The sequence below is a fragment of the Danio rerio genome, chromosome 4, assembly GCF_052040795.2.
Source record: "Danio rerio strain M-AB ecotype USA chromosome 4, GRCz13ab, whole genome shotgun sequence".
NCBI lineage: Eukaryota > Metazoa > Chordata > Actinopteri > Cypriniformes > Danionidae > Danio > Danio rerio.
In genome coordinates, this window is record NC_141024.2 from 66,377,932 (window position 1) to 66,661,282 (window position 283,351).

General features: G+C 39.9%; 12 protein-coding genes, 5 long non-coding RNA genes, 51 other non-coding genes and 4 pseudogenes across 91 annotated transcripts in view; 22 read left to right on the forward strand and 50 right to left on the reverse strand.

Annotated features, from left to right (window-relative positions):
* Positions 1-1,090: 1,090 nt before the first annotated feature.
* Positions 1,091-1,164, forward strand: trnat-ugu (transfer RNA threonine (anticodon UGU)). The gene has a single exon. It is a non-coding gene; the product is annotated as a tRNA-Thr (tRNA).
* Positions 1,165-18,496: 17,332 nt separating this feature from the next.
* Positions 18,497-20,288, reverse strand: LOC103910876 (uncharacterized). Its single transcript, XM_087250641.2, has 2 exons — positions 19,972-20,288; positions 18,497-18,704 (listed from the first exon to the last, which is right to left on the reverse strand). Exons 1-2 carry the CDS (start codon positions 20,286-20,288, stop codon positions 18,656-18,658), a joined length of 366 nt encoding a protein of 121 aa, XP_087106767.1. The 3' UTR covers positions 18,497-18,655.
* Positions 20,188-22,635, forward strand: LOC148682338 (uncharacterized). The gene is made up of 3 exons (XM_088650784.1): positions 20,188-21,307; positions 21,665-21,831; positions 22,327-22,635. Exons 1-3 carry the CDS (start codon positions 21,169-21,171, stop codon positions 22,627-22,629), a joined length of 609 nt encoding a protein of 202 aa, XP_088506910.1. The 5' UTR covers positions 20,188-21,168; the 3' UTR covers positions 22,630-22,635.
* A 5,481-nt stretch (positions 22,636-28,116) lies between these two features.
* Positions 28,117-30,487, forward strand: LOC137489411 (uncharacterized). 2 transcript variants are annotated; one of them, XM_088650638.1, is made up of 4 exons: positions 28,117-28,534; positions 28,696-29,647; positions 29,734-30,096; positions 30,257-30,487. In XM_088650638.1, the coding sequence occupies exons 2-4, from the start codon at positions 29,153-29,155 to the stop codon at positions 30,449-30,451; spliced, it is 1,053 nt and encodes a 350-aa protein (XP_088506764.1). In that variant the 5' UTR covers positions 28,117-28,534; positions 28,696-29,152; the 3' UTR covers positions 30,452-30,487. The 2 variants fall into 2 exon arrangements, with proteins under 2 accessions (XP_088506764.1, XP_088506765.1); XM_088650639.1 differs by lacking the exon at positions 28,117-28,534 and having other exon boundaries at positions 28,558-29,647.
* A 24-nt stretch (positions 30,488-30,511) lies between these two features.
* LOC148682339 (uncharacterized) lies at positions 30,512-32,559 on the forward strand. Its single transcript, XM_088649890.1, has 3 exons — positions 30,512-30,868; positions 31,479-32,103; positions 32,327-32,559. The coding sequence occupies exons 1-3, from the start codon at positions 30,590-30,592 to the stop codon at positions 32,557-32,559; spliced, it is 1,137 nt and encodes a 378-aa protein (XP_088506016.1). The 5' UTR covers positions 30,512-30,589.
* An 814-nt stretch (positions 32,560-33,373) lies between these two features.
* LOC147845211 (uncharacterized) lies at positions 33,374-35,161 on the forward strand. Its single transcript, XM_087250389.2, has 2 exons — positions 33,374-33,851; positions 33,973-35,161. Exon 2 carries the CDS (start codon positions 34,243-34,245, stop codon positions 35,113-35,115), a length of 873 nt encoding a protein of 290 aa, XP_087106515.1. The 5' UTR covers positions 33,374-33,851; positions 33,973-34,242; the 3' UTR covers positions 35,116-35,161.
* A 1,119-nt stretch (positions 35,162-36,280) lies between these two features.
* Positions 36,281-36,426, reverse strand: LOC148682340 (U1 spliceosomal RNA; annotated as a pseudogene).
* Positions 36,427-37,553: 1,127 nt separating this feature from the next.
* On the reverse strand, positions 37,554-37,717 carry LOC137494213 (U1 spliceosomal RNA). The gene has a single exon (XR_015485208.1). It is a non-coding gene; the product is annotated as a U1 spliceosomal RNA (small nuclear RNA).
* A 1,685-nt stretch (positions 37,718-39,402) lies between these two features.
* LOC141384124 (U1 spliceosomal RNA) lies at positions 39,403-39,566 on the reverse strand. Its single transcript, XR_015486136.1, has one exon. It is a non-coding gene; the product is annotated as a U1 spliceosomal RNA (small nuclear RNA).
* A 1,127-nt stretch (positions 39,567-40,693) lies between these two features.
* Positions 40,694-40,857, reverse strand: LOC141384125 (U1 spliceosomal RNA). The gene has a single exon (XR_015486147.1). It is a non-coding gene; the product is annotated as a U1 spliceosomal RNA (small nuclear RNA).
* A 1,127-nt stretch (positions 40,858-41,984) lies between these two features.
* LOC141384136 (U1 spliceosomal RNA) lies at positions 41,985-42,148 on the reverse strand. The gene has a single exon (XR_015486298.1). It is a non-coding gene; the product is annotated as a U1 spliceosomal RNA (small nuclear RNA).
* Positions 42,149-43,275: 1,127 nt separating this feature from the next.
* Positions 43,276-43,439, reverse strand: LOC141384132 (U1 spliceosomal RNA). Its single transcript, XR_015486240.1, has one exon. It is a non-coding gene; the product is annotated as a U1 spliceosomal RNA (small nuclear RNA).
* A 1,127-nt stretch (positions 43,440-44,566) lies between these two features.
* LOC141384122 (U1 spliceosomal RNA) lies at positions 44,567-44,730 on the reverse strand. The gene has a single exon (XR_015486113.1). It is a non-coding gene; the product is annotated as a U1 spliceosomal RNA (small nuclear RNA).
* Positions 44,731-45,857: 1,127 nt separating this feature from the next.
* On the reverse strand, positions 45,858-46,021 carry LOC141384143 (U1 spliceosomal RNA). Its single transcript, XR_015486388.1, has one exon. It is a non-coding gene; the product is annotated as a U1 spliceosomal RNA (small nuclear RNA).
* Positions 46,022-47,707: 1,686 nt separating this feature from the next.
* Positions 47,708-47,871, reverse strand: LOC141384126 (U1 spliceosomal RNA). Its single transcript, XR_015486158.1, has one exon. It is a non-coding gene; the product is annotated as a U1 spliceosomal RNA (small nuclear RNA).
* Positions 47,872-48,998: 1,127 nt separating this feature from the next.
* Positions 48,999-49,162, reverse strand: LOC141384127 (U1 spliceosomal RNA). The gene has a single exon (XR_015486169.1). It is a non-coding gene; the product is annotated as a U1 spliceosomal RNA (small nuclear RNA).
* A 1,127-nt stretch (positions 49,163-50,289) lies between these two features.
* LOC141384137 (U1 spliceosomal RNA) lies at positions 50,290-50,453 on the reverse strand. The gene has a single exon (XR_015486310.1). It is a non-coding gene; the product is annotated as a U1 spliceosomal RNA (small nuclear RNA).
* Positions 50,454-52,138: 1,685 nt separating this feature from the next.
* LOC141384128 (U1 spliceosomal RNA) lies at positions 52,139-52,302 on the reverse strand. The gene has a single exon (XR_015486181.1). It is a non-coding gene; the product is annotated as a U1 spliceosomal RNA (small nuclear RNA).
* A 1,127-nt stretch (positions 52,303-53,429) lies between these two features.
* Positions 53,430-53,593, reverse strand: LOC141384129 (U1 spliceosomal RNA). The gene has a single exon (XR_015486194.1). It is a non-coding gene; the product is annotated as a U1 spliceosomal RNA (small nuclear RNA).
* A 1,127-nt stretch (positions 53,594-54,720) lies between these two features.
* On the reverse strand, positions 54,721-54,884 carry LOC141384138 (U1 spliceosomal RNA). The gene has a single exon (XR_015486321.1). It is a non-coding gene; the product is annotated as a U1 spliceosomal RNA (small nuclear RNA).
* A 1,127-nt stretch (positions 54,885-56,011) lies between these two features.
* LOC141384133 (U1 spliceosomal RNA) lies at positions 56,012-56,175 on the reverse strand. The gene has a single exon (XR_015486252.1). It is a non-coding gene; the product is annotated as a U1 spliceosomal RNA (small nuclear RNA).
* Positions 56,176-57,302: 1,127 nt separating this feature from the next.
* Positions 57,303-57,466, reverse strand: LOC141384123 (U1 spliceosomal RNA). Its single transcript, XR_015486124.1, has one exon. It is a non-coding gene; the product is annotated as a U1 spliceosomal RNA (small nuclear RNA).
* Positions 57,467-58,593: 1,127 nt separating this feature from the next.
* Positions 58,594-58,757, reverse strand: LOC141384060 (U1 spliceosomal RNA). Its single transcript, XR_015485211.1, has one exon. It is a non-coding gene; the product is annotated as a U1 spliceosomal RNA (small nuclear RNA).
* Positions 58,758-60,443: 1,686 nt separating this feature from the next.
* Positions 60,444-60,607, reverse strand: LOC141384130 (U1 spliceosomal RNA). Its single transcript, XR_015486205.1, has one exon. It is a non-coding gene; the product is annotated as a U1 spliceosomal RNA (small nuclear RNA).
* A 1,127-nt stretch (positions 60,608-61,734) lies between these two features.
* LOC141384160 (U1 spliceosomal RNA) lies at positions 61,735-61,898 on the reverse strand. The gene has a single exon (XR_015486610.1). It is a non-coding gene; the product is annotated as a U1 spliceosomal RNA (small nuclear RNA).
* A 1,127-nt stretch (positions 61,899-63,025) lies between these two features.
* On the reverse strand, positions 63,026-63,189 carry LOC141384134 (U1 spliceosomal RNA). The gene has a single exon (XR_015486263.1). It is a non-coding gene; the product is annotated as a U1 spliceosomal RNA (small nuclear RNA).
* A 1,127-nt stretch (positions 63,190-64,316) lies between these two features.
* LOC141384061 (U1 spliceosomal RNA) lies at positions 64,317-64,480 on the reverse strand. The gene has a single exon (XR_015485219.1). It is a non-coding gene; the product is annotated as a U1 spliceosomal RNA (small nuclear RNA).
* A 1,127-nt stretch (positions 64,481-65,607) lies between these two features.
* Positions 65,608-65,771, reverse strand: LOC141384156 (U1 spliceosomal RNA). The gene has a single exon (XR_015486565.1). It is a non-coding gene; the product is annotated as a U1 spliceosomal RNA (small nuclear RNA).
* A 1,127-nt stretch (positions 65,772-66,898) lies between these two features.
* On the reverse strand, positions 66,899-67,062 carry LOC141384062 (U1 spliceosomal RNA). Its single transcript, XR_015485232.1, has one exon. It is a non-coding gene; the product is annotated as a U1 spliceosomal RNA (small nuclear RNA).
* A 1,127-nt stretch (positions 67,063-68,189) lies between these two features.
* Positions 68,190-68,353, reverse strand: LOC141384131 (U1 spliceosomal RNA). Its single transcript, XR_015486217.1, has one exon. It is a non-coding gene; the product is annotated as a U1 spliceosomal RNA (small nuclear RNA).
* Positions 68,354-69,480: 1,127 nt separating this feature from the next.
* Positions 69,481-69,644, reverse strand: LOC141384163 (U1 spliceosomal RNA). The gene has a single exon (XR_015486687.1). It is a non-coding gene; the product is annotated as a U1 spliceosomal RNA (small nuclear RNA).
* A 1,127-nt stretch (positions 69,645-70,771) lies between these two features.
* LOC141384161 (U1 spliceosomal RNA) lies at positions 70,772-70,935 on the reverse strand. Its single transcript, XR_015486621.1, has one exon. It is a non-coding gene; the product is annotated as a U1 spliceosomal RNA (small nuclear RNA).
* A 1,127-nt stretch (positions 70,936-72,062) lies between these two features.
* Positions 72,063-72,226, reverse strand: LOC141384162 (U1 spliceosomal RNA). The gene has a single exon (XR_015486632.1). It is a non-coding gene; the product is annotated as a U1 spliceosomal RNA (small nuclear RNA).
* A 1,127-nt stretch (positions 72,227-73,353) lies between these two features.
* LOC141384135 (U1 spliceosomal RNA) lies at positions 73,354-73,517 on the reverse strand. The gene has a single exon (XR_015486275.1). It is a non-coding gene; the product is annotated as a U1 spliceosomal RNA (small nuclear RNA).
* A 1,127-nt stretch (positions 73,518-74,644) lies between these two features.
* LOC141384064 (U1 spliceosomal RNA) lies at positions 74,645-74,808 on the reverse strand. The gene has a single exon (XR_015485243.1). It is a non-coding gene; the product is annotated as a U1 spliceosomal RNA (small nuclear RNA).
* A 1,127-nt stretch (positions 74,809-75,935) lies between these two features.
* LOC141384118 (U1 spliceosomal RNA) lies at positions 75,936-76,099 on the reverse strand. Its single transcript, XR_015486054.1, has one exon. It is a non-coding gene; the product is annotated as a U1 spliceosomal RNA (small nuclear RNA).
* Positions 76,100-77,226: 1,127 nt separating this feature from the next.
* On the reverse strand, positions 77,227-77,390 carry LOC141384119 (U1 spliceosomal RNA). The gene has a single exon (XR_015486066.1). It is a non-coding gene; the product is annotated as a U1 spliceosomal RNA (small nuclear RNA).
* Positions 77,391-78,517: 1,127 nt separating this feature from the next.
* LOC141384065 (U1 spliceosomal RNA) lies at positions 78,518-78,681 on the reverse strand. Its single transcript, XR_015485254.1, has one exon. It is a non-coding gene; the product is annotated as a U1 spliceosomal RNA (small nuclear RNA).
* A 1,127-nt stretch (positions 78,682-79,808) lies between these two features.
* LOC141384099 (U1 spliceosomal RNA) lies at positions 79,809-79,972 on the reverse strand. The gene has a single exon (XR_015485808.1). It is a non-coding gene; the product is annotated as a U1 spliceosomal RNA (small nuclear RNA).
* Positions 79,973-81,099: 1,127 nt separating this feature from the next.
* Positions 81,100-81,263, reverse strand: LOC141384094 (U1 spliceosomal RNA). Its single transcript, XR_015485730.1, has one exon. It is a non-coding gene; the product is annotated as a U1 spliceosomal RNA (small nuclear RNA).
* A 1,686-nt stretch (positions 81,264-82,949) lies between these two features.
* Positions 82,950-83,098, reverse strand: LOC137494504 (U1 spliceosomal RNA; annotated as a pseudogene).
* Positions 83,061-85,518, forward strand: LOC148682341 (uncharacterized). Its single transcript, XM_088649891.1, has 5 exons — positions 83,061-83,275; positions 83,757-83,820; positions 84,698-84,871; positions 84,951-85,086; positions 85,155-85,518. Exons 3-5 carry the CDS (start codon positions 84,709-84,711, stop codon positions 85,516-85,518), a joined length of 663 nt encoding a protein of 220 aa, XP_088506017.1. The 5' UTR covers positions 83,061-83,275; positions 83,757-83,820; positions 84,698-84,708.
* Positions 85,519-85,530: 12 nt separating this feature from the next.
* LOC110439485 (uncharacterized) lies at positions 85,531-96,736 on the forward strand. 3 transcript variants are annotated; one of them, XM_087249946.1, is made up of 8 exons: positions 85,567-85,735; positions 85,895-85,951; positions 86,986-87,065; positions 87,208-87,684; positions 87,794-88,350; positions 88,453-88,622; positions 88,982-89,148; positions 96,473-96,736. In XM_087249946.1, exons 1-8 carry the CDS (start codon positions 85,582-85,584, stop codon positions 96,482-96,484), a joined length of 1,674 nt encoding a protein of 557 aa, XP_087106072.1. In that variant the 5' UTR covers positions 85,567-85,581; the 3' UTR covers positions 96,485-96,736. The 3 variants fall into 3 exon arrangements, with proteins under 3 accessions (XP_087106070.1, XP_087106071.1, XP_087106072.1); XM_087249944.2 differs by lacking the exon at positions 96,473-96,736 and having other exon boundaries at positions 85,531-85,735; positions 88,982-89,268; XM_087249945.2 differs by lacking the exon at positions 96,473-96,736 and having other exon boundaries at positions 85,531-85,735; positions 85,898-85,951; positions 88,982-89,268.
* On the reverse strand, positions 96,645-101,678 carry LOC147845212 (uncharacterized; annotated as a pseudogene). The gene is made up of 3 exons (XR_015484259.2): positions 101,589-101,678; positions 101,028-101,138; positions 96,645-98,783 (listed from the first exon to the last, which is right to left on the reverse strand). The product of XR_015484259.2 is annotated as an uncharacterized LOC147845212, transcript variant X1 (transcript).
* Positions 101,679-108,002: 6,324 nt separating this feature from the next.
* Positions 108,003-118,162, forward strand: LOC103910632 (HMG domain-containing protein 3-like). Of its 2 annotated transcripts, XM_088650244.1 has the most exons (18): positions 110,934-111,081; positions 111,435-112,064; positions 113,845-113,886; positions 113,984-114,146; positions 114,212-114,331; positions 114,405-114,452; positions 114,582-114,662; positions 114,740-114,817; positions 114,954-115,051; positions 115,344-115,404; positions 115,507-115,557; positions 115,633-115,677; positions 115,886-115,950; positions 116,074-116,891; positions 117,499-117,687; positions 117,779-117,867; positions 117,956-118,011; positions 118,100-118,162. In XM_088650244.1, the coding sequence occupies exons 3-13, from the start codon at positions 113,867-113,869 to the stop codon at positions 115,940-115,942; spliced, it is 822 nt and encodes a 273-aa protein (XP_088506370.1). In that variant the 5' UTR covers positions 110,934-111,081; positions 111,435-112,064; positions 113,845-113,866; the 3' UTR covers positions 115,943-115,950; positions 116,074-116,891; positions 117,499-117,687; positions 117,779-117,867; positions 117,956-118,011; positions 118,100-118,162. The 2 variants fall into 2 exon arrangements, with proteins under 2 accessions (XP_087106016.1, XP_088506370.1); XM_087249890.2 differs by lacking the exons at positions 113,845-113,886; positions 113,984-114,146; positions 114,212-114,331; ... (11 more) ...; positions 117,956-118,011; positions 118,100-118,162 and adding exons at positions 108,003-108,176; positions 108,260-109,627; positions 109,713-109,852; ... (1 more) ...; positions 110,452-110,556; positions 110,671-110,861 and having other exon boundaries at positions 110,940-111,081; positions 111,435-113,809.
* A 558-nt stretch (positions 118,163-118,720) lies between these two features.
* trnak-cuu (transfer RNA lysine (anticodon CUU)) lies at positions 118,721-118,793 on the reverse strand. Its single transcript has one exon. It is a non-coding gene; the product is annotated as a tRNA-Lys (tRNA).
* An 823-nt stretch (positions 118,794-119,616) lies between these two features.
* Positions 119,617-119,690, reverse strand: trnan-guu (transfer RNA asparagine (anticodon GUU)). The gene has a single exon. It is a non-coding gene; the product is annotated as a tRNA-Asn (tRNA).
* A 5,873-nt stretch (positions 119,691-125,563) lies between these two features.
* trnan-guu (transfer RNA asparagine (anticodon GUU)) lies at positions 125,564-125,637 on the reverse strand. The gene has a single exon. It is a non-coding gene; the product is annotated as a tRNA-Asn (tRNA).
* Positions 125,638-130,357: 4,720 nt separating this feature from the next.
* trnak-cuu (transfer RNA lysine (anticodon CUU)) lies at positions 130,358-130,430 on the reverse strand. Its single transcript has one exon. It is a non-coding gene; the product is annotated as a tRNA-Lys (tRNA).
* A 169-nt stretch (positions 130,431-130,599) lies between these two features.
* Positions 130,600-130,673, reverse strand: trnan-guu (transfer RNA asparagine (anticodon GUU)). The gene has a single exon. It is a non-coding gene; the product is annotated as a tRNA-Asn (tRNA).
* A 3,060-nt stretch (positions 130,674-133,733) lies between these two features.
* trnam-cau (transfer RNA methionine (anticodon CAU)) lies at positions 133,734-133,806 on the reverse strand. The gene has a single exon. It is a non-coding gene; the product is annotated as a tRNA-Met (tRNA).
* Positions 133,807-134,823: 1,017 nt separating this feature from the next.
* On the reverse strand, positions 134,824-134,897 carry trnan-guu (transfer RNA asparagine (anticodon GUU)). Its single transcript has one exon. It is a non-coding gene; the product is annotated as a tRNA-Asn (tRNA).
* A 3,005-nt stretch (positions 134,898-137,902) lies between these two features.
* On the forward strand, positions 137,903-140,852 carry LOC148682343 (uncharacterized). Its single transcript, XR_015943051.1, has 3 exons — positions 137,903-138,311; positions 138,388-138,453; positions 138,545-140,852. It is a non-coding gene; the product is annotated as an uncharacterized LOC148682343 (long non-coding RNA).
* Positions 140,853-142,009: 1,157 nt separating this feature from the next.
* Positions 142,010-149,909, reverse strand: znf1053 (zinc finger protein 1053). Of its 5 annotated transcripts, none has more exons than XM_087250096.1 (3): positions 149,857-149,909; positions 149,113-149,262; positions 142,010-143,539 (listed from the first exon to the last, which is right to left on the reverse strand). In XM_087250096.1, the coding sequence occupies exons 2-3, from the start codon at positions 149,195-149,197 to the stop codon at positions 142,278-142,280; spliced, it is 1,347 nt and encodes a 448-aa protein (XP_087106222.1). In that variant the 5' UTR covers positions 149,198-149,262; positions 149,857-149,909; the 3' UTR covers positions 142,010-142,277. The 5 variants fall into 5 exon arrangements, with proteins under 5 accessions (XP_087106222.1, XP_087106223.1, XP_088506530.1 ...); XM_087250097.1 differs by having other exon boundaries at positions 149,113-149,265; XM_088650404.1 differs by having other exon boundaries at positions 149,724-149,909.
* A 1,269-nt stretch (positions 149,910-151,178) lies between these two features.
* LOC141381837 (uncharacterized) lies at positions 151,179-155,664 on the forward strand. Of its 2 annotated transcripts, XR_015484341.1 has the most exons (9): positions 151,179-151,232; positions 151,372-151,415; positions 152,852-153,016; positions 153,402-153,552; positions 153,650-153,787; positions 153,902-153,995; positions 154,391-154,572; positions 154,705-154,822; positions 155,194-155,664. It is a non-coding gene; the product is annotated as an uncharacterized LOC141381837 (long non-coding RNA). The 2 variants fall into 2 exon arrangements; XR_015942843.1 differs by having other exon boundaries at positions 154,391-154,822.
* Positions 155,665-157,281: 1,617 nt separating this feature from the next.
* LOC137490995 (uncharacterized) lies at positions 157,282-166,856 on the forward strand. Of its 6 annotated transcripts, none has more exons than XM_088650247.1 (4): positions 157,282-157,308; positions 157,887-158,036; positions 162,488-162,640; positions 164,847-166,856. In XM_088650247.1, the coding sequence occupies exon 4, from the start codon at positions 164,866-164,868 to the stop codon at positions 165,661-165,663; it is 798 nt and encodes a 265-aa protein (XP_088506373.1). In that variant the 5' UTR covers positions 157,282-157,308; positions 157,887-158,036; positions 162,488-162,640; positions 164,847-164,865; the 3' UTR covers positions 165,664-166,856. The 6 variants fall into 5 exon arrangements, with proteins under 6 accessions (XP_088506373.1, XP_088506374.1, XP_087106022.1 ...); XM_088650248.1 differs by having other exon boundaries at positions 157,890-158,036; XM_087249896.2 differs by having other exon boundaries at positions 162,488-166,856.
* A 21,078-nt stretch (positions 166,857-187,934) lies between these two features.
* Positions 187,935-228,834, forward strand: LOC137490987 (uncharacterized). 3 transcript variants are annotated; one of them, XR_015942662.1, is made up of 4 exons: positions 187,935-188,016; positions 188,425-190,672; positions 190,882-190,959; positions 192,604-192,814. XR_015942662.1 is itself a non-coding variant. In XM_087250500.2 (3 exons), exons 2-3 carry the CDS (start codon positions 221,299-221,301, stop codon positions 226,158-226,160), a joined length of 891 nt encoding a protein of 296 aa, XP_087106626.1. In that variant the 5' UTR covers positions 220,850-220,905; positions 221,202-221,298; the 3' UTR covers positions 226,161-228,834. The 3 variants fall into 3 exon arrangements, 2 of the variants coding, with proteins under 2 accessions (XP_087106626.1, XP_087106625.1); XM_087250500.2 differs by lacking the exons at positions 187,935-188,016; positions 188,425-190,672; positions 190,882-190,959; positions 192,604-192,814 and adding exons at positions 220,850-220,905; positions 221,202-221,383; positions 225,355-228,834; XM_087250499.2 differs by lacking the exons at positions 187,935-188,016; positions 188,425-190,672; positions 190,882-190,959; positions 192,604-192,814 and adding exons at positions 220,850-220,905; positions 221,234-221,383; positions 225,355-228,834.
* Positions 196,541-198,370, reverse strand: LOC147845215 (uncharacterized). The gene is made up of 2 exons (XR_015484497.1): positions 197,331-198,370; positions 196,541-197,244 (listed from the first exon to the last, which is right to left on the reverse strand). It is a non-coding gene; the product is annotated as an uncharacterized LOC147845215 (long non-coding RNA).
* On the reverse strand, positions 198,853-199,840 carry LOC148682344 (uncharacterized). Its single transcript, XR_015942981.1, has 2 exons — positions 199,745-199,840; positions 198,853-198,901 (listed from the first exon to the last, which is right to left on the reverse strand). It is a non-coding gene; the product is annotated as an uncharacterized LOC148682344 (long non-coding RNA).
* trnar-ucg (transfer RNA arginine (anticodon UCG)) lies at positions 204,161-204,233 on the reverse strand. Its single transcript has one exon. It is a non-coding gene; the product is annotated as a tRNA-Arg (tRNA).
* Positions 228,835-233,097: 4,263 nt separating the features above from the next.
* Positions 233,098-233,180, reverse strand: trnal-cag (transfer RNA leucine (anticodon CAG)). The gene has a single exon. It is a non-coding gene; the product is annotated as a tRNA-Leu (tRNA).
* A 7,124-nt stretch (positions 233,181-240,304) lies between these two features.
* Positions 240,305-240,407, forward strand: LOC137495088 (U6 spliceosomal RNA). Its single transcript, XR_015485195.1, has one exon. It is a non-coding gene; the product is annotated as a U6 spliceosomal RNA (small nuclear RNA).
* A 25,810-nt stretch (positions 240,408-266,217) lies between these two features.
* On the forward strand, positions 266,218-266,287 carry LOC137495129 (U6 spliceosomal RNA; annotated as a pseudogene).
* A 2,815-nt stretch (positions 266,288-269,102) lies between these two features.
* On the forward strand, positions 269,103-269,209 carry LOC137494990 (U6 spliceosomal RNA). The gene has a single exon (XR_015485028.1). It is a non-coding gene; the product is annotated as a U6 spliceosomal RNA (small nuclear RNA).
* A 423-nt stretch (positions 269,210-269,632) lies between these two features.
* LOC137495079 (U6 spliceosomal RNA) lies at positions 269,633-269,738 on the forward strand. Its single transcript, XR_015485174.1, has one exon. It is a non-coding gene; the product is annotated as a U6 spliceosomal RNA (small nuclear RNA).
* Positions 269,739-270,145: 407 nt separating this feature from the next.
* Positions 270,146-270,252, forward strand: LOC137494652 (U6 spliceosomal RNA). Its single transcript, XR_015484741.1, has one exon. It is a non-coding gene; the product is annotated as a U6 spliceosomal RNA (small nuclear RNA).
* Positions 270,253-270,674: 422 nt separating this feature from the next.
* Positions 270,675-270,781, forward strand: LOC137494524 (U6 spliceosomal RNA). The gene has a single exon (XR_015487712.1). It is a non-coding gene; the product is annotated as a U6 spliceosomal RNA (small nuclear RNA).
* Positions 270,782-271,184: 403 nt separating this feature from the next.
* LOC137494878 (U6 spliceosomal RNA) lies at positions 271,185-271,291 on the forward strand. Its single transcript, XR_015484884.1, has one exon. It is a non-coding gene; the product is annotated as a U6 spliceosomal RNA (small nuclear RNA).
* A 421-nt stretch (positions 271,292-271,712) lies between these two features.
* Positions 271,713-271,819, forward strand: LOC137494968 (U6 spliceosomal RNA). The gene has a single exon (XR_015485047.1). It is a non-coding gene; the product is annotated as a U6 spliceosomal RNA (small nuclear RNA).
* Positions 271,820-272,241: 422 nt separating this feature from the next.
* LOC137494776 (U6 spliceosomal RNA) lies at positions 272,242-272,348 on the forward strand. Its single transcript, XR_015484905.1, has one exon. It is a non-coding gene; the product is annotated as a U6 spliceosomal RNA (small nuclear RNA).
* Positions 272,349-274,745: 2,397 nt separating this feature from the next.
* LOC100536192 (protein NLRC3-like) overlaps positions 274,746-283,351 on the reverse strand; it is a 23,447-nt gene continuing 14,841 nt past the window's right edge. For 4 of the 7 annotated variants that reach the window (XM_087245679.1, XM_087245677.1, XM_087245678.1 and 1 more), the window contains exon 11: positions 283,301-283,351. This exon is cut by the window's right edge and continues 1,623 nt beyond it. Coding sequence is in view for 3 of the 7 variants with exons in the window: in XM_088649627.1 (XP_088505753.1) it covers positions 280,297-280,820; positions 281,574-281,620; positions 282,544-282,717 (745 nt within the window). In the remaining 4 variants the exon portion in view is untranslated. Of the gene's footprint in view, positions 280,821-281,573; positions 281,621-281,875; positions 282,718-283,300 lie in introns of those variants that run through there. The other 3 variants (XM_088649627.1, NM_001444349.1, XM_087245672.2) reach the window with 3 other exon arrangements.
* The window catches only part of LOC148682345 (uncharacterized), a 4,412-nt gene continuing 2,876 nt past the window's right edge, over positions 281,816-283,351 (forward strand). Inside the window, exon 1 of the long non-coding RNA XR_015943024.1 lies at positions 281,816-283,351. This exon is cut by the window's right edge and continues 458 nt beyond it. This is a non-coding gene — a long non-coding RNA (uncharacterized LOC148682345).

The following is a 283,351-nucleotide window of genomic DNA, read 5'->3' on the forward strand; positions in this document are numbered from 1 at the left end:
TGAGTCATTTAAAGGTTTTGAATTCAAGTCTCACCAGCGTTGCAAGCTTTGCCCTTTTTCTTCACTGACTTAGGAGTGGTGCGTTTCCAACATTTTTGGCATCTGTCCATCCTGTTCTGCTTTTTAATTTCATTGCGCAGTGCAGGCTCAGATACTAGGGGTACTCTACAATGAAGCCGATGACTTAATTGAGCTGTTTTAAATAAGGGAGATTAGAAAACGGTGCAGGGCCAAGTAAGCTTAAGGAATGACTCAAAGGCAACCTGTGGTTTTGGGCAAAAGTGTCTACCACCTATTGTTGAGATCACGCCTTTTGGAATTGTCGTACAAGAGCCTCTTTATGCATGTGCAAAGTAACTAAGTAGAAAGCATAGTAAATTTTGCTTTTCCCCCACTGTCTTAGATGAAACTGCGTTTGGAAGTATCGTATCCAGAGGTTTTTTCTTTTAGTGTTAAGACTAAGTTGGCCAGAGCACCTGTCTTGGGAACAGCAGGTCCTAGGTTCAAATCCAAATTGCACCTTTCCCTCAGATTTCCATTTTCCGAGCTGAATCTGGGTTTGGATGTAATGAAACTGGAGATTCCAAAAAACACTTGACACTTGATTAAGGGTAGATTAAATAAATATAAATCAATGCATTTTTTGCTTTGATCTTGAACGGAGGCCAGGTTACTGGTCAGGTTTGAGACATGATCATCCAGACTCTAAAAGACCATGTCCATCTTGTCGGCATTTTCTGCATCTTGACATGCTGGTTTTTGTTGTGTATTGGTTTATTCTTCTTCGATTTTTGTTATCGGACAAATGTCTCTTACGGTCATTCATTGTGGTGCTGTGGCTTAGCTGGTCGACGTGCCTCTCTTGTAACCAGGAGATCCTGGGCTTGATTGATCCTGGGCTAAATTGATCCAGGTGGTGAATGCGCTTGTTTTATAGAGCTTACCGGAATGCATAATAAAATTGTATAGCTTTGAGGCGTAATGAATAGTGCGACAAATAGAGTTAAACAACCTCTTTGATTGCCATTTTAGACTTGCTGTCTTTTTTTAGTCTCTGTGTGCAAAACCGTCTAGCCTTTTTTTCAGCTTTGGTGCTGTGGCTTAGTTGGTCAAAGCGCCTGTCTTGTAAACAGGAGATCCTGGGTTCAACTCCCAGCAGTGCCTAATGTACATGTGGCAGGGTTGCTTTTTCCTAAGAGTTACGAGTGTTTACGCAGCGGGATGTTTAGCAGTCGGTTTCTAAACAAAACTCAAATCCTTAAGATCGCTACTCGTTCAAGAGGACTTCGGACGATGGCTTTATATAGCATAATGTGGTAATGCTTAACCAATTGGACTTTAATATTTCAAGTCCAGACATTCACACATGCAGCGCTACCATTGTTAGTTTTTTTCTTTTCTTTTTTCGATTAAACAATTAGCCCTTGTCAACGTCGTTTGACCCTGTGGCTTAGTTGGTCAAAACGCCTGTCTAGTAAACAGGAGATCCTGAGTTCAAATCCCAGCAGTACTTTGTCTGCAGTTGGCTGTTCTTTCATGGGCCAGAGAGTCCCAAAAAGTGCTTTTTGGTGTAGGCTCTGTGGTGCAATGGATAGCCCATTGGACTTCTAGGTTGTGAGCTGAGCCATTCAAAGGTTGTAGGTTCGAGTCCCACAAGAGTTGCAAGCTTTGCCCTTTTTCTTCACTGACTTAAGGTGTGGTGCGTTTCCAACATTTCAGGCATCTGTCCATCCCATTTTGCTTCTTTCTTTCATTGCGCAGTGCAGGCTCAGATACTAGGGGTACTCTACAATGAAGCCGATGACTTAATTGAGCTGTTTTAAATAAGGAAGATTATAAAACGGTGCAAGACCGAGTGGACTTAAGGAATGACTCGAAGGCAACCTGTGGTTTAGGGCAAAAGTGACTGCCACCTATTGTTAAGATCACACCTTTTGGATTTGTCGTACAAGAGCCTCTTTATGCATGTGCAAAGTAACTGAGTAGAAAGCATAGTAAATTTTGCTTCCCCCCACTGTCTTACATGAAACTGCGTTTGGAAGTATCGTATCCACAGTTTTTTTCTTTTAGTGTTAAGACTAACGGCTGTTTCACACCGCAAGCGCCAACAGCGCGTGTTTTTTCGGCGTCCATGTTAACAGATTAGAGCTTTCATATCGCACGCAGCAGCAGCGCGTCAGCGCGAGGCGTGAGCGTCGCTGAAGCAGCAGTGCAGCGATAGTTTTGGCGCCGGGTCTATTTTTGACGCGCTGCTCACGCTCAATTAAAGTGACAGTGCATTAATAATGACCAAAACACAATGAATGACAGTAAAAAGTAGCAATTGTACCCAATAAATGCCTTAATAATGTCAACTGATTTATATATAGTAAATTGTAACCCAGGTTACTAGTGGGTAGTACACAGCAATAGAGCAAATAGAAATACCCTTATAAATATGAAAAAAAAAACATTGGCAGAATACTCGATTAAATAATATATATTAAAATTATTTATTTATATAAATAAATCATAATAGAGTATTAAACAGCATTCAAAGGAATAGTGCTTTAGAATAACATCATCGTGCCTTACACTATAGCAGATCAGATTTACAAACAATAACAAATCTCTCTTGTCTGTTAGCTTGTGTTTACCGTTGCTATGGTGATTCAGTGTTTGCAAGGGAATGCAGAGATGTAAGTTTTTAAATTAATAACAGTAGAAAACTATTAGATATATATATCTTTTAATGTTTTAAATGTGTATTAACTGTGAAAACTGACCATTAATAAGATGCTGAAATGATTTCTATCATATACCTTTAATGAAGGATTGAGAGAAAAAAAACAAGATTTGTATCTGTGAGTGAAATCTGCACACGAGTGCCACCTGGAGTTTTCCTGGTTTTTCGTTTTGATTTTGAATGATTTTCTTGATGAGTTCGTTTTTTTTTTTTTTTTTTATTGTTTTCATTATAACATGATTTAAACTAGTGTCAAAAATGTGTTTTATCAATTAACAATTTGTTAGGTCTAGTGAAAACACAAGTGATTGTGTAAAGTTTAAGTGAGATAGTTTAAGTAAAATGCTGTCATTTGTAAAAAGAAAATGCCAAATAGGAGAAAGAAATAGGAAAAACACAGAAATTCAGCAGAGAGAAGTATATACATGGTTATTTATTGTTGCTGTTTATTTACAAATATGTTAAGCTGAGATAATGCATACACTGTAAAATGCTAATGTTTTTTTTCCCCTTTGTTTGTTTGCTTGTGCATCTTCTGGTTTTTCATCGGTGAGATGTTCTATTGAAGTCAGTTGCTGAATGTGATCTGCTCTGGATTCTAATTAATTGAAGTGTGAACTCTTTTCTGGATTTGGATTGTCTCAACTTCCATCGGTGCGTGTCTAATTGTGGAGTTGGACTGGCGAGCCTCCCGTTAAGTGGATTCTTTGGATACACCTGTTGGAAAGATACAAAGTGAAACCTATTCAGAGTCATGGTAGGAGTGTAAATTTACAACACACTCACAAGTGCAATATCCTGGATCTCTGGAACTGAATTTGCAACCTAGTTGTTTTGCAAAAGAATCTTTTTGAGTGTTCATCACCTGTACTGGACTTTTGGGACATTTTGAAATGTTTTAAGTGAATGTTTTATTTTCATTTTTATTTTATTTGTACAGTTTCATTGGAGTGTTCATTTGTTGCATTTTTTGAAGCTTTATAGAGAGAAGTTAATTGGTTTAAGAAGGGAAACCTTGATTATATATTGAATAATAAAACAATTTTAATATTGTACTATTAAGAGGGTTTTGGACGATGGCATTATATAGCATGGTAAGGTGATGCGTAACCAATTGGATTTTAAAATTTTTAAGTCTAGACATTCAAACATGCAGTTAGTCATTAGTTGGTCAAAACACCTGTCTAGTAAACAGAAGATCCTATGTATGAATCCCAGCAGTACCTTATCTGCAGTGAGCTGTGCTTTTATGGGCCAGAGAGTACCAAAAATTGCTTTCTGTGCATCAGTGCTAGAGGCAGGAGCTCTGTGGTGCAATGGATAGTGCATTGGACTTCTAGGCTGTGAGCTGAGGCCAGTGCGAGCCAGGACGAGCCGGGGCAATTGCCCAGGAGGTTAAGCAGTGAGGCCGAAATCATGCTGCGTTTCCACTGTCGGGCTAGTAGCTTGCAGCACGTCACGCAAACCCCGCCCCATAACATCCCCCGAATCAAACGTCACACAACCCGCCCACTTCAGTAGGAATCAGCCAGATAAAGCACACCATCACATCCTCACGAAACCTTTCAAATAAAGACAACTGAAACAAACAATTGACACGTTACTGTACAACATAACATTTTATGTCTATACGCACATGCCTGTGTGTTCTCATTCATCATATTCATGTACTCACCGACCGACTGAATTTGAAACTAATTTTCATGCGAAGCAACACGCCCCTTCAGCTACTCCAGAACGCAGCAGCATGAGTGGTCTTTAATGAATTGAAAAGAGCACATGTCACTCCGCTACTCACCCGTTTGCACTGGCTGCCAGTTGCTGCTCGCATCAAATTCAAAGCTCTGATGTTTGCCTACAAAGCAACCTCTGGCTTTGCTCCCTCTTATCTGCTCTCACTTCTGCAGATTTATATGCCCTCAAGAAACTTGCGTTCTGTGAATAAACGTCGCCTCGTGGTTCCATCCCAAAGAGGGAAGTAATCACTTTCCCGAACTCTCACATTCAATCTGCCCAGTTGGTGGAATGAACTCCCTAACTGCAACAGAACGGCAGAGTCACTTGCTGTCTTCAAGAAACGACTTAAAACTCAACTATTTAGTCTCCACTTCACTTCCTGATCTGCAATTGCCTCTAGCTATACCACTAACTGTACTCAAAAAATAATAATAATAATAATTCTTACATTACTAATGCTTTCCTTCTTAGACTTTACAGCCCTGAAACTTGCCTACAGCACTTATTTATTGTTGCTCTTATAGTTGTGATAATTGCTTCCTTGTCCTCATTTGTTAGTCGCTTTGGATAAAAGCGTCTGCTAAATGACTAAATGTAAATGTAAAACAGCAAGCTGTGTACACACCCTTAAAATGACACATTATAACACATTATAATAAAAAAATCTGGATTGTGTTTTGAACTGAACCTAGACTGGCACACTCAGAAGAACCATAATAATAATGTTAAATCATTAAAAAAGGGGTAAACTATGTGCCCTTTAAGCAATGTGTTTACTTTATTAATTATTCAATAATCATCAAGATTGATAAAAAAGTTCAACACACACAGCAGTGAACGTGTGCACACACACATCAGTGAACATGTATACACACACACACACACATCAGTGAACATGTATACACACACACACACACAGTTGGTACAGTAGGCCTACATACTGTATCTACCTTGGAAGAAGTGATATGGTTCTTAAAGTGTTGTTTTATGTATGGAGCCTGATTGAATTTTATTATAGTGTTTTCGTAAAAACATCTGTCCATAATTCCTGAAAATAGAAAAAATATATATATAAATAAAGAAACTGCAAAGAAACGATTCAATCATATTAAAGAGATTTGAACTAACCTTCTAACACAACTAGCGGTCCAGGTCCCTGACGGAATATGGCTCCCCAGACATGAATTTTTACTGGATACTTTGCTTTCGGGTTCACAACATGGCGGTTTATTAATAGGGTATGTCCTATTAATAAATTTGTAGGACATGTAAGCTCGTATAAAGCAAATAGCCTAAATAAAGAGATGCATGGATTAATGTAAATAAATAAATCTTTTCATTATGGCATTGTTCAAAATGGCTTACCTGGCTTTTCCAGAGGTCCACCTGAGTTGTTTTACTGGTTTTCTAATATTGCAGACTGATGCTTTTAACTGTATTCTAAACAGAAGCTCACTCTGAATCTTTTTAGCAGATCGCTATTGTGGATTGTGCTGCACAGCCAACTTAAAAGGGACTGCATCAAAGGCAACCCAGGTGGCCCATACTAAAAACAACAAGAACAAAAAGTATTTATAAAAAAGTAAGATTTTTTTTTGGCACAGCAGGGTCTTTCTTCAGGGCTCGTTAATCAAGGGGTATGATTCTCGCTTAGGATGCGAGAGGTCCTGGGTTCAATCCCCCGACGAGCCCTACAGCTGTCACAGAAGAAGCAGTGGAACTTTGGCATTTCTACATTAATTGTAGCACCTTTTGCTGTGACTTTAGTTAATGAACATTTAGTGGACTTCTAATTTAAATTAGTTTAACATGTACAATTATACAGACAAAACCGTCTGCTACCCTCAGGCAGATGGTTCCGCAGCATCTGGTTACGCACCAGCCGGCTAAAGGAAAGTTTCTTCCCTCAGACTATCAGGCTGATGAACACTTAACACACAGGCTCTTCCATACCCTCACTGCACACCATCGATATGTAGCATGCACTGACCTTTAGCCAATCCATACTTGAAACAACACTGCCTACAACTATGTGGACACCTATTCATTGTACATATCGCTGTCAATTTCACATTGTCATTTTATTTGTCTGTTATTTGTACTGTCGTTGTATTTGCACTGTCATTGTTTTTGCACTATCTGTATTTTTTACTGTTTGTACAGATAATTTTTCATGTTTTTTGGTGAATTTTTCATGATTTTTGGTGATTTTTCAAGATTTTTTCATGATTTTTCAAGATTTTTTCATCTTTCATGATTTTTCGTGATTTTTCAAGTTTTTTCATTTTTTCATTTTTTATGATTTTTCTTGATTTTTCATGATTTTTTGATTTTTTTATGTTTTTTCAAAATTTTTTTCATTTTTCGTGATTTTTCGTTATTTTTAAAAAAAATTCATTTTTCTAGATTTTTTGTGATTTTCATATTTTACGATTTTTCAAAAAATTTTAATTTTTTGTGATTTTTTTTGATTTTTCAAAAAATTTTAATTTTTTTTGATTTTTCAAAAAAATTTCATTTTTTGTGATTTTTCAAAAAATTTTCATTTTTTGGGATTTTTCAAAAATGTTTCATATTTTGCGATTTTTCAAAAAATTTTAATTTTTTGCGATTTTTCAAAAAATTTTCATATTTTGCAATTTTTAAAAAAATTTTCATTTTTTGCGATTTTTCAAAAATTGTTCATATTTTCCAAATTTTCTAAAATTTTTCAGTTTTTGTGATTTTTCAAAAAATTTTTATATTTTGCGATTTTTTAAAAAAAATTCATTTATTGTGATTTTTAAAAAAAAATTCATATTTTGCGATTTTTCAAAAAAATTTCATTTTTTGCGATTTTTCAAAAATTTTTCATATTTTGTGATTTTTCAAAAATTTTTCAGTTTTTGTGATTTTTCAAAAAAATGTTATATTTTGCGATTTTTCAAAAAAATTTTCATTTTTGTGATTTTTAAAAAAAATTTCATATTTTGCAATTTTTCAAAAATTTTTCATTTTTTGTGATTTTGCGATTTTTCAAAAAAAATTTCATTTTTTGTGATTTTTCAAAAAAATTTAATATTTTGCGATTTTTCAAAAAATGTAAATTTTTTGTGATTTTTAAAAAAAATTTCATTTTTTGTGATTTTTTGCGATTTTTCAAACAATTTTCATTTTTTTGTGATTTTTTGCGATTTTTTAAAATTGTTCATATTTTGCGATTTTTCAAAAATTTCATTTTTTGCGATTTTTCAAAAAATTATATTTTGCGATTTTTCCAAAAATTTTCATGTTTTTGTGATTTTTCAAAAAAGTTTCATGTTTTGCGATTTTTCAAAAAAAATTTATATTTTGCGATTTTTCAAAAAAATTTCATTTTTTGTGATTTTTTTGCGATTTTTCCAAAAATTTTCATATTTTGCGATTTTTCAAAAATTTTTTATATTTTGCGATTTTTCAAAAATTTTTCATGTTTTGCGATTTTTCAAAAAATATTCATGTTTTGCGATTTTTCAAAAAAATTTTCATGTTTTGCGATTTTTCAAAAAAATTTCATATTTTGCGATTTTTCAAAAAATTTAAATTTTTTGTGATTTTTAAAATTTTTTTTCATTTTTTGTGATTTTTTGCGATTTTTCAAACAATTTTCATTTTTTGTGATTTTTTGCGATTTTTCAAAAATTGTTCATATTTTGCGATTTTCCAAAAATTTTCATGTTTTGCGATTTTTCAAAAAATTTTCATTTTTTGTGATTTTTCAAAAAAATTTCATGTTTTGCGATTTTTCAAAAAAAAATCATATTTTGCGGTTTTTCCAAAAATTTTCATTTTTTGTGATTTTTTGCGATTTTTCAAAAAATATTCATGTTTTGCGATTTTTCAAAAAAATTTTCATGTTTTGTGATTTTTCAAAAAATTTTCATTTTTTGTGATTTTTTGCGATTTTTCCAAAAAAATGTCATGTTTTGCGATTTTTCAAAAAAATTCATATTTTGCGATTTTCAAAAAATTTTCATATTTTGCAATTTTTCAAAAAATTTTCATTTTTTGTGATTTTCTGCGATTTTTCAAAAAATTTTCATGTTTTGCGATTTTTCAAAAAATTTTCATATTTTGCGATTTTTCAAAAAAAATTTATATTTTGCGATTTTTCAAAAAATTTTCATGTTTTGCGATTTTTCAAAAAATATTCATGTTTTGCGATTTTTCAAAAAAATTTTATATTTTGCGATTTTTCAAAAAATTTTCATTTTTTGCAATTGTCATATTTTGCAATTTTTCTAAAAATTTTCATTTTTTGTGATTTTTTGCGATTTTTCAAAAAATTTTCATGTTTTGCGATTTTTCAAAAAAAATTCATATTTTGCGATTTTTCAAAAAAATTTTATATTTTGCGATTTTTCAAAAAATGTTCATGTTTTGCGATTTTTCAAAAAATATTCATGTTTTGCGATTTTTCAAAAAAATTTTCATGTTTTGCGATTTTTCAAAAAAATTTCATATTTTGCGATTTTTCAAAAAATTTAAATTTTTTGTGATTTTTAAAAAATTTTTTCATTTTTTGTGATTTTTTGCGATTTTTCAATTTTCATTTTTTGTGATTTTTTGCGATTTTTCAAAAATTGTTCATATTTTGCGATTTTCCAAAAATTTTCATGTTTTGCGATTTTTCAAAAAATTTTCATTATTTGTGATTTTTCAAAAATATTTCATGTTTTGCGATTTTTCAAAAAAAAATCATATTTTGCGGTTTTTCAAAAAATTTTCATTTTTTGTGATTTTTTGCGATTTTTCAAAAAATATTCATGTTTTGCGATTTTTCAAAAAAATTTTCATGTTTTGCGATTTTTCAAAAAATTTTCATTTTTTGTGATTTTTTGCGATTTTTCCAAAAAAATGTCATGTTTTGCGATTTTTCAAAAAAATTCATATTTTGCGATTTTTCAAAAAAATTTCATATTTTGCAATTTTTCAAAAAATTTTCATTTTTTGTGATTTTTTGCGATTTTTCAAAAAATTTTCATGTTTTGCGATTTTTCAAAAAAATTTTATATTTTGCGATTTTTCCAAAAATTTTCATGTTTTGCGATTTTTCAAAAAATGTTCATTTTTTGCGATTTTTCAAAAAATTTTCATATTTTGCGATTTTTCAAAAAAATTTCATATTTTGCGATTTTTCAAAAAATTTTCATATTTTGCGACTTCAAAAAAATTTCATTTTTTGCGATTTTTCAAAAATTGTTCATATTTTGCGATTTTTCTAAAATTTTAACTTTTTTGTGATTTTTCAAAAAATTGTCATATTTTGCAATTTTTCTAAAAATTTTCATTTTTTGTGATTTTTTGCGATTTTTCAAAAAATTTTCATGTTTTGCGATTTTTCAAAAAAAATTCATATTTTGCGATTTTTCAAAAAAATTTTATATTTTGCGATTTTTCAAAAAATGTTCATGTTTTGCGATTTTTCAAAAAATATTCATGTTTTGCGATTTTTCAAAAAAATTTTCATGTTTTGCGATTTTTCAAAAAAATTTCATATTTTGCGATTTTTCAAAAAATTTAAATTTTTTGTGATTTTTAAAAAATTTTTTCATTTTTTGTGATTTTTTGCGATTTTTCAAACAATTTTCATTTTTTGTGATTTTTTGCGATTTTTCAAAAATTGTTCATATTTTGCGATTTTCCAAAAATTTTCATGTTTTGCGATTTTTCAAAAAATTTTCATTATTTGTGATTTTTCAAAAATATTTCATGTTTTGCGATTTTTCAAAAAAAAAATCATATTTTGCGGTTTTTCAAAAAATTTTCATTTTTTGTGATTTTTTGCGATTTTTCAAAAAATATTCATGTTTTGCGATTTTTCAAAAAAATTTTCATGTTTTGCGATTTTTCAAAAAATTTTCATTTTTTGTGATTTTTTGCGATTTTTCCAAAAAAAATGTCATGTTTTGCGATTTTTCAAAAAAATTTATATTTTGCGATTTTTCAAAAAATTTTCATATTTTGCGATTTTTCAAAAAAATTTCATTTTTTAAGATTTTTTAAAAAATTTTCATTTTTTGTGATTTTTTGTGATTTTTCAAAAAATTTTCATGTTTTGCGATTTTTCAAAAATTGTTCATATTTTGCGATTTTTCAAAAAATTTAAATATTTTGTGATTTTTCAAAAAAAATTTATATTTTGCGATTTTTCAAAAAATTTTCATTTTTTGCGATTTTTCAAAAATTGTTCATATTTTGTGATTTTTCAAAAAAATTTTCATGTTTTGCGATTTTTCAAAAAAATTTTATATTTTGCGATTTTTCCAAAAATTTTCATGTTTTGCGATTTTTCAAAAAATGTTCATTTTTTGCGATTTTTCAAAAAATTTTCATATTTTGCGATTTTTCAAAAAAATTTCATATTTTGCGATTTTTCAAAAAATTTTCATATTTTGCGACTTCAAAAAAATTTCATTTTTTGCGATTTTTCAAAAATTGTTCATATTTTGCGATTTTTCTAAAATTTTAACTTTTTTGTGATTTTTCAAAAAATTGTCATATTTTGCAATTTTTCTAAAAATTTTCATTTTTTGTGATTTTTTGCGATTTTTCAAAAAATTTTCATGTTTTGCGATTTTTCAAAAAAAATTCATATTTTGCGATTTTTCAAAAAAATTTTATATTTTGCGATTTTTCAAAAAATGTTCATGTTTTGCGATTTTTCAAAAAATATTCATGTTTTGCGATTTTTCAAAAAAATTTATATTTTGCGATTTTTCAAAAAATGTTCATGTTTTGCGATTTTTCAAAATTTCATATTTTGAGATTTTTCAAAAAATTTTCATATTTTGCGATTTTTCAAAAAATTATCATATTTTGCGATTTTTCAAAAAATTTTCATATTTTGCGTTTTTTCAAAAAATTTTCATATTTTGCGATTTTTAAAAAAAATGTCATTTTTTGCGATTTTTCAAAAAATGTTCATATTTTGCGATTTTTCAAAATTTTTTAATTTTTTGTGATTTTTCAAAAAATTGTCATATTTTGCAATTTTTCTAAAAATTTTCCTTTTTTGTGATTTTTTGCGATTTTTCAAAAAATCTTTATATTTTGCGATTTTTCAAAAAATTTTCATGTTTTGTGATTTTTCAAAAAATTGTCATATTTTGCAATTTTTCTAAAAATTTTCCTTTTTTGTGATTTTTTGCGATTTTTCAAAAAATCTTTATATTTTGCGATTTTTCAAAAAATGTTCATGTTTTGCGATTTTTCAAAAAATATTCATGTTTTGCGATTTTTCAAAAAAATTTATATTTTGCGATTTTTCAAAAAATGTTCATGTTTTGCGATTTTTCAAAATTTCATATTTTGAGATTTTTCAAAAAATTTTCATATTTTGCGATTTTTCAAAAAATTATCATATTTTGCGATTTTTCAAAAAATTTTCATATTTTGCGTTTTTTCAAAAAATTTTCATATTTTGCGATTTTTAAAAAAAATGTCATTTTTTGCGATTTTTCAAAAAATGTTCATATTTTGCGATTTTTCAAAATTTTTTAATTTTTTGTGATTTTTCAAAAAATTGTCATATTTTGCAATTTTTCTAAAAATTTTCCTTTTTTGTGATTTTTTGCGATTTTTCAAAAAATCTTTATATTTTGCGATTTTTCAAAAAATTTTCATGTTTTGCGATTTTTCAAAAAATATTCATGTTTTGCGATTTTTCAAAAAAATTTATATTTTGCGATTTTTCCAAATATTTTCATGTTTTGCGATTTTTCAAAAAATTTTCATTTTTTGCGATTTTTCAAAAATTGTTCATAATTTGCGATTTTTCAAAAAAATTTATATTTTGCGATTTTTCCAAATATTTTCATGTTTTGCGATTTTTCAAAAAATTTTCATTTTTTGCGATTTTTCAAAAATTGTTCATAATTTGCGATTTTTCAAAAAATTTAAATTTTTTGTGATTTTTTGCGATTTTTCAAAAAATTTTCATATTTTGCGATTTTTCAAAAAAATTTCATATTTTGCGATTTTTCAAAAAAATTTCATTTTTTGTGATTTTTTAAAAAATTTTCATTTTTTGTGATTTTTTGTGATTTTTCAAAAAATTTTCATGTTTTGCGATTTTTCAAAAATTGTTCATATTTTGCGATTTTTCAAAAAATTTAAATATTTTGTGATTTTTCAAAAAAAATTTATATTTTGCGATTTTTCAAAAAATTTTCATTTTTTGCGATTTTTCAAAAATTGTTCATATTTTGTGATTTTACAAAAAAATTTTCATGTTTTGCGATTTTTCAAAAAATCTTTATATTTTGCGATTTTTCAAAAAAGTTTCATGTTTTGCGATTTTTCAAAAAATATTCATGTTTTGCAATTTTTCAAAAAATTTTCATATTTTGCGATTTTTCAAAAAAATTTCATATTTTGCGATTTTTCAAAAAAATTTTATATTTTGCGATTTTTCCAAAAATTTTCATGTTTTGCGATTTTTCAAAAAATGTTCATTTTTTGCGATTTTTCAAAAAATTTTCATATTTTGCGATTTTTCAAAAAAATTTCATATTTTGCGATTTTTCAAAAAATTTTCATATTTTGCGACTTCAAAAAAATTTCATTTTTTGCGATTTTTCAAAAATTGTTCATATTTTGCGATTTTTCTAAAATTTTAACTTTTTTGTGATTTTTCAAAAAATTGTTCATATTTTGTGATTTTCCAAAAAAATTTTCATGTTTTGCGATTTTTCAAAAAATCTTTATATTTTGCGATTTTTCAAAAAAGTTTCATGTTTTGCGATTTTTCAAAAAATATTCATGTTTTGCAATTTTTCAAAAAATTTTCATATTTTGCGATTTTTCAAAAAAATTTCATATTTTGCGATTTTTCAAAAAAATTTTATATTTTGCGATTTTTCAAAAAATTTTCATGTTTTGCGATTTTTCAAAAAATGTTCATTTTTTGCGATTTTTCCAAAAAAATTTCATGTTTTGCGATTTTTCAAAAATATTCATATTTTGCGATTTTTCAAAAAAATTTCATATTTTGCAATTTTTCTAAACATTTCTAAAACATTTTTAAAACAATTTTCATGTTTTGCGATTTTTCAAAAAAAATTCATATTTTGCGATTTTTCAAAAAATTTACATTTTTTGTGATTTTTTGCGATTTTTCAAAAAATTTTCATGTTTTGCGATTTTTCAAAAAAATTTTATATTTTGCGATTTTTCAAAATATTTTCATAATTTGCGATTTTTCAAAAAAATTTTATATTTTGCGATTTTTCAAAAAATTTTCGTTTTTTGTGATTTTTCAAAAATATTCATGTTTTGCGATTTTTCAAAAAAAAGTATATTTTGCGATTTTTCAAAAAATTTTCATGTTTTGCGATTTCTTAAAAAATTTTCATGTTTTGCGATTTTTCAAAAAAATTTCATATTTTGTGATTTTACAAAAAATTTTCATATTTTGCGATTTTTCAAAAATTGTTCATATTTTGCGATTTTTCAAAAATTTTTACTTTTTTGTGATTTTTCAAAAAATTGTCATATTTTGCAATTTTTCTAAAAATTTTCATTTTTTGTGATTTTTTGCGATTTTTCAAAAAATTTTCATGTTTTGCGATTTTTCAAAAAATTTTCATATTTTGCGATTTTTCAAAAAAATTTTATATTTTGCGATTTTTCAAAAATTTTTCATGTTTTGCGATTTTTCAAAAAATATTCATGTTTTGCGATTTTTCAAAAAAAAATTATATTTTGCGATTTTTCAAAAAAATTTCATTTTTTGTGATTTTTTGTGATTTTTCAAAAAAATTTCATGTTTTGCGATTTTTCAAAAAATTTTCATTTTTTGTGATTTTTTGCGATTTTTTAAAATATTTTCATATTTTGTGATTTTTTGCGATTTTTTAAAAAAAATTATTTTGTGATTTTTAGTGATTTTTCAAAAAAATTTTATTTAGTGATTTTTTGCGATTTTTCAAAATATTTTCTTTTGTGATTTTTAGTGATTTTTCAAAAATATTTCATTTTTTGTGATTTTTCATAAAATTCTTTTTTTGTGATTTTTCAAAAAATTTTCAGTTTTTGCGATTTTTCATAAAATTTTCTTTTTTTGATTTTTTGTGATTTTTCAAAAAAAATTAATTTTTTGTGATTTTTTGCGATTTCTCAAAAAATTTTCATGTTTTGCGATTTTTCAAAAAAAATTCATATTTTGCGATTTTTCAAAAAAATTTTATATTTTGCGATTTTTCAAAAAATGTTCATGTTTTGCGATTTTTCAAAAAATATTCATGTTTTGCGATTTTTCAAAAAAATTTTCATGTTTTGCGATTTTTCAAAAAAATTTCATATTTTGCGATTTTTCAAAAAATTTAAATTTTTTGTGATTTTTAAAAAAATTTTTCATTTTTTGTGATTTTTTGCGATTTTTCAAACAATTTTCATTTTTTGTGATTTTTTGCGATTTTTCAAAAATTGTTCATATTTTGCGATTTTCCAAAAATTTTCATGTTTTGCGATTTTTCAAAAAATTTTCATTATTTGTGATTTTTCAAAAATATTTCATGTTTTGCGATTTTTCAAAAAAAAAATCATATTTTGCGGTTTTTCAAAAAATTTTCATTTTTTGTGATTTTTTGCGATTTTTCAAAAAATATTCATGTTTTGCGATTTTTCAAAAAAATTTTCATGTTTTGCGATTTTTCAAAAAATTTTCATTTTTTGTGATTTTTTGCGATTTTTCCAAAAAAAATGTCATGTTTTGCGATTTTTCAAAAAAATTCATATTTTGCGATTTTTCAAAAAAATTTCATATTTTGCAATTTTTCAAAAAATTTTCATTTTTTGTGATTTTTTGCGATTTTTCAAAAAATTTTCATTTTTTGTGATTTTTTGCGATTTTTCAAAAAATTTTCATGTTTTGCGATTTCTCAAAAAATGTTCATGTTTTGCGATTTTTCAAAAAATTTTCATGTTTTGCGATTTTTCAAAAAATGTTCATATTTTGTGATTTTACAAAAAATTTTCATATTTTGCGATTTTACAAAAATTTTCATATTTTGTGATTTTTCAAAAAAAATTCATATTTTGCGATTTTTCAAAAATTTTCATATTTTGCGATTTTTCAAAAAATTTTCATATTTTGCGATTTTTCAAAAAAATTTCATATTTTGCGATTTTTCAAAAAATTTTCATATTTTGCGACTTCAAAAAAAATTTCATTTTTTGCGATTTTTCAAAAATTGTTCATATTTTGCGATTTTTCAAAATTTTTTACTTTTTTTGTGATTTTTCAAAAAATTGTCATATTTTGCAATTTTTCTAAAAATTTTCATTTTTTGTGATTTTTTGCGATTTTTCAAAAAATTTTCATGTTTTGCGATTTTTCAAAAAATATTCATGTTTTGCGATTTTTCCAATAAAAAATTTTCATTTTTTGTGATTTTTTGCGATTTTTCCAAAAAAATTTCATGTTTTGCGATTTTTCAAAAATATTCATATTTTGCGATTTTTCAAAAAAATTTCATATTTTGCAATTTTTCTAAACATTTCTAAAACATTTTTAAAACAATTTTCATGTTTTGCGATTTTTCAAAAAAAATTCATATTTTGCGATTTTTCAAAAAATTTACATTTTTTGTGATTTTTTGCGATTTTTCAAAAAATTTTCATGTTTTGCGATTTTTCAAAAAAATTTTATATTTTGCGATTTTTCAAAAAATTTTCGTTTTTTGTGATTTTTCAAAAATATTCATGTTTTGCGATTTTTCAAAAAAAAGTATATTTTGCGATTTTTCAAAAAATTTTCATGTTTTGCGATTTCTTAAAAAATTTTCATGTTTTGCGATTTTTCAAAAAAATTTCATATTTTGTGATTTTACAAAAAATTTTCATATTTTGCGATTTTACAAAAATTTTCATTTTTTGCGATTTTTCAAAAATTGTTCATATTTTGCGATTTTTCAAAAATTTTTACTTTTTTGTGATTTTTCAAAAAATTGTCATATTTTGCAATTTTTCTAAAAATTTTCATTTTTTGTGATTTTTTGCGATTTTTCAAAAAATTTTCATGTTTTGCGATTTTTCAAAAAATTTTCATATTTTGCGATTTTTCAAAAAAATTTTATATTTTGCGATTTTTCAAAAAATTTTCATGTTTTGCGATTTTTCAAAAAATATTCATGTTTTGCGATTTTTCCAAAAAAAATTATATTTTGCGATTTTTCAAAAAATTTTCATTTTTTGTGATTTTTTGTGATTTTTCAAAAAAATTTCATGTTTTGCGATTTTTCAAAAACTTTTCATTTTTTGTGATTTTTTGCGATTTTTTAAAATATTTTCATATTTTGTGATTTTTTGCGATTTTTTAAAAAAAATTATTTTGTGATTTTTAGTGATTTTTCAAAAAAATTTTATTTAGTGATTTTTTGCGATTTTTCAAAATATTTTCTTTTGTGATTTTTAGTGATTTTACAAAAAAATTTCATTTTTTGTGATATTTCAAAAAATTGTCATATTTTGCGATTTTTCAAAAAATTTTCATTTTTTGCAATTTTTTGCGATTTTTCAAAAAATGTTCATTTTTTGTGATTTTTCAAAAATGTTTCATATTTTGCGATTTTTCAAGAAAAAAAAATTTCATTTTTTGTGATTTTTCAAAAATTGTTCATATTTTGCGATTTTTCAAAAAATTTTCATATTTTGTGATTTTTCAAAAAATTAAAATTTTTTGTGATTTTTAAAAATTTTTTTCATTTTTTGTGATTTTTTGCGATTTTTCAAAAAATTTTCATATTTTGTGATTTTTCAAAAAATTTAAATTTTTTGTGATTTTTCTAAAAATTTTCATTTTTTGTGATTTTTTGCGATTTTTCAAAAAATTTTCATGTTTTGCGATTTTTCAAAACATTTTCATTTATTGTGATTTTTTGCGATTTTTCAAAAAATTTTCATATTTTGTGATTTTTTGCGATTTTTCAAAAAATTCTTTTGTGATTTTTAGTGATTTTTCAAAAACTTCAGTTTTTTTAATTTTTTGCGATTTTGTGAAAAAAAATTCATTTTTTGCGATTTTTCAAAAAAATGTTCATTTTTTGCGATTTTTCAAAAAATTTTCATTTTTTGCGATTTTTCAAAAAATTTTCTTTTTTGTGATTTATTGCGATTTTTCAAAAAAATTCGATTTTTGGTTATTTTTTTAAAAAAAATTCATTTTTTGTGATTATTCAAAAAATTTTAATGTTTTGTGAATTTTCAAAAATTTTAATTTTTTTGAATTGTTTATTATTTTTTATTTTTCGTGATTTTTTGTGCTTTTTCAAGATTTTATCATTTTTCATGATTTTTCTTGATCTTTCAAGATTTCATTTTTCGTTATTTTTCGATGTCTTTTCATTTCTCGAGATTTTTCATGACACTGAAGCGGTTCCAGCAGTACATTCTCAGCAAAGATATAGGCTTTATTTTATTTTTTTAACTACTTTATTAAAAATATATATCATGCTGGCAACATTTCATGCAAACTACAACTTGTAACTCACAGAAACCCCCAATGGACAGGCCTTTTCCTGCAGTGGCAGCCAGCTCCAGCTCATCGGGTTCTAGAGGTGACGGTGGATGCACAGATGATGCGCTACTTGTGAAAAACCCTCAATGCTTTTGAAGCACAAGGTGCACAGCAAATTCATTGGTGTTCAATTTTTAAGTGTTGTGGTAATTCAGAGTGATGAGTTGTTTAATGTGATGAGTTGTTTTAAAGATGTTGAAAATAAAAATAAATTTTATTGTGTAATTTGTTTATTTTTTTTTTATTCATTATTATTTTATTTAAAGTTTTATTCTCAGTTGATTTCATCTTTGGTTTTGGCTACTGTTGCCAGTATTTTGATATACATTTTACATATATTTTACACAATAAGAGTTTGCTAATTAACACTCTCTGAGTGGTAAAATTTTTTTTAACACTTTCAAAAGTGTTATTTTAACACTTTTATAGTGGTTCCCATATAAACACTGAGGGAGTGTTAATTTGAACTCTAAGGTAGTTAAATCTACAATCTAAAATTTGCAGTGTGTATAACCCTTTATTATTGTCTTTAATTGTTTATGTACCATAGCATAATCAATGAAACACAACATCAAAACACTGTGCTGATGAGATTGTCTTCTTGCTGCTTTGACACTGACTTTTGCCTATCTTGTGTTTTTTTTTTTTGTCCTTCTTTAGCAGTTGAGAACAAAGGCGGTCTGCCGAAGAAACCACTCAGCTCCTCTGAAAGACAAGATATATCACATAATAAATGTCACTTATTAACATTTATTCATACTGTTGTAGCATGAACTACAGTTGAGGGCCCTACTGTGAAATATTTATTTAAGGTAATGGAGCAAGGACATGTTCACAGTACTTAGGATAGTTTATTATCTTCTGAAGAAAGTTTTATTTGTTTTTTTATTTATTTTTTTCTATCGGCTACAGAACAGTGTTAACCTAGTTAAGCCTTTACTTTCCCATGCTGAATATGGTAACACTTTAGTATAATAGTCCTTTAGTTAATCAATTTATTAACACTAAGTGTCACCAATCTTGTGCCGCATTTATTAATTACAGGTCAACATTAATGCATTATTAAAATCCAAAGTTGTGCTTGTTGACATTACTTAATGCACAGTGCATTAATGAACTAACGTTATTTAACTTAAACATTAAATCGTTAACAAAGATGAATGAATACTGTAATTAATGTATTAAATTTCTTGTTCATGTTAGTAAATGCATTAACTAATATTAACTAATGAACTATTACTCTAAAGTGTTACCCTAAAGGGTGACACTTTACAATAAGTTTGTATTAGTTAATGTCAAAGCATTTACTACCATAAACAAGCAATGAACAATACACATAATACAGTATTTGTTCGTGTTACAGTCATCCATGCCAACTCACAGTCCATCAACTAAGCATTAAATATTATTTTAATAAAGCATTAGTACATGTTGAACTATGATTAAAAATGTTGTACAAGCATTGTTAATAATTAGTACATGTTAGTAAATACATTATCTAATGAAACCTTATTGTAAAGTGTGACCCAATATTATGTTCTGTCATCATGGCAAAGATAAATTATAAGAAATTAGTTATTAGAACTATTATGTTTAGAAATGTGCCTGAACAAGTCCTCTCTCCATTACACATAAATTGTGAAAAATAAACTCAAATTTAACAGGGGGGTTATAATTCCGGCTTCAACTGTGTGCATTAATAAATAAAAGTCGTCACACAAAGACACTGTCTTCTGATAATCACAACTGTGCTCATTTAGGAGCCGGGGAAGCAAAGAGAAGAAAACGTTCCTGTGAAGATCTGTCACAGAAGCCCCACTCAGACTCTCCACTGTCTGCTGTAAGTTCATCGTTTGTACATCACAATTAGGTGGTTTATATATTCCTGAATACAGTTTTGTGAGCATAGATGGGGAGGCCGTGCAAAAAGTATGATTATGTCAATGAAAAAGGTTTTAACTATTATACTTACTTTGTTGAAGGCTCCTGCATCGACTTCTTTATTGGAGGCTCCTGCATCAGCCTCATCAGTTCCTGGCCAGTCTTCTTCATCGGCTCCTGCATCAGCCTCGTCATTTCCTGCCTCGGCTTCTTCATCGGCTCCTGCATCAGCCTCGTCAGTTCCTGCCTTGGCTTTTTCTTCGGCTCCTGCATCAGCCTCGTCAGTTCCTGCCTTGGCTTCTTCTTCGGCTCCTGCATCAGCCTCGTCAGTTCCTGCCTCGGCTTCTTCATCGGCTCCTGCATCAGCCTCATCAGTTCCTGCCTCGGCTTCTTCATCGGCTCCTGCATCAGCTGCTGTGTCAGCTTCTGACGTTCAACCTAGAAGGTCATCTGGTGGGTCAACACACAGTGACCCAGCACATTCTGAGGTAACTGTCAAAGAACTCTGTGGTTGTGAAGATAAGAAAAATTAATACTTTAATACTAAAACTTTAATTGATTTTAACACAGATTTGTCTCGGTTATTCTAATTACCAGGTGTCATTTGAGGGTTGGCACAAGATGTGGGAGTCTGGTCTCCATGGGCTGCCCAGTGCAGACATACTGTGGCTTAAGGAGGATGCTGAAAGGGGACTGTTTCAGAGGGCCATGTCTTATAAAGACAAACATGGAAACAGAAAGTGGAGGAAAGTCCTGAAGGATGACCGGATGTGGTTTCACCCTCCAGAATTTCCTGGAGTGGTGGAAAGAAAAGTCCCCTGAGCAGACTCCTTTTTTCACAGCTCCGTTTTTTTCTGGAGACCAGTCGGTGTGTGGCGTTACAGTCTTCGGTGCCCAAGGTCTGACTGCCCAGCACGCACCAATCAGAAGGCTTTTCTCTACCGTTGTGGGTATTCATCCACGGTAAGACAGATCTGCCACATGTCTGGCTGGTACTCCATGCGGACTGAGGTCCTGGCATGCAACGCCTGTAGAAAGGCTGCAAAGGAGTCGGAAGAGCATACTATTGGTCGTTTCCTGTCATGGGATCAGTGCATCCTTAACCAGCTCAGTCCAGCTCACAGAGCGGTGTTTCCTGCTGTCTTGACGCTACGGTGAGTCTCTAGCAGAATACAAATCATTGTGAAATTATGCAGAGTCTTAAAAAAAGTTAAGATTCACCATCCTCTAATGATTGTCTTGCTCCTATGATTCTAGGCATGGCGTGGACAAGCAGGTGATCCGCCTGATGAGGGATCGCACTGAGGGAAACACCATGGTGAAGGTTTGGAGACAGGTGCAGGAGAGCCACTGCGAGGACTATCTGCAGAGAAAGGACTTGTACACCACTCTTCTCAGCCAGTACAACAAACCTGGGAAGATCACTAGTAAGTCAGAGTTAATTGTTTTCTTTAAGGGATAGTTTACCCAGAAATTAGTAGTTTTAAACCTTTATGAGTTTCTCTCTTTTGTTAAACACAAAAGAAGATATTCTGAAGAAAGCCGAAATCCTGTAACCATTGACTTCCATTGTAAAAAAACAAACAAATACTATTGAAGTCAATGGTTACAGGTTTCTGACATTTTTCTAAATATCTTGTTTAGTGTTTAAAAGAAACCCATAATGGTTTACAATCATTAAAAGGATCAGCAAATGATGACAGAATTATTATTTTTAAATTCCTATCCTTTTGAGCATTTATTCAAAGATTAAGCAGCAAAGTGTCTGTTTTCTCTGCTTTTAGGGAGTTTGTGCCAGCAGTTCCAGCGACCACCAGCACAGAGAGAGCCGCCATCTGCCAGACTGATGAGAAAGGCGTTCCTTATCTCAGAGGCAGATAACATCGAGGACTACCGTACTCAGATTATGTCCACATTTGGGCAAGTCCTGAAGTACGACTCCACCAAGAAGGTAAATTTAACACAATGGAAAAAAAGTCAGTTTGTAAACGTATTGCTAAACCTTTTTACTGTTATTCTTTCAGGAAATCCTTTATCAGAGAGATTTTATCCTTAAAATATTATTGTCCACTCTTGCATCATGGGACATTTTAATCATTAATTATTAATGACAATTGATAAGTAAAGTATTATTAATTGTTTAATAATAAATAATTATCAATAAATTAATATCTAATATGGGTTACTAGTGCTTTAAAATCCTGTTTGTCACCATCACACGCACCAGATTATTAATCATACTTACCTACGTCTTTGTGTGTCGTTTTCTTCACTTCAGGTTTCCTCTTGCATGCTCTGCATCCGAAATCTAATGAGCTGCAATGCAAAAACACATCATTAATTCTTTTCTGAATATTTGTGACTGTTACTTTCTTGGTCTGGTGCAGAAAAAAAAAATACAAAATACAAAAATGTTTAAATCTGTTTGTGTTGTATTTGTTATCAGATCTGCAAGAAACTCTCTGGCGATGGAAAAGGCACTGCAGAGTGGTGTACCAATGTGGCCAACGGGCAGGGGCAGATCCTCATATCTGTTCTCACCTGTGAGGAGTCATTGGAGAAGATGAGGCCGATGGCTGAAGGCCTCATGGAGAGGTACAGGAGAGCTGACGAGGCACCGCCCGAGCTCATGTATGTGGATCGCGGCTGCTGTCGCGTCCACGCCGTGTCCTCGGTTGAGCAGCTCTTCAGTGACTGGACGGACAGGGGCATGCTGGTACGGCTGGACATCTTTCATTGGATCCATTGATTCGATGCAGCCCTACGGACAGATCATCATCCAAAGTATGCCCTGTTCAAGTCTGCCCTCTCTGCTGCTGTCTTTGCCTACAACAAAGACGACATGGCTCTTCTGGTACAGGCGATACGTGCCGGTCACCCAACCAACTATGCCTCCCTGACTGACAGCCAGATCATCGAGCTGCGTGTCAGTAAATATGACCTCAGCCATTATGTCAGGAGGATCACAGTTGGTGCACAGGAAACATGTGCGCGCGTGCAGTGCGCCATTGATCTCCTGAAGGGAGCCACAGGGATGGATGAGAACCAGGTGCATCTGTTTAAGGACTCTGCAGCCATCGACCACGTCTGGGAGAACCAGCAGAAGCACCTTGAATGCATCCAGGATCCACCAGGGAGGAACATGTACACCATCACCAAGTATGTGACCCGTAACTGTGTTCGTCTTGCGCGGTACAGTACGGTGAGAGGAAGCAACAGTCTGGAGGGCTTTCATTCCTTTCTGCCTGACATGATCCCGGGACCCCACTGTGCTGCCATCCCGTTTCAAGTCTATCTGTTGGCTGGCATCGCACGCTGGAACTCTAACAGGGAGTCAGCCAGCGTCCAAGGGCGGAAAGGGAGGAAACATATGGTGTACATGTCTTCTCCGGTCCATCGCCTAAACCAAAGGTGCCAGGAGCTATTTGGGGAGGTGGAGGAGGCAAACTACAGGCCTCCGGTTCCTGCTGGTGATGAGCGCATTTGTCTGGAGTACCTGTTTTCCCAGTCCTCAGAGCCCTTCAGTGCTCCTGATCATTACGCTCAGACTAGAGAGACACTTCAGGCAGATGAGGATGAGGACGAAGATGTTCCTGCTGGGGTGGCAGAGGAAGAGGAAGAGCTGCAGGAGGAAGATGATTATGTGGGCTACTCCTCAGACCGCGAGAGGGACAGCCTGACTCCTCTGAGGAACCGTCTGTGCCTCACCGATCAGGCAGTGGCTGCTGAATTTGACACCTGTGTGGAGGACGTGTGCTGTCCCAATCATCTGCCTGGGTACCAGCACGTAGAGGATCTGTGTAAAGTCCTTGTTGAGATCGCCCTGGAGGAAGGAAAACTTGCCTTAAATGAGTCGACCAGGCAAAAGGTCATCAGCGCCTGGAACAAGCTTGACCTCCATGACTGCAGCATCCAACAATTCGACAGCCTCTACTCTGCACGCTGGGGCAATGCTCTGTTTGGCCGCACCAGTGGAGATCCGACTGAGGCGTCCCTGGTGCAGAAGCTCAAGTTCAGCAAGCGGTACTCAGCCGCACACTTGGTGGACCCCAGAAAGAACCGGCTGATGTACTGCCTGGTCAAACAGCTGTGGCTTCATCCTGGTGTTAGAGGAAAAGCTAAAGGGTCACCGCTGAAACAGCAGATCACTAAACTGTACCAGCGTGTGCAGCAGAGAGTGACGGTGGACGATGATCAGCTCAGCAAACTCGGGATTCCCATCCTGAAAATAAATTCAAAGTGCGTGAGCGAGTTCATCAGGAGGCAGGAGGCGCTGTCAGCCACAAACGTCACCGACCAGGGTCTGTCTGTCCTCCGTCGTCACCAGAGCGTCTCCAGCACCAGCCAGCCCCCCGCTGAGGAGCTTCCAGAGGAAAGACCCCATACCAGCCGGCCTGCAGTGCAGTATCAAATCACCACTTCTCTGGCCGGCACCCGAAAGTTGAAGCAAAGGCTCCCGCAAATCTTACCTGTCCCTCCCTCTGCTCTTGCTCAACCAGTTCCTGCGCCGGCCCATTTGATGCCCGCAGGACTCCGGCACACACACACTTCGCTGACTGCACCTCCCGCTGTTTCCTTGCCGCAGGCAATCACTCCGCTACTGTTGCCCTCAAAATCAACAGTCTACAAGAGGAAAAAGGCAGAACTTAGTGGCTCTGGACATCCAACCTCAGTGAAGGTTTACATCTGTGCTCTGTGTGGCCAACCAACTCAAGGCCACAAGAAATACAGAAAGAAGAGCTACTGTGAGAGCTCCAAAGCCTCCACGTCCACAAACCTTGCTGGGCAGACTTTGACTGTTTTGAAGACTTTAAAAGGGCTGTGGACGTTCTCTTGGGCTCTCAGTCTCAGGCCTCCGAGTCTGTCTAACTGGACCTCTATCCATGTTATTGTTGCAAAAATGGATATGTTATAATAACAGTTGGTTGTTTGAAAGTTTACAGTGTTTTACACTAATCTGTTGATTGTTGTAACACTGGTATTGATGCAAAAATGTATGTTATAATAACAGTTGATTTTTTAAAAGTTTACAGGTTTTTACGCTTTGCACTAATTTGTTGACTGTTTTTTACACTTATTGTTGCACAAATGTTCGCAATATTAACAGTTGACTGTTTCAGAGTACACATAGTTTTATACTAATTTGTAGATTGTAACTTATTGTTAATTTACAAAAGTTAAGCTTTTTTTTTACAGTTTGCACTAATTTGTTGATTGTTGTAGAAACAAATTTTATATTAACATTTGACTGTTTAAGTTTACAGTGTTTTACACTAATTTGTTGATTGTTGTAACACTGTTTTGTTCCAGAAATGTATGTTATATTAACAGTTTATTGTTTTACAGTTTACAGTATTTCTTTAATTGTTTTCTTGTTTTTATTTATTTATTTATTTATGTATGTATTTATTTATGTTTATTAAGTATATATTATCATAATGTTATTTAAAGTACTTTAATATAATTATTTTATTTAATTATTTATTTATTATAAAATTTTAGTAATAAAAATATATAATTATGTTATTTAAAGTACTTTAATTATTACTTTGTGATAACTAATGTTGCTTTATATACTTTAATTGTTAGCTTTGTTTTTTTTTAAGAGGATTTATTTATTTTTTTTATATCTAAATGCTTGACCTGGCAGTATTTTTTTATGTATACAAATATATTCTTATATCTATAACTGCTATCAGTAATATTAAAACTAAGGATTGTAATAGTAATGTGTTTTTTATTATGTACAAAGTATATCTATAGTATACATTTTTATGTCAGGCAGGTCTAACAATATGTTTAGAACTTTTCTTTTGCACTTTTAATAAATTTGGATAATAAAATACAATCTCGTGTTTCTTTTTGTATGTGTTGGAAGGACTTCATTGGTTTTTAAAAATTGCCTAAATCTTCTGATTTTGAATTTAATTTAGAATCATTATCTGAGTCTATGACAATAATATGCAGTCCATTTTAATAGTAACCTCTGGTACAGGCGCTCTGAAAAGTCTATTGCTCCTCTGTGTTTTTCCAAGTCCACCTCTGGAGTCGATGACAGCTTATCCTGTTGCCGTCAGATGGGATGCCACTGGATTCATCCTTAAACCACACTCCAACATCAAGCTCCACCAGCAACACACAAATACAAAAACAGTACATTATTCAAATATCCTATGACATTACACTCTCAAAATAGAAATGTTGTAATTTGTTACAAAGTAGTTAGTTACTATAATTAAAATACTTACCCAGTAACAAAGTAAGGGATTATTATTCATTTTATGTAATTGTATTACTGCTATTAGAAATATGATGGTATATCTGTATAATATAATAGAACAGAAGCAAAATGTTTCCATTTTTTGTTATACAAACATATTTAAGAATAATTCTACTAAACATTATGCATTTATAAAAAAGTTTGACCTTTAATTACTACTATTACATGTGAATATTTTATTTATAGCAATGATATTACATATATTAATTTATATATTCCATCTGTTGAGGTTTATGGGGATTTTGAGTGAAGCATTAAAAGTAATTTAATTTAAAAAGCAACTTAAATTTTAATAACAAACTTATTAAATGATCATTTCATAGTTCACTTTTGTGCACAGTTAGAGTTGTTTGCTTTAATTTCAAAAGCACCACACCATATACAACGTGTCCTGACAGTTACTACTATTTGTTTTGACGACATCACCAGGGGGTTGTTCACTCAAAAACGCAGTTCATTCATGGTTTGCTGAAACTCAATCAACCAAACACGTGCCGTAATTGCCTACACATCTATAATGAAATTTGCACGTCGTACAGGTCGATCACCATTCGCTTTCTACAGTCGTGCAATGTGTACGGTGACCGTAGATATTGTCTACTGTCTGCGACCAATGAAAACAGCGGATTGTGAATCCAGCCGTCCAATCGCTGCAAGGGGGCGTCATCCTTTCGCTCTTCTCGCCGCAATCAAAGGATGCAAACTTTAGTTTGTTGCTTTTTCTGTTTTAAACAAATGTAAATGCATAAACACTGGATTTCTTCAGCTCAATTAACCAACAACCAGCATACAACGGCGTTGCTTTGAAGGTGAGTCCACATCTGTTGATTTTACTACTCAAATCATTGACTAAGCAGACATAAAGATTAATTTTGCTGTTGTAAACAGTCTAATTGTGTTTATCAAGCTTGAAAAACTTGCAATTGGTGTTCTATTGCGACGCAGTATTGTTGTTGATTGATAAAGATTAATTTTCGGATCGTGACAAGTTACAGTATGTACAGTAAACCGGTGTTTTAACGTGTATTTAGACATTCGGTGCGACGTACTGTTTGTCCTGTTCCACCGTAACGTTCATCATGTCCCCGATTGATAAAAACAAACATAAATGACAAAACAACAATGTCTCGGACACAATATGCTTTTGTATGCTGTCTAAAAGTGAATTTACGTTTAACACAATATTTATAAACACAACGAATATATGAAAACGCTTGTTTCATCGTCACTGATGCTGTAAACATGACAAAACATTTAACAAAAGCTGATATCGATGTATGCATTTATGTAAATCAAATATAACAGTAAATATTCATGTAAAAGTCAAGACAAGTATACCTAAATATACTATTCATGGCCTTTAGCTGGTGATTATAACGTTCTATTCAAATGTTTAATGTTATTTATGTTTTTATAATGGGAAATAGTCATATCTTTAATGAGAGCACATACATAAACACCTTTGAACCACTAAAAATGTTTATAAACATGATAGGCAGCATTTTTAAAAAGCTTATTCAGCCCTGTGATTTTTAGTAATAAATACCTATGTAAACATTAACATGTGAGCTCCGTCTATGTTAATAAATCTTTATAGCATTTAGCTAGTAATTACAGCATTATATCATTTTATTATATTATTATTATGTTGCAATATTGTGAAATCATCCTAACTGCAACGATCAGCACATAAATGGGCACATTTATATCTCTGAAAACATTTATAAACATGACAGACAGCATTAAAAAAAAAAACGATACCACCTTGTAGTCATTTATTCCATTAAATATTTATGTAAACATTAAGACATGTGCTTACATTAATTAACCATTCATGTTTTGATGTAATCAACCATTCATGTTTATTTTGATGCCTTTTAGCTTGAGATTACAACATTATATCATTCAAGTCAAGCATTATATTGTTTAAAGCATGCATTTATGTTTAATAATGTTAATAATGTGTTACCATAAATTTCTAAATATATTTATGACTGCATGATATCATTCATAAGGCTTAAAACCCATCTAATATATGTGTTTTTTTTCCAGAGACCTCCGAGACCTCCAAGATGGCATTGCCGACACTCCGGATTGTAAATCCATCTGCTCCTCTGGACCGTCAGCAAGCCATTTTACAGGCGTCAAAGGAGGCCCGTTTGTACAGGGAGAGAAAGCTTAGCTTTGCTCTCCCACCGGCACAGCTCCTGAACGAACATGCTGCATTTAATCATGCAGAAAGGCTCCTTCGAGCTGAAGGAACTTTGGCTCCATCACGGCAGCAGTGTTTGGGAAAGCTGGTGCTACCTTTTGGCCAGTATGCCAACGCCCCATTCCACTGGCTGGCAGAAAATGATGTGGGCTACATGAAGTTGTAAGCACATGCCATTTTGTGTTTTATAAATTTAAGAACTACTAAAATTAGATAATATAGTTAACTTTATATTATATATAATGTCTATATTTATACAGATGTTTTCAGTCTAGTTTATTTTGCTATTTATTTGCTGTGCAATTGTTCAAATGTGTTTGCAGTGTGATCGATAAGCACAGGGAGGAACTGGCCAAGCAACCCAAAAAGATCCACAATGGCTGGATAAAGGACTGCTTGGCAGAATATGCAGAGAGCTTCCCTCAGCTGTCAGTAACCCTGGAAGCTAACGTCCACCGTGGCATCTACGGGCAGAAAGGGTTTGAAAACTACACATTTCAGGAGATGTGGGAGCTGTACAGCCAGCGTGCTGCCTTGATGGACAGGCCTGAAGATTTTAGCAGCAATCAGAAAGACCTAATTCTCAGGGCACATAACTCTGTCACCCGCTGGCTGCACACTCCTGTTACACACATCAGCAGTGTGCAGATGAAGCGGTTTAGAAAATACATATATGACAAAAAGGACCAGGTAAGTCTTATGGAATACAAAACATAAAATGTTATGTCACTTCTTATTTTTATTTGTACGTACAACATTTTGGATTAAATTTACATTTTAATGTTTTTTTTATTTATTTTTTTTACACAGAATTTAAAATCTACAGCTGATGTTCCTTCATGGTCAAGGTCAAAAGTGCCATCATCAAGAACCACATCAACATCAACATCTGCTTCTACCTCTGCCAAGGCTGCCACAGCTTCCACCACCGATATGGCTTTAACCTCTGCTATGGCTGCCACCACCTCCATGGCTTTCACCTCTGCCATGGCTGCCACCACCTCCATGGCTTTCACCTCTGCTACTGCTTCCACCTCTTACACTGCTGCCACCTCTGCTACGGCTTCTACCTCTTACACGGCTGCCACCACTGTTACGGCTTCCACTTTTTACACGGCTGCCAGCACTGCTACTGTTTTCACCTTTGCCATGGCTGCCAACACAGCTACGGCTTCAACATCTGCTTTCACATCAGCCACTGCTTCCATGTCTGCCTCCACATCCTCCACCACCAAACACAAGGAGCCAATATCCTCACCCATGAGTGACTCTTCTGTAAGTAAATATTCATGTTAAGTGCACACATGAAAATTGAATTGTTATTAAAGCAGTAAGATAATCTTTGTTCACATGTATTGCAGGTTGAACTTGAGGGTTGGGTGCGCTTGTGGGAAAACCCTAATGGCATTTCACCAGCTGACCTCTCGTGGGTGAAGGATGACACAGAAAGAGGGCTCTTCACCAACATTCAGGTCTACCAGGACAGTACAGGTGTGCTGAAGAGAAGGCGGGTAATGAAGTCGGACAGAATGTGGTTTTACCCCCCTGAACCTCCAGGCTACGTCAGCGGGACTGTGCCATCTCCAAACCTGTTCTTTCGGGGCCGCATCTTTGTCTGGAGACCAGTTGGGGTGTGGAGATATTCACTGAAGTGTCCCCGTGGTAAAGACTGTGTGGGTAGTGGAAACAAGGTGCACCTCTACAAGTCAGGATACCACACTAAGGTTTGTCTGTTTACATTTTGTATGATTTTTACAGCAATTAGTGCACTGCATCATATTTAGTTGCAATTAGTGCAACATATTGTACTTTTTTAAATGACAATTTTCAACAAATGTAAATTCATACACAGTTCAAATTACACAATGGTTTATCATGTTACAGGTTCGTTACATCTGTGATGTAGCCAACTGGTACACGATGCTGACTGAGGTCCTGTGCTGTGGGCCATGCACAAAGGAAGGCAGAAAAGGTGCTGGTGCCAAGGTGGGTCGTTGGTTGGCATGGCATCCTGAAATCCTTTGTCAGCTCAGTGAGGCTCACCAAGCCATGTTCCCTGCGATTTTAACACACAGGTAAGTAAACTGACAGGTGGCATATATTTAACATTTACCACAATAGCATCTGTTTTATCACACACTGATTATCACACTTTATAGGCGTGGTGTAGACAAGAGTGTGATCCGGCTTCTGCGGGATCGCACCGAAGGGAACACAATGATAAAAGTGTGGCGGCAGGTTCAGGAAAACCACGTGGAGGATTATCTCCACAGAAAGGACCTGTACACAACCCTCCTGATGACCCTGGTAAAACCCGGAGCGATTGTGTCAGCCTTTAGACACCAGTTTGAGGCTCCACCTCCTCAAAGAGAGATGCCTTCTGCTCACCTGCTTCGCCACGCCTTCCTTCTCGCTGAGGCCGAAAATGTGCAGGACTACAGAAGCCAGATTCTGTCCACTTTTGGCACAGTGCTGAAAATGGACTCCACTAAAAAGGTAAATACAGCAATATAGAACATTGTTAAAAATTTATATTTTTTTTTCATTAACTTACAATTATGTTGTTCCAACACCTGCATGACACTTGAGTGGTTAACAAAAACATATAGAGTAGAATGACAGATTTTGTCACTGTTCATTTAGGCCAGTGGTTCTTAAAGTAGGGGTCGGGACACCCCGGGGGATCATAAGACAATGGTGGAGAGGGGGGGTCGCTTATGTTCTTCCAAAAATCTAATTAATTTTTATTAAACTACTAGATTTACCATGTTTTATCCATAACCTACAGAAGAAAAAAACAGTTACATGAAAACAACAACATGCAAATAAAAAGCTATCAGCCTTACCTTTTTTTGCGACCCCGGGGGTGGTTATGTAATATTAAAAGACACAGCAGATTGATTTTAAGGCTGCCAGTCCCTAAGATTTTTGGTGGTAAAATCATTCAGATTTAGAACTACAGGACAGAATAACATATTCAAACATTCATAATCAGTCTATTTTAAACATATGCAGATTTTTAAATAAAGGTATATAATTAGCAGTATACAGAGATCAATTTACAGATAATAATATCCAGGCTAACTGAGTTTCTCATGTCTTGCAGGTGGTCAAGAAGCTGTCTGGGGAGGGTAAAGGCACAGCGGAGTGGTTCACCAGCATTGGCAATGAGTACTCACAAATAGTCTCATTTATTCTTACATGCGAGGAGTCCACTGAGTGCCTGAAGCCCATGTGTCAGGGAGTTATGGACAGATTCCAGCAGGCCAATCAGCCTGTCCCTAAGATCCTGTACGTTGACCGTGGCTGTTGTCGTGCACAGGGCCCGACAGCTTTGGAGTCATTGTTCAAGACATGGGTGGATGGTGGTATGGTTGTCCGTTTGGACATTTTCCATTGGATCCATCGCTTTGATGCTGCCATCCGCACAGACAGCCACTCCAAGTATGCAGTGTTCAAGTCTGCCCTTGCAGGAGCGGTGATGGCCTACAACCGCGCAGACTTGGAGTTGCTCATCAAGGCTGTCAGAGCCAAGGATCCGACAGCTTTTAACAGAGTGACAGATGAAGATATGGTGCGACTGTATGTTTCAAGTGAACGGCTAAAGCACCATGTTCGGAGAGTCACTCTTGGAGCTCAGGAGACCTTTCGACTTGTGCAGATCGCCATCGATGAGCTCAAGGGTCCTGCTGGGCTGGACGAGAGTGGAGTCAGTCTCTTCAAGTCAACAGGTACAAAAGCCTGTAAAAATTTTATCAGTACTTACAGTAATGAAAACAGCACAAAGTATATGAAGTACACAAAAAAGTCATCATCTGTATATTGGTCTATAAAGTACAACACTATTAGCATAAATACTGTATATAATACTGTTTATAACTGTATATAAGATTTTTAAATATATATTTATAATGTGACATGTTGACTCATACATACATTATTATTACCTAACAGAAGCAATAGATAGTATGTGGGAGGCCCAGCAACGGCACCTGGAGTGCATGCAAGATCCTCCGGAGATGAGCATGTACAGAGTGGCTCGCAGCACCAGCATCAATGGGGTTGATGTGCCTTACTACAAGTGTCTTCGTGGAAGCAACAGTCTGGAGGGATTTCACAAATTTCTGCCTCACATGATACCAGGTGTGTTAAGCAATATGCCTTCAGTTATTCAGTCCATATCTTGAATACTATACTTAGCTGGTTAAGGAAACCAATCATACAGTTTGCTCACCTATAATATCCCTTGAAGGTGTTCTATACTTCATACTGTTTATTGCATTGAGTTGGAGAAAAAAGTGCAACTTTGTACATGTATAAAATGCTGTGACTGCACTTACTCTTTATTGTTACGGACACACCAAGGTCACGCTCCACACGGACACTCAGTGTCATCGTCTGGTCAACTAAATCAGTCTTAGATCCCTTCTTGTTCCTGTAAAGGATTCTTCAAGTAAGTTCGTGTGCTTTGTAGTTATTAGAGGCTTCCCTGCACATCCTCTGGGCTAATCATTACCTGCTCACCTCTGCCTCACCTATCAACCTGATATACTCACTGGCTTACTCACCTTTAACATATTCACCTGCTCACCTGCTCCAGCTGAAGTGTAGCATACTCACCTGCTCCAGCTGAAGTGTAGCATACTCACCTGATATACTCACCTGCTCCAGCTGAAGTGTAGCATACTCACCTGATATACTCACCTGCTCCAGCTGAAGTGTAGCATACTCACCTGATATACTCACATGCTCCAGCTGAAGTGTAGCATACTCATTTAATGTACTCACCTGCTCTCCTGTTCCAGCCATATGTGTTGAATACTCACCTGGCATACTCATCCTGCTGTGCAAGCAATCATGCTTTTTGTGGTGTGCTTATTTCAGCTGAAAATGAAGGTGGCTTGGCTTTCTCAAATTTTTTCACCATGTCATCGTTGTTTTAAAATAAGTCACCTTTACTGTATGTGTGGCCATGACATGATTTTAATGTTCTTTTCTGTCATTTCAAGGTCCCCACTGTGCGGCACGTCCATTCCAGGTGTACCTGATTAGTGGGATTGCACGCTGGAACTCAGACCGCAGTTCTGATGCAGTGTATGGTGGCAAAGGGCGAGTGCACAGAACCTACTCCGCACCTCTAATCCAGCGTCTCAACACCCGCTGCCAGCTGTTGTTTGGAGAAACCGTGGAGGAGAATTTCCGTGCCCCTTCTGCTGTGGCATCAAACGAGCTGCTTGGTTTGGAGTACCTCTTCAGCCAGAGCACGGGTGAATCTGGTGCCAACTTCTCCCTCGCTGATCTCTCAAATGATGGACCAAGTCCAGAGCAAGAGGTGGTTCAGCCAGACCAGGCTGAACCAGATGAGGATGACGAGGCTTACCAGAGTGACCCAGAGGCAAATGATGATGGGCTGGGTGTTGCCCCAGCCCACATAACTCTTACCACCAATGAAACCACCACAGCTCACCCTCCGGCCTTTGTAAGTCTTTTTCTCTTTGTCCAAATGCATCACTTTGTTACTCTTAATTATTTAAAAAAAGAAGCCAGACAATATATGCAATCATTTAAACTTACTATGTGATTATTGTGCCTTTCATCAGGAGGATGCCTGCAGCTCCAACCCCCTACCAGGATTTCAGCAGCTGGAGAGATTCTGCTCTCTTCTGGTGGAGATCGGTTTCTCTGAAACCAAGCTGAGCCTGACGACAGACCAGAGGAATAAAATCATAGATGCATGGAATTCTGTGGAGGACCACGACAAGCAGCCACAGAGGTTTCACCAGCTGTACAGGACGCACTGGGGCAACACACTGTACTGCCGGACGAAGAGAGATGATCTTGTTGAAGCTGCCATAGTTCAGAAAGTGAAGATGGCCCAACGCTATGCGCCAGCTCAACAAGACATCAGTGCTCTTCATAACCGGCTAATGTACACGCTGGTGAAACTTCTGTGGCTGGGGTTACCTCAAGGTTCCAGCCGATCAAGCCCTGAAAAATCATCCATCCTAAAGGCTTATGGAAAAATCCAACACTGCATTTTGGTGGAGGATCCGGTTTTGAGCAAGATGGGGATTCCTCTACCAAAAATTCATTCAAAGACTGTCCGAGATTTTATCCGTCGCCAAGAGAGGCTGGTCAACCTGCAGGCAACAAAGATGCCATCCTTAGTTATATTAAAGACCACATCGGTCTCCTCGGAAGAGTTACCCCCAGCAGAGTGTCAGCCGTCGGTTCTCCCTCCTCCTGCTTACCCAGAAATGGAGTACAAGCAAATCCCCAGCACAGCAGGCACCAAGATCTTAAAGAGTAGATCAGACATTACGGCGCCAGCTCCAAAAACTCCATCCCCCACAAAACACAATACAACCCCATTACCCCAGCAGAAAGCATTATCAACCATATTCAAACCTCTGCCCAGAACTCCAACAACCACCACAGATACACCAGAGGCCCCAGCTACCTCCGCCAACACCTACAGCCAGCCTGACACCCCTGCATTCTGGTCCAGGTCCTGTGTGTATAAAAGAAAAAAAACAGACACTCTAAGTGAAGTTGGTGCAAAGCTGTCTCGGGTTCACCACTTGCCTATTTGCACACTCTGCAACCAGCCTACTCAGGGGCATAAAAAATACAAAAAGAAAAACTTTTGTGTTGTGAAAATGATGTCTACCTCCAAAGGACTGGAAAACAGAGTGTTCAGCAGTTATAAAGACTTCATGGCTGTTGTGGACACACTGAAGTGAACTCAAACACTCTTTTGATAATGTACATTTCATGTATATATATAGTTTTTTGTGGTTACAAATTTGTGTGTTATTGTTTGTTTTTTCTACAGTGTAAATATGTATATAACGACATTATTACTGTTTGCAATTTCATGCATCTGTTCTATATTTTATTCAAGTTTAGTACATTTTTGTATTTAATATTTAACAGTTTATTGTTTTTATATATTTAATATTTTATTACATATATTGTATTTACTTGCAAGCAATACTTTTTGTAAGTTCTTAAAAATAAATTCCAAATGTTTCACAATTTAAAGGAATTTGTCAGATCTTTTACATACCGCATTATATAAAAACGAGCTACAAACATATTAAAACAAAACAAATCTGTACTTCCCTCATAAAGAATGTTATGCTATTTTTATTTTAAAAGGGAACTAAGTCATAAACCTTTACAATAAACATATATACATAATATTATATATAACTGCAGTGTTACATTTAATTTTTATGTTAAATATTTAAACTGACAAATATATTTACTGTAGCTTATACAGGACACTAGTCTTTGTTCTTATACATTTAATTCAAATAATATTATATCATCAAATTTTGTTTTTTAAAATAATGGCTCAAGGACAGGAATTTCATAGTAATTTCCTGTTTTCTTTAAATAAAAAATTGAATGAATAATTAACATGGTTAAAACTAATAAAATCACTGCTTTATTTAAATAAACTGATACTTTATAAAAGGGGACAGAAGATGATGAGTTTATTTAAAATATTACTTTTAATAAATTATGAATGGGCCACAAACCTTTATTTTCAGTCATTTAATTTAATTGAAAACAAAGTAAAAACATACCATATCAAAGACATAATACATCACGTTACTTCATTAAAAACAATAAACTTTACATAAATTGCTACTTTAAAGTATGAGTAAAAAAAAACAGGGGGAGGGGCGTCGAAGACGAGACATATTAAAGCACATTGGAAAATTAACTGAAGGACGGTAGTGATTTTTTACATTGTGAACAATTACACGTGATATTACATGTACAACCTTAAATCACTTCTTCTGATATTTCCATCACCTCCCGTGCCCTAACTTTCAAGTTATAAATAAATTAAATGTCTTGAACACATATGTAAATGAAGGACTCTAAGCATAGAATTTCAGCCAATCGCGTTGTGATTAATTGCACTACCATACGTTCCGCCGCCCATTCGCAGGGGTCAGCGTGGCCGGAGTGCAATGGCCAAGCCTCGCCCTGGGTGAACCACCTTCTTGATCATGGTATCTCCCCTGCCAGGTAAGTATGAGTTGCCGGGCGGCGCAAATGGCAGCCGCCGTTTTCTATCGGCCGTACTCCAGGGCGGTGATGCCCAGCCACCGAGCATGGGGAATGGGCCAGCAACCCCTGTCTCCTGACGGCGCTGTACTTGCAGCAGACGTGCCTGTGCTTGCAAACCACTCGCTAGTAACTGTGGCAACGCATGAAGAGTTTGAGCTTCCTCCAGATGCTTGCTTCGTGTTTTGTCATCAGTTGGGGCTGCCAACACATGGATTCCACTGGACGCACTCGATCTGGGGATAACAGACCCTCTATGGGGGGAGGGGATCCTCCTGTTCTTTCTTTCTTTTCCTCCATCTGTTTTCTTCCTCTACAGATGCCGTTTTTCTCTGCTTAGTTTCTGATTTGGTCTATTTGGACATGTCGACCTCCTGCTTTGCTGCGGTTCGGACCGCCTTTGCCTAGAGCTCCGTGCTTTGCACTCTCGCCTTGTATATTTCGTGTCCTGTTTTCTTACGTCAGCCTATCAGCACAGTGCTCAAACGACATAGCTTGAAGAACACGACGGGATCTACAAACGTTCCGCAAAAGAACTTGACTGACGAAAGCGGAAGCGCTAACGGAACAACCTCCCGCTGCAGGCACCTTACATTCCTGAGACGGGAAACCACCGACGGCTGGCTGCGAAATTGCCTCTGGTTCAGATTGGTTTAGAACCGTCCCTCTGCCCAAAACGCCACAGACGTCTGCAAAAGATTGCAGTTCTTGAAACAAAGTTACCTCTGATCCGAGCAGAAGCGTTCGCTTACTTAATGGCAGATAAAATGATGACCTTTCACACGGTCTGCATTCGTTCCGTCAGTAACAGCGGCAGGCCGGCAAATAAAATCCTGACGTTCCACAGGGCACACTCGCTTGGCGGACAAAAGCCACCGGGGGCTCTCTTTGCGTGTTCCTTCACCTGGTCAAACCGCTTTGAGGGGGGACCTTTCGAGTAGTTTTTCGGCGTCTGAACAGACTCTTCTAGCGACGGGTGGGCAGGCCTTCCACTACTGGAGCAAAAGAGGCTTGGCAAAGGACGAGGAAGAGAGGGAAGCGACGCTCCAGCCGGATCCCACGCTACCGCCTGAACTCTGTCTTGAACCGCTGTGCTCAGGGGAGAGCGCGAACGCAGTCCCCCACTACCAGAAATTATGCAGTCGAGATTCCCACATTTGGGGAATTCGCAGGGGTCAGCGTGGCCGGAGTGCAATGGCCAAGCCTCGCCCTGGGTGAACCACCTTCTTGATCATGGTATCTCCCCTGCCAGGTAAGTATGAGTTGCCGGGCGGCGCAAATGGCAGCCGCCGTTTTCTATCGGCCGTACTCCAGGGCGGTGATGCCCAGCCACCGAGCATGGGGAATGGGCCAGCAACCCCTGTCTCCTGACGGCGCTGTACTTGCAGCAGACGTGCCTGTGCTTGCAAACCACTCGCTAGTTAAGCCTGATTTATACTTCTGCGTCAAACACCGGCGTATGCTACGGCGCTGACGCATAGCCCTTCGCCGTGGCCATCGCCGTCACTGACGTGCACCTCTCAAAAAATGTAACTACACGTCGCAACGACGCGTAGCATAAGCTCTGTGATTGGTCGGCTTGGTAGCGCTGACGAGTCTGGGCGGGACCGAGAGGCGCGCGAATGGCGCGACGCCGCGCGAGCGATTGTTTACAAGTGTGGAGTCCCGTGAAGGAGCTCCGGATGGAAAGTTTTGTTTTGTGTTTACCTCATAGTTAAAGTTGTTGCACGTCCGCCGGTTCCTGCCTCAAAATGAGCGAGTTTGAGCCACTTGTACATCCCGGAAGTGTTCAGGAAATGCAAAAAAGTAGCGAAGAAACTTGACACAGAGGAACATTTACACCTCACTGCCAACTAGCGTTTCGGAAGTGTTAATGCAGACCGGCAGAGACAGCGCGCAGAAGTATAAATGCACAGCCACGCGCGTTGCCTGCGCCGTGGGTTACGCCGGTCACCTGACGCAGAAGTATAAATCAGGCTTAACTGTGGCAACGCATGAAGAGTTTGAGCTTCCTCCAGATGCTTGCTTCGTGTTTTGTCATCAGTTGGGGCTGCCAACACATGGATTCCACTGGACGCACTCGATCTGGGGATAACAGACCCTCTATGGGGGGAGGGGATCCTCCTGTTCTTTCTTTCTTTTACTCCATCTGTTTTCTTCCTCTACAGATGCCGTTTTTCTCTGCTTAGTTTCTGATTTGGTCTATTTGGACATGTCGACCTCCTGCTTTGCTGCGGTTCGGACCGCCTTTGCCTAGAGCTCCGTGCTTTGCACTCTCGCCTTGTATATTTCGTGTCCTGTTTTCTTACGTCAGCCTACCAGCACAGTGCTCAAACGACATAGCTTGAAGAACACGACGGGATCTACAAACGTTCCGCAAAAGAACTTGACTGACGAAAGCGGAAGCGCTAACGGAACAACCTCCCGCTGCAGGCACCTTACATTCCTGAGACGGGAAACCACCGACGGCTGGCTGCGAAATTGCCTCTGGTTCAGATTGGTTTAGAACCGTCCCTCTGCCCAAAACGCCACAGACGTCTGCAAAAGATTGCAGTTCTTGAAACAAAGTTACCTCTGATCCGAGCAGAAGCATTCGCTTACTTAATGGCAGATAAAATGATGACCTTTCACACGGTCTGCATTCGTTCCGTCAGTAACAGCGGCAGGCCGGCAAATAAAATCCTGACGTTCCACAGGGCACACTCGCTTGGCGGACAAAAGCCACCGGGGGCTCTCTTTGCGTGTTCCTTCACCTGGTCAAACCGCTTTGAGGGGGTACCTTTCGAGTGGTTTTTCGGCGTCTGAACAGACTCTTCTAGCGACGGGTGGGCAGGCCTTCCACTACTGGAGCAAAAGAGGCTTGGCAAAGGACGAGGAAGAGAGGGAAGCGACGCTCCAGCCGGGTCCCACGCTACCGCCTGAACTCTGTCTTGAACCGCTGTGCTCAGGGGAGAGCGCGAACGCAGTCCCCCACTACCAGAAATTATGCAGTCGAGATTCCCACATTTGGGGAATTCGCAGGGGTCAGCGTGGCCGGAGTGCAATGGCCAAGCCTCGCCCTGGGTGAACCACCTTCTTGATCATGGTATCTCCCTTGCCAGGTAAGTATGAGTTGCCGGGCGGCGCAAATGGCAGCCGCCGTTTTCTATCGGCCGTACTCCAGGGCGGTGATGCCCAGCCACCGAGCATGGGGAATGGGCCAGCAACCCCTGTCTCCTGACGGCGCTGTACTTGCAGCAGACGTGCCTGTGCTTGCAAACCACTCGCTAGTAACTGTGGCAACGCATGAAGAGTTTGAGCTTCCTCCAGATGCTTGCTTCGTGTTTTGTCATCAGTTGGGGCTGCCAACACATGGATTCCACTGGACGCACTCGATCTGGGGATAACAGACCCTCTATGGGGGGAGGGGATCCTCCTGTTCTTTCTTTCTTTTACTCCATCTGTTTTCTTCCTCTACAGATGCCGTTTTTCTCTGCTTAGTTTCTGATTTGGTCTATTTGGACATGTCGACCTCCTGCTTTGCTGCGGTTCGGACCGCCTTTGCCTAGAGCTCCGTGCTTTGCACTCTCGCCTTGTATATTTCGTGTCCTGTTTTCTTACGTCAGCCTACCAGCACAGTGCTCAAACGACATAGCTTGAAGAACACGACGGGATCTACAAACGTTCCGCAAAAGAACTTGACTGACGAAAGCGGAAGCGCTAACGGAACAACCTCCCGCTGCAGGCACCTTACATTCCTGAGACGGGAAACCACCGACGGCTGGCTGCGAAATTGCCTCTGGTTCAGATTGGTTTAGAACCGTCCCTCTGCCCAAAACGCCACAGACGTCTGCAAAAGATTGCAGTTCTTGAAACAAAGTTACCTCTGATCCGAGCAGAAGCATTCGCTTACTTAATGGCAGATAAAATGATGACCTTTCACACGGTCTGCATTCGTTCCGTCAGTAACAGCGGCAGGCCGGCAAATAAAATCCTGACGTTCCACAGGGCACACTCGCTTGGCGGACAAAAGCCACCGGGGGCTCTCTTTGCGTGTTCCTTCACCTGGTCAAACCGCTTTGAGGGGGTACCTTTCGAGTGGTTTTTCGGCGTCTGAACAGACTCTTCTAGCGACGGGTGGGCAGGCCTTCCACTACTGGAGCAAAAGAGGCTTGGCAAAGGACGAGGAAGAGAGGGAAGCGACGCTCCAGCCGGGTCCCACGCTACCGCCTGAACTCTGTCTTGAACCGCTGTGCTCAGGGGAGAGCGCGAACGCAGTCCCCCACTACCAGAAATTATGCAGTCGAGATTCCCACATTTGGGGAATTCGCAGGGGTCAGCGTGGCCGGAGTGCAATGGCCAAGCCTCGCCCTGGGTGAACCACCTTCTTGATCATGGTATCTCCCTTGCCAGGTAAGTATGAGTTGCCGGGCGGCGCAAATGGCAGCCGCCGTTTTCTATCGGCCGTACTCCAGGGCGGTGATGCCCAGCCACCGAGCATGGGGAATGGGCCAGCAACCCCTGTCTCCTGACGGCGCTGTACTTGCAGCAGACGTGCCTGTGCTTGCAAACCACTCGCTAGTAACTGTGGCAACGCATGAAGAGTTTGAGCTTCCTCCAGATGCTTGCTTCGTGTTTTGTCATCAGTTGGGGCTGCCAACACATGGATTCCACTGGACGCACTCGATCTGGGGATAACAGACCCTCTATGGGGGGAGGGGATCCTCCTGTTCTTTCTTTCTTTTCCTCCATCTGTTTTCTTCCTCTACAGATGCCGTTTTTCTCTGCTTAGTTTCTGATTTGGTCTATTTGGACATGTCGACCTCCTGCTTTGCTGCGGTTCGGACCGCCTTTGCCTAGAGCTCCGTGCTTTGCACTCTCGCCTTGTATATTTCGTGTCCTGTTTTCTTACGTCAGCCTATCAGCACAGTGCTCAAACGACATAGCTTGAAGAACACGACGGGATCTACAAACGTTCCGCAAAAGAACTTGACTGACGAAAGCGGAAGCGCTAACGGAACAACCTCCCGCTGCAGGCACCTTACATTCCTGAGACGGGAAACCACCGACGGCTGGCTGCGAAATTGCCTCTGGTTCAGATTGGTTTAGAACCGTCCCTCTGCCCAAAACGCCACAGACGTCTGCAAAAGATTGCAGTTCTTGAAACAAAGTTACCTCTGATCCGAGCAGAAGCGTTCGCTTACTTAATGGCAGATAAAATGATGACCTTTCACACGGTCTGCATTCGTTCCGTCAGTAACAGCGGCAGGCCGGCAAATAAAATCCTGACGTTCCACAGGGCACACTCGCTTGGCGGACAAAAGCCACCGGGGGCTCTCTTTGCGTGTTCCTTCACCTGGTCAAACCGCTTTAAGGGGGGACCTTTCGAGTGGTTTTTCGGCGTCTGAACAGACTCTTCTAGCGACGGGTGGGCAGGCCTTCCACTACTGGAGCAAAAGAGGCTTGGCAAAGGACGAGGAAGAGAGGGAAGCGACGCTCCAGCCGGGTCCCACGCTACCGCCTGAACTCTGTCTTGAACCGCTGTGCTCAGGGGAGAGCGCGAACGCAGTCCCCTACTACCAGAAATTATGCAGTCAAGATTCCCACATTTGGGGAATTCGCAGGGGTCAGCGTGGCCGGAGTGCAATGGCCAAGCCTCGCCCTGGGTGAACCACCTTCTTGATCATGGTATCTCCCCTGCCAGGTAATTATGAGTTGCCGGGCGGCGCAAATGGCAGCCGCCGTTTTCTATCGGCCGTACTCCAGGGCGGTGATGCCCAGCCACCGAGCATGGGGAATGGGCCAGCAACCCCTGTCTCCTGACGGCGCTGTACTTGCAGCAGACGTGCCTGTGCTTGCAAACCACTCGCTAGTAACTGTGGCAACGCATGAAGAGTTTGAGCTTCCTCCAGATGCTTGCTTCGTGTTTTGTCATCAGTTGGGGCTGCCAACACATGGATTCCACTGGACGCACTCGATCTGGGGATAACAGACCCTCTATGGGGGGAGGGGATCCTCCTGTTCTTTCTTTCTTTTCCTCCATCTGTTTTCTTCCTCTACAGATGCCGTTTTTCTCTGCTTAGTTTCTGATTTGGTCTATTTGGACATGTCGACCTCCTGCTTTGCTGCGGTTCGGACCGCCTTTGCCTAGAGCTCCGTGCTTTGCACTCTCGCCTTGTATATTTCGTGTCCTGTTTTCTTACGTCAGCCTACCAGCACAGTGCTCAAACGACATAGCTTGAAGAACACGACGGGATCTACAAACGTTCCGCAAAAGAACTTGACTGACGAAAGCGGAAGCGCTAACGGAACAACCTCCCGCTGCAGGCACCTTACATTCCTGAGACGGGAAACCACCGACGGCTGGCTGCGAAATTGCCTCTGGTTCAGATTGGTTTAGAACCGTCCCTCTGCCCAAAACGCCACAGACGTCTGCAAAAGATTGCAGTTCTTGAAACAAAGTTACCTCTGATCCGAGCAGAAGCGTTCGCTTACTTAATGGCAGATAAAATGATGACCTTTCACACGGTCTGCATTCGTTCCGTCAGTAACAGCGGCAGGCCGGCAAATAAAATCCTGACGTTCCACAGGGCACACTCGCTTGGCGGACAAAAGCCACCGGGGGCTCTCTTTGCGTGTTCCTTCACCTGGTCAAACCGCTTTGAGGGGGGACCTTTCGAGTGGTTTTTCGGCGTCTGAACAGACTCTTCTAGCGACGGGTGGGCAGGCCTTCCACTACTGGAGCAAAAGAGGCTTGGCAAAGGACGAGGAAGAGAGGGAAGCGACGCTCCAGCCGGGTCCCACGCTACCGCCTGAACTCTGTCTTGAACCGCTGTGCTCAGGGGAGAGCACGAACGCAGTCCCCTACTACCAGAAATTATGCAGTCGAGATTCCCACATTTGGGGAATTCGCAGGGGTCAGCGTGGCCGGAGTGCAATGGCCAAGCCTCGCCCTGGGTGAACCACCTTCTTGATCATGGTATCTCCCCTGCCAGGTAATTATGAGTTGCCGGGCGGCGCAAATGGCAGCCGCCGTTTTCTATCGGCCGTACTCCAGGGCGGTGATGCCCAGCCACCGAGCATGGGGAATGGGCCAGCAACCCCTGTCTCCTGACGGCGCTGTACTTGCAGCAGACGTGCCTGTGCTTGCAAACCACTCGCTAGTAACTGTGGCAACGCATGAAGAGTTTGAGCTTCCTCCAGATGCTTGCTTCGTGTTTTGTCATCAGTTGGGGCTGCCAACACATGGATTCCACTGGACGCACTCGATCTGGGGATAACAGACCCTCTATGGGGGGAGGGGATCCTCCTGTTCTTTCTTTCTTTTCCTCCATCTGTTTTCTTCCTCTACAGATGCCGTTTTTCTCTGCTTAGTTTCTGATTTGGTCTATTTGGACATGTCGACCTCCTGCTTTGCTGCGGTTCGGACCGCCTTTGCCTAGAGCTCCGTGCTTTGCACTCTCGCCTTGTATATTTCGTGTCCTGTTTTCTTACGTCAGCCTATCAGCACAGTGCTCAAACGACATAGCTTGAAGAACACGACGGGATCTACAAACGTTCCGCAAAAGAACTTGACTGACGAAAGCGGAAGCGCTAACGGAACAACCTCCCGCTGCAGGCACCTTACATTCCTGAGACGGGAAACCACCGACGGCTGGCTGCGAAATTGCCTCTGGTTCAGATTGGTTTAGAACCGTCCCTCTGCCCAAAACGCCACAGACGTCTGCAAAAGATTGCAGTTCTTGAAACAAAGTTACCTCTGATCCGAGCAGAAGCGTTCGCTTACTTAATGGCAGATAAAATGATGACCTTTCACACGGTCTGCATTCGTTCCGTCAGTAACAGCGGCAGGCCGGCAAATAAAATCCTGACGTTCCACAGGGCACACTCGCTTGGCGGACAAAAGCCACCGGGGGCTCTCTTTGCGTGTTCCTTCACCTGGTCAAACCGCTTTGAGGGGGGACCTTTCGAGTGGTTTTTCGGCGTCTGAACAGACTCTTCTAGCGACGGGTGGGCAGGCCTTCCACTACTGGAGCAAAAGAGGCTTGGCAAAGGACGAGGAAGAGAGGGAAGCGACGCTCCAGCCGGGTCCCACGCTACCGCCTGAACTCTGTCTTGAACCGCTGTGCTCAGGGGAGAGCGCGAACGCAGTCCCCCACTACCAGAAATTATGCAGTTGAGATTCCCACATTTGGGGAATTCGCAGGGGTCAGCGTGGCCGGAGTGCAATGGCCAAGCCTCGCCCTGGGTGAACCACCTTCTTGATCATGGTATCTCCCCTGCCAGGTAAGTATGAGTTGCCGGGCGGCGCAAATGGCAGCCGCCGTTTTCTATCGGCCGTACTTCAGGGCGGTGATGCCCAGCCACCGAGCATGGGGAATGGGCCAGCAACCCCTGTCTCCTGACGGCGCTGTACTTGCAGCAGACGTGCCTGTGCTTGCAAACCACTCGCTAGTAACTGTGGCAACGCATGAAGAGTTTGAGCTTCCTCCAGATGCTTGCTTCGTGTTTTGTCATCAGTTGGGGCTGCCAACACATGGATTCCACTGGACGCACTCGATCTGGGGATAACAGACCCTCTATGGGGGGAGGGGATCCTCCTGTTCTTTCTTTCTTTTCCTCCATCTGTTTTCTTCCTCTACAGATGCCGTTTTTCTCTGCTTAGTTTCTGATTTGGTCTATTTGGACATGTCGACCTCCTGCTTTGCTGCGGTTCGGACCGCCTTTGCCTAGAGCTCCGTGCTTTGCACTCTCGCCTTGTATATTTCGTGTCCTGTTTTCTTACGTCAGCCTACCAGCACAGTGCTCAAACGACATAGCTTGAAGAACACGACGGGATCTACAAACGTTCCGCAAAAGAACTTGACTGACGAAAGCGGAAGCGCTAACGGAACAACCTCCCGCTGCAGGCACCTTACATTCCTGAGACGGGAAACCACCGACGGCTGGCTGCGAAATTGCCTCTGGTTCAGATTGGTTTAGAACCGTCCCTCTGCCCAAAACGCCACAGACGTCTGCAAAAGATTGCAGTTCTTGAAACAAAGTTACCTCTGATCCGAGCAGAAGCGTTCGCTTACTTAATGGCAGATAAAATGATGACCTTTCACACGGTCTGCATTCGTTCCGTCAGTAACAGCGGCAGGCCGGCAAATAAAATCCTGACGTTCCACAGGGCACACTCGCTTGGCGGACAAAAGCCACCGGGGGCTCTCTTTGCGTGTTCCTTCACCTGGTCAAACCGCTTTGAGGGGGGACCTTTCGAGTAGTTTTTCGGCGTCTGAACAGACTCTTCTAGCGACGGGTGGGCAGGCCTTCCACTACTGGAGCAAAAGAGGCTTGGCAAAGGACGAGGAAGAGAGGGAAGCGACGCTCCAGCCGGGTCCCACGCTACCGCCTGAACTCTGTCTTGAACCGTTGTGCTCAGGGGAGAGCGCGAACGCAGTCCCCCACTACCAGAAATTATGCAGTCGAGATTCCCACATTTGGGGAATTCGCAGGGGTCAGCGTGGCTGGAGTGCAATGGCCAAGCCTCGCCCTGGGTGAACCACCTTCTTGATCATGGTATCTCCCCTGCCAGGTAAGTATGAGTTGCCGGGCGGCGCAAATGGCAGCCGCCGTTTTCTATCGGCCGTACTCCAGGGCGGTGATGCCCAGCCACCGAGCATGGGGAATGGGCCAGCAACCCCTGTCTCCTGACGGCGCTGTACTTGCAGCAGACGTGCCTGTGCTTGCAAACCACTCGCTAGTTAAGCCTGATTTATACTTCTGCGTCAAACACCGGCGTATGCTACGGCGCTGACGCATAGCCCTTCGCCGTGGCCATCGCCGTCACTGACGTGCACCTCACAAAAAATGTAACTACACGTCGCAACGACGCGTAGCTTAAGCTCTGTGATTGGTCGGCTTGGTAGCGCTGACGAGTCTGGGCGGGACCGAGAGGCGCGCGAATGGCGCGACGCCGCGCGAGCGATTGTTTACAAGTGTGGAGTCCCGTGAAGGAGCTCCGGATGGAAAGTTTTGTTTTGTGTTTACCTCATAGTTAAAGTTGTTGCACGTCCGCCGGTTCCTGCCTCAAAATGAGCGAGTTTGAGCCACTTGTACATCCCGGAAGTGTTCAGGAAATGCAAAAAAAGTAGCGAAGAAACTTGACACAGAGGAACATTTACACCTCACTGCCAACTAGCGTTTCGGAAGTGTTAATGCAGACCGGCAGAGACAGCGCGCAGAAGTATAAATGCACAGCCACGCGCGTTGCCTGCGCCGTGGGTTACGCCGGTCACCTGACGCAGAAGTATAAATCAGGCTTAACTGTGGCAACGCATGAAGAGTTTGAGCTTCCTCCAGATGCTTGCTTCGTGTTTTGTCATCAGTTGGGGCTGCCAACACATGGATTCCACTGGACGCACTCGATCTGGGGATAACAGACCCTCTATGGGGGGAGGGGATCCTCCTGTTCTTTCTTTCTTTTACTCCATCTGTTTTCTTCCTCTACAGATGCCGTTTTTCTCTGCTTAGTTTCTGATTTGGTCTATTTGGACATGTCGACCTCCTGCTTTGCTGCGGTTCGGACCGCCTTTGCCTAGAGCTCCGTGCTTTGCACTCTCGCCTTGTATATTTCGTGTCCTGTTTTCTTACGTCAGCCTACCAGCACAGTGCTCAAACGACATAGCTTGAAGAACACGACGGGATCTACAAACGTTCCGCAAAAGAACTTGACTGACGAAAGCGGAAGCGCTAACGGAACAACCTCCCGCTGCAGGCACCTTACATTCCTGAGACGGGAAACCACCGACGGCTGGCTGCGAAATTGCCTCTGGTTCAGATTGGTTTAGAACCGTCCCTCTGCCCAAAACGCCACAGACGTCTGCAAAAGATTGCAGTTCTTGAAACAAAGTTACCTCTGATCCGAGCAGAAGCATTCGCTTACTTAATGGCAGATAAAATGATGACCTTTCACACGGTCTGCATTCGTTCCGTCAGTAACAGCGGCAGGCCGGCAAATAAAATCCTGACGTTCCACAGGGCACACTCGCTTGGCGGACAAAAGCCACCGGGGGCTCTCTTTGCGTGTTCCTTCACCTGGTCAAACCGCTTTGAGGGGGTACCTTTCGAGTGGTTTTTCGGCGTCTGAACAGACTCTTCTAGCGACGGGTGGGCAGGCCTTCCACTACTGGAGCAAAAGAGGCTTGGCAAAGGACGAGGAAGAGAGGGAAGCGACGCTCCAGCCGGGTCCCACGCTACCGCCTGAACTCTGTCTTGAACCGCTGTGCTCAGGGGAGAGCGCGAACGCAGTCCCCCACTACCAGAAATTATGCAGTCGAGATTCCCACATTTGGGGAATTCGCAGGGGTCAGCGTGGCCGGAGTGCAATGGCCAAGCCTCGCCCTGGGTGAACCACCTTCTTGATCATGGTATCTCCCTTGCCAGGTAAGTATGAGTTGCCGGGCGGCGCAAATGGCAGCCGCCGTTTTCTATCGGCCGTACTCCAGGGCGGTGATGCCCAGCCACCGAGCATGGGGAATGGGCCAGCAACCCCTGTCTCCTGACGGCGCTGTACTTGCAGCAGACGTGCCTGTGCTTGCAAACCACTCGCTAGTAACTGTGGCAACGCATGAAGAGTTTGAGCTTCCTCCAGATGCTTGCTTCGTGTTTTGTCATCAGTTGGGGCTGCCAACACATGGATTCCACTGGACGCACTCGATCTGGGGATAACAGACCCTCTATGGGGGGAGGGGATCCTCCTGTTCTTTCTTTCTTTTACTCCATCTGTTTTCTTCCTCTACAGATGCCGTTTTTCTCTGCTTAGTTTCTGATTTGGTCTATTTGGACATGTCGACCTCCTGCTTTGCTGCGGTTCGGACCGCCTTTGCCTAGAGCTCCGTGCTTTGCACTCTCGCCTTGTATATTTCGTGTCCTGTTTTCTTACGTCAGCCTACCAGCACAGTGCTCAAACGACATAGCTTGAAGAACACGACGGGATCTACAAACGTTCCGCAAAAGAACTTGACTGACGAAAGCGGAAGCGCTAACGGAACAACCTCCCGCTGCAGGCACCTTACATTCCTGAGACGGGAAACCACCGACGGCTGGCTGCGAAATTGCCTCTGGTTCAGATTGGTTTAGAACCGTCCCTCTGCCCAAAACGCCACAGACGTCTGCAAAAGATTGCAGTTCTTGAAACAAAGTTACCTCTGATCCGAGCAGAAGCATTCGCTTACTTAATGGCAGATAAAATGATGACCTTTCACACGGTCTGCATTCGTTCCGTCAGTAACAGCGGCAGGCCGGCAAATAAAATCCTGACGTTCCACAGGGCACACTCGCTTGGCGGACAAAAGCCACCGGGGGCTCTCTTTGCGTGTTCCTTCACCTGGTCAAACCGCTTTGAGGGGGTACCTTTCGAGTGGTTTTTCGGCGTCTGAACAGACTCTTCTAGCGACGGGTGGGCAGGCCTTCCACTACTGGAGCAAAAGAGGCTTGGCAAAGGACGAGGAAGAGAGGGAAGCGACGCTCCAGCCGGGTCCCACGCTACCGCCTGAACTCTGTCTTGAACCGCTGTGCTCAGGGGAGAGCGCGAACGCAGTCCCCCACTACCAGAAATTATGCAGTCGAGATTCCCACATTTGGGGAATTCGCAGGGGTCAGCGTGGCCGGAGTGCAATGGCCAAGCCTCGCCCTGGGTGAACCACCTTCTTGATCATGGTATCTCCCTTGCCAGGTAAGTATGAGTTGCCGGGCGGCGCAAATGGCAGCCGCCGTTTTCTATCGGCCGTACTCCAGGGCGGTGATGCCCAGCCACCGAGCATGGGGAATGGGCCAGCAACCCCTGTCTCCTGACGGCGCTGTACTTGCAGCAGACGTGCCTGTGCTTGCAAACCACTCGCTAGTAACTGTGGCAACGCATGAAGAGTTTGAGCTTCCTCCAGATGCTTGCTTCGTGTTTTGTCATCAGTTGGGGCTGCCAACACATGGATTCCACTGGACGCACTCGATCTGGGGATAACAGACCCTCTATGGGGGGAGGGGATCCTCCTGTTCTTTCTTTCTTTTCCTCCATCTGTTTTCTTCCTCTACAGATGCCGTTTTTCTCTGCTTAGTTTCTGATTTGGTCTATTTGGACATGTCGACCTCCTGCTTTGCTGCGGTTCGGACCGCCTTTGCCTAGAGCTCCGTGCTTTGCACTCTCGCCTTGTATATTTCGTGTCCTGTTTTCTTACGTCAGCCTATCAGCACAGTGCTCAAACGACATAGCTTGAAGAACACGACGGGATCTACAAACGTTCCGCAAAAGAACTTGACTGACGAAAGCGGAAGCGCTAACGGAACAACCTCCCGCTGCAGGCACCTTACATTCCTGAGACGGGAAACCACCGACGGCTGGCTGCGAAATTGCCTCTGGTTCAGATTGGTTTAGAACCGTCCCTCTGCCCAAAACGCCACAGACGTCTGCAAAAGATTGCAGTTCTTGAAACAAAGTTACCTCTGATCCGAGCAGAAGCGTTCGCTTACTTAATGGCAGATAAAATGATGACCTTTCACACGGTCTGCATTCGTTCCGTCAGTAACAGCGGCAGGCCGGCAAATAAAATCCTGACGTTCCACAGGGCACACTCGCTTGGCGGACAAAAGCCACCGGGGGCTCTCTTTGCGTGTTCCTTCACCTGGTCAAACCGCTTTAAGGGGGGACCTTTCGAGTGGTTTTTCGGCGTCTGAACAGACTCTTCTAGCGACGGGTGGGCAGGCCTTCCACTACTGGAGCAAAAGAGGCTTGGCAAAGGACGAGGAAGAGAGGGAAGCGACGCTCCAGCCGGGTCCCACGCTACCGCCTGAACTCTGTCTTGAACCGCTGTGCTCAGGGGAGAGCGCGAACGCAGTCCCCTACTACCAGAAATTATGCAGTCAAGATTCCCACATTTGGGGAATTCGCAGGGGTCAGCGTGGCCGGAGTGCAATGGCCAAGCCTCGCCCTGGGTGAACCACCTTCTTGATCATGGTATCTCCCCTGCCAGGTAATTATGAGTTGCCGGGCGGCGCAAATGGCAGCCGCCGTTTTCTATCGGCCGTACTCCAGGGCGGTGATGCCCAGCCACCGAGCATGGGGAATGGGCCAGCAACCCCTGTCTCCTGACGGCGCTGTACTTGCAGCAGACGTGCCTGTGCTTGCAAACCACTCGCTAGTTAAGCCTGATTTATACTTCTGCGTCAAACACCGGCGTATGCTACGGCGCTGACGCATAGCCCTTCGCCGTGGCCATCGCCGTCACTGACGTGCACCTCTCAAAAAATGTAACTACACGTCGCAACGACGCGTAGCATAAGCTCTGTGATTGGTCGGCTTGGTAGCGCTGACGAGTCTGGGCGGGACCGAGAGGCGCGCGAATGGCGCGACGCCGCGCGAGCGATTGTTTACAAGTGTGGAGTCCCGTGAAGGAGCTCCGGATGGAAAGTTTTGTTTTGTGTTTACCTCATAGTTAAAGTTGTTGCACGTCCGCCGGTTCCTGCCTCAAAATGAGCGAGTTTGAGCCACTTGTACATCCCGGAAGTGTTCAGGAAATGCAAAAAAGTAGCGAAGAAACTTGACACAGAGGAACATTTACACCTCACTGCCAACTAGCGTTTCGGAAGTGTTAATGCAGACCGGCAGAGACAGCGCGCAGAAGTATAAATGCACAGCCACGCGCGTTGCCTGCGCCGTGGGTTACGCCGGTCACCTGACGCAGAAGTATAAATCAGGCTTAACTGTGGCAACGCATGAAGAGTTTGAGCTTCCTCCAGATGCTTGCTTCGTGTTTTGTCATCAGTTGGGGCTGCCAACACATGGATTCCACTGGACGCACTCGATCTGGGGATAACAGACCCTCTATGGGGGGAGGGGATCCTCCTGTTCTTTCTTTCTTTTACTCCATCTGTTTTCTTCCTCTACAGATGCCGTTTTTCTCTGCTTAGTTTCTGATTTGGTCTATTTGGACATGTCGACCTCCTGCTTTGCTGCGGTTCGGACCGCCTTTGCCTAGAGCTCCGTGCTTTGCACTCTCGCCTTGTATATTTCGTGTCCTGTTTTCTTACGTCAGCCTACCAGCACAGTGCTCAAACGACATAGCTTGAAGAACACGACGGGATCTACAAACGTTCCGCAAAAGAACTTGACTGACGAAAGCGGAAGCGCTAACGGAACAACCTCCCGCTGCAGGCACCTTACATTCCTGAGACGGGAAACCACCGACGGCTGGCTGCGAAATTGCCTCTGGTTCAGATTGGTTTAGAACCGTCCCTCTGCCCAAAACGCCACAGACGTCTGCAAAAGATTGCAGTTCTTGAAACAAAGTTACCTCTGATCCGAGCAGAAGCATTCGCTTACTTAATGGCAGATAAAATGATGACCTTTCACACGGTCTGCATTCGTTCCGTCAGTAACAGCGGCAGGCCGGCAAATAAAATCCTGACGTTCCACAGGGCACACTCGCTTGGCGGACAAAAGCCACCGGGGGCTCTCTTTGCGTGTTCCTTCACCTGGTCAAACCGCTTTGAGGGGGTACCTTTCGAGTGGTTTTTCGGCGTCTGAACAGACTCTTCTAGCGACGGGTGGGCAGGCCTTCCACTACTGGAGCAAAAGAGGCTTGGCAAAGGACGAGGAAGAGAGGGAAGCGACGCTCCAGCCGGGTCCCACGCTACCGCCTGAACTCTGTCTTGAACCGCTGTGCTCAGGGGAGAGCGCGAACGCAGTCCCCCACTACCAGAAATTATGCAGTCGAGATTCCCACATTTGGGGAATTCGCAGGGGTCAGCGTGGCCGGAGTGCAATGGCCAAGCCTCGCCCTGGGTGAACCACCTTCTTGATCATGGTATCTCCCTTGCCAGGTAAGTATGAGTTGCCGGGCGGCGCAAATGGCAGCCGCCGTTTTCTATCGGCCGTACTCCAGGGCGGTGATGCCCAGCCACCGAGCATGGGGAATGGGCCAGCAACCCCTGTCTCCTGACGGCGCTGTACTTGCAGCAGACGTGCCTGTGCTTGCAAACCACTCGCTAGTAACTGTGGCAACGCATGAAGAGTTTGAGCTTCCTCCAGATGCTTGCTTCGTGTTTTGTCATCAGTTGGGGCTGCCAACACATGGATTCCACTGGACGCACTCGATCTGGGGATAACAGACCCTCTATGGGGGGAGGGGATCCTCCTGTTCTTTCTTTCTTTTACTCCATCTGTTTTCTTCCTCTACAGATGCCGTTTTTCTCTGCTTAGTTTCTGATTTGGTCTATTTGGACATGTCGACCTCCTGCTTTGCTGCGGTTCGGACCGCCTTTGCCTAGAGCTCCGTGCTTTGCACTCTCGCCTTGTATATTTCGTGTCCTGTTTTCTTACGTCAGCCTACCAGCACAGTGCTCAAACGACATAGCTTGAAGAACACGACGGGATCTACAAACGTTCCGCAAAAGAACTTGACTGACGAAAGCGGAAGCGCTAACGGAACAACCTCCCGCTGCAGGCACCTTACATTCCTGAGACGGGAAACCACCGACGGCTGGCTGCGAAATTGCCTCTGGTTCAGATTGGTTTAGAACCGTCCCTCTGCCCAAAACGCCACAGACGTCTGCAAAAGATTGCAGTTCTTGAAACAAAGTTACCTCTGATCCGAGCAGAAGCATTCGCTTACTTAATGGCAGATAAAATGATGACCTTTCACACGGTCTGCATTCGTTCCGTCAGTAACAGCGGCAGGCCGGCAAATAAAATCCTGACGTTCCACAGGGCACACTCGCTTGGCGGACAAAAGCCACCGGGGGCTCTCTTTGCGTGTTCCTTCACCTGGTCAAACCGCTTTGAGGGGGTACCTTTCGAGTGGTTTTTCGGCGTCTGAACAGACTCTTCTAGCGACGGGTGGGCAGGCCTTCCACTACTGGAGCAAAAGAGGCTTGGCAAAGGACGAGGAAGAGAGGGAAGCGACGCTCCAGCCGGGTCCCACGCTACCGCCTGAACTCTGTCTTGAACCGCTGTGCTCAGGGGAGAGCGCGAACGCAGTCCCCCACTACCAGAAATTATGCAGTCGAGATTCCCACATTTGGGGAATTCGCAGGGGTCAGCGTGGCCGGAGTGCAATGGCCAAGCCTCGCCCTGGGTGAACCACCTTCTTGATCATGGTATCTCCCTTGCCAGGTAAGTATGAGTTGCCGGGCGGCGCAAATGGCAGCCGCCGTTTTCTATCGGCCGTACTCCAGGGCGGTGATGCCCAGCCACCGAGCATGGGGAATGGGCCAGCAACCCCTGTCTCCTGACGGCGCTGTACTTGCAGCAGACGTGCCTGTGCTTGCAAACCACTCGCTAGTAACTGTGGCAACGCATGAAGAGTTTGAGCTTCCTCCAGATGCTTGCTTCGTGTTTTGTCATCAGTTGGGGCTGCCAACACATGGATTCCACTGGACGCACTCGATCTGGGGATAACAGACCCTCTATGGGGGGAGGGGATCCTCCTGTTCTTTCTTTCTTTTCCTCCATCTGTTTTCTTCCTCTACAGATGCCGTTTTTCTCTGCTTAGTTTCTGATTTGGTCTATTTGGACATGTCGACCTCCTGCTTTGCTGCGGTTCGGACCGCCTTTGCCTAGAGCTCCGTGCTTTGCACTCTCGCCTTGTATATTTCGTGTCCTGTTTTCTTACGTCAGCCTATCAGCACAGTGCTCAAACGACATAGCTTGAAGAACACGACGGGATCTACAAACGTTCCGCAAAAGAACTTGACTGACGAAAGCGGAAGCGCTAACGGAACAACCTCCCGCTGCAGGCACCTTACATTCCTGAGACGGGAAACCACCGACGGCTGGCTGCGAAATTGCCTCTGGTTCAGATTGGTTTAGAACCGTCCCTCTGCCCAAAACGCCACAGACGTCTGCAAAAGATTGCAGTTCTTGAAACAAAGTTACCTCTGATCCGAGCAGAAGCGTTCGCTTACTTAATGGCAGATAAAATGATGACCTTTCACACGGTCTGCATTCGTTCCGTCAGTAACAGCGGCAGGCCGGCAAATAAAATCCTGACGTTCCACAGGGCACACTCGCTTGGCGGACAAAAGCCACCGGGGGCTCTCTTTGCGTGTTCCTTCACCTGGTCAAACCGCTTTAAGGGGGGACCTTTCGAGTGGTTTTTCGGCGTCTGAACAGACTCTTCTAGCGACGGGTGGGCAGGCCTTCCACTACTGGAGCAAAAGAGGCTTAGCAAAGGACGAGGAAGAGAGGGAAGCGACGCTCCAGCCGGGTCCCACGCTACCGCCTGAACTCTGTCTTGAACCGCTGTGCTCAGGGGAGAGCGCGAACGCAGTCCCCTACTACCAGAAATTATGCAGTCAAGATTCCCACATTTGGGGAATTCGCAGGGGTCAGCGTGGCCGGAGTGCAATGGCCAAGCCTCGCCCTGGGTGAACCACCTTCTTGATCATGGTATCTCCCCTGCCAGGTAATTATGAGTTGCCGGGCGGCGCAAATGGCAGCCGCCGTTTTCTATCGGCCGTACTCCAGGGCGGTGATGCCCAGCCACCGAGCATGGGGAATGGGCCAGCAACCCCTGTCTCCTGACGGCGCTGTACTTGCAGCAGACGTGCCTGTGCTTGCAAACCACTCGCTAGTAACTGTGGCAACGCATGAAGAGTTTGAGCTTCCTCCAGATGCTTGCTTCGTGTTTTGTCATCAGTTGGGGCTGCCAACACATGGATTCCACTGGACGCACTCGATCTGGGGATAACAGACCCTCTATGGGGGGAGGGGATCCTCCTGTTCTTTCTTTCTTTTCCTCCATCTGTTTTCTTCCTCTACAGATGCCGTTTTTCTCTGCTTAGTTTCTGATTTGGTCTATTTGGACATGTCGACCTCCTGCTTTGCTGCGGTTCGGACCGCCTTTGCCTAGAGCTCCGTGCTTTGCACTCTCGCCTTGTATATTTCGTGTCCTGTTTTCTTACGTCAGCCTACCAGCACAGTGCTCAAACGACATAGCTTGAAGAACACGACGGGATCTACAAACGTTCCGCAAAAGAACTTGACTGACGAAAGCGGAAGCGCTAACGGAACAACCTCCCGCTGCAGGCACCTTACATTCCTGAGACGGGAAACCACCGACGGCTGGCTGCGAAATTGCCTCTGGTTCAGATTGGTTTAGAACCGTCCCTCTGCCCAAAACGCCACAGACGTCTGCAAAAGATTGCAGTTCTTGAAACAAAGTTACCTCTGATCCGAGCAGAAGCGTTCGCTTACTTAATGGCAGATAAAATGATGACCTTTCACACGGTCTGCATTCGTTCCGTCAGTAACAGCGGCAGGCCGGCAAATAAAATCCTGACGTTCCACAGGGCACACTCGCTTGGCGGACAAAAGCCACCGGGGGCTCTCTTTGCGTGTTCCTTCACCTGGTCAAACCGCTTTGAGGGGGGACCTTTCGAGTGGTTTTTCGGCGTCTGAACAGACTCTTCTAGCGACGGGTGGGCAGGCCTTCCACTACTGGAGCAAAAGAGGCTTGGCAAAGGACGAGGAAGAGAGGGAAGCGACGCTCCAGCCGGGTCCCACGCTACCGCCTGAACTCTGTCTTGAACCGCTGTGCTCAGGGGAGAGCACGAACGCAGTCCCCTACTACCAGAAATTATGCAGTCGAGATTCCCACATTTGGGGAATTCGCAGGGGTCAGCGTGGCCGGAGTGCAATGGCCAAGCCTCGCCCTGGGTGAACCACCTTCTTGATCATGGTATCTCCCCTGCCAGGTAATTATGAGTTGCCGGGCGGCGCAAATGGCAGCCGCCGTTTTCTATCGGCCGTACTCCAGGGCGGTGATGCCCAGCCACCGAGCATGGGGAATGGGCCAGCAACCCCTGTCTCCTGACGGCGCTGTACTTGCAGCAGACGTGCCTGTGCTTGCAAACCACTCGCTAGTAACTGTGGCAACGCATGAAGAGTTTGAGCTTCCTCCAGATGCTTGCTTCGTGTTTTGTCATCAGTTGGGGCTGCCAACACATGGATTCCACTGGACGCACTCGATCTGGGGATAACAGACCCTCTATGGGGGGAGGGGATCCTCCTGTTCTTTCTTTCTTTTCCTCCATCTGTTTTCTTCCTCTACAGATGCCGTTTTTCTCTGCTTAGTTTCTGATTTGGTCTATTTGGACATGTCGACCTCCTGCTTTGCTGCGGTTCGGACCGCCTTTGCCTAGAGCTCCGTGCTTTGCACTCTCGCCTTGTATATTTCGTGTCCTGTTTTCTTACGTCAGCCTATCAGCACAGTGCTCAAACGACATAGCTTGAAGAACACGACGGGATCTACAAACGTTCCGCAAAAGAACTTGACTGACGAAAGCGGAAGCGCTAACGGAACAACCTCCCGCTGCAGGCACCTTACATTCCTGAGACGGGAAACCACCGACGGCTGGCTGCGAAATTGCCTCTGGTTCAGATTGGTTTAGAACCGTCCCTCTGCCCAAAACGCCACAGACGTCTGCAAAAGATTGCAGTTCTTGAAACAAAGTTACCTCTGATCCGAGCAGAAGCGTTCGCTTACTTAATGGCAGATAAAATGATGACCTTTCACACGGTCTGCATTCGTTCCGTCAGTAACAGCGGCAGGCCGGCAAATAAAATCCTGACGTTCCACAGGGCACACTCGCTTGGCGGACAAAAGCCACCGGGGGCTCTCTTTGCGTGTTCCTTCACCTGGTCAAACCGCTTTGAGGGGGGACCTTTCGAGTGGTTTTTCGGCGTCTGAACAGACTCTTCTAGCGACGGGTGGGCAGGCCTTCCACTACTGGAGCAAAAGAGGCTTGGCAAAGGACGAGGAAGAGAGGGAAGCGACGCTCCAGCCGGGTCCCACGCTACCGCCTGAACTCTGTCTTGAACCGCTGTGCTCAGGGGAGAGCGCGAACGCAGTCCCCCACTACCAGAAATTATGCAGTTGAGATTCCCACATTTGGGGAATTCGCAGGGGTCAGCGTGGCCGGAGTGCAATGGCCAAGCCTCGCCCTGGGTGAACCACCTTCTTGATCATGGTATCTCCCCTGCCAGGTAAGTATGAGTTGCCGGGCGGCGCAAATGGCAGCCGCCGTTTTCTATCGGCCGTACTTCAGGGCGGTGATGCCCAGCCACCGAGCATGGGGAATGGGCCAGCAACCCCTGTCTCCTGACGGCGCTGTACTTGCAGCAGACGTGCCTGTGCTTGCAAACCACTCGCTAGTAACTGTGGCAACGCATGAAGAGTTTGAGCTTCCTCCAGATGCTTGCTTCGTGTTTTGTCATCAGTTGGGGCTGCCAACACATGGATTCCACTGGACGCACTCGATCTGGGGATAACAGACCCTCTATGGGGGGAGGGGATCCTCCTGTTCTTTCTTTCTTTTCCTCCATCTGTTTTCTTCCTCTACAGATGCCGTTTTTCTCTGCTTAGTTTCTGATTTGGTCTATTTGGACATGTCGACCTCCTGCTTTGCTGCGGTTCGGACCGCCTTTGCCTAGAGCTCCGTGCTTTGCACTCTCGCCTTGTATATTTCGTGTCCTGTTTTCTTACGTCAGCCTACCAGCACAGTGCTCAAACGACATAGCTTGAAGAACACGACGGGATCTACAAACGTTCCGCAAAAGAACTTGACTGACGAAAGCGGAAGCGCTAACGGAACAACCTCCCGCTGCAGGCACCTTACATTCCTGAGACGGGAAACCACCGACGGCTGGCTGCGAAATTGCCTCTGGTTCAGATTGGTTTAGAACCGTCCCTCTGCCCAAAACGCCACAGACGTCTGCAAAAGATTGCAGTTCTTGAAACAAAGTTACCTCTGATCCGAGCAGAAGCGTTCGCTTACTTAATGGCAGATAAAATGATGACCTTTCACACGGTCTGCATTCGTTCCGTCAGTAACAGCGGCAGGCCGGCAAATAAAATCCTGACGTTCCACAGGGCACACTCGCTTGGCGGACAAAAGCCACCGGGGGCTCTCTTTGCGTGTTCCTTCACCTGGTCAAACCGCTTTGAGGGGGGACCTTTCGAGTAGTTTTTCGGCGTCTGAACAGACTCTTCTAGCGACGGGTGGGCAGGCCTTCCACTACTGGAGCAAAAGAGGCTTGGCAAAGGACGAGGAAGAGAGGGAAGCGACGCTCCAGCCGGGTCCCACGCTACCGCCTGAACTCTGTCTTGAACCGTTGTGCTCAGGGGAGAGCGCGAACGCAGTCCCCCACTACCAGAAATTATGCAGTCGAGATTCCCACATTTGGGGAATTCGCAGGGGTCAGCGTGGCCGGAGTGCAATGGCCAAGCCTCGCCCTGGGTGAACCACCTTCTTGATCATGGTATCTCCCCTGCCAGGTAAGTATGAGTTGCCGGGCGGCGCAAATGGCAGCCGCCGTTTTCTATCGGCCGTACTCCAGGGCGGTGATGCCCAGCCACCGAGCATGGGGAATGGGCCAGCAACCCCTGTCTCCTGACGGCGCTGTACTTGCAGCAGACGTGCCTGTGCTTGCAAACCACTCGCTAGTTAAGCCTGATTTATACTTCTGCGTCAAACACCGGCGTATGCTACGGCGCTGACGCATAGCCCTTCGCCGTGGCCATCGCCGTCACTGACGTGCACCTCTCAAAAAATGTAACTACACGTCGCAACGACGCGTAGCTTAAGCTCTGTGATTGGTCGGCTTGGTAGCGCTGACGAGTCTGGGCGGGACCGAGAGGCGCGCGAATGGCGCGACGCCGCGCGAGCGATTGTTTACAAGTGTGGAGTCCCGTGAAGGAGCTCCGGATGGAAAGTTTTGTTTTGTGTTTACCTCATAGTTAAAGTTGTTGCACGTCCGCCGGTTCCTGCCTCAAAATGAGCGAGTTTGAGCCACTTGTACATCCCGGAAGTGTTCAGGAAATGCAAAAAAAGTAGCGAAGAAACTTGACACAGAGGAACATTTACACCTCACTGCCAACTAGCGTTTCGGAAGTGTTAATGCAGACCGGCAGAGACAGCGCGCAGAAGTATAAATGCACAGCCACGCGCGTTGCCTGCGCCGTGGGTTACGCCGGTCACCTGACGCAGAAGTATAAATCAGGCTTAACTGTGGCAACGCATGAAGAGTTTGAGCTTCCTCCAGATGCTTGCTTCGTGTTTTGTCATCAGTTGGGGCTGCCAACACATGGATTCCACTGGACGCACTCGATCTGGGGATAACAGACCCTCTATGGGGGGAGGGGATCCTCCTGTTCTTTCTTTCTTTTACTCCATCTGTTTTCTTCCTCTACAGATGCCGTTTTTCTCTGCTTAGTTTCTGATTTGGTCTATTTGGACATGTCGACCTCCTGCTTTGCTGCGGTTCGGACCGCCTTTGCCTAGAGCTCCGTGCTTTGCACTCTCGCCTTGTATATTTCGTGTCCTGTTTTCTTACGTCAGCCTACCAGCACAGTGCTCAAACGACATAGCTTGAAGAACACGACGGGATCTACAAACGTTCCGCAAAAGAACTTGACTGACGAAAGCGGAAGCGCTAACGGAACAACCTCCCGCTGCAGGCACCTTACATTCCTGAGACGGGAAACCACCGACGGCTGGCTGCGAAATTGCCTCTGGTTCAGATTGGTTTAGAACCGTCCCTCTGCCCAAAACGCCACAGACGTCTGCAAAAGATTGCAGTTCTTGAAACAAAGTTACCTCTGATCCGAGCAGAAGCATTCGCTTACTTAATGGCAGATAAAATGATGACCTTTCACACGGTCTGCATTCGTTCCGTCAGTAACAGCGGCAGGCCGGCAAATAAAATCCTGACGTTCCACAGGGCACACTCGCTTGGCGGACAAAAGCCACCGGGGGCTCTCTTTGCGTGTTCCTTCACCTGGTCAAACCGCTTTGAGGGGGTACCTTTCGAGTGGTTTTTCGGCGTCTGAACAGACTCTTCTAGCGACGGGTGGGCAGGCCTTCCACTACTGGAGCAAAAGAGGCTTGGCAAAGGACGAGGAAGAGAGGGAAGCGACGCTCCAGCCGGGTCCCACGCTACCGCCTGAACTCTGTCTTGAACCGCTGTGCTCAGGGGAGAGCGCGAACGCAGTCCCCCACTACCAGAAATTATGCAGTCGAGATTCCCACATTTGGGGAATTCGCAGGGGTCAGCGTGGCCGGAGTGCAATGGCCAAGCCTCGCCCTGGGTGAACCACCTTCTTGATCATGGTATCTCCCTTGCCAGGTAAGTATGAGTTGCCGGGCGGCGCAAATGGCAGCCGCCGTTTTCTATCGGCCGTACTCCAGGGCGGTGATGCCCAGCCACCGAGCATGGGGAATGGGCCAGCAACCCCTGTCTCCTGACGGCGCTGTACTTGCAGCAGACGTGCCTGTGCTTGCAAACCACTCGCTAGTAACTGTGGCAACGCATGAAGAGTTTGAGCTTCCTCCAGATGCTTGCTTCGTGTTTTGTCATCAGTTGGGGCTGCCAACACATGGATTCCACTGGACGCACTCGATCTGGGGATAACAGACCCTCTATGGGGGGAGGGGATCCTCCTGTTCTTTCTTTCTTTTCCTCCATCTGTTTTCTTCCTCTACAGATGCCGTTTTTCTCTGCTTAGTTTCTGATTTGGTCTATTTGGACATGTCGACCTCCTGCTTTGCTGCGGTTCGGACCGCCTTTGCCTAGAGCTCCGTGCTTTGCACTCTCGCCTTGTATATTTCGTGTCCTGTTTTCTTACGTCAGCCTATCAGCACAGTGCTCAAACGACATAGCTTGAAGAACACGACGGGATCTACAAACGTTCCGCAAAAGAACTTGACTGACGAAAGCGGAAGCGCTAACGGAACAACCTCCCGCTGCAGGCACCTTACATTCCTGAGACGGGAAACCACCGACGGCTGGCTGCGAAATTGCCTCTGGTTCAGATTGGTTTAGAACCGTCCCTCTGCCCAAAACGCCACAGACGTCTGCAAAAGATTGCAGTTCTTGAAACAAAGTTACCTCTGATCCGAGCAGAAGCGTTCGCTTACTTAATGGCAGATAAAATGATGACCTTTCACACGGTCTGCATTCGTTCCGTCAGTAACAGCGGCAGGCCGGCAAATAAAATCCTGACGTTCCACAGGGCACACTCGCTTGGCGGACAAAAGCCACCGGGGGCTCTCTTTGCGTGTTCCTTCACCTGGTCAAACCGCTTTGAGGGGGGACCTTTCGAGTGGTTTTTCGGCGTCTGAACAGACTCTTCTAGCGACGGGTGGGCAGGCCTTCCACTACTGGAGCAAAAGAGGCTTGGCAAAGGACGAGGAAGAGAGGGAAGCGACGCTCCAGCCGGGTCCCACGCTACCGCCTGAACTCTGTCTTGAACCGCTGTGCTCAGGGGAGAGCGCGAACGCAGTCCCCTACTACCAGAAATTATGCAGTCGAGATTCCCACATTTGGGGAATTTGCAGGGGTCAGCGTGGCCGGAGTGCAATGGCCAAGCCTCGCCCTGGGTGAACCACCTTCTTGATCATGGTATCTCCCTTGCCAGGTAAGTATGAGTTGCCGGGCGGCGCAAATGGCAGCCGCCGTTTTCTATCGGCCGTACTCCAGGGCGGTGATGCCCAGCCACCGAGCATGGGGAATGGGCCAGCAACCCCTGTCTCCTGACGGCGCTGTACTTGCAGCAGACGTGCCTGTGCTTGCAAACCACTCGCTAGTAACTGTGGCAACGCATGAAGAGTTTGAGCTTCCTCCAGATGCTTGCTTCGTGTTTTGTCATCAGTTGGGGCTGCCAACACATGGATTCCACTGGACGCACTCGATCTGGGGATAACAGACCCTCTATGGGGGGAGGGGATCCTCCTGTTCTTTCTTTCTTTTCCTCCATCTGTTTTCTTCCTCTACAGATGCCGTTTTTCTCTGCTTAGTTTCTGATTTGGTCTATTTGGACATGTCGACCTCCTGCTTTGCTGCGGTTCGGACCGCCTTTGCCTAGAGCTCCGTGCTTTGCACTCTCGCCTTGTATATTTCGTGTCCTGTTTTCTTACGTCAGCCTACCAGCACAGTGCTCAAACGACATAGCTTGAAGAACACGACGGGATCTACAAACGTTCCGCAAAAGAACTTGACTGACGAAAGCGGAAGCGCTAACGGAACAACCTCCCGCTGCAGGCACCTTACATTCCTGAGACGGGAAACCACCGACGGCTGGCTGCGAAATTGCCTCTGGTTCAGATTGGTTTAGAACCGTCCCTCTGCCCAAAACGCCACAGACGTCTGCAAAAGATTGCAGTTCTTGAAACAAAGTTACCTCTGATCCGAGCAGAAGCGTTCGCTTACTTAATGGCAGATAAAATGATGACCTTTCACACGGTCTGCATTCGTTCCGTCAGTAACAGCGGCAGGCCGGCAAATAAAATCCTGACGTTCCACAGGGCACACTCGCTTGGCGGACAAAAGCCACCGGGGGCTCTCTTTGCGTGTTCCTTCACCTGGTCAAACCGCTTTGAGGGGGGACCTTTCGAGTGGTTTTTCGGCGTCTGAACAGACTCTTCTAGCGACGGGTGGGCAGGCCTTCCACTACTGGAGCAAAAGAGGCTTGGCAAAGGACGAGGAAGAGAGGGAAGCGACGCTCCAGCCGGGTCCCACGCTACCGCCTGAACTCTGTCTTGAACCGCTGTGCTCAGGGGAGAGCGCAAACGCAGTCCCCTACTACCAGAAATTATGCAGTCGAGATTCCCACATTTGGGGAATTCGCAGGGGTCAGCGTGGCCGGAGTGCAATGGCCAAGCCTCGCCCTGGGTGAACCACCTTCTTGATCATGGTATCTCCCTTGCCAGGTAAGTATGAGTTGCCGGGCGGCGCAAATGGCAGCCGCCGTTTTCTATCGGCCGTACTCCAGGGCGGTGATGCCCAGCCACCGAGCATGGGGAATGGGCCAGCAACCCCTGTCTCCTGACGGCGCTGTACTTGCAGCAGACGTGCCTGTGCTTGCAAACCACTCGCTAGTAACTGTGGCAACGCATGAAGAGTTTGAGCTTCCTCCAGATGCTTGCTTCGTGTTTTGTCATCAGTTGGGGCTGCCAACACATGGATTCCACTGGACGCACTCGATCTGGGGATAACAGACCCTCTATGGGGGGAGGGGATCCTCCTGTTCTTTCTTTCTTTTCCTCCATCTGTTTTCTTCCTCTACAGATGCCGTTTTTCTCTGCTTAGTTTCTGATTTGGTCTATTTGGACATGTCGACCTCCTGCTTTGCTGCGGTTCGGACCGCCTTTGCCTAGAGCTCCGTGCTTTGCACTCTCGCCTTGTATATTTCGTGTCCTGTTTTCTTACGTCAGCCTATCAGCACAGTGCTCAAACGACATAGCTTGAAGAACACGACGGGATCTACAAACGTTCCGCAAAAGAACTTGACTGACGAAAGCGGAAGCGCTAACGGAACAACCTCCCGCTGCAGGCACCTTACATTCCTGAGACGGGAAACCACCGACGGCTGGCTGCGAAATTGCCTCTGGTTCAGATTGGTTTAGAACCGTCCCTCTGCCCAAAACGCCACAGACGTCTGCAAAAGATTGCAGTTCTTGAAACAAAGTTACCTCTGATCCGAGCAGAAGCGTTCGCTTACTTAATGGCAGATAAAATGATGACCTTTCACACGGTCTGCATTCGTTCCGTCAGTAACAGCGGCAGGCCGGCAAATAAAATCCTGACGTTCCACAGGGCACACTCGCTTGGCGGACAAAAGCCACCGGGGGCTCTCTTTGCGTGTTCCTTCACCTGGTCAAACCGCTTTGAGGGGGGACCTTTCGAGTAGTTTTTCGGCGTCTGAACAGACTCTTCTAGCGACGGGTGGGCAGGCCTTCCACTACTGGAGCAAAAGAGGCTTGGCAAAGGACGAGGAAGAGAGGGAAGCGACGCTCCAGCCGGGTCCCACGCTACCGCCTGAACTCTGTCTTGAACCGCTGTGCTCAGGGGAGAGCGCGAACGCAGTCCCCCACTACCAGAAATTATGCAGTCGAGATTCCCACATTTGGGGAATTCGCAGGGGTCAGCGTGGCCGGAGTGCAATGGCCAAGCCTCGCCCTGGGTGAACCACCTTCTTGATCATGGTATCTCCCCTGCCAGGTAAGTATGAGTTGCCGGGCGGCGCAAATGGCAGCCGCCGTTTTCTATCGGCCGTACTTCAGGGCGGTGATGCCCAGCCACCGAGCATGGGGAATGGGCCAGCAACCCCTGTCTCCTGACGGCGCTGTACTTGCAGCAGACGTGCCTGTGCTTGCAAACCACTCGCTAGTAACTGTGGCAACGCATGAAGAGTTTGAGCTTCCTCCAGATGCTTGCTTCGTGTTTTGTCATCAGTTGGGGCTGCCAACACATGGATTCCACTGGACGCACTCGATCTGGGGATAACAGACCCTCTATGGGGGGAGGGGATCCTCCTGTTCTTTCTTTCTTTTCCTCCATCTGTTTTCTTCCTCTACAGATGCCGTTTTTCTCTGCTTAGTTTCTGATTTGGTCTATTTGGACATGTCGACCTCCTGCTTTGCTGCGGTTCGGACCGCCTTTGCCTAGAGCTCCGTGCTTTGCACTCTCGCCTTGTATATTTCGTGTCCTGTTTTCTTACGTCAGCCTACCAGCACAGTGCTCAAACGACATAGCTTGAAGAACACGACGGGATCTACAAACGTTCCGCAAAAGAACTTGACTGATGAAAGCGGAAGCGCTAACGGAACAACCTCCCGCTGCAGGCACCTTACATTCCTGAGACGGGAAACCACCGACGGCTGGCTGCGAAATTGCCTCTGGTTCAGATTGGTTTAGAACCGTCCCTCTGCCCAAAACGCCACAGACGTCTGCAAAAGATTGCAGTTCTTGAAACAAAGTTACCTCTGATCCGAGCAGAAGCGTTCGCTTACTTAATGGCAGATAAAATGATGACCTTTCACACGGTCTGCATTCGTTCCGTCAGTAACAGCGGCAGGCCGGCAAATAAAATCCTGACGTTCCACAGGGCACACTCGCTTGGCGGACAAAAGCCACCGGGGGCTCTCTTTGCGTGTTCCTTCACCTGGTCAAACCGCTTTGAGGGGGGACCTTTCGAGTAGTTTTTCGGCGTCTGAACAGACTCTTCTAGCGACGGGTGGGCAGGCCTTCCACTACTGGAGCAAAAGAGGCTTGGCAAAGGACGAGGAAGAGAGGGAAGCGACGCTCCAGCCGGGTCCCACGCTACCGCCTGAACTCTGTCTTGAACCGCTGTGCTCAGGGGAGAGCGCGAACGCAGTCCCCCACTACCAGAAATTATGCAGTCGAGATTCCCACATTTGGGGAATTCGCAGGGGTCAGCGTGGTCGGAGTGTAATGGCCAAGCCTCGCCCTGGGTGAACCACCTTCTTGATCATGGTATCTCCCCTGCCAGGTAAGTATGAGTTGCCGGGCGGCGCAAATGGCAGCCGCCGTTTTCTATCGGCCGTACTCCAGGGCGGTGATGCCCAGCCACCGAGCATGGGGAATGGGCCAGCAACCCCTGTCTCCTGACGGCGCTGTACTTGCAGCAGACGTGCCTGTGCTTGCAAACCACTCGCTAGTAACTGTGGCAACGCATGAAGAGTTTGAGCTTCCTCCAGATGCTTGCTTCGTGTTTTGTCATCAGTTGGGGCTGCCAACACATGGATTCCACTGGACGCACTCGATCTGGGGATAACAGACCCTCTATGGGGGGAGGGGATCCTCCTGTTCTTTCTTTCTTTTCCTCCATCTGTTTTCTTCCTCTACAGATGCCGTTTTTCTCTGCTTAGTTTCTGATTTGGTCTATTTGGACATGTCGACCTCCTGCTTTGCTGCGGTTCGGACCGCCTTTGCCTAGAGCTCCGTGCGTTGCACTCTCGCCTTGTATATTTCGTGCCCTGTTTTCTTACGTCAGCCTATCAGCACAGTGCTCAAACGACATAGCTTGAAGAACACGACGGGATCTACAAACGTTCCGCAAAAGAACTTGACTGACGAAAGCGGAAGCGCTAACGGAACAACCTCCCGCTGCAGGCACCTTACATTCCTGAGACAGGAAACCACCGACGGCTGGCTGCGAAATTGCCTCTGGTTCAGATTGGTTTAGAACCGTCCCTCTGCCCAAAACGCCACAGACGTCTGCAAAAGATTGCAGTTCTTGAAACAAAGTTACCTCTGATCCGAGCAGAAGCGTTCGCTTACTTAATGGCAGATAAAATGATGACCTTTCACACGGTCTGCATTCGTTCCGTCAGTAACAGCGGCAGGCCGGCAAATAAAATCCTGACGTTCCACAGGGCACACTCGCTTGGCGGACAAAAGCCACCGGGGGCTCTCTTTGCGTGTTCCTTCACCTGGTCAAACCGCTTTGAGGGGGGACCTTTCGAGTAGTTTTTCGGCGTCTGAACAGACTCTTCTAGCGACGGGTGGGCAGGCCTTCCACTACTGGAGCAAAAGAGGCTTGGCAAAGGACGAGGAAGAGAGGGAAGCGACGCTCCAGCCGGGTCCCACGCTACCGCCTGAACTCTGTCTTGAACCGCTGTGCTCAGGGGAGAGCGCGAACGCAGTCCCCCACTACCAGAAATTATGCAGTCGAGATTCCCACATTTGGGGAATTCGCAGGGGTCAGCGTGGCCGGAGTGCAATGGCCAAGCCTCGCCCTGGGTGAACCACCTTCTTGATCATGGTATCTCCCCTGCCAGGTAAGTATGAGTTGCCGGGCGGCGCAAATGGCAGCCGCCGTTTTCTATCGGCCGTACTTCAGGGCGGTGATGCCCAGCCACCGAGCATGGGGAATGGGCCAGCAACCCCTGTCTCCTGACGGCGCTGTACTTGCAGCAGACGTGCCTGTGCTTGCAAACCACTCGCTAGTAACTGTGGCAACGCATGAAGAGTTTGAGCTTCCTCCAGATGCTTGCTTCGTGTTTTGTCATCAGTTGGGGCTGCCAACACATGGATTCCACTGGACGCACTCGATCTGGGGATAACAGACCCTCTATGGGGGGAGGGGATCCTCCTGTTCTTTCTTTCTTTTCCTCCATCTGTTTTCTTCCTCTACAGATGCCGTTTTTCTCTGCTTAGTTTCTGATTTGGTCTATTTGGACATGTCGACCTCCTGCTTTGCTGCGGTTCGGACCGCCTTTGCCTAGAGCTCCGTGCTTTGCACTCTCGCCTTGTATATTTCGTGTCCTGTTTTCTTACGTCAGCCTACCAGCACAGTGCTCAAACGACATAGCTTGAAGAACACGACGGGATCTACAAACGTTCCGCAAAAGAACTTGACTGACGAAAGCGGAATCGCTAACGGAACAACCTCCCGCTGCAGGCACCTTACATTCCTGAGACGGGAAACCACCGACGGCTGGCTGCGAAATTGCCTCTGGTTCAGATTGGTTTAGAACCGTCCCTCTGCCCAAAACGCCACAGACGTCTGCAAAAGATTGCAGTTCTTGAAACAAAGTTACCTCTGATCCGAGCAGAAGCATTCGCTTACTTAATGGCAGATAAAATGATGACCTTTCACACGGTCTGCATTCGTTCCGTCAGTAACAGCGGCAGGCCGGCAAATAAAATCCTGACGTTCCACAGGGCACACTCGCTTGGCGGACAAAAGCCACCGGGGGCTCTCTTTGCGTGTTCCTTCACCTGGTCAAACCGCTTTGAGGGGGTACCTTTCGAGTGGTTTTTCGGCGTCTGAACAGACTCTTCTAGCGACGGGTGGGCAGGCCTTCCACTACTGGAGCAAAAGAGGCTTGGCAAAGGACGAGGAAGAGAGGGAAGCGACGCTCCAGCCGGGTCCCACGCTACCGCCTGAACTCTGTCTTGAACCGCTGTGCTCAGGGGAGAGCGCGAACGCAGTCCCCCACTACCAGAAATTATGCAGTCGAGATTCCCACATTTGGGGAATTCGCAGGGGTCAGCGTGGCCGGAGTGCAATGGCCAAGCCTCGCCCTGGGTGAACCACCTTCTTGATCATGGTATCTCCCTTGCCAGGTAAGTATGAGTTGCCGGGCGGCGCAAATGGCAGCCGCCGTTTTCTATCGGCCGTACTCCAGGGCGGTGATGCCCAGCCACCGAGCATGGGGAATGGGCCAGCAACCCCTGTCTCCTGACGGCGCTGTACTTGCAGCAGACGTGCCTGTGCTTGCAAACCACTCGCTAGTAACTGTGGCAACGCATGAAGAGTTTGAGCTTCCTCCAGATGCTTGCTTCGTGTTTTGTCATCAGTTGGGGCTGCCAACACATGGATTCCACTGGACGCACTCGATCTGGGGATAACAGACCCTCTATGGGGGGAGGGGATCCTCCTGTTCTTTCTTTCTTTTCCTCCATCTGTTTTCTTCCTCTACAGATGCCGTTTTTCTCTGCTTAGTTTCTGATTTGGTCTATTTGGACATGTCGACCTCCTGCTTTGCTGCGGTTCGGACCGCCTTTGCCTAGAGCTCCGTGCTTTGCACTCTCGCCTTGTATATTTCGTGTCCTGTTTTCTTACGTCAGCCTATCAGCACAGTGCTCAAACGACATAGCTTGAAGAACACGACGGGATCTACAAACGTTCCGCAAAAGAACTTGACTGACGAAAGCGGAAGCGCTAACGGAACAACCTCCCGCTGCAGGCACCTTACATTCCTGAGACGGGAAACCACCGACGGCTGGCTGCGAAATTGCCTCTGGTTCAGATTGGTTTAGAACCGTCCCTCTGCCCAAAACGCCACAGACGTCTGCAAAAGATTGCAGTTCTTGAAACAAAGTTACCTCTGATCCGAGCAGAAGCGTTCGCTTACTTAATGGCAGATAAAATGATGACCTTTCACACGGTCTGCATTCGTTCCGTCAGTAACAGCGGCAGGCCGGCAAATAAAATCCTGACGTTCCACAGGGCACACTCGCTTGGCGGACAAAAGCCACCGGGGGCTCTCTTTGCGTGTTCCTTCACCTGGTCAAACCGCTTTGAGGGGGGACCTTTCGAGTGGTTTTTCGGCGTCTGAACAGACTCTTCTAGCGACGGGTGGGCAGGCCTTCCACTACTGGAGCAAAAGAGGCTTGGCAAAGGACGAGGAAGAGAGGGAAGCGACGCTCCAGCCGGGTCCCACGCTACCGCCTGAACTCTGTCTTGAACCGCTGTGCTCAGGGGAGAGCGCGAACGCAGTCCCCTACTACCAGAAATTATGCAGTCGAGATTCCCACATTTGGGGAATTTACAGGGGTCAGCGTGGCCGGAGTGCAATGGCCAAGCCTCGCCCTGGGTGAACCACCTTCTTGATCATGGTATCTCCCTTGCCAGGTAAGTATGAGTTGCCGGGCGGCGCAAATGGCAGCCGCCGTTTTCTATCGGCCGTACTCCAGGGCGGTGATGCCCAGCCACCGAGCATGGGGAATGGGCCAGCAACCCCTGTCTCCTGACGGCGCTGTACTTGCAGCAGACGTGCCTGTGCTTGCAAACCACTCGCTAGTAACTGTGGCAACGCATGAAGAGTTTGAGCTTCCTCCAGATGCTTGCTTCGTGTTTTGTCATCAGTTGGGGCTGCCAACACATGGATTCCACTGGACGCACTCGATCTGGGGATAACAGACCCTCTATGGGGGGAGGGGATCCTCCTGTTCTTTCTTTCTTTTCCTCCATCTGTTTTCTTCCTCTACAGATGCCGTTTTTCTCTGCTTAGTTTCTGATTTGGTCTATTTGGACATGTCGACCTCCTGCTTTGCTGCGGTTCGGACCGCCTTTGCCTAGAGCTCCGTGCTTTGCACTCTCGCCTTGTATATTTCGTGTCCTGTTTTCTTACGTCAGCCTACCAGCACAGTGCTCAAACGACATAGCTTGAAGAACACGACGGGATCTACAAACGTTCCGCAAAAGAACTTGACTGACGAAAGCGGAAGCGCTAACGGAACAACCTCCCGCTGCAGGCACCTTACATTCCTGAGACGGGAAACCACAGACGGCTGGCTGCGAAATTGCCTCTGGTTCAGATTGGTTTAGAACAGTCCCTCTGCCCAAAACGCCACAGACGTCTGCAAAAGATTGCAGTTCTTGAAACAAAGTTACCTCTGATCCGAGCAGAAGCGTTCGCTTACTTAATGGCAGATAAAATGATGACCTTTCACACGGTCTGCATTCGTTCCGTCAGTAACAGCGGCAGGCCGGCAAATAAAATCCTGACGTTCCACAGGGCACACTCGCTTGGCGGACAAAAGCCACCGGGGGCTCTCTTTGCGTGTTCCTTCACCTGGTCAAACCGCTTTGAGGGGGGACCTTTCGAGTGGTTTTTCGGCGTCTGAACAGACTCTTCTAGCGACGGGTGGGCAGGCCTTCCACTACTGGAGCAAAAGAGGCTTGGCAAAGGACGAGGAAGAGAGGGAAGCGACGCTCCAGCCGGGTCCCACGCTACCGCCTGAACTCTGTCTTGAACCGCTGTGCTCAGGGGAGAGCGCGAACGCAGTCCCCTACTACCAGAAATTATGCAGTCGAGATTCCCACATTTGGGGAATTTGCAGGGGTCAGCGTGGCCGGAGTGCAATGGCCAAGCCTCGCCCTGGGTGAACCACCTTCTTGATCATGGTATCTCCCTTGCCAGGTAAGTATGAGTTGCCGGGCGGCGCAAATGGCAGCCGCCGTTTTCTATCGGCCGTACTCCAGGGCGGTGATGCCCAGCCACCGAGCATGGGGAATGGGCCAGCAACCCCTGTCTCCTGACGGCGCTGTACTTGCAGCAGACGTGCCTGTGCTTGCAAACCACTCGCTAGTAACTGTGGCAACGCATGAAGAGTTTGAGCTTCCTCCAGATGCTTGCTTCGTGTTTTGTCATCAGTTGGGGCTGCCAACACATGGATTCCACTGGACGCACTCGATCTGGGGATAACAGACCCTCTATGGGGGGAGGGGATCCTCCTGTTCTTTCTTTCTTTTCCTCCATCTGTTTTCTTCCTCTACAGATGCCGTTTTTCTCTGCTTAGTTTCTGATTTGGTCTATTTGGACATGTCGACCTCCTGCTTTGCTGCGGTTCGGACCGCCTTTGCCTAGAGCTCCGTGCTTTGCACTCTCGCCTTGTATATTTCGTGTCCTGTTTTCTTACGTCAGCCTACCAGCACAGTGCTCAAACGACATAGCTTGAAGAACACGACGGGATCTACAAACGTTCCGCAAAAGAACTTGACTGACGAAAGCGGAAGCGCTAACGGAACAACCTCCCGCTGCAGGCACCTTACATTCCTGAGACGGGAAACCACCGACGGCTGGCTGCGAAATTGCCTCTGGTTCAGATTGGTTTAGAACCGTCCCTCTGCCCAAAACGCCACAGACGTCTGCAAAAGATTGCAGTTCTTGAAACAAAGTTACCTCTGATCCGAGCAGAAGCGTTCGCTTACTTAATGGCAGATAAAATGATGACCTTTCACACGGTCTGCATTCGTTCCGTCAGTAACAGCGGCAGGCCGGCAAATAAAATCCTGACGTTCCACAGGGCACACTCGCTTGGCGGACAAAAGCCACCGGGGGCTCTCTTTGCGTGTTCCTTCACCTGGTCAAACCGCTTTGAGGGGGGACCTTTCGAGTGGTTTTTCGGCGTCTGAACAGACTCTTCTAGCGACGGGTGGGCAGGCCTTCCACTACTGGAGCAAAAGAGGCTTGGCAAAGGACGAGGAAGAGAGGGAAGCGACGCTCCAGCCGGGTCCCACGCTACCGCCTGAACTCTGTCTTGAACCGCTGTGCTCAGGGGAGAGCGCGAACGCAGTCCCCTACTACCAGAAATTATGCAGTCGAGATTCCCACATTTGGGGAATTTGCAGGGGTCAGCGTGGCCGGAGTGCAATGGCCAAGCCTCGCCCTGGGTGAACCACCTTCTTGATCATGGTATCTCCCTTGCCAGGTAAGTATGAGTTGCCGGGCGGCGCAAATGGCAGCCGCCGTTTTCTATCGGCCGTACTCCAGGGCGGTGATGCCCAGCCACCGAGCATGGGGAATGGGCCAGCAACCCCTGTCTCCTGACGGCGCTGTACTTGCAGCAGACGTGCCTGTGCTTGCAAACCACTCGCTAGTAACTGTGGCAACGCATGAAGAGTTTGAGCTTCCTCCAGATGCTTGCTTCGTGTTTTGTCATCAGTTGGGGCTGCCAACACATGGATTCCACTGGACGCACTCGATCTGGGGATAACAGACCCTCTATGGGGGGAGGGGATCCTCCTGTTCTTTCTTTCTTTTCCTCCATCTGTTTTCTTCCTCTACAGATGCCGTTTTTCTCTGCTTAGTTTCTGATTTGGTCTATTTGGACATGTCGACCTCCTGCTTTGCTGCGGTTCGGACCGCCTTTGCCTAGAGCTCCGTGCTTTGCACTCTCGCCTTGTATATTTCGTGTCCTGTTTTCTTACGTCAGCCTACCAGCACAGTGCTCAAACGACATAGCTTGAAGAACACGACGGGATCTACAAACGTTCCGCAAAAGAACTTGACTGACGAAAGCGGAAGCGCTAACGGAACAACCTCCCGCTGCAGGCACCTTACATTCCTGAGACGGGAAACCACCGACGGCTGGCTGCGAAATTGCCTCTGGTTCAGATTGGTTTAGAACCGTCCCTCTGCCCAAAACGCCACAGACGTCTGCAAAAGATTGCAGTTCTTGAAACAAAGTTACCTCTGATCCGAGCAGAAGCGTTCGCTTACTTAATGGCAGATAAAATGATGACCTTTCACACGGTCTGCATTCGTTCCGTCAGTAACAGCGGCAGGCCGGCAAATAAAATCCTGACGTTCCACAGGGCACACTCGCTTGGCGGACAAAAGCCACCGGGGGCTCTCTTTGCGTGTTCCTTCACCTGGTCAAACCGCTTTGAGGGGGGACCTTTCGAGTGGTTTTTCGGCGTCTGAACAGACTCTTCTAGCGACGGGTGGGCAGGCCTTCCACTACTGGAGCAAAAGAGGCTTGGCAAAGGACGAGGAAGAGAGGGAAGCGACGCTCCAGCCGGGTCCCACGCTACCGCCTGAACTCTGTCTTGAACCGCTGTGCTCAGGGGAGAGCGCAAACGCAGTCCCCTACTACCAGAAATTATGCAGTCGAGATTCCCACATTTGGGGAATTCGCAGGGGTCAGCGTGGCCGGAGTGCAATGGCCAAGCCTCGCCCTGGGTGAACCACCTTCTTGATCATGGTATCTCCCTTGCCAGGTAAGTATGAGTTGCCGGGCGGCGCAAATGGCAGCCGCCGTTTTCTATCGGCCGTACTCCAGGGCGGTGATGCCCAGCCACCGAGCATGGGGAATGGGCCAGCAACCCCTGTCTCCTGACGGCGCTGTACTTGCAGCAGACGTGCCTGTGCTTGCAAACCACTCGCTAGTAACTGTGGCAACGCATGAAGAGTTTGAGCTTCCTCCAGATGCTTGCTTCGTGTTTTGTCATCAGTTGGGGCTGCCAACACATGGATTCCACTGGACGCACTCGATCTGGGGATAACAGACCCTCTATGGGGGGAGGGGATCCTCCTGTTCTTTCTTTCTTTTCCTCCATCTGTTTTCTTCCTCTACAGATGCCGTTTTTCTCTGCTTAGTTTCTGATTTGGTCTATTTGGACATGTCGACCTCCTGCTTTGCTGCGGTTCGGACCGCCTTTGCCTAGAGCTCCGTGCTTTGCACTCTCGCCTTGTATATTTCGTGTCCTGTTTTCTTACGTCAGCCTATCAGCACAGTGCTCAAACGACATAGCTTGAAGAACACGACGGGATCTACAAACGTTCCGCAAAAGAACTTGACTGACGAAAGCGGAAGCGCTAACGGAACAACCTCCCGCTGCAGGCACCTTACATTCCTGAGACGGGAAACCACCGACGGCTGGCTGCGAAATTGCCTCTGGTTCAGATTGGTTTAGAACCGTCCCTCTGCCCAAAACGCCACAGACGTCTGCAAAAGATTGCAGTTCTTGAAACAAAGTTACCTCTGATCCGAGCAGAAGCGTTCGCTTACTTAATGGCAGATAAAATGATGACCTTTCACACGGTCTGCATTCGTTCCGTCAGTAACAGCGGCAGGCCGGCAAATAAAATCCTGACGTTCCACAGGGCACACTCGCTTGGCGGACAAAAGCCACCGGGGGCTCTCTTTGCGTGTTCCTTCACCTGGTCAAACCGCTTTGAGGGGGGACCTTTCGAGTAGTTTTTCGGCGTCTGAACAGACTCTTCTAGCGACGGGTGGGCAGGCCTTCCACTACTGGAGCAAAAGAGGCTTGGCAAAGGACGAGGAAGAGAGGGAAGCGACGCTCCAGCCGGGTCCCACGCTACCGCCTGAACTCTGTCTTGAACCGCTGTGCTCAGGGGAGAGCGCGAACGCAGTCCCCCACTACCAGAAATTATGCAGTCGAGATTCCCACATTTGGGGAATTCGCAGGGGTCAGCGTGGCCGGAGTGCAATGGCCAAGCCTCGCCCTGGGTGAACCACCTTCTTGATCATGGTATCTCCCCTGCCAGGTAAGTATGAGTTGCCGGGCGGCGCAAATGGCAGCCGCCGTTTTCTATCGGCCGTACTTCAGGGCGGTGATGCCCAGCCACCGAGCATGGGGAATGGGCCAGCAACCCCTGTCTCCTGACGGCGCTGTACTTGCAGCAGACGTGCCTGTGCTTGCAAACCACTCGCTAGTAACTGTGGCAACGCATGAAGAGTTTGAGCTTCCTCCAGATGCTTGCTTCGTGTTTTGTCATCAGTTGGGGCTGCCAACACATGGATTCCACTGGACGCACTCGATCTGGGGATAACAGACCCTCTATGGGGGGAGGGGATCCTCCTGTTCTTTCTTTCTTTTCCTCCATCTGTTTTCTTCCTCTACAGATGCCGTTTTTCTCTGCTTAGTTTCTGATTTGGTCTATTTGGACATGTCGACCTCCTGCTTTGCTGCGGTTCGGACCGCCTTTGCCTAGAGCTCCGTGCTTTGCACTCTCGCCTTGTATATTTCGTGTCCTGTTTTCTTACGTCAGCCTACCAGCACAGTGCTCAAACGACATAGCTTGAAGAACACGACGGGATCTACAAACGTTCCGCAAAAGAACTTGACTGACGAAAGCGGAAGCGCTAACGGAACAACCTCCCGCTGCAGGCACCTTACATTCCTGAGACGGGAAACCACCGACGGCTGGCTGCGAAATTGCCTCTGGTTCAGATTGGTTTAGAACCGTCCCTCTGCCCAAAACGCCACAGACGTCTGCAAAAGATTGCAGTTCTTGAAACAAAGTTACCTCTGATCGGAGCAGAAGCGTTCGCTTACTTAATGGCAGATAAAATGATGACCTTTCACACGGTCTGCATTCGTTCCGTCAGTAACAGCGGCAGGCCGGCAAATAAAATCCTGACGTTCCACAGGGCACACTCGCTTGGCGGACAAAAGCCACCGGGGGCTCTCTTTGCGTGTTCCTTCACCTGGTCAAACCGCTTTGAGGGGGGACCTTTCGAGTAGTTTTTCGGCGTCTGAACAGACTCTTCTAGCGACGGGTGGGCAGGCCTTCCACTACTGGAGCAAAAGAGGCTTGGCAAAGGACGAGGAAGAGAGGGAAGCGACGCTCCAGCCGGGTCCCACGCTACCGCCTGAACTCTGTCTTGAACCGCTGTGCTCAGGGGAGAGCGCGAACGCAGTCCCCCACTACCAGAAATTATGCAGTCGAGATTCCCACATTTGGGGAATTCGCAGGGGTCAGCGTGGCCGGAGTGTAATGGCCAAGCCTCGCCCTGGGTGAACCACCTTCTTGATCATGGTATCTCCCCTGCCAGGTAAGTATGAGTTGCCGGGCGGCGCAAATGGCAGCCGCCGTTTTCTATCGGCCGTACTCCAGGGCGGTGATGCCCAGCCACCGAGCATGGGGAATGGGCCAGCAACCCCTGTCTCCTGACGGCGCTGTACTTGCAGCAGACGTGCCTGTGCTTGCAAACCACTCGCTAGTAACTGTGGCAACGCATGAAGAGTTTGAGCTTCCTCCAGATGCTTGCTTCGTGTTTTGTCATCAGTTGGGGCTGCCAACACATGGATTCCACTGGACGCACTCGATCTGGGGATAACAGACCCTCTATGGGGGGAGGGGATCCTCCTGTTCTTTCTTTCTTTTCCTCCATCTGTTTTCTTCCTCTACAGATGCCGTTTTTCTCTGCTTAGTTTCTGATTTGGTCTATTTGGACATGTCGACCTCCTGCTTTGCTGCGGTTCGGACCGCCTTTGCCTAGAGCTCCGTGCGTTGCACTCTCGCCTTGTATATTTCGTGCCCTGTTTTCTTACGTCAGCCTATCAGCACAGTGCTCAAACGACATAGCTTGAAGAACACGACGGGATCTACAAACGTTCCGCAAAAGAACTTGACTGACGAAAGCGGAAGCGCTAACGGAACAACCTCCCGCTGCAGGCACCTTACATTCCTGAGACAGGAAACCACCGACGGCTGGCTGCGAAATTGCCTCTGGTTCAGATTGGTTTAGAACCGTCCCTCTGCCCAAAACGCCACAGACGTCTGCAAAAGATTGCAGTTCTTGAAACAAAGTTACCTCTGATCCGAGCAGAAGCGTTCGCTTACTTAATGGCAGATAAAATGATGACCTTTCACACGGTCTGCATTCGTTCCGTCAGTAACAGCGGCAGGCCGGCAAATAAAATCCTGACGTTCCACAGGGCACACTCGCTTGGCGGACAAAAGCCACCGGGGGCTCTCTTTGCGTGTTCCTTCACCTGGTCAAACCGCTTTGAGGGGGGACCTTTCGAGTAGTTTTTCGGCGTCTGAACAGACTCTTCTAGCGACGGGTGGGCAGGCCTTCCACTACTGGAGCAAAAGAGGCTTGGCAAAGGACGAGGAAGAGAGGGAAGCGACGCTCCAGCCGGGTCCCACGCTACCGCCTGAACTCTGTCTTGAACCGCTGTGCTCAGGGGAGAGCGCGAACGCAGTCCCCCACTACCAGAAATTATGCAGTCGAGATTCCCACATTTGGGGAATTCGCAGGGGTCAGCGTGGCCGGAGTGTAATGGCCAAGCCTCGCCCTGGGTGAACCACCTTCTTGATCATGGTATCTCCCCTGCCAGGTAAGTATGAGTTGCCGGGCGGCGCAAATGGCAGCCGCCGTTTTCTATCGGCCGTACTCCAGGGCGGTGATGCCCAGCCACCGAGCATGGGGAATGGGCCAGCAACCCCTGTCTCCTGACGGCGCTGTACTTGCAGCAGACGTGCCTGTGCTTGCAAACCACTCGCTAGTAACTGTGGCAACGCATGAAGAGTTTGAGCTTCCTCCAGATGCTTGCTTCGTGTTTTGTCATCAGTTGGGGCTGCCAACACATGGATTCCACTGGACGCACTCGATCTGGGGATAACAGACCCTCTATGGGGGGAGGGGATCCTCCTGTTCTTTCTTTCTTTTCCTCCATCTGTTTTCTTCCTCTACAGATGCCGTTTTTCTCTGCTTAGTTTCTGATTTGGTCTATTTGGACATGTCGACCTCCTGCTTTGCTGCGGTTCGGACCGCCTTTGCCTAGAGCTCCGTGCGTTGCACTCTCGCCTTGTATATTTCGTGCCCTGTTTTCTTACGTCAGCCTATCAGCACAGTGCTCAAACGACATAGCTTGAAGAACACGACGGGATCTACAAACGTTCCGCAAAAGAACTTGACTGACGAAAGCGGAAGCGCTAACGGAACAACCTCCCGCTGCAGGCACCTTACATTCCTGAGACAGGAAACCACCGACGGCTGGCTGCGAAATTGCCTCTGGTTCAGATTGGTTTAGAACCGTCCCTCTGCCCAAAACGCCACAGACGTCTGCAAAAGATTGCAGTTCTTGAAACAAAGTTACCTCTGATCCGAGCAGAAGCGTTCGCTTACTTAATGGCAGATAAAATGATGACCTTTCACACGGTCTGCATTCGTTCCGTCAGTAACAGCGGCAGGCCGGCAAATAAAATCCTGACGTTCCACAGGGCACACTCGCTTGGCGGACAAAAGCCACCGGGGGCTCTCTTTGCGTGTTCCTTCACCTGGTCAAACCGCTTTGAGGGGGGACCTTTCGAGTAGTTTTTCGGCGTCTGAACAGACTCTTCTAGCGACGGGTGGGCAGGCCTTCCACTACTGGAGCAAAAGAGGCTTGGCAAAGGACGAGGAAGAGAGGGAAGCGACGCTCCAGCCGGGTCCCACGCTACCGCCTGAACTCTGTCTTGAACCGCTGTGCTCAGGGGAGAGCGCGAACGCAGTCCCCCACTACCAGAAATTATGCAGTCGAGATTCCCACATTTGGGGAATTCGCAGGGGTCAGCGTGGCCGGAGTGCAATGGCCAAGCCTCGCCCTGGGTGAACCACCTTCTTGATCATGGTATCTCCCCTGCCAGGTAAGTATGAGTTGCCGGGCGGCGCAAATGGCAGCCGCCGTTTTCTATCGGCCGTACTTCAGGGCGGTGATGCCCAGCCACCGAGCATGGGGAATGGGCCAGCAACCCCTGTCTCCTGACGGCGCTGTACTTGCAGCAGACGTGCCTGTGCTTGCAAACCACTCGCTAGTAACTGTGGCAACGCATGAAGAGTTTGAGCTTCCTCCAGATGCTTGCTTCGTGTTTTGTCATCAGTTGGGGCTGCCAACACATGGATTCCACTGGACGCACTCGATCTGGGGATAACAGACCCTCTATGGGGGGAGGGGATCCTCCTGTTCTTTCTTTCTTTTCCTCCATCTGTTTTCTTCCTCTACAGATGCCGTTTTTCTCTGCTTAGTTTCTGATTTGGTCTATTTGGACATGTCGACCTCCTGCTTTGCTGCGGTTCGGACCGCCTTTGCTCAGAGCTCCGTGCTTTGCACTCTCGCCTTGTATATTTCGTGTCCTGTTTTCTTACGTCAGCCTACCAGCACAGTGCTCAAACGACATAGCTTGAAGAACACGACGGGATCTACAAACGTTCCGCAAAAGAACTTGACTGACGAAAGCGGAAGCGCTAACGGAACAACCTCCCGCTGCAGGCACCTTACATTCCTGAGACGGGAAACCACCGACGGCTGGCTGCGAAATTGCCTCTGGTTCAGATTGGTTTAGAACCGTCCCTCTGCCCAAAACGCCACAGACGTCTGCAAAAGATTGCAGTTCTTGAAACAAAGTTACCTCTGATCCGAGCAGAAGCGTTCGCTTACTTAATGGCAGATAAAATGATGACCTTTCACACGGTCTGCATTCGTTCCGTCAGTAACAGCGGCAGGCCGGCAAATAAAATCCTGACGTTCCACAGGGCACACTCGCTTGGCGGACAAAAGCCACCGGGGGCTCTCTTTGCGTGTTCCTTCACCTGGTCAAACCGCTTTGAGGGGGGACCTTTCGAGTAGTTTTTCGGCATCTGAACAGACTCTTCTAGCGACGGGTGGGCAGGCCTTCCACTACTGGAGCAAAAGAGGCTTGGCAAAGGACGAGGAAGAGAGGGAAGCGACGCTCCAGCCGGGTCCCGCGCTACCGCCTGAACTCTGTCTTGAACCGCTGTGCTCAGGGGAGAGCGCGAACGCAGTCCCCCACTACCAGAAATTATGCAGTCGAGATTCCCACATTTGGGGAATTCGCAGGGGTCAGCATGGCCGGAGTGTAATGGCCAAGCCTCGCCCTGGGTGAACCACCTTCTTGATCATGGTATCTCCCCTGCCAGGTAAGTATGAGTTGCCGGGCGGCGCAAATGGCAGCCGCCGTTTTCTATCGGCCGTACTCCAGGGCGGTGATGCCCAGCCACCGAGCATGGGGAATGGGCCAGCAACCCCTGTCTCCTGACGGCGCTGTACTTGCAGCAGACGTGCCTGTGCTTGCAAACCACTCGCTAGTAACTGTGGCAACGCATGAAGAGTTTGAGCTTCCTCCAGATGCTTGCTTCGTGTTTTGTCATCAGTTGGGGCTGCCAACACATGGATTCCACTGGACGCACTCGATCTGGGGATAACAGACCCTCTATGGGGGGAGGGGATCCTCCTGTTCTTTCTTTCTTTTCCTCCATCTGTTTTCTTCCTCTACAGATGCCGTTTTTCTCTGCTTAGTTTCTGATTTGGTCTATTTGGACATGTCGACCTCCTGCTTTGCTGCGGTTCGGACCGCCTTTGCCTAGAGCTCCGTGCGTTGCACTCTCGCCTTGTATATTTCGTGCCCTGTTTTCTTACGTCAGCCTATCAGCACAGTGCTCAAACGACATAGCTTGAAGAACACGACGGGATCTACAAACGTTCCGCAAAAGAACTTGACTGACGAAAGCGGAAGCGCTAACGGAACAACCTCCCGCTGCAGGCACCTTACATTCCTGAGACGGGAAACCACCGACGGCTGGCTGCGAAATTGCCTCTGGTTCAGATTGGTTTAGAACCGTCCCTCTGCCCAAAACGCCACAGACGTCTGCAAAAGATTGCAGTTCTTGAAACAAAGTTACCTCTGATCCGAGCAGAAGCGTTCGCTTACTTAATGGCAGATAAAATGATGACCTTTCACACGGTCTGCATTCGTTCCGTCAGTAACAGCGGCAGGCCGGCAAATAAAATCCTGACGTTCCACAGGGCACACTCGCTTGGCGGACAAAAGCCACCGGGGGCTCTCTTTGCGTGTTCCTTCACCTGGTCAAACCGCTTTGAGGGGGGACCTTTCGAGTAGTTTTTCGGCGTCTGAACAGACTCTTCTAGCGACGGGTGGGCAGGCCTTCCACTACTGGAGCAAAAGAGGCTTGGCAAAGGACGAGGAAGAGAGGGAAGCGACGCTCCAGCCGGGTCCCACGCTACCGCCTGAACTCTGTCTTGAACCGTTGTGCTCAGGGGAGAGCGCGAACGCAGTCCCCCACTACTAGAAATTATGCAGTCGAGATTCCCACATTTGGGGAATTCGCAGGGGTCAGCGTGGCCGGAGTGCAATGGCCAAGCCTCGCCCTGGGTGAACCACCTTCTTGATCATGGTATCTCCCCTGCCAGGTAAGTATGAGTTGCCGGGCGGCGCAAATGGCAGCCGCCGTTTTCTATCGGCCGTACTCCAGGGCGGTGATGCCCAGCCACCGAGCATGGGGAATGGGCCAGCAACCCCTGTCTCCTGACGGCGCTGTACTTGCAGCAGACGTGCCTGTGCTTGCAAACCACTCGCTAGTTAAGCCTGATTTATACTTCTGCGTCAAACACCGGCGTATGCTACGGCGCTGACGCATAGCCCTTCGCCGTGGCCATCGCCGTCACTGACGTGCACCTCTCAAAAAATGTAACTACACGTCGCAACGACGCGTAGCATAAGCTCTGTGATTGGTCGGCTTGGTAGCGCTGACGAGTCTGGGCGGGACCGAGAGGCGCGCGAATGGCGCGACGCCGCGCGAGCGATTGTTTACAAGTGTGGAGTCCCGTGAAGGAGCTCCGGATGGAAAGTTTTGTTTTGTGTTTACCTCATAGTTAAAGTTGTTGCACGTCCGCCGGTTCCTGCCTCAAAATGAGCGAGTTTGAGCAACTTGTACATCCCGGAAGTGTTCAGGAAATGCAAAAAAAGTAGCGAAGAAACTTGACACAGAGGAACATTTACACCTCACTGCCAACTAGCGTTTCGGAAGTGTTAATGCAGACCGGCAGAGACAGCGCGCAGAAGTATAAATGCACAGCCACGCGCGTTGCCTGCGCCGTGGGTTACGCCGGTCACCTGACGCAGAAGTATAAATCAGGCTTAACTGTGGCAACGCATGAAGAGTTTGAGCTTCCTCCAGATGCTTGCTTCGTGTTTTGTCATCAGTTGGGGCTGCCAACACATGGATTCCACTGGACGCACTCGATCTGGGGATAACAGACCCTCTATGGGGGGAGGGGATCCTCCTGTTCTTTCTTTCTTTTACTCCATCTGTTTTCTTCCTCTACAGATGCCGTTTTTCTCTGCTTAGTTTCTGATTTGGTCTATTTGGACATGTCGACCTCCTGCTTTGCTGCGGTTCGGACCGCCTTTGCCTAGAGCTCCGTGCTTTGCACTCTCGCCTTGTATATTTCGTGTCCTGTTTTCTTACGTCAGCCTACCAGCACAGTGCTCAAACGACATAGCTTGAAGAACACGACGGGATCTACAAACGTTCCGCAAAAGAACTTGACTGACGAAAGCGGAAGCGCTAACGGAACAACCTCCCGCTGCAGGCACCTTACATTCCTGAGACGGGAAACCACCGACGGCTGGCTGCGAAATTGCCTCTGGTTCAGATTGGTTTAGAACCGTCCCTCTGCCCAAAACGCCACAGACGTCTGCAAAAGATTGCAGTTCTTGAAACAAAGTTACCTCTGATCCGAGCAGAAGCATTCGCTTACTTAATGGCAGATAAAATGATGACCTTTCACACGGTCTGCATTCGTTCCGTCAGTAACAGCGGCAGGCCGGCAAATAAAATCCTGACGTTCCACAGGGCACACTCGCTTGGTGGACAAAAGCCACCGGGGGCTCTCTTTGCGTGTTCCTTCACCTGGTCAAACCGCTTTGAGGGGGTACCTTTCGAGTGGTTTTTCGGCGTCTGAACAGACTCTTCTAGCGACGGGTGGGCAGGCCTTCCACTACTGGAGCAAAAGAGGCTTGGCAAAGGACAAGGAAGAGAGGGAAGCGACGCTCCAGCCGGGTCCCACGCTACCGCCTGAACTCTGTCTTGAACCGCTGTGCTCAGGGGAGAGCGCGAACGCAGTCCCCCACTACCAGAAATTATGCAGTCGAGATTCCCACATTTGGGGAATTCGCAGACATCTGCCCACTGAACGTGCAATGTAAACTGTAGACTGTAGACTCTTGTCCAATGAAAAGCCGCGATTGTCTACAGTTTGATTAGACCCTGGGCCAATCGGAGGGCTGCATTGTCTAAAGTTTCAAATCACGGCCAATCAGCGCTGAGGATTTTCTAAAGTTTCTCTCGCTCTGGACGCTCACAATTTATCGGGTCAGAGAGTTCATCTGCTGTCGAGATAAATTCATATGCTGAAGTGATTTCGTGTGGTAAGTTATTTTTATACTGTTATATTGATGCACAGTATGTTTTGGTCAAGGCACGTTTGAAATATCTCACTCTTTGTGCAGTATTCGTGAGGCTGCGCCTTCAAAAAGTACACCTGTCATAGAGATTTTGTGTGATAAGTTATTTTTATACTGTTATATTGATGCACAGTATGTTTTGGTCACATCACGTTGGAAATATTTCACTCTTTGTGCAGCATTTTGTCTGTGTTCGTGAGGCTGCGCCGTCATAAAGTACACCTGTTGTAGTGATTTATAGTGGTAGGTTATTTTTATCCTGTTCTGATAAACAGTATGTTTTGCTCACATCACGTTTGATATATTTCACTGTGTGTGCAGTATTTTGTCTGTGTGTGTGACGCTGCGCCGTCAGACGTTCACCCATTACAGAGATTTTGTGTGGTAAGCTATTTTTATATTGCTAAGATCACATCACGTTTGAAATCTCTCACTCTTTGTGCAGTGTTTGGTCTGTGCTGGTGACGCTGTGCCGTCAGAAAGTTCACCTTTCCAAGATATTTCGTGTGGTAAGTTGTTTTTATACTGTGATATTATTTAAATGCATATTTGGCTGCACAAAACCTGAAAAAGTTTAGCTTTTGTATTATTTTCGACGATCGCGTCGGTTTGATAGCTCAGTATACACAGATTGATAGCTCAGTATACACAGATGTTTCATTATAATATAGAAACAAACATGCTGATAAATAAATATCCCTTTATATGTAGCAATATATGTTACCATGGCGATTGTTATCATTAGTTGTAACTATGAGAAGTGAAGAACATCTTAAGATCTTAACTGGGACAAAACATATGATCAATACATGTATTTGTTATCATAAGAATATAGTAAAATCGTTATTGCCATAGCCTGAATAATATATCACTGATTCTCAAGGCCTGGGACAAAAACATATTCAGCAATTACTGCTATAAGCTTTAAAATGAAAATGTGCATACATTAAATATGATTTGTTATGTTATTTCAAGTATTATATGTGTAAATGATATCATATTAATGAGAGTATGTATTTAACATGCTTAGAATGTATTTTACCTTACCTTATATCAGCCATATGGAGGTTGATATTAATAGCTGCCCCTTAAAAAACACAAAATACAACTGTAAGCATTTGAAAAAAATGTATAACAGAGCAATTGATATGATAATTCATGTTTTCATTGCCACTGTCAAATGCATCATCTCTGTCAGCATTGTTAACCCTTGTCAGATAATTTATTTTGATGATATTTCATTTATTTGTTAATTATCAAACATGTAAAAATGGAAAAAAAAAGACTTAACACACAAAATGTTTTTTTAATACTTTATCATGAGCTCAGAGCTAAGACCATATTCCCTCTCTATATTTGTGATGTTTATAAGAATACTTCTTACAGGTGAATTAGACATGGATCCACTGTTGCCCACCCTGAGCATTGTTGACACCAGTGTGCCACAGGACAGACAACAGTGCTTTCTTAAAGCATCGAAGGACGCCAAGACCCTGGCCTCTCGCAACAGGTGCTTCGAGCGGAACACTAGCCAGGACAAAAAAACTGCTTGTGAGGAAGGTAATATCTGATTTATGCGTTTCTGTCATATGCGTACACTGCAGACTGTTATTTGCATTAATGTTATTTTATGTCTTAGCTAAAAAAAGATGCCAGCACATTACTTGTGCGCCATCTGAGGTCCAGTATCTCGGCCAGCTCATTCTAAACTTTGGCAAGTACAATGGACAAAGTTTTAAATGGCTGGTGGAGAACGACGTTGGCTACATTAAATAGTAAGTATGTTGCTATACATTTGTATAAGCTGTTTTTACACAAATTAATTATCTTTTTGAAATTTCAGTGTGCTGGATCTACACATCAAGGAGCGTCGCCATCAAGGAAGAAAAGAGGGCCCAGGTGAGTATATAAAGGATCTTCTGTTACAGTATGTGCAACTGTTTCCACAGGTTTCCTGCCACCTCGAGGTCAACGTCGACAGTGCCATCTACGGTCAGGGCCGCTTCAGATCCTTCACGTTCCTGGAGATGTGGCAGTGGTACAGCCTGCACAAGACCCTGCAGGCGGATCCACAAGCTGGTAGTGCCCAAGAAAAGAAGATGGCACAGGAGGCGTTCTGCTCTGTGCGGCAGTGGCTGACGATGAAGGAGGAGGACATCAGCGTCAAGACACTGAAGCGGTTCCGGCAGTTCTCAACAAAGAGGTAGGTTTTATTTATTTCTTTTAAATGTGACTTTATTAAAAAATATATATCATGCTGGCAACATTTCATGCAAACTACAACCTGTAACTCACAGAAACCCCTAGAAGACAGGCCTCTTCCTGCAGCGGCGGCCAGCTCCAGCTCGTCGGGATCTAGAGGTGATGGTGGATGGGCGGATGATGCGCTACTGGTGGAAGCCCTCAGTGCTTTCGAAGCACAAGGTGTATATCACTTTAATTGTTCATGTACCATAGCATAAATCTTTTATTAATAAATAAATCAATGACACACAATATCAAAACACTGTGCTGATGAGATTGTCTTCTTGCTGCTTTGACACTGACTTTTGCCCATCTTGTGTTTTTTTTTTCCTCCTTTAGCAGTTGAGGACAAAGGCGGTCTGCCGAAGAAACCACTCAGCTTCCCTGAAAGACAAGGTATATCACATAATGAATGTCACTTATTAACATTTATTCATACTGTTGTAGCATGAACTACCGCTGAGGGCCCTCCTGTGAAATATTTATTTAAGGTAATGGAGCAAGGACATGTTCACAGTACTTAGGATAGTATATTATCTTCTGAAGAAAGTTTTATTTGTTTTATTATTTATGTTTTTCTATTGGCTACAGAACAAACAGTGTTAAGCTAGTTAAGCCTTTACTTTCTCACGCTGAATATGGTAACACTTCAGTATAATAGTCCTTTAGTTAATCAATTTACTAACACTAAGTGTCGCCAATCTTGTGCAGCATTTATTAATTACAGTTCAACATTAATGCATTATTAAAATCCAAAGTTGTGCTTGTTGCACAGTGCATTATTGAACTAACGTTATTTAACTTAAATAACATCATTAACAAAGATAAATTAATACTGTAATTAATGTATTAAATTTCTTGTTCATGTTAGTAAATGCATTAACTAATATTAACTAATGAACTATTACTCTAAAGTGTTACCCTAAAGGGTGACACTTTACAACAAGTTTGTATTAGTTAATGTCAAAGCATTTACTACCATAAACAAGCAATGAACAATATACTAAATACAGTATTTGTTCGTGTTACAGTCATCAATGCCAACTCACAGTCCATCAACTAAGCATTAAATATTATTTTAATAAAGCATTAGTACATGTTGAACTATGATTAAAAATGTTGTACAAGCATTGTTCATAATTAGTACATGTTAGTAAATACATTATCTAATGAAACCTTATTGTAAAGTGTGACCCAATATTATATACTGTCATCATGGTAAAGATAAATTATAAGAAATTAAGTTATTAGAACTATTATGTTTAGAAATGTGCCTGAACAAGTCCTCTCTCCATTACACATAAATTGTGAAAAATAAACTCAAATTTAACAGGGGGGCTTATAATTCCGGCTTCAACTGTATGCATTAATAAATAAAATTCATCACACTAAGACACTGTCTTCTGATAATCACAACTGTGCTCATTTAGGAGCCGGGGAAGCAAAGAGAAGAAAACGTTCCTGTGAAGATCTGTCACAGAAGCCACACTCAGACTCTCCACTGTCTGCTGTAAGTTTATCATTTGTACATCACAATTAGGTGGTGTATATACTTCTGAATACAGTTTTGTGAGCTTAGATGGGGAGGCCGTGCAAAAAGTATGAATATGTCAATCAAAAAGGTTTTACCTATTATACTTACTTTGTTGAAGGCTCCTGCGTCGACTTCTTTATTGGAGGCTCCTGCATCAGCCTCATTAGTTCCTGGCCAGTCTTCGTCATCGGCTCCTGCATCAGCCTCATCAGTTCCTGGCCAGTCTTCTTCATCGGCTCCTGCATCAGCCTCGTCATTTCCTGCCTCGGCTTCTTCATCGGCTCCTGTATCAGCCTCGTCAGTTCCTGCCTTGGCTTCTTCTTCGGCTCCTGCATCAGCCTCGTCAGTTCCTGCCTTGGCTTCTTCTTCGGCTCCTGCATCAGCCTCGTCAGTTCCTGCCTTGGCTTCTTCTTCGGCTCCTGCATCAGCCTCGTCAGTTCCTGCCTCGGCTTCTTCATCGGCTCCTGCATCAGCCTCGTCAGTTCCTGCCTCGGCTTCTTCATCGGCTCCTGCATCAGCTTCTGTGTCAGCTTCTGACGTTCAACCTAGAAGGTCATCTGGTGGGTCAACACACAGTGACCCAGCACATTCTGAGGTAACTGTCAAAGAACTCTGTGGTTGTGAAGATAAGAAAAATTAATACTTTAATACTAAAACTTTAATTGATTTTAACACAGATTTGTCTCGGTTATTCTAATTACCAGGTGTCATTTGAGGGTTGGCACAAGATGTGGGAGTCTGGTCTTCATGGGCTGCCCAGTGCAGACATACTGTGGCCTAAGGAGGATGCTGAAAGGGGACTCTTTCAGAGGGCCATGTCTTATAAAGACAAACATGGAAACAGAAAGTGGAGGAAAGTCCTGAAGGATGACCGGATGTGGTTTCACCCTCCAGAATTTCCTGGAGTGGTGGAAGGAAAAGTCCCCTCAGCAGACTCCTTTTTTCACAGCTCCGTTTTTTTCTGGAGACCAGTCGGTGTGTGGCGTTACAGTCTTCGGTGCCCAAGGTCTGACTGCCCAGCACGCACCAATCAGAAGGCTTTTCTCTACCGTTGTGGGTATTCATCCACGGTAAGACAGATCTGCCACATGTCTGGCTGGTACTCCATGCTGACTGAGGTCCTGGCATGCAACGCCTGTAGAAAGGCTGCAAAGGAGTCGGAAGAGCATACTATTGGTCGTTTCCTGTCATGGGATCAGTGCATCCTTAATCAGCTCAGTCCAGCTCACAGAGCGGTGTTTCCTGCTGTCTTGACGCTACGGTGAGTCTCTAGCAGAAAACAAATCATTGTGAAATTATGCAGAGTCTAATAAAAGTTAAGACTCACCATCATCTAATGATTGTGTTGCTCCTATGATTCTAGGCGTGGCGTGGACAAGCAGGTGATCCGCCTAATGAGGGATCGCACTGAGGGAAACACCATGGTGAAAGTTTGGAGACAGGTGCAGGAGAGCCACTGCGAGGACTATCTGCAGAGAAAGGACTTGTACACCACTCTTCTCAGCCAGTACAACAAACCTGGGAAGATCACTCGTAAGTCAGAGTTAATTGTTTTCTTTAAAGGGATAGTTCACCCAGAAATGAGTAGTTTTAAACCTTTATGAGTTTCTCTCTTTTGTTAAACACAAAAGAAGATATTCTGAAGAAAGCCGAAATCCTGTAACCATTGACTTCCATTGTAAAAAAAACAAACAAATACTATGGAAGTCAATGGTTACAGGTTTCTGACATTTTTCTAAATATCTTGTTTAGTGTTTAAAAGAAACCCATAATGGTTTACAATCATTAAAAGGATCAGTAAATGATGAAAGAATTATTATTTTTAAATTCCTATCCTTTTGAGCATTTATTCAAAGATTAAGCAGCAAAGTGTCTGTTTTCTCTGCTTTTAGGGAGTTTGTGCCAGCAGTTCCAGCGACCACCAGCACGGAGAGAGCCGCCATCTGCCAGACTGATGAGAAAGGTGTTCCTTATCTCAGAGGCAGATAACATCGAGGACTACCGTACTCAGATTATGTCCACATTTGGGCAAGTCCTGAAGTACGACTCCACCAAGAAGGTAAATTTAACACAATGGAAAAAAAGTCAGTTTGTAAACATATTGCAAAACCTTTTTACTGTTATTCTTTCAGGAAATCCTTTATCAGAGAGATTTTATCCTTAAAATATTATTGTCCACTTTTGCATCATGGGACATTTTAATCATTAATTATTAATGACAATTGATAAGTAAAGTATTATTACATGCAGTCCCGCCCACCAGTAATTTCATTGGTTAGTGGAGATTGGGGCGGGGCTGCACATGCACTCCCGCCCACCTGTAATTTCATTGGTTAGTAGAGACGTAATAACGTCGATGCCACTACGTCGTGTCAGTAAACAGGAAATGCATTTACAACTTCTCGAAAATTGTTTTATTGTTAATAAAATACACAAAAGCAGGTTATTCCTGCTAAATGTCTCAATGTTAATTAAAGAGCCCATATTATACATGAAATAGGGTCATATCTTGGTTGTAAGGGTCTCCAACAACAGTTTAATATGCATGCAAGGTCAAAAAACACTTTCATGGTCTTATAATCTGCATTTATTTTTACCTAATTATCCCAGCGACTCCTGTATGAATCGTCCAGTGATTCATTCGTTCCCAAACCCCTCCTTAGCGCGAAGCTAATCTGCGCTGATTGGACCAATGACAGTCTGTTGCGATTGGTCGACTGCCTTCAGTCAGAGTGAAATGCCAAACAGCTAATCAGCAATATAAAAGTAATCACAGTTCATACACGCTCGATAGTGTAGGCGTGGATTTTAGCTGCCAGTGGGTCAATGTAAATACAGACTATGGACTTGAAAATACAGACGACTGACTATTTTATTGAGCAAAAACTCCAAAAACAGTTGAGGAGATCTCCTAGCTTCTCACTCTGCTCTTTTCACAGACACACACACACACACACGCACTTATGGACGACAGCGCGCGCACACGCACACACAGACACACACACATTACTCCTCGTCCACGGAGCTCCGTAAACAAACAGCACGCGTCGCGTTTTTAACGTGACTTTGCACGCGATAAGAGAATATAGCCAGTTAACCTGAGACAGTACACGCGGTTACAAGTAACAAATCACAACTAAATACATTTGCAAGCTAGAGTCAACGAGGCAACAACTTTAATCGCACGTACTTACACTTGAGAAATGAAGGAAGAAACCCATCCTGACGTCCATCAGTAAGTTACTCTTTACTGATCTTTCCTTTAACAAACGCTGATGAAGTATTCTTTGTAGCATGCAGTTTCCAGAAGTTTCCAGTAGTTTCCAACTGCTTGGCTATAATGCTGAGGTTTCATCTTTGGGTAGAGACTCAATATATCCATCTGCAGTGTGACTTCAATCGACCGGCATGTTTGTGTTTGTGGGTGTGTGTGTGTGTCTGGGTTTCTGCGTCAGAGGGCGGGGCCGCAGGTTTGAAATCTCCCGGGTCTGCGCGTGCACGTGAATAACTTGGTTTCGTTCGTACGTCATGGCGAAACACCTAATGAATCGGTATCAAGGCGACTCGTTTGAAGCACTATGAGTCGACTCTTTTATAGATGAATCAACAGTTTTAAACACTGTACACTAACAGATTTAAGCCTTAGCTGGATACTTCACTTCACTTAGAGCTGTGTTACACAATACATGGAGGAGAATTTTCAAAAACCCATAATATGGGCTCTTTAAATGAATCTAAACTAATTTGCAATTGGGCTTTTGTATATATGAAATTATTTGGTGAGTGTATCAATTCTGCATACATTAACTTAGCGTTCATTATTAGCCTAATCTAATTAAAAATATATATTTATGAACAGGACATTTAATAATCTGGGAGCGTTGACTTCAAATGTTTTATTTGGCCATGTCTCTTTCATCCCATCCACTGGACGCATTAGGATCGTAAAACGGCCTGGATCCAAGTCTGCAGACACCCCATTTAGGGAATATTCACTCGGGAACGCTCTTGGCCGCTCTCATGCACGCGACCGTGACCGCGCAGACACTGAAATCAAGCGATCCACGTCGAGCGGTACCGTAAAGCGTGTTTTAAATGCGGGATTCAGCACACATGTTCATATTGAAAATCATAGGAAATATTTTGGAGAACTTTGACTTCCTGAACAGCGATTTATGATCACAGATTTTATCTCAACTGCGTTACATCAGGAGTTCAGTAATACACCTGCACAAACACTCTGAACACAGCAGACAGGGACATGCGGGGGCCCAAAGGACATGCGGGGGTTTACAATCAATCACACGACACGCGGGAGGTTACATGCGGGACCTTACATGAAGCAGTGTAAACGTTGGACGCGAGGCAGACTGAGTAGGGTGAAGCTGAGACCCAACCGCACGCTCAGACCTGCACGCTCAGACTAGCACTTCCAGACCTATCATTTTCTCAGACAGTGCCACCTGCTGTTGGGTTGGGTGAATCGGCAGGTATCGAGACCCATGCTCAGACCAGCACTTTCTAGGAAGTAGCAACATCGGACACGTGAGTAAGGTTATTCATTTTATTAAAGCGATTCTTGAAATTAGCAGGTTTTATGGCATAAATCAATGTGACATCTTATTACACTAACAAACAATATTTCAGTGTTTGATTTGAATTAGTCAAAAGATAGCATTATTTTATGATATTTACAGCGTGCTCTTATGCTCGTCCTGATTTTGCCAAGTGCTAGTTGTCCTGAGACCAACATATTTTATGATGACCCAGGGACAACATCTCTATCAGCCAATCAAACGTTATTACGTCATCATTATGAGCCTCCTGCAGAGTCCGCCAAAAACGCAAATTCAAAAAAGAAAACACACCCACCCACACACAGGTAACTGCCATTTTCACCAGTAAAGAGGACAGGTGAAGAGGACAAGTGAAGAGGTGAGATCACCGGTTTTCTTCTATAAGTTTACAGAAGGAGTAATGATTGTAAAATTCATGTGTTTATGGATTTGTCCCTTTTTTCCAGCGAAGTGAACGAGCAACGTTTAACTTTTGTTTGCATTAAGTTAGCCTAATTAGCCGTCCCTACCTAACGTTAGATTAGCGTGCTGCTCTAACGTTACTGTTACTTACTTTCTGGTATTAATTAAAACAATTAATTAAAACAAGCTAAGAGTATTTTGTTGAATATTTAAATCTAGCAAACGTTATTAAACGCGACTAAACTTGCCCTCTTGCTAATTTAGCGACCTTTTTTCTAATAATTCGGTTTTTAGCATGTATTATGTCAATTTCATTTAAAGACACGCCAGAAATGTGGACCAAAACAGCACTAGTTTAAACACAAGACAGTAGGTTATTTGAGGTGTTAACTTAACTACTTTGAATCGCTGCAATGATTTCATTATTTATTCTGTTAAATATGTTGGCATCATCACAGGTTTATTAATATCATTTATATTTTTTATCTCAGGTCATCATCACTGATTTATTAATATGTTAACCTCAGGTCATCATCACTAATTTATTAATATATTTAATATGTTAAACTCAGGTCATCATCACTGATTTATTAATATATTTAACATGTTAACCTCAGGTCATCATCACTGATTTATTAATATATTTAACATGTTAACCTCAGGTCATCATCACTGATTTATTAAAATTATGAGTATGTTAACCTCAGGTCATAATCACTGATTTATTAATATTATTAATATGTTAAACTCAGGTCATCATCACTGATTTATTAATATGTTAACCTCAGGTCATTATCACTAATTTATTAATATATTTAATATGTTAAACTCAGGTCATCATCGATTTATAAATATATTTAATATGTTAACCTCAGGTCATCATCACTAATTTATTAATATATTTAATATGTTAACCTCAGGTCATCATCACTGATTTATTAATATTATTAATATGTTAACCTCAGGTCATCATCGCTGATTTATTAATATTATTAATATGTTAACCTCAGGTCATCATGACTGATTTATTAAAATTATGAATATGTTAACCTCAGGTCATCATCACTGATTTATTAATATTATTAATATGTTAACCTCAGGTCATCATCACTGATTTATTAATAATATGTTAACCTCAGGTCATCATCACTGATTTATTAATATGTTAACCTCAGGTCATCATCACTGATTTATTAATATTATTAATATGTTATCCTCAGGTCATCATCGCTGATTTATTAATATTATTAATGTGTTAACCTCAGGTCATCATCACTGATTTATTAATATGTTAACCTCAAGTTATTATCACTGATTTATTATTAATAATAATAATAATATGTTAACCTCAGGTCATCATCACTGATTTATTAAAGAGCCCATATTATACATGAAATAGGGTCATATCCTGGTTGTAAGGGTCTCCAACAACAGTCTAATATGCATGCAAGGTCAAAAAACACTTTCATGGTCTTATAATCTGCATTTATTTTTAGCTAATTATCCCAGCGACTCCTGTATGAATCGTCCAGTGATTCATTTGTTCCCAAACCCCTCCTTAGCGCGGAGCTAATCTGCGCTGATTGGACCGATGACAGTCTGTCGCGATTGGTCGACTGCCTTCAGTCAGAGAGGGAAATGGCCAATAGCTAATCAGCAATTTAAAAAGTAATCACAGTTCATACACGCTCGATAGTGTAGACGTGGATTTTAGCTGCCACACTATGGCGAGTGGATAGTGCCACGGATAACCGAACGAAGGAGACAGTCGTGTACTCGCCATACCACACACACACAAAAACACACACACACCTCCGGATGACAACGCTCCCGCTTCCGCCCGCACCCGCCAGGTTTTAGCCTGAGAACCCGCTCCGTTTTCTGCCCGCCGCGCCCAGTCCCGCTAGAGCGGAGAACACAACCAAAAATCACCCAGTATACAGTCCAGACAGCCAAGCTGTCTGTATAAACACACACACACAGCACAAAGCACACAAAGCTCGTTCGTTCGTTCGCTCTCTCTCTCTCTCTCATACGCGCGCGTGCGCACTAACACACACACACACAAGCACCATGCAGACTCTCTCTTTCTAATTCGCATAGCAATATCCGTGATATTGCTAGACAGCCCGCTCCCGTCCCAAATTAAACCCGTTACCGACTGCTCCCGCGATTTATTCGGAAATTTATTCCCGCGGCTGTCCCCGCGCCAGATTTCTGCGGCGCGGGAATAAATTTCCGAATAAATCGCGGGAGCAGAACTCTAGCACGGAGCTCCATAAACAAACAGCACGCGTCGCGTTTTTAACGTGACTTTGCACGCGATAAGATAAAATATCCAGTTAACCTGATACAGTACACTCGGTTACAAGTAACAAATCACAACTAAATACATTTGCAAGCTAGAGTCAACGAGGCAACAACTTTAACCGCACGTACTTACACTTGAGAAATGGAAGAAACCCATCCTGACGTCCATCAGTTACTCTTTACTGATCCTTCCTTTAACAAACTCAGATGAAGTATTCTTTGTAGTATGTAGCTTCCAGAAGTTTCCAACTGCTTGGTTATAATGCTGATGTTTCATCTTTGGGTAGAGACTCAATATAATGTCCATCTGCAGTGTGACTTCAATCGACCGGCATGTTTGTGTGCGTGTGTTTGTGGGTGTGTGTGTGTGTCTGGGTTTCTGCGTCAGAGGGCGGGGCCTCAGGTTTGAAATCTCCCGGGTTTGCGCGTGCACGTGAATAACTTGGTTTCGTTCGTACGTCATGGCGAAACACCTAATGAGTCGGTATCAAGGCGACTCGTTTGAAGCACTATGAGTCGACTCTTTTATAGATGAATCAACCGTTTTAAACACTGTATTCTTACAGATTTAAGCCTTAGCTGGATACTTCACTTCACTTAGAGCTGTGTTACACACTACATGGAGGGGAATTTTCAAAAACCCATAATATGGGCTCTTTAATATTATGAATACGTTAACCACAGGTCATAATCACTGATTTATTAATGATAACATGTTAACCACAGGTCATCATCACTGATTTATTAATATTATTAATGTTAACCTCAGGTCATCATCGCTGATTTATTAATATTGTTAATATCTTAACCTCAGTTCATCATCACTGATTTATTAATATTATTTATATCTTAACCTCAGGTCATCATCATGGATTTATTAATATTATTAATATCTTAACATCAGGTCATTATCACAGATTTATTAATATGTTAACCTCAGGTCATCATCACTGATTTATTAATATTATAAATACGTTAACCACAGGTCATGATAATTGATTTATTAATATTATTAATATGTTAACCTCAGGTCATCATAGCTAATTTATTAATATTATTAATACTTTAACCTCAGATCATCATCACTGATTTATTAATAATTTGTTAACCTCAGGTCATCATCACTGATTTATTAATATTATTAACATGTTAACCTCAGGCCATCATCACTGATTTATTAATATTATTAATACGTCATCATCACTGATTTATTAATGTTAACCTCAGGTCATCATCACTGATTTATTAATATTAATAATATCTTAACCTCAGGTCATCACTGATTTATTAATAGGTTAACCTCAGGTTATCATCACTGATTTATTAATAATAATAATATGTTAACCTCAGGTCACCATCGCTGATTTATTAATATTATTAATATGTTAACCTCAGGTCATCATCACTGATTTATTAATATTATTAACATGTTAACCTCAGGTCATCATCACTGATTTATTAATATTATTAATACGTCCTCATCACTGATTTTTTAATATGTTAACCTCAGGTCATCATCACTGATTTGTTAATATTATTAACATGTTAACCTCAGGTCATCATCACTGATTTATTAATATTATTAATACATCATCATTAGTTTTATTAATATCTTAACCTCAGGTAATCATCACTAATTTATCAATATTAATAATATCTTAACCTCATGTCATCATCACTGATTTATTAATATGTTAACCTCAGGTCATCATCACTGATTTGTAATATTATTAGTACGTTAACTTCAGGTCATCATCTCGGATTTATTAAAATCATCTTTTAAAAATCATATATACACACACACACACACACACACACACACACACACACACATATATATGTGTGTGTGTGTGTGTTTACATAAAAACAAGCAATAAATATTTTGTTCAGACTTCCTTAACTCTTTAAAACCTAATAAACTCTTTAAGTCTTTTTAAAGCTGAAATTTTGAAAGGATTGAGCTTCTAGATTTTAGTTTTGTGTAAAACCATTTCAGATTTACTAGGCCCAGCAGCACAAACTCTCTTATGGCATGGAAAAGTAGCAAAAGTAACTTGTGATTGCAAGTAACATTATTGTTTGTTTGTTTTTCAGGAGGAGCATTGAACAAGATAAATGTGCAAAACCTGGGCCCTGAATCATGCTTTGATTTGGCAACTCATTTCTTGGAACCTCTCGCAGTTGATCTTTTCTTCTTCCTTTCTAGAGGACTGCCTGAAATAAGCTTAGTACACAACTAAGGTGGTAAACAAAAACAAAACTCAGATTACGTTTTTACAATTAGAATTTTATTTCATTTTAGACAGTTGTTCTATTGTAAATGTTATGTTCTAAACTGATATCAGATATACTGTACAAAATAAAAAAAAAAAAAAACTTTTGTTTTCTTTGCGTTTTCTTCTTGATTTAATAGCAAAACTGACATCTAGGGTCAGTTCTTCGTACGCGGATTACTCAGTTAGCTGGATTTGGATAATGACGATTTGACACGATCCAGGATCGTTTCGTTCATCAAAACTGATCCGAGAGTTGTTGTCATAGCAACAGTTCTGGTAGCTCAAACCTGGTCGGGAGCAGGTTCAATTAATATAAACAGGATTAGATCGGGTCAGTTCAAGCAAAGATAATACAGAATGTACCAGATTCTGACATTTTCTTACAGTAGTGGTTATATACACTTGGGAAAATAGTAAATATTTACACACACACACATATACATACACACACAACAGTTCTGTCTGGATTTTGAATATGCTGATAGCCGTGATATATTTAAGTAATTTAAGCATCCATACTACCTTTTTACCCTTTGTGTATAACTCCGCCCACATACAGCAGACACTACAGTTTGACAAATATTATTGCTGTTACACAACAAAATATACTTTTGAGGCTTTTTTTAGTCGAGAATGTAGTTGTTTTGATTGCAACTATGCAGTTTATTTGCAAGAATAGTGCTTATTTTAAAATATTTACAATTTCTGAGAGACAGCTCGTCGGCGACAGTTGACGTTTTCTATCCACAAGATGGCGACAGAACCGCATAATAAGTCCTTACGGCTGTTTCACACCGCAAGCGAAAGCAGTGCGTGAGCAGCGCGTATGTCGAGCAGAAGCAGCACGCAGGTGTTTGCCTTTCACACCAGCTGCGTCTGCAGCGCGCAGCTCTTCGGCAGCTGCTGCAGAGATCAACATATCGCTGTCTATTCTATCTAGTTACTTATGTCTCTCTATATACAAATACACTTTTCAAACTTTTTATCTGCAACAAGACCAACGGCAACCTCCTCCTTTGCTGTTTCTTTAACCTGCAAATCTTTATTTTACAAATTTTATAGATCAAACAGTACTGTATGCTTCTCAAACTCTGAGGAGTACGTCAGAAGACAATCGCCAGTGATATTTGGTTTTTGATTGACAGGATGTTGTAAGCCTATAGTTATAATATCTATACAGTAGTTATAATGATATTTATACATAATCCACTTCAGTAATGTCCAGCGGCAGAGTAACTGCATGTTAATTTATGCTCGTGCAAAGGATGAGACGGATAAAAGTGATCAATGCATGCCCTTCTTTTACTTATTTTCGTGTTGTCAGGTTCACAGTGCAAACAGCTCCCAGGTGAAATAACTTGAGCGAACTAAGCAAAGCCGAATAAAGCTTTCTTCCTCTGCTTATGCAGCACAGCACACAGCGAGTTCACATCATCCAGCATGCGTGTCGAACTACACTACCCACAATACACTTTGCTATGGACTACAATTCCCGTAAATCACTTCCCCTCTCCAACAAAACTGATACTAAAACTGTTTTACTATTGGTTTTGTAGTTCGAGCCGAAATAAAGGTTTGTTGCAGTTTTTATTAGTATAAGTTCATTTGATTGACTATGTAAATCAGTTTATATTATTGACATTTATTGGGTAAAATTGTTACTTTTTACTGATATTCAATGTATTTAGGTCATTATCAATGCACTGTCACTTTAATTGAGCTTGAGCAGCGCTATCGCTGCACTGCTCACGGCTCGCTGACGCGCTGCTGCTGCGTGCGGTATGAAAGTTCTAATCTGTTAACATGGATGCCAAAAAAACACGTGCCGCTGATGCTTGCGGTGTGAAACAGGCGTTACGTTTAAAAGATATAATAGTCTGATTTCTAACTATAGCAGATCAAATATTAAACTGGTGAGCACACCTGCCAACACTTCCGTTTTTCATGGGGGTATCGCGTATTTCAGACCAGTCACCCTGTTTGTGTCAGAGTCTCTGTTTATAGCATCTTCCAAAGTTAGACCACAGATGACCAATTGTCTCCCAGTTGTTCCTGAAGTACTTGCAGACATATTTGAAGTTCCTAAACTGGCAGTGAAACATCTCAGCCTTTTCCTTAAATTCTTGTGCCTGTAAAATTGACAAGGAAAATCATGTTTCATGATGTTAGCATAAGAACTGCTGTAGATTTTTAGGTCATTAAATAATACTTCACACAAACATATACCCCAGTGTGTATGGTAAATCTACTGAGAATCTTTATTGTTCTTATACTGTCTAAATCACTGTAGGTCTATGACTGGATAAAACAACATAACATAATACTATTTGCAGTAACTAAAACAGACCCACCAAACAATCCATGTTTATAACAAAAAAGAAAAGTTGCAAAGTTATCATAAATTATAAAATCATAGTTTCACATTTAATCAAATTATTATAAATTTAATCAATTCCTTTTGGACTATGTAAGATCCATGATCTGAAATGTTATTCAGAACAGAATTTAAATATATCTTTAAAACAAAAACATTTAGCTCATGCTGTAAAATGTACTTTAAACTGACCTAAAAAGGTATTAATTAAGGTTGTTAATATAAATGGAATGCTTACAAATGTGTGTAAAATATGTAAAGTTAATCTATGAAACTTTGCACACCTAGCCTAGTTTATTTCTGAACACAGTTGATAAGCAGCATAAATTCATTTTTGAAGGAGAGTAATTGTGTGTGAGTGAGAAGAGGCCAGAATTTTTTTCTACAGCTCCTGTGTGTAGGTTCTGTAATTGAACTTTTGTGGTAAGGTGTGTTTTTTTCATTGCCTTTAAAGTTAAATTACAGCATAAACAATAAAGGCTGGAAAATATGCAAATTTTCAGCGTACGACAGTAGAATGTAGTTTGGGTAACTTTATTGACGTTGCTGGCAATCGTTCTTCTCAATATCATTCTTTTTGGTAAAAATAAAATAAAGAGGGGATAAGGATGTACATATTCATTTACTTTAACATGTTCAATACAGCCAACAGTAAAATTTTACTAATGCACATTTATCCAAATCTTAATATGTATATGAGGAAAATCTATTCATGAGACCTTTTGAATCGAATATTAGCAAAACTATCATATTTACACAAACATGTGTAAGCCATAAAGAGGTGTTTGTACAACAAAGTACAGGGGGTATAAAACGGATTATAATCAAATGACCCTTGAATATTTACAAAAATAGAGCGCTTGCGGACATATTTTTCAATGTTTAAATCAGCCCCGGAAATAATCTGCATGTGTTACTCTTGACCGCACACTGAGAGAAATCGAAAGTAACCCTGTCACTTAAAATGTAACTTTAAATGTCCAGTAGGTGGGGAGTCAAAACCAGAAGTATGTGATAGCACAACAATGATAGCGATTCAAAAATATATGTTTTGATGGGCTGAATATCAATATATTTTTGATGTCAGTTGTGGGCCGGATGGAGGAGGCAGGGCCGCAAATGGTTTGAGGGTCAGCAGTTTGAGACCTGACTTAGAGGCTTTTGCATCTGAACTCTTCATACTGTATGTAGGTTACCATTTTATATTAGCTGTCATTAACATAATTTTTTCACATATTAATAATGCATGTTACAAGCTTGTTACCAAAGTAGAATGACACATTAGAACATACAATTGTACTATAAGGGTGCTTTCACACCTGTGAATTGATTTAGTTGTTCCGAAAAAGAGATTAAAAATGTTAACATTGTTGCTCTTTGCTCTTGGAGCGGTTCACTTTCACACTGCAAAATTTCTAATCGGACCAAAAGAGCTAATACAAATCACGTGCGAGTAAACTCTCCTCACATTGGTCAGAGTGCTAGGGTTTATTTTGCAGCGTTCCGCTCAGCTGTCAGGGGGAGGTGGTGGTTTGGTGGTGATTGACAAGGCGCGCACGCGCGACGTGTCTGAGGAGAGATGCGGTGGGGAGGGGTGAGAAGGGTGCGCGACGATGCCTATTTGAGGACCGGGAGGGTAATGCGAGATTACGGGGAGGTCATCACTCGTTTGCGGGCATCCGGAGACTCGCGAAACTTCCCACCCTACTCATAATTCTCTCTTCATATAGCCGTATGCCTATTACATATCCATAAAACACTGTAATAACCGCGCTCAGATCGGATCGCTTTCTCACTGCAATCGAACCGCTCCAGGGTTCGTTTCAATCGAGCCGAGACTACCTCACTCAGGCGGTCTCGGAGCGATTACTTTGGCGTGGAATAGAGCGCAATTGCCTTGTTCACATATGCCAAACGAACCGCGCTAACTGGGCAAACAAGACAGGTTCTGAAACAAAAGTGTAGGTGTGAAAGCACCCTAAAACAAATAGCAACACACCTTTGAACAGCATTTCATCTCTGACATAAACTGTATGATGTGCGCTCTTGAATCTGCCTTTTCAGGTCCACTCACACCAGATTCAGATATTGACAGCCAACGAGTTACTGCCTGTGTGTAATAAATGGTGGAAAAACGTAACACAACATATTTAATATGGTCAGAACTTCCATGACACATTCGACATTATTAGGATCAAGTATTATAAGCTTCAAGTTAAGGGGTACTCAAATCAAAGTAAAAACAATATATGTTATTGCTATAGCTCAGCAAAAGTTTGAACTTTTTTTTTTGCTTAAGTGCATCGATGACTGACATAAACACACAATAATACCCAGATAATGTCAAGTAATATTACAGTATGTTGTGTGACATGTTGCAATGTGAAATAAGCTTAAGCTCAATCCACTGATTCATTAGCAACTGAAGATAAAAAAAATGTGAATGGTAATACTGTAAGAGATTTACATAAAAAATATATTAAAATGACAGTTGATAAAAATAGAATATGAATCTATAAAATGAGGAAAAACAAAAGCAGTATCTTAACTTAGTACTTACTTGCGTTACATGGTACCAACAAAGGAGAATGTCTGACTCGTTGAACACCTTACGGATGGCATTGACTTCAGCCTAGTCTTTATCAACCATAAAACACCTAAAAAATAAATACTATAAACTTTAAGATAGAGAAAACAAATACAAAATATTACAAATGTTTGCTCTCTAAAGAATGCATTTTGTTGTTTACTGTTATTTACCTTCTCTAGAAAAAACTATTTATGCAATGCATGAAATCAACATCTAGCAAATACCAATTTTGACCCGAATTTGCTAATATAAAGTAAAAATCCACAATATTAACATTGATGACCTGAGGTTAACGTATTATTAATAAATCAGTGATGATGACCTGAGGTTAGCATATTAATAATATTAATAAATCGACGAGCTGAGGTTAACGTATTAATAATATTAATAAATCAGAGATTAAGACCTGTGGTTAACGTAGTAATAATATTAATAAATCAGTGATGATGACCTGAGGTTAACACATTAATAATATTAATAAATCAGTGATGACCTGAGGTTAACATGTTAATAATATGAATAAATCAGCGATGACCTGAGGTTAACATGTTAATAATATGAATAAATCAGTGATGACCTGAGGTCAACATGTTAATAATATTAATAAATCAGTGATGATGACCTGAGGTTAACATATTAATATTAATAAATCAATGATGACCTGAGGTTAACATATTAATATTAATTAATCAATCAGTGATGATGACCTGAGGTTAATGTATTATTAATATTAATAAGTCAGTGATGATGACCTGGGGTTAACATATTAATAATATTAATAAATCGGCGACCTGAGGTTAACGTATTAATAAATCATTGATGATGACCTGAGGTTAACATATTAATAATATTAATAAATCCTTGATGATGACCTGAGGTTAACACATTAATAAATCAGTGATGATGACCTGAGGTTAACATATTAATAATATTAATAAATCAGTGATGACCTCAGGTTAACATGTTAACTATATTAATAAATCAGTGATGACCTGAGGTCAACATATTAATAACATAAATAAATCAATGCTGATGACCTGTGGTTAACATAATAATAATATTAATAAATCAATGATGACCTGAGGTTAACATATTAATATTAATTAATCAGTCAGTGATGATTACCTGAGGTTAATGTATTAATAATATCAATAAATCAGTGATGATGACCTGAGGTTAACATATTATTAATATTAATAAATCAGTGATGATGACCTGATATTATCGCATTAATAATACAAATAAATCAGTGATGATGACCTGAGGTTAACATATTAATAATATTAATAAATCAATGATGACCTGAGGTTAACATATTAATAATATTAATAAATCAGTGATGATGACCTGAGGTTAACATATTAATAATATTAATAAATCAATGATGACCTGAGGTTAACATATTAATATTAATTAATCAATCAGTGATGATGACCTGAGGTTAATGTATTAATAATATTAATAAGTCAGTGATGATGACCTGGGGTTAACATATTAATAATATTAATAAATCGACGACCTGAGGTTAACGTATTAATAAATCAGTGATGATGACCTGAGGTTAACATATTAATAATATTAATAAATCTGTGATGACCTGAGGTCAACATATTAATAATATAAATAAATCCGTGATGATGACCTGTGGTTAAAGTATTAATAATAATAATAATAAATCAGTGATGATGACCTGAGGTTAACATATTATTAATATTAATAAATCAGTGATGATGACCTGAGGTTAACACATTAATATTATTAATAAATCAGTGATGATGACCTGAGGTTAACATGTTAATAATATTAATAAATCAGTGATGATGACCTGTGGTTAACATATTAATATTAATAAATCAATGATGACCTGAGGTTAACATATTAATATTAATTAATCAATCAGTGATGATGACCTGAGGTTAATGTATTATTAATATTAATAAGTCAGTGATGATGACCTGGGGTTAACATATTAATAATATTAATAAATCGGCGACCTGAGGTTAACGTATTAATAAATCATTGATGATGACCTGAGGTTAACATATTAATAATATTAATAAATCCTTGATGATGACCTGAGGTTAACACATTAATAAATCAGTGATGATGACCTGAGGTTAACATATTAATAATATTAATAAATCAGTGATGACCTCAGGTTAACATGTTAACTATATTAATAAATCAGTGATGACCTGAGGTCAACATATTAATAACATAAATAAATCAATGCTGATGACCTGTGGTTAACATAATAATAATATTAATAAATCAATGATGACCTGAGGTTAACATATTAATATTAATTAATCAGTCAGTGATGATTACCTGAGGTTAATGTATTAATAATATCAATAAATCAGTGATGATGACCTGAGGTTAACATATTATTAATATTAATAAATCAGTGATGATGACCTGATATTATCGCATTAATAATACAAATAAATCAGTGATGATGACCTGAGGTTAACATATTAATAATATTAATAAATCAATGATGACCTGAGGTTAACATATTAATAATATTAATAAATCAGTGATGATGACCTGAGGTTAACATATTAATAATATTAATAAATCAATGATGACCTGAGGTTAACATATTAATATTAATTAATCAATCAGTGATGATGACCTGAGGTTAATGTATTAATAATATTAATAAGTCAGTGATGATGACCTGGGGTTAACATATTAATAATATTAATAAATCGACGACCTGAGGTTAACGTATTAATAAATCAGTGATGATGACCTGAGGTTAACATATTAATAATATTAATAAATCTGTGATGACCTGAGGTCAACATATTAATAATATAAATAAATCCGTGATGATGACCTGTGGTTAAAGTATTAATAATAATAATAATAAATCAGTGATGATGACCTGAGGTTAACATATTATTAATATTAATAAATCAGTGATGATGACCTGAGGTTAACACATTAATATTATTAATAAATCAGTGATGATGACCTGAGGTTAACATGTTAATAATATTAATAAATCAGTGATGATGACCTGTGGTTAACATATTAATAATATCAATAAATCGACAACCTGAGGTTAACATAATAATAATATTAATAAATCAATGATGACCTGAGGTTAACATAATAATAATATTAATAAATCAGTGATGATGACCTGAGGTTAACGTATTAATATTAATTAATCAGTCAGTGATGATGACCTGAGGTTAATGTATTAATAATATTAATAAATCAGTGATGATGACCTGAGGTTAACATATTAATGATATTAATAAATCAGTGATAATGACCTGAGATTAACGCATTAATAATATAAATAAATCAGTGATGATGACCTGTGGTTAATGTATTAATAATATTAATAAATCAGTGATGATGACCTGAGTTTAACATATTATTAATATTAATAAATCAGTGATGATGACCTGAGATTAACGCATTAATAATACAAATAAATCAGTGATGATGACCTGAGGTTAACATATTAATAATATTAATAAATCAATGATGACCTGAGGTTAACATATTAATAATATTAATAAATCAGTGATGATGACCTGAGGTTAACATATTAATAATATTAATAAATCAATGATGACCTGAGGTTAACATATTAATATTAATTAATCAATCAGTGATGATGACCTGAGGTTAATGTATTAATAATATTAATAAGTCAGTGATGATGACCTGGGGTTAACATATTAATAATATTAATAAATCGACGACCTGAGGTTAACGTATTAATAAATCAGTGATGATGACCTGAGGTTAACATATTAATAATATTAATAAATCTGTGATGACCTGAGGTCAACATATTAATAATATAAATAAATCAGTGATGATGATGTATTAATAATATTAATAAATCAGTGATGATGACCTGTGGTTAAAGTATTAATAATAATAATAATAATAATAAATCAGTGATGATGACCTGAGGTTAACATATTATTAATATTAATAAATCAGTGATGATGACCTGAGGTTAACACATTAATATTATTAATAAATCAGTGATGATGACCTGAGGTTAACATGTTAATAATATTAATAAATCAGTGATGATGACCTGTGGTTAACATATTAATATTAATTAATCAGTCAGTGATGATGACCTGAGGTTAATGTATTAATAATATTAATAAATCAGTGATGATGACCTGAGGTTAACATATTAATGATATTAATAAATCAGTGATAATGACCTGAGATTAACGCATTAATAATATAAATAAATCAGTGATGATGACCTGTGGTTAATGTATTAATAATATTAATAAATCAGTGATGATGACCTGAGGTTAACATATTATTAATATTAATAAATCAGTGATGATGACCTGAGATTAACGCATTATTAATATAAATAAATCAGTGATGATGACCTGTGGTTAACGTATTAATAATATTAATAAATCAGTGATGATGACCTGAGGTTAACATATTAATAATATTAATAAATCAGTGATGATGACCTGAGGTTAACATATTAATATTAATTAATCAATCAGTGATGATGACCTGAGGTTAATGTATTAATAATATTAATAAGTCAGTGATGATGACCTGAGGTTAACAATTTATAATTAATAAATCAGTGATGATGACCTGAGGTTAACACATTAATAATATTAATAAATCAGTGATGATGACCTGAGGTTAACATATTAATGATATTAATAAATCAGCGATGATAACCTGGGGTTAACAAATTACTAATAATAATAAATCAGTGATGATGACCTGAGGTTAACATATTAATATTAATTATTCAATCAGTGATGATGACCTGTAACGTATTAGTAATATTAATAAATCAGTGATGATGATGTATTAATAATATTAATAAATCAGTGATGATGACCTGAGGTTAACATTTTATTAATATTAATAAATCAGTGATGATGACATGAGAATAACACATTAATAATATTAATAAATCAGTGATGATGACCTGTGGTTAACGTATTAATAATATTAATAAATCAGTGATGATGACCTGAGGTTAACATATTAATAAATCAGTGTTTATGACCTGAGGTTAACATATTAATAATATTAATAAATCAGTGATGATGACCTGAAGTTAACATATTATTATTAATAAATCAGTGATGATGACCTGTAACGAATTAATAAATCAGTGATGATGACCTGAGATTAACGTATTAATAATATTAATAAATCAGTGATGATGGCCTGAGATTAACATATATATATATATATATATATATATATATATATATATATATATATATATATATAAATAATAAGCGATCATGACCTGAGGTCAACATAATTAACAGAATAATTAAATTATATCTCTAACGTTAGTTGAATTTTGCAGCGATTCACAGTAGATAAGTTAACACCTCAAATAACGTTACTGTACTAACGTTACTGTCTTGTGTTTAAACTAGTGCTGTTTTGGTCCACATTTCTGGCGTGTCTTTAAATAAAATTGACATAATACATACTAAAAACCAAATTATTAGAAAAAAAAGGTCGCTAAATTAGCAAGAGGGCAAGTTTAGTCCCGTTTAATAACGTTTGCTAGATTTAAATATTCAAAAAAATATTGTTATCTTGTTTTAATTAATACCAGAAAGTAAGTAACAGTAACGTTAGAGCAGCACGCTAATCGAACGTTAGATAGGGACGGCTAATTAGGCTAACTTAATGCAAACAAAAGTTAAACGTTGCTCGTTCACTTCGCTGGAAAAAAGAGACAAATCCATAAACACATATGAATTTTACAATCATTACTCCTTCTGTAAACTTATAGAAGAAAACCGGTGATCTCACCTCTTCACTTGTCCTCTTCACCTGTCCTCTTCACTGATGAAAATGGCAGTTGCCTGTGTGTGGGTGGGTGTGTTTTCTTTTTTGAATTTGCGTTTTTTGGCGGACTCTGCAGGAGGCTCATAATGATGACGTAATAACGTTTGATTGGCTGATAGAGATGTTGTCCCTGGGTCATCATAAAATATGTTGGTCTCAGGACAACTAGCACTTGGCAAAATCAGGACGAGCGTGCTCTTATTTTCTGTTATTGTACCATTCTGGGACACTTTTCTAGCAATGATTTCTGGCAAAATAAAAAACTTTAATGTTACAATTAATAATTGCTTTATATACACAATACATTTTATTTTAACATTTTTACTTTAAAGTGCTATGTAGGTCTACTGAACGTATTACTGTATTATCTATCTGAAAGTGGTACAGACAATAACAGTAACACAATAACAGTTTAACAATTGTAAATAAGATCTCTGGAAATCAAAATATCAATTAATCTGCATAACATTTACAATGTGAGCTCTCTTAGGTTAAAACAAATATAATTTGCTTGTGACTTGTGTATGTTTTTCCTAGATGGATATTACAATTCATAAAGGGGGGTCTCTGCCAGTACCTGTACAGTGCACCAAATGCTGCACATATTTTCATTGTCCATTTTGTGATGCCTCGGTTTTCCAACCAACACGATTAAAAAAAAAGTGCAATCACATCTGCAGGCACATTTTAATAGATCAGTCCAGCATGAAGGTAATATTTGAAAATGGACATCTTATTATAGTGAAAAATTGTAAGAAAACTTAAAGTGCAATCTTATACTGCTTTTTTTTCAGAATTTACAATACACAGATGTGGACGCCTCTGCAGATGTCAGCCACATTATCACTGCCTCTTCTGCAAATCAACCATTTTAAGAAAACCTGATTTTGTTAAACATTTAGGACTCTGCAAACAAAAACAACAACCACCAACCCCTCACACTAAAGCCACCACAACTTTTGCCACATCTCTGCCCGCCACACATGTGCCTCTCTCCACTGCCACGGCTCTGCCCGCCACACATGTACCTCTCTCCACTGACACGGCTCTGCCCGCCACACATGTGCCTCTCTCCACTGCCACGGCTCTGCCCGCCACACATGTGCCTTTATCCACTGACATGGCTCTGCCCACCACTTCTGGCATTTCTAGGCCCTTAAAAAAATTGTCGGAAAAAACCAAAGCTATGTCCCAAATGTGATTTGATATGCCACTATAAAAATTTAAAAAGACATATAGAACGTAAACACACCCCAAAAATGATGGACATCACTTCCTCATCTCATCTTGACAGTGAGTGCATAGACCCTCAGAATGGAGTCTATATGGTCCACAAATGTTTTCATGGAGCTTCTACTCCACTCCATGTGCAAATAAAAATATGGGGGGAACCACATTGTGTTTCATGTGAATTAAATGAGTGCCAGACTAATATGGAGTTGGCTTGGAGAAGTGGAGTACTGTCATACAAATGTGTTCACCTCCGGTCAGTTTCATACTGAAAAACATTTTAACCTCACCTTCACTCACAGAAGAAAGTTTAAAAGAAATTGTTAAAAGCAAGTGGTTTGGGCAGGACCAAATAAAACAGTGTGTAAATCGTCAAAAACTAGCCCAAGAAGAAAATGCACCACTGTCAGTTGAATCCAAGATTGGAGTCCCACCAACAAAAAGGTTCATATCGGTCTACGAGCCTAATATATCATATTATAGTAGACTGGGCAGAGTCATGGTATCATATGACACCAAGAAGAATTCATGGCACTGTCCCTGTGCAAAAACCCAGAGATCATGTACCCATAAATACATAGCAAAATGGCACCTCTTTCAAATTCACCCTGAACTCTTCCGAAAAGTTCGGAGCACTGAAAGCGCTGAAGAATTTCAGGCAGCAGCGATGGAGGAAAGTGATGAAAGTGATAATTACCCTCCAAAGGACATTGCTAAAGTAAAGAGCATGGTAGAATACATCTTAATGAATAAAAAGCTACCATCTACTATTCCCAGTCATTTGAGGCTTTCTTCAGACTATAAGGAATTTCCAAAACACCTAATCCCTGATGAGATAATGTGCTACCACTGCTCAGACCGCACATTGCTCAGTGATCCTGTCTGCATTACACGTAAAGCGAAAATTCTTACAACTACAGGAATTGTCCAAGGTGGATAATTGTTACTTACATTTTTTATTTTATTTTAATTATGAAAAAGATGCTAAACCATTTAATTTACATTCTGTATCTGCAGATGTTTCAACCTATTATAAATTATGTCCTTTTTGTGGAATGGTGTACCGTTACCAAGAGTGGGCTAATGGTTTGCATAACTTCAATGACCATGTCCTCCTTGAACTCTCTCTCTGCCTCACCATAAGAAACCTGTTGCAGGTAATCGTTATACAATACATATATTATATGTTATACAATATATTATTTTTTACAACAATAGGATTTCTTCATAGTGTTGATTTTATGTTAGGCAACATTAGGTACATTCAAATCAAGACTATTATGTTTTCTGTTTTTAACTGTTTTTTAAATCATTATAATTCTTTGTTTTTATTTTCTTATACTTGTCTCTTTTATTCTTGTTTATGTAAAGCACTTTGAATTACCATTGTGTATGAAATGTGCTATATAAATAAACTTGCCTAGCCTATATAAGTACTGATTAACTGTGATTTCTTTATCATAGGTGCATACAGCAGTCAGCAGAGTAGTGGAGTACTTGGAGGTAACTACAGGTGTACAGTTCCCCTTAGCAGTTACTCTTCTCCACGGCTATCTGCATTTTGAGGCCCTAACTGACCATGAATACGAGTATTCATGTGTATCTTGTGGTGACCATCCACCTGTGGTCATAATGGACCTCCACAAGAAGGCATCCTTTCATCTCTCTGGTAAATATCTTTCCTTTTTACTGCAGAGAGGTAAGTCTTATTAGTAAAACTATTAGTAAGTTTATAGTATGTATTTATTTTCTTTAGTGAGTGATCTATCACAGCCTCCACAAGATTTTAATGGAGAGGTGGATTTAGATATGTTTTGGAAGGCACTGACAGAAGAACGAATTGCTCGAGGATTTTTTTCAAGTAAGGAAATTTATTGTATCAGGAATGGCATGTCATCACTATTTAATTTCATAAGTGTTTTCAGGAGTACAATCTAAATTCACTGATGTACTAACATGTTTGTTTGTCCTAAAGGTCAAAAAAACAATCCATTTTGTGTTACACCTAGTTACAACTATTGGGCACCCTGGATCGGGAGTAAGACTCGTATAGCGAATGTTGTTCTCAACACTGAATTTGAGAAAGTGCACAAAGCAAAAACTGCAGAACGAACAGAAATAACTGTCTCTGAAGATCGCTTAAAGGACGAACTTTTAAAACAGAAAGTAAAATATTTAATGCTAATTATATGTATTATTTGTCAGTGTTGGCATTTCATTTAACGTGTGTGTTTTATGTGATAGGTGGGAGTGATAAGAAGACTGTGTCAAGAGTGTGGTTTAGATGCCAAAGGCTCTCGCACAGATCTACTCCTGCGACTTTCGGAGGAGATGAGGTCAAGGGAGGCCTATGACAAGGTTTTTGAAAAGATTTGGGCTGCTTCAGGTAAACCTCAATGTTGCACATTAAAATATTACAAATAAATCAGAAATGTACAAAGTCACATAGACACAATGGGTCCTGTTTTCTGCTTGGCACTGATTGGGGAGTGACTGGTGGTGTACAGCTCAGGGGGGGTGTTGGAGGTGGCCTCGTCTGACACCTATTGTTGCTTTCCGTGTAGGGGAGTGTATTTACATCTCTGAGGCACTGCATCTTTAAATTTTTTAAAAGTATACTTTGTTAAGGTTAATGCCACTGCCCTCCATCATAACCTATGGCCATTTAAGTCCCAATGTCATTAATGGGATTTGATTATGTTTTCTTAACTATTTGCTTATCTTTTTTGTCTGTTCCAGGAGGTTGGGCTGTCATCATGTGTCCTTGTGGTATAGTTTACAGTATAAAATGTAATCTGCGAGCAGAAAGTCCACGGGATTTTGCAGATATGCTTCTGTCTTGGAAGCATCTGCCTAATGTTGTTATTTATGACTTTGCCCGTGGACTGTCCACCCACACAAATTTGAGGAAACCCATAACTTTCATACCTTTCAAGGGAAGGTTACTCGAACCAACCACTGAAAATATTGCAAAATCAGGAAAATTACAGGTAACTCTGCCATGGCTCACTGCAAAAAAGCAAAGTCCAGATCCGGATGGTCATCCAATAACTGGTTCTGCAGAACACTATGTTCTGTATGACCGCTTTCACGAGGACAACACAAAAGATCCTCGTGATTCACTGAGGAAGCTTCGTCTTGTGCCTCAACTAGCTGGCAAAGTTAACAGTCAGGCTGCAGAACAGCTTTTTTCAAAGCTAAAGAAAAACAACTACTTTATGAACATGGCATTGCCATCCACACATGTTTTCCTCATGCGAAACATCATCCACCATTACAAAGTCAGAAAAAACGAGAAACGTCTTCATGACATAAAAAAGGAATTCAACACAAACATTCACATGAATGACCACAGCCAGGTTGTGTTAGGTAATGTTTCCCTTACTTTGTAACAAATACATCACTTTATCCATAACAGATGAAGGAACTCATCGGCATTTTTCAGTGGTCAACACAAGTTGAATCTGAAATCTTGGGCATCTCCAATGGTCTCATTCATTGAACTAGCTTGAGGGCTTATACCATCAGGATAACAGAGCGCCAATTGATTTCGGGCTCCTCTGACCAGTACCTCTATGCAGATGTTCTGGTACCCTTCGGCTAACTAGCCAATGATTAATTAAATCAGTTAAATTAAAAACAATGGCCCTTACAGGATCTTCAGCGGAAACCATTTCCTGAGACTTTTAATTGACTCCTGGTCATGTGCTCGCCTTGGGCACATCCTGCTAGAAGCACAATTTCGTAGAGACAAAGAGATCTCTAGAAACATTAATGCATATGAACAAAAGCTAATCTCTTAATGTTAGAACTAAGGCAGATGTATCTTTGAATAATATGCCATAATGTTCCTCATATGCTGTTTATTCCAATCAACTAGGTTAATCAATGTGTTGTTTTAACCCTTATAACAGAGTAAAATAATCTGTATGTGTCTGAAATGTATGATGTCTGGTATTGAACGAAAGCTAGTGACATTTGCAATACGTTGGTGTAAATGAAAAACTAGTAGTACAAACAGTATTCATCTTGTAACGTTTGATGTAAGATAGTTTCAATCTTGCAAGAGTTCTACCACGTGAAATCTACATGCAGTCTGTTAATTAATGACCTTTCCTACGTCAGTACGGGGCGTGGCCCCGCCCTTCATGGCAGCTGCTCATTGGCAGACAGTGCCATGGGGACGAACCAGACCAGGTCACTTAAAAACACCCTGCAACAAAGAAACTTTGCTTTTTGCATCAGCTAGCTTGCGCATGCTTTTGCTCTCTGCCCCCTTTCGCCTGCCACGCGATTGGGTCACTACGAACTCCCACGCAAACCTCTTAAGTTTCGGGACTCCCGAAGCTGCATGAACTTCCGCAAACCGACTCTCAGCAGTCTGTCACCTCGGTAACCCAGGACAACAGCCATTCACGAGCGCGTGAATCCCAAAGACGTCATCGAAGCGAGAAACCACCCAATCAGGAGCACCGTGTTTCCCCAAGGCCAGCCGGCGAGGGAGATTCGACTTCAGCAAAAAGGGCGCAAGTAACACAAACTAATGTTGTCTCTTGCTGATCTTGTGCAGATTGATCTTAAGCAGTTAAAGATAAGCCATATCTCTGCTTTTGTGGTTTCTCAGGTGTTATTCTAAGATCTTGCAAGAAGTATTAGAATTAATTTGGGACGTTGTCAACTCATTTTGCATCCTCTGAACTGCCTCTGTGTGTATGTGTGAATGTGTGTGGGTGTTTGTTTGTTGTTTGCTTATTACGTAGTTAGTTTCATTTATCGTAGTGTAGCTCAATAAATCTTTGTACTCATTTTGTAAGAACTGTGTTCTTGTTTATGTGCTTCTAAGTCATTGCCTCGAGCTGTAGATCTTGTTACCTTGCTAAAGGTTAACCCAATACTGTGTTATGTTATGATCGTTGGCCACGTAAATAATATAAACAAGATTGGTAAGATACGATGTCTTCTATTTGCGGGACAAATGGTAGATAAAGTGTGAATCTTTTGATCTGATTCAATCTGACTCATTTGAGTCAAATCAATGATTCGAATCTTCAGGATCCGATTCATTGAAATGAGCTAATTAATCCCTGATCGATATTAAAACGTAGGTTGATCCCCTACACTGTACTTATGTGTATATTTGCATTTATAGAAAATCCATCCTCCACAGAGAAATGCATGGACATGTCACTTGGTAATTTGACTGTTCTTTCCAGTTGCTCACTGTCAAGTTTCTGTTCACTAATTATTATGTGTTATTTTCTAATTTTGATGCTTTAATGTACTCTAAGGACCACTGACAGCACTGCCAGAAAATATTGTGACTTTACAAATTCAGTACCATCATCAGTACCAATTACAGAAAAAACAGCTTGTGAACCTACCACTCTTCTGAATTTTTTGGAACCTACTAAGCCTTGGGAGAGGGACTGGCATCCATTACAAGAGAAACTGGTGAACAATTACTATTACATACAAACGCACACACACACACATATTTATTGTTATTATTATTACAGCTTGATTATGTGCTGGACCGAAATCGCCCTGGCAGTGAAATAATTGTGAAGGAGGGGCAAGTGTGCCTTATTCGAGAAGAATTTTGGAGCCTTGGATTGTTGAGGGACATGGACTCCCATGTAAGCAGTCTGTTTTTTTATTATAACTTTTTTTTTTATTAAAAACATTGACTTATCAAAGTATTTATTGCAGATTGGAAACGCCTGCATGAAGCTTATTTGTGAAATGGCTCGACAAATTGTATGTACTATAAAACATAATATTTATATAGATTGTTTTAACTTGATCCAAATTAAAAAAAAAAAAACAATTTCTAAACTGTGTGAAAATGTTCATGTCATTGTCAACAGTTTCTTTTTATTCATGTAGGGCAAGGACATATACATTGAGGACTTTTATGTTGTCCCTGTGTGGAAAGAAACTCCTAACAACATTGTTACTGGATTACCGGTGCGTGTATGTACTGTATTTACTGTGTGAGAAGTACAACCTAAATTAAACGACATAACTGTCCTGATCAATTCTAGGAAGATGCAGACTTGAAAGACCTGTTAGCCTTTCCAGCATGGACAAATGCCAATGGACCAGACCACTTTGTTGTCTGTGTAAGAAAATGTTGAAATGTCTAGTGCATACATTAATTGGTATTGCAATGTGTGTGTTTCTAAAATAAAACACTGAAAACTCTTGGAAGAAGCAATAATGTTCAAATGAAATATTTTTACACCTTTAACATTGTAGATAATGATGCCGCTTCGAAGAGAGATGGTGTTTTTAGACTCTCTGTACGCAGAGCATGAATCAGGATTTGGAGATGAGGAATACAGGGCAATTTTTAGGTCTATCAATAAACTAAGACGTTTCAGCCTTTATGTGATATATGGCTACGTTCCTATAGCCATTTCTATTTATTTCCTAACCGTGTTTTATAGTTCTGTCACTTTTGGCTACGTTCCTATAGCCGTTTCTATTTATTTCCTAACCGTGTATTATAGTTCTGCCACTTTTGGCTACGTTCCTATAGCCGTTTCTTGAACTTCTGGCTATGTTCATCTAGCCTTTTTTATGCATGGTGTTCTAGAGTTGAGGTGAGCTGTAATTGTTAGTATTACTACTATGTTTTGTTTACAGGAAAATTGCTTACCAAGTGGATCATGGGACATGGTCTGAAAAGACTGGATATGATTTTCCAGTGAGGAATCAACTTAAAAAAAAAATATTATTTGGCTTTTACAACAATTAAATTTTTTGTACGTTATTCTAAAATAAAATTGATTTGCTTTGCCTATTTTAGGCTTTGCCACGTCAGACAAGAGGGAATGATTGTGGTGTTTTTGTACTCATGGTAAGATATAAATTGAGTGAATTGATTTAAAGATTTTGTAAACATTGTAAATGACTGTGGCTTCTCTCTTTTCAGTACACCGTCTCAATGGTGTGTGGCATTGGGTTTCAATTCCAGGAGGTATTATTTTATTATTTATGTAACTTTATTTTGTTGGTGCTTTTCTTAATCATAGCTAAAATGTAACTATTTTAGTGTATATTATCTTGCTTTCTTCTAAGCAACATATCTTTTAAAAAAAGGGGCATGGTTATTGCAAGCACACCCAACATCATGTATTAACAAAAACATGTTGGTTAACTGTCAGACTAAACAGTCTTTCTTTCAGATGGATATACCTATCATCCGTCAGTGGTGGTGCCTTCTACTCATGGAACGATTTTAAATTGATGGGTATGTCAGTATTTATTTATTTTTCTTGTAAATCTGTAAAATTCAAAATTTATATTGTGTCAATACAACAACTTGTAACATGAATAACAAAACATACTTAAAATCTCTCTTACCGGTGACCAGTATGTCACCGACTCGGTCCCAGTAACTCCCCTCGCTGGCCAGCAGAGGCCACCATCTCCGGACTTTTAGCATTACGTCATCCATCTACACTGATTGCGCATACACCTGATTGGAATCTGGCTAATGACCCATGTACCTATTATAAGCCACACTAAATTACTCGTTCAAGGCGAAGTCTTGTTTAGCCCCGGCCAGCATTTCTGAGCATTATCTCCAGCCTGATCTCCTGTGCACGACTCCAGCCTGTCTCTTACTTTGCTTCGCCTTCTGCCTGCCCACGACCCACGCTTGTTATACGGACTCTGACTCTCTCTCTGCCTGCACACGAACCACGCCTGTTATACGGACTCTGATCCTTGCTGCCTGCCCTTGACCCAAGCCTGCATAACGGATCCTGGTTCTCGCTCACTCCCTTCCACTCATGCCTGGTAACTCACTCTGTGTCTGTTCATCATCAGTCTTGATACCCATACTACTACTGTGGATGTGTGTGTGCACTCCGGTGCATATTGTGTGTTTGAGTGAAGTTGTGATTAATAAATACTGCATAATGGATCCCTCCGTGTCAGTCTCCTCGTTACACAGTAATTATGGATTTTGTCTTGTCTTGTTATTAAAAGCTATGGGCACAGATTTGCTTTCTGGACTGAGGAGGCAAGAAGTGTCTTGGATGGAAAGATTCTACTCCTGTTAGGGTGAAAAGAAAAACCACATCCAATCTTCCGGCACATGTCCAAGCAGTTTAAGATTGGGAAAGGAATGACAAAAGATTAGTGGACTTGATTATCACATCAAAATCAGCAGAGCAGCATTTGGTGGTATAGATGGTTCCACTTTAATTTACTCCTCTAGATCAGTGGTTCTCAAAGTGGGGGTCGGGACCCCCCGAGGGGTCGCGGGGCAATGAAGGGGGGTCGCCTGGTGATTTCCAAAAATCTATTTTTTTTTATTGAACCATAAGAATTAACATATTTTATCCATAACCATACTGAAAATAAAAATAGTCGTTTATAGTTAATATATACTATATAGTAGCTTATAGTTACTAGTTCTATTGGATTGCGACCCCATGGGTAATTACATTATATTAAAGGCAGCAATAGCGTCAGATGCGTTTTGATTTTATAACATCAGGTTATACTTTCTGGCACATTTAAAGCACTGACACAAATTTAATTGGTGTGTCTGCGTCATTGCTTGCAAGGTTTCTGTATTTATAACCACCTCAGAGGATATTGGGGGTCGCGAGTCACTGGCATTGTTATTTTGGGGGTTGCGGGCTGAAAAGTTTGGGAACCCCTGCTCTAGACTCTGAGTATGGTTGACTTAAATATAGTCAAGTGACAATTTAACTATTATTTGCCAAATATAATTAATTACTTGTGCATTTACATATGAAATATAATTTCCTTCTATGGCCCAAAGGATATACTAGGTGGGAAAAGGTCAAATTGGTTTCCACTAAAACCCCGTTCTCAAGTGCCTGTCTACATTGAGAATGAGCAGTCCCAGTCAATCATTTGTGACTACATCAGAGGAATTCTTAATAAAACCAAAACACAGCTGACCTTCAATGATGAGGTGGAGTTCATTTGTGGATGTCTCCTCCCAGAGGTAATCACAAAACATGTATGTACATGAGCATGCTTATGTTCTGCAGTGTGTGTTTTATTTTATTAATTGATTTATCTGTATGTTTGTACAGGCCATAACTCATGGCATTTCCGAATTACAAGGCTTGTCTTGGCAGGAGGCTGAAGATGTCTTCCTCCAGGGCCCCATTTATCACGCAAGGTATGTTTACATTTTTTTGTACAAAAGCTGTTAAGTTTTTATGTTAAACACAATTTCTGACAACAGCATTTATTTTTTTTTTGTGAAGTTGAGGAATTTAACAGAAGAATTGCTCGAGAAATGAAAAATCTCCCCAACAAGAATGTAAAGCATTTTATTTTATTTTATATGTAATAAATACAATATTAATCCAAGTATTGTTTTTCACAATTTTTCTCTGCATTTTTTACAGCTCGATGACTTGTAGGACCTCATGAAAATTTATAAAAAAATAAAGTTTGGTGTGAGAAAATTACTCAGAGTACTATCATTTATTGTATGTGAATAATAAGATAATGTTCATTCCCTCAACTCAATACTAAAGAGTTTGATAAATCCTTAATGATTTAAAAACAAAAAACAACAACAAAAACAATAAATGACTGAAAATATTTAAGTAACTGAACAATATCTATTTACAAATACAGTTAATTAAAATACAACAGACTTAATGCATTAAATTATAATCTAGTATGTTTAATATTTTATATAATAATGTATTCAATCATAGTGAAATATTTTATAGTAGAAAAATAGTGTAATTTACAATTTATAAATCAATGAATTCAGGTTAGGCAATTTTTCCAACAGCAGGTGGCACTGTCTGAGAAAACGATAGGTCTGGAAGTGCTGGTCTGAGCGAGCAGGTCTGAGCGTGCGGTTGGGTCTCGGGGCCTGCAGCTTCATAATGTTGCCACAGAGACTTAGGGAATGGTCACCTACAGTGGTAGAAACGCGGAACTTTGTCTCAAAAGGTCTGCTATACGAACGCTAATGTAAGTTTGCTGAGAGAGAGAGAGAAAAGTAACAGAAACACCCAACGTGGGGCTCGAACCCACGACCCTGAGATTAAGAGTCTCATGCTCTACCGACTGAGCTAGCCGGGCAGATGAGGAGTCACCACAAGAACTAGACACTGTTAACAGTGATACCTTCCCTACCCATGACAATTTTCTGCTAAATCCTGATTTCATCTTGTAACGCTGGACAAAATGTGGCCCAGGATCTTTGTCCAGTGCACGTGTTAGCAGTTGCAAGGCAGCAAAATGATTGATCCGTCCCTGGGTGGGCTTGCGATTAAGAGTCTCATGCTCTATCGACTGAGCTAGCGGGGCTGACGAGAAGCTCTTTTAGGAGCTAGAAACCGTTTACAGTAATACCTTCCCTACCCATGACAATTTTCTACTAAATCCTGATTTCATCTTGTAACGCTGGACAGAATGTGGCCCAGGATCTATGTCCAGTGCACGTGTTGGCAGTTGCAAGGCAGCAAAATGCCTAATTCGTCCCTGGCTGGGCTTCAACCACCAAGCTTTCATTTAACAGCCGAACACGCTAACCGATTGCGCCACAGAGACTTAGTGAAAGATCACCTACAGTGGTAGAAACGCGGAACTTTGTCTCAAAAGGTCTGCTATACGAACGCTAATGTAAGTTTGCTGAGATAGAGAGAGAACAGAAACAGGAACGCCCAATGTGGGGCTCGAACCCACGACCCTGAGATTAAGAGTCTCATGCTCTACCGACTGAGCTAGCCAGGCAGATGAGGTGTCCACATAAGAACTAGACAGTCTTAACAGTAATACCTTCCCTACCCGTGACAATATTCTGCTAAATCCTGATTTCATCTTGTAACGCTGGACAGAATGTGACCCAGGATCTATGTCCAGTGCACGTGTTAGCAGTTGCAAGGCAGCAAAATGCCTAATTCGTCCCTGGGTGGGCTTGAACCACCAACCTTTCAGTTAACAGCCGAACGCGCTAACCGATTGCGCCACAGAGACTTAGTGAAACTTCACCTACAGTGGTAGAAACGCGTAACTTTGTCTCAAAGTCTGCTACATGATACCATATGTAAGTTTGCTGGGAGAGAGAGAGAAAAGTAACAGGAACGCCCAACGTGGGGCTCGAACCCACGACAATGACATTAAGAGTCTCATGCTCTACCGACGGAGCTAGCCGGGCTGATGAGATGAACTTTTAAGAGCTAAACACTGTTTACAGTAATACCTTCCCTACCTGTGACAATGTTCTGCTAAATCCTGATTTCATCTTGTAAGGCTGGACAGATTGTGGCCCAAGATCTATGTCCAGTGCACGTGTTAGCAGTTACAAGGCAGCAAAATGCTTGATTCGTCCCTGGGTGGGCTTGAACCACCAACCTTTCAGTTAACAGCCGAACGCGCTAACCGATTGCGCTACAGATACTTAGTGAAAGGTCACCTACAGTGGTAGAAACGCGGAACTTTGTCTCAAAAGGTCTGCTATACGAACGCTAATGTAAGTTTGCTGAGATTGAGAGAGAAAAATAACAGAAGCGCCACACGTGGGGCTCGAACCCACGACCCTGACATGAAGAGTCTCATGCTCTACCGACTGAGCTTGCCAGGCGGATGAGGAGTCTGCATTAGAACTAAACACTGTTAAATGTAATACCTTCCCTACCCGTGACAATGTTCTGCTAAATCCTGATTTCATCTTGTAACGCTGGACAGAATGTGGCCCAGGATCTATGTCCAGTGCACGTGTTAGCAATTGCAAGGCAGCAAAATGCCTAATTCGTCCCTGGGTGGGCTTGAACCACCAACCTTTCAGTTAACAGCCAAACGCGCTAACCGATTGCACCACAGAGACTTAGTGAAAGGTAACCTACAGTGGTAGAAAGTCAGAACTTTGTCTCAAAAGGTCTGCTATATGAACCCTGATGTACGTTTGCTGAGAGAGAGAGAGACAGAGAGGTAACAGAAATGCCCAACGTGGGGCTCTAACCCACGACCCTGAGATTAAGAGTCTCATACCCTACCGACTGAGCTAGCCGAACTGACGAGAAGCCTTTTCAAGAGCTAGACACCATTTACAGTAATACCTTCCCTACCCATGACAATCTTCTGCTAAATCCTGATTAAATCTTGTAACGCTGGATAGAATGTGGCCCAGGATCTATGTGCAGTGCACGTGTTAGCAGTTGCAAGGCAGCAAAATGCCTAATTCGTACCTGGGTGGGCTTGAACCACCAACCTTTCAGTTAACAGCCGAACGCGCTAACCGATTGCGCCAAAGAGACTTAGTGAAAGGTCACCTACAGTGGTAGAAATGCGGAACTTTGTTTCAAAAGGTCTGCTATATGAACCCTAATGATAGTTTGCTGAGAGAAAGAGAGGTAACAGTAACGCCCAATGTGGGGCTCTAACCCACGACGCTGAGATTAAGAGTCTCATGCTCTATCGACTGAGCTAGCGGGGCTGACGAGAAGCTCTTTTAGGAGCTAGAAACCGTTTACAGTAATACCTTCCCTACCCATGACCATGTTCTGCTAAATCCTGATTTCATCTTGTAACGCTGGACAGAATGTGGCCCAGGATCTATGTCCAGTGCACGTGTTAGCAGTTGCAAGGCAGCAAAATGCCTAATTCGTCCCTGGCTGGGCTTCAACCACCAAGCTTTCAGTTACCAGCTGAACACGCTAACCGATTGCGCCACAGAGACTTAGTGAAAGATCACCTACAGTGGTAGAAACGCGGAACTTGTCTCAAAAGGTCTGCTATACGAACGCTAATGTAAGTTTGCTGAGATAGAGAGAGAAAAGTAACAGAAACGCCCAACGTGGGGCTCGAACCCACGACCCTGAGATTAAGAGTCTCATGCTCTACCGACTGAGCTAGCCGGGGACATGAGGTGCCCCCATAAGAACTAGACACTCTTAACAGTAATACCTTCCCTACCCATGACAATATTCTGCTAAATCCTGATTTCATCTTGTAACGCTGGACAGATTGTGACCCAGGATCTATGTCCAGTGCACGTGTTAGCAGTTGCAAGGCAGCAAAATGCCTAATTCGTCCCTGGGTGGGCTTGAACCACCAACCTTTCAGTTAACAGCCGAACTCGCTAACCTATTGCACCACAGAGACTTAGTGAAACTTCACCTACAGTGGTAGAAACGCGTAACTTTGTCTCAAAGTCTGCTACATGATACTATATGTAAGTTTGCTGGGAGAGAGAGAGAAAAGTAACAGGAACGCCCAACGTGGGGCTCGAACCCACGACAATGACATTAAGAGTCTCATGCTCTACCGACGGAGCTAGCCGGGCTGATGAAATGAACTTTTCAGAGCTAAACACTGTTTACACTAATACCTTCCCTACCCGTGACAATGTTCTGCTAAATCCTGATTTCATCTTGTAACGCTGGACAGAATGTGGCCCAAGATCTATGTCCAGTGCACATGCTAGCAGTTACAAGGCAGCAAAACGCTTGATTCGTCCCTGGGTGGGCTTGAACCACCAACCTTTCAGTTAACAGCCGAACGCGCTAACCGATTGTGCTACAGAGACTTAGTGAAAGGTCACCTACAGTGGTAGAAACGCGGAACTTTGTCTCAAAAGGTCTGCTATACGAACGCTAATGTAAGTTTGCTGAGATTGAGAGAGAAAAATAACAGAAGCGCCACACGTGGGGCTCGAACCCACGACCCTGACATGAAGAGTCTCATGCTCTACCGACTGAGCTTGCCAGGCGGATGAGGAGTCTGCATTAGAACTAAACACTGTTAAATGTAATACCTTCCCTACCCGTGACAATGTTCTGCTAAATCCTGATTTCATCTTGTAACGCTGGACAGAATGTGGCCCAGGATCTATGTCCAGTGCACGTGTTAGCAATTGCAAGGCAGCAAAATGCCTAATTCGTCCCTGGGTGGGCTTGAACCACCAACCTTTCAGTTAACAGCCAAACGCGCTAACCGATTGCACCACAGAGACTTAGTAAAAGGTAACCTACAGTGGTAGAAAGTCAGAACTTTGTCTCAAAAGGTCTGCTATATGAACCCTGATGTACGTTTGCTGAGAGAGAGAGAGACAGAGAGGTAACAGAAATGCCCAACGTGGGGCTCTAACCCACGACCCTGAGATTAAGAGTCTCATACCCTACCGACTGAGCTAGCCGAACTGACGAGAAGCCTTTTCAAGAGCTAGACACCATTTACAGTAATACCTTCCCTACCCATGACAATCTTCTGCTAAATCCTGATTAAATCTTGTAACGCTGGATAGAATGTGGCCCAGGATCTATGTGCAGTGCACGTGTTAGCAGTTGCAAGGCAGCAAAATGCCTAATTCGTACCTGGGTGGGCTTGAACCACCAACCTTTCAGTTAACAGCCGAACGCGCTAACCGATTGCGCCAAAGAGACTTAGTGAAAGGTCACCTACAGTGGTAGAAATGCGGAACTTTGTTTCAAAAGGTCTGCTATATGAACCCTAATGATAGTTTGCTGAGAGAAAGAGAGGTAACAGTAACGCCCAATGTGGGGCTCTAACCCACGACGCTGAGATTAAGAGTCTCATGCTCTATCGACTGAGCTAGCGGGGCTGACGAGAAGCTCTTTTAGGAGCTAGAAACCGTTTACAGTAATACCTTCCCTACCCATGACCATGTTCTGCTAAATCCTGATTTCATCTTGTAACGCTGGACAGAATGTGGCCCAGGATCTATGTCCAGTGCACGTGTTAGCAGATGCAAGGCAGCAAAATGCCTAATTCGTCCCTGGCTGGGCTTCAACCACCAAGCTTTCAGTTACCAGCTGAACACGCTAACCGATTGCGCCACAGAGACTTAGTGAAACTTCACCTACAGTGGTAGAAACGCGTAACTTTGTCTCAAAGTCTGCTACATGATACTATATGTAAGTTTGCTGGGAGAGAGAGAGAAAAGTAACAGGAACGCCCAACGTGGGGCTCGAACCCACGACAATGACATTAAGAGTCTCATGCTCTACCGACGGAGCTAGCCGGGCTGATGAAATGAACTTTTCAGAGCTAAACACTGTTTACAGTAATACCTTCCCTACCCGTGACAATGTTCTGCTAAATCCTGATTTCATCTTGTAACGCTGGACAGAATGTGGCCCAAGATCTATGTCCAGTGCACGTGCTAGCAGTTACAAGGCAGCAAAACGCTTGATTCGTCCCTGGGTTGGCTTGAACCACCAACCTTTCAGTTAACAGCCGAACGCGCTAACCGATTGCGCTACAGAGACTAAGTGAAAGGTCACCTACAGTGGTAGAAACGCGTAACTTTGTCTCAAAGTCTGCTACATGATACCATATGTAAGTTTGCTAGGAGAGAGAGAGAAAAGTAACAGGAACGCCCAACGTGGGGCTCGAACCCACGACAATGACATTAAGAGTCTCATACTCTACCGACGGAGCTAGCTGGGCTGATGAGACGAACTTTTAAGAGCTAAACACTGTTTACAGTAATACCTTCCCTACCCGTGACAATGTTCTGCTAAATCCTGATTTCATCTTGTAACGCTGGACAGAATGTGGCCCAAGATCTATGTCCAGTGCACGTGCTAGCAGTTACAAGGCAGCAAAATGCTTGATTCGTCCCTGGGTTGGCTTGAACCACCAACCTTTCAGGTAACAGACGAACGCGCTAACCGATTGCGCTACAGAGACTAAGTGAAAGGTCACCTACAGTGGTAGAAACGCGGAACTTTGTCTCAAAAGGTCTGCTATATGAACCCTAATGATAGTTTGCTGAGAGAAAGAGAGGTAACAGTAACGCCCAATGTGGGACTCTAACCCACGACGCTGAGATTAAGAGTCTCATGCTCTATCGACTGAGCTAGCGGGGCTGACGAGAAGCTCTTTTAGGAGCTAGAAACCGTTTACAGTAATACCTTCCCTACCCATGACCATGTTCTGCTAAATCCTGATTTCATCTTGTAACGCTGGACAGAATGTGGCCCAGGATCTATGTCCAGTGCACGTGTTAGCAGTTGCAAGGCAGCAAAATGCCTAATTCGTCCCTGGCTGGGCTTCAACCACCAAGCTTTCAGTTACCAGCCGAACACGCTAACCGATTGCGCCACAGAGACTTAGTGAAAGATCACCTACAGTGGTAGAAACGCAAAACTTTGTCTCAAAAGGTCTGCTATACGAACGCTAATGTAAGTTTGCTGAGATTGAGAGAGAAAAATAACAGAAACGCCACAAGTGGGGCTCGAACCCACGACCCTGATATGAAGAGTCTCATGCTCTACCGACTGAGCTAGCCAGGCGGATGAGGAGTCTGCACTAGAACTAGACACTGTTAACAGTAATACCTTCCCTACCCGTGACAATGTTCTGCTAAATCCTGATTTCATCTTGTAACGCTGGACAGAATGTGGCCCAGGATCTATGTCCAGTGCACGTGTTAGCAGTTGCAAGGCAGCAAAATGCCTAATTCGTACCTGGGTGGGCTTGAACCACCAACCTTTCAGTTAACAGCCGAACGCGCTAACCGATTGCGCCAAAGAGACTTAGTGAAAGGTCACCTACAGAGGTAGAAACGCGGAACTTTGTCTCAAAAGGTCTGCTATATGAACCCTAATGATAGTTTGCTGAGAGAAAGAGAGGTAACAGAAACGCCCAATGTGGGGCTCTAACCCACGACGCTGAGATTAAGAGTCTCATGCTCTATCGACTGAGCTAGCGGGGCTGACGAGAAACACTTTTAGGAGCTAGAAATGGTTTAGAGTAATACCTTCCCTACCCATGAAAATGTTCTGCTAAATCCTAATTTCATCTTGTAAAGCTGGACAGAATGTGGCCCAGGATCAATGTCCAGTGCACGTGTTAGCAGTTACAAGGCAGCAAAATGCTTGATCCGTCCCTGGGTGGGCTTGAACCACCAACCTTTCAGTTAACAGCCGAACGCGCTAACCGATTGCGCCACAGAGACTTAGTGAAACTTCACCTACAGTGGTAGAAACGCGTAACTTTGTCTCAAAGTCTGCTACATGATACCATATGTAAGTTTGCTGGGAGAGAGAGAAAAGTAACAGGAACGCCCAACGTGGGGCTCGAACCCACGACAATGACATTAAGAGTCTCATGCTCTACCGACGGAGCTAGCCGGGCTGATGAGATGAACTTTTAAGAGCTAAACACTGTTTACAGTAATACCTTCCCTACCTGTGACAATGTTCTGCTAAATCCTGATTTCATCTTGTAACGCTGGACAGAATGTGGCCCAAGATCTATGTCCACTGCATGTGTTAGCAGTTACAAAGCAGCAAAATGCTTGATCCGTCCCTGGGTGGGCTTGAACCACCAACCTTTCAGTTAACAGCCGAACGCGCTAACCGATTGCGGCACAGAGAGTTAGTGAAAGGTCACCTACAGTGGTAGAAACGCAGAACTTTGTCTCAAAAGGTCTGCTATACGAACGCTAATGTAAGTTTGTTGAGATTGAGAGAGAAAAATAACAGAAACGCCCAACGTGGGGCTCGAACCCACGATCCTGACATTAAGAGTCTCATGCTCTACCGACTGAGCTAGCCAGGCAGATGAGGAATCCCCGCATGAACTAGACACTGTTAACAGTAATACCTTCCCTACCCATGACAATGTTCTGCTAAATCCTGATATCATCTTGTAACGCTGGACAGAATGTGGCCCAGGATCTATGTCCAGTGCACGTGTTAGCAATTGCAAGGCAGCAAAATGCCTAATTCGTCCCTGGGTGGGCTTGAACCACCAACCTTTCAGTTAACAGCCAAACGCGCTAACCGATTGCACCACAGAGACTTAGTGAAAGGTAACCTACAGTGGTAGAAAGTCAGAACTTTGTCTCAAAAGGTCTGCTATATGAACCCTGATGTAAGTTTGCTGAGAGAGAGAGACAGAGAGGTAACAGAAACGCCCAACGTGGGGCTCTAACCCACGACCGACTGAGCTAGCCGAACTGACGAGAAGCCTTTTCAAGAGCTAGAAACCGTTTACAGTAATACCTTCCCTACCCATGACAATGTTCTACTAAATCCTGATTTCATCTTGTAACGCTGGACAGAATGTGGCCCAGGATGTATGTCCAGTGCACGTGTTAGCAGTTGCAAGGCAGCAAAATGCCTAATTCATCCCTGGCTGGGCTTCAACCACCAAGCTTTCATTTAACAGCCGAACACGCTAACCGATTGCGCCACAGAGACTTAGTGAAAGATCACCTACAGTGGTAGAAACGCAGAACTTTGTCTCAAAAGGTCTGCTATACGAACGCTAGAGTAAGTTTGCTGAGATAGAGAGAGAAAAGAAACAGGAACGCCCAACGTGGGGCTCGAACCCACGACCCTGAGATTAAGAGTCTCATGCTCTACCGACTGAGCTGGCCAGGCAGATAAGGTGTCCCCATAAGAACTAGACACTCTTAACAGTAATACCTTCCCTACCCGTGACAATATTCTGCTAAATCCTGATTTCATCTTGTAACGCTGGACAGAATGTGGCCCAGGATCTATGTCCAGTGCACGTGTTAGCAGTTGCAAGGCAGCAAAATGCCTAATTCGTACCTGGGTGGGCTTGAACCACCAACCTTTCAGTTAACAGCCGAACGCGCTAACCGATTGCGCCAAAGAGACTTAGTGAAAAGTCACCTACAGTGGTAGAAACGCGGAACTTTGTCTCAAAAGGTCCGCTATATGAACCCTAATGATAGTTTGCTGAGAGAAAGAGAGGTAACAGAAACGCCCAATGTGGGGCTCTAACCCACGACGCTGAGATTAAGAGTCTCATGCTCTATCGACTGAGCTAGCGGGGCTGACGAGAAACACTTTTAGGAGCTAGAAATGGTTTAGAGTAATACCTTCCCTACCCATGACAATGTTCTGCTAAATCCTAATTTCATCTTGTAAAGCTGGACAGAATGTGGCCCAGGATCTATGTGCAGTGCACGTGTTAGCAGTTACAAGGCAGCAAAATGCTTGATCCGTCCCTGGGTGGGCTTGAACCACCAACCTTTCAGTAACAGCCGAACGCACTAACCGATTGCGGCACAGAGAGTTAGTGAAAGGTGACCTACAGTGGCAGAAACGCGGAACTTTGTCTCAAAAGGTCTGCTATATGAACCCTAATGATAGTTTGCTGAGAGAAAGAGAGGTAACAGAAACGCCCAATGTGGGGCTCTAACCCACAACGCTGAGATTAAGAGTCTCATGCTCTATCGACTGAGCTAGCGGGGATGATGAGAAGCTCTTTTAGGAACCAGAAACCGTTTACAGTAATACCTTCCCTACCCGTGACAATGTTCTGCTAAATCCTGATTTCATCTTGTAACGCTGGACAGAATGTGGCCCAGGATCTATGTCCAGTGCACGTGTTAGCAGTTGCAAGGCAGCAAAATGCCTAATTCGTACCTGGGTGGGCTTGAACCACCAACCTTTCAGTTAACAGCCGAACGCGCTAACCGATTGCTCCAAAGAGACTTAGTGAAAAGTCACCTACAGTGGTAGAAACGCGGAACTTTGTCTCAAAAGGTCCGCTATATGAACCCTAATGATAGTTTGCTGAGAGAAAGAGAGGTAACAGAAACGCCCAATGTGGGGCTCTAACCCACGACGCTGAGATTAAGAGTCTCATGCTCTATCGACTGAGCTAGCGGGGCTGACGAGAAACACTTTTAGGAGCTAGAAATGGTTTAGAGTAATACCTTCCCTACCCATGACAATGTTCTGCTAAATCCTAATTTCATCTTGTAAAGCTGGACAGAATGTGGCCCAGGATCTATGTGCAGTGCACGTGTTAGCAGTTACAAGGCAGCAAAATGCTTGATCCGTCCCTGGGTGGGCTTGAACCACCAACCTTTCAGTAACAGCCGAACGCACTAACCGATTGCGGCACAGAGAGTTAGTGAAAGGTGACCTACAGTGGCAGAAACGCGGAACTTTGTCTCAAAAGGTCTGCTATATGAACCCTAATGATAGTTTGCTGAGAGAAAGAGAGGTAACAGAAACGCCCAATGTGGGGCTCTAACCCACAACGCTGAGATTAAGAGTCTCATGCTCTATCGACTGAGCTAGCGGGGATGATGAGAAGCTCTTTTAGGAACCAGAAACCGTTTACAGTAATACCTTCCCTACCCGTGACAATGTTCTGCTAAATCCTGATTTCATCTTGTAACGCTGGACAGAATGTGGCCCAAGATCTATGTCCACTGCATGTGTTAGCAGTTACAAAGCAGCAAAATGCTTGATCCGTCCCTGGGTGGGCTTGAACCACCAACCTTTCCGTTAACAGCCGAACGCGCTAACCGATTGCGGCACAGAGAGTTAGTGAAAGGTCACCTACAGTGGTAGAAACGCGGAACTTTGTCTCAAAAGGTCTGCTATACGAACGCTAATGTAAGTTTGTTGAGATTGAGAGAGAAAAATAACAGAAACGCCCAACGTGGGGCTCGAACCCACGATCCTGACATTAAGAGTCTCATGCTCTACCGACTGAGCTAGCCAGGCAGATGAGGAATCCCCGCATGAACTAGACACTGTTAACAGTAATACCTTCCCTACCCATGACAATGTTCTGCTAAATCCTGATATCATCTTGTAACGCTGGACAGAATGTGGCCCAGGATCTATGTCCAGTGCACGTGTTAGCAATTGCAAGGCAGCAAAATGCCTAATTCGTCCCTGGGTGGGCTTGAACCACCAACCTTTCAGTTAACAGCCAAACGCGATAACCGATTGCACCACAGAGACTTAGTGAAAGGTAACCTACAGTGGTAGAAAGTCAGAACTTTGTCTCAAAAGGTCTGCTATATGAACCCTGATGTAAGTTTGCTGAGAGAGAGAGACAGAGAGGTAACAGAAACGCCCAACGTGGGGCTCTAACCCACGACCGACTGAGCTAGCCGAACTGACGAGAAGCCTTTTCAAGAGCTAGAAACCATTTACAGTAATACCTTCCCTAACCATGACAATCTTCTGCTAAATCCTGATTTCATCTTGTAACGCTGGACAGAATGTGGCCCAGGATCTATGTCCAGTGCACGTGTTAGCAGTTGCAAGGCAGCAAAATGCCTAATTCGTACCTGGGTGGGCTTGAACCACCAAGCTTTCATTTAACAGCCGAACGCGCGAACCGATTGCGCCAAAGAGACTTAGTGAAAGGTCACCTACAGTGGTAGAAATGCGGAACTTTGTTTCAAAAGGTCTGCTATATGAACCCTAATGATAGTTTGCTGAGAGAAAGAGATGTAACAGTAACGCCCAATGTGGGGCTCTAACCCACGACGCTGAGATTAAGAGTCTCATGCTCTATCGACTGAGCTAGCGGGGCTGACAAGAAGCTCTTTTAGGAGCTAGAAACCGTTTACAGTAATACCTTCCCTACCCATGACAATGTTCTACTAAATCCTGATTTCATCTTGTAACGCTGGACAGAATGTGGCCCAGGATCTATGTCCAGTGCACGTGTTAGCAGTTGCAAGGCAGCAAAATGCCTAATTCGTCCCTGGCTGGGCTTCAACCACCAAGCTTTCATTTAACAGCCGATCACGCTAACCGATTGCGCCACAGAGACTTAGTGAAAGATCACCTACAGTGGTAGAAACGCGGAACTTTGTCTCAAAAGGTCTGCTATACGAATGCTAATGTAAGTTTGCTGAGATAGAGAGAGAAAAGAAACAGGAACGCCCAACGTGGGGCTCGAACCCACGACCCTGAGAGTAAGAGTCTCATGCTCTACCGACTGAGCTAGCCAGGCAGATGAGGTATCCCCATAAGAACTAGACAGTCTTAACAGTAATACCTTCCCTACCCGTGACAATATTCTGCTAAATCCTGATTTCATCTTGTAACGCTGGACAGAATGTGACCCAGGATCTATGTCCAGTGCACGTGTTAGCAGTTGCAAGGCAGCAAAATGCCTAATTCGTCCCTGGGTGGGCTTGAACCACCAACCTTTCAGTTAACAGCCGAACGCGCTAACCGATTGCGCCACAGAGACTTAGTGAAACTTCACCTACAGTGGTAGAAACGCGTAACTTTGTCTCAAAGTCTGCTACATGATACCATATGTAAGTTTGCTGGGAGAGAGAGAGAAAAGTAACAGGAACGCCCAACGTGGGGCTCGAACCCACGACAATGACATTAAGAGTCTCATGCTCTACCGACGGAGCTAGCCGGGCTGATGAGATGAACTTTTAAGAGCTAAACACTGTTTACAGTAATACCTTCCCTACCTGTGACAATGTTCTGCTAAATCCTGATTTCATCTTGTAACGCTGGACAGAATGTGGCCCAAGATCTATGTCCAGTGCACGTGTTAGCAGTTACAAGGCAGCAAAATGCTTGATTCGTCCCTGGGTGGGCTTGAACCACCAACCTTTCAGTTAACAGCCGAACGCGCTAACCGATTGTGCTACAGAGACTTAGTGAAAGGTCACCTACAGTGGTAGAAACGCGGAACTTTGTCTCAAAAGGTCTGCTATACGAACGCTAACGTAAGTTTGCTGAGATTGAGAGAGAAAAATAACAGAAACGCCACACGTGGGGCTCGAACCCACGACCCTGACATGAAGAGTCTCATGCTCTACCGACAGAGCTAGCCAGGCGGATGAGGGGTCTGCATTAGAACTAGACACTGTTAACAGTAATACCTTCCCTACCCGTGACAATGTTCTGCTAAATCCTGATTTCATCTTGTAACGCTGGACAGAATGTGGCCCAGGATCTATGTCCAGTGCACGTGTTAGCAGTTACAAGGCAGCAAAATGCTTGATCCGTCCCTGGGTGGGCTTGAACCACCAACCTTTCAGTAAACAGCCGAACGCACTAACCGATTGCGGCACAGAGAGTTAGTGAAAGGTGACCTACAGTGGTAGAAACGCGGAACTTTGTCTCAAAAGGTCTGCTATATGAACCCTAATGATAGTTTGCTGAGAGAAAGAGAGGTAACAGAAACGCCCAATGTGGGGCTCTAACCCACAACGCTGAGATTAAGAGTCTCATGCTCTATCGACTGAGCTAGCGGGGATGATGAGAAGCTCTTTTAGGAACCAGAAACCGTTTACAGTAATACCTTCCCTACCCGTCACAATGTTCTGCTAAATCCTGATTTCATCTTGTAACGCTGGACAGAATGTGGCCCAAGATCTATGTCCACTGCATGTGTTAGCAGTTACAAAGCAGCAAAATGCTTGATCCGTCCCTGGGTGGGCTTGAACCACCAACCTTTCAGTTAACAGCCGAACGCGCTAACCGATTGCGGCACAGAGAGTTAGTGAAAGGTCACCTACAGTGGTAGAAATGCGGAACTTTGTCTCAAAAGGTCTGCTATACGAACGCTAATGTAAGTTTGCTGAGATTGAGAGAGAAAAATAACAGAAACGCCCAACGTGGGGCTCGAACCCACGATCCTGACATTAAGAGTCTCATGCTCTACCGACTGAGCTAGCCAGGCAGATGAGGAATCCCCGCATGAACTAGACACTGTTAACAGTAATACCTTCCCTACCCATGACAATGTTCTGCTAAATCCTGATATCATCTTGTAACGCTGGAAAGAATGTGGCCCAGGATCTATGTCCAGTGCACGTGTTAGCAATTGCAAGGCAGCAAAATGCCTAATTCTTCCCTGGGTGGGCTTGGACCACCAACCTTTCAGTTAACAGCCAAACGCGCTAACCGATTGCACCACAGAGACTTAGTGAAAGGTAACCTACAGTGGTAGAAAGTCAGAACTTTGTCTCAAAAGGTCTGCTATATGAACCCTGATGTACGTTTGCTGAGAGAGAGAGACAGATAGGTAACAGAAACGCCCAACGTGGGGCTCTAACCCACGACCCTGAGATTAAGAGTCTCATACCCTACCGACTGAGCTAGCCGAACTGACGAGAAGCCTTTTCAAGAGCTAGACACCATTTACAGTAATACCTTCCCTACCCATGACAATTTTCAGCTAAATCCTGATTTCATCTTGTAACGCTGGACAGAATGTGGCCCAGGATCTATGTCCAGTGCACGTGTTAGCAGTTGCAAGGCAGCAAAATGCCTAATTCGTACCTGGGTGGGCTTGAACCACCAACCTTTCAGTTAACAGCCAAACGCGCTAACCGATTGCACCACAGAGACTTAGTGAAAGGTAACCTACAGTGGTAGAAAGTCAGAACTTTGTCTCAAAAGGTCTGCTATATGAACCCTGATGTAAGTTTGCTGAGAGAGAGAGACAGAGAGGTAACAGAAACGCCCAACGTGGGGCTCTAACCCACGACCGACTGAGCTAGCCGAACTGACGAGAAGCCTTTTCAAGAGCTAGACACCATTTACAGTAATACCTTCCCTACCCATGACAATCTTCTGCTAAATCCTGATTTCATCTTGTAACGCTGGACAGAATGTGGCCCAGGATCTATGTCCAGTGCACGTGTTAGCAGTTGCAAGGCAGCAAAATGCATAATTCGTACCTGGGTGGGCTTGAACCACCAACCTTTCAGTTAACAGCCGAACGTGCTAACCGATTGCGCCAAAGAGACTTAGTGAAAGGTCACCTACAGTGGTAGAAATGCGGAACTTTGTTTCAAAAGGTCTACTATATGAACCCTAATGATAGTTTGCTGAGAGAAAGAGAGGTAACAGTAACGCCCAATGTGGGGCTCTAACCCACGACGCTGAGATTAAGAGTCTCATGCTCTATCGACTGAGCTAGCGGGGCTGACGAGAAGCTCTTTTAGGAGCTAGAAACCGTTTACAGTAATACCTTCCCTACCCATGACCATGTTCTGCTAAATCCTGATTTCATCTTGTAACGCTGGACAGAATGTGGCCCAGGATCTATGTCCAGTGCACATGTTAGCAGTTGCAAGGCAGCAAAATGCCTAATTCGTCCCTGGCTGGGCTTCAACCACCAAGCTTTCAGTTACCAGCCGAACACGCTAACCGATTGCGCCACAGAGACTTAGTGAAAGATCACCTACAGTGGTAGAAACGCGGAACTTTGTCTCAAAAGGTCTGCTATACGAACGCTAATGTAAGTATGCTGAGATAGAGAGAGAAAAAGTAACAGAAACGCCCAACGTGGGGCTCGAACCCACGACCCTGAAATTATGAGTCTCATGCTCTACCGACTGAGCTAGCCGGGCTGATGAGGAGTCCCCACAAGAAATAGACACATTTAACAGTAATACCTTCCCTACCCGTGACAACATTCTGCTAAGTCCTGATTTCATCTTGTAACGCTGGACAGAATGTGGCCCAGGATCTATGTCCAGTGCACGTGTTAGCAGTTGCAAGGCAGAAAAATGCCTAATTCGTACCTGGGTGGGCTTGAACCACCAACCTTTCAGATAACAGCCGAACGCGCTAACCGATTGTGCCAAAGAGACTTAGTGAAAGGTCACCTGCAGTGGTAGAAATGCGGAACTTTGTCTCAAAAGGTCTGCTATATGAACCCTAATGATAGTTTGCTGAGAGAAAGAGAGGTAACAGTAACGCCCAATGTGGGGCTCTAACCCACGACGCTGAGATTAAGAGTCTCATGCTCTATTGACTGAGCTAGCGGGGCTGACGAGAAGCTCTTTTAGGAGCTAGAAACCGTTTACAGTAATACCTTCCCTACCCATGACAATGTTCAGCTAAATCCTGATTTCATCTTGTAACGCTGGACAGAATGTGGCCCAGGATCTATGTCCAGTGCACGTGTTAGCAGTTGCAAGGCAGCAAAATGCCTAATTCGTCCCTGGCTGGGCTTCAACCACCAAGCTTTCAGTTACCAGCCGAACACGCTAAACGATTGCGCCACAGAGACTTAGTGAAAGATCACCTACAGTGGTAGAAACGCGGAACTTTGTCTCAAAAGGTCTGCTATACGAACGCTAATGTAAGTATGCTGAGATAGAGAGAGAAAAGTAACAGAAACGCCCAACGTGGGGCTCGAACCCACGACCCTGAGATTAAGAGTCTCATGCTCTACCGACTGAGCTAGCCGGGAAGATGAGGTGCCCCCATAAGAACTAGACACTCTTAACAGTAATACCTTCCCTACCCATGACAATATTCTGCTAAATCCTGATTTCATCTTGTAACGCTGGACAGAATGTGACCCAGGATCTATGTCCAGTGCACGTGTTAGCAGTTGCAAGGCAGCAAAATGCCTAATTCGTCCCTGGGTGGGCTTGAACCACCAACCTTTCAGTTAACAGCCGAACGCGCTAACCGATTGCGCCACAGAGACTTAGTGAAACTTTACCTACAGTGGTAGAAACGCGGAACTTTGTCTCAAAAGGTCTGCTATATGAACCCTAATGATAGTTTGCTGAGAGAAAGAGAGGTAACAGAAACGCCCAATGTGGGGCTCTAACCCACGACGCTGAGATTAAGAGTCTCATGCTCTATCGACTGAGCTAGCGGGGCTGACGAGAAACACTTTTAGGAGCTAAAAATGGTTTAGAGTAATACCTTCCCTACCAATTACAATGTTCTGCTAAATCCTAATTTCATCTTGTAAAGCTGGACAGAATGTGGCCCAGGATCTATGTCCAGTCCACGTGTTAGCAGTTACAAGGCAGCAAAATGCTTGATCCGTCCCTGGGTGGGCATGAACCACCAACCTTTCAGTTAACAGCCGAACGCACTACCGATTGCGCCACAGAGACTTAGTAAAGTGGTGACGTACAGTGGTAGAAACGCGGAACTTTGTCTCAAAAGGTCTGCTATATGAACCCTAATGATAGTTTGCTGAGAGAAAGAGAGGTAACAGAAACGCCCAATGTGGGGCTCTAACCCACGACACTGAGATTAAGAGTCTCATGCTCTATTGACTGAGCTAGCGGGGATGATGAGAAGCTCTTTTAGGAACCAGAAACCGTTTACAGTAATACCTTCCCTACCCGTGACAATGTTCTGCTAAATCCTGATTTCATCTTGTAACGCTGGACAGAATGTGGCCCAAGATCTATGTCCACTGCATGTGTTAGCTGTTACAAAGCAGCAAAATGCTTGATCCGTCCCTGAGTGGGCTTGAACCACCAACCTTTCAGTTAACAGCCGAACGCGCTAACCGATTGCGGCACAGAGAGTTAGTGAAAGGTCACCTACAGTGGTAGAAACGCGGAACTTTGTCTCAAAAGGTCTGCTATACGAACGCTAATGTAAGTATGCTGAGATAGAGAGAGAAAAGTAACAGAAACGCCCAACGTGGGGCTCGAACTCACGACCCTGAGATTAAGAGTCTCATGCTCTACCGACTGAGCTAGCCGGGCTGATGAGGACTGCGCACAAGAACTAGACACTCTTAACAGTAATACCTTCCCTACCCGTGACAAGATTCTGCTAAATCCTGATTTCATCTTGTAACGCTGGACAGAATGTGGCCCAGGATCTATGTCCAGTGCACGTGTTAGCAATTGCAAGGCAGCAAAATGCCTAATTCGTCCCTGGGTGGGCTTGAACCACCAACCTTTCAGTTAACAGCCAAACGCGCTAATCGATTGCACCACAGAGACTTAGTGAAAGGTAACCTACAGTGGTAGAAAGTCAGAACTTTGTCTCAAAAGGTCTGCTATATGAACCCTGATGTAAGTTTGCTGAGAGAGAGAGACAGAGAGGTAACAGAAACGCCCAACGTGGGGCTCTAACCCACGACCCTGAGATTAAGAGTCTCATACCCTACCGACTGAGCTAGCCGAACTGACGAGAAGCCTTTTCAAGAGCTAGACACCATTTACAGTAATACCTTCCCTACCCATGACAATCTTCTGCTAAATCCTGATTTCATCTTGTAACGCTGGACAGAATGTGGCCCAGGATCTATGTCCAGTGCACGTGTTAGCAGTTGCAAGGCAGCAAAATGCCTAATTCGTACCTGGGTGGGCTTGAACCACCAACCTTTCAGTTAACAGCCGAACGCGCTAAACGATTGCGCCAAAGAGACTTTGTGAAAGGTCACCTACAGTGGTAGAAACATGGAACTTTGTCTCAAAAGGTCTGCTATATGAACCCTAATGATAGTTTGCTGAGAGAAAGAGAGGTAACAGTAACGCCCAATGTGGGACTCTAACCCACGACGCTGAAATTAAGAGTCTCATGCTCTATCGACTGAGCTAGCGGGGCTGACGAGAAGCTCTTTTAGGAGCTAGAAACCGTTTACAGTAATACCTTCCCTACCCATGACCATGTTCTGCTAAATCCTGATTTCATCTTGTAACGCTGGACAGAATGTGGCCCAGGATCTATGTCCAGTGCACGTGTTAGCAGTTGCAAGGCAGCAAAATGCCTAATTCGTCCCTGGCTGGGCTTCAACCACCAAGCTTTCAGTTACCAGCCGAACACGCTAACCGATTGCGCCACAGAGACTTAGTGAAAGATCACCTACAGTGGTAGAAACGCGGAACTTTGTCTCAAAAGGTCTGCTATACGAACGCTAATGTAAGTATGCTGAGATAGAGAGAGAAAAGTAACAGAAACGCCCAACGTGGGGCTCGAACCCACGACCCTGAGAGTAAGAGTCTCATGCTCTATCGACTGAGCTAGCCGGGCTGATGAGGAGTCCCCACAAGAACTAGACACTCTTAACAGTAATACCTTCCCTACCCGTGACAACATTCTGCTAAATCCTGATTTCATCTTGTAACGCTGGACAGAATGTGGCCCAGGATCTATGTCCAGTGCACGTGTTAGCAGTTGCAAGGCAGCAAAATGTCTAATTCTTCCCTGGGTGGGCTTGTACCACCAACCTTGCAGTTAACAGCCGAACGCGCTAACGGATTGAGCCACAGCGACTTAGTGAAAGGTCACCTACAGTGGTAGAAACGTGGAACTTTGTCTCAAAAGGTCTCCTATATGAACCCTAATGTAAGTTTGCTGAGAGAGAGAGAGAAAAGTAACAGAAACACCCAACTTTGGCCTCTAACCCACAACCCTGAGATTGAGAGTCTCATACTCTACCGACTGTGCTAGCCGAGCTGTTTCAAGAGCTAGACACTGTTTACAGTAATACCTTCCCAACCCATGACAATGTTCTACTAAATCCTGATTTCATCTTGTAACGCTGGACAGAATGTGGCCCAGGATATATGCCCAGTGCACATGTTAGCAGTTGCAAGGCAGCAAAGTGCGTAATTCGTCAGTCGGTGGGCTCGAATCACCAACCTTTGGGTCATTATATCTTGTTTAATACCCATTTTATTCATTTATACTATTCATTTTATTTATTTACTCATTTATATTAATATGCGAATATGTCTCAATAAATAATTAAAACTTTGTTAATTAGTTGAGTGCTATAGGTCTTACAAAAGCCTTTTATCTAAAAATAGTGTAATGGGGTGATCCCCAAAGGGGAGGGGTTTCCCACTCGTATGCGCGTAATGGTGGATCCCCAAGGGGGAGGGGTTTCCTCATTATGTTTAGGTGAATGGAGTTAGAAATTAAGCTCACCACCCCTTTAAAAGTTTGGAAGTTTTCCCTTGCCTCCGTTTTCTCCCTGGCATGGAATAGTGGCTGTGTATTGAGTGCGTGCAAACTTTTGATGTGCGTTAAGCATTGAGCATTGAGCATTGAGCGTTGAGCAGTAAACCTGCAGTGTTTAGAAAAACCTGTAATTCTGTTTCTTTGGCCTGCGGAAGTGCAATCGCATCAGCGAGTAACGGTATGTTTCTGTTTATGTCTTTGGCTATTTCTGGCGAGTTTTAGAGCTGTTAATTAATTATAAATAATTCTTTTAGCTACATCCATGTATGATCGGTGGATTGCTCACCATTTGCGTTAAGAGCCAGTTGACTGGGCTGCGGGTAAGTTTCAATTTAAGAGTCTGTAAATGTTTTATCTAGAAATGATTTTAAACGTTAACATGCGAATGAATATTGACTGGTTGTTTTATAGAGTGCCCGTTGCTGTTTTGCTGCTGTCTGGCGACCCGTTTGTGCTACGGAGGGGCGATTCACTTTCCTTCTCGGCACCTGATTGTGGGTGACTCTGTTGCGTCAAGGCAGAGTGTGTGTGTGTGGGTGTGAGCGCGCGCGCTTATTGTGCGAGGGTGCGCTAAATTCTTTCGACGTTGGCGCGGTTGTGAGTGTGCGTGTATGTGTGCAGTGTTGTGATTTAACTATTTGGTGGGTTTGTATTTTGTTTGTGTAAATTGTGAAGGGCTGTTATTGTTCAACTTCCATTTCAATATTAACAGCAAGGATTACCTTATATGGGGAGGGTTGTGTTATTTTGGCTTTGTTTGTTATGCGGGTGGTTTATTTTGAGTGTGGGTTAGTTTCTCTTTATTAATGAGTGTTTTGTTTTGAAGGTTTCGTTTGCACTGGAGTGTGGCTTTTTCCTTTTGATCTTTCCCAATGGTATATCCTGTGTAATATTGAGTGTGATAGAGCAGTGGCCACTGACAACCATTATACAAACCATTGTATTGTTTTGTGACTTATTGTAATTGATTATCTGTTTTATTATTACATTTTAAAGAAACTCTAAGTGTCTAATAAAAGATTGTTTGTACACATCTCTGCTTTATTTCCATTTGTTTGGAGAAAACCTGAAGTTGTGGGTAGTAAAGTGAACCTCTATTTGGTTATATTCAGTACAGTACGGGCCCCGGTCACATTAGCATAAAAACTCTTAACTGTACATAAGCTCATTGATCTCTCCATTTTCTTCTTAAAATAGGTCTCTGGTAATTCATTCTCCTCGCCCAACTATTTTTTTTTTTTTTCAATTATTTCAATGCAGTCTTTTGGTATTGCTTTTTTCAACTCATGACATTGTCTTTGTAATTTTGCTTTAACAACTCTTTTATACTATCCTCCACAATTACTTTTAATGGTACAAATCCTTTTATTACTTCATATAATACATCTTTAACTTGTCTTAATCCTCCGTCCCACCATTCCTTAAAATATAAAACATTTCCTTCACTTAAAATTGTTGAATTCAGTAAAAGTGGTTTTTCTAGAATCTGTGCCCTTGCTTTTGGTATAATCAACACATTTTCTAAAAATCCCCCTCATGATTCTAAGACCTCAACATAATATTTTGGCAGACCTGCTATCATCCGTTTCTTCATCTTCATATATAAAACATTACATCCAATATTAAAATGTCCACATTTCTTCAAATAATAATCCGACAAACTTTTCCAAATCACACCCATTTTCCCTTCCAAAAACCTTTGAATAATCTTAATTGTTAATGTTTTCATTTTTAAAAAACTATCTAAAAGTCCCAGACCTCCTTCTACCTCCCCAATCAAAGTATAATAAGCAATCTTGGCTCTTCCATTTCCCCACAAAAACTTTAAAACTACAACATTAATTTTTTTATAGTATACTTCAGGCAACACAGTTACACTTAACACATACCAGACCTTTAACAACATTAAAGCATTTAAGATGAATACTTTCCCTTTTAACGTCAAATTTCTAGCTTTCCAAAATCTCAGTCTTTTCTCAATTCCATTTAAAACTCTCTCCTAATTTTAAATATCTGCTTTATTAGAATCCATCCCCACCCAAATTCCCAACATTTTTTGTGTTCCTTTTCTTCTTTAAAGGGTATATGTTGTGTTATTTCTTTTACTCTTCCCACCCTTGTGCATAAACTTTTTCCAACATTAACCTTAGCTCCTGATGCTTTACAATATCACTCTAAAATCCCCAACGATGAAGTATCATCAGCGTATTGATACACAGCTTCTCTGTTGTCATTGTTTTCTATTTGTATCCTTTTAATGCTTCTATCTGATTTTATTGCCAATCCCAGTGGCTCAGCTACCAGTGTGTATAATAAAGCAGACAGTGGAAATCCTTGCCTTATTGATCTAGTTGGTTGAAGACATTCTGTTAAAAAAAAATACATTTAATACAAGTTAAAATATCTGTTTAAAAAATTTAATCCATTTTCTACAATTTTCCCCAAATCCAAACTCCTTAAGAACTGCAAATAAAAAATCCTGCTCTACCCTGTCGAAAGCCTTCTCTAGATCTAAACCAGGGGTGGCCAACCCTGTTCCCGGAGAGCCATCTTCCTGCAGATTTCAGTTGCTACCCGTAACAAACACACCTGCCTGTAATTATCACGTGGTGTTCAGGTCCTAATTAATTGGTTCAGGTGTGTTTGATATGGGTAGCAACTGAAATCTGCAGGAAGGTGGCTCTCCAGGAACAGGGTTGGCCATGCCTGATCTAAACCTATTAACCCCCCCCCCCCCCCCTTCTCTTTTTCTTTCATATAGTAAACAATTTACCTTCCCCAATTCACCTGTACCACATGTATTTTTGATTGTGGGGAAAACGTGAGCACCCAGAGGAAACCTACGCGAACACTGGGAGAACATGCAAACTCCACACAGAAATGACAACTGACCAGGGCACAGTACTGTGTGTGTGTATGTATATATATAAAGCAGCTACTTTTTTCAGCAAATTATGTACCCTTTAGCCCCTTCACAACCCTTTGAATGTTTATATTATATTTATTTTTGTTTTATTATTAATTTAATTTGTATTTATTTACTTTTTTATGGTAAATACAATTGTCATTACTATACTGTTTTTTTCCCTATATTTGTGTCTGCCTATTGTTGTAATTGTATTAGGTCTTGCTTGTTTATGCATGTAATATATACATATATATATATATATATATATATATATATATATATATATATATATATATATATATAGCCCCTCATGTTTTTTTTTTTTTTTACATTTTCTAAATTATGTAAAACATAGTAAGAAAATCTTCACAGTATGTCTGATATTCTTTTCTTCTGGAGAAAGTCTTATTTGTTTTATTTCAGCCAGAATAAAAGCAGTTTTTTATTCTTTTTTTAAACCATTTTAAAGACAAAACTATTAGCCCCTTTAAGCTATTTTTTCCCGATAGTCTACAGAACCATCCTTATACAATAACTTGTCGTATTTACTGTCATCATTGCAAACATAAAATAAATCAGTTATTAGAGATTAGTTATTAAAACTATAATGTTTAAAAATGTGCCAAAAAAGTCTTATCTCCATTAAACCGAAATCGGGGAAAAAAACAAACTTTTTTTTTTTACTTGTTCAAACTACTGAATTAAAATGTGCTGAAATAACACAATTCTTGAGATTTTGAGATTGGGACAACTTAATGTTCAGTCCAAATAATTTGGTAAAAGTATTAAGTTACCTTAATTTGTGTTGAGACAACATGAAAGAATTGTGTGGAACCCTGCACAAATATGGTAATCGGTTCACAATAAGTTGAAACACACTGTTAGATTTTGCTATTTTGGCTTCTTGGGTCGCTCGCCAATTTATAGATGACTCTTAATACATAAAATAAGTAAGCTGTACAAAGTTCTTACGGGGTGAAGACTTTATTGAAGACAATGAATAGTGCAGTGCCTCAGCTGTGATGTTAACTTGTCTGTCTTCAAGTAACTTAAACCAAAGTACTGTCTGTGAGACACTGCTTTATAACAAAGGATGATGTAATTTGTGAATCATGTTTTAGCTAAGGATGTGATCCTCTCGAAAGTAGTTTATAAATAATCTTCACTTGAATGAACAGCCAAACTACATGAAAAAGCTGCCGTTTTGAATAAACCCGTGTTTGTGTGGACAAGGCCTCAATTTTGAGGACTCTGCTCTCCATTGTGAAGCTTTAGGTGAGTGTTGAGGCTTCTTTTACGCTTAAAGCCCTTTCCACACTCACTGCATCTAAAATGATCCTCTCCTGAGTGAATCTTCATGTGTTTCTTAATGGAGTCTTTGCGTGTGAGACTCTTTCCACACTGATCACATGTGAACACTATGGTTCCAGTGTGACAATTCATGTGGTTCTTGAGGCTAGCTTTGGTTGTGAAGCTCTTTCCACACTGAGCACATGCAAATGGCTTCTCTCCAGTGTGAGTTCTCACATGGTGTTTGAGTGTGGTTATATGTGGGAAACTTTTACCACACTCTGTGCATGTGTAAGGTTTCTCTCCAGTGTGAATCCTCATGTGGATGTAAAGGTCTTGTTTTTTACCTAAACTCTTTCCACACTGTTCGCAGGTGTAAGGTTTCTCCCTAGTGTGAACTCTCATGTGAGCAATCAGGTTCGCCTTTTTACTGAAACTCTTTCCACACTGTTTACAGCTGAAAGGCTTCTCTCCAGTGTGAATTCTCATGTGCGCTGCCAAGTTTCTTGCATGACGAAAGTTTTTTCCACACTGTTGACATGTGTATGGCCTCTCTCCAGTGTGAATTCTCATGTGGGATTTAAAGCTTTGTTTTTGACTAAAACTCTGTCCACACTGTTCGCAGGTGTAAGGTTTCTCCCCTGTGTGAACTCTCATGTGAATATCAAGGTGTGACTTTTGACTGAAACTCTTTCCACACTGTTTACAGCTAAAAGGCTTCTCCCCAGTGTGAATTCTCATGTGAATATCAAGGTTTGGCTTTTGACTGAAACTCTTTCCACACTGCTTACAGCTGAAAGGCTTCTCCCCGGTGTGAATTCTCATGTGTGCTGCAAAGTTTCCAGCATGATAGAAGCTTTTTCCACACTCTTGGCATGTGAACTTACTCTCTCCAGTGTGAATTCTCATGTGGACTTTAAAGCCTTGTATTTGACTAAAACTCTTTCCACACTGTTTGCAGGTGTAAGGTTTCTCCCATGTGTGAACTCTCAAGTGAACATGAAGGTTTGACTTTTGATTGAAACTCTTTCTACACTGTTTACAGCTAAAATTACACCCAGATTTGGATTTCCGAGGTCTTCCATGTGATGAAGTCTTTTTAGTCAGTGTGGGTTTTTCATCAGTTGTTATTTCTTGTGGTTTCTCAAACAGCAGTTTCTCATCTATTTCATTCTGTTCATGAGTCTCTTCCTTTAGCACCATCCGGTCTAAAAAAAAAAAAAAAAGTTAGCTTTAGTATGAAGACTCAAAGTGACAAGCAAGAAATGAATGTTGAATGTCTTACCATAAAATTACCTTACCATTTACTCTCCATCATGTGGTTTTAAACTTTCCTTTATTGTGGAACACAGTAAGCCAGTAGCGTTTTTTTTTTTTTTTTTTTTTTTTTTTAATCTTCTGTGTTTAACAGGATCAAGAAACTCATAAAGGTTTAAAACCACACGAGGAAGAATAAATGGTGAGGCTATTTTCATTTCTGCATCAACTATCCCTTTAAAAGGTTCCTACAATTACCCATTTTTTACAAGATGTACAATTAGTCTTTGGTGTTCCCAGAATGTGTCTGAGGTTTCAGCTCAAAATCAGATCATATACCTTGCAGAATATTTAATTTTAGGGGTCAGAGGAAAACCAAGCTCTTTTTGTGCCTGTGACTTTAAATATACAAAATAATAATGATAACCCAGGGTTTACAAATGTGAACTGTCGGTTAATGAACACCCAGGATTATTTTTTAAACCCATGTATAGCATGAGCAGTGTGGAAGGTGACTAAAAATAACCCAGAATTTATCCAGGGTTAGAATGACCCAGGGTTAACAATTTGAAGTGTGAAAAGCCCTAAGAATACTCAGCATCAGCTTTCAGGATAAACAGAGTATAATGACAAACAGCGACAATTGTCAATCACGTCATGATGACCTGGGGCCTGTTTCAGTAAGGAGGTTCAACCAACTCAGAGTTTAAACTTGAACTCTGAGTTGATTTACCGAGAGATAAAATACTCAGAGTTTTCAATTTCAGAAAAACATTAGAGCTACAAAAGTCTTTCAGTCAAGAGCAGTGAGTGATTTTCTCCTTTTGTTGTTTGATTAATGCTAAAAACAGTCGGCAGCAGTATAATTGCGCACTGTCATTTTAAGAAAAGTGCGGCTCTGATATGGTTTCTCTTTCACATGTCTTTTGATTCTCAACTTGTTTGTTTATTACACAAATAAGGGTTAATATGAATATTCACTAAACACAGCACTCTGACCCAAATTTGCATGCATTTGACCATTAAAGCGCTCAGATTAAGATGGCTCTAGATGTGTGTTCTATATGATGGAATAATCGTTTATCTCGATTAATGGTTTTTCATAATCATTAGCAGCCAAAATCGAAATTGAAACCAGATTTTCGATTAATTGCACAGCCCTATCAAGTGGTAGAGGTTGATATGACATTTAAAATGTAAGCAGGACTAAAAAATCTTTTTAGAACGAGTAATAATCCCATTAATCTAGTTACAGTACATGTCCGTCAAAGATTAGTGAATTTAAGCTAATTATTCATTAAGAAAGGACAAGCCATTCTGCTATGTGACTTTGTTCTTTGTGTAACTGAAATGTAGGCAATAGCTATGTTTCCATCCAAAAATGCTAATTGAATTTATGCGCAAAACTGGGATGTCACATAAAAGATGTGCGAATAAAGCTGCGTTTCCATCCAATGAATCAAAGAGAACAAAATCGTCACTTCCTGATTAACAGGCCCCAATTAAGAACAGTAAAAACAGAATTTACTGCGGTAGAAGAAGCTACATGAATCTTTAATTTAAATGACAGCTCAGAGGTCAATGCTGGCACACAGTGAACACGTGTTGGCGTTTGAAGCAATGAGACGCAGAGAACAGATGCTCTGGAGGTCATTAATAATATAATAACATGAATACTGAAACGGTTCAGGTGTTTTAGAATGACCAAAACAACATTTCAGATGTTTATAATGTTCTCAGCCTGCTGGTTTGTGCATTCACACACATTTTCATCATCATATGATCTCTTATAACAAACCTTTTTAAACACACATACTGGAATTTGTTCAGTAAAAGTGCTTGCGTTGTTCACGTGAGTTTATCTTCTCTTATCGAATAAAAAGTTTGTCCTACTCAGTTATGCGCATGTGTCTTTATGCTTACATTTCAAAAGTTATGTGCATCATGACATTTCCATCAACCATTTTTTTATGCTCATAGCCTATCCAAAAAGCACATAAAAATAGGTGGCTGAATATGTAAGGCTAAGTGAGAAATACTGCTTCATCTTTTAAAAAGGGGAGGAGACCGACAGAAAACTCTCTTTCAGAGACAGGCTCTCTTGCTCTGCAAACAAGTGTGTTCATGAATATACATACAAAGAAAAACAATAAAATAAGAAAATATGACTTTGCTACAATAAGCAGCATTAGGCATGGGCCAGTATAAGATTCTGACAGTATGATAACCTTGAATAAAAAATATCACAGTTTCATGGTACTGTGATTACTCTTTTAAATGTCTGGGTAAACAGACACTTTTTCCTCTTAGAACACAAAACATTTTCTTTTGAGAAACTTTTAAAGTATTTTGGAGCAGGAAACATGTCAGGCTAAATCACTCAATTGAATACTTGACTTCTGTTGTCTTCATTTGTTTCATAAACACAGATTTCTTTACAATTTAAAACAGCATCTTTGGAGATCTTTTCTGCTGGAGTTACTGTTGTCCTGAAAAACTTAAAACAAAATGTAAAAAAAAAAAAAACTAAAAAACTTGCATATAGCGATGAACTGCACAGCAGAAAATATTGGCTGTTTTAAAACCTTGACTTTTTTCAAACTGCGTTATACCTTGAAAACGGTTATCGTCCCATGCCTCAGCAGCACAACACTGTTTTTAGGATCTAAAATGTATTATTCCAATGGTGGCACCTGCTGGTACGTGAAGAATATGGTTAATATTGACGAACTTTACACTCAAATGTGTGCATATCATCAGCATGCTGTAATCCATTTCTTAAGCAGCAAAAGTAATTTAAGACTAGTTTGTTGGCCAGTTGTAGTCAGCGCAATGTTTAACGTTATTGTTCCACAATAGTTTGTTCATTTAGTCTCACGTCGCCCAGCAGCAACATCATATAGTTTAGAATTCTGTACAATGTTTTATAATAATTAATTATTTTAGTGTCCGTTTCATTCAGCATGTTTAATATTGGGGGCATCCATGTTTTTTATCGGGTAGGGCCGGGCCAATCGCAAGTGGGGGTTGAGCAGTGAGGCAGAAATCATGTCGCGTTTCCACTGTTGGGCTAGTACTCGCAGCGTGTCATGCAAACCCCGCCCCCAGAACGTCCCCCGAATCAAACGTCACACAACCCGCCCACTTCAGCGGGAATCAGGCAGATAATGCATGCATGACAGAAAAAAAGGTAGCCTAGTTTCTGCTTTCACTCACCCATAAAATGCTCTGTTTACATGATTTGATTAATATCATCGTATCCATATACTTTATAAATAATATTTCAAACCTCCTCCGGTGTTTATTGTTTTAGAAAATATCTTAAATCTTTTTTTCAGACAGGCCTATGTAAAATGAAAGTTTAATATGGGTTTAAATGGTTTGATTTATGTACTGTTTATAGGCTACCTAAATTATTATAGCTAGATTTAATTTGTTTTATATTGGTTTATTCATTTTATGTGATTTTATTATATGCGACATTTGTAATTATTTAAATTATTTCAATATATCTTAGGCTATTTTATTAGGATATGACACTATTGTTTTTGAGTCTACAAAAACGGACACGAAATTTGTAAAGTTTAATATCTTTCTGTTGTATTTATGTTGTGTATTATCTTCAAAATAAATAAAAACAGAAGCCGCTCGCAGCATCAACAGAGCTGTGAGAGAGCGCTCTTTTTCTCAGTCTCACATTCACATCCAGGCATCTAAACACGCACAAACACCTTTTAAACTTGACGAAAACTCTCAAAAACATTTTATGCAACAGCCTTACATTTAAAAGGAAAACATAAGGGCGATCATACGCAAAAAGACCCCAGCCTAAAAGGCTAGATGTTTTCTTTCCCTTATTTTTTTATTTGGTTATTTGTTTGGTGCATGTACTCGTGTGCGATCGGAAAACTATAGTGTCTGCCTCTCCTTTCACTCCGCCCCAGCTAGCCCTCTTTGGCCCAAGGTATTCAGCGGGCTGAAAACGGCCGGCCGCTGGGCTGAAAACGGCCGGCCCCGAGAAAGCCCCGCTTTGGCCCCGGAAGTGATAGTGGAAACGTGACTGGCCTTGGCTCGCTCACTTTAGGCGTGATATAGTGGAAACGCAGCTATTGATGCAGCTTCTCTTATCGCAGCAAATTCCATTTTTATTGTTGATATTTGGCGCCAGTTAATCAGGAAGTGATGATTTTGTTCGCTTTGACCAGGGGTCTCAAACTCAATTTACCTGGGGGCCGCAGGAGGCAAAGTCTGGGTGAGGCTGGGCCGCATAAGGGATTTCACAAAAAAAAGTCCTCAAATGTCATTATTAACAGTTTTAATTATTTCTTCTGAACATGAAGTGTCCTGAACATTAATAGAACATTGAGTGAAGATTATGAACAGTTCTTCTGAACATGGCATCTTTTGCCTACTCCTTGCTGCCAGAAACTTGACAGCGCTTCTTCTCACAAATCTGAACCACATTTGGCTTTAGAGCGGAAGCAGTTGAGACCCTCAGTATGGCTTGAAGATGATCATTATTAAGTCTAGACCTGTACTTTGACTTATTGAAGTCCTAGGGAAAAAAGTGGGGGAACTTACTCAAAACTTCCATTCCCTCACCTAAAAAAAAAGGCGTATATTTGTATAAATAAAACATCCCCACCCTACTCCTGTCTGTACCAGTCTGTATCTACCTATAATATATATAAGATGCAGGGCAGGCACGTGCACACATAGGGCTCAACCTGTGCAGTGCACATGCCCTTTTTAGTTTTGCATAGAAAGTGCTCTTCCAAAATGATCAAAAGTGCCCCCGCGACGCGACACACCCTCGGTCCCGCCCTTCAGTAGGCGCGTGATAACACCACTCTTAAGTACGCGCGCGACAACACAGCTGATCAGAACGCGCGCGACAACGCCCCTCCACACTTCCCGCCCGTCACAGCGTCTAACAAAAGGGCGGGGTGCGTGGTGACGTTACCGGCATCCTCGCCCCTTTGTTTACACGGCGGGCAGGGAATGCCAGTGACCGCTGTGTACGGATAGAATCAGCGGAGCGGGGAGCACTCTCTCTCCCCGCTCCGCTGATTCTGTCAGTGTACAGCGGTCGGCGCGGGCCACAAAATATTGCACTGAGGGCCGCAAATGGCCCGCGGGCCGCGAGTTTGAGACCCCTGGCTTTGACTCTTTGTCGTTGTATATGCACTGTCTGTATTTTGCACTGTTGTTGTATTTAAACTGTCTGTATTTTGTACTGTCTGGAGCCAGCACCTAAGCTTTTTACTCATCATAGCACACGTGCTGCTGCTGATGTGACAATAAAAGTGAGTTGATTTCATTTGAATGGAAAAATCCAGTTTTGAGCATAAAGTTAATTTGCATTTTTGGATGGAAACATAGCTCATGAGTGCTTATGTGCATTTAGGAGAACTAGGCTGCACACTCAGGGCTGCAAGATGGATTTAATTTAATATTCTTACTATTAAAATATATCTGAATGAGGATTAAATGACTGAGTTGGTCTTTGAGAATGAAAATCAACCTGTTTGTTCCTGCAGATCTTCCTGTTTGACTGTGAATGTTTCTTCAATCTTCACATCTTCACTCTCCTCTTTAATAAACACCATCTTTATAACAGTGTGGAGATCAGTTGCTTCAGCAGGAGTTTTTCTCTGTGTTTGGACACTTTGTCCTGCTTAAAATAAACAAAACAATAAAAATGTTCCATTTAAAATAAATAAAACAATGAACAGAAACAAAATAACTTCTCCTTAACACTTACTTCAACAGTTTCTTTATATAAGAGTAATTAACAAAAAATAAATCAGGAAAGTCTGAGCAAGAAACAATAGCCACAAATGACCTGATTAAAACTAGTAACATTACTTAATTTCTTATATATAGTGATGTATACTTAGAATGGAATGACATTATACTGTTTAATAAATTAAACCTTCAATAAAGAACTTATTACTCACATCTCTGTAACTTTTTAAACTTTATTATGTATGTTCTTAATCGTTTTGTTTGTTTTATTTAGCTTATTGTCTGCTTACAGCAATGTGTAGCACTTTTTTTGCACTAGACAAATTTCCTATCAGGGACAAAAAGGTTATCATATCTTTATTCAAACAATAGTACTGTTTTACTCACATTAATGAGGGCTATGTTGTATAAAGGGTAAAATAATATTATCAACAGCAGGTACATAATTTAGCACTGAATAACAACAAAACAGAAACTTTAATCAATCGCTTTATATAAGTGTAAATGCTTTAAAACAAACCTTTCTCCAGTTGAATCACAGCGCTGGAACGGCGCAGGCTTATGACGTCACACGTCACGCCAAAATAAAAGTCTTTTTTTTAAAAAAACCTTTTGCCACTTACTGTTGCAGTCTTGACTTATTGATACATTTCTCCCTCGTTTCCATTTTCTCACAGACGCACATATATTCAGTATTTGGAGTTGATCAAAACCTTTACTCTAAACATTTTAAGACAATTAAAAAAACTTTATTAATCTACTAAGACTAATTGTTTAAAGCAAAAATCTCAACATTCTAAAAGGTATAACAAATAATCTAATGAGTGTTTAGAGCTGAAACTTTACAGAAAAGGAGGTAAAATAGGTGTCCTTCATGTAAAAAGTATTCATTATCACTACACGTTTTAATTCTTCTAACTATTCATGACTTAGATATATATTTTCTCTGCGTTTGGACACTTTATCCTGTTAAAAATTAACAAAGCAATAAAAATGTAAAATGAATAAAACAATGAACAGAAAGAAAATAACTTCTCTTCTTCTTATGAGAGTAATTAACAAAAAGAAATCAGATAAGTCTGAACAAGAAACTATAGCCACAAAATAGCTGATTAAAACTAGTACTCCATTTCTTATATAAAGTGATGTAAACTTAGAATGGAATGACATTATACTGTTTAATAAATTAAAGCTTCAGTAAGACACTTATTACACACACGTTGTTCAATAGTCGTCATTACTGTGAGTAAAATAGTACTTCGTTGAATGTGTCTGTAAAGTTTCAGCTCAAAACACCCATCAGATTACTTGTTATACATTTTAGAATGCTGGGATTTTTTGCTTTAAACACTTAGTCTAGTTGGATTATATAAGTTAAACAAAATTGTGTTAATGTAGATTTAACTCGAGGAGCTCAGTGAATATTCATTTTCATTTGCTTTTAGAAGGTGTTAGTCTGTTAGATAAAAAAATGAAACAATAGCTCTGTGTGTCAAATTTTTAATTTAAAAGAAAAATTTATTTTAGAGGAAAGTGTTACTGGAGGTCTTTGGTTGAGTATATAGAATAGAACTTGGCTTTTACCTGGAAAATATTGCATTTCCAACAAGGCAAAAGAAATACACTTTAAAATTGTACAGGAAATCTACACAGCAAAATTTCCAGTGTTGTTTGGAGTTGTTTTTACAGTGTAAATTTTTTTGAGTTAAAAAGTGTTATTTGTGGTGTTAATTTACGTGACATAAACACCTGCAGTGTACCCTTGTTGTCAGAGTAAGGGTTAATACTGCAAGTTAACATAGTTAACACTAAAAACGAGTTGTTTCCATTTCCGGTCGCTTCACCTTACTTCCTCTTTGATTAATGGCGGATGGCACATGGAGAGCATTCAAACAGGTAACTGTCATATTACTTATTCAACCACAAATATTCAATACATTTTTACATGCTTTATGTTTCTCAATGTAAAATTTATATTTGTAATATTCTAACCGAGATTTCAAGTTCTAACCACTTGTCAATTTATACACGACAGACATCTGGAGCCGCGAGACAAGCTGCTTTAGCGGGAAAATAAAGGTAACTTTAAACATTTTACAGTTAACAGTTTTAAGGAGTTCCTATATTTGAATCGGGTTCAGTTCGAGCCTATTATGAGAAATAGGCAGTAATGACTCATGCAACCGTTTGAATTGTTTAAACTGTTTATTTGTTTTAAATATCTGCAAAGCAGCAGCTGTCAGTACTTAACGTTAGCTGAACTGTAACCTAGCTTTGTGTGCAATCTAACGTTATCTATAATGTTCACTGTTCAGTGCGATTGATTTGTGGCGCGAGCAGCGAGGAGTCGCGGGCTGCCTGTTCTCGCTTTCATCGGTGCTTTTAAACGGTAAATATCGTTATACGATTCAAGTGTACAGGTACAGACCTGCAGACCATAATACGTTAAAAACAGACGCAAAATACATTCGCTGTAAAAGTTAGCCGTGCTTGTTGACATGAAGGGATAGCCAGTTCAGAAATGATTCTTCTTTAACCGGTTCTTTTCAGTGAATCAATCGAACCAGTTCACTATATTAAACTGAATCATTTGAAAATGTTCGCTTCTGCGGTAAGCACTAATCCTTAAAATGGCTTACTTTATAACCTGTCTGACACTTAGTTTCACTCAAAAATACCGTATGTTGAGTTTCGACTTATTCAGTAACTGTAACAGACGGAACTGCTGTGAAAAGAACTGATGATGAGCGCAAATCGAGTAACGTGTTCCCTATAAGTGGAGCTGAGCTCCACTGACAACGACCGAAAAATGCTAAGCTCAGAAGAGACGAACCCAAGCAGACTGTTATTGCCATTGTTTACCTAGCAAATTTCATTGTTGACTCTAAGGTAGTAGTCGAATAGTAACTTTATTTATTTAATGTTGAAGTGCTGTTCAATTGCATTGCATGAAGAGCTGGCTTAGATAGAACTGTACGTACTCTTAACTTTTGAAGATCTTTTATTAATGTGTAATGTAAAAAAATTGTTTTTTAATCTGTAATGTGCATTTATACAAGTATAATTTTCCTATAGCCTACGTCTTGCTAACAATACTAGTTAGAAATTGGTATGTAGAAACCTTCATAATAAAAAACAAAATGAATGTAAATATAGCTATTTATAGAAAAAGAAAAACATAATGTGCTTTTTTATTTATATGTACTATTCATAATAACATCGGCTTCTGTATCACCTGAACATGAAAATGAATAAATTAACTTGATTTAATTTTACTATGTCAAGTTTGTGATAGATTCTTGTTAATAATAAAGTGATATATTGTGTATTTTTCAACAGCTTCCATCATGTTGGTGAAAGTTCTATTTTAAGGAGTGAAAAAATATGTAAAATTGCTTACTGATTTTACATTTTAAGGTTTTCGCAGTGAAGGTAAGTTAAGATTGTGCTGGTCAGAGTTGTGCTCACTAAAGTCATAACCATTTCCTGAGTCTGTTTTTTTTTTTTTTTTTCAGTGAAAAGCAAATTTGGATTATCAACAACTGCAGATCCTCAAGTTTTCGATGACATGGACACTAATGTAGAAGAGGACATCTTCCACGAGTTAATGGACAGCAGTCCACATTTATGCTTGACTGTTAGATGTTTGGAAAAAAATATTTCTGCTGGCCTGCCTGAGGGTAATTATTCAATAAATATTTGGACAGTTTTAAAATGCCTCTGTTTTACAGGAGTATAAGTCAAAACAGTTAGAATTAAGTAAAAAGAAGAAATTCATAGAAGAGCTTACTGAACAGTGGAGTGTGTATAGAAATAAAGAGTTTTTATGTTTATTGACCATTGCCAGGTGTTCGTTTAGCTTAAGTTCATGTGATGCCCAGTGATGAAAGGTTGATCAAAATAGTCAAAACCACGGTGTAGAAAAACATTGAGGATGATGGTGTATAGTAAAAGCTATTAGTACAGCATTGTTTTAAATTAAGTTGAAATATAAGATAAATTGATTGTAAACTAAAGACAATATTACGTAAAGGTTAATAATAATGTTTTCCATTTCTCCATCAGTGATTTCACCCACAAGATCATCAACAGCCAGCACATGTACTGATACAGTTTCACTCTCTTCAACGGATCATGAAGACCCAGAGCGAACAATGCAGAATCAATTGACAAGGACTAACAGCTGCTTGATAGTAGATGGTAAAGGGCAAAACAGGTATATGCATATGTTGTTTGTTATGGTTAATTCTATCATATACTAATTAACTTTTATTATTTTACAAGTATAACCATTTTTCTGGTCACTTTATCAGATTGTTCAAGATGCATTGGGAAAGCAATCTGGTGGTGATGAAGTACTTGACGAATACAAGGTCACAAAAACTTTAGGGCCACAGCACTAGACGGCAGCTGGTTAATATTGTCGTCAGTCACATGAAAGAGATTCATGGGTAAGATTTCATTAAATATATGCAAGAAAAGCATGGATTTTTTTTAAACCAAAAAAAAAAAAAAATGTAAAAAGTTAAGTACTGTCCTTAATCAAATATTTTACTGATTGTTAGGAGAATCCCCACGTGCAAGCAACGGGAGTCTTATGCTTTGGGCATTATTTCTCTTTTTCCCAGCCTGAGAGACCCGTTTTCCGCAAAAGGCTATGTAAGAAATTGTCTTATTGTACTTAACAGAACCTTGTTCATCCATTTTAATTATTTAACGCAGAGGTGCCCAAACCTTGGTCCTGGAGAGCCAGTGTTCTGCAGAGTTTAGCTCCAAATGTAATTAAACACAAGCTCTTAACTAGCAAACTAAAAACTTTCAGGCAGTTGTGTTGAAGCAAGTTGGAGCTAAACTCTGCAAAACACTGGCCCTCCAGGAATGAGTTTCGACACCCCTGGTTTAAAGGTTTGTGTTTTTTATTTTTATTTGTATCATACAGTCAGTCTTTTTAATGTAACTGGCATTTTTAAATATTTCTATCTATATAACAGGAACATTTTTACGATCCAGAAAAGGGAACCGTTTGTAATTAATCTAATATGCTTCTTTCTTAGATTATTCTTAGACAAGACTTTGGTCTCCTGTTCAATGCTGAAACATCCAACAAGTTGCTTGAGAGGTAGGAGACCGCATTTAAGCACAGGATCATCAATAAGGTTGTTAATGAAATCCCTAACTTCAACTGCCAGACTTCATTGTCTTATTAATTCAGCAGAAGGATAAGAATCTGAAAATGGTACGATTTTTAAGGATTTTGTAGTTTGAAATTTGCTTTGGTTTCTTTTGTATTTGTGAGCTATAAGTGTGAATGTGGGCTTGCTTCATTTTAATATTAATACGTATAACTTTTTTATCATCACTCATTCAGACTGGGATAATGATGTCATCTGTCCTACTCCTTCTGCATCTCCTACCTCCTTCAGAGAGAAGGAAGACTTAAGATCAGTTCAACAGAGGCCTTTGGAAGACTTGTGCATTTCCATAAGGTAAAACTCACAATATTTTCGAAAGTCTTTTCATTGTTATTATTAAGGTTGTTAAGACCATTATGCGATGCTGTAAAATGTACCTTTTGAAACTTTTTTTTAAAAGCCAATACATTCAGTTGAATGCTGTTGAAGCATGTATGTTACATCTTGGATGAAATGAGGGTTTATCAAAAAATATATAAACATATTTTTGTGGTAATTCTTTTCCCTGTCACACTACACAATGCATGACATGAACACATTTTATTTTTGCACTTTGGGTAAAGGTGGTTTTGTTTTATTTTTTGTGTTGTTTTCATTAACAAAATTGTAAGTTTCCTAATTGGTTTCCTGCATTTAATGACATATTTTTGGCTGTTTTTTTGCAGTCTTGCACCAGCATTAAAGACCATCTCAGTGAGAGGAAGGGCCACCAGCCATATCGCCTAAGATCAGGAAGGATCAAGGGGAGGATTGACCATTTCTATGTGGTTATGGACAAACATCTCATCTCTTGTGCAGCAACCAGGTCCTTGAGTGCTGTTGATGAACTCTTTAAAGACTGTGTGTTCAACTTGACGTACGAGGAAGCCCTTGTCTACATCTTTACCTTTCTGCAGACTAGTCTACAACATCGATGTTGGACCTACCAGTGAGTCACCCAGGGTAAAGAAACTGCGAGCAAAGCTTTTACATTAAATGTTTCTTTTACAATAATGTGTTGGTGTTGTCAAAGCTTGCAAGCAAGCAGCACCTCTTTAAGACTCTCACAGTTTTTGATACTGAAAATGCTGTACATTTTATGTTGGTCTAACTGCGTTTAAGATGCATTGTTAAAAATAAAAGTTTAAACTGGTAAACTGTTCTGACTTTTTTTTAACTGATCAATGCAAACTGTCCTGTAATGCAGTAAACAATCTATATAACTAAAAATACATTTAAATATCAACCTAGGTATGTATGAGCACTATATTATTAGTGTTAAGATGAACACTCTTAGTGTTAAGCTATTAACACTGCGAGTGTAATTTTAACATATTTACTTTATGCAAATAGGGAAAGTGAGTGGAAAACAGAGTTAAAGTCAACACTAGCAGTGCTTTTTTAACACTATGCAAGTGTAAAATAATTTACTCTTTTTCAAGTGTAAATTTAACTCGATTTAGTGTGGACCTATATAAACACTAAAGAAGTGTTAATTTTCACACTTTGAGAGTGAAATTAACACTTCAAAATTTGCTGTGTACCCTGTAAAATTCTAGTATTTTTTCCAAATTTTTTGACATCGACAGCTCCTGTTCTTTCTGCAAACAAGCAGAGGAGACACTTGTACATATGAGACACTTGTACATATGTTTTTTGATTGTCCAATTATCAAGCAATTTTGGTCACTCCTAAATTTGCATATATCTGCTTTTGCCAATGCTGTGAATTGCTTTATTCTAAAAGACATTATTTTTATTATAATAACCCAAAAGCTAAATCCCTGGAACACATCATACATTTTTTTTAATCTTATATGGCAAATTTTTCATTCACAAACAGAAATTTACAAATAATTACTCATCATTTGCTCATTTTAGAATAGAATTTAACACTCTCCTAAAATCAATTCATCTTATCAACAATAAAAACAATCTAAGATTCCTAAAATATTATGCAGATGTATTTAAAGAAGATTCTCGTTTTTAGTTGCTATAGTAGATTTTAGTTGCTTTCCTTATGGTGATTTGTTTAAGTGTCATTGTAATTTCATTCATTTGTTTAATTTTGCTTGTTTCATTTAGTAATTTTAATATTATTATTATTAATACTTTAATTATATTAATATTTTTTTCCCTTTCTGTCTAATAGTATTATTTGTATGTGATTTTATATATTTTTTCTCATGACAAAAAAAAAAGTGAATCAACTGGAGAAAGGTTTGTTTAAAAGCTTTTACACAGATATAAAGCGTTTGATTAAAGTTTCAGGTTTTTCATCCAATACTAAATGATGTTCCTGCTGTTGACAATATTATTTTAACCCTTTATACAACGTAATACTATTTTACTCAAAGTAAAGAGGACTATGGAACAACGTTAGTGTATTATAAGAGTCTTAATGAAGGTTTAATTTTTTTTAATTAAATAATTTCACTTCAATCTAAGTATACATTACTGTATATAAAAAATGCAGTACTAATTTTAATCAGCTCAGTTGTGGCTATTGTTTCTTGCTCGGACTTACTGGATTTATTTTTGTTAATTACTGAGTTTACATATAAATAAACTGTTGAAGAGGAGTTATTTTGTTTCTGTTCAAAGTTTTATTTATTTTAAACAGAACATTTTTATTGCTTTGTTAATTTTTAACAGGATAAAAAGTCCAAACGCAGAGAAAAACTAAATAATAAGTCATGACTAAAAGTAACTTAAAAAAAGGTTAAAAAGACTTTTATTATGGCGTGGATTGTGACGTCATAAGCCTGCGCCGACCCCGCGCTGTGATTCAACTGGAGAAAGGTTTGTTTTAAAGCGTTTACACTTATATAAAGCGATTGATTAAAGTTTGTTTTTTTCATTCAGTGCTAAATTATGTCCCTGCTGTTGACAATATTATTTTAACCCTTTATACAACGTAGTACTATTTAACTCACAGTAATGAGGTCTATTGTTTGAATAAAGATAGGATAAACTTTTTGTCCCCGAGAGGAAATTAGTCTTGGGCAAAAAAAGAAAAGTGCTATAAGCAGACAATAATATAAATAAAACAAACAAAACAATTAATAACAAACCTGAATAAAGTTTTAAGTGAAGTAACAGTAAAGTGTGTAATAAGTGTTTTAATGAAGGTTTACTTTATTAAATAGTATAATGTCATTCCATTCTAAGTATACATCACTATAAGAAATGGAGGACTAGTTTTAATCAGGTCATTTGTGGCTTTTGTTTCTTGCTCTGACTTACCTGATTTCTTTTTGTTAATTTTTTTTTCATGCAAAGAGACTGTTGAAGCAAGTGTTGAAGAGAAGTTATTTTGTTTCTGTTCATTGTTTTATTTATTTTAAACAGAACATTTTTATTGTTTTGTTCATTTTAAGCAGGATAAAGTGTCCAAACACAGAGAAAAACTGCTGAAGCGACTGATCTCCACACTGTTATAAAGATGGCGTTTATTAAAGAGGAGAGTGAAGATGTGAAGATTGAAGAAACATTCACAGTCAAACAGGAAGATCTGCAGGAACAAACAGGTTGGTTTTCATTCTCAAAGACCAACTCAGTCATTTGATTGTCATTCAGATATATTTTAATAATAAGAATACTAAATTTAATCCATCTTGCAGCCCTGAGTGTGCTGCCTAGTTCCCCTAAATGCACATAAGCACTCATTGAAAGACAGGCATGAGTTTCATTTGTTACTTGTTCTCATGTCTTTTGTCATTCTTTTATGTATTATTAGTCTCCCATTTTCATGATCATGGGCCAAAAATATCGTTATCGTGATGATAATACAATTAATCTCGCAATCTATATACCCTTTCATTATGTTCTTGGCTGTTTTTGACCTATTGACTTCCATTATAACCACATTTTTTAACCGCAAAGCCATGACACCAAATAATCATGCATTCTAGATTGTTGCTGTTTTCCTTGTTGGGAAGAGGTCAAATGTGTCTTTTTTACTGTTGATCATCAGTTGGCTGCATTCACCCTTTAGATGGGCCTGTTCAAATAAGTTTCTGTCTTTGATATGGAGTTCAGTGGAGTAAAACAGCAGATTTTAGTGTGAGTGCATAAATACACTTTGTAGGGGGACCAACAGTTTTAACCCAAAAATGACCCGTCTATCAGATGAAGAAGAGCAGGAGTCAGAGATTCAATTAAAAGAAAGTTTACAGTAGATAGTTTGCAGTTTCTTCAGCAGAGGCCAGTTTCAACACTCAACAGGTTTGTAGACCGATTTACATACAATCTCAGAACAGCAACAATTAGATGTCTAGAATTCCCTCTGTTCTCTCTATGCAAACTTTTTTAAGAAATGCGTCAGTAAAGTGCACTGAAACTTCACAAAAACAAAACACACAGGGAATATTTGAACCTATCAGTTTACAATATACTGATGCCGTTCTTCTATGCTTTATTGGTGAAAATGGTCAGAAACGTTGGACCATTATTGCCTTTTTAGCATAAGCAGAGGAGTGAAACTAGCTATACAGTAATGTTTGAATTGTGGAGCGGGCTAAATCTTAAGGAACATGTATTTTTTAGTAAGTGTACTTTTTCTTTTTTTGCTTTTATTCTTGCCATAATAAAAATATGTATTTGTAGGGCAGCCCATGTTCTGCTGTCATTAATATTTTAAGAAATTATAATGTGTAGAACTGTCCGAGATATGAACAAAAGCAAGTGATGCACCAAAGTTTGATTAAAAAAAATTCTTGAATGATCATAAAAATCCTTATATCATTAAAATAATTTATAAAAACAAAAAATCTATTTAGTTTAAAACATTGAACGATATTAATGAAATGACGTAGTTTCGGAAACTTTCTACTTCTCTGTTTATCCGTCTGACTTTACAGTGGGTTTCTTTTGACTGCCCCCTGTCATTTTAAAGAATATCACAATGGCGAACGTGGCGAGTAAAGCCTCGTCCATTTCGTGGGGAGGAGCATGTAGTCAGCGGTGGTGCTTGATGCGGTGCCAGGCTAGAGTATTCACCTTATTCTTTGCCAACAAGCGAGCGCAGCCATTTGAATCTTTTTGGCACGAGACTTCCGGTCTTTCACTTACATTCATTTCTCGACATTAAAAACTGCTATTTTCGCTGTTTGATGTTGAAAACTGATATTTTCTTAATATATAATATTTTCTTTGGTCTGTATAGTCATGCAAACATTTGCTTGTAGAGCAAGTATTTTGACCATTTTCTGCCGTTTATTATTCCTAGTCATTTCTACCTTAGGCGACTGAATCGGAAGTTCTAAAACAATCGCGAAAACAGGCGCACTTCCGCATTTTAGAATAAGGTCAATAATCCAGCTTCTCTCTCTTTCTCACACACACACACACACACACACACACACACACACACACACACACACACACACACACACTATACTCCATATAAAAGGCAGAAACTTTTTTGCACTGAAACTGATAATCAATTTTAAAAATCACAAATCTCTTCCCAACAGGGAAATGTAATGGTGATGTGGGAATGGTGATTCCCCCCCAAAAATACAATAAACAAATATGTTTGTCACTTGTTTTTAAGTAGTTAATCTTGGGCGCCAGACAGAATACCTGTCAAAATACATTTCAAACAAAATATACCACGCTAGCTCTCACCACCAGTTACAAATATAAAAAAATAAATAAAATAACAAACAATGAGAACCAGAAAAAACTAAGATAATTGCTGTAATTGTCTAAATAAAGTTTGTATTATTCAAAAATGATAATAAAAACACTTTGTACTTTTCATGCACAAACAGCAGTATCAACAACAAAACAAACAATATAACAATGAAACGCAGAACCCTCAGCACTTATAACTCAGTTGAAAGAAAAAAATGCAAATGATTTCAGGCCAGCAGATTTGTCAGATTTGAAAACCGGGAAAATAATGATAACAATAGTACAGGGAGAAAACAAAACAAGAGAAACAAAATGAGAATTTGGGGAAAGAAAACAAAAACTTTTGCTTCTTACCCACGAAGCGGAGGGGTCAAGGGACATGAGTGGGGAATGGCGAATGTGGATGTGAAGGTTGAGGGTGTTGGTGAACCCAGCCGGTGAGTTGGCAGCTGACTCCATGCCAGCGAGAAAGATAGATCGGTAAGTTGATTTTGTTCAGGACACACTGCACTGAAGTCTTTAGTGACGCACACATTCAAACGACGTCACGTGCACTTCAGTAACAAGACAGCGGCCTTTGCTCTGTTGCTTCAATACATACTTCCGCTTTTTGTTTCTCACAGCCAGTCGTTAAGTTTACACTGCTCATCTCGACCCGACTTCTCTACTCCTTTCCCCACACAGCAACAGTACAGTCAACTTCTCTTTCTTCTACACACAACATAATGCTGCCTTCTTTAACTCTCCTCCTCCTCCTTTATTCTCTCACCCATTTCCTTTTTGCCGTCATATGGGAGGACCAATTAAACAATGTCGTCACAAAGAACACCAACAATCATAAATTCATGAATATGTGCTGTCATGGTTTTGCAATAAAAAAAAATGTTCTTATAATAGAGGTCAATGGAGAAAAAACAGCCATGAATCTAACGAAAAGGGAGTAAATTTGCCCAGAGTGTATTGAGGTTTTTAAAAAAAAATTTAAAGCATTTTCCCATTGATGGGGACTTCATTGTGTCTTGATGAATTTATTACTCTCATTTATATGCTTATTTGAGTGATTTCCATGTTGTTGTTATTATTATTTATTGTATTTTATTTGCACTATAAAAAATTTTATAATAGAGGCCAATGGAGCATTTTTCCAGAATATGTCAAAATAAGATGTCCCCAAATATCAGTCCATTTGCTGAAACACTGAGAACGTTTTGGCCAAATTAAGCCTCAAAATCACCCCAGAATGGATGAAAATGACCCAACAGCAAACAAAAGGAAAGGTGCACATTCCAGCCTTTATGCAGATGCTGTACTGCTGTACTGTCTCATATCTGCCAGGTGTTGTAAAAAAATAAATGAGTGAAAAGAAGAGAGAACCCAGTCCAGGACACTCGAAACAAGCAGAATTCCTTTATTAAGACGTGTTGGTTAATCTGCAGTCATACAGCGTCTTTAAGATGTCCATGTGTCTGCAAGAGCCTACTAGAGGTCCGCAGTCTGCAAGTTCTTTCACAAGTCTCTCACAAGTCTCACACAAGTCTAATTTAAGACAAAGATTTCTTGTCTATATTGTGTTCTTAGGAGGAGGGGATATGGCTAAACAAAGCATGCAAATTAAGAGTTGGAGTCAGCATGGCATAGGTGTTAAAAAACGGCCCAGCTACTGACCACACAAGTTAATCAACATAGGGTTTCTGTAGCATAAAAGCAACACCCGAAGACAAAGACAGAGTCGTTTAAAGCATTTGCATCACTGGCTTAGCCTGTAGTCAGAAAGATTAAGGTTAAATGTTCCTCCAAGCTGGGATGTTAATGAAATCATATAATTAAAAACCAAAGAATATAACTTTTTAGTTATACGTAGATTATTGTTCATTTGGAATTAGATGATAGAAATTTATATTTCCACACAGGCAAATATTCAGCTCTTACCCCAGAACTTTTTTTCTGATACATTTACCAGTCAGGCACACAACAAACAAGTATTCCCTGTCCACTTTACAAATCGTAGAAATCTGTGTCTTATCAATATGACCAAAATGACTTTTATGAAAAGCTCTGAAAACTGGACTGACACTGTTTAAATTTACTATAACTTCTATGTTAAGTGGCTTTGACACAATTTACATTGTAAAAGCACTAGATAAATAAAGATGAATTGAATTGAATCTGCCTAAATGTGTACACAATAATGGACCAAACAAAATATGATCTGATTTATTTGACATTCAATGTGCATCAAAATTACAGTGTGTGTAGCCAATGTTTCCAGTGTCTTTTCACTTTTCAGCTTTTGATGAGAGTTTTTAGGATTTAATGAAAACTAATGTTTTATTTATTTCAGACCTAATTGAAGAGAATGAGGATTGTAAAGAGGAGGAACATCATGTCAAAATTGTGGAAAAAACTCATTTACAGACTGATGGTGTTTTAAAAAGGAGAGACAAGAATCGTTTCACCTGCACTCAGTGTGGAAAGAGTTTCGCAACCAAAACTGGCAGGCAAAAGGGATCTTGGACAAGGTCACCTAGAGTACAAATGATGAAAAGACAGTGCAGAAAAGCTGAGCGTATGTGGAGAAAAACGAAACTAGTAGTCCATTATAACATCTATAAAGACAGTCTTCATGCCTTTAATATGGAACTAAACACTGCTAGACAGACTTTCTTTTCAAGCCTTATAAACAGCAACTTAAATAATGCTCGTACACTCTTTGCAACGATAGAGAGACTCACAAACCCCCCCAGTCAGATTCCCAGTGAGCTCCTCTCTGAAAGCAAATGTAATGAGTTTGCTCATTTCTTCACTGATAAGATTAATAATATCAGAAAGGCAATCAGCTCATCCAATCAGCCAAGTTGTGTCGATATCAAACAAGCTCAACCACAACTTAAGAAATCAGACACTATGTCTGATTTCATGGCAATTAACAGCAAAATCTTAGAAGAGACTGTGCAAGTTATGAAAACATCAACCTGCAGTCTTGACACGCTCCCCACATCATTCTTCAAAACGGTGTTTACATGTTTAGAAATGGATCTTCTAAAAGTGGTAAATGCTTCACTTCTATCAGGGGTTTTTCCAACCTCACTTAAAACTGCAGTTGTTAAACCCCTCTTGAAGAAGAGCAACCTGGATAACACCCTATTGAGCAATTACAGGCCAATCTCAAATCTCCCTTTCATTGGCAAAATCATTGAAAAAGTTGTTTTTAACCAGGTTAACAAGTTCTTAAACTTCAGGGGGTGTTTAGACAATTTTCAATCTGGTTTCAGAGCACATCACAGTACAGAGAGCGCTCTTATAAAGATAATCAATGATATACGCCTAAATACAGATTCAGGTAAAATAACAGTGCTGGTATTGTTGGATCTCAGTGCTGCATTTGACACTGTCGATCACAGCATACTTCTGGATAGGCTGGAAAACTGGGTCGGGCTATCTGGCACAGTCCTCAAATGGTTTAGATCTTACCTAGAAGGTAGAGGTTACCATGTCAGTATAGGTGACCATAGGTCGAGGTGGACACCCATGACGTGTGGAGTCCCACAAGGCTCGATTCTGGCACCTCTCCTGTTCAACCTTTACATGCTCCCTCTAAGCCAAATAATGAGAAAGAACCAAATCTCCTACCACAGCTATGCTGATGACACTCAGATCTACCTAGCCTTACTGCCTAATGACTACAGCCCCATTGACACCCTCTGCCAATGCATTGATGAAATGAGCAATTGGATGTGCCAAAACTTTCTTCAGTTAAACAAAGAGAAAACTGAAATTATTGTGTTTGGAAACAAAGATGAGGTTCTCAAGGTAAATGCGTACCTTGACACTAAAGGTCAAACGACAAAAAATAAGGTCAAGAATCTTGGTGTGACTCTGGAGTCAGATCTGAGTTTCAACAGTCATGTCAAAGCAGTCAGTAAATCAGCATACTATCATCTCAAAAACATAGCAAGAATCAGATGCTTTGTTTCTAGTGAAGATTTAGAAAAACTTGTTCATGCTTTTATCAGCAGCAGGGTGGATTACTGTAATGGACTCCTCACTGGCCTTCCCAAAAAGACAGTCAGACAGTTGCAGCTCATCCAGAACGCTGCAGCCAGAATTCTAACCAGAACCAGAAAATCAGAGCACATCACACCTGTCCTCAGGTCTTTACACTGGCTGCCAGTTACATTCAGAATAGATTTTAAAGTATTATTACTGGTCTATAAATCACTAAATGGCCTAGGACCTAAATACATCACAGATATGCTCACTGAATACAAACCTAACAGATCACTCAGATCTTTAGGATCATATAAACTAGAAGTTCCAAGAGTTCAGTCAAAGCAGGGTGAATCGGCTTTTAGCCACTATGCCCCTCGCTGCTGGAATCAGCTTCCAGAAATGATCAGATGTGCTCCAACATTAGGCACATTCAAATCAAGACTGAAAACACATCTGTTTAGCTGTGCCTTTACTGAATGAGCACTGTGCTGCGTCCGACAGATTGCACTATCATGTTTTTCTCTTCTTCTTCATTCTTTTATATCACATTTTACCTGTTTTTATGTTTTGTTTTGTTTTTATGCATTTTTATTATTTGTTTTTATTTTTATTTTACTTGTTTCTTTTATTCTTGTTTATGTAAAGCACTTTGAATTGCCATTGTGTATGAAATGTGCTATATAAATAAACTTGCCTTGCCTTGCCAAAAGCAAACTTAAGATTCACATAATGATCCACACCGGAGAGAAACCATTCACATGCACTCAGTGTGGGAAGAGTTTCAACCAATTATCTCACCTTAATTATCACATGATGATTCACACTGGAAAGAAACCATTCGCATACACTCAGTGTGCGAAGAGTTTCAAGCAATCATCACACCTTAATCTACACATGATGATCCACACTGGAGAGAAACCATTCACATGCACTCATTGTGGGAAAAGTTTTAACTGCTCATCACACCTTAATCAACACATGAGGATCCACACTGGAGAGAAACCATACGCATGCACTCAGTGTGGGAAGAGTTTCAACCAATCATCTCACCTTAATTATCATATGATGATTCACACTGGAAAGAAACCATTCACATGCACTCAGTGTGCGAAGAGTTTCAACCAATCATCACACCTTAATCAACACATGAGGATACACACTGGAGAGAAACCATACGCATGCACTCAGTGTGGGAAGAGTTTTAACTGCTCAACAAACTTTGATAACCACATGAGGATCCACACTGGAGAGAAACCATTCACATGCACTCAGTGTGGGAAGAGTTTCAGCCAATTATCCAACCTTAATCTACACATGATGATCCACACTGGAGAGAAACCATACGCATGCACTCAGTGTGGGAAGAGTTTTTACTGCTCAACAAACCTTAATCACCATATGAGGATCCACACTAGAGAGAAACCATTCACGTGCACTCAGTGTGGGGAGAGTTTCAGCAAATCATCACACCTTAATAAACACATTGAAGGAACTCATGGGCATATTGCAGTGGTCAACACGAGTTGAATCTGAAATCTTGGGCATCTGCAAATTGTCTCAGTCATTGAACTGGCTTAAGGGCTTAAACCATCACGATAACAAAGCACCAATTGATTTTGGGTTATTCTGACCAATACTCTGGCTGCAGATGTTCCAGGTACCCTTCAGCAAAATTAGTAAATGATTTAAACTAAACAAAGGGGTTTTACGGGATTTTCAGCAGGAACCGCCTCACAAGACTTTTGAATGACATTGAAATTGTGCATCCTGTCAGATGCACAATTTCGTAGAGACGAAGAGATCTCTAGAAACATTAATGCATACAAATGAAAGTAAATCTCTTAAAATGTTAGAACTAAGGCAGATGTATCTTTGAATAATACACCATAATGTTCCTCATATGCTGTGGTTATTTCAACCAACCAGGTTAATCAATGTGTTGTTTTAACCCTTAAAGCAGATTAAATTGATCTGCGTGTGTCTGAAATGTATGAGATCTGGTCTTGAATGAAAGCTAGTGACATTTGCAATCTGTTCGTGTAAATGAAAAACTAGTAGTACAAACAGTATTCGTCTTGTAACATTTGATGTAAGATAGTTTCAATCTTGCAAGAGTTCTTCCCCGTGAAATCTACATGCAGTGTGTTAATGATTGACCCTTTCTACGTCGGCACGGGGTGTGGCCCCGCCCTTCATGGCAATTGCTCATTGGCAGACAGTGCCATAGGGATGGATCAGACCAGGTCACTTAAAGACACCCTGCAACAAAGAAATTTTGCTTTGAAACCGCACGAACTTCCGCAAACCGACTTTCAGCAGTCCGTCACCTCAGTAACCCAGAACTACCACACCCACATGCGAGGGAATTCCAAGGACGTCACAGAAGCCACCAGCCAATCAGGAGCACTGTGTTTCCCCAAGGCCAGCTGACGAGGGAGATTCATCTTCAGCAAAAGTGCAAGTAACAAACAAACGTTGTCTCTTACTGATCTGGGGCAAATTGATCTTAAACAGTTAAAGGTAAGCCATATCTCTGCTTTTGTGGTTTCTCAGGTGTTATTCTAAGATCTTGTTAAAAGTATTAGAATTAATTTGGGATGGTTGTCAACTCATTTTACATCCTCTGAACTGCCTCTGTGTGTGCGAGTTTGTTTGTTGTTTGCTTATTACATAGTTTCATGTATCGTAGTGTAGCTCAATAAATCTTTGTTCTCATTTTGTAAGAATTGTGTTCTTGTTTATGTGCTTCTAAGTCATTGCCTCGAGCTGTAGATCTTGTTACCTTGCTAAAAGTTAACTCAGTACTGTGTTATGTTATTATCGTTGGTCACGTAAATAATATAAACAAGATTGGTAAGATACTGTTACGTAGCGGATGCACCCCGCTACGCACATAAATTTAAGGATGACCGCTATAAAAAGTGGTCACCTGGAGTCCCCGTTCCTGCTCCCCAAGCACACACACACACAGGCCAAGTTGTCAAAAAGGGGTATCAGATTAATTAAACAAAAAGGTCAAAATCAGAATTAGGGAACAAAAAGGCCAAAACAACAAACAAAACAAGGTACGCTACCTAATATTAAACCTCTTACCCATACCAAAAAATAAAGTTCCATAAATTAAGCATACAATTCTAACCTCCATAACTAGCCACAAAACAGGAGAAAACTGGATAAAAGAAATGGGCCTTCCCTTTGATCATTTAGCCTTAAGGTAAATATTAGCCACAGCTAATATGGAACAAAATCAATGCCTAAAGTCTTGAATTAAAAAGCTTGTTGAATATCACAAACTGAAAAAAATAATACACCGTATTAACAAGTTCTTGCATTTTAATGACTTGAATTCCAGGGTTTGTATTTTTAGGTCCTGAAATTTAACATATCTGTATATTTAAGCTTTGAATATTTCAACAAAAAATATTTCAAACACGTTTTCATACTTAAAAATTCAATAATTCATATTCAATTTTCAGATTTCACTTACAAAATATTCAATACCCTTTAAAAATACGATGTATAATATTCAAAAGGTCATTTTCAGTTCATTTTATTTCAGTTCAAATATTCGCTTCCATAAATTCAGTGGATCAAATTCGACTGTTAAAATTTAACATTACATCTGGGAACTGCAGGAAAAGCAATAGATTGCAGATTGAAGATCGCCAGCTGCTCTAGCTTTCACCAGCAGGTGGAGATGGAATGTAAGATTTTTAACCCAGTAAACAGGCGAGAAAAAGGCTATTAAAGGCACAAAAGTAGCATTTAATATTAATATCAATGTTTTGGACATTATAAATGATAAAAAGTATGAGTAAAATGAGTTAATGAGGTTTTAGTCATCTATATTTGCCCTTATGTAACGGAAGCCAGCTGGTGATCGCGTAAATCTCAGTTCTCGGATCCAGTGACAGACGTTGTTCTGCAATCTTATCGGAGCTTGTCTCCCATGCCGGCTCGCTCCCTGCTCGGACCGGTGCAGTTACTTGCACATAAACCGTCTTTTGATGAATATGATGTTACACATTGTCTATCTTTATTGACTCTTTATTCCATAGACGCGAAGTATTATATTGACAGCTAAAGAATATAAACGTAAGAGAAACAAGAAAGGAAATATTATAACAATACAAAATAGATAAACATTGACAGGGCTAAGAACAATTACGAACAAAGATATTCAAAAGCAGAGAGATTTTATGAGAATGTCACACAACAGTTTACTTGGAACTGTTAAACAGTGTTCAGGTATGATTTAAGGTTGGTTATGGATGGGTTGTCTAATTTAAAATAATTTAACATAACGTGCGAATGCATTAAAGGAGCGTCTTCAGTTATTATTTAAACGCAGCTATGTCAGGATTGGGATAGGTTATATAATTTCATTATTTAAATTATGATTGTTAATATTAATATTTTATGACATGTATTTGGGCTATTGCGCTCAAATAAGTCATCCGTGATTCTAAATTAATATTTCTATTTATCCTTTTTATCACTCTGTCTGTCTTTCTCTTCTTTTTTTTCTAATTATTGGGGTTCTGCCACGGTTAAACGTTTGCAAAATGTCTTAGTTTGTCCAGAATATTGTTTTATTGTTATGTAGCCTAGTAAAAATAGTTAAAAATAAAGTTAGTAAAAATAAATTCACACATTTTTTGCTTTGATCTTGAACAGAGGCCAGGTTACCGGTCAGGTTTGAGACATGATCATCCAGACTCTAAAAGACCACGTCCGTCTTGTCAGCATTTTCTGCATCCTGACATGCTGGTTTTTGTTGTGTATTATTTTTTTCTTCTTTGATTTTTGTTATCGGGCAAATGTCTCTTACTGTGAATTTTGTGGCGCTGTGGCTTAGCTGGTCAAAGCGCCTGCCTTGTAAACAGGAGATCCTGGTCTCAAATCCCAGCAGCGCCTTAGTCCAGATGGTGCATGTGCTTGTTTTATAGAGCTTACCGGAATGAATTATAAAATTGTATAGCTTTGAGGCGTAATAAATAGTAAAATAGAGTTAAACAACCTCTTTGCTTGCCATTTTAAGACTTGCTGTCTTTTTTTAGTCTCTGTGTGCAAAAACGTCTTGCCTCCTTTCTAGCGTTGGTGCTGTGGCTTAGTTGGTCAAAGTGCCCCTCTAGTAAACAGGAGATCCTGGGTTCAAATCCCAGCAGTGCCTAATGTACAGGTGCCATGGTTGCTTTTTGTTAAGAGTAACGAGTGTTTACGCAGCGGGATGTTTAGCAGTCGGTTTCTTAACAAAACTCAAATCCTTAAGAACGCTGCTCGTTCAAGAGGGCTTTGGACGATGGCTTTATAAAGCATAGTGTGGTAATGCCTAACCAATGCGCTACTTGCACGCAGGCTCGTGACTTAGTTCCGCCTTGAAGTAATAGGGCCCGCTTAGTTCTGGTTTGTCGGCCATTGTTGCGAAGTTGGGAGAAAATGTTCAAAAAAAAGTGTTTATAGATTTCAGAGACAGCTATGAGGTGCCGTATAGGATTTAAATCAAACTTTGCTTATCAACACATACATAAAACACGTGTATATACACCTATAAATTACTCGCATATACACCTATACTACTGAATGTTCAAAACAACATGGATGAAACTTGTGTATATACATATAAACTTGACGCATGAATACACCCACATACACACGCACATACATATAAACTCGATCCACACATAAACACTCACATTAACACACGCACATACATATAAACTTGCTGCATGCAAACACACCTATACACTCTTGCATATACATATAAACTTGATCTATGCATATACACCCATAAACTCTCACATAAGAATATAAACTTGATGTGTGCATAAACACCCAAATGACACTTGTGCAAACATACAAAATAAAATTCACAAACATATATACAGTTAGTTGTGTATATACATATATGCAAGTGATTTCATATGTGTGTATGCATGAATTTTCACAGTAAAAGGAAGTTATTTCACTTTAAAAGGAAGTCGTTTAATTTCAACGTAAAAGTCCTTTGAGTGTAATGAGCAAGATTATTATTTGTCATGAATCAGGTTATTGCAAACCTTAAGAAACAGAAATAATGTGATTATTAGAGAAATTACATCTGCTGAATTATGAAAATAGATTATCCTAATTCTAAAAAATAAATAAATAAAAAGGTAATGCAAAGGAATGCTCCTGCAAAATTAAAGGTTTATTATGCAATTAAATTATTGGAAATGTTATTATGGTTTAATAAATATAAAGTTGCTTAAGTAATCATTTTGAATAAAATATGTTTGTCTAATATTAGTTTTTTTTATGTTTGTTTTATTATTGGTGTCACTATTCGTCAAGGGTTATGATACACACTTATGTCCAGTAGGGGGCAGGAATGCACTTAAGTGGGTTTTCCTGTCACCAATAAACAGGCTAATGCACCAAAATGCTGGATGCCAGCTGCTGTAAAAATATAAGTAGTAGTTATTAAACACAAAAGGAGTGTCCAGATAATATATATAGCTTTTCCATGGGGGTTAACTTGACCAACATGATGAGCAGAGACTTTTAATCAGCGTTTTTTTTTTTTTTTTTTGTATATGCTGAATAATTAACAATCAAAATTATACCAAAATCTTGCAATTTTGACACCCACATTGTAAATAATTATAAAAATGTAAAAAACAAAACAAGAAGACTATAGGCTACATTAACATTTGCAATAGAATAGAGGAGTTTAGTTTGAGTATACATTTATATTTATAATTCTGGTTGCTTTTTGAACGTCCTTTAAGGGTTCTATCTGTCCATTTATATTTGTGTATGTAATTACCTAATTAAATGAAAAGGTTTTAAATAAAAATATTTCTTATTTTGAATAGTCTATTTATATAGACTATAATTTTATATATAACATATGTTCATAATTTAACATATTTAATCCCTCTATTAATCACATTATTTCTATTTCATAAGCTTTGCAATAACCAGATTTGTGATAAATGTTTGTGAATTTTATTTATTTATTTATTTTTTGTATGTTTGCGCGAGATGTTATAGGTGTGTTTGCATGCAGTGAGTTTATGCATGTGCGCGTGTTGTTGAGGGTGTATATGCATAGACCGAGTTTATATGTATATGCGAGTATGTATAGGTGTGTTTGCATGCTGCGAGTTTATATGTATGTGCATGTAAATGTGGGTATTTATGCGAGAATCGAGTTTATATGTATATGCAAGAGTGTATAGGTGTGTTTGCATGCAGCAAGTTTATATGTATGTGCGTGTGTTAATGTGGGTGTTTATGTGAGGATCGAGTTTATATGTATGTGCGTGTGTATGTGGGTGTATTCATGCGTCAAGTTTATATGTATATACACAAGTTTCATCCATGTTGTTTTGAGCATCCAGTAGTATAGGTGTATATACACGTGTTTTATGTATGTGTTGATAAGCAAAGATTGATTTAAATCCTATACGGCACCTCATACAATGCAGCTGGCCAGGACACCCGATGCGTCTGTTGTTACCGTAACAGTCTGTCAATATACTTCCTTGCGAGCGGGAAATTTAAAATATCTGTCGTCGTGATCATTTATTACCTTTTCGATCGTGTGATTTACTCTTACAGCCCTTAACACAACAAGAATGTAACACTGTACTCTGCGAAAGACGCTAAAGCCACATAACAGCTCACGTTAACTCGGATACAACACAAATGACGGCTATGTCCCATAATGCAATTCGGTGTTTACGACGGTGACGTCACCTGACAAAGAGCCTCAGCTGGTGAGTAATCAGCCCCGCTGAGTGTCGTCATGTCACGTGAGCATAACAAATACACATGGACAACCAAAACAAAACAAATCCACGTGATCAAACATACACTCCGGAAAAGCGCACAAACCTGCAACCGTGACAAACTGTTTGCATTTTATTTTATGCATTTACTGTTGCATGAAATAATAAAAAAGGGAAGAGCACTGGTAAAGAGCGAGATGCGCACAGAAATTCACCCATTCTGAAGTTCTCTTTAACCTAATAGGGTATATGCCGAGCTAGTGCTGTTCCCATGCTGATACACTTCCGGTGAGCTGTTATTGTGAACTTTTTTTCCATTTTATACGGTTCCTTATACAGCATCAATGTTGTAATGTCATTAAAATACAATCAGCTAAATAAACTTTAGCATTTATTTAGTTGCTCAAGCGTAAAACGAGACAAAAAGCCGTTTACTCGCTCGCTCCCGTCAGAATCGGCAGGCTAACGCAGAAGCTCCAGTGAATATACTGGGGTAAAATAAATGCTCATATTATAAAGATATGGCGGGGGAAATGTCATTTAATGCAGTGCTTCTAGTACAATCTGAGACCCACCTTAAATCGGATATCACTCAGCTAGTGGAGATCGCTGATTTTTTTAAAGAAAACAGAGCTTAAAAGTACCGGATTTTGCATTGGCATTCAATTCGCCGGGTTAATGGCAAATTAAAAGTCCTATTAGCATGCTTCGGCATATACCCCATTCTTCTTAAATTGTAGAAAATTTTTAAATTGACAGGCCTTTAATCAAGCCTTTTCCATCTGGAGAATTACAGTTATTAATAGCTTAGTCCTTATTAATGATCAGTTAATAAAATACACCATTTACAGATCTACTGAAGAATAAGACGAATGCGCAATAACTATAATATTTTCACTTTACAGCTTTACAGTGCGTGCGTCAAACATGTGTTCATTGATGTAAGCCTGCTAACTGATCAAATGACAGAATATGTTAATGCACATAGTTTCTCAAAAGAAAGACTATGGCTATCTGATATGTCTCGACCCAATACAACTATCGATTGGGAAACTGTATGGCATAATACATTCCACGCTTCCACAAACCCTAATCACCAGTTTATTCATTTTAAAACTATCCACAGGGCATATTTAACCACACGTATACGACATATCATAGGTTTATCTCCAGATCCATATTGTAAGTTCTGTGAAACACAACGTCCAGATACCTTTTTACATATGATGTGGGAATGTCCGGAGGTACAAAAACTTTGGGATTCGGTACTGGACATTTTATTTAAAGTTACAAAAATTTGTTTCCCCAAAGACCCTATACTGTTACTATTGAATGATAACTCTCAATTTCCCTTAAATGCAAAGGTCCGTAAATTTTGGTTAGCTGCTTCAACTGCTACAAAGAAAATGTTGGTACAAAGGTGGAAACCTCCTCATGATCCCTCAGTCAAGCACTGGTTACATTCATTATTGGAAATACTATATCTGGAACTGTCATCAGCACGGATCAACCATGCCAAAGTGGACATTCTTACGGCATGGAAAATCTACATATGCAACGTCAAAGAAATCTTGGACACTTAACCCTCATCTGATGCTACGGATGACAACTTAATGGAAATTATCTAACAGCTTGGTCTAAACTATAGTTATTCTGTGTTTCCTGATGTGCGTATAATGGGGTGGGGGGGTGGGAAATATATATGGGGTTATATTTGTTAAAAGTATTTTGTTATCTGATTGTAAAAATTGTATATTCTCACTATCGGAAATAAAAAACTGAATTACAAAAAAAAAAAATGACAGAATATGTTAACTTAGTTTATATATATATATATATATATATATATATATATATATATATATATATATATATATATATATATTAAATAATAATAATAGTTAAAATCCTGGGTGCTGGTCCACAGAGGGCTCTTATTTTGATGGCTATGTCAAAAACTCAGATTTGGTTGACCAATCAAAGGAAAGTTGGCGTTTCAGCACCGCCTACATGTGTATAATGAATTTTGAAGTCGTTTATCCGATTTCCTACCCTAAATTAAAATAATTAAAATTTAGCCAAAATCTAGTTTCTTCAATTCTGGTGAGCAAATGAAAAACGGAAAAACTTTCTTCGCTTTCGGCCGCTTTCTTCATTTTTCTTTTTTTGTTTCAGGACGGATATGGATTGGACGGAAGATACCCTGACTCACATGGTCTCCATTAGGTTGTGGGTTGTTTCTCTGGATGTCTTCAAGCAAGCGTTCCTGTTCTTGTTGGTCTTTTGACTAATCATCTGACCCCTTTTGTTCTGATCTGTAATATGAGGAAAAAGCAATGATGTTACAAAAGTGTTGCATGAAATTTAACAAGAACCAGTGTAACACCAATCTGCATCATTTACTGATTTATCTGGAGCAGAAAAGTAATGAATTGCCCCATAAGCCTTACTGTAGCTGCACAAATAGGTGATGGTGATCAGCAACAGGCTTAGTGATTCAGTAAATCCCCCTATAGACTGACAAAAGTAATACACGGTGCTCTGGCAGATACAGTAAAGGACAGAGAAATCCTGAGGTTTGTAGCTGCTCATTGAAAAGAAAGTAGATACGTATAAAACAACTGAGATAATCGCACCAAGAATGAGAAGCAAACATTGCCTTTTGAAGATATGGAGCCAGAAAAGAGAGGCCTGATTTTGGGGTCTAGTGTGCATTTTTGTATTACTGTTATTGATTAGCTCAAGTTATATAGTTTGGTTTTACTCTGATTTGCATGGATCAATCATTCTGTTTTCACCTTTAATAACTTATTCCTCTATAAGTCAAAATATGAACTGAACTTGTCAATAGTGTTCATTTAACATTGAGCGAATGCTAGTTGCTTTACCCATTGAACATTCCAGTGATTATTTATAAAACATTTTACTTACCACAACCTGCCTACTGCTTGACATGGATAACCCGCTGATTTACTGTGTCATCGCTGCAGTACAAACCGTCCTACATCCTCTTGAGACACTCTGCTGCAGCCAAGGCATTTTATACTGTCTGCACAACGGCAATACAACATGCAATTTAATAAAAGACTTGTTAAAAAACTGTATATGTTCTTGCATGATAAAAGACAACACATTTAATCATATATATATATATATATAATGACTCCTGATGAATGAGAGTGATCAGACATTTACTGAAGCATTATTAATCCACAGTTGTGCTTGTGAACATCAGTTAATGCACTGAGAGTCAACAAGAACTAACAGAGAACAACTTTACTGTCATCAACTAACATGAACAGATCAATAAATACTGGAATAAATGTGTTTTTATTGTTCAGTTCAAGTCAAATCATGAAGAAGAAGAAGATCAGAAGAGCAGAAACAAACGTCACACTTCATTTCTCCTTTATTCATTGAGCTGCTGGATTTCTCTACAGTTGATTCAAGATTTGACAGAGATTCAGACAGGATTCAGACATTTCCATGTTCATCATCACATTCTAATATCAGCAGTGGATTTGACATTGACTTTTATTATTTGTGCTCAAACAACAGAGAAACAATGAAGAAGATCAATCTGTAGACAAGAATGAGCTGATCTGAACACAGCAGCATCCTGGAGGACACTTCATCAACATCAATGATGACACTGATGAAGACTGAGACACACACACACACACACACACGCGCACACACACACACACACACACTATCTTTCTTTATCACACACACACACACACGTAAACAGCAGTGAACATGCACACACACGCACACACACACACACACACACACGCTCGCTCACACGCACGCACGCACAACAGTGAACACATACACACTCACACGTTCTCTCTCTCTCTCTCACACACACGCACACACACAAAAACACGCACACACACACACGCGCGCACACACACGCACATAACAGTGAACACACACACACGTTCTCTCTCTCTCACACACACACACAAAAAACACGCACAAACACACATGCACATGGACACTCACACACACATGCTCACACAAACACAAATGTGCACACTTTCTCTCTCTCACACACACACACACACACACACACAAACACAGACTTTCTCTCACACACACTGTCTGTCGCATGCACACACACACAGACTCTTATACACACACACACACACACACAGCTGCTGACTGCTCCTGCAGAGGATTCTGGGTAAATCTCTTGTCAGTCTTCAGCTCAGTTTCACTGATGATCCAGGATAAAGCATAAACCCAGCACAGAGCGGCTCAGTGAATGTGGTCTGGACTGAGTGGATGAGGCTCATTGTGTCTCTATAGATGTTGTAGAAGATCAGAGTTCCTGCACTGTGATCCACAAACACTCCTATTCTCCTGCTGAGCGGCTCCACTGGGAGATCAGTGTGCGTGTTATTGTGCCAGAATGAGAAACTGGAGGAAGAGCAGATCAAACTCCAAGACTGAGCATTAAATCCAAACACACACTCATCATCTCCTCCCTTCCTCCTGATGCTCTTATATGACACTGATATTTCCACACCATCTCCACTCCAGTCAATCTCCCAGTAACAGCGTCCACACACACTCTCTCTGCACAACACCTGACGATAAACATCAAATCTGTGTGGATGATCAGGATACGGCTGATTCTCCCACACACTCTTCACCTCTCTGTTCTCCTCAGACAGAATGAGTTCAGTGTTTGCTGTGTTTGGATCCAGAGTGAGGAAACAGACATCTGAACACAAGAACACACACATTTACAACCACAGCTGTGTGTGCGCGTGCGTGCAGAGAGAGGGTGTGTGTGTGTGCATGTGTTCACTGCTGTGTGTGTGTGTGTGTGAGAGGACGAGAGTGTGTGTGTGCATGTGTTCACTGCTGTGTGTGTGTGTGTGTGTTTACTGCTGTGTGTGTGTGTGTGAGAGAGAGAGGGTGTGTGTGTGTGCATGTGTTCACTGCTGTGTGTGTGTGTTTACTGCTGTGTGTGTGTGTGAGAGAGAGAGAGGGGGGAGTGTGTGTGTGTGCATGTGTTCACTGCTGTGTGTGTGTGTGTGTGTTTACTGCTGTGTGTGTGTGTGTATGTGTGTGTTTGTGAGAGAGAGAGAGGGGGGGAGTGTGTGTGTGTGCATGTGTTCACTGCTGTGTGTGTGTGTTTACTGCTGTGTGTGTGTGTGAGAGAGAGAGAGGGGGGGAGTGTGTGTGTGTGCATGTGTTCACTGCTGTGTGTGTGTGTGTGTGTTTACTGCTGTGTGTGTGTGTGTATGTGTGTGTTTGTGAGAGAGAGAGAGAGGGGGAGTGTGTGTGCATGTGTTCACTGCTGTGTGTGTGTGTGTGTGTGTGTGTGTGTGTGTGAGAGAGAGAGAGAGTGTGTGTGTGCGCGCATGTGTTCACTGCTGTGTGTGTGTGTGTGTGTGTGAGAGAGAGAGGGTGTGTGTGTGCATGTGTTCACTGCTGTGTGTGTGAGCGTGAGAGAGAGAGGAAGTGTGTATGTGTGTGAGAGCTAGTGTGTGTGTGTGTCTGTGTGTGAGAGAGGGCCATGCTTGTGTGTGAGTGTGTGTATATGTCTGATTGTGTCTGAGCCTGTGTGTTTGTTTTTATCACATGGTGGGGACCTCAGCATGATAGCACACTCACAAAGTGGGGACCAAAAACATAGTGGGGACCGATCGCCCGGTCCCCACTATGTTTTGCCTTTAAAAGACTCAGGGGGCGTTGCTGATATGCCTAGTGCAGTTTTTTTCACTGATCCCCACCTTGACCATTTACCTGAATTGAGTGTGTAAGTGTGTGTCGGCGCACTGCTCTATAGCGGTCCTGTAGTCGGATGGCGGTACTGCACCCTGACACACACTTGACGCAGTTCACACACTCTGCCTACTGCACATGCGCAATCTCATAAATGAATCCGACTTTAATCAACTTAATTAAGATCTATCATCAAATTATTCGAATTTTTGGGTAAGTTAGAATGTTTTTCACCATCATAATGTAATAAAATAGGTTATATGACAAATACTTATGTTGCATATTTTGACAGTTATCAGGTATAGTTAATTAAATGTTTTAACGAATTTCCTGGGTGTTTTAATCGATGTTGTTTCAAATTACGTATTAATATAACACTGATAAGACACAAACTACAGTTCGGTATGTAATTTAACTTGTTTACACGAGTAAAAGTTACTCGCGCTAATGTGCTAACGTGCTAACTGCCCGGTGCTACGTGAGTCAGAGGCCGGGGTGGAGTGCATGAGCCGCGGTCAGACAGTCACCAATCACCGGGCGGCTAAATGGATCGACGGAGGATAAAACCATTAAAAGATGCGGAGAAACACATCACCAGCTCCACTGACAAGACCCATTCACTGGAAACCGAATATATAGAAGGTTACTAAGGTATGTTTTCATAGTTCTTGTATCGTACTTTTTAAATGGTTAATTGCTTTAAACATTTAACGTTAATCCTGAAATAACACTATTATATACTATTTATACGTTAATGTAGTAATATAGAGGTTATAATTAAAATGTGGGGCTATCTGGTCCTAGAAATGTACTTAATTTATTGTTCTATGACGTGTAGAAACGTTTTATTTTAGATAAATAATTATAATAAACTCCAACTTAGTGTAAAACATATATAAAAGTACATAAATGTTCACTGTGTGTGTTTTATTTATTTAATTGCTGTCAACTGGTAGCCTTTTACAATAAGGTTAAATTAGTTAATGATGTTTAATGCATTTACTAACATGAACAATAAATAATACTTTATTACAGTATTTGTTCATGTTGTTTAACTTTAGTTAATGAAAATAAAGTTGTTCATTACTAGTTGAACACGCACAATGCATTAATTATTGCAATGCATTATTACTGGTACAAGCATGAATTTAGATTTGAATAATGCATTAGTAAATGTTAAACTATGATTAATAAATGCTGTACATGCATTGTTCATTACTAGGTCATGTTAGTAAGTACATTAACTAATAAAACCTGATTGTAAAGTGTGACCTGTAAACAATTGAAGTTGAAAAAAGTTCTTTAAAACTGTCCTAAGAAAGAAGAACAGGTGTTCAATAGTATTAGAACAACATTGAGGAAAGGTTCTGATCCACTTCAAAAGGTTTACTGTATTTATAATTCACACACAGAGAGGATGCTAATGTGAGGTTTTTGTAGTTTTTGAACCCTACATGTTTCAATAAATCTTTTAGGTCAGAGTTTGCGTTGTCCACATTTATTAAAGGAAGTTTTGTGGTTGAGTACAAATGATAGAGCTTGTGGAAGCAAAGCATAGATGAGATATTAATAAAAATACTGTCTTTATGTTTGACTTTATATGGTAAAACAAGAACAGGTGGTTAAGTGTTTTCCCCATTCAAATGTACATGTATATATTATATTCATTGTGTTTGTATTCATGCCATAGTTAGCTTTTCATTGCTATGAGAGGGCATAATTAAAATGTTGCTTGCTCTTTCTCTTAGTTTTGCAGCATTGATGCCGATCATGAGGACGAGACCCTCGGCCGGCTGGTGAATGATGACCATCTGCACCCTAACTGCACTGTCAATAAGATCGTTGTTCAGAGAAAACCTCATTTGTGCCTTTTTGCAGTCAGGGATATTTTCTTTGGAGAGGAAATAACGTTTGACTATGGCGCATGTGATTGGCCTTGGAAAAAGGTTTGACATTTTGATCACTTAATACATTAATCCTTAATACATTCAGCAAAGCTAAGAGTTTTTTTTTTTTTTTTTTCCCTTTATTTTTTTTGCCAAGAACAAGTTACATTATTTATACAGAAAATTGACATTTTATATACATTTTATACATATAAAACCCACTTTAACAACCCCTAAATACACTGCCTAAAGAACGATAAAAATAAATAAATAAATAAATAAATAATGAAAGGAAAAGTAATTATAAAAAAAAATAATAGTAATGAATTTTTAAAAAATGTAAAAAAAAAAAAAAAAAGTACTATCAAATCTTTTTTTTTTCAAAATAAAAATAAAAATAAATAAATAAATACATACATAAATAATTAAAATTATTATAAATACATATAGAAATAGAGTGACAACAGTAATGGGTGATTCAATGAGGGATAAGGCTGTGCTATCTTACAATGGTAAGTTAACATAGAAAAAGCTTGAGATTCTGGACAGAGAAAGAAAGGACAAAGAAAAAAGATTCCAGTTACATACAAGACAGTCACATTATTCCCCAGGAAGTACACTTATAGCAGAGAAATATGTTAATAATGGTTGCCATACATATGAGAATTTGCTTGAGCCTCTAATTGAATATTTAATTTTTTCCAAGTGTAAATATAACATCAGATCTTGAAGCCAGTGTGATGCTTTAGGTGGATTTAACGATTTCCAGTGCAGTAAAATTTGTCTGCGAGCCAGCAAAGATGCAAAGGCTATTATGTTTTGTTGTCTTTGAGTCAGACTCAGTTCGTCAGGTGGAATCCCAAACAAAGCAAATTCTGCACATGGCCTAAGCTGTACTTCACACACTTTAGACAATGTATTAAATATAGTTGACCAGTAAGGATTAAGCTTAGGGCACGTCCAAAACATATGAGACAGGTCTGCTACGCCTGTGTGACATCTTATACAGGTCTTGTCAAAAGTAGAGTTAAAAGAGGCTATCCGAGATCTGCTTAGATGTATTCGGTGTAACACTTTAAATTGTATTAAACTTAGGCGAGCACAAGAAGTGCTACCGTTCACCCTACTTAGGGCATTGCTCCAAGATTCCTCTGAAAGTGCTACTCCCAGTTCTTTTTCCCACCTAATTTTAATCTTTTCTGTACTTACAATTTTCAAAGACATAAAAATTGTGTATGTTCTAGAAATAAAACCTTGTAGATTAGAGTGTGTTTCTAACAGAGAATCAACAGAGGACTTTAAAGGAATACTAGGAAATGTTGGGCTTTGAGCACTCACAAAATGGCGTATCTGAAAGTAACGGAAGAGGTCATTATGCTTCAGATTAAATTTGGAGCGGAGATCATTAAAACTTGCAAAGACACCATCAATGTAAAGGTTTCCAAACTGCACAATGCCTTTATCTTGCCAACGTTTAAACCCAAGGTCTAGTATGGCGGGGAGGAATGCATGATTGTTGCATATTGGGCTCTGAAGCATAAGGGCTTGTCTTAATTTGAGATGTTGACGTAACTGAGACCATATTTTAACAGTGCAGCAGACAATTGGATTTTGTGTGTGTCGTGTGGTTTTAATTGGTAAACTAGATGTCGCCAGGGCTTGTAAGGAGGTTGCTGTGCATGATCTGGATTCTGTTTCGCGCCAATCGTCGCTACCTGGTGAGCACATCCAATAAACAATTTTTTGAACATTAGCTGCCCAATAATATGATAAAAAATTAGGAAGAGCTAAACCTCCATCACCCTTATTTTTCTCAAGGAACTCCTTCCGGATCTTAGGAGTCTTTCCATCCCATAAAAAACTTGAGATAAGTTTGTCTAATGTTTTAAAAAAGGCTTTGGATAAGAAGATAGGGAGACATTGAAATACATATAAAAGTTTAGGAAGAACTATCATTTTAACACAGTTTACCCTGCCTGCCAGGGATAGGTAGAGGATCCGCCATTTTTGAAGATCAGATTTAAGTTTAGTCAATAGAGGGGTAAAGTTTTTTTCATATAATCCTTTGAAGTTTGGAGTGATAATAATACCCAAATATTTAAGCTCGGATCTTGTCATGTGGAAGGGAAACACAGAGTCGGGCATTTGCCTGGCAAGTGTATTTACAGGCATACATTCACTTTTGGAAATATTTAACTTGTAGCCTGAGAAGGTTCCGAAATCATTTAAAACTTTGAGAATGTCGCCGATGCATGACAGAGGATCTGAAATGTAGAGAAGTAGGTCATCAGCATATAATGAGAGCTTGTGTTCGACCCCCCACCTAACTATTCCATGAAAAGCAGGTATAGATTTTAATGTTATAGACAGTGGCTCTATTGCGATTGTAAATAAAAGGGGACTAAGTGGGCACCCCTGCCGAGTGCCCCTTGATAAGGGAAAGATTTTAGACCTCCATTTATTAGTAAGCACAGAGGCAAATGGAGAATAGTACAACAATTGGATCCATTTGATAAAACTGGGGCCAAATCCAAATTTATTCATAGCGAAAAAAAGATAATCCCATTCCACTCGGTCAAATGCCTTTTCAGCGTCTAATGATACTACAATTTCAGGTACGTCCTGAGATGGGGGGGTGTAGAGGACATTTAAGAGACAGCGGATGTTGGAAAAAATATGACGTCCTTTTAGAAAACCGGTCTGATTAGCAGAGATGATATTAAGTAGAGGAGATTCTAAGCGGATAGCTAATAATTTTGCTAAGATTTTGACATCTGCATTTAATAAAGAAATTGGGCGATATGAACTACATTTAGTTGGATCTTTTTGGGGTTTCAACAAAAGCGTAATCAGTGCTTCATTGAGAGAGTTTGGTAGAGTTCCCTGAGAAAAAGAATGTACAAACATGTTTAGAAGAAGTGGGGATAATTTAGCAGAAAACTTCTTATAGAATTCGATGGGAAAGCCATCAGGGCCTGGGGTCTTGCCACTCTGTAAAGCTGATATGGCCTCAGATATTTCATGCAACTGAAGGGGGCGGTCTAGGTCTTTTTTATGATCTAATGAAATGTTGGGAGTATATATTTTATTAAAAAACTCTATCAGTTTAAATGGGTCCTTAGATGCTTCAGATGCATAAAGATTAGAGTAAAAGTTTGTAAATATGTTATTGATTTGAAGGGGGTCAGTTGTTAATTCCCCTTCATCATTTGCGATTTCAGAAATATATTGTGCTGATGATCTGGATTTAAGTTGGTGGGCTAAAAATCGGCTAGCTTTATCACCATGCTCATAAAAATAACCCCGCGATCTAAGAATAAGCTGTTCTGCATGGCTAGTTGAGATTAAATTATATTGTGTCTGGAGACCGATTTTTTCCTTATAGAGTTCTGGTGAAGGAGATGTAGAATACTGATTATCAATTTTGGATATTTCATCAATTAGATGCAACCTTTTTTCCTCCCTCTCTTTATTAATAAATGCGGTATATGATATAATGTCTCCCCTAAGCACTACTTTTAATGTTTCCCATAACAGGGAGGGGGAAATATGTTCTGTTGAATTGAATTCTAAAAAATTGTCAATTGAAGAAGATATGTGTTGGCAGAATGATTCATCTGACAATAGTGAGGATTTTAATCGCCACGTGTAGCTCGTAAAGTTACTCGGAAAAGAGAGGTCAAGTAGTAGAGGTGCATGATCGGATTCTACAATGGCAGAATATTCTATACCCTTTACTGAAGAGAGGAGACTTTGGTCTATGAAAAAATAATCAATTCTTGAATAACAGTGATGTACATGAGAAAAATAAGAGAAGGTCTTGCTGTGAGGGTTAAAAAAGCGCCAAGGGTCTACACAGCCTGTCTGGTTCATAAAGGTTAGCATTTCATTTGCCATTTTGGAAAGTGCTTGTGTTTTTGGGTTAGAGCGATCCAAGTTTGGATCCATTACACAATTGAGATCACCCCCTAATATCAAATAATGCGAATTAAAATTGGGTAAAGCAGCTATCAGTTTGCTTACAAATTTCTTATCATCCCAATTGGGGCCGTAAACATTCACCAGCAAGACCTGAGTTTGAAATAGTTTCCCTGATACTATAATATAGCGACCTTGAGGATCAGAAATAATATTAGAAGCTGAAAACTGAATGTTTTTATTTATTATTTTAGCTGTACCTCTTGCTTTAGCATTAAATTTAGAGTGGTAAATTTGTCCAACCCATGGTTTCTGTAATCTAAGATGATCTGAATTGAGTAAATGTGTCTCCTGAAGGAAAATTATGTCAGATTTAAGACGTTTAAGATGAGAGAAGATTCTTGACCTCTTAACAGGACCATTAAGACCCTTAACATTCCATGAAGTAAACCTAATGAATGACTTTCCTGTCATTCCTCCTCTGTTTAAGATAGACATAATGGAACATAGACAAAAGGTAACACACAGCTAAGTGTTTCTGTATCTCTGTCATCACTCAGATAATATATATAATAATAATAAATAATAAATGATAAAAAGAAAATATCAAAAAAGAAAATAAAAAAAGAGAAAAACAAACAAACAAACATAAAAACCCCGAGGCAGTGAACCAACCCTTGAACATCAGAACACCTTTTCCTATGTTTACCTTCGGAACTAAGGTAAGCTGCAGGACTCCACAAACCTAGTTGCACTCCCAGCGACTCGATTTATAACTAAACAACTGAGTCTCCGACATACACGCATCATACGTTTATAAATGGTAATTATAAAAATAAAATTAGGTTAAAAAAAAAAAAGAAAAAACAAGATAGCGTTAGCAGTTTTAAGTGAAACTAGCTAAAATGAGGGAAAAAAATTGTCCATCTGTCCTTACAGTATTATATTGCAAAGCAAAAATAGCAGTCTGTGAGTGACCGTCCGCTGTTTAATATTAATAATGCCCTCTCGTGTTGAAGTGTGCATTTTAACGATAAAGAAAAGTAAAAAGATTAATGATGATGATTAAAATAAAGTGAAGTAGATGACCTCGTAACTTTCTGAAGTATTTAGGAACGAATTGGGAACAGCAAAAGTCACTTTCCAGCAGCTGCGGGCGTGTTAATTTGCCGTTCATAGAAGGCTTCGGCATCTGGAGCTGAATCAAAGGTGAGAGTTTCCCCGTCATAAGTAAGACGCAGACGGGCAGGGTAAAGAAGTCTGAAACGAATCCCTTTTTGATAGAGCTTCGTTTTGACATTCTTGAAAGCAGCGCGCTTCCTGCTGAGAGCTGCGCTCAGGTCAGGGTAAAATCTGATGGTTTTCCCTCGGTATTGCAGCTCGTGTTGTCTGGCCCACTGCAAGGTTCGTTCCTTCTCTTGGTAACGATGAAAACAGACGATGATGGGCCTTGGAGGTTGTCCATCTCTGGGTTTAGGCGCAAGCGCTCGATGTGCCCTTTCCAGTTCGGGTGGTTTCTCAAACACCTGCTCTCCCAGCACGTCTTTTAGTAGATCCGAAGTAAACTTGATCATGTCTGTTCCGCTTTCGCTGTCTTCGGGGACGTTTATAATCCGGAGGTTTGCCCTGCGTGAACGATTTTCCAGGTCATCTAGACGATCTAACAGCGTTTCGTTCGATGCTTTCAGCGCTGCGATGTCCGCCTCAGCTCTATTGAGAGCCTCAAAGTTTTCCCCGGCAGTTGTTTCCACAGTAGTGAGGCGTTTTCCGAGCGTGTCAACAGTTTCTTTAAACAATTCAATAGAATGTTGAATTGGTGCAAGGGAAGATTTGATTAGAGCACTCATATCGTCTTTGAGGTTTTCGCGTTGTTTTTCCAACTCCGATGTCAGTTTATTTAGAGAAAGTTCCTCCGTCTCCGAGTCACCCATCGCCATTTTAGCCAGCTTGCTGCTTATCGAAGTTTTCTTCGGATCTTGGTCAGCTTTCGTTTTGGAACCCGGCATTTTGCATCCACGTCTGCTTAAAAGTCACCAGTTTCAACCTAATGTGTTAAGAAGATTATTAAACTGATATTTAAGGTAAAGTTGTCAGGAGGCTCATACGCACGCGACCGTTCTCTACATTGCTCGAACCGGAAGTCCTCAGCTAAGAGTTTTTTAATGTTAATATAGATTAAGGGTAAATCTGTTCAAAAATAAAGAGTTTGCATCATCCATAAGAGATAATGAAATCAATCTCTTAATATCTTCTTCTTGTCTTAATGGGTAAAAAAAAAGTTAAATTAATTGGGTAATGCTTTACTTTAAAGGGGGTTCATAAGACTGTCATGAAAGCTTTATAGTCATGACATGACTTATATAACAAAGCTGTTTTTAAATAGCTTTCATTGAAGGATGCCCATATGACTGCAGAAGAGAACTGCTTCGACAACTCTCTGATGAGGTGTGTTTATTAGTATTATTATTATTATTATTAGTAGTAGTAGTAGTTGTTGTTGTTGCTGTAGTAATGCATTTAATTGTAATTATTTAACTTAGTGTGTGTCCTAATTTATGAACATATGCAATAGTGTAACATTGTGGGGACCAGAGGCATGTTAGAGAAGCTGTGAAACACACTTAGTCCTCAATACACACACAGTACGGTCTGACATAGTGGGGACCGGGAGCCCTGAGTACTACTGTCTAATTATTATTTTTTGTTTTTTATATTCAGCTTTTATTGAAGTATGACCAAATGACGAGAAGAAGAGAACTGCTCTGCTCCAGTAGGAGACCCACAACCCTCTGATGAGGTGTGTTTAAATTTAATAATAATAATTATTATTATTATTATTATTATTAGTAGTAGTAGTAGTAGTTGTTGTTGTTGTAGTAGTAGTGCATTTAATTGTAATTATTTAACTTAATCAAAATCTAGAAATGAAACAGAGTGTGTGTCCTAATTGGTGAACGTATGCACTAGTGTAACATTGTGGGGACCAGAGGCATGTTAGAGAAGCTGTAAAATACACTTAGTCCTGAATACACACACAGTAAGGTCTGACATAGTGGGGACCGGAACCCTTGAGTACTGCTGTCTAACTAATATATATATATATTTTTTTTCAGCTTATATTGAAAGTTGACCATATGACAGAGGAAGAGAACTGCTCTGCTCCAGTACGAGACTCACAACTCTGATGAGGTGTGTTTATTATTGTTGTTGTTGTTATTATTATTAGTAATAGTAGTAGTAGTAGTAGTAGTAGTAGTAGTAGTAGTAGCAGTAGTTGTTGTTGTAGTAGTGGTGCATTTAATTGTAATTATTTAACTTAATCAAAATCTAGAAATGAAACAGAGTGTGTGTCCTAATGTATGAACATATGCACTAGTGTAACATTGTGGGGACCAGAGGCATGTTAGAGAAGCTGGGAAACACACTTAGTCCTGAATACACACACAGTAAGGCCTGACATAGTGGGGACCGGAACCCTTGAGTACTGCTGTCTAACTAATATATATATATATTTTTTTTTTCAGCTTATATTGAAAGTTGACCATATGACAGAGGAAGAGAACTGCTCTGCTCCAGTACGAGACCCACAAATCTCTGATGAGGTGTGTTTAATGTTGTTGTTATTATTATTATTATTAGTAGTAGTAGTAGTAGTTGTTGTCGTAGTAGTGGTGCATTTAATTGTAATTATTTAACTTAATCAAAATCTAGAAATGAAACAGAGTGTGTGTCCTAATTGGTGAACCCATGCACTAGTGTAACATTGTGGGGACCAGAGGCATGTTAGAGAAGCTGGGAAACACACTTAGTCCTGAATACACACACAGTTCGGTCTGACATAGTGGGGACCGGAACCCTTGAGTACTGCTGTCTAACTAATATAAATTTTTTTATATTCAGCTTATATTGAAAGTTGACCATATGACAGAGGAAGAGAACTGCTCTGCTCCAGTACGAGACTCACAACTCTGATGAGGTGTGTTTATTATTGTTGTTGTTGTTATTATTATTAGTAATAGTAGTAGTAGTAGTAGTAGTAGTAGTAGTAGTAGTAGTAGTAGCAGTAGTTGTTGTTGTAGTAGTGGTGCATTTAATTGTAATTATTTAACTTAATCAAAATCTAGAAATGAAACAGAGTGTGTGTCCTAATGTATGAACATATGCACTAGTGTAACATTGTGGGGACCAGAGGCATGTTAGAGAAGCTGTGAAACACACTTAGTCCTGAATACACACACAGTAAGGTCTGACATAGTGGGGACCGGAACCCTTGAGTACTGCTGTCTAAGTAATATATATATTTTTTATATTCAGGTTTGCTGAAGTATGACCATATCACAGAAGGAGAGAACAGCTCTGCTCCAGTATGAGACCCACAACTCTCTTATGAGGTGTGTTTATTAATATTGTTGTTGTTGTTGTTGTTGTTATTATTACTAGTTGTTGTAGTAGTAGTAGTTGTTGTTGTAGTAGTGGTGCATTTAATTGTAATTATTTAACTTAATCAAAATATAGAAATGAAACAGAGTGTGTGTCCTAATTGGTGAACGTATGCACTAGTGTAACAATGTGGGGACCAGAGGCATGTTAGAGAAGCTGTAAAATACACTTAGTCCTGAATACACACACAGTAAGGTCTGACATAGTGGGGACCGGGACCCTTGAGTACTGCTGTCTAACTAATATATATTTTTTATTTTTTTTATTCAGCTTTTATTGAAGGATGACCATATGACAGAGGAAGAGAACTGCTCTGCTCCAGTACGTGACCCACAACTCTGATGAGGTGTGTTTATTATTGTTGTTGTTATTATTATTATTAGTAGTAGTTGTTGTTGTAGTAGTAGTTGTTGTTGTAGTAGTAGTTGTTGTCGTAGTAGTGGTGCATTTCATTGTAATTATTTAACTTAATCAAAATATAGAAATGAAACAGAGTGTGTGTCCTAATTTTTGAATGTATGCACTAGTGTAACATTGTGGGGACCAGAGGCATGTTAGAGAAGCTGTGAAACACACTTAGTCCTGAATACACACACAGTAAGGCCTGACATAGTGGAGACCGCGAACCTTGAGTACTGCTGTCTATGTCTGATAATATTTTTTTCTTCTGGAAAAAGTCTTATTTGTTTTATTTTGACTAGAATAAAAACAGTTTAAATTTTTTTAAACACCATTTAAGGGACAAAATTATTAGCCTCTTTAAGCTATATTTTTTTCTCGATAATCTACAGAACAAACCATCATTATACAATAACTTGACTAATTACCCTAACCTGCCTAGTTAACCTAATTACCCTAGTTAAGCCTTTAAATTTCACTTTAAGCTGTATAGAAGTGTCTTAAAGAATATCTAGTCTAATATTATTTACTGTCGTCATGGCAAAGATTAAATAAGTCCATTATTAGAAATGATTATTAGAAATAGTTATTAAAACTATTATGTTTAGAAATGTGTTGAAAAAAATCTTCTCTCCGTTAAACAGAAATTGGGGAAATAATAAACAAGCTGTCTAATAATTCAGGGGGGCTAATAATGCCGACTTCAACTGTATATAAAGAGTTTCATTGCAGAACGAGATATATCCATTTAAAAAAATGTTGGTTATTTTGACATTATTTTTCAGGACATTAACAGTCAAGTTCATTCACAATTTCTGTACATTAAACTATAACTTGAGCTCAGTGAAAGCCAGGAACACAATATTTTCAAATCCAGGATATTTTTTATTTAATTTTATATCTATAATTAAGTAAAAAAACATGCCAAAATGCTACATATTAATCCAACCCACATTGTCAAACATCTTAAATTGGTTAAAAAAAAACTATACACCATAAATATATGGAATAATATATGCAAAGATTGATTAATAATAATAAGATTCTAAGTTAGATTTGGCCAGAATGTACACAACATAACATAACTTTTTTTTTTTTTTTTTTTGCAAAACGCTACATCCACCTTAGGCTATATTATACTACATTAATACCATTACCAAAAGCTAGTGAATCAATGTTTTGTTTGATAAGTAAGATTAAGTTAGTTAGATAAATGACCTTTAGCTTGGTACAGAAAGAGTGGAGGGCGGCTCCTTCCACACCGCTGCAGAAAACCAAACCTGTATGATTAGAGCGGGCGGAGCTGAGTCCGTGACACAAACTTGCCTCGCTATGTCATATTTAATTAATTATTTCACTGTAATAATAATAATAATAGCTTATTTATTTGGTTGTGAAAAAGCTAAACCGTTTTCTCCATAACAACATGTGCCCTTTAAGTTCCTTTGTAATAAATCAACAACAACAAGAATTAATTATAAATAATAGGTGCAACCGCATAAATAAATCTTCAGATAGGCTACTCAGCTACATGTAAGAAATTATTTAAAAAATAAACTTATAAAGGACACTTGGAAATGTCGCCTTGCAGACAGGTATCTTGTGATGGGGAGTAGGAAAAAAGGCGCTCCTAGGCCTTCTCTTGACATCAGCGGAGACTCGTTCCCTGCTGCATTTGTGTATTGTTGACGCAGAAGTATCTTATTCTGGTCCACTTTTGTGGCCTTTTTATACATTTTTGTGAAGTTGAAGACTTCATCTTCTATCGCTAAATCAATGAGCAAACTCTGAGCACTTCACCGGCGATGACCCTCTTCCCAGGGGATGCTAAGCTCGCGCCGCATCCTGAACGTTCTCTAACTGTTATATCGCACTTTGTAAAGAAACTGGTCTGACGGATATTGCGTTTTGTGAAAAAAAAATACGTTTTGTACTTGGCCTAAAATGTGCATTCTTAAATGTTATTAATGGCAGCAATTCACACATAGATTAAGGTACATCTGAACAGTGATTTCCAATAATAAAATCCAAATGTCAAAAAATGCCGTTTATCGCATTTTGCAACCAAACTCTTCATATGTATGTGAGTTATGACTGTATGACTGCAGAAGAGAACTGCTCTGTTCCCACAACTCAGTTTTTCTGGGACTTGAAAACAGACGCTCGGCAGATTTTAAAGGGTGGAATCTTGATCAAATCGTGGGTTTACACACAAACATGTAATACAGTGCCAGATTTTCTGGATGTTATATACACATTTGTATTTGCAAACATATACCATATTGTTTTAAATGATGTATTTTTGTGTGGGTTTTTACATTCAGAGAAAGTTACAGTGGATCGTGATTTTGGAGGAGGTGAAGTCCAATCTAAAAGGTAAAAATATTATTTATTTTTCTGATCAGAATTTTTCTTTTTTCAGAATGTTAATTTTTATCATGATATGTATGTGCTATGTTTGAAAACTATATTTAAGCTACCATCACACGATTTTACCCATTAAAAAGAACAACACAAAATCAAAAAAATATTTTGGTAAGCTTTCTGCAGAGAAGTCAACTCTCAGACTTGATTTTTACTTTCAGAGTCCCCTCAAGTATCGTCACCATGGTACAGTGTCTGTGAAGATAGTGAAGCAGACCCAGCATTCACAAAAAAGAGAGGTATGATCATTAAAGTTAATTTGTGACTGACTTGTGTTATTGTACAAGTCCAAATGCACAAGCTCATTTACATAACATGTAGGGTAAAACAGGACAGAAGCACATTACTTCCATGATGATTTCAGTACAGTTGCACTTGATGTCTCATTTCATGTTAGTTAAACAATATTGCTAAATACTTTGGAAAAATATACTAATTGCATATCTGGTTACACTTTATTTTGATAATCTACTACTACTACTAACTACAAGTAACTGCAACTACTTGTCAACTAACAGCCATTAGACTGTCTGTTAGAATCAACACTGCTAATGCTCTACTAAATTTATATAAGAGTTAGTCATATTGTACTAATTTTGAGCGTAACCTAACAGTCTGCTGTACTATTTACTGAGACCAATGAGAGTCAGTTTTATTGAGGTAACCTTAACTGTCAGCTAATACTCTACACTCTAAAATTAATAAAAATAAGTAATAATAATTAAATTAGCAGTTTTTCATAATTTGTGATTCATGTTTTTATGAAATCTGTTTGTTTCTGCTTTTGAATTGCATTATGGGATCTTGATCTTTCTTCCAACAACTTTTAATCTTAAAAAGTAAAAAAAAAAGTGACTTTTTGTTTGGGTTGTTGTTGTATATTATGCTACAGAAACCTTGTAATAAACTGCCGGTACATTTTCTGTTATTCTAAAGACTTATTTATCTCTATATATTATTTCTTATACATTATATTATTTCAAACTACTAAAATGTCAGTAAAAGTCACTTTGTTAAACTGTAGAGTTGAATTTTCAACATCAAAAGTGCACAGAGCAGAGATCAACATCCCATAATGCAATTCACCACCAAAAAAAAAAAAAAAACACTTTTAAATCACAAAATACAGGAACTGGTAATGAACAGATATGTGTTACAGTGTAGTGTTTTGAGCTAAACTTGAGCTAACAGTCTGCTAATACTTTACTGCAGTGGTTCTCAAACTTTTTTCATCAAGTACCACCTCAGAAAAAAATTGTCTCTCCAAGTACCACCAAAAATGAGCAGTATTGAAATACAGTAGCGTAGTAGGCTCAGTAAAGCGGCTACAACTCTGCTCAGATAAAAAAACGTGGCAGATTACCTCAGAAATATAGGCTATATGTCATATATGGCATATTATATACATCATTTTTGATAAATTTTAAAATATATGTAGCATGTACATGACATATTTCATTCCTCCGCGTACCACTAGAAGGAAGCCCGCGTACCACTAGTGGTACACGTACCACAGTTTGAGAACCACTGCTCTACTGATAATCAGATGAGCGTTAGTCTTATTGAACATTCTAACAGTATGCAAATACTCTAATACATAATACTTTACGGTGAGATAATTAACGTAGTTGCAGAGTTACGCATAGTTAGAAGAATGTCTAAACTGGACTATGGAATAAAGTGTAACCCCATTAACCAGTTTTGAATTTAATAGTAAGTATTTTTTTAATCCATCTCCATCTTAAGTATTTTTAATAATAGGCAAGACATTTTTTTCTAGCATTTTCTATCACAATATTAAACTAACATAACAGCACATGTTGTAAAAATGACTGAACATTTATGCAACTAAAACCACTTTTTTATATTTTAACCACCCATAGGTCCCATAAAGAGAAGATCCTGGAGCAAACAGGAAGTACATGCTGTGGTGAAAGCTGAACCATTGGCTCTAAAAACCAGAGATTGGTCAGCTTTGGATTTTTATATTAAAAACTGAATCTCGACTCTGAATAACACTTTCATAGTAACTGCACACTATACATCATTAGTTTAGCACTAACTCTACATAAATAGACTTAGGAAGCAGTTTATAAATACAGCTTCAAACGCTGCATTCTTGACTTGACTAAATTGTATTTTCATGCTTTGTTACTGATTCATTTTTCATTACTATATTATGTATTGCATTATTTACAAACTATTTGTATATAAGAGTAGTTGGTGGTTTTTAAGATAATTCAGAATGAGTTAATAAATGATTAATAAACTATTCAAATGAACATTTATACATGTTATATTCAGGCATATAGTAATTGTAACCATGTGTGTTAGTAAATGCTATAATAACACAACTTCATGCAGTTTTGTGACCTAAGGACTGTTTATAGTTGATAAATACCTTATAAATGACAATTTAGGGCTCAGTATCTAATGAACAATAAATCTTTGCAATCTTATTAAAAAAATTCTGTACTCAACTTCATGCAGTTTTGTGATCTAATCTAAAGCGAGGGCTATTCATGCTTTATAAATCCATTATAAATGACAATATAAGGCTCAGTTACATTATATAGAGGAAAAATTACTATTAATTTCTACTTATTACAAGATGCTCAAATGAAACTGTATCAAATGAAAAGTAAATCATTGCAATCTTGTCTAAATATAAAATTGCTTTACACGTAATGTATTGTTAAATTATTATATTGTTGTTTTATCAAATGATGTTGTATTTCGACACTCCTGTTATTCAGCAATGTTTAAAATTTACAGTAATTGTATTTGTTTAGGTACGATTGCAAATACTTATTGTTTATTTGATACTGAGCCTGGCAACGCAGTGGCACAGTAGGTAGTGCTGTCACCTCACAGCAAGAAGGTCGCTGGTTCGAGCCCTGGCTGGGTCAGTTGGCATTTCTGTGTAAAGTTTGCATGTTCTCCCTGTGTTAGTGTGGGTTTCCTCCAGGTGCTCCTACATGCGGTACAGGTGAATTGGGTAGCCTAAAATAGTCCGTAGTAAATGAGTGTGTATGTGTAAGGATGTGTCCCAGGGATGGGTTTCAGCTGGAGGGGCATCTGCTGCATAAAAACGTGCTGGATAAGTTGGTGGTTCAATCCGCTGTTGCGACCCCGGATTAATAAAGAGAGAAAACCAAAATGAAAATAAATGAATAAATGAATGATTCTGAGCCTTTAATTGTCATTTATAAGGGATTTATAAAGCATCAATAGTCCTCTCTTTAGATTAGATCACAAAACTGCATGAAGTTGAGTTAATAAAGCATTATTTAACATGCAGAAAAACGTATTATATGCAGGGCTCCAAACCGGTTCAAGGAACGGAAACGAAAAACAGAATCAAATGACATTTTTCAGGAACAGAAACGAAAACCGAAAAAAAAGGTCAACTTTAATCGTTCTGAACAGAAACGTTTACAGTTAAACGGTTAATAATGTTATTTTATCATTCTCTTTATTATATGAATTTGGGAGACAAAAAGCATTAATTTAAAGCATGTGAACAAATGCGACGGTGACGCTCGTTTTTATATAAACTATAAATGTCTGGCCGTGATGCGTATTTAGGCCTATGCCAGTCTATAAAAAGATAATGTAGCATAAAACACTTCAAAATTTTAGAGAACGTAATAAAGTTTACACAACCAATGTTTGGTCTTAATAACCTGCCCATAATTAAACGTCATGTAGCCTACTTTTTGATTACTTGACCAGCGGATTAATGGCAGCACCAGCGGATAAACGAGATCTGAGCATAATAGGTATGACCAATATGTGCATAACCAATATGCAAAGTCAAGAGAGTGCACGACTGTCTAAAAAAGGGTAACGTAGCCTAAACTGCGCACACTTGATTATGTAATGTGTGAAATCGTGGACGCATCTCAAAGAGCAAAGCATAACTTATTAAATGCCCATGCTTAATCAGTCATCGATAAGGTCTATCGGTTTTAAAGGGTTACCGACAATAAATCAATCGAGTAATCGTTAGCATCCCTAGTTTAATCAATGAATGTGTTAAATTTTATATTTATATTAAAGATGAATAAGGCAAGAATATGATAATGATACTTTTTAGATTTTTACACCTACAAAAATATCTTGTGGTAGTGCACTTGTTTAATAAAACTCTTTGTATATAGGTTATCTGTAAAAAACGCAATCAGAGCCAATGACATGTAGAAGTAGTGTTGCCTAAACGGCTATTAAATTTCTAATAAAATTAAAACCAAAGTATAACTCATTGCATTTTTCGTTTGATAAAAATATACAGAAACGAAATAAAATCATAAGGATGCTAGTTTGTAATTTATGTTAATAATAATAAAATGACATGCTTAGACTATAAGCTTAACGGCTATACGCTGCCAATAGGCCATTAATAAATATTATTTTACTTTGTACTGGATTATAATGTATATTTTACAATAAAAACTAAATATAGCATGTCTTACTGTCATTTAAAACAAGTAATTCAAAATACACATCAGAAGTGTAGACCTGCAGTGTGTAAACTAAATACAGGGGGTGTTGGTCAATCAATAGCCTACAGCACATAATTGAACTAATTATGATGCTAACTGTAATTTAGCTCTTAATATAGGCCTACGATATATTTTCTGGTGTTTAATTTTGCATGGGCAAATAGCAGTATAGCCTAAAGTAAATTTTTTAAAAAGATTTATCATTTACCCTACCTGCAGCACATGTGAGAGGTGGATCTGCAGCAAATTCACTTACACACTAGGCTATATCTATTTAATTTATAACAATGTAAACTTGACGTCACAGGCCGTTCATCTTTGAACGCAAAAGGCATTTTTAAGTGTCCTAACTTGTCTGCTGCTGCATAATGGGATGTTTCTTTACAAAACTGTAAAAGTGCGCTTTAGCATGTCAAAATGAAAGCAAACGTTCAAAAGAGTTCTGTGTTTTGTCAATTTTACTAATATTAATAATAATGGATATAATAAATTTAAATAATAATTGCACTGTGCAGTGTACTAAATATTTTTATTCGGCTACATAACTGAAAAACTATTTCATAACAATTTTCATAATTTTTATTGCTATTTCATATTATACAACATCTAAATGTAGCGCCGGGCCTGCGCTCGATACCAAGGTGTGGGGCTGTGTGTAGCACCTTTAAACAGCTTGTCAATCAATAACCAAAAGCAAGTTCATATTATAAATATATCTTTAATGATACTTATTGAAAATTCATTTAATCTTACCCCTCGTATAGATTTTTTAGTTGCACCATTAAAAAACAGAGCACTCTAGAGCCCTGCAATACTTTGTAATTAAATAAAGTTTTTTTTTTTTTTTTTTTCTAGAAAACTGTTTTCGGAATATTTTGTCTATTAAGCAACGCAAGAACAGAACCGAAAAAATATAAATTCTGCTTAGAGTGAACCGATTGGATTTTCATTTTTTTTTTCTTTTTTTTTAGCCCTCATTATATGCCTGAATAGTAAATGTATAAATGTTCATTTATATAGTTTTTTAATCATTTATTTACTCATTCTTAATGATCTTAAAAAACACCAATTATTCTTAGACAGTTTGTAAATAATGCAATACTTCATTTAGTTATGAAAAATGAATTATAAACAAAGTATGAAAACACAAAAATTGAGCACATTACACATGCTTATAAGTCAACAATAGAGCATCTAGCTGTGTTTATAAACTGCTTACTATTAATGTAGAGTTAATGCTTAACAAATGATGTCTATTTGGAGTTTTGGTTGCTTGGTTATATGATGAAGGTCTCTGTGCATTTGTGGGGTTCAGTTCTTTATTAATATATTTTTAAATATTTTTAATGTTTTTTTTTTTTTTTCAAATAGTTACAATACGACAGAAACAGAAATAGAACATACTGGTGGGTTTTAAGAGTTTACCCAAAAATGTACATTATATTATTAATTACCCTCATCTCACTCTAACCCCCTGAGACCTTCATTCATCTTCAGACTCAAAGGAAGATAACTTAGAAGAAGTGCAAGAACTCCTCATCCTCCATAGACAGCAAGGGATTGAACCAATATGAAGGAGAGGAATTAATAACAGAATCTTCATTTTGGGGTGAACTAACCATTTAATATTGTTTGCTATTGCACTTAACTAAATGTGTATGCAGACATGGAAGAGTTATGTGGAAGCTTGTTATACCCAATGAGAACTGCTTTTAGACATGCAAGAGAGTTTCATGGATTTTGTGTTTACTGTTTTTTTGTGTTTAAAGGTTTTGTGGAAATTATTTATATTAAATATAACATTTATTAAATCTATTCTGGACCATTTCCTGTTTGGATCTTGAGGTTCCTTCTGTATTCAAATTACATTTTTTATAAACTGACCTGCTCTTCAAATGAAAATTCTAAAGTAGTTTACTGTCAAATTTGATTTACTTGATTGAGGTTTAAAATTTAATATTAGTAAGGGTGCTGATCTGATCCCCACGTTGCCTAAAAACCGGTAATGTGTGTGTAGACCTGGTCCTTACTTTGACTAAAAAACGGTAATGTGTGTGTAGACCTGGTCCTTACTTTGACTCAATACCGGTAATGTGTGTGTAGACCTGGTCCTTACTTTGACTCAATACCGGTAATGTGTGTGTAGACCTGGTCCTTACTTTGACTCAATACCAGTAATGTGTGTGTAGATCTGGTCCTTACTTTGACTCAATACCAGTAATGTGTGTGTAGACCTGGTCCTTACTTTGACTCAATACCAGTAATATGTGTGTAGATCTTGTCCTTACTTTGACTCAATACCAGTAATGTGTGTGTAGACCTGGTCCTTACTTTGACTCAATACCAGTAATGTGTGTGTAGACCTGGTCCTTACTTTGACTCAATACCGGTAATGTGTGTGTAGACCTGGTCCTTACTTTGACTCAATACCAGTAATGTGTGTGTAGATCTGGTCCTTACTTTGACTCAATACCGGTAATGTGTGTGTAGACCTGGTCCTTACTTTGACTCAATACCAGTAATGTGTGTGTAGATCTGGTCCTTACTTTGACTCAATACCGGTAATGTGTGTGTAGATCTGGTCCTTACTTTGACTCAATACCGGTAATGTGTGTGTAGATCTGGTCCTTACTTTGACTCAATACCAGTAATGTGTGTGTAGATCTGGTCCTTACTTTGACTCAATACCAGTAATGTGTGTGTAGACCTGGTCCTTACTTTGACTCAATACCGGTAGTGTGTGTGTAGACCTGGTCCCTACTTTGACTCAATACCGGTAATGTGTATCTGGAACTGGTCCTTACTTTGTCTCAAAACCAGTAAAGTGTGTGTAGAATTGGTCCCCACTTTGTCTAAAAATCGGTTGTGTATGTGGCGGACCCCACTTCTACACAAAACCTGAAATGTCCCCACAAGTGACCACTGTGTCAGGTCTAAAAAAAAATTTGCGGAATATCCAAAATCTGAAGTGATTTTATGAAATAGTTTGTGTTTTTGTGTGGCAAACTATTTTTTTTTATGTCTCTAACATCATCAGAAAGGGCGGTCCTCATTACGTAACCACCGTGACAGGTGACCCCCACAATGCACAAAAACAAGTATGTGTGTGTGTGTGTGTGTGAGAGAGAGAGAGAGAGAGTGTGCGCATTTGTGTGTGTGTGAGCGTGTATGTGCGCATATGTGTGTGTGTGTGTGCGTGCATGTGTTCACTGCTGTGTGTGTGTGTGTGTGTGTAGTGTGAGAGTGTCTATGTTTGTGTGTGTGAGAGTTTGTGTGTGTGTGTGTGTGTGTGTGTGTGTGTGCGCATGTGTTCACTGCTGTGTGTGTGTGTAGTGTGAGAGTTTCTATGTTTGTGTGTGTGAGAGAGAGTGTGTTTGTGTGTGTGTGTATGTGTGTGTGTGTGTGTGTGAGAGAGAGAGAATTGCTTTAAATCTCTAAATCTCTTGATGGTGTTCATCATCTGTTCTGGTTCTTGTTGTGGTGAGCAGAGCAAGTTTTGCTTGAGCAGCTGAACAGTGAATGAGCCGCCATTTCAGTCTGTGTCTCTGACTATCGCCAGCTCCAGAAGAAACTTACACTGAGTCCAATTCTGTCCACATTTCAGGAAAACTCTGCTCCACATATCAAACTATTGTGTTCAGCGTCTACACTCCAGATAGCCATGATGATCCACAGTCTCTCCATGTGCACAGAAGAGACACTCGTCATGGACACTAGAGTGAACAACACATATGAAGCGTTCACTGCCACAATCCCCTGCAGAATCCTCCATTGTAAATCCCCAACACGTTTGGTCAATGGTGCTTTACACAAAACTCTCCACACTGCTTTCCCCCTACAGCATCATCACATATCCATTCCTTCTGTTCATCCGCCTTCGTCTTCTCTCTGATCCCGAATAATCCTCAGGATATCAGACGTGTGTTTGGACATGATGTGCACTCTTCAACAAGCAGCTGTTGTCTTTATTCTGCAGGCTGTTCGCTCTGGCAGTCGCTCAGATATGTGTGCGCTGGCCTATAATAAACAGCAGAGTTCTTCTGCAGTCGGGTGATGTGCTCCATCAGGCACAGTCATCTCAATAGTGTCCTGTAGTGTGCTGTACCCGATGTGTTCAGATCTTGTAGTGTGCGCACGTTTAAGAGTTGAGAGAATATAAGGCTCATTCCTGGCGTTGGCTAATAGTTCAGCTTGAGCAAACTCATGTTTAAAAGTGTGTTGATGATATTGTTAAATAGCCGACATCATGAGGCACAATTGAAGCGTTCACAACATCATCTTTTCCCCCCTCAGCCATTAAAGCTTTATATTATTTTCTCTTTTATTCTTATTTGCACAGCCGCTATTCTCAACCCCGTAACGGACTAAACTGAGTTTAATAATAGGATTTCACAAAGCTTTTGCTGTAAAACCAACATTTCCCTGTTGCTCATGTGTGCCTCAAACCAGTTTAATGGCTAAAACATCACATTTCTGAGGAGTTTTAGATTCAGATGTGATTTAATTATAATTATACAACTTATGCATCTGTGCTCTCTTCATTTCTCTAAAAAAGCTTTAACTTTAGATGTCTTACCCAAACCACATGTTCACAATGTCAGGCTTAACATGGCGGCTGGTCCTCAGCAAGAAGTCTTTCTATGTTTAATTGTTTCTCTTAAACAATATGAACGTCACAGGGTGGAGAATACAGTGACGGGGGTGAAGACTGTAACAGGGTTGAGAAGACACTTTGATTTCAATGTTCATTTGCTTTAATTAATGTGAAATTAAATCTAAGACTAAACCTAAACACTTCTTTATTTCAATAAAGCATTTAGGCATTGATCACACTGAGATGACATTAAACTTCATTAAACCAAACTACAGTCAGAATTCAGAACAGTGAAGTGCTGCAAGAAACTGGAGCGTTAGTAACCTTTACAAATGCTGATAAAGGCCTGTGTATGGAACAAAATCAATGCCTAAAGTCTTGAATTAAAAAGCTTGTGGAATATCACAAACTGAAAAAAATAATACACCGTATTAACAAGTTCTTGCATTTTTATGACTTGAATTCCAGGGTTTGTATTTTTAGGTCCTGAATTTTAACATATCTGTTTATTTAAGCTGTGAATATTTCAACGAAAAATATTTCAAACACGTTTTCATACTTAAAAATTCAATAATTCATATTCAATTTTCAGATTTCACTTACAAAATATTCAATACCCTTTAAAAATACGATGTATAATATTCAAAAGGTCATTTTCAGTTCATTTTATTTCAGTTCAAATATTCGCTTCCATAAATTCAGTGGATCAAATTCGACTGTTAAAATTCAACATTACATCCGGGAACTGCAGGAGAAGCAATAGATTGCAGATTGAAGATCGCCAGCTGCTCTAGCTTTCACCAGCAGGAGGAGATGGAATAATGTAAGATTTTTAACCCAGTAAACAGGCGAGAAAAAGGCTAATAAAGGCAAAAAAGTAGCATTTAATTTTAATATCAATGCCTTGGACATTATAAATAATAAAAAGTATGAGTAAAATGAGTAAATGAGGGTTTAGTCATCTATATTTGCCCTTATGTAACGAAAGCCTGCTGGTGATCGCGTAAAGCTCACTCCTCGGATCCAGGGACAGACGTTGTTCTGCAATCTTATCGGAGCTTGTCTCCCATGCTGGCTCGTTACCTGCTCGGACCGGTGCGGTTACTTGCACATAAACCGTCTTTTGATGAATATGATGTTACACATTGTCTATCTTTATTGACTCTTTCTTCCATAGACGCTAAGTATTATATTGACAGCTAAAGAATATAAACGTAAGAGAAACAGGAGAGGAAATATTATAATAATAATAAAAAATAGATAAACATTGACAGGGCTAAGAACAATTACGAACAAAGATTTTCAAAACCAGAGAGATTTTATGAGAATGTCACAAAACATTTTTAACAAAAGTTTACTTGGAAAAGTTAAACAGAGAGTTAAGGTATGATTTAAGGTTGGTTATGGATGGGGCGTCTAATTTAAAATAATTTAACATGCGAATGCATTAAAGGAGCGTCTTCAGTTATTATTTAAACGCAGCTATGTCAGGATTGGGATAGGTTATAATTTCATTATTTAAATTATGATTGTTATTATTATTATTTTATGACATGTATTTGAGCTATTGCGCTTAAACAAGTCATCCGTGATTCTAAATTAATATTTCTATTTATCCTTTTGAGCTATCACTTTGCTATCGTCTTTCACTTCTTTTTTTCTAGTTTTTGGGGTTCTGCCACGGTATAGAAAATGTAAAAATATATTATAAATTTTTGATGAAAATTACTGTTTTATTCTAATTTAGCAGCAAAATTAGATCGGATGAATCCCAAAAAGATCACAAACTTGCACGTTTTTTGTTTTTTTTTCCCAGTTTTTTTTCCTTCCAATCTGTAGCTTACTCGCTACACAATCTGAAATGTAACTAAACACACACATAATGAGAAGATACTGTGACAAGTGTTTCAGTGCTGGCAGTGTGACTTCTTTATGAATGTGTGAACGATAAACAGATACTCAAGTAAACATAAAAATATACAATTATCAATATATAATGGCAATGAATAGACAATTTAAATCAATGTATTTCTCCACACAAAAATATACATTACCAATATCAGATCAATAGCAGTTATCAAACTCTTACTGCATAAACATTAAACATAGTTACCATTTTAATTTAACAGGTCATTATTACTAAATGATTTAATGCAGAGTAGCCTATCTTGGTGAGGTCTTTGTGAGGTTTATATCTGCAAATAATTCACATATTGTATAAGTAACATTTTTTAGCAATACTGTTTTTCTTTATCATTTTATATTATACATTTGTGCATGTAATATATTATTAGTGTTTGCAGAACTTTGCACTATATACTTTTTGTCTCTGTACTGGAAGGTCCAATCACCAAGACAAAACATTATTGTGTGCAAACAATTGACAATAAATAATTGACAAGTTTTGATAAAACTATGTAATAACTAAAGCTCCTTTCTGCCTGGTAGGAAAAGCCAAAACTATGATTTACTAAACCATGGAAAAATGATTTATTCACTCAAAATGATGACAGAATAAATCTGTAGAAATGACATTATTATGACAATAGGTGGAGACAAACAACCATTTAAATGTAATAAAAGTCTAATCTAAATCTAATAAAAGGTGAGTTTTTTTAAGGAGAGTTATTAAATCTTTAACTGATTTTTTTCTCTTTTTCCATGCATGCAGTTTTCATGAACAAGATAATAACTTAAACTCAAATTAATGCTCCGTGGTCATTTATTTGACAAGTAACTTTGCATTGTAGTAGATAACACATATGCAGTTGAAGTCCAATCAAAATAAAGTAGATTTAAAATAATGTAATTAATAAAAAAAATTTACTCAAAACTTTAAGCTACTTTAAACTTAAAACTGCTTTAAATGTTAAGCTTGTTAAAACGTACAACTACTTTTAAGCACTATTTTTATTTAAGCTTTTAAAAATTACTTTAAAAAACATTCAGTCTAAGCTTTCTCAAGCCAGCCTAAAGTTTGTCTTGACAAACATTTTATTCTAGTTTAAAATAATATTTCCCACATTATTATTAATATTAATACATTAATATTTCCAAATTACTCATATCTGTATTTAGTCTAAAAGACTGCTTTATTTATTTATTTAGGCCTACTTATTTGTTCTGAATGTTTGTGCTTTTATTTTAGTTGTCTTTATTTCTTCAATTCTATTTTCCAAAATGAATCCTCATTGCACTTTTTTAAGTTTACAATGATAATAAAGCGTGTTAACAAATGTTTAATGATTAATGAAGGAATTAAAATGCTTCGTTTTATCGTTTCATCTTCATTTATAAGAACAGTAGCATATTTACAGCTACTGTATATACTATTTCTGCTGTTCACATCCCTTTGTGCCCCCTGGCGGCATATTCACAAACTGCTGTCAATCATTGAAAACACGTGCTTGTCCATTTAAAGCGGCGGTGGTATATGCCCGGCGGTAATAGCCACATTGAACTCTCACCTACTGTAAATCAGTCTACCATGTACAATTAATCAGACAAAAAAAAGCAGCAATGATTCGATTTTTAGATTTGTTTATGGATCTTGAACAACCCACTAGCTTTATATGTGAGCACCATTTTTGTGTTTGTACAGTCTCTTCTCTGTAGGCACCATGCACGATTCAAAATGACCTTTCGCGTTAAGAATTTTGTTACCCTTTTAGTCATAACAGGTAATATGCATGCCAATGAAGGAAGTTAATGACACGCAAACACATCTCAAGAATGTTTTCACAGCTACTGTGTTTCATCCACCAAACATCGCTCTCAACTTAAAGTGAGAGTTTCAAAAATTACCCAGGTGGGACTTGAACCCACAATGCCCAGCTCCAGACGCTGATGCCTTATTCATTAGGCCACTAGGCCATGTCAGTTATATTCAAGCAAGATTGGATAAATCTTAATTGAAGTGTGCAGCAAGTCTGAGAATTTGAAGCTAACTATTGTCCTCAGATCATCACACCTAAGCTTTGAGTAGACAAGTGAGGATTTTTTCACACAACTTAAATTTAACCCAACAAACACAACCCAAATGGGACTTGAATCCACAATCCCCAGCTTCAAAGAGTGATGCCTAATCCATTAGACCACTGGGCCAAAACTAGCATTCGCCATATCTGTTGTATGGCTCAAAAAGTTCTTGTAACCCAGAAAACAGCACTTTAGGATCCCTATTGCATTCAGACGATCTGGTGTGTACACCTAATGACAAAACAGCTTCTCTGACGAGTTTTCCATTGTCATGTCTTTTTGACCCAAGGGTATGAACCTAGCTTTTTGAAGGTCACACTGGATTGTGCTGCACAGCCAACTTAAAAGGAACTGCATCAAAGACAACCCAGGTGGGACTTGAACCCACAATCCCTAGCTTCGAAGGCTGGTGCCTTATCCATTAGGCCACTGGGCTGTATTGACTGTCTTTAAACTTTAATATGCATCCGGGGAGTTGTTGACCCACGTAACAAAAACATGGACAAAACGAAGATTGGACCAGTTTCACAGATTTTTTTTGTGGCACTGCAGAGTGTTTTTACAAGGCTCATTGGTCTCGCGGTATAATTCTCGCTTTGGGTGTGAGAGGTCCCAGGTTCAAATCCTGGATGAGCCCTTTGTCTGTCACAGAAAAAGCAGTGGTCATTTGGTGTTTCTTTGTTAATTGCAGTACCTTTTGCTGTGACTTTAGTTAAAGAGCCCATATTATGGGTTTTTGAAAACTACCATGTAGTGTGTAACACAGCTCTAAGTGAAGTGAAGTATCCAGCTAAGGCTTAAATCTGTAAGTGTACAGTGTTTAAAACGGTTGATTCATCTATAAAAGAGTCGACTCATAGTGCTTCAAACGAGTCGCCTTGATACCGAGTCATTAGGTGTTTCGCCATGACGTACGAACAAAACCAAGTTATTCACGTGCATGCGCAAACCCGGGAGATTTCAAACCTGAGGCCCCGCCCTCTGACGCAGAAACCCAGACACACACAAACACCCACAAACACACGCACACAAACATGCCGGTTGATTGAAGTCACACTGCAGATGGATATTATCGAGTCTCTACCCAAAGATGAAACATCAGCATTATAGCCAAGCAGTTGGAAACTACTGGAAACTTCTGGAAACTACATGCTACAAAGAATACTTCATCAGCGTTTGTTAAAGGAAGGATCAGTAAAGAGTAACTTACTGATGGACGTAAGGATGGGTTTCTTCCTCCATTTCTCAAGCGTAAGTACGTGCGATTAAAGTTGTTGCCTTGTTGACTCTGGCTTGCAAAAGTATTTAGTTGTGATTTGTTACTTGTAACCGCGTGTACTGTATGAGGTTAACTGGCTATATTCTCTTATCGCGTGCAAAGTCACGTTAAAAACGCAACGCGTGCTGCTTTGTTTACGGAGCTCCGTGGACGAGGGTAGTGTGTGTTTGTGTGTGTGTGTTTGTGTCTGTGAAAAGAGCAGAGTGAGACAAGCTATTTGATCTCCTCGACAGTTTTTGGTGTTTTTGCTCAATAAAATAGATAGACGTCTGTATTTTCAAGTCCATCGACTGTATTTACATTGACCCACTGGCAGCTAAAATCCACGCCTACACTATCGAGCGTGTATGAACTATGATTACTTTTATATTGCTGATTAGCTGTTTGACATTTCACTCTGACTGAAGGCAGTCGACCAATCGCAACAGGCTGTCATTGGTCCAATCAGCGCAGATTAGCTTCGCGCTAAGGAGGGGTTTGGGAACAAATGAATCACTGGACGATTCATACGGGTGTCGCTGGGATAATTAGGTAAAAATAAATGCAGATTATAAGACCATGAAAGTGTTTTTTGACCTTGCATGCATATTAGACTGTTGTTGGAGACCCTTACAACCAAGATATGACCCTATTTCATGTATAATATGGGCTCTTTAATGAACATTCAGTGGAAAACCCACAATCACCAGCTCCGGAGGCTCATGCCTTATCCATTGGGCCACTGAGCCATGTCACTAATTTCAATCAAGTATCTCTTGTATGCCTTCAACAAGATGCCACCGCATGGAAAACTGCACTTTAGAATCTTGATGCCAGTTTGCATTCCGTCAAATAAGAACTAATGGCCAAACATTTTCTTTCTGCAATCATTCACATTCTTGTCTCATTGGTTCTGGGGTATGGTTCTAGTGTATAATGTGACTGGTCTTGAGAGTTTCGAATTCCAGTCAAGGCCACTCTCATTAACTTGAAATCACAACCTTTCTGCAGCTATTTTCTTGTTTGCATTTCATCACCATCCACCTAACATGAGACCGTTAGCTGAGAGCCACGGGGTACTTGAAGTCAAGATCTCCATTACCAGAGCTTAGCGGAACCTTTTAGTTTGTTAACGTGACAGTGAGATTCAAGCAAAAATCTTAATTGAAGTGTGCAGCAAGTCTGAGAATTCGAAGCTAACTATTGTGCTCAGATCCTCACACCTAAGCTTTGAGTAGACAAGTCAGGATTTTTTCACACAACTTAAAAGTAACCCAACAAACCAAACAGGACTTGAATCCACAAACTCTAGCTTCGAAGGGTGATGCTTTATCCATTTGGCCACTGGACCAATACTAGCATTTGCAATATCTGTTGTATGACTCAGGAAGCTGTTGTAACTCAGAAAACAGCACTTTAGGATCCCTATTGGTTTCAGACGATCTGGTGTGTGCAAATAACAACAATCCCCAGCTTCGAAGGGTGATGCCATATCCATTAGGCCACTGGGCCGTTTTTACTGCCTGTGAACTGTTATATGCATCCAGGGAGTTGCTGACGCACGTAACAAAAACAACATGAACAAAAAGTAGATTGGACCAGTTTCACAGAAATTTTTTTTGGCACTGCTGAGGACTTCTTCAGGGCTTGTTGGTCTCGTGGTATGATTCCTAGATGAGACCTGTGTCTGTCACAGAAAAAGCAGTGGTGATGTGATGTGCTGTCTAGGGTGTTTATATGTTAATTGTAGCACCTTCAGCTGTGTTTTCAGTTAATGAACATGTTGTGGACTTCTGAATTCAATTAGAATTTTGATCATATTTTGCAACCATTCCTATAGGATTGTTTTATAGTACAATACATAAAAATCCTTTAGGATAATTTCTACAATATTTTAATGGGATCCAATTTATATCTTAATTAAGATATGCTTTTCTATTGTCTCTCTTAGCCTATTATACAATAGTTTTGAATGTTTAATGCAGTTTGCTTAAGCTCACCTTCATGTACTTAAGTGTACAGTTTTAGTGCACAAATTCCCAAACTAACATGTCTATACCAAAAACATATACAATGTCGCTAGACCAAACTGTGGGCTGGCCCACTCGAAACAGAAGTTCACTGTGGGCCCATAGCAAGTCCACACAAAGTGTAGTGTATATAGCCACAATGGGCGAAGTATAGGTATACTATCTGAGTCAGAAGTATGTCCTATGAGCATGCTCTGTGGGCATTTAGTAATTAACAAAATAGTTAGGTCCCACTAATACTAATGTGGTAGGCGGACCCTTTAGGTGCGTGCGTTGCGTGCCAATCACGTCAAGGCTTTATATGAGCAGGTGCGCGCTCCGTCTCGGGTTGGCATTTTGTTGTTTGGACCGGTTGATGGGAGTCTCTCCACTAGCCCTCCAGTGAGTAGAGCATGTTAGAAACCGTGAGTAAGATGGAATGGATTATTAAGTTTACATGAGTGTATTTTTCTTTTAAGGATAGTGGTGGCAGTCTGAAATTAACCTGATTATGTGCGGCCAATTTATGTGCGTAATGTAGAGTTTATTCCAAAGGTAAGTTTTGTGTGTTAGAGTAAACGTAGAAAAAAAAAGGAAAAGAGTTTTAAGGAATGTTGTTGTTTTGCAGAGTCTGCTAGCTGCTGCTTTGCTGTAATTTAAGTGGCATCTGGCCCTATTCTGAACGGCATTCCTACGCGTGCGTGTGTGGACATCAGACGCAAGCGCTTCGGACTCCATCCTCTTTGGCCAATTCATGTGCGCTGCCTCATTCATGCGCGCTCGCTGTATGGTTTATACAGGTCCTCAAACCATCTACGAGTGTTGCCGTCGGAAACCATGTTAGTCTAGTGTGTTTGTTATTTGCTTTGAGTGATGTGATTTTGTACGAAGTGTTATTCCATTTTGTTTTTCTTTTTTTCTTTGTATGGGTTGCTTTGGTTGCTGTTGTCATTATTATTAGTTTATGATTATTATTTTTAGAAGTTGGTGTCGTTGTTATGATTGTAGTGATGATGTGACACTAACTTATTTGCTTAGTATTGCCCAATCGGAACCAAGGGTGGTGTGACGGTGAATATTTTGAATTTTTTTTTCTCTTTCTCGCCTACCAGTTTTTGTTGCATATTGTTCGGTGTGTGGTATTGTTATTGTGCGTTGTATCTTATTTTCTGATCTCGTTGTTTTACAGCAAAGCAGCAGTTGGCAGTTGGTGAGTTCAGTCGTGTGATTTGTAGGGGTTTGTGTTTTCTGTTTTCCTCTTCCTTTACTTGGTGGTAAGAGCTAAGTATGGAGAAGGAATTGGAGGAGTTGCGACAGCAGGTGGAGTCACTGAGGGGAGAGAATGAGCGGTTGCATCAACAACAGTCGAGTCAAGCTGCAGCAGCCACAGCTTCATCGACTGTGAGTAGCATTCCTGCCCCTAGTCCCATAGTTGAACGGATAGTCTACGTTCCTAGGGAACGGAAGTGTCGTGTTTTTAGTGGAAGGGGTGAAGACAGTGTATTTGAATGGGTGGAGGAGATCCAGGCTTGCTTAAAGGGTCGACATTTGCCTTCAGCTGAGCAGGTTTTGTTTGTGATTGATCATTTGGGGGGTCCTGCTAAGAATGAAATTAAGTATAGAGCCCAGAAGGATAGGGAAACCCCAGAGCAAATCTTTTTGATTTTACAAGAACTTTATGGATACCCACAGTCCTATATTGCTTTACAGCAAAGTTTTTTTGCTCGGAGACAGCTAGAGGGGGAATCCCTACAGGAGTATTCACATGCTCTGTTTGCCCTAATGGAGAAGGTAGTCCAACAGGCTCCAGGGGGTATACCTAATTCGGACGTCCTACTTCGAGACCAGTTTGTAGAACATGTGCTTGATAGTGGGTTGAGACGGGAACTTAAACGGCATGTTAGATTAAATCCTACGTTTACTCTTTTGGATATTCGAAAAGAAGCCATTAGGTGGGTGGAAGAGGGATTTCACTATGAGATGAGGGAGAGAAGTAATTCTGTCCCAGTTTCCTCTGCGCTTCAGTATAGGGTACAGGGACAGATGGTTTCCTCTGAGTCACTTAATGTTAACACCTCAGAGTTAATGGAGATAAAGAAAATGATGAGAGCCCAGCAAGAACAGCTTAATTTACTTACTCAAAGTTTACAGCAACTCCAGTCCCAACAGGGAGGCGGTTATGCTAGACGGCAAGGACCTATTATTTGTAGGCGTTGTAATCAGCCTGGGCATATTGCTCGGAATTGTACGTCAGCGCAGCTTTACTCCAAAGACCAACAGGCCCGCGTATGTAGTAATGTACTTGCACGTGATGGACAGGCGGAAAACTACAACCCTCTGCACTGACGAGCCGCAGTTCAGAAGGGGTAGTACCAGGCTCTGCAGTTCTTGCCCCCCTTAATGAATCGCCTTCTACCCTTCTGGGTAAGTGCCCTTCGGTTATGGTTAACATGGGTGGGGTTAATGTCCCATGTTTATTGGACACTGGCTCTATGGTAACAACGATCACGGAGAGTTTCTTTCTAGCACATTTTGAGCCTTGGGGTAAGGAAAGGTTAAATAATTGTGGGTGGTTGCAGCTTCGTGCTGCTAATGGTTCAGTTATTCCGTTTGTAGGATATCTGGAGTTGGATTTTGTTATATTGGGTAGAGTCATTCATAAGAAAGGGGTCTTGATCGTGAAGGACCCTGTTCAGGGCCTTACAACTTCAGGGCTGCCAGGCTTATTGGGAATGAATGTGATAGGAGAGTGCTTCCGAGAGCTGTTTAATCAACATGGGACAGAGTTGTTTGATCTCCCCATAGTTAAGGAAGCCCCAGCATGGCAGATGGCAATGCAGTACTGCCAAGCTGATGGTTCGGGGAGGCCAGAATTTACCGGTGGACTGGTTCGTGTTAGGGGGAGGCGAGCTGTTCGTATTCCAGCCAATTCCTTACAGTTTGTTTCGGTTACATGTACTGCACACTGTGGAGCCTTGTCTATGGCCCTTTATGAGCCTTTAGATGAGGGGAACCCACTTCCATCGGGTGTATTGGCCTCCATATCACTGGTTTCAGTGCAAGCGAGCATTGCAAGAATTCCTCTGGTCAATATTAGTGAGCATGATGTTCTGTTGCAACCACGAGTAGTGGTGGGAAGGTTGTGTCCAGCTCAGCCGGTTAATTGGCCAGGGAATATTATTGTTTCTTGTCCAGGTTCAGCTCCGGAATTGTGCGCCACAGTCTCGTCACAAGTTGGGGAAATTGATGAGGTGAGTAAGGCAATTAAGGGATTAGAATTAGAGCATCTTTCCCTAGAGGAAAGGAGTCAGGTAAGGGATCTGTTGACTAGGTTTAGATCTGTCTTTTCAAGTAACGAGTGTGATTTAGGTTGTACTAGCTTAATCACACACGAGATCCCATTAATAGATCCTGCCCCCGTACGGCAGAGGTATCGCCGTATTCCACCATCTGATTATGCTGCTGTTAAAGAGCATGTTCAACAACTGCTTGCAAGTCAAGTGGTTCGGGAAAGTAGTAGTCCATTTGCTTCCCCAATAGTGGTGGTCAAGAAAAAGATGGTAAGATACGATTGTGTGTGGACTATCGGCAGTTAAATCAGAAAACAAGAAAGGATGCATTCCCCTTACCTCGCATAGAAGAGACTCTGGACGCCCTTTCGGGAGCACAGTGGTTCTCTACTTTAGAATTGGTAAGTGGATACAATCAAGTTCCAGTGGCAGAGCAGGATAAGAGCAAGACGGCCTTTTGCACACCCTTTGGGCTGTTTGAATTTAATCGGATGCCCTTCGGGCTGTGCAATGCCCCAAGCACGTTCCAAAGGTTGATGGAGCGGATGTTTGGGGATCAACGGTTCCAAACATTGTTGTTGTACCTGGACGATATTATTATTTTTTCGTCCACCGTATCCCAACACCTGGAACGGCTGGAGTTGGTGTTTGGCCGTCTGCAACAAGAGGGCTTAAAAGCAAAATTGGATAAGTGCTGTTTTTTCCGTCAAGAAGTACATTACTTGGGGCATGTTGTTTCGAGGGAGGGTGTCTCTACTGACCCAGGTAAAATAAGCACAGTGGCAGAATGGAAGCGGCCGAACAATGTTGCAGATCTAAGATCATTTCTAGGGTTTGCAAGCTACTATCGTCGATTTGTAGAGGGGTTTGCAAAGTTGGCTGCCCCTCTCCATCGCTTGGTAGCAGAATTGATTGGCACAAAGAAAAGAAGGGGGTCAGGTAAACCAATGGAGAGTTGCTGGACCCCAGAGTGTGAAGAGGGGTTCCAGTATCTTAAAAATAAGTTGGTAACTGCCCCTGTCTTGGCATATGCTGATTTTTCTAAGCCATTCGTGCTTGATGTGGATGCTAGCCATTTAGGGTTAGGTGCAGTGCTTAGCCAGGAGCAGGGTGGTAAGTTGCGGCCAGTGGCCTATGCTAGTCGAGGGCTTAGGCCAACAGAAAGGAATATGGAGAACTATAGCTCTATGAAGTTAGAACTTCTTGCCCTAAAATGGGCAATGGCAGAAAAGTTCAAGGATTATCTCCTGGGCCATCACTGCACAGTTTATACTGATAATAATCCATTGAGCTATTTGAGTACCGCCAAGTTAGGTGCAACCGAACAACGTTGGGTGTCCCAGTTGGAGATTTTTGATTATGAGATAAAGTATCGCCCTGGCCGTGTAAATGGAAATGCTGATTCCTTGTCAAGACAGTATTCCTCTGGGAGGTCGAAACCATTGTCGGGTACACCACTACCTGAGAGGCTTCGCACAGCTGACAATTGTCAGAGGGAAAAAGGTGATTTGGTAGGAGCAGAGCAACATGCTATTACTGTCTTCCCACTGTATTCCAGAGAACAACTACAGCAAATGCAGGCAGGTGATCCAACAGTGGGGCCATTTCTCAGGTTCTTTTCTATGAAGAAGTATCCCTCAAAGGCGGAGCGACAGTTAATGTCAAAGTTTGGTTTGGAGCTTTTACGACAATGGGGAAGATTGGCTTTAAAGGGAGGATTGTTGTATCGGCAACTGAAGCTCCCTGACGGGGGGGAGGAGATAGATCAATTAGTACTACCAGAGGTGCTGTGGGATGAGGTATTTCAGCAGCTGCATGATGGGCATGGTCATCAGGGCAGAGATCGAACTTATGACTTGATTCGCAGTAGGTGTTATTGGCCAAGTATGAGTGCATATGTGCAGGAACGCTGCCAGAATTGTTGGCAGTGTGCCATTTCGAAGTCTAGCAAGCCACCAGCACGTGCCCCCATGGGCCATTTGTTGGCATCCAAGCCCAATCAGATATTGGCGGTTGATTTCACGTTATTAGAACCATCTAGTGATGGGCGTGAGCATGTTCTAATTATGACGGATGTATTTTCTAAATACACTTTAGCGGTGCCAACAAGGGATCAGCGGGCGACCACGGTGGCTAGTGTTTTGGTCCAAGAATGGTTTTATAAACTGGGTGTGCCGGCTAGGATTCACTCTGACCAGGGGCGGAATTTTGAAAGTGCGGTGATTGCTCAATTATGTCAACTTTATGGAATCCAGAAGACGCACACGACCCCATATCATCCACAAGGGAATGGACAGTGTTAACGGTTTAATCGCACGCTGCATGATCTGCTCCGTTCCCTTCCACCTGAACAGAAACGTTCTTGGACCTCGCACTTGGCACAGGTGGTGTTTACTTATAATACCACTTGCCACCATTCAACTGGGGAGTCTCCTCATGTTTTAATGTTTGGTCAGAACCCTCGGTTGCCGGTAGATTTTCTGCTAGCTGCGGTTGAAGAACCGGTTATGGGTAATGTGGAAGATTGGGTGGCAAAGCATCAAGAAGGGTTAAGAGACACATATGGAAGAGTGAAAGCCCGGCTGGACGCAGCAGCAGATTATAGGAAGACGCTGTACGATCAGACAGTGAAGGGTCAACCTTTGATGGAGAACTATATTGTGCAGTTGCGTGAAAGTGGAGTTCGGGGTCGAAATAAAATTCAAAACCACTGGTCGACCACATTGTATAAGATAGTGAGGGCCCCGCGGGATGGGGGGCAGGTGTACAGCATTTCTCCTTTAGAAGAGCCTTCCCGGATTAAACATGTACATAGGTCCTTATTAAAGTTGGCACCTACCACTGTACAACCGACTAACCACATTGATTTAGGGTTACTAGATCAGGATTCTGGACAATGCGAGTGTGCTGACGATTCTGTAGCGGTTGTAGTTAAAACTCTGGGACCTACTTCTTCGGAAGATGATTTGTTGCTAATAGGCCAAGATAAAACATCTAGTGAGGTTTCCTCCTTGGCCCCAGTACATAACGTACCAGTTGGGGGGCCCTCTGTTGAAGGGATGGAGAGTTTACGGAGATCAAATAGAGTGACTGCAGGGAAGCATTCTAATCGTTATCATTTGCCCAAAGCAGTGACTGGTAATGTATCGGCTAGTTTATTGGTACAGGCTGGGAATCCCTCGGAGCAAGAGTATGGTAGGACTTTTCGCCCTTGGTTATAGCTAAATCATTGGGACAATGATTGAAAAGCCCGGGTAGATTGTGGTAGGCGGACCCTTTAGGTGCGTGCGTTGCGTGCCAATCACGTCAAGGCTTTTTCATGAGCAGGTGCGCGCTCCGTCTCGGGTTGGCATTTTGTTGTTTGGACCGGTTGATGGGAGTCTCTCCACTAGCCCTCCAGTGAGTAGAGCATGTTAGAAACCGTGAGTAATATGGAATGGATTATTAAGTTTACATGAGTGTATTTTTCTTTTAAGGATAGTGGTGGCAGTCTGAAATTAACCTGATTATGTGCGGCCAATTTATGTGCGTAATGTAGAGTTTATTCCAAAGGTAAGTTTTGTGTGTTAGAGTAAACGTAGAAAAAAAGGGAAAAGAGTTTTAAGGAATGTTGTTGTTTTGCAGAGTCTGCTAGCTGCTGCTTTGCTGTAATTTAAGTGGCATCTGGCCCTATTCTGAATGGCATTCCTACGCGTGCGTGTGTGGACATCAGACGCAAGCGCTTCGGACTCCATCCTCCTTGGCCAATTCATGTGCGCTGCCTCATTCATGCGCGCTCGCTGTATGATTTATACAGGTCCTCAAACCATCTACGAGTGTTGCCGTCGGAAACCATGTTAGTCTAGTGTGTTTGTTATTTGCTTTGAGTGATGTGATTTTGTACGAAGTGTTATTCCATTTTGTTTTTCTTTTTTTCTTTGTATGGGTTGCTTTGGTTGCTGTTGTCATTATTATTAGTTTATGATTATTATTTTTAGAAGTTGGTGTCGTTGTTATGATTGTAGTGATGATGTGACACTAACTTATTTGCTTAGTATTGCCCAATCGGAACCAAGGGTGGTGTGACGGTGATATTTTGAATTGTGTGGTTTGTGGTGTATATGATTTACTATATTTTGATTTTTTTTTTGTTTGGGGTGTATGATTTTGTTTTCAACATCTAGGGGTCCTACATAGTGGTTCCTATTTGGGTTTTATTATATGCTGGAGTGGGACACATTGAATAACCAAGAAATAACAACTGATTACCAATTTCATTTTTGTTGATTGCGGGTGGGATTTATATTGGTATAGTCTTCCTGGTATTTGTATTGATATTGTTTAATGTTTTTTTATTGCTATGTATTTTTTTTTTTTGTGGTTGTGTTCTAGAATCACCACCTAACTAGCTTTATTGATTCGGTTTATGCCATTTGTGGGTGGGTTTATGGTTGTATGGATTTTTGGGGTATTGTATTGATTTTGTCTATTATGATTTTTTTTGTGTCTATTTCCTTTTTTTGGCTAAATGTATGGTGTTCTAGAGTGATATCGGGTACACATTGATCCATCTACCTGTCCATTTGTGGGGATGATGCTTTAAGCGCTTATGAATTCAGAGTTGGGAAGGTGTCCTTAATTGGTGTTTTTGTTACTAGGAACACTGTGTAATTAAGGCAACATTTTTATTGTGATGTTGAGCTCAATGTTTTAAATAGTAAATGTAAGAAATAAAATTGAGATTTGCTTGAACCGTGATTACTCTGCTTGTCACTGTCCATTAAGTTGAATACTTACCATTGGGAAGACCATCTTTGGGTTAGTCTTAGGGGTCGAGGGTCTACCCCTGAGTGCCCCCTTTTACACTAAGTTTTAGTGCTTTAACACAAAACAAAACTAGTTCACTTCTACTATGTAGCAAAATAGCACAATATCACTTCAACTGCATAGTTACATATTTTGAAAGCATAAAGTAAAATCAGTATTAAACGAAGCAAATAAAAATATAAAGACAACATGGACTATTTTTCAAAGGTTTGGGACAAAACTGCTTTAGTTTATAAAAATGCAGATATAAAAGTAACCTTGTAAATAATTATTCCTTTTTAATATGTAAACTTTTTCATTTGAATATGTTAAAATATAATTTATTCCAATGATGTTAAAGCTGCATTTGAGGCATTTGTGTCCTACATAAAATAATTTGAGACAAAACATATAAAAAATATACTTAGTTAAAAGAAAAACAAAGTAAGATTTTCATGTGTGTATTTTCTCTACCATTTGTACCTTAAAGGGTCACGAAACACCAAAACACATTTTTTGAGCTGTTGACAGTCATATATGTGTCCCACACTGCTAGAAACACTATTAGGACACCTATATTTCACTAAAAAGTGTAAATTGGTTGTTTTTACGTTATTTCAAGCACATTCGTACTTCCGGTTTGAAACTAATTTTTGAAGCTGCGTCTCGACCATGAGATAATAGCTTGTATTCCAGCGTGCAGACTGGATGTCTGTGCCAGAGTGCGTCTTATTACGTCTTACAGTGCGGCTCGAAGGACATCTTTTGCGCTCAGAGCCGCTTACGTGAAGAGATCATCGGCAACACAGCTCGAAGTTCACCATGGAGGTGAAAAGGAAGTTCCCAGACCAGGAATCGAAACCGGGCCACAGCGGTGAGAGCGCTGAATCCTAACCACAAAAACACCAGGGAAGGCCTGGCTAAAGGTTGCCCTCAAGCCAAGCTGTGGGCCTCCACCCAGGTGTGCTGCAGCTGCTCTGACAAAAATAACTCTAACGTTTGCAACCTCCTCCTAGAGAAGAGAAAGTCTCAGAGCCTGGATCACAGTTCTTGCTCTTGTTCTCTGCTATATGTCTGCAAATATGCCACACAGTGCAGACGCTCATACTACTGAAAAGGAAGTTACCTGACTGAGAAAGGTATAAATAGAAATCGGAGCCTGCTCCAAACGACCTGCATGGTCAGCTCCAAGTGGGCTGTACAAACCTCCTGGAGTTTTCATCCATTGGCTGTGGAGAGAATCAAAAGGATCATAGAAGAGATGGGCGAGGATTTTATCAGAAATGTCTGTGAAGAATTCAAAGTAAAAATGTGAGTTTTTTTATTATTGTTTTATGGATAATTATAAAGTATGAAATAATAACAAAAATGAAAATCATTGGCCAATATTACTGTTTCTTTCTTTCCTTTTTACTTGTGTAAAATTGTAAATACATTTTAGAATTGTCTACACATTCAACACCTATTCTTGCAAGAAATGTATTAACTGTTTTGATTACAAATAAATAATAGCATGGCCTTTTATGTTGTACAGGTTGAGTCCAGCTGAAATAGTTTTCCTGACGGAGTACTGCACTGTAATGAAACCTGTGGTAAAGGCTTTGAATATCCTTCAGGCAGAGAACAACACACACATGGGGTGGCTCCTGCCCGTGATTTTCCAGTTACAAATAAATCTCTGCAGACTGGAGACATCTTCCAAGATGTGTCTGCCCCTTATCAGAGCAGTTCAGGATGGCATCCAAAAGTGCTTTGGTGGGATGATCCAAGACCCTGAATTTATTGCTCCAGCAATACTTCTGCCAAAGTTCAAGAACACCTGGACTGAGAAGACTGATGTCATAGAAGCAGGTATAATTCTTTTTTTTTAATATAGTGTAACCAGATGTTAATTTTTAATCTGTTTTATTTACTTCATTATTTAACAGTGTTGTAGGAGAGTTAAGTGAATTCTGTGTTTAGAAAAACAGAGAGAAGCAGAGCAGAGATGAAGTTTGAACAGTTGTCTGCTGTTTAAGTAACTTTAGTTGAATCGTTTAAATTGTTCGTGCTCGCCTCCCTTGCCATAGTAATAATTGAAATAATTGCAGCTTTTGTGATTTGAAAATCGCACCTTTTCAAATTGCAATTTTGCTTTAAAATAGATTAATTGGCATGCCTAATGTGTTTGCACTATGTTTATGTGTGTGTGTCTTGTCACTTAACAGGACTGGTGTATATAAGAAAACACCTTGACCAAATGGCAGAGGTAGCAGTGGAGCAAGACGGACAACATTCATCAGATGAAGATGATTTCTTCTCCTCAATGAAGTTCAGAAGGTCACAAGGTACAGGGGAGTTAGATGAGTACCTTTTCTGTGTCTCAGACAAAATGGATCTCTTGAAGTCATTTCCACACATCAAGAAACTTTCTCTCAAACTCAATATTGCCCTTCCTGCCTCAGCTGCCTGTGAGCGTCTCTTCAGCTGTGCTGGACTTTTATTCAACGCAAAGCGAGCACGGATGAACTCTTCTAATTTCGAAAACCAGTTGTTGCTAAAACTAAACAGAAAGTTCATAGAATAAAGATGGGCACCCAGTTGTTAAATTGTTAGGCAGAATGACCTGTCAAAGGTTTGAAATAATAATTTTTTTAATTCTATTTTTTTTTTAATTTGTAAAGTTGTTCCTTCAAATAAAAAGTACTTATTGGAGATTAATGCCCCCTTGTTTTTTTGAACTACACTAAAAACCCTTATCTACCCCCCAACAGGTGTTAAAATAAATAGTTACTCAATACTTTTTATTCATGAGTACATTTTTAATGAATTAATTTTTACTTTTACTTGAGTAGATTTTTTTAGACCTGTAACTTTACTTTTACTTAAGTAAAATTTTATTGAAGTAACAGTACTTTTACTTGAGTAGAATATTTTATCACTCTTTCCACCTCTGATCACCTGCAACTGCAACACTCACGACATCTTCATACTCTCCTGAGCAGCGTTCATCACCTGCATCTGCAACATTCACAACATCTTCATACTCTTCTGAGCAATGTCATCACCTGCAATAGCAACACTCACGTCATCTTCTTCCTTACCTGACCAAGTGCCACTCACATCATCTTCCTCCTGTCCTGATGAACCCTTATTTTCTCCTGTGCCTTGTGCTTTATTGACTCCTGTGAGTTCAACACAAACATCTGAGACGCACTTATTAGGAGAGGTTAGTACTTGAAATTAGTTTGTGCATAGATATTAGTATTAATGTTAAGTGTTTTAAACCTCCTTAATGCGGTGTTAATTGAAATAAAGGTAGTATTTATTCAGTCAGATGGTAGCCTGTAGATCTGTTTCTGTTGTACAACGGGCAGTCACAGGTCTATAATAAAAACAGAGTATGCTGAGTTGTTTGATGTAGTTGGATTGTATCAGTTAGACTGTATCGTGATTCTTTTTATACAACATTACTTTTACTATATTAATTGATTATTTGTTGTTGTTCTCTTCCAGATGCACTCATTAAGACTGACATAATAGACAGGTAACTGTTATTAAAAAGTGGTATTATTAAAAATCTGTTTAATTTTGAAATCTGTGCATTGTATTACATATGTTCTAAAATATTTAATTAAAGACTGCACTTATCATTTTTCTTATTCAGTATTCTGGAAGTGCCTTCAATGGTTCAGATCTTACAGATTACAGCGATGATGACTACATACCCTAAAAAAGCTCAGATGAGTCAAATGGTAGTGTCTCTGCAAACAAGTCTGAAAACAGTTCAGAAGCAAATGATGAATATGGTAAACAAATGGCATCAAAAAAGATGAAATGTCAAACTAAACAGAGACGCGTCTTCTGACAAAAGCACTTTTGTTCAATCAATGCCATTACCAAGACCAAAATGCAAATCATATAGCAAAAAACAGTACTGCCTTTATTGCTTTAAGCCATTTTCAAAAATGCAAGACACCTGGAGTTTGTTCACCGCAATGAGGTGGAGGTTGCAAAGGCTATTGCATTTCCCAAAAAATCCAAGCAATAGCAAGTACAGTTAAACATACTTTGAAAAAGGGGAAACTTTGCACACAACACCAATGTGGCAAGACAAGGGCATGGGCAAATGATTGCGTGCTACCGACCAAAAAAAAAATAAAAACATAAAAGACTTCATTCTTTGTGTTAATTGCCAGGGGCTGTATGGCAAACTCAGCCTTTGGAAACACATGAAAAGTTGTCCCCTGAAACCTGCTACGGATGAACCTCAAGGTAGAAAAAGAGTTTGATCTCTTTGCGCTTTTAAAACAGCAGTTGGCGTTGAAGTAAGTATAACCCACTCAAATTTTTGAGTATTAAATATTGTTTTATTTTGACATGTAATTAAGAGTTTCTTAATTTATTTTTTTCTATTTGTCAGAATATATGTATTTATGTTTTATTTTCTTACCTTACCTAATGCACAACATTTGGCCATGTAAAATAAATTATAGATGTATAAATTTACATTTAAAAGTTAATTTCTAAAAACCGGAATTGAGGTCACGGCCAAGAAATATTAAAGGTTTTATATAAAAGGGTTGTAAAAGTTTTCAAGTATTCAACTTCTGTTTTCACTAATACTGCAAACTATTGAGCCACCTAATTCTATTGTCAATTAGCTTTTATCATTATGCAAATGAATGGGAACATAAACACTTATTGTCCTTCAAATTAATAGAGGTAAAGTTGGTTTTATATTCACACATTCGTTCATTTAGAAGTCTCTATATTGTTTACCATGTTACTTTAAATATTCGATCGGAATTTGCATGCAGTATGACTTGAAAACAGCATTAACACTGTTTATTTAACTGTGAACAATGCTGTCCTTTGATAGTCATTTGCTGCTAATATGATTTCCCTATTTAGTATTTGCAATGAATACTTTTCTGAAACGATATTATTAAGGAGAATGTCTGAATATCTGAATATAAAACCAACTTTACTTCTATTCAAATTAAAGTAAATTTGCTAATGAATCTTTACATTGTTCATTGTACTGGAGGAGTGAAGGAAATGTTGGAAGCAACTCAAGTTAAACACCTTAATAACATTGTTTTATTTTTTCAGATTAAGGTAAATAATTAGATTACAGATCTTCACATAAATGTACAAATACTCAGGACTGTAGTTTTATTTCAAACAGTCAATGAGCTTCATTATATGGACATTTAAAGGATGGGGCTCCATTACAATTGAACCACTTATTTTTGGTTACTTTTCTGGACTTTAAGCATCTCGGGACTCTCAGATTTCATCTAAAGTGTCTTCATTTGTGTTCTGAAGATGAGCAAAGTTCAGGTGGCAGACAATGCCTGAGTGCCTAGACTGCACTAAAACCCTAAATATAGCCTATGAAGTTGTAGAAATAGGAAAGTAGATGTCATAATTACAAGGATGACATTTGGATATTAATAGTAATGTGTTTTAGACCTGCAAGTCATCATAAAGTGGATTAAAAAAAAAGTTTTTCAAAATTGTCTTTAAAAAGTTTAGATTAAAGGTTTTGATCAACTTCAAATACTGTTTATCTGTGCCTCTCTCGTTGTGTGTGTGTGTGATAGAGAGAGAGAGAGAGAGCAGATATAGTAGAAAGTGGAAAACGAGGGAGAAATGTATCAATAAGTCATGACTGCAACAGTAAGTGGCAAAAAAATCTAAACAAAAAAGACTTTTATTTTGGCGTGGTGTGTGACGTCATAAGGCTGCGCCGCTCCTGCGCTGGAATTCAACTGGAGAAAGGTTTGTGTTTAAAACTTTTACAGAAATATAAACTGATTGAATAAAGTTTCAGGATTTTCATCCAATGCTAAATTATGACCCTGCTGTTTACAATATTATTTAACCCTTTATACAACGTAGTACTATTTTACTCACAGTAATGAAGGTCTATTGTTTGAATAAGTTAACAGAAATGTGTGTAATACATATTTTAATTACCTTTTCCTTTACCTGATTTCTTTTTGTTAATTACTCTCATATAAAGAAACTGTTGAAGCAAGTATTGAAGAGAAGTTATTTTGTTTTGTTTTAAACAGGACATTTTTATTGTTTTGTTAATTTTAAACAGGATAAAGTGTCTAAACTCAGAGAAAAACTCCTGCTGAAGCGACTGATCTCCACACTGTTATAAAGATGGCGTTTATTAAAGAGGAGAGTGAAGATGTGAAGATTGAAGAAACATTCACAGTCAAACAGGAAGATCTGCAGGAACAAACAGGTTGGTTTTCATTCTCAAAGACCAACTCAGTCATTTGATCCTCATTCAGATATATTTTAATAATAAGAACACTAATTTAATCCATCTTGCAGTTCTAAATGTGTGCTGCCTAGTTCTCCTTAATGCACATGAGCACTCATTGAAAGACAGGAATGAGTTTCTTTCGTTACTTCTTCTCATGTCTTTTGTCATTCATTTTATGTATTATTAGTCTCCTATTTTCTCTACCTTCTTAAGGTTATTGCTTTTCTTGTTCTCCTACTGTTTGTAAAGTGTCCTTAAGCACTGGCATAATCACATTTTGGCGAGCCATGGCGCACCAAGAAAAAGGAAAATCAACAGTCAGTGCAAGAAGTTTCAGTCACGTTGGGGCAAAGAATTTTTCTTCACAGAGGTCAGCGGGAAATGTATCTGTTTAATTTGCCAGAAATCAGTTGCAGTAATGAAGGAATATAATATTAAAAGACATTCAGAAACAAAGCATCAGGCCTTTAGCTCTTACACTGGTGCCGAATGAGATCAGAAAGTAAAACAATTAGCAGCGCCCTATCAGCTCAACAACAGCAGTTTTTTTTGTGCTATTAAAGTGCAAGAAAATTCTACACTGCACTGCAAAAAATGTTTTTTTATTTTTATTTATATTTTTTGTCTTGTTTCAAGTCCAAATATCTAAAAAATCTTAAATAAAGGAGAATTTTCTAATTTGTTTTGAGAAATAATATGCCAATATTAAGTGAGTTTTTCCTTAAAACAAGCTAAAATAATCTGCCAATGGGGTAAGCAAAATAATCTTGTTTTTTCTTTTGACATAAGATTATTTTGCTTACCCCATTGGCAGATTAATTTGCTTGTTTTAGGGAAAAAATGGCATATTAAGGAAAATATTAGCATTTCATTTCTCAAAACAAGACAATTTTTTGAGATTTTTTAGATATTTAGACTCAAAACAAGACAACAAAACATCTAAGTAAGAAAAGCATTTTTTGCAGTTTGGCTAGTTATGAGGTAGCTCAGCTAATCGCACAGCACAGGAAACCCTTCACTGAAGGAGAATTTATAAAGGATGAGTGTTGCAACTGTAATTTGCCCAGAGAAGATTCAAGTTTTTTAATAACGTAAGACTTTCTAGAAACACAGTTGGACGACCAAAATAAAATAATTTCTTAATAACATACACGCACACATCCATCCATCCATATATATATAAATATATATATAAATGTATATATATATATATATATATATATATATATATATATATGCATGTCTGTGTGATGTATGTAAAATTTGGCCCGGGACAACATTTGTTTTTGCATCTGGCCCTCGGCCCAAAAAGTTTGGACACCCCTGCCATAGAAGATATCTGCTATTACAGTGAGGGTGTTGGCTTAGTACTTTCCATTTGCATATGTCACGTTGATCACAATTCTCCTTTTTTCGATCAACTTTATGGGTTTAAAGTTGTTTCTAGAAGTTGTTGCTAGTTCTCACAGATAGTATTTGAGTTAGAATTACATCATTGTTATTATAATTTCCAGGACTATTTTAAACAGGGTTTCCGCTGGGTCTTAAAATGTCGTAAATTCCAAAATCTAAATTTCAGGCTTTAAAAAGTCCTAAATTTACTGAAATATTGTGTTGTATGTCTTAAATCTTTTTAAACAAGTCTTCATTTTCCTTTGTTCATGTTTTGCTACCCAATCTGGCCAAAACCCATACAGTCACCAACAATCCATCTCAATAAAACTTTCCACTTTATATTCAAAAAGGTCTTTTTAACTCCATTTATCATAATGGTTTAATTATTTACTAATGCACTATGCACTAATTTGAAATCTGCTGAATGAAATGGACACTAAAGTAATTAATTATTATAAAACATTGTACAGTATTCTAAACTATATGATGTTGCTGTGGGACGACATGAGGGGAAACAAAAATTATAGTGGAACAATAACATTTAGCATTGCACTGACTTCAAGTGGCCAACAAACTAGTCTAAAAATGATTTTTGCTGATTAAGAAATGGATTACAGCATGCTGATGATATGCAAAAAATTGTTAACCCAGGGTCATTCTAACTCTGGGTCATTCTAAGGGTGCTTTCACACCTACACTTTTGTTTCGGAACGTATCTCGTTTGCCCAGTTAGCGCGGTTCGATTGGCATATGTGAACAGGGCAATTGCGCTCTGTTCCGCGCCAAAGTAATCGCTCTGAGATCGCTTGAATGAGGTGGTCTCGGCTCGATTGAAACGAACCCTGGAGCGGTTCGATTGCAGTGAGAAAGCGATCCGATCCGAGCGCAGTTATATCACAGTGTTTTATGGATATGTAATAGGCTTACGGCTATATGAAGAGAGAGTTATGAATAGGGCGGGAAGTTTCGCGAGTCTCCGGATGCCCGCAAATGAGTGATGATCTCCCGGTAATCTCGCGTCTCCCTCCCGGTCCTCAAATAGGCATCGTCACGCACCCTTCTCACCTCTCCTCACTGCATCTCTCCTCAGACACGTCACGCGTGCGCACCCTGTTAATCACCACCAAACCACCACCTCTCCTGACAGCTTAGCGGGACGCTGCAAAATAAACCCTGACACTGACCAAGGAGAGATTACTCACACGTGACTTGTTTTAGCTCTTTTAGTCCGTTTAGAAACTTTGCAGTGTGAAAGCGAACCGCTCCAAGAGCAAAGAGCAACAATGTAACATTTGTAATCTCTGTTTCGGAACAACTGAATCTATTCACAGGTGTGAAAGCACCCTAACTCTGGATAAACAGAATCCTGACCACCATATAACAGGAAGAAAAAGAAATTGTCTTTCTCGCCTCATTATGGATTTAGTTTCATCGGCTAGACACCGGCCTCACAGCTCCGTGAATGTCAGTACTGTCACTTATTGTTCTGCGATCGGTTAATGTAGCTTGTGTGAATGCTACTTGACTAAAATAATAGCTTTGCTACACAAAAGCTATTTAATTAAAAAAGTAGTGACACTACCACCACACTACTGAGAAATGTAGATAAGCTAGTAGCGTCACTACTTGCAGCGACGCTACTGCCCAACACTGTGTGATGGCAATATTTCTAATGTAGAAATATCTTCATTACTGATAGCCAAAGCTGTTTCAGTAACCAAAGAGGTCTCCAGTGTACAGAACTGCACAATAGGTGATTGGTGCTGATGAGCAGTACTTCACACGATGTGTTTGGCACCCCTCATATAGTAATCCAGGGCCGTAACACCCATCTGTACCTCGGGTACTCTGATTAGGTTTTGCATATAAATACTTGGGCTTGACACATTTGTTTCAGACTGTTATTTGCCTATTACATTCTAAATGATGTAAATTCTAGTACATAATTTTTTAACTGTACCTTTAGAACCTTATAACAGCAATAAAAGCAGCATCGAAGCAGTCTTCTTTTAGTGATTCCACCTCTTCACGGAGACTGTCAGACTGATCTGGTGTATTAAAAAACTATTGTGGGTTCTGGAACTGAACAATAATGGTGTTCATGATGCTGGACATTCACTGGCACTAGATCCTCATCAATTTAAGAGTAAATCTCCCTTCTTTGCCATCCTCTGATGCGTTTAGGTTTCGCCGCAAAATTAAATTTTTGCTGTAGAACGCGCAATGCGGACATAAAGAACCTGACTGATATTCTACCGGAACCATGTCAGCAGAGTTCATGCATATCCATAAACTATAACTTCTATGTCTATGTTAAGCGGTTTTGAAACTATTTACATTGTAAAAGCAGTAGATAAATAAAGATTAATTGAATTGAATCTGCTTAAATGTGTACACGTTAATGGACCAAACACAATATGATTTGATTTATTTTACATTTACTGTGCATCAAAATTACAGTGTGTGTAGCCAATGTTTCCAGTGTTTTTTTCACTTTTCAGCTTTTGATGAGAGTTTTTAAGACTTGATAACAACTAGTGTTTTTTTTTCAGACCTAATTGAAGAGAAAGAGGAGAGTAAAGATGAGGAACATCATGTCAAAATTGAGGAAAAAAATAATTTACAGACTGATGGTATTTTGAAAAGGAGAGACAAGAATCATTTCACCTGCACTCAGTGTGGAAAGAGTTTTGGAAGAAAAGGCGATCTTAAGATTCACATGAGGATCCACACTGGAGAGAAACCATTCACATGCACTCAGTGTGGGAAGAGTTTCAGCCAATCATCTCACCTTAATTATCACATGATGATTCACACTGGAGAGAAACCATTCACATGCATTCAGTGTAGGAAGAGTTTTAACTTTTCATCAAACCTTCATCGACACATGAGGATCCACACTGGAGAGAAACCATTCACATGCAACCAGTGTGGGAAGAGTTTTCGCCAAAAATCAAACCTTAATCTACACATGAGGATCCACACTAGAAAGAAACCATTCACATGCACTCAATGTGGGAAGAGTTTCAACCGCTCATCAGACCTTTATAAACACATGAGAATCCACACTGGAGAGAAACCATTCACATGCACTCAGTGTGGGAAGAGTTACAACCACATATCACACCTTAATCAACACATGATGATCCACACTGGAGAGAAACCATTCCAATGCACTCAGTGTAGGAAGAGTTTTAAAATTTCATCAAACCTTTATAGACACATGAGGATCCACACTGGAGAGAAACCATTCACATGCCCTCAGTGTGGGAAGAGTTTCAGTCAATCATCACACCTTAATAAACACATCATGAGCCACACTGGAGAGAAACCGTTCATGTCTAATCATCTTGTTTAATCCCACCCCTTTTGGCAGTGGCGTACAACAGAATTTCGCATACTCAATAGTGATAGGAAGTTCAGATTATTTTACTGACTCGGATCTTTGAGTCTCGTTCATCGAAATGAACAAATCTTTTTTCGAGTCATTTCGTTCATTTGGTTCAATTTGCCAAAATATTATTAAAATGTTACGAATTGCTTCCAAACACATCTACAACTAGCCCAGAAGGCTCATCCCTTCAACAAATAAGTCATAAATAGATTATAAAAAGAAGAAAATAATAATTCAATGTTTACCTGCTCTTTTGTTTATAGGCATTGTTGTCTGTTTGCTCAGCTCACCTCTTCATGTCTTTAAATGTCAGTGGTGCGTTCACGTTACAATGACAGTCACATATAATCTTAACCAATGTACCCAGTCTGAGCTGATAGGAGCCATGATAATAAGTTCACCTTTCGAGTCTTCTGGTTCTTGAGTCGTTCGTTCATCATGTGACAGAATAACTCAAACCAGAGGACTCGAGAGTTGAATAAATCAATTCTTTTTTTTTTTTTGGCTCTAAACTCATATGATTGGCCCGTGATGAACGAATGACTCAAACCCGAGGACTCGAGAGGTGAACAGATCAATTCTTTTTCTGGCTCTAAATGCATATGATTGGCATATAAATGCATATGTTTGGCTGTAGTCTTTCATGTGGTGAACAAACGACTCGATAGAGGACTCGAAAAATGAACTAATCTTGTCTCGCACTACACAACGTGCACATGAGCGAATTAATGAATCTTTTAGTTAATCCGAGTCATTCATTCATTTTGTCACATAACATGAAAGAAAGCATAAGAGATGAGTTATTTAATAAATCAAATAATCTTTGTGAATAGTTTTGTAACATGATGCTGCCAGCATTAGACACTTAAACACTGTTTATTTGTTGTTTATTGTTTTATTATTATTATTTTACCAGAAAAGCTTTTATAACAAATCAGATTACTTTATAAATCACAACAATAAAATAAGCAAAAGAAAAACAAAATAGTGCACATCAAGCTAGGCTTTTTAATAAATAAAAACAAGTAAGCTTTAAATTAAATAACACATTTGTGCCATTAAAGCTTTATATCAAATATGGCAACTCTTCCCAGTAGATGTTTTTATAAAACAGCAATTTAAGTGAAAGATATTATAAATAAAAAACAAAAGCCACAGGGGCTAATGAGCTTAACAACTTGACTTGAGAATACAACAGTGCAACAGTTATTTTTAAAAAAAAAATAAAATTAAATTAAATAAGCTTTAAAACAATACTGTGTGGCTTTACTTGTTGGACTTGGCTTAAGGTTTGTTAGCATTTAAAAACACAAGCTCTGAACCTTTAATAGGCTGAGTCTGTTTCTTCTTGTGTCATTAGTTGTTGGTCGCAGGATAAAAGATGCTAAATGAGTAAATGCAAATTAAATCTTTCTTTATACAAATATTAGACCAACACATAAAGTCTGCATAGGAAAACATTATCAAACAAAAATGGGGTATAAATGAACAAATTACAAATCACTTGTAATTGTAGAATTTATTAATTTATAACCTAGCTTAGTGTTTGTTTTCTGATAGCAAGCCAGCAAATAGACAAATCAATATATATATATATATATATATATATATATATATATATATATATATATATATATATATACTAGATATAAACCACATATCCAGTAGAAAAAAAGTAACAATAACTTAGCGACAATAGGACAGAACTTTTTTATTTGTTAGAAAATGCTTTTTAGGTACACATTGTTTGATGATTTTATAAAAAGTTTAAAATATAATCATATGATGCAACAAAAATTCAGTTTTACATAAATATTATTGACTGAGGTTCTCGTTGCAGTGTACAGTGGAACTACAGTTTAAGATCAGATATGCACATAATAATGTAAGGATGGCTAAATCTCTCCATAATATTAAAATCTGCAAACTGTTATGGAACTCCACACGAGACAAGACCGTGAGAATGGTCAGTCACTAAAACAATAAACTTTCTAATTTGAGAAGAAGATCAGCTAGAAAACCAGTTGTTCAGGTTGTCTCGATCATGCATCCTGAGCCCCCTTCTTTGTCCTGGACTTTACCTTCTCCACCAGAGCAGCTCACTCACATTTCACACCGAATCTTTAAGTTTTAATATGGTGTATCTTGTGGCTTTATATTCATGTTTGGTGTGATTTGAAATGTCTCTATGTGATTGGTAAAGTGGTCTTAATTTCACTGTAATATTTTACAATCTCCTTTATATCAGTTAATTTGGGTTTTGACTTTGAAAAGATCTTTGCCAGATGCTCCACTCCAGGCAAAATGGTCTTCGCATCAACTCATGACCAGGCAAGAGTCTTGGTGAAGCTTTTATTGTCTTGAATTTATGATGATTTGAGTATTTAGGCAAAGGGTGCAGAAGTGTCCGTGGGATCCTGTAGACAGGATACCCCATTGCAGGTTGTGAATCTCTGAGCTCTGCATCAGGACTTATATGCTGCAATGTATTTCTACATGTTCAGGTATTCCTCTTTAACTCTTCAATGTATATTTGAGTAATTGATGTTGTACAATCTTGATTGGCTTATTTTGTTTAATTATGTGAACTGCAATGGAAAATCTTTTCCTGACAAATAAATGTAAAATTCTTGTTTAACTCTAATATCTCCTGAAATCATTTAAATGTAGTAGATTGTTTAGGCTGATGTTTCCGCAGCCTACAACCAGGATTAGTCATCTATTTAGGCACAATGGATGGAGCATGGGCACAGCATTGGAGACCTGTTGATTTCTGACAATCACTGATGATATAATCTAGGGGCTAAATCAAACTTTCTTTAAGTATGTGCAAGCATGGGGCGGCCTATTGTTACTTAAAGGAAATTAGCATATCTGCTAAGAATCGGAACTGGAGAAGATGTGTCCGTTTGCAGATGAAACTGCCCAGCCATACTGACTCTAAGCGACTTTGAGTAAACGATGAAACATTAATTGAATATAAGGATTTATAAGGGTAATCAATCTAAATTAGACCTAATCACAACCTGTAAGGTAATCAGCTTGAATTAGATGAATCTAAATCTAAAATTATTATAAATTGGAGTCAGATTAAAATTCAGAGCTAAAAACAAATTAAAATAAATTTTAACGAACAAAAATATTTCTTTTCACATGTGCTAAAAGGTTTACACGCATTTAGCCTTCACCCATGCTGTTAGTTCCATCATGGGACTAATAGAAGGACCCTTACATGTGTGTGTATTTATATAGTTTATAACCATAATAGTTCTACAGTTTCTTCTATTTCACTTGTTGATTTCTATTTTATTTAAATAGTGTATTTATTTTGTTAAAAAGCCCATATTATGGGTTTTTGAAAATGCCCTTCCATGTAGTGTGTAACACAGCTCTAAGTAAGTGAAATATCCAGCTAAGGCTTAAATCTGTAAGTGTACACTGTTTAAAACTGTTGATTCATCTATAAAAGAGTCGACTCATAGTTCTTCAAATGAGTCGTCTTGATAACGGGTCATTAGGTGTTTTGTGATGTTGTATCTACGAAACACAAGTAGTTGTGTGCGCAAACCTGGGAGATTTGAAACCTGCGGCCTCGCCCAATAACACAGAAAAAAGCCACACACACACACACACGCGCCAGTCGAATGTGACGTCACACTGTGCAGATGGATATTATTGAGTCTCCATCCAAAGATGAAACCTCAGCATTAGCCCAGCCTTGAGCAGTTTGAGTGCTTCTGGAAACTTCATGCTTTAGACTGGGTGTATATTACATGCTTAATATTCAATTTTTAGACTGTGTGTGTGTGTGTGTGTGTGTGTGTGTGTGTAGGCCTATTATTATTTAAAATAAAATTTAAAAATAAAAATGATTATATTATGTAAAAAAATATTATTCTTTATAATTATATCCAGTTCCCCTAAAACTTTGCTTAAATACCATATACATTTATTAAATAAATAAAACCAAGAAGTAAATAACTGTTTGGTCTGACAAGTTTTCAGGACATATGAAATTTCAGCACAACACTAACTAACTAGTCTCACTCACACACACACACACACACTTGTACACACTCTCACTAACACACTCACTCTTGTACATGCTCTCTCACACACACCTACATTCTATCTCAATTCAATTCAGAAATACTTTTTTAGCATGACTGTAAATGATACAATGTTGCCAACACAAACACATCGACATCTCACAGACACATGTACATGCTCTCACTCACAAAGATAAGCCCTCCCTCTCACACACACACACACACTTCTACATGCTTTCTCATAAACATGTACTGGCTCTCTCTCTTACACACACTACTACATGCTGTCTTTCACTCACACACACACAAACAAATGTGCATTTGATACTTATATAATTTTACGTGCTCATTAGGCTTACGATAGGTGGTTGCATTGTAATTATTTGGTCATAAAGGTATTAATTGTTTTAAATAGTTTTTCAGCTAATAATGTTTGTGATGTCATACATGCTACAAAAGGCTTTTGAAGCTGACAAGACGTGGAGCAACCATGACCAGAGCGTTCCAGAGAGAAGGTGTCTCTCAAAATGCAGTGGCCCAGCTCGCTGCAATTGCAGAGCTGTACTTTGCGAACAGGGAGCAATTTAACAGAATCAGCTTCACACCAGGAAAATGAACAGAGTTCGCTCAAAAGTGTAGAGACCTCATTTTTGGAGATTTTTGCATAAAGGTTGTATCAATGAAAAGGAAGGGTTCTTTTGTATGTTTCTTTGTTCAATAATGCTCCGGTTTACTGTTGGTAAAATGTAGAAGCAAAAACCTACAGCACAATAAGCTTAGCTTATAATTCCAAAAAAATAATAATATTGAAATCAGATGCAAAAACCTTTAAATTCCGACTAAATTCATTAATTTTCTTTTCAGCTTAGTCCCTTTATTAGTCTGGAGTTGCTACAATGGAATAACCCAAGAGCTTATCCAGCACCATCCATGTTTTACACAACAGATGCCCTTCCAGCTGCAATGCATCACTGGGAAACATCCAAACACACACACATATATATATTTGAGCCTACTCAATTTACCTGTACCACATGTCTTTGGATTTGTGGAGGAAACCAGAGCACCCAGAGGACACCCACACAAACACAGGGAGAACATGCAAACTCCACACAGAAATGCCACCTGACCTAGCTGAGGCTCGAACCAACAAATTTCTTACTGTGAGGCGAACGTTCTACCCTCAGCGCCACCACATTGCCGGCAATTTAATTGTTATTCTAAAATTAGTTTTTTTTTCAGCCTACTGTTTGAAAGATAATAAAAAAATATTTGCCACAAAAATAGTTAAATTGCAGAGCTGAGACTTAAAAAATATATACATTTTAGGAAAAAATGTGTATGGTGGCTGCATGGTGGTGCAGTGGGTAGCATGTTCGCCTCACAGCAAGAAGGTCACTAGTTCGAGCCTAAGCTGGGTCAGTTGGTGTTTCTGTGTGGAGTTTGCATGTTCTCCCCATGTTCGTGTGGGTTTCCTCTGGGTGCTCTGGTTTCCCTGACAAATCCAAAAACATGTGATCAAGACGGCGGAAGGGCCACAGCACTTTAGAGTCATGCACACCAATCAGGTAAAAACCTGTCGACTATGCATGAGCTCAGAAAATGTGATGAAGGAACGCCCAGAATTCAGGTGCTTCAAATGTGACGAAAGGGGACATTTCGCAAGGACCTGTACAGCTGTGTCGGGCCCGGATTGTAAATTGGCCCTGATACCTGCAGGGAGCTTGTTACGCTGAGTTGGCTTTGTCCGCTCGATTGACCAACGCGTACGCCTTGTTTTATCCTTGCAGGCCTAACTTCGCTGGTGAAAGCACTTGTGAGGTTTCTGTAGTGTAGTGGTCATCACGTTCGCCTAACACGCGAAAGGTCCTCGGTTCGAAACCAAGCGGAAACAGTGCTCTTCTTTTTCTGTCGCAAACTTGCGTAGAATCTGATTTCTTTTAGCTTTGTGTTGTGCATGAGCAGGTGGCCAGTGCGTTTGCTGGCCCTTCACGGTGCAGACCGTACAAGACAGCTCTATAAAAAAAGACTATATACTTGAAGCAGCACTGGCCTATTGGTTTCCGTAGTGTAGTGTTTATCATGTTTGCATTACACGCTAAAGGTCTCCTGTTCGAAACTGGGCGGAAGCATACAATTAGCGGACACTTTTGTCCAAAGCGACATACAATAGTGGAGGTATTCAACAAGACGAGGCAATGCATACGAAAAAGGGCTATTTATTCCAAGTAATTTGTTTGTGCTCAGAGAATTTAGTGCTGGAGTAGGAGTTTCGTTTTCTTTAGAGAGAGGGATATTCACCGGGGTTCGGGTGTACTCTGAAGAGATGGGTGTTAGCTGTCGTTTGAAGGACACCGGTGTATCCGTAATCCGAGTGGGAATGGGAAGGTGATTCCACCAGCGTAGAACATTGAATGAAAACATTGTGGAAAGTGACTTTCCGTCTCTCTGCGCTGGCACCACAAGACAGTGCTCTCACCCTAACCGGAGGCTCCTGTGGTTATCACGATGGCTTTACAAGCGGAGGGTCTCCTGTTAGCAACTGGGCGGAAACATTCAGATTTGCTTTTACGCACATTCTCAATTGGCTCTCTGCTCACTGGATGATCCACGATACAAGGGCATGGATCTGTCAAATGTCATGACTTGACGTTGTACGAGGATTTGACGAAAAAAATGCCCTGCAAACCTTAAAAAGCAACACCATCCCAGGACAATTCTTTTGATCCCCTTTCAGTGCACTTGCATTAAAGCCCGCGTGATGCGGCACTTTGTCAGTGCTACTGTATCATTCGGACATGGGGGCAGAGAGTTAAAGAATTCAGCCTGAGCGCACTGCCGCAGGCTCGGTTTGTCAGAAGTGGGATTCGAACCCACGCCTCCAGGGGAGACTGCGACCTGAACGCAGCGCCTTAGACCGCTCGGCCATCCTGACATGCAAGCTTGGCAGGAGCTGTCTCCTGGGAGCCACACCGCAGTACCGTGACATGGAATCTGGTGCTTCACAGCTTGCCCAGCTCCGGCTGTCCAGCTCATTGGCGCTGCAGGCAGCTAATCTGTGCTCGCCTCCTGGGGCTGCGCCTAGTTTCAATAGCCAACACTTGACAGCTGTCATTGCTTACGGCCACACCACCCTGAGGGGGCTATAGAGCAAACAGGAAGTGAGTTGGCAGCAGTAAGGAGAGAAAGGCTCTTCCCATTTTGTTTGTCTACCTTTTTGTTTATTGACCTTGAGTGTTTTTGTTTGTTTGTTTTCTTTTTGTCTTTAAAAACCACCTAACAGCAGCATTTTGCTGACTGAAGGGTGGTTATGTAGTGTGTTTTATTTTTAATCATGGACAGATTCCCCGGCAACGACATGGAAATGGAGGGACTTGCAAGAAAGGATAAAGAAAATGGGCTGGATAATAGACGGAGAGGTAAAGAAAATGGACTTGACAACAGACAAAGAGATAAATAAAATGAAGAGCCCGGCCAACGAAGAGGTGAGAAAGGTAAGGATAAGCAAGATGTACAAAGAAGAGTATGCACAAAGGAAGCAACAGTAACTGTAGAAGTAGAAAATGTAAAAGATGCAAGAAGATTTGATATAACCAAAGCAGTCACGGGGCTGATTGGAGAAGGAAGAATGCTGGCGGTGAGACCCAAACAAACAAAGGGAGTATGAAGTAACAATGGAGACTGAAGATGACACCGAAATTTTAATAGACAATGGATTGACAATTAAAGGAGTGAAATCTGAAGTACGGAGGTTACAAAACAGAGACTATGTTGTTTCGTTCAAGCATCTGCCTGTTTACCTAGCAAATGAAGAAATTTTAAGCAAGCTAGAGAGATGGGGAGTTTTCCCCATATCTAAAATTAAAAGAAGATTGTATCCTGGCACAAACATAGAAGATGGAACAAGGTTTGTAAAAAACAGATTTCCGGAGGAGATGGTCTCCTTACCATACAGTACCAAAATCGAGACGGCGGAAGCGCCACAGCACTTTAGAGTCATGCACACCAATCAGGTAAAAACCTGTCGACTATGCATGAGCTCAGAAAATGTGATGAAGGAACGCCCAGAATTCAGGTGCTTCAAATGTGACGAAAGGGGACATTTCGCAAGGACCTGTACAGCTGTGTCGGGCCCGGATTGTAAATTGGCCCTAATACCTGCAGGGAGCTTGTCACGCTGAGTTGGCTTTGTCCGCTCGATTGACCAACGCGTACGCCTTGTTTTATCCTTGTTTTATGGCTCTCTGCTCACTGGATGACCCATGATACTAGGGCGTGGATCTGTCAAATGTCATGACTTGACGTTGTACGAGGATTTGACGAAAAAATTGCCGGCCGGCAAATAAAATCCTGACATTCCACAGGGCACACTCGCTTGGCAGACAAAAGCCACCGGGGGCTCTCTTTGCGTGTTCCTTCACCTGGTCAAACCGCTTTGAGGGGGGACCTTTCGAGTAGTTTTCGGCGTCAGAACAGACTCTTCTAGCGACGGGTGGGCAGGCCTTCCACAGGCGTGCGCGGCTCTACTGGAGCAAAAGAGGCTTGGCCAAGGACGAGAGGGAAGCGCCGCTCCAGCCGGGCCCGACGCTACCGCCTGAACTCTGTCTTGAACCACTGTGCTCAGGGAAGAGCGCGAACGCAGTCCCCCACTACCAGAAATTATGCAGTCGAGATTCCCACATTTGGGGAATTCGCAGACATCTGCCCAGGGAACGTGCAATGGTAACTGTAGACTGTAAACTCTCGTCCAACGAGAAGCCGCGATTGTCTACAGTTTGCTTAGACCATGGGCTAATCGGAGGGATGCATTGTCTAAAGTTTCAAATCAGGGCCAATCAGCGCTAAGGATTTTCCAAAGTTTCTCTTGCTCTGAATGCTCAATTTATCGGGTCAGAAAGTTTATCTGCCGAGATAAATTCGTATGTTAAAGTGATTTTGTGTGGAAAGTTATTTTTATACTGTTATATTGATGCACAGTATGTTTTGTTCACGACATGTTTAAAACATCTCACTTTTTGAGCAGTATTCGTGAGGCTGCGCCTTCAGAAAGTACACCTGTCGTAGAGATTTCGTGTGGTAAGTTATTTTTATACTGTTATATTGATGCACAGTATGTTCTGGTTACATCACGTTCGAAGTTTTTCACTCTTTGTGCAGCATTTTGTCTTTGTTCGTGAGGCTGCGCTGTCAGCAAATACACCTCTCATAGTGATTTAGAGCGGTAGGTTATTTTTATTCTGTTCTGATAAACAGTATGTTTTGCTCACATCACATTTAAAATATTTCACTGTGTGTGCAGTATTTTGTCTGTGTGCCTGACGCTGCGCTGTCAGACGTTCATCCATTACAGAGATTTTGTGCGGTAAGTTATTTTTATTGTTACATTAATGCTAAGGTCACATCATGTTTGAAATATCTCATTCTTTGTGCAGTGTTTGGTCTGTGCTGTGTCGTCAGAAAGTTCACCTGTCCTAGAGATTTCGTGTTGTAGGTTATTTTTATACTGTGATATTACTTACATGTATATATGGCTGCACAAAACCTGAAAAAGTTTAGCTTATGTATTATTTTCAACGCTTGTGTCGGTTTGATAGCTCCATTTACATAGTAAACAGTTGTTTCATTAAAATATAGCAACCATCATGCTAATAAATAAATATCCCTTCATATACAGCAATATATGTGACCATGACAATTATTATCATTAGTTGTTACTATGAGAAGTAAAGAACATTTTAAGATCTTAGCTGGGACAAAACATATGATCCATAGCTGTACACAGTAAAATCATCAGAGTAAAATTTACTCAGTTCAGAGAACATTTGGTCCCTCTCTAAATTGAGTAAAATTTACTCAGCCGCAGAGTTAAAGTTAATGAGCCGATGATGAGTTTAATTAAGTGATGATTGAGCACTGATGATGAACACCTGCTGTTAATATGCAGAAACAGAAGAGAAGCAGCAGTAGCTACGCTCATTGCTTACCTGATTGACTTTATTTCTGTCAGATGTTCAAATAATCCATATGAGACTGTGGCGAGGGGGCGTGGCCGAGAGCCGTGGGAACGGAGTAAGGCCACCGCGTAAGTGGATACACCTGCGGTGCGCACCTGCCTCGGATCCCACGGAAGGAGCTCTGGACCATAAAAGGAGGAACTATGGCAGAGGAAGCCCAGAGAGGACCGGGCCCGGACATATTTTACTTTTGCTTTCAGTTTGACAGCAGTCTTCGTGAGGAGCTGCCGTCTGTTCGTATAGGTTTAGACACGGAGACTGCCGTCCCTGTTATTAATAAATATTTTAAAACTGCGTCGGTTCTCCGCCTCCTTCTTTCTGGCGGCCAAAGGGCCATGAACTTTATTACAGTGGTGCCGAAGCCCGGGAGAAGGAGGGACGCGTTGTCCAGATGCCCTTGCCGCTGAGAGAGGGGCGAGTGTTTGGGAGTTAACCCGAGTGGGGGAGAAACCTGTTCGTCTGCCCAGAGTGCCGGGACGGCCTGAGGCTGGCGAGGAAAGGATCTGCCTGCTGCCGTCTCCCAGCATGGGGAGGAGCAGGAGACGCAGGGCTCACCACCGAAGAGGAAAGTGCTGAAGGGAGCCATCCCACAGAACCCGGGGGAGTTGCCGCGATCCACCATGATGCCAGAGCCTGCATCCATCCACGGAAGCGGAGCAGGAGACCAGAGATGCCGCCAGCCAGCCAGGAGAACCGCCGCCGGACGCCAGAAGACGGACGGGTGGATAGATTTCTCCACAGGGCTCCCAGCACGTCATCGCATCTCTCAGCTGGTGGAGGACCGAGGGGCAGCATGTCTGGAGAACCGAACCCCAATTTTTTTTTTCTTTTTCCTCTCTCCCCTTTCCTGGTCTACTCTGTCTTTCCTTTTTTTCATCTCCTGTTCTCTCGGCCCATCTCATATAGGTCTCGCAGGGGCTGTGGCGCCAACCCCCCATTGTCTCCGTAAGGAGCTGCCGTCCCTGTTATTAATAAATATTTTTAAACTGTGTCGGTTCTCCGCCTCCTTCTTCCCGGCGGCCAAAGGGCCGTGAACTTTATTACAGAGACTTATAGTGAAGTCCAGTGTTGTAATGAGAAACTAAATCATTTGGTGATGAACGGTTAGTAATTTTAGGAAGAGAGTTAATACTAGCAAAAAAAGGATTCTAAATTAATATGTTTTATGTTACGGAAGGAAATAGTACGGAGAGATTTGGTGGAAGAAAGAGAGAGTGCAAAATTAAATCAGAGGAGAAAATTATCCGTTATAGGGAGTTCCTCAGCAGAGAGGTCAATGGGTGAAACACCAGAGCAGCAGATGAGGTCGAGGGTGTGTCCTTTAGAGTGTGTGGGAACATTGACATGCTGTTGAAGTCCAAAGCTCTCAAGACAGGATATAAAATCTCTTGTAAGGGAGTTATTAAAATTATCCACATGAATATTAAAATCTCCTAAAACTATAATATTAGGTGAGAGGGTGGTAATATGTGTTAAAAAGCAGCAAAGTCATTTAGAAATTCATTATTTAGTTTGGGTGGACGATAAATTATGGCAACATTTGTAGGTGTGGATCCAGAAAATTTTGAAATCATAGATTCGAATGAAGGAATAATGTGAAAATGTTTTTAAAGAATATGAGAAAGATTTTCAAGAATGTGTACTCAAAAATTTCTACATTTGTTTCAGAAACAAAGTGCATAAAAGACCAGTTTCAGAACAATTTTGGAAAAAAATATTTGTGGAAATAGACGAAGAGGGAATCTGGAAGAATTTAAAATGGAAATATTTAGACGCAAAAATTGAAACGTTGGATTATTTCATCAGACATAATGTTATTTTCACTGAAACAAAACTGGCACAAATTGGAAGCAGTGAGAATGCATTATGCAAAATATGTGGACTGGAAAATGAAGGTATTATGCATTTGTTTTTAAAATGTGTTGAATTAAATACATTTATGGCAAAGTTAAAAGAAAGTATTAAACAAATGATGCCAAGTAAAACAGAGCAGATTGAGGAGACAGAATGGTATAAAATATTTTTATTTGGTTTTAATTAGGGATGCACCGATATGGATTTTTTGGCCGATACCGATAACCGATAATTCTTCAGACTTGGAGGCCGATAGCCGATATGTATAGGCCGATAATTATAAATATTTTAAATTGTTATATTTTTATACAGCAAACTTCATAAAAGATTGAACTGCTCTTATGAACTGAATAGTCTATACTTGAAGCAAAAAAGATATGATTTCGAAATTGCAAGGTGATTATAAACCTATATTCACCATTTCACATAAATAATTGCACATTGATTATGATGAAAATAATAGTTTAAATAACAAAATTATATTTATTTAACAAGCAAGTTAAATATACTTAAATAGGATAAAAATTAAAGAGCTAAGGACAGAAACCAGCTCAAATGGTCATGAATAAAATGTGTTACAGTGATGTACACATCTACAAATATGTCATGTCCGAAAAAAAGGCTTTTTAGAGGTGTTTTGACAGTTTAGAGCCACCGTACAAGCAAATAGCTAAATACAGATAATACGTTTTAGTACGTTTAGAAAATACGGCACAGATTTATCCTATTTGGTGTTTTGACATGTCACATGTAGGTGCTGCTTGTCAATCAGACAGCGCTTCTGCGCTCATTCTTGCCGTCAGTCGCGGAAAAATGATCGATGAATAGTTTGATAAACCACTGAGAGTTTAACTCAACTGTAGAGGCAGAGTTGCCATCAGAGTCAGATTTTGATACAAAGCCTGCATTGAGCTGACTTTATGACAAACACAGAGCAGAATATAAAGAGCCCCTTTGACTGAACTCACCTCTCCCCCGTGCTACAGTGTGTGTGTGTGTGTGTGTGTGTGCGCGGTGACAGCTCTCACGTGAACTTGTTATAGTCAATATGAATATTCCAATCAAACTGAATACTATCTTACATCAACAACACATGACCAGCAACGCGTTGATAATAACAAATAATAAGATTACAAACAACCATTATGTTTACACGTGTTGTAAAATGTGCGAGTCCTTTAACAGGACTGGGCTGCAGTTTGGGGTGTGAGTGAAGCGGAGGGAGAGGGAGAGAGAAAAGAGGAGCGTTTTTTTCGCAATGAGACCATTTTCTGTGATGTTCCCTCTTTGGTGACTTACTTGTTGTACCACACGGAAAGTAATAAATATTTTAGACCAAGTTACACGTGTCCTCTTTCATTCACCAGCTGCAACTAAAAGAGTTAACCCTGAAAAGAACATTATTCGGCCCTGGAGTAATAAGTGAATCTCCCCTGCTATCCCTAACACAACAAAGAGACAGAGCAGGAAAGGTTTCCACATGTAATATTTTTCCTGAGGCGATTTAAAGCAAAATACACAGTGACACTCAATCAAGCATATCTACAATGACAAGGAACGTGGTTACTTACTGAGTTATTAATGCACAGCAAGCCACGCGAAGAAAGGACAGACTTAGAGGGAATAATCAGTGTGAGGAGAGATCCATTATATTGCACTGGGCAAGTCTGAACAAGTTCAGCCCATGCGTGCACGAAGCAGGCAGGTCTGTACAATTACATAATTTATTGGCTTAAAGATATCGGCCTAATTATGACATCGGATCGATAACGATAATCTTAAAAATAGCATTTATCGGACAATAACGATATGGGCGCCGATATATCGTGCATCCCTAGTTTTAATGGAAGTAAAACAAGAATTGCCAATTTGTTTCTATCAGTTGCAAGAACTGTAATTTGAGAAAGGAGAAACATTGTTAAAAATAAACATGCTAAAATGGAGTTATGGACAATGTATAAAAGAAACTGGAAAACTATATTAAAACTGTGGAACAATATTTTAGAATGGAAGAAAAAGAGACTGAATTTTACAAAACGTTTATGTTGAATACTCCTTATATTACGTACTCACTAGATGGTTTGAAAATAGATTTGCCAGAATGATTATGCTTGTTGTTTTCCTGTTTTGAAACCAACATAATGTCATAAGGAATGTTTGTAAATGATATTTTTATATGCTTCTGAACTGATGTTTTGAAAAAAAAACAACATATAGTTGGATCGATACAGAGAATATTAGCATGGCCCCTGCGAAAGGATGACACGCAAATCCGTGAAGCGCTCCATATTGCTGTTTTAGTGCGTGGATAAAAAAAAGTTATTCGAGTCACAACAGATAACCCACTCTTGGGACACTGTAGCTACTGAACAAATATCTTTAAAAAAAAAAAGCTGAAATGTACACAGAGATTAGAAATAAAATGTTTATTTACACAAAATATATAACCATTTATACTTTTAACATATTAGGGCAGTACAATATAGCGTAAAATTATTTTATTATCACGACAGTTTATGCAATATTTAAAAACAAAAAAAAACAAACGTATGATAAATTATTATTTTATAAACTACCTTCCCAGTAGTTGGTCGGCTATTTGCTAGAGCAGCTCAAAGCTTAACCCAGAGCTGTAAATAAACACTAATAGCAGAAGTTAACAAGAAAAAAGAAAATGACAACAGCCAATCAGAGTCAGAATATCTTGCTTATTTGTTTAAAAAAAATGATGTTTGCACCTTTACAGTGTTTTTAGACTTAGACTTAATTTTTAGAATTAGTTATTTGCATCTTAACAATATCTTTTAACTGTTTAATTTTTTTAAGTAAAAGATTTAATAACACAGATAAAAAATGCATTTTTGTAGGGAAATGTTCAGTGGAACTTTCTCAAAGAGCCAACGGCACGCTACATGACATGACCAAATTCGGAAGCACGCTTTGTGGAACTTTGCGTCGACCAATCCCGAGCCAGACGTCGGGCCAATCAGGAAGAAGGGAAAGTGGAACTGTGGAACAGGAAGGGAACCGAAGATTCTCCCGCAAGAGGCGCAAGGATGACACGCAAATCCGTGAAGCGCTCCATATTGCTGTTTTAGTGCGTGGGTAAAAGTACAGAAATGAAAAAAAGACAAAAGGCTTTTCACGATTCCAAATGGTGCATGAGGATGGGTTTAGCAAATTGTGGGAGGTGCTACTGGGTATACTGTAAAGTCTACATGCATGGTGAAAACGAATGTGGGATGCTTTGATCGTTTGTTTTGTTGTGCAACCAATGCACTTCCAAAGCCTTTGCTTTAGTGGGACTTTGCCATAGGCTAACCTGACACTCTAATTTCCCCAGTCTTTAAACTTGGTGACCTACTGCATCAATCAGTGTGCCTAGCACTGACAGGACCAAAGCTCTGTAGTGTACGGCATACAAGTGGGAACATGGCTCTCCAGGTCCCACCACCTTGGAGGAACATTGCTGGGACTCGAGGCGTACATATGCCCTGAGCCTGACCGCTGATCTGTGCTCGCTACGGTGGCACATATACTAAGTGAAGTTTATTCATAAACTAATTTCGAGAGGAGCACGTGATTATGATTGAACACGGCTGGTCCTGCATTAGCATGCTTGATCCACCAATCAGGCCATTCCTAACCACTATAAAGAGCCAGGGTTTTCTCACTACAGTCATCTTCGATTTGAAGAATACACTGCTCTGCGTCAGCTGCTACTGCAGCTACATCAACTTCTCCAGCTACAACTTCTCCAGCAACAACATCAACTTCTCCAGCTACATCAACTTCTCCAACAACAACAACTTCTCCAGCTACATCAACTTCTCCAACAACAACAACTTCTCCAGCTACATCAACTTCTCCAACAACAACTTCTCCAGCTACATCAACTTCTCCAACAACAACTTCTCCAGCTACATCAACTTATCCATCAACTTCTCCAGCTACATCAACTTCTCCAGCTACACCAACTTATCCAACTACAACTTCTCAACCTTCTACTTCAATTGCCTCACACAATGCAATCTCTGTGTCTTCAACCCAATTCTCCAACAAGATCACAGTAAAAACTCGATCACCATCCATGAACTTTGCCTAAACTCTCAATGCCTGCGATTCAAGCTGAACTCTCTTCTAGGGGTGCACCAGCGGTAACATACATGACACTTTTTAAGGGGAAGCCTCACAAACTACAACTAAGATTAAACATCCATCTTTAAAGGATGATTCTAGCGTGAATAGAATGACTCACCTCTCAATCAAGGTTGTAGACAATCCAATCCTTAAAACATCAGTCCACAACTTATGCATACATTGATAAACATCCATGTTAATCCTCCAAACTAGTCGCTGTGGTGCATTCAATAGAGTAGCGTCTCCAATCATAACACTAGAGCTGCGTCTCAAATGGCACACTATACACTATGCACTCATGCACTATGCACTTATGCACTTACACACTCAACAGGATAGTATATGTATGTAGTGTTGTCCCAAATGGCACACTAATGGTTTTTTACTAAGCGGATATTCAAACCGTTTCCCTGATCACGTTTGACGGTCGCCAAATCAGTGAAATAAACAACCCAATTATCAAATATTACCTGCCGTGAGTATAACCGCATTCACCATCGGGAGGCGCTATAATCACTCTCGTAGGAGAATTTTGCTTTCACCATCCAAAATAAATAAAGTTATCCAACATGTGCGTCCGATAGCTCCGCCCCTTCCGCTACGTAAGCAAACCTGCGGTCGTTGAGTGCGTGAAGTGTCCATCATTCCACACTTCATTTTAGCGGCTGAATGAGTGCATCATCCGGGTAATTAAAGTGCACTTATTATTTTTAGAGTTTTCAGTGTGAACACACTACTTACACTATTTATACTACAAAATGGCGTAGAATAGTGCATAAGTATGCGATTTGGGACGCAGCTTAGTTCTCTGGCAAACAAAATGGCCGCCAGCCTTTTTCTGCAACTTTGATTGACACTCCTTCGAGCCAATAGCTGAAAGGAGAAGCGTCACCATCCAATGAACTCTCAAAAATTTGAGATGGTCCCACCCTCTCTCATGACAAGCTCATGAATGATTATCATTACATTTACACAATTACTACTAAATGGTGACATTAATTTTAAGTTCAGGGTTTGATGTTGGCAGATGATAAATAAATAAATACATAAATTAATAAATAAATAAGAAAGAAAATAAATAATTATAAAATGTAAAAAAAAAAAAAAAAAAAAAAAACTGCCACATCTGATAGCAGTTTAACTTCTAAAAAGTTTACTCTGCTACTGAAAAACATTCAATGCATTAGGCATAGAAGTCCAATCGTAATATGCCCCAGTGACTCATGTCCATACACTTATAAGCCATAAGCTTATAATGGCAAGTTGGTTAGATGTGAAAACAGCAAAGAAACAAACTTCCCGCTTTGACTTCCACGAATGAGAGGAGGACATTTCTGACATGTCTGATGTTTCATCAATTGACTCTGCGTTAGATACAAACCAAGGGGTTTAAACTCCACTATAATTCCACCTACCCTGTCTTCAAGAGGTACATCAGGATCACTAGTCGAGCAGATTTCCCATTTAATATGCCATCCTTAGGAGGGACAAATGCCTACCTCTACTATCTTTGCTCGTTGCGACAATGAGGCTTCGTACCATGCATTAACAAAGGCACTTCCACACTTAGTTGCCCATGCTCTTATTAAGACGCCCCGCATGGTTATCAGCTAAAATAATTCATTGTGTTTGCCATACATGTACCATGTTGTAATGTCATTTCTGATTCTCTCTTGTTTTTCTCATTTCAGAGATCATGTCAGCTGGTTGCAGAAGCTGACCCTCATCCAACCTATTACACTCCACATCCATTTCTAAATACATTTACACTCTTTGCAAATGACACTTTTCCACTCACATAGCCCACACCCTCGATGCCATATTCACACTAGCCTTTATAATTTAAGTCTTCTGAACTAAGTATGACATTTCAATCCAACGATACACCTAACCATATCTGATCTATCTTCGCAGGATGAAGGGATGCAGGATGATATCCGTTCCCCCACACACCTGTTCTAAACAGGCCCGGATTGGCTAATCGGGAGGACCGGGAGAATTCCCGGTGGGCCGGTCTGTTTTTTTTTTTTTTTTGGCCGCGAGGGCCGGTGTCCCTAGCTCCAGAATCTGTTGCTCTCAGCAGTGACACTTTTTTAATTCATTTACTTGACCACAGCTTTTTATTCATTATTTTACCACAACTTTTCTCTTTTGTTGTGGTCGAGTGGTTGGCACGTTAGGTTAAGACGCTGCGGACCTGGGTTCGATCCTTGCTAGAGTAATTTAGTGTTTTCATTTGTTGATAAGACATATAATACTGTTAGGGTTGTAGAACATTTGAAGTTCTAAAGCAGCTGTTTTCTCAAAAAAAAAAAAAAAAAAAGACATGATAGTGCCATTAGAAACTGATTTGGAATTATTTATTTACTTATTTTAATATAGTCAGTCGTGAACTGAGGTGGGCCGGTCTGAGGCTTGAAACTCCAGAGCTGAAAAGGTGTCCCACTCCGGCCCTGGTTCTAAACCTCTTAGCATTTTTACACCACAGAAGAGCAATACCACCTCGGGGAAGCCCAGCCGATCCTCTCCAGCCAACTTCCACCATCATGCATTATTGGGTATGAAGTATGACTCTGTCATTTCCTTCCTATTTCCCTTCCTATTTAACATAGGAGCTCCTTCACTACCCTTCCCTGTTTTTTCTAGCTTTAACTTTTTCTCTCCAAATTTAAACTATTCTATACTTCTATTCACTTTCATTCACCACAGCTCCGACCAATTCAGGGGTTGTCTTGAGTTTCAGTTGCTGCAACAGGAACGTTCTAAATGAGCTTGCATACACTTACAAATTTTCTAAATACCACTATCGTTGCACTCCCCGCACTAATACAGCAGTAAATGCTTCTGCGGGAGCACAAGTTGCCTCCATACTGGCCCACTACACCACTGCAGCCGCAGAAATGCTCCGCAGAGTTGCACACCCAAAGCACCACTGCTACCGCAGTGGCTCGTCCTGATTTTGCCAAGTGCTAGTTGTCCTGAGACAACATATTTTATGATGACCCAGGGACATCATTTCTATCAGCCAATCAAACGTTATTACGTCATCATTATGAGCCTCCTGCAGAGTCCGCCAAAAACGCAAATTCAAAAAAGAAAACACACACACACACACCCACGCACAGGCAACTGCCATTTTCACCAGTAAAGAGGACAGGTGAAGAGGACAAGTGAAGAGGTGAGATCACCAGTTTTCTTCTATAAGTTTACAGAAGCATTAATGATTGTAAAATTCATATGTGTTTATGGATTTGTCCTTTTTTCCAGCGAAGTAATCGAGCAACGTTTAACTTTTGTTTGCATTAAGTTAGCCTAATTAGCCGTCCCTACCTAACGTTAGTTTAGCGTGCTGCTCTTCCGCTACTGTGATTTACTTTCTGGTATTAATTAAAACAAGCTAACAACATTGTTTTGAATACTTAAATCTAGCAAACGTTATTAAACGCGACTAAACTTACCCTCTTGCTAATTTAACGACCTTTTTTTCTAATAATTCGGTTTTTAGCATGTATTATGTAAATTTCATTTAAAGACACGCCAGAAATGTGGACCAACACAGCACTAACGTTAGTTTAAACACAAGACAGTAGGTTATTTGAGGCGTTAACTACTGTGAATCGCTGCAAAAATTCAACTAACGTTATTGATTTAATAATTTATTCTGTTAAATATGTTGGCATCATCACAGGTTTATTAATATCATTTCTATTTTAACCTCAGGTCATCATCACTGATTTATTAATATGTTAGGTCATCATCACTAATTTATTAATTTCTTTAATATGTTAACCTCAGGTCATCATCACTGATTTATTAATATATTTAATATGTTAACCTCAGGTCATCATCACTAATTTATTAATATATTTAATATGTTAACCTCAGGTCATCATCACTGATTTATTATTATTATTAATATGCTAACCTCAGGTCATCATCACTGATTTATTAATATTATTAATATGTTAACCTCAGGTCATCATCACTGATTTATTAATATTATAAATATTTTAACCTCAGGTCATCATCACTGATCAATTAATATTATTAATATGTTAACCTCAGGTCATCATCACTGATGTATTAATAATATGTTAACCTCAGGTCATCATCACTGATTTATTAATATTATTAATACGTCATCATCACTGATTTATTAATATGTTAACCTCAGGTCATCATCACTGATTTATTAATATTATTAATTTGTTAACCCCAGGTCATCATCGCTGATTTTTTTATGTTATTAATATCTTAACCTCAGGTCATCATCGCTGATTTATTAATATTGTTAATATCTTAACCTCAGGTCATCATCACTGATTTGTTAATATTATTAATATCTTAACATCAGGTCATCATCACTGATTTATTAATATGTTAACCTCAGAATATCATCACTGATTTATTAATAATAATAAAATATTAACCTCAGGTCATCATCACTGATTTATTAATATTATTAATACATTAACCTCAGGTCATTATTGATTTATTAATATTATTAATATGTTAACCTCAGGTCATCATAGCTGATTTATTATTATCATTAATACTTTAACCTTAGGTTATCATCGCTGATTTATGAATGTTAACATGTTAACCACAGGTCATCATCACTAATTTATTAATAATATGTTAACCTCAGGTCATCATCGCTGATTTATTAATATTATTAACATGTTAACCTCAGGTCATCCTCACTAATTTATTAATATATTTAATATGTTAACCTCAGGTCATCATCACTAATTTATTAATATATTTAATATGTTAACCTCAGGTCATCATCACTGATTTTTTAATATTAATATGTTAACCTCAGGTCATTAGCACTGATTTATTAATATTATTAACATGTTAACCTCAGGTCATCATCACTGATTTATTAATATTATTAATATGTTAACCTTAGGTCATCATCACTAATTTATTAATATATTTAATATGTTAACCTCAGGTCATCATCACTGATTTATTAATATGTTAACCTCAGGTTATCATCACTGATTTATTAATAATAATAATAATATTATGTTAACCTCAGGTCATCATCACTAATTTATTAATATTATTAATACGTTAACCTCAGGTCATCGATTTATTAATATTATTAATATGTTAACCTCAGGTCATCATCACTGATTTATTAATATTATTAATATGTTAACCTCGGGTCATCATCCCTGATTTATTATTATTATTAATATGTTAACCTCAGGTCATCATAACTGATTTATTAAAATTATAAATATGTTAATCTCAGGTCATCATCACTGATTTATTAATATTATTAATATTTTAACCTTAGGTCATCATCACTGATCAATTAATATTATTAATATGTTAACCTCAGGTCATAATCACTGATTTATTAATATTATTAATATGTTAACCTCAGGTCATCATCACTGATGTATTAATAATATGTTAACCTCAGGTCATCATCACTGATTTATTAATATTATTAATACGTCATCATCACTGATTTATTAATATGTTAACTTCAGGTCATCATCACTGATTTATTAATATTATTAATTTGTTAACCTCAGGCCATCATCGCTGATTTTTTAATGTTATTAATATCTTAACCTCAGGTCATCATCGCTAATTTATTAATATTGTTAATATCTTAACCTCAGGTCATCATCACTGATTTAGTAATATTATTAATATCTTAACATCAGGTCATCATCACGGATTTATTAATATGTTAACCTCAGGTTATCATCACTGATTTATTATTAATAATAAAATATTAACCTCAGGTCATCATCACTGATTTATTAATATTATTAATACGGTAACCTCAGGTCATCATTGATTTATTAATGTTATTAATATGTTAACCTTAGGTCATCATAGCTGATTTATTATTATCATTAATACTTTAATCACAGGTCATCATCACTAATTTATTAATAATATGTTAACCTCAGGTCATCATCGCTGATTTATTAATATTATTAAAATGTTAACCTAAGGTCATCATCACTAATTTATTAATATATTTAATATGTTAACCTCAGGTCATCATCACTAATTTATTAATATATTTAATATGTTAACCTCAGGTCATCATCACTGATTTTTTAATATTAATATGTTAACCTCAGGTCATTAGCACTGATTTATTAATATTATTAACATGTTAACCTCAGGTCATCATCACTGATTTATTAATATTATTAATATGTTAAGCTCAGGTCATCATCACTAATTTATTAATATACTTAATATGTTAACCTCAGGTCATCATCACTGATTTATTAATATGTTAACCTCAGGTTATCATCACTGATTTATTAATAATAATAATATGTTAACCTCAGGTCATCATCACTAATTTATTAATATTATTAATACGTTAACCTCAGGTCATCGATTTATTAATATTATTAATATGTTAACCTCAGGTCATCCTCACTGATTTATTAATATTATTAATATGTTAACCTCAGGTCATCATGACTGATTTATTAATATTATTAATATGTTAACCTCGGGTCATCATCCCTGATTTATTAATATTATTAATATGTTAACCTCGGGTCATCATCACTGATTTATTAATATTATTAATATGTTAACCTCAGATCATCATCACTGATTTATTAATATTAATAATATCTTAATCTCAGGTCATCATCACTGATTTTTTAATATTATGCTAAACTCAGGTCGTCATCACTGATTTATTCATATAAATATGTTAACCTCAGGTCATCATCACTGATTTTGTAATATTTTGCTAAACTCAGGTCATCATCACTGATTTATTAACATGTTAACCTCAGGTCATCATCACTAATTTATTAATATTATTAATACATCATAATCACTGATTTATTAATATTATTAATATCTTAACCTCAGGTAATCATCACTAATTTATTAATATTAATAATATCTTAACCTCAGGTCATCATCACTGATTTATTAACATGTTAACTCAGGTTATCATCACTGATTTATTAATAATAATATGTTAACCTCAGTTTATCATCACTAATGTATTAATATTAAGATGTTACCCTCAGGTCATCATCACTTATTTATTAATATTATTAACATTTTAACCTCAGGTAATCATCACCAATTTATTAATATTAATATTATCTTAACCTCAGGTCATCATCACTGATTTATTAATATTACTAATATCTTAACATCAGGTCATCATCACTGATTTAATAATAATATGTTAACCTCAGTTTATCATCACTGATGTATTAATATGTTAACCTCAGGTCATCACTGATTTATTAATATTATTAATATGTTAACCTCAGGTCATCATCACTGATTTATTAATATTATTAATATCTTAACCTCAGGTCATCATCACTGATTTATTAATAATAATATGTTAACCTCAGTTTATCATCACTGATGTATTAATATTAATATGTAAACCTCAGGTCATCACTGATTTATTAATATTATTAATATGTTAACCTCAGATCATCATCACTGATTTTTTAATATTATTAATACACCATAATCACTGATTTATTAATATGATTAATATCTTAACCTCAGGTAATCATCACTAATTTATTAATATTAATAATATCTTAACCTCAGGTCATCATCACTGATTTATTAACATGTTAACTCAGGTTATCATCACTGATTTATTAATAATAATATGTTAACCTCAGTTTATCATCACTAATGTATAAATATTAAGATGTTAACCTCAGGTCATCATCACTGATTTATTAATATTATTAACATTTTAACCTCAGGTAATCATCACCAATTTATTAATATTAATATTATCTTAACCTCAGGTCATCATCACTGATTTATTAATATTACTAATATCTTAACCTCAGGTCATCATCACTGATTTAATAATAATATGTTAACCTCAGTTTATCATCACTGATGTATTAATATGTTAACCTCAGGTCATCACTGATTTATTAATATTATTAATATCATAACCTCAGGTCATCATCACTGATTTATTAATAATAATATGTTAACATCAGTTTATCATCACTGATGTATTAATATGTTAACCTCAGGTCATCACAGATTTATTAACATTATTAATATGTTAACCTCAGGTCATCACTGATTTATTAATATTATTAATATCTTAACATCAGGTCATCATCACTGATTTATTAATATGTTAACCTCAGGTTATCATCACTAATTTATTAATAATAATATGTTAACCTCAGTTCATCATCACTGATGTATTAATATTAATATGTTAACCTCAGCTCGTCGATTTAATAATATTATTAATATGTTAACCTCAGGTCCTCATCACTGATTTATTAATAATAATATGTTAACCTCAGGTCATCATCACTAATTTGTAATATTATTAGTACGTTAACCTCAGGTCATCATCTCGGATTTATTAATATCATCACTGATGAGATATATATATGAGATATATATATATATATATACACACACACACACATACATACATATATATAGATTTTTTTATTTATTTTTTTACATAAAAACAAGCAATAAATATTTTGTTCAGACTTCCTTAACTCTTTAAAACCTAATGAACTCTTTAAGTCGTTTTAAAGCTATAATTTTATACACATTTTAAGGATTGAGCTTCTAGATTTTAGTTTTGTGTAAAACCATTTCAGATTTACTATGCCCAGCAGCACAAACTCTCTTTTGGCATGAAAAAGTAGCAGTTTTTGGAGATGTTATAGTGTTTTATTAAACGTGATGTGTTTTATTGTAATATTAACATAGTACAAACCTTTCAGCCTGTTGTCTAGTCCCTCAATCAAGAAGTCAATTTATCAACTAGAAAATCAAAATCTAGCATCTTTTGTAATTTTGTATAACAGGCAACTCGTGATTGCAAGTAATATTATTGTTTTTTGTTTTTTTTTCAGGAGGAGCATTGAACAAGATAAATGTTCAAAACCTGAGCCCTGAATCATGCTTTGATTTGGCAACTCATTTCTTGGGACCTCTCGCAGTTGATGTTTTCTTTTCCGTTCTAGAGGACTGCCTGAAATAAGCTTAGTACACAACTAAGGTGGTAAACAAAAACAAAACTCAGATTACGTTTTTACAATTAGAATTTTATTTCATTTTAGACAGTTGTTCTATTGTAAATGTTATGTTCTAAACTGATATCAGATATACTGTACAAAATAAAATAAAATAAAAAACTTGTTTTCTTTGCGTTTTCTTCTTAGTTCTTCGTACATGAGGTCAGTTCTTCGTACATGGATTACTCAGTTAGCTGGATTTGGATAATGACGATTTGACACGATCCAGGATCATTTCGTTCTTCAAAACTGATCCGAGAGTCGCTGTCATAGCAACAGTTCTGGTAGCTCAAACCTGGTCGGGAGCAGGTTCAATTCATATAAACAGGATTAGATTGGGTCAGTTCAAGCAAAGATAATACAGAAAGAATGTACCAGATTCTGACATTTTCTTACAGTAGTGGTTATATACACTTGGGAAAATAGTAAATATTTATTTATATTTATATATTTATTAAATATTTATTATAAATAAATATTTATAAATAAAATATTTAATATATTTACTATTTTAAATAGTAAATATAAATATATATATATACACACATACATAAATACATACACACACAACAGTTCTGTCTGGATTTCGAAATTGACTGATAGCCGTGATATATTTAAGTAATATTAGCATCCGTACTACCTTTTTACCCTTTGTGTATAACTCCGCCCACATACAGCAGACACTACAGTTTGACAAATATTACTGCTGTGACACAACAAAATATCTTTTTGAGGCTTTTTTTAGTCGAGAATGTAGTTGTTTTGATTGCAACTATGCAGTTTATTTGCAAGAATAGTGCTTATTTTAAAATATTTACAATTTCTGAGAGACAGCTCGTCGGCGACAGTTGACGTTTTTTATCCACAAGATGGCGACAGAACCGCATAATAAGTCCTTACGGCTGTTTCACACTGCAAGCGAAAGCAGTGCGTGAGCAGCGCGTATGTCGAGCAATAGCAGCACACAGGTGTTTGCCTTTTACACCAGCTGCGTCTGCAGCACGCAGCTCTTCGGCAGCTGCTGCAGAGATCAACATATCGCTGTCTATTCTATCTAGTTACCCATGTCTCTCTATACACTTTTCAAACATTTTATCTGCAACAAGACCAACGGCAACCTCCTCCTATGCTGTTTCTTTAACCTGCAAATCTTTATTTTACAAATTTTATAGATCAAACAGTACTGTATGCTTCTCAAACTATGAGGAGTACGTCAGAAGACAATCGCCAGTGATATGTCATTTGGTTTTTGATTGACAGGATGTTGTAAGCCTATAGTTATAATATCTATACAGTATAGTTATAATTATATTTTTACATGATCCACTTCAGTGATGTCCAGCGGCAGAGTAACAGCACGTTAATTCATGCTCGTGCAAAGGATGAGATGGATAAAATTGATCAATGCATGCCCTTCTTTTACTTATTTTCGAGTTGTCAGGTTCACAGTGCAAACAGCTCCCAGGTGAAATAACTTGAGCGAACATAAAGCAAAGCCGAATAAAGCTTTCTTCCACTGCTTGAGCAGCACAGCACACAGCGAGTTCACATCATCCAGCATGCATGTCGAACTACACTACCCACAATACACTTCGCTATGGACTACAATTCCCGTAAATCACTTCCCCTCGCCAAGAAAACTGATACTAAAATTGTCTAACTATTGGTTTTGTAGTTCGGCCCGAAATAAAGGTTTGTTGCAGTTTTTAATGGTTTAAGTTCATTTGATTGACTATATATAAATCAGTTGATATTATTGACGCATTTATTGAGTAAAATTGTTACTTTTTACTGTCATTCAATGTATTTAGGTCATTATCAATGCACTGTCACTTTGAGCGTGAGCAGCGCGTCAAAAATAGACCCAGCGCCGAAACTATCGCTGCACTGCTGCTTCAGCGACGTATGAAAGCTCTAATCTGTTAACATGGACGCCAAAAAAAACACGCACCGTTGACGCTTGCGGTGTGAAACAGGCGTTACGCTTAAAAGATATAACAGTCTGATTTCGAACTATAGCAGATCAAATATTAAACTGGTAAGCACACCTGCCAACACTTCCGTTTTTCATGGGGGTATCATGTATTTCAGACCAGTCTTCCTGTTTGTGTCAGAGTCTCTGTTTATAGCATCTTCCAAAGTTAGACCACAGATGACCAATTGTCTCCAAGTTGTTCCTGAAGTACTTGCAGACATATTTGAAGTTCCTAAACTGGCAGTGAAACATTTCAGCCTTTTCCTTAAATTCTTGTGCCTGTAAAAATTGACAAGGAAAATCATGTTTCATGTTGTTAGCATAAAAACTGCTGTAGATTTTTAGGTCATTAAATAATCCTTCACACAGATATATACCCCAGTGTGTGCGATAAATCTTAGAATCTTTATTGTTCTTATACTGTCTAAATCACTGTAGGTCTATGACTGGATAAACCAACATAACATAATACTATTTGCAGTAACTAAAACAGACCCACCAAACAATCCATGTTTATAACAAAAAAGAAAAGTTGCAAAGTTATCATAAATTATAAAAAGGCATCATAGTTTCACATTTAATCAAATTATAATACATTTAATCAATTCCTTTTGGACTATGTAAGATCTATGATCTGAAATGTTATTCAGAACAGAATTAAAATATATCTTTATATAAAACAAAAAAAAAAATGTAGCTCATGCTGTGAAATGCACTTTAAACTGACCTAAAAAGGTATCAATTATTAATTAAGGTTGTTAATATAAATGGAATGCTTACAAATGTGTGTAAAATATGTAAAGTTAATCTATGAAACTCTGCACACCTAGCCTAGTTTATATCTGAACACAGTTGATAAGCAGCATAAATTCATTTTTGAAGGAGAGTAATTGTGTGTGAGTGAGAAGAGGCCAGATGCAAGTGTTATCTGAAAATTTCTCTTAAAATTAGAATTTTTTCTACAGCTCCTGTGTGTAGGTTTTGTAATTGAACTTTTGTGGTAAGGTGTGTTTTTTTCATTGCCTTTAAAGTTAAATAACAGCATAAACAATAAAGGCTGGAAAATATGCTAATTTTCAGCGTACGACAGTAGAATGTAGTTTGGGTAACTTTATTGACGTTGCTGGCAATCGTTCTTCTCAATATCATTCTTTTTGGTAAAAATAAAATAAAGAGGGGATAAGGATGTACATATTCATATTTGCTTTAACATGTTTAATAAAGCCAACAGTCAAATTTTACTAATACACATTTATCCAAATCTTAATATGTATATGTGGAAAATCTATTCATAAGACCATTTGAATCGAATATTAGCAAAACTATCATATTTACACAAACATGTGTAAGCCATAAAAAGGTGGTTGTACAACAAAGTACAGGGGGTATAAAACTGAGTATAATTAAATGACCCTTGAAAATTTACAAAAATAGAGCGCTTACGGACATAATTTTCAATGTTTAAATCAGCCCCGGAAATAATCTGCATGTGTTACTCTTGACCGCACACTGAGAGAAATCGAAAGTAACCCTGTCACTTAAAATGTAACTTTAAATGTCCAGTAGGTGGGGAGTCAAAACCAGAAGTATGTGATAGCACAACAATGATAGCGATTCAAAAATATATGTTTTGATGGGCCGAATATCATTATATTTTTGATGTCAGTTGTAGTTGGAGGAGGAAGCAGGACCGCAAATGGTTTGAGGGTCGGCAGTTTGAGACCTGACTTAGAGGCTTTTGCATCTGAACTCTTCATACTGTATGTGGGTTACCATTTTATATTAGCTGTCATTAACATTATTTTTTTCACATATTAAAAATGCATGTTACAAGCTTGTTACCAAAGTAGAATGACACATTAGAACATACAATTGTACTATAAGGGTGCTTTCACACCTGTGAATCGATTCAGTTGTTCCGAAAAAGAGATTACAAATGTTACATTGTTGCTCTTTGCTCTTGAAGCGGTTCACTTTCACACTTCAAAGTTTCTAATCGGACCAAAAGAGCTAAAACATGTCACGTGCGAGTAAACTCTCCTCACATTGGTCAGAGTGTCAGGGTTTATTTTGCAGCGTTCCGCTCAGCTGTCAGGGGGAGGTGGTGGTTTGGTGGTGGTTGACAAGGCGCGCACGCGCGACGTGTCTGAGGAGAGATGCAGTGGGGAGGGGTGAGAAGGGTGCGCGATGATGCCTATTTGAGGACCGGGAGGGAGACGTGTGATTACCGGGAGGTCATCACTTGTTTTCGGGCATCCGGAGACCCGTGAAACTTCCCACCCTACTCATAATTCTCTCTTCATATAGCCGTATGCCTATTACATATCCATAAAACACTGTGATATAACCGCGCTCGGATCGCATCGCTTTCTCACTGTAATCGAACCGCTCCAAGGTTCGTTTCTATCGAGCCGAGACTACCTCACTCAGGTGGTCTCGGAGCGATTACTTTGGCGTGGAATAGAGCGCAATTGCCTTGTTCACATATGCCAAACGAACCGCGCTAACTGGCCAAATGAGACAGGTTCTGAAACAGAAGTGTAGGTGTGAAAGCACTATAAAACAAATAGCAACACACCTTTGAACAGCATTTCATCTCTGACATAAACTGTATGATGTGCGCTCTTGAATCTGCCTTTTCAGGTCCACTCACACCAGATTCAGATATTGACAGCCAACAAGTTACTGCCTGTGTGTAATAAATGGTGGAAAAACGTAACACAACATATTTAATATGGTCAGAACTTCCATGACACATTCGAAATTAGGATCAGGCATTATAAGCTTCAAGTTAAGGGGTACTCAAATCAAAGTAAAAACAATATATGTTATTGCTTATTGCTACTTTTTTTTTTTTTTTTTTGCTTAAGTGCATCGATGACTGACATAAACGCACAATAATACCCAGATAATGTCAAGTAATATTACAGTATGTTGTGTGACATGTTGCAATGTGAAATAAGCTTAAGCTCAATTCACTGATTCATTAGCAACTGGGCCCGGTTTTTCAAAAGTAATCCACTAGGATTTTGGATAAGGGATTGGATCAAATCTTGAAAATGGGTTTTTCAAATGAAAAAACCGATTACCTAATCGCATTAGATCACGTAATCTAATCTTGGTTTTGATCCGGATCAAACCTTTACTTTGGGTTTTTCAGACCTTTTTTGTAGGATCTGGATCACTTTGATCCAAAAAACCTGGATTAAACTGATCCCACCAGAAAGATGGATTTAGTGTGGATTTCATGCCCAAAATGTAATAAAAACTTAAAAATTTTATTAAATAATACTATTTTTGGATCACACATTATCTTACGAGATATACTATTGATTCATAAGGTTTTAATTTTATTTGTTCATCCATCAGGCTGTAGTGATTATTGGCTTTAACGTATTCAGCCTTTCAGTATAGGCCTACAGCAAAGTAGAAATAGCTTGGCCTCATAAAATAATCCCCTGTCAAAATTTACCAAAAACAATACATTTTATTGTCAATAATTGATATCTATATTCATCACAATGGAAAATATTTTTGTTTTTAGAATATTTATTAGTGATGCATGCAATGATTACAGAATAACCAAAAAAAAAAAGTGCAAAGAATGGCAATGACTGATTTTAGAAATCTTTTTCAACAATTGCAAAAAGAGACTGAAAGGGCAGAAGCACAGCTTTATCTGGCAGAGGAACAACTGACTCCAAACTGCAGCAAACCAAGGCCAGACTTCAGATCCGCCTCTTAAAGGCTACGCTCAGACAAGCTGCTCTCTCCACATCAGATGAGGAAGTCTGAAATTATTGTGGAGTTTTTGACATTAAGTCTTTTTTTTTTTATCTACATCTATATTTGAAACTTATTATAAATATCCTCAATGTACAGTGTTGTAGGTCTCAGATGAGCGGACTGCTGGAAGAGGATGGGGTGGGGTTTTTCTTGTTTTTATTATTATTATTTTATTATTTATTTAATTTTCTTAGTTTTCATTTTAAATAAAAATAAAGTTATATCTACCCCACACTGGCTATTCTACTTGTTGCTCTTTACACAGGCCTATCTATTTATCTACATTGTGATTGAGCACTGGTAATCCAGATTTAGTGATCCTGAAAAGTTCCTATCCGGATCAGATTGATCCAATCCGATGTTGCTTTGAAAAACTGGCTCAAAAAGTAAGCTGGATTACGTGATCACGGATCGCAAAAACAGGATTACTACATCCAGATCAATTTGATGCGGATTAAACCTTTTGAAAAACCGGGCCCTAAAGATGAAAAAATGTGAATGGTAATCCTGTTAGAGATTTACATAAAAAAATATATTAATATGACAGTTGATAAAAATAGAATATGAATCTATAAAATGAGGAAAAACAAAAGCAGTATCTTAACTTAGTACTTACTTGCGTTACATGGTACCAACAAAGGAGACTGTCTGACTCGTTGAACACCTTACGGATGGCATTGATTTCAGCCTGGTCTTTTTCAACCATAAAACACCTAAAAAATAAATACTTTAAACTTTAAGATAGAGAAAACAAATACAAAATATTACAAATGTTTGCTCTCCAAAGAATGCATTTTGTTGTTTACTTTTATTTACCTTCTCTAGAAAAAAAAACAATTTATGCATGAAATCAACATCTAGCAAATACCAATTCTGACCCGAATTTGCTAATATAAAGTAAAAATCCACAATATTAACAATTATGACCTGAGGTTAACGTATTATCAATAAATCAGTGATGATGACCTGAGGTTAGCATATTATTAATATTAATAAATCAGTGATGACCTGAGGTTAGCATATTATTAATATTAATAAATCAGTGATGATGACCTGAGGTTAGCATATTATTAATATTAATAAATCAGTGATGATGACCTGAGGTTAGCATATTAATAATATTGATAAATCAGTGATGATGACCTGAGGTTAACGCATTATTAATAAATCAGAGATGATGACCTGTATATTAATAAATCAGTGATGATGACCTGAGGTTAGCATATTATTAATATTAATAAATCAGCGATGATGACCTGAGGTTAACATATTAATAATATTAATAAATCAGTGATGACCTGAGGTTAACATGTTAATTATATTAATAAATCAGTGATGACCTGAGGTCAACATAGTAATAATATAAATAAATCAGTGCTGATGACCTGTGGTTAACATATTAATAATATTAATAAATCAGTGATAATGACCTGAGGTTAACATATTAATAATATTAATAAATCAATGATGACCTGAGGTTAACATATTAATATTAATTAATCAGTCAGTGATGATGACCTGAGGTTAATGTATTAATAATATTAATAAATCAGTGATGATGACCTGAGGTTAACATATTAATAATATTAATAAATTGACGACCTGAGGTTAACATATTAATAATATTAATAAATCAATGATGACCTGAGGTTAACATAATAATATTAATTATTCAGTCAGTGATGATGACCTGAGGTTAATGTAGTAATAATATTAATAAATCAGTGATGATGACCTGAGGTTAACATATTAATAATACTAATAAATTGATGACCTGAGGTTAACGTATTAATAATATTAATAAATCAGTGATTAAGACCTCTGGTTAACGTATTAATGATATTAATAAATCAGTGATGATGACCCGAGGTTAATATATTAATAATATTAATAAATCAATGATGACCTGAGGTTAACATATTAATATTAATTAATCAGTCAGTGATGATGACCTGAGGTTAATGTATTAATAATATTAATAAATCAGTGATGACGACCTGAGGTTAATATATTAATAATATTAATAAATTAATGTTGACCTGAGGTTAACATAATAATATTAATTAATCAGTCAGTGATAATTACCTGAGGTTAATGTATTAATAATATTAATAAATCAGTGATTAAGACCTCTGGTTAACATATTATTAATATTAATAAATCACTGATGATGACCTGAGGTTAACATATTAATAATATTAATAAATCAGTGATGATGACCTGAGGTTAACAATTTATAAATAATAAATCAGTGATGATGACCTGAGGTTAACACATTAATAATATTAATAAATCAGCTATGATGACCTGAGGTTAACATACTAATAATATTAATGAATCCGTGATGATGACCTGAGGTTAACATATTAATAAATCAGTTAAGGCCATGAGGTTAACATGTTAATTATATTAATAAATCAGTGATGACATGAGGTTAACATGTTAATAATATTAATAAATCAGTGATGACCTGAGGTCAACATATTAATAATATACATAAATCAGTGATGATGACCTGTGGTTAACATATAAATAATATGAATAAATCGACGACCTGAGGTTAACATATTAATAATATTAATAAATCAATGATGACCTGAGGTTAACATATTAATAATATTAATAAATCAGCGATGATAACCTTAGGTTAACGTATTAATAATATTAATAAATCAGTGATGATGACATGAGGTTAAAGTATCAATAATATTAATAAATCAGTGATTGTGACCTGTGATTAACGTATTAATAATATTAATAAATCAGTGATGATGACCTGAGGTTAACATATTAATAATATTAATAAATTGACGACCTGAGGTTAACATATTAATAATATTAATAAATCAGTGATGATGACCTGAGGTTAACATATTAATAATATTAATAAATCAATGATGACCTGAGGTTAACATACTAATAATATTAATGAATCCGTGATGATGACCTGAGGTTAACATATTAATAAATCAGTTAAGGCCATGAGGTTAACTTGTTAATTATATTAATAAATCAGTGATGACATGAGGTTAACATGTTAATAATATTAATAAATCAGTGATGACCTGAGGTCAACATATTAATAATATACATAAATCAGTGATGATGACCTGTGGTTAACATATAAATAATATGAATAAATCGACGACCTGAGGTTAACATATTAATAATATTAATAAATCAATGATGACCTGAGGTTAACATATTAATACTATTAATAAATCAGCGATGATAACCTTAGGTTAACGTATTAATAATATTAATAAATCAGTGATGATGACATGAGGTTAAAGTATCAATAATATTAATAAATCAGTGATTGTGACCTGTGATTAACGTATTAATAATATTAATAAATCAGTGATTATGACCTGAGGTTAAAGTGTTAATAATATTAATAAATCAGTGATGATGACCTGAGGTTAACATATTAATAATATTAATAAATTGACGACCTGAGGTTAACGTATTAATAATATTAATAAATCAGTGATGATGACCTGAGGTTAACATATTAATAAAATTAATAAATCAATGATGACCTGAGGTTAACATAATAATATTAATTAATCAGTCAGTGATGACCTGAGGTTAATGTATTAATAATATTAATAAATCAGTGATGACGACCTGAGGTTAACATATTAATAATATTAATAAATCAGTCAGTGATGATGACCTGAGGTTAATGTATTAATAATATTAATAAATCAGTGATGATGACCTGAGGTTAACATATTAATAATAATAAATTGCCGACCTGAGGTTAACGTATTAATAATATAAAAAAATCAGTGATTAAGACCTCTGGTTAACGTATTATTAATATTAATAAATCAGTGATGATGACCTGAGGTTAACATATTAATAAATCCGTGATGATGACCTGAGGTTAACAATTTATAAATAATAAATCAGTGATGATGACCTGAGGTTAACACATTAATAATATTAATAAATCAGTGATGATGACCTGAGGTTAACATACTAATAATATTAATGAATCCGTGATGATGACCTGAGGTAAACATATTGATAATATTAATAAATCAGTTAAGGCCATGAGGTTAACATGTTAATTATATTAATAAATCAGTGATGACATGAGGTTAACATGTTAATAATATTAATAAATCAGTGATGACCTGAGGTCAACATATTAATTATATACATAAATCAGTGATGATGACCTGTGGTTAACATATTAATAATATTAATAAATCAATGATGACCTGAGGTTAACGTATTAATAATATTAATAAATCAGTGATGATAACCACAGGTTAACGTATCAATAATATTAATAAATCAGTGATTGTGACCTGTGATTAACGTATTAATACTATTAATAAATCAGTGATTATGACCTGAGGTTAAAGTTTTAATAATATTAATAAATCAGCTATGATGACTTGAGGTTAACATATTAATAAATCAATGATGACCTGAGGTTAACATATCAATATTATTAATAAATAAATTATGACCTGAGGTTAACGTATTATTAAAATTAATAAATCAGTGATTATGACCTGAGGTTAACATATTAATGATAATAAATCAGTGATGATGACCTGGGGTTATTGTATTAATAAAATTAATAAATCAGCGATGATAACCTGGGGTTAACAAATTACTAATAATAATAAATCAGTGATGATGACCTGAAGTTAAAATATAAATAATATAAATAAATCAGTGATGATGACCTGAGGTTAACATATTAATAATATAAATAAATCAGTGATGATGACCTGAGGTTAAAATATTCATATTAATTATTCAATCAGTGATGATGACCTGCAACGTATTAATAATATTAATAAATCAGTGATGATGACCTGAGATTAACTTATTAATAATATCAATAAATGAGTGATGATGACCTGAGATTAACTTATTAATAATATCAATAAATGAGTGATGATGACCTGTGGTTAAAGTATTAATAATAATAATAATAATAATAAATAAGTGATGATGGTCTGAGGTAAACGTATTATTAATATTAATAAATCAGCGATGATGACCTGAGATTAACATATTAATAATATTAATAAATCAGTGATGATGACCTGAGGTTAACATATTTAACAGAAAAAACTATTAAATAAAATCACTAACGTTAGTTGAATTTTTGCAGTGATTCACAGTAGTTAACGCCTCAAATAACCTACTGTCTTGTGTTTAAACTAACGTTAGTGCTGTGTTGGTCCACATTTCTGGCGTGTCTTTAAATGAAATTGACATAATACATGCTAAAAACCGAATTATTAGAAAAAAAGGTCGCTAAATTAGCAAGAGGGTAAGTTTAGTTGCGTTTAATAACGTTTGCTAGATTTAAATATTCAAAACAATATTGTTAGCTTGTTTTAATTAATACCAGAAAGTAAATCACAGTAGCGGAAGAGCAGCACGCTAAACTAACGTTAGGTAGGGACGGCTAATTAGGCTAACTTAATGCAAACAAAAGTTAAACGTTGCTCGTTTACCTCGCTGGAAAAAGGACAAATCCATAAACACATATGAATTTTACAATCATTAATGCTTCTGTAAACTTATAGAAGAAAACTGGTGATCTCACCTCTTCACTTGTCCTCTTCACCTGTCCTCTTCACTGGTGAAAATGGCAGTTGCCTGTGCGTGGGTGTGTGTGTGTGTTTTCTTTTTTGAATTTGCGTTTTTGGCGGACTCTGCAGGAGGCTCATAATGATGACGTAATAACGTTTGATTGGCTGATAGTGATGATGTCCCTGGGTCATCATAAAATATGTTGGTCTCAGGACAACTAGCACTTGGCAAAATCAGGACGAGCTACCGCAGTGACCCTCTAGCATATGCCTTATTCACCTTCATCTTTACATATCACTAAAGGCAGTATTTAACGTCCCTGCGGGAGCACTCAAAACTTACTAATATCGACTGTTTAGGTGCTCCACTTAACTATACACCCCATTAACATCACTGCAACTGCAGTGACGCTCTAGCTGAGCCCCTTTTTCACTTTCATCTCTAAATATCACTGCTAATAGTACTTAGTATTTCCGTGTGAGACTCTAATACTGAGTACCACTGCACCTCTGCTCTTGCAGAGACGCTTTGCCGAGCCTTATTCTCCCTCTGCACCACTGCTGCAACAGTTAAGCTTTGCCTGAGCTGCAACTGCAGAGACGGCTGTTTAGCCTTAATTCTCTGCACCACTGATTTTATAGCACTTCTGTAACTGCAGAGAAGCTCTGCTGAGATTATTTTTTCCCCTGCACCAATGCTGCAGCAGTGACGCCCTGCCTGAACAGTCTTCCAAACAACAGATATAAACTCTGTCATTGGTCCTCTAACACCTCTAAATCCTCAATTTGCCTCAGCCAATATTTCCTCAGAGAAGCCCAGCTGATTCTCGGTTGCAGACTTCAACCTAGTTTCCAAGCAGCACGACTCTGTCTGTTCTTCCTACTTTCTGTCTTAGTTGCATAGGACTCATTTTTACTAAACTTTCCTTTTTATTTTATTAAACTTCCCTTCTCTTTCTCTTCATAATTTTTTAATTTCACTTGCACTCATTCTCCGCAGCTCGGACTCCCACAGGGGTAGCCCCAAGCTCCCACTGCCACAGCAGTGAAGCTCTTTAAAAGCTCACATGTACACTTTTCAAAAAAATTTTACCATTATCACACTCCGCCGCAATAATACAGCCGTAAAGGCGTAGCGGGAACTCGTATTGCTTCCATACTGACTACAATTACACCTCTACAGCAGCTCCACTTAATTACATTGCATTGTAGCATCAATTTATTCTCCATCACCACACTCCCCGCAACAATACAGCCATAAAGGCTTAGCGGGAACTCGTATTGCTTACATACTGACCACCATCACACCTTTACAGCAGCTCCACTTAATTACATTGCATTGTAGTATCAATTTATTTTCCATCACCACACTCCCCGCTATAATACAGCTGTAAAGGCTTAGCGGGAACATGTATTGCTTTCACACATATAATGCACCAGACTCTGAATACCTATGCACCCCTGCAGCCACAGAGTCGCTCTACTGTGTCTGATTCCTATCTGCTACACAGCTGTTAATCAGCTCTCCAAAGCGCACTTCCCTTTAGAAACTGACTTTCACCGCACCTCTGCAGCCGCAGAGACGCTCAGCCGAGCATCACTCCCCTCTACATCACTGCCGCAGCAGTGACGCTTAGCGAGCGCATATACACTTCCACTTAGCAATCCACTACTGATACACTCTCCAGCACTGCCAAAGCAGTTAAACGTCTCTGCGAAGGCGTATTTACCTTCCAGATACTGACTTCCATTGCACCTCTGCAGCAGCAGAGACGCTCAGCCGAGCATCATTTACATCCCCTGCACCACTGCTGCAGCAGTGACGCTCTGCTGGAGCTCATGCACACTTCCATTACACTTATACCACTTCTGTCACTCCCAGCACTGCTAAAGCAGTTAAAACGCTGCTGCAGAAGCGTATTCTTCCCCTTAGGACTGACTACCACCGCACCTCTGCAGTCGCAGAGACGCTCAGCCGAGCATCACTCCCCTCCACATCACTGCCGCAGCAGTGACGCTCAGCGAGCGCATATACACTTTCATTTAGCAACCCAATACTGATACACTCTCCAGCACTGCTAAAGCAGTTAAACGTCCCTGCGGAGGCGTATTTCCCTTACAAATACTGACTTCCATTGCACCTCTGCAGCAGCAGAGACGCTCAGCCGAGCATCATTTACATCCCCTGCACCACTGCTGCAGCAGTGACGCTCTGCTGGAGCTCATGCACACTTCCATTACACTTATACCACTTCTGTCACTCCCAGCACTGCTAAAGCAGTTAAAACGCTGCTGCAGAAGCGTATTCTTCCCCTTAGTACTGACTACCATCGCACCTCTGCAGTCGCAGAGACGCTCAGCCGAGCTTCATCCCCCCTGCACCACTGCTGCAGCAGTGTCGCTCCACCGGAGCTCACGCACACTACCATTTATCCATACCACTACTGACACACTCCCCATTGGACTGCCAAAGCTGTTAATCAGTTAACCGCTTCTCATCTGCAGCTACAGCTCCGCAGAACCTTACAGCTTTATTTTCCATCACTACTATACTAAACCTTTACGAAACTCACCACATATGTTTTAAACCTTTACACTTACCCCACTCACTCTCCCGCTGGTCCTTACAATTAACAGAACCCGGGACACACATAGTCATACATAAGCACTTTAAGTTAATTTTTACACCCACACCAGTCTCTGTTGCTCCTCCAAGCTATTTCTGTATCACTTTTCAGCAGCTGGATATGGCATTAATCTCCTGTGCCTTTTGGGGGGTTCTTCAAATACGCGGCTGCTGTCCCGAGCGGAGCATTTTGGGGAGTTGTCGAGATCTACCTGAGCTCGAGGCTCCCCTCTCTTCCTCCAAACGGGAGGGAGCCCAGGGCTCAAGAACCTTCGAGCTCAGGGCTCTCTCCCGGGACAGCATGCCAAACTTGCTTATAATCAATCATCAGCTAAGTGTGAACTCTTGAAGTGAAGTTTATTCATAAACTAATTTCGAGAGGAGCACGTGATTATGATTGAACACGGCTGGTCCTGCATTAGCATGCTTGATCCACCAATCAGGCCATTCCTAACCACTATAAAGAGCCAGGGTTTTCTCACTACAGTCATCTTCGATTTGAAGAATCCCCCCTTCCACCCCTACCTTTTCACCTTTCCCTCCATAGGGCAGCACGGTGGCTCAGTGACTAGCACTGTCGCCTCACAGCAAGAACGTCACCGGTTCTAGTTCCTTAACAGGCCGGTGGTCGTTTCTGTGTGTAGTTTGCATGTTCTTCCCGTGCTTGCGTGGGTTTTCCCCGGGTTCTCCGGTTTCCTCCCACATTCCAAAAACATGTACAACAAGTTAATCGTTAAATCTAAATTTCAATACAGGTAATCTAATAATGCAGCATATCTTTTAATAGCCTTCAATCTTAATCTTTAGCTATTATAAAAAGGGGAGTTGTCGAGATCTACCTGAGCTCGAGGCTCCCCTCTCTTCCTCCAAACGGGAGGGAGCCCAGGGCTCAAGAACCTTCGAGCTCAGGGCTCTCTCCCGGGACAGCATGCCAAACTTGCTTATAATCAATCATCAGCTAAGTGTGAACTCTTGAAAATTGGATCGATACAGAGAAGATTAGCATGGCCCCTGCGAAAAGCAACCTGATGGATCTTCTCTGTCCCCACCCTGTGGCCCCCAGCAGTCCTCTCGACGTCACATGGCCTTAGACTGCAGGGTAGTGACCCCTGAACCCCATTGGGGTCACCTGTGGCCTTGAAGGGTGCTCATGCTTGTTGAAATTAAACAAATTACCCAATATGGTAAAAAATCAAAGGCGGGAACTGGCATAATTAGCCATGTGCTTTCTGGGGTATGACAGGTGCATATTAATTAGCCATGTGCTGTAGACTGCTCTCATTGTATATCATATATTACATAATTTGAAAAAGAAAATCCATTTTAAATAAATTGAGTAACATATAATTATTAAAAATAGTATTATTTTTTAATAAATGTATTACATTATATTCAAATATAATTGTATGTTTATTTGCAACATAACTAAATATAGCTTTTTTGAATTGCATGTGAGTTAGATAAAATGTTTTTTATAATTAGGACTTATATTTGACACCTTTTAAGAAATATAATATTTTTTAATAGTTCAATAATAAACATACTGAAATATTGACATTTAAATGTTTTAGAATTTTGTCAATTATATTGACCGTAATGTTCAGGTAACTTATTTATTAATATTAAATAACACATAATAAAATATTTAAACAACTGATTAAACTAAATATAGTACCTAAAAACATTAGGCTATAGGATATAAGAAATATTATATTAAAATACAATAAAATTAAAATTTCAGGCGTTGATATTAAAATAGGTTTATCAATTTTTAAAAGTTTAATAAATTATTTAAAAATACAATTAAATATATTTTTAAATATTTCATTTACATCAATGTTTACAGTTATATTTACATATACATATTATTTTTTACTGCATTTACATTGAACATTTACTTAAGTTTAATTTACAATATAAATTTATACCATTTTTATTTTTACTGTTAGCTAAACTACAGTTTATAACTTGTTTATGAATAATATACAGAACCCTAATATTACCATCCTTTAAATTACACAATAATAACATTAAAGCAACCACATGAATATGTGTACGCAGTGTATTTTTGGAAGTTTTATTTTATCCTTTAACTCTTGTTTGCAATAAATGAATAGAAAAAAATGATGTAAAGTGTAATATAAATATTGTGTAAAGTTATTCGAGTCACAACAGATAACCCACTCTTGGGACACTGTAGCTACTGAACAAATATCTTTTAAAAAAAAAAAGCTGAAATGTACACAGAGATAAGAAATAAAATGTTTATTTACACAAAATATATAACCATTTATACTTTTAACATATTAGGACAGTACAATATAGCATAAAATTATTTTATTATCACAACAGTTTATGCAATATTTAAAAAAAAAAAATCACAAACATATGATAAATTATTATTTTATAAACTACCTTCCCAGTAGTTGCTGCTCGGCTATTTGCTAGAGCAGCTCAAAGCATAACCCAGAGCTGTAAATAAACACTAATAGCAGAAGTTAAGAAGAAAAAAGAAAATGACAACAGCCAATAAGAGTCAAAATATCTTGCCTATTTGTTTTAAAGACTAAATGTTTGCACCTTTACAGTGTTTTTAGACTTAGACTTAATTTTTAAAATTAGTTATTTGCATCTGAACAATATCTTTTAACTGTTTAATATTATTAAGTAAATGATTTAATAACACAGATAAAACAATGCATTTTTGTAGGAAATTGTTATTTTAGAAATAATAGCAGTTTCTATGCTATCATAAAGCCCTACAACTTGTATATGTATATTTATATTTGTTTTATACAAAATAAACATTTATCTTGCTTAGTTGTTTTAAAGACTAAATGTTTGCACCTTGACAGTGTTATTAGACTTATAATATTTAGAATTAGAGTTAATTGCATCTGAACAATATCTTTTAACCACTTAATATTATTAAGTAAATGATTTAATAACACAGAAAAAAATGCATTTTTCTAGGGAAATGTTATTTTAGAAATAATCGCGTTTTTCTATGCTATCATAAAGCCCTAAAACATATACATGTATATATCTATTTTTTGTCAAACAAAATAAACATTTACAACGAAGCTTGTCGTCTTTATAGTCTATTTTGTCTCCTTTTTTAACTTCCTCTATCTACTGCACCGCTTTATAAATCGCGCTTCCTGGAGGTCCCGCCCAGCGGCCAATCGGAGCGCACGTTCAGTGGAACTTTCTCAAAGAGCCAACGGCACGCTACATGACATGACCAAATTCGGAAGCACGCTTTGTGGAACTTTGCGTCGACCAATCCCGAGCCAGACGTCGGGCCAATCAGGAAGAAGGGAAAGTGGAACTGTGGAACGGGAAGGGAACCGAAGATTCTCCCGCAAGAGGCGCAAGGATGACACGCAAATCCGTGAAGCGCTCCATATTGCTGTTTTAGTGCGTGGGTAAAAGTACAGAAATGAAAAAAGACAAAAGGCTTTTCACGATTCCAAATGGTGCATGAGGATGGGTTTAGCAAATCGTGGGAGGTGCTACTGGGTAAACTGGAAAATCTACATGCATGGTGAAAACGAATGTGGGATGCTTTGATCGTTTGTTTTGTTGTGCAACCAATGCACTTCCAAAGCCTTTGTTTTAGTGGGACTTTGCCATAGGCTAACCTGACACTCTAATTTCCCCAGTCTTTAAACTTGGTGACCTACTGCATCAATCAGTGTGCCTAGCACTGACAGGACCAAAGCTCTGTAGTGCACGGCATACAAGTGGGAACATGGCTCTCCAGGTCCCACCACCTTGGAGGAACATTGCTGGGACTCGAGGCGTACATATGCCCTGAGCCTGACTGCTGAACTGTGCTCGCTACGGTGGCACATATACTAAAATTGGATCGATACAGAGAAGATTAGCATGGCCCCTGTGTAAGGATGACACGCAAATCCGTAAAGCGCTCCATATTGCTGTTTTAGTGCGTGGGTAAAAGTACAGAAATGAAAAAAGACAAAAGGCTTTTCACGATTCCAAATGGTGCATGAGGATGGGTTTAGCAAATCGTGGGAGGTGCTACTGGGTCAACTGGAAAGTCTACATGCATGGTGAAAACGAATGTGGGATGCTTTGATCGTTTGTTTTGTTGTGCAACCAATGCACTTCCAAAGCCTTTGCTTTGGTGGGACTTTGCCATAGGCTAACCTGACACTCTAATTTCCCCCTGTCCATAAACTTGGTGACCTACTGCATCAATCAGTGTGCCTAGCACTGACAGGGCCAAAGCTCTGTAGTGCATGGCATACAAGTGGGAACATGGCTCTTCGGGTCCCACCACCTTGAAGGAACATTGCTGGGACTCGAGGCGTACATATGCCCTGAGCCTGACCACTGGTCTGTGCTTGCTACAGTGGCACATATACTAAAATTGGATCAATACAGAGAAAATTAGCATGCCCCTGCGAAAGGATGACACGCAAATCCGTAAAGCGCTCCATATTGCTGTTTTAGTGCGTGGGTAAAAGTACAGAAATGAAAAAAGACAAAAGGCTTTTCACGATTCCAAATGGTGCATGAGGATGGGTTTAGCAAATCGTGGGAGGTGCTACTGGGTCAACTGGAAAGTCTACATGCATGGTGAAAACGAATGTGGGATGCTTTGATCGTTTGTTTTGTTGTGCAACCAATGCACTTCCAAAGCCTTTGCTTTAGTGGGACTTTGCCATAGGCTAACCTGACACTCTAATTTCCCCCTGTCCATAAACTTGGTGACCTACTGCATCAATCAGTGTGCCTAGCACTGACAGGGCCAAAGCTCTGTAGTGCATGGCATACAAGTGGGAACATGGCTCTTGAAGGAACATTGCTGTGACTCGAGGCGTACATATGCCCTGAGCCTGACCACTGGTCTGTGCTCGCTACGGTGGCACATATACTAAAATTGGATCGATACAGAGAAGATTAGCATGGCCCCTGCGAAAGGATGACACGCAAATCCGTGAAGCGCTCCATATTGCTGTTTTAGTGCGTGGGTAAAAGTACAGAAATGAAAAAAGACAAAAGGCTTTTCACGATTCCAAATGGTGCATGAGGATGGGTTTAGCAAATCGTGGGAGGTGCTACTGGGTCAACTGGAAAGTCTACATGCATGGTGAAAACGAATGTGGGATGCTTTGATCGTTTGTTTTGTTGTGCAACCAATGCACTTCCAAAGCCTTTGCTTTAGTGGGACTTTGCCATAGGCTAACCTGACACTCTAATTTCCCCAGTCTTTAAACTTGGTGACCTACTGCATCAATCAGTGTGCCTAGCACTGACAGGACCAAAGCTCTGTAGTGTACGGCATACAAGTGGGAACATGGCTCTCCAGGTCCCACCACCTTGGAGGAACATTGCTGGGACTCGAGGCGTACATATGCCCTGAGCCTGACCGCTGATCTGTGCTCGCTACGGTGGCACATATACTAAAATTGCATCGATACAGAGAAGATTAGCATGGCCCCTGCGAAAGGATGACACGCAAATCCGTGAAGCGCTCCATATTTCTTTTTTAGTGCGTGGGTAAAAGTACAGAAATGAAAAAAGACAAAAGGCTTTTCACGTTTCCAAATGGTGCATGAGGATGGAGGTGCTGCTGGGTCAACTGGAAAGTCTACATGCATGGTGAAAACGAATGTGGGATGCTTTGATCATTTGTTTTGTTGTGCTAATGCACTTCCAAAGCCCTTGCTTTAGTGGGACTTTGCCATAGGCTATCCTGACACTCTAATTTCCCCCTGTCCATAAACTTGGTGACCTACTGCATCAATCAGTGTGCCTAGCACTGACAGGGCCAAAGCTCTGTAGTGCACGGCATACAAGTGGGAACATGGCTCTCCAGGTCCCACCACCTTGGAGGAACATTGCTGGGACTCGAGGCATACATATGCCCTGAGCCTGACCGCTGATCTGTGCTCGCTACGGTGGCACATATACTAAAATTGGATCGATACAGAGAAGATTAGCATGGCCCCTGCGAAAGGATGACACGCAAATCCATGAAGCGCTCCATATTGCTGTTTTAGTGCGTGGGTAAAAGTACAGAAATGAAAAAAGACAAAAGACTTTTCACGATTCCAAATGGTGCATGAGGATGGGTTTAGCAAATCGTGGGAGGTGCTACTGGGTCAGCTGGAAAGTCTACATGCATGGTGAAAATGAACGTGGGATGCTTTGATCGTTTGTTTTGTTGTGCTAATGCACTTCCAAAGCCCTTGCTTTAGTGGGACTTTGCCATAGGCTATCCTGACACTCTAATTTCCCCCTGTCCATAAACTTGGTGACCTACTGCATCAATCAGTGTGCCTAGCACTGACAGGGCCAAAGCTCTGTAGTGCACGGCATACAAGTGGGAACATGGCTCTCCAGGTCCCACCACCTTGGGAGGAACATTGCTGGGACTCGAGGCGTACATATGCCCTGAGCCTGTCCACTCGTCTGTGCTCGCTACAGTGGCACATATACTAAAATTGGATCGATACAGAGAAGATTAGCATGGCCCCTGTGAAAGGATGACACGCAAATCCGTGAAGCGCTCCATATTGCTGTTTTAGTGCGTGGGTAAAAGTACAGAAATGAAAAAAGACAAAAGGCTTTTCACGATTCAAAATGGTGCATGAGGATGGGTTTAGCAAATCGTGGGAGGTGCTGCTGGGTCAACTGGAAAGTCTACATGCATGGTGAAAACGAATGTGGGATGCTTTGATCGTTTGTTTTGTTGTGCAACCAATGCACTTCCAAAGCCTTTGCTTTAGTGGGACTTTGCCATAGGCTAACCTGACACTCTAATTTCCCCAGTCTTTAAACTTGGTGACCTACTGCATCAATCAGTGTGCCTAGCACTGACAGGACCAAAGCTCTGTAGTGCACGGCATACAAGTGGGAACATGGCTCTCCATGTCCCACCACCTTGGAGGAACATTGCTGGGACTCGAGGCGTACATATGCCCTGAGCCTGTCCACTCGTCTGTGCTCGCTACGGTGGCACATATACTAAAATTGGATCGATACAGAGAAGATTAGCATGGCCCCTGCGAAAGGATGACACGCAAATCTGTGAAGCGCTCCATATTGCTGTTTTAGTGCGTGGGTAAAAGTACAGAAATGAAAAAAGACAAAAGACTTTTCACGATTCCAAATGGTGCATGAGGATGGGTTTAGCAAATCGTGGGAGGTGCTACTGGGTCAACTGGAAAGTCTACATGCATGGTGAAAACGAACGTGGGATGCTTTGATCGTTTGTTTTGTTGTGCTAATGCACTTCCAAAGCCTTTGCTTTAGTGGGACTTTGCCATAGGCTATCCTGACACTCTAATTTCCCCCTGTCCATAAACTTGGTGACCTACTGCATCAATCAGTGTGCCTAGCACTGACAGGGCCAAAGCTCTGTAGTGCACGGCATACAAGTGGGAACATGGCTCTCCAGGTCCCACCACCTTGGAGGAACATTGCTGGGACTCGAGGCGTACATATGCCCTGAGCCTGGCCGGCAGGCACTTTTTTCCAGGGGTTTCAGTACAGCGTAACCGCTACTATGTCATCTGATGGGCGTGGCCTATCTGTGAATTTGCATAGGTCACGGATCATGCGCAGATTGTGAAAACAGCCGTTTGATTCAGATACCTGTACGTATTCGCAGGGGTTTCGTGTCCAATACCTTTTATATGCAGTACAAAATAGCTGTCCTGATCGCAGGTGTTTCATGTGAAGTCAGTGTATGTTATATTAAACAAATTAACTTAAGATACCTCTCAGATTACATTAATACTGTTATAACTTAAGATACCTGTCCTCATGTATCCCAGGGCTTTTGTGTCAAATACTTTATACATTATATACAGTAACATCAGATACCTGTCCTGATCTCAGGGATTAAATGTATGATCGCTTTTATATGTATTACCATCAAATACCTGTCTTGATCCCAGGGGTTTCATGTATGATCACTTTTATATTATATACAGTAACATCAGATACCTGTCCTGATCCCAGGGGTTTCATGTATGATCACTTTTATATTATATACAGTAACATCAGAGACCTGTCCTGATCTCAGGGGTTTCATGTATGATCGCTTTTATATGTATTACCATCAAATACCTGTCTTGATCCCAGGGGTTTCATGTATGATCACTTTTATATTATATACAGTAACATCAGATACCTGTCCTGATCCCAGGGGTTTCATGTATGATCACTTTTATATTATATACAGTAACATCAGATACCTGTCCTGATCTCAGGGGTTTCATGTATGATCGCTTTTATATGTATTACCATCAAATACCTGTCTTGATCCCAGGGGTTTCATGTATGATCACTTTTATATTATATACAGTAACATCAGATACCTGTCCTGATCCCAGGGGTTTCATGTATGATCACTTTTATATTATATACAGTAACATCAGATACCTGTCCTGATCCCAGGGGTTTCATGTATGATCACTTTTATATACAGTAATATCAGAGACCTGTCCTGATCCCAGGTGTTTCATGTATGATCACTTTTATATTATATACAGTAACATCAGATACCTGTCCTGATCCCAGGTGTTTCATGTATGATCACTTTCATATTATATACAGTAACATCAGATACCTGTCCTGATCCCAGGTGTTTCATGTATGATCACTTTTATATGTATTACCATCAAATACCTGTCCTGATCCCAGGGGTTTCATGTATGACCACTTTTATATTATATACAGGAACATCGGATACCTGTCCTGATCCCAGGTGTTTCATGTATGATCACTTTTATATTAGATAATGTTTTATTTAGATAATGTTTTTATATTCAGAGTGAAAAACATTTAGCTAGATTTCAGTTTGAAAATTTGAAAATGTGTTTGCCAATAAAAAACATTGTTTAAAGAAGCATATACACTCCCGACAAATTGTGTGTAGTGACAATAATCTTGATTAAATCTATTGGTAAAAGAAAAGCATCATTTACCCTATAAAAAAGTAATCAGTCTACTTTCAAGAACTACTTGTAAACTTGACTAATTTTGACAAATTTGTAAACTTACTAGATTTGACACTATTGTATGAACATGTAAATGGTGGATTCAGTAGTTAAACTAGAAAATTTTACTATAAAACATTAAGTAGATTTAACTAAGGGCTCAAGCTGTACTGTTTTTAGATAAACTGAGAGCCAATTTTTCTTCTTAAAATAAATATCAGTGTTATTCCATTATTCTGAATAATATACATATTTCTCTTTATATGATCAAGTATTTGCAATGAATTAAAAACAGTTTGGATTAGGCTTTGGATTAACTGTATTACAGTGTGTGTCATAAATTACAGGACATGCAAGTAAATAAATTGAAAACATGTTAGTCAAAGTAAAAACTTTCATTTTAAATTGTTTTTCATAATAAAAGTTTTCATTAATTATAAAGACAACTTGAATTTACATCTGTGTTTTTCAACATTTTAGAATATTACATTTTAGATAACGTTGTTTTAAAAGGTGTGACAATTTATTGTCAATAAAGATTAAGATTTGTTATTTACTGGATTAATATTGTAACCATTTTCCCAGAGATGGGTTGCGACTGGAAGGTGATCCGCTGCGTAAAAACTTGCTGGATAAGTTGGCGGCTCATTCCGCCGTGGCGACCGCGGATTAATAAAGGGACTAAGCCGACAAGAAATATTGTAAACATATTTAAATGTAATAGTCAGACAAAGATACATTAAAAAGTTTGTGTGTCTTTAAATATGTATTAAAGTAATAATGTAAAAAAACAACATAACCTATTAATGAACATATTTAGTAAATACTGTGTCATGTATTCAAACATACAAAGCCGCACCCAAGTTTGCTCGAGCGCGCGCACACGTATATACACACACACACACACACACACACACACACACACACACACACACACACACACACACACACACACACACACACACATATGCATACAATTTACTGCATGTGGATATATAGATATCAGCACACTTTCTAATCACCTAACAACATATAGTATTTAGTGGCAACCACCACATACAATCAGATATACATATTCTACATCTGATATAAATCTATCTTTCACAAGCATGTGACGGGATGTTATCCAAAGTTTTCCTTATCATCACTCACACGCTCAGGCCCAGACTGACACACAGAGGAAACATCGGTATGAAGATAAAGAAATGTTTATGTTAATAGTTTATTAATTATAATATAATATAGTATAATATAATATAATATAATATAATAAAAATGATATATAATATAATTAAATTTAATATAAATATAATTATAATAATATAATATAATAATATTATATAATTATAAGTTAATAAAATAATGATTTAATATAACTTAATATGATATAATTTACTCCAATACATAATATTATTTAATAAAATATAAATTTTATATAACTTAATATAGTATAATATAATTTAATGTAATATAATAATATAATTTACACCAATAATTAAAAATATAAAATAATGGTTCTAATAACAGTAATTTAATTACCGATACTATTATTATAATAATAATTTTATTTCTGTTTGATAAAAATCTAATTACCGGAATTATTATTTTATATTAAACCGATAAGAATCTAATTACCGGAATTATTATTTTATATTAAACCGATAAGAATCTAATTACCGGAATTATTATTTTATATAAAACCGATAAAAATCTAATTACCGGAACTATAAAGTTTATATAAAAGGGGCGGGGCTTAGACCGGAAGTCCCGCCTTAGGGGCGGGGCTACAATCAATCAAACTTTTTGACAGGTAGTCTATCATAATTACTAAAGTGTTACAGATGTGGATTGACAACACATAAAGCAGATGACTGTGGTGCAAAATCTGCAACCTGCCTGTACTGCAAAAAAACGGGTCATTATGCACGAGTTTGCAGAAAGAAAAACAATTCAAAAGAGGACAAAAGTCACAGAAATAAATCTAAAGATAAGCTGGACCATAAAGACAAACCCGTAAGAGCAGTAAAGGACAGTTCTGATTCTGATGACTTTGTGTATTCAGTTGATTCAGAAGGAAAAGAGACCATTAAAGTTAATGGACAAAAATTGAAGATGATTATAGATACAGGAAGTGGAAGAAACTTCATTGGGGAAGAACTCTATCAAAAACTGTTTGCACAAGTTGAGCTGAAACAAACAAAGAGAAAATTCTATGCATATGCACAAACACACCCCCTTCACTGTGTTGGATTTTTTGAAGCCCAGCTAGAATGGAATTGTAATGGCATAAAAGATGACATTTTTGTAATAAAAGGAAACGTAGAGCCACTTCTGGGAAGACAGTCCTGTTTTGATTTAAAGATTCTAAATTCTGCTGATCAGGTCAGGCCAGTTGAAAATTTATCTGAAAGATATTTGAAACTGGAGAATGAATATCAGTCTTTGTTTAAAGGACTGGGGCAAATCACAGGTTACAGCCATAAAATATCAGTGAATGAAAAGGTTAAACCTGTAGCTCAAGCTTTACGAAGAGTGCCTTATTTAATGATAGAGGCTGTGAATCAGGAGCTAGATAAAATGCTGGAAGATGAAATAATAGAGGAAGTGCATGAAGGATCTGAATGGGTCTCCAACATTCTTTTCATTCCAAAAAAGGACACTAAAGAAGTGAGACTTTGTGTTGACCTAAGAGAAGTGAACAAAGCAGTGGTACGAGAAAGACACCCAGTACCAACAATAGATAATATACTGCAAGCAATGCAGGGAGCAAAAGTGTTTGCTAAACTGGATGCCCGTAAAGGCTTTTGGCAAGTCGATCTAGCACCTGAATCCAGACAAATGACCACATTCATCACACACAGAGGATGCTACCGTTTTAAGAAGGTACCGTTTGGATTGTGTAGTGCTCCTGAAGCATACCAGAAAGCCATGGATTCTATGTTATGTGGGATGCCAGGTGTGGTGTGCTACATGGATGACATGGTAGTGTTTGCGGAAACTGAAAAGGAGTTGGAACAAAGACTGAGAAAAGTTTTTCAAAGACTTCAAGAGAAAGGACTTACACTGAATAAGGAAAAGTGTTTCTTTGGACTCAAACAGATTGAGATTTTGGGTCATGTCGTCTCAGCTGATGGAATAAAGCCAGATGCCAAAAAAGTAGAAGCAATCGGTAATGCTCCAAGACCCAGAAATGTAGCACAGTTACGTTCGTTTTTAGGCACTTGTGGATTTTTGATGAAGTTTGTGCCTAATTATGCAAATTTGTCAGAGCCTCTCAGAAAACTCACAAGACAAGGACAAGAGTGGCAGTGGTCATCTGAAGCAGAACATGCATTTAAAGGCCTAAAAAAGGAATTGGTTAGTGAACCGTGCCTGGCATACTTTAACATAAATGCACAAACATTTGTGATAAGTGATGCGAGTCCAGTTGGACTGGGTGCAGTTTTGCTTCAGACCCAAGCAGATGGAACAAAGAAACCGGTAGCATATGCAAGCCGCTCACTGACACCTACAGAACGGCGTTACTCTCAGATAGAATGCGAAGCCCTAGGATGTGTATGGGCAGTCGAACACTTTAGAGCATATTTATGGGGTGGCACATTTACCCTTCAGACAGATCACCGACCTCTCATTTATATGCTTAATCCAAAAAATCAAAGCTTTTACCTCCAAGAATACAAAGACTCGGACTGAGACTGTGTCCATTCGACTATAAGATTGAACACATTGCAGGTAAAGCCAATGTTGCAGACTCACTTTCCAGACTTCCGTTACCAGAGATGGAAGACAACAGTTATGTGGATGAGTATATGGACAGAGTGCTTGCTGTAAATATGATGGATGTTCAAGCATTATCTCTGGAGGAACTAAAAAGTGCTACAGTGACAGACACTACGTTGACACAACTGCTTTCCATAGTGGAGACAGGAAAGTGGCCTGCTAGTCTACATAAAACCTTACAGCCATACAAGCAGTGCGCAGACGAGCTATCAGCTTATGATGGCCTTTTGCTAAGAGGAAATAGAATAGTTCTGCCCTCTGCACATATTCAACAAGCTCTGAAAATAGCACATGAGACACATCAGGGTATTGTTCGCACAAAGCAATTTTTAAGAAGCAAATTTTATTGGCCTAACATGGACATGGACGCAGAAAGAATGATCAGAAATTGTAATGCGTGTGTACTGAATCAACCCTTGTACGAAGATCAACCGCTGCACCCATTAGAACTTCCACCTAGGCCCTGGACAAAGTTAGGTGTTGATTTGGTGGGTCCTATCGAGAATGTGTATTTACTCACTGTTATAGACTACTACACATCATACCCTGAAGCAGTAGTCATAAATGACATAACTTCGGAGACTGTTACCAAGGAAATGATGAAAATCTTTGCACGATTTGGGTATCCCTTGGAGGTTGTGACGGATAACGGCAAGCAATTTGTGGGGAAAGTCTTCGAAGCATTCCTGAAAACTAGTGGAGTTAAGCACATCAAAGCTTCACCGTACTATCCTAAAAGTAATGGTAAAATTGAAAGATTCCATCGCTATCTGAAGAAAGCCTTCAAAGCTGCTAAAAGTGAAGAAAGAAAATGGAGAGAAGAATTATCGAAGATTCTACTTGCTTATCGCTCAACACCACACAGAGCATCAGGTGAGACACCAGCCAATCTGATGTTCGGACGAGATGTTCGCACAAAGTTACCTAGCCTCCTCACCGAAAGTCGAGATACAAAAGACAACGAAAGTCATCATAAACTCTACAAAGAAAAAATGAAACAGTATGCAGACATGACAAATCGAGTTAAAGAACACAACTTTAAGTTGGGATAGTATATGTTGCAAGTATGGAAGATGGAAAGCTAGACTCGAAATAGAGACACTCGCTATGTATTGCTCAAGCATACGTCAGACAGTTCGTTTGAAATTGTCAATGTAGAAGATGGATCCAGGATCGTGAGAAATGTGAAACACTTGCGCCATGTACCTGTTCCATTGGAGATCAGCATGCCAGATTCTGCTGAAAACTGGAGTGATAAAGGAGCTCAAGAGACATTTTTGAAGTCAGATGTTTCAGAGCAGTCACAGATTTCCTCAGTTACAGTACCAGAGACTACTAACAAGCCTGTGACTACTCGTAGCGGTAGAGTGGTTAAGAAACCTGCTCGTTTCAAGGACATGATTATGTAGATGTTTACATAGGCCCCGTTTTCTGATTGTTTATTTAGTTTACACTTAAAAGAGGTTGAGTAACAGTAACATGATAAGATGTTTAAGTTTGTGAAGATAATTTGTGTTTTGGGGTTATTTAAAGTTCTTTAATACTAAAGATGGGAGGGATGTAGTATAGTGATATCGCGAGAAGAGCGAGACTTGAAGGACGAGAGTTAGAGATCAGACATGGAAGCACTAAGTTGAGAGTTGTTAATAAAACAGTTAAGTACCTGATTAAAGTCTGATGATTATTGAATTCAACAACACAACACACACACACACACGTAAACAGCAGTGAACATGAGCACGCACACACACACACACTCAATCTCTCTCTTTCTATGTCTCACACACTCAAACACACTCTCTTTCTATGTCAAAACACACACACACACACACACTCTTTCTCTGTCACACACACACACAAAGCAGAGAACATGCGCGCACACACACACACACACAGCAGTGAACATGCACACGCACACACACACACACACACACACACACACACACACACACACACACAGTGAACACATGCATGCATGCACGCACACACAGTAATTTTTTTACACAAACACAGATGAACACACAAACACATATGCACGCACACATAGACACAAACACACACACGCTGTCTCTCTATCACACACACACACATGCTCGCTCTCTCTCTCTCACACACACACACACACACACGCACGCACGCATAGCAGTAAACATGCACACACACACTCTTTCTGTCACACACACACACTCAATCTCTCTCTTTCTATGTCACACACACACACACACTGCTGACTGCTCCTGCAGAGGATTCTGGGTAAATCTCTCGTCAGTCTTCAGCTCAGTTTCACTGATGATCCAGAATAAACTATAAACCCAGGGCAGAGCGGCTCAGTGAATGTGGTCTGGACTGAGTGGATGAGGCTCATTGTGTCTCTATAGATGTTGTAGAAGATCAGAGTTCCTGCACTGTGATCCACAAACACTCCTATTCTCCTGCTGAGCGGCTCCACTGGGAGATCAGTGTCTGTGTCATTGTGTCTGAATGAGAAACTGGAGGAATAGCAGAACAAACTCCAGGACTGAGCATTACATCCAAACATACACTCAGCACCTCTTCCCTTCCTCCTGATGCTCTTATATGACACTGATATATCCACAGCATCTCCACTCCAGTCAATCTCCCAGTAACAGCGTCCACACACACTCTCTCTGCACAACACCTGAGGACGATCATCAAATCTGTCTGGATGATCAGGATACGGCTGATTCTCTCTCACACTCTTCACCTCTCTGTTCTCCTCAGACAGAATGAGTTCAGTGTTTGCTGTGTTTGGATCCAGAGTGAGGAAACAGACATCTGAACACAAGAACACACACATTTGTTCTTGTGTTCCACAGCTGTGTGTGTGTGTGTGTGTGTGAGTATGTGTGCGAGTATGTGTGCGTGCATGCAGGCATGTGTGTTGTGTGTGTTGTGTGTGTGTGTGTGTGTGTGTGTGTGTGAGAGAGAGAGAGAGAGAGAGAGAGAGAAGGGGGAGAGTGTGTGTGTGTGTGTGTGTGTGTGTGAGAGAGAGAGAGAGAGAGAGGGTGTGTGTGTGTGTGTGTGTGTGCATGTGTTCACTGCTGTGTGTGTGTGTGTGTGTGTGTGTGTGTGTGTGTGTGTGTGTGTGTGAGAGAGAGAGAGAGAGAGAGAGAGAGAGAAGGGTGTGTGTGTGTGTGTGTGTGTGTGTGAGAGAGAGAGAGAGAGAGAGAGGGTGTGTGTGTGTGCATGTGTTCACTGCTGTGTGTGTGTGAGCGTGAGAGAGAGAGGAAGTGTGTCTGTGTGTGAGAGAGGGCCATGCTTGTGTGCGAGTGTGTGTATATGTCTGATTGTGTGTGAGCCTGTGCATGTGAGAGAGAAAGGGTGTGTGTGTGTGTGTGTGTGTGCGTGTGAGAGAGAGAGAGAGAGAGAGGGTGTGTGTGAGAGTGAGTGTGTATGTCTGATTGTGTGTGAATGTGTGCGTGTGAGAGTGAGAGACAGAAGGGAGTGTGCGTGTTTGTCTGATTGTGTGAGTGTGTGCATGCATGTGTGTGTTTGAGAGAGTGTGTGTGTGTGTGTGTGTAGTCCTACATTTGTGTAGTCCTGCTGTAATCCTCGTCTCTCTTCCATGATCCAGACTGTAAACACACACAGATTCACATTCAGTCAGTAGACAAACATCAGCTTAACACACACTCAAACACACACTATAAGACATGTGGAGTGTGTGCTGAATGCTGGATTGTGATTGGCTGATCTCAGTGCATTAATAACTGCAGTAAAACAACATGAGTGTGTGTGGAGCTGTCAAATCAGCTTCTGAATGACACACAGAGCTTTTAGATCAGATGTGGAAACAGAAAACAGAATGGAAACACAGAAACAGACAGATATAAAGACTGAAGGATTCATTCAATGATCAATTGACAAAAGCGCAGCACAATAATAAAGCAGAATTCAGTGTTAAATGGCTTGAAATATGATGGAGATCTTCATCTTCTGTCAAATGCCTCTTCATCATCTCCAAACAGACTCAGAACTCCATCATTCTGAGCTGAGAGTGTGTGATTAGTGATATGAGACTTGCTGAAATCACTCATTTACACATTCACAACTGTGATGACAAATCTGATTCACTGTGGAGCTCAAAGACAAACACTAGTGCTGTGTGTGTGTGTGTGCGTGTGTGTGCGTGTGTGTGTGTGTGTGTGTGTTATATACTATATATCTTGTAAATGCAGATATTTAAATGTTTTTAACCTTTAAGAAAAGTATATTTTCAGTTTTTTGTAATAAATGTACATTTGTCATGAATTCTTCCTGCAGTTAAGTGTGTATAAAACACAAACAGATGATTGAGAAAATAGATTAAACCTGTTTGTTGTCTGAAAGCAGGGTGATTCTTTAATTAAATATATAATATGGTCAGATATTCCTGCCTAAAGATTATTCAGAGGGCTGTCACAATTAAGTAAAACTCACAAAAACAAATAAATGAAAGTGTCTGTCAGGAAAGAGTTAAGAGCATTCAGCGCTACGACATCAGTGCTGCTCCACATACTTGAGTTTGTCCAGTGTGTAGTTTGGATCCTCCAGTTGTTCAGAGAGCAGCTTGACTCCTGAATCTCCTGGATGATTGTAGCTCAGATCCAGCTCTCTCAGGTGTGAGGGGTTTGAAGTCAGAGCTGAAGACAGAAAACCACAGCCTTCCTCTGTCACCATACAGCCAGACAATCTACAAACACAGCAATAGTCCACATCACACAGTTGGACAATCACACATCTCTTTGTGTTGTGAAGATGCTGACTGCTGTTTCTGCTCATGTCAACAGCAGTGATGAACACACACATCCTGATCAGCTCTCCTTATTGATCCAGCCCTCGCATCAGCAAACACACACACACACACACTCAACAAGGACTCAACATCATCTGTAGAAGTGTACAGAGCAAAGACATTGTTCATAATACACCACATCAAGCTGTAAAGTCTGCTGTGAGGAGGAAGAAGACACACTTGAGCTCAGAAGATCATCTTAAAGTCATGTATAAAACACAACAGAAAATGAGCTGATTTCATCATTTATATTGTGATTCTGTTGTGGACTAAAACAAAATGAGCTCAGACAAACACAAAGCCGCTCTCTTCATGTGTTCATCACCTGACCCACAGTCACATTCACACTGATGCTCCATTAGGGGACTTTTATTCTGTCAGGAACAGCTGATCAATATTCATGACTGCTGACTCTCCTTCACATTCAGCCTTTAGCAGATATTGCTTTAGATGAGCGAGTAATCAGGATTATTTCACACACTTATCATGAGACTTTTATTTGTTTTCAAGAAACTGAAACTGCACAAATATG

Excerpts from the sequence above, each read along its gene's own strand:
- LOC137489411 (XM_088650638.1), top strand. The coding sequence starts at position 29,153 with ATGTTTTTTTTATTTATTTTTTTTACACAGAATTTAAAATCTACAGCT. Across the intron at positions 29,648-29,733 it reads CACCCATGAGTGACTCTTCT|GTTGAACTTGAGGGTTGGGT; the intron begins GTAAGTAAATAT and ends CATGTATTGCAG. Across the intron at positions 30,097-30,256 it reads AGTCAGGATACCACACTAAG|GTTCGTTACATCTGTGATGT; the intron begins GTTTGTCTGTTT and ends ATCATGTTACAG.
- LOC137490987 (XM_087250500.2), top strand. The coding sequence starts at position 221,299 with ATGGCGTTTATTAAAGAGGAGAGTGAAGATGTGAAGATTGAAGAAACA. Across the intron at positions 221,384-225,354 it reads AGATCTGCAGGAACAAACAG|ACCTAATTGAAGAGAAAGAG; the intron begins GTTGGTTTTCAT and ends TTTTTTTTTCAG.
- LOC148682338 (XM_088650784.1), top strand. The coding sequence starts at position 21,169 with ATGAGGGATCGCACTGAGGGAAACACCATGGTGAAGGTTTGGAGACAG. Across the intron at positions 21,308-21,664 it reads CAAACCTGGGAAGATCACTA|GGAGTTTGTGCCAGCAGTTC; the intron begins GTAAGTCAGAGT and ends CTCTGCTTTTAG. Across the intron at positions 21,832-22,326 it reads AGTACGACTCCACCAAGAAG|ATCTGCAAGAAACTCTCTGG; the intron begins GTAAATTTAACA and ends ATTTGTTATCAG.
- znf1053 (XM_087250096.1), bottom strand. The coding sequence starts at position 149,197 with ATGGTGTTTATTAAAGAGGAGAGTGAAGATGTGAAGATTGAAGAAACA. Across the intron at positions 143,540-149,112 it reads AGATCTGCAGGAACAAACAG|ACCGGATGGTGCTAAAGGAA; the intron begins GTTGATTTTCAT and ends TTTTTTTTTTAG.
- LOC110439485 (XM_087249944.2), top strand. The coding sequence starts at position 85,582 with ATGCAAACTACAACCTGTAACTCACAGAAACCCCTAGAAGACAGGCCT. Across the intron at positions 88,351-88,452 it reads CCTGCTGTCTTGACGCTACG|GCGTGGCGTGGACAAGCAGG; the intron begins GTGAGTCTCTAG and ends CTATGATTCTAG. Across the intron at positions 88,623-88,981 it reads CAAACCTGGGAAGATCACTC|GGAGTTTGTGCCAGCAGTTC; the intron begins GTAAGTCAGAGT and ends CTCTGCTTTTAG.
- LOC147845211 (XM_087250389.2), top strand. The coding sequence starts at position 34,243 with ATGGCCCAACGCTATGCGCCAGCTCAACAAGACATCAGTGCTCTTCAT.
- LOC148682339 (XM_088649890.1), top strand. The coding sequence starts at position 30,590 with ATGATAAAAGTGTGGCGGCAGGTTCAGGAAAACCACGTGGAGGATTAT. Across the intron at positions 30,869-31,478 it reads AAATGGACTCCACTAAAAAG|GTGGTCAAGAAGCTGTCTGG; the intron begins GTAAATACAGCA and ends CATGTCTTGCAG. Across the intron at positions 32,104-32,326 it reads CAGTCTCTTCAAGTCAACAG|AAGCAATAGATAGTATGTGG; the intron begins GTACAAAAGCCT and ends ATTACCTAACAG.
- LOC103910632 (XM_087249890.2), top strand. The coding sequence starts at position 108,937 with ATGTGTTCACCTCCGGTCAGTTTCATACTGAAAAACATTTTAACCTCA. Across the intron at positions 110,365-110,451 it reads GGCATCCTTTCATCTCTCTG|TGAGTGATCTATCACAGCCT; the intron begins GTAAATATCTTT and ends TATTTTCTTTAG. Across the intron at positions 111,082-111,434 it reads AAAGATTTGGGCTGCTTCAG|GAGGTTGGGCTGTCATCATG; the intron begins GTAAACCTCAAT and ends TGTCTGTTCCAG.
- LOC148682341 (XM_088649891.1), top strand. The coding sequence starts at position 84,709 with ATGGATCCACTGTTGCCCACCCTGAGCATTGTTGACACCAGTGTGCCA. Across the intron at positions 84,872-84,950 it reads AAAAACTGCTTGTGAGGAAG|CTAAAAAAAGATGCCAGCAC; the intron begins GTAATATCTGAT and ends TTTATGTCTTAG. Across the intron at positions 85,087-85,154 it reads GACGTTGGCTACATTAAATA|TGTGCTGGATCTACACATCA; the intron begins GTAAGTATGTTG and ends TTGAAATTTCAG.
- LOC103910876 (XM_087250641.2), bottom strand. The coding sequence starts at position 20,288 with ATGCAGGAGCCGATGAAGAAGCCGAGGCAGGAACTGATGAGGCTGATG. Across the intron at positions 18,705-19,971 it reads ATGCAGGAGCCTTCAACAAA|AGGAGCTGAGTGGTTTCTTC; the intron begins GTAAGTATAATA and ends CTTGTCTTTCAG.
- LOC137490995 (XM_087249896.2), top strand. The coding sequence starts at position 157,952 with ATGGCGTTTATTAAAGAGGAGAGTGAAGATGTGAAGATTGAAGAAACA. Across the intron at positions 158,037-162,487 it reads AGATCTGCAGGAACAAACAG|ACCTAATTGAAGAGAATGAG; the intron begins GTTGGTTTTCAT and ends TATTTATTTCAG.